Here is a 260,214-nt window from a genome sequence, read left to right as displayed (position 1 = left end):
TAAATGCGTTTTATTCTGAGAGGATTGAAAGTGTAAATAATTGTTAATTCTTCTTTCGTAATTTATCTATTTAAACATCAGGTGCAAAATTTCTCGAGGAAAATAATTTTCAGATATAAGGGAAATAAAGAAAAATGAACAATCAGAGGAGAATTATGTTTCTCATGTAATAAATTTCTTGGTATTCTGATTCAGTCTAGATTGCACGATTATCAAAATCACGTACACGACATATTTAATTTTGAATATTTGGATAATTAATAGACACTTAAGCACATAAATTCTTATTACGACATCGTGGTGTAACTAAACGTAATCGATTACATAATATGTAAAACGATAAGGATCATCACATGTTACGTATCATTGAAATGGAAGAACGTGTGTATTTCACACGTCGTTAATTACGTATGTGTAACAGTTTTTTAATTACGTATAATTTTAAGCAGAAGTACATTCGCATACACTTTACATTACGAGTTACTGTTAAGTAGACAACCGATTCTTTAATCAAACATTTCTGTCATTGGTAATATTTGTATTTTGCATACGAATGACGTTCTATCATTTTTTATTATTTTACAATTACCTACGCAGAAGATGAAGAATAGATGAGAAATGTAATCAGAGATCTTTAATGTACCATGTTAATTACTCTTACAAGATTAATCGATTATCCTTGGAGAATCATACAAATGAGTCTTATTTAGAATTATTTGTTGGTTACAAGCGTTATATGAAATCTATGTTGACGAGATGTTCCATTTTACTATATTCCTTCGATAAATCGAAAAAACAACAAGCGTTGCAGCTATTATTGTAAATATTAAACATAGCGATATACATGGACCTATTTAACATTTTATCTGCAACGCTGGGGGTTATTCTATTTAATCAAATAAACATGCACTCCGACTTCTTTGTATCATTCGTGTGATAATTCAGTTATGATAACGTCGGTGTAAATAAATAAACAATAGAGTCTAGATGATAAATCTCGCTCTATTTGCAAATTTGCACGCTTTTCCTTTTATTTTGTCATTTTCTTCTCGCGCGATGTCAACATAAATGGTTACTTTCAATTTCTTCCTCGACGACATCGTAACTGTTCTGTCATTTAGATTTTTGTGCATTAACAGGAAATTTGAAGATATTGCGATTATGTTTTCGGTATGTTGTTTTTCGCCTATTTGAGCGTTATGTGTCGTAAAAGGAGTTATTGTAATAAAAGTTGCGGTGTAAAGGCAATCGTGCTATTATGTACGATTTAGCGAACATTTATACGTTTATGGGTTAACCAAGTTAAATAAACGAGTGTGGAGAATTTTCTTTTTTCATGAGAAACTTTATTGCTCCTTCCTATTCATCTTTTTATTACTATTGTTCGTTAGAATCGAATGCCTCTACGACTTTCATTTTCGTGATCTCTGTAAGTGATTTATAAGTCTGAGATCGCCGAGTAGTTTTGGAGCAGGATTCGTTGATAATAAAAAGCTGAGTATCTGATATACAGGATGGTCTAAAAATCAGTCCCGAAAGTTCTCACGCACTTCCTACAATCGGACAACGAAATGTTGATCAGTTTTCAACCAGTTACATATCGCAATATTAAGAGTTCCAAAAAAGATTTTGACGAAATACATTTTCTTCGTATCTCCTTTATAAAATATTCCTAATTTTTTAGTATAATTAATTTCTTTTTATTTTATTTAAATTTTATTCAACATGTCGTCGATGACATTTATTGACAACCGCTAGAATGGATCGATGTATGCGTATTATTAACAGAACGTGAGTGAATCAGGTTGCTAAGTACAACATAGAAAAATACATTGAAGCTCGACATGTGACAAGATGCTCTCTATCTTTATATACAAAATATTTCAGCTACATATACAAGGTAGTGCCCTATATTTTAGCGGAATATTAATTATTATATATAACAATATTTGTATATCAATCGCTGCTTTAGCACCAATCAGAAATATGTATCTCCCATTCTTACCTTGCTCACTAATAATCTTAGAAAGCGCATGTGTCTTTAAACACTCAATAAAAAAAAAAGAATTCGCGTGTATTATCGCTAAAACATATTTATATTGTCGTGTAAGCCGCAATTCTCAGATACTTCACTTCAAACACTTCACACACTTTAATCGTTTAATACCTTTAATCCATCGCTTCTTAATCTCAATGAATTATAGCTTTTGACAACAATCTCTTCCAATCTCGTTACGCAATTTAATATCGCTCTCGTATATCATTCAACACAGCTGTTAACATCAAGTGCAATCTGATGCAATTTATTTAGTTGTTTTACTCAATTTTGTACATCATTGCAACATACCCATCTCGTTACGTCAGAATATCTTTAAGTATTTTTATACTGCTCAGAAACAATCTAACATTTTCAAACATTTTATCAGTTTGAAAATCGCCAATTTGATCTATCACACCTATTAGCAACACCTGTTACATACTGAAAATGGCCATTCTGCTCTACAGTAATTTTTACACGTACAGGATGACGAGAGGAAGAATATGGGATCATTAAGATTGCAATTTTAGTATTAAACAATGTTCGTCAATACAACGAAAAAATACACGTTAAAAATACACCATGATGGATACTTGTCTGAACGCACAATATTATATCTATATAATAATGTTTTGCACATTACAACGTCAGTTTCTGAGTAAGACCGGTAGCTTCCACGTCATGTGACGCCAAAGTAGTCACGTATGCCGAGAAATAACACGCTGTTGTTTGTTGATACGACGTGTTAACGAGCCTACGTATTCTTACACGTCGATACTGCTAAAACTGTGACGCCTTTGTGCGTGCAGCGTGTCACTATGGCGGTTCACGCTGTTTCACGAGGATGGTATATTCGTGAATTTCCAGAAAACGGGAAAACACGAAAGTAAAAATAGACTGGTTATTTTGATACAAAATAAGGGTAAAAGGTCCAGATTTTATTTTCTATTAGAGATCACTGTGAAGCGAATATGTAAATATTATCCAAAGATATAAATTCGTAAAGTCGAGTTTTAGTTCAAACATTATAATTCTTCCCCTTGTATTTTTGTTTTTTTTAATTAAGTCGTTTCTTACACACATTGTAGGAAGTAATTGGCCGTTTCGTAGCGAGCTGTCAATATTTTGCGATATTTTGCACTATAATTTTTCGATGGCTTTGATTGAACCGTCGATTTTAACGTTTGAGTTTGTGTTCCGTTTAGCAGTCAATTTTCCAACGAGGATACCACGTGCGCCAATAACAGGCCATCAACATTTTCGAATTCCTTCACAGAGCACGCCTACGAACATTTTCATATCGAACAGTGGCGAGTTCCAATACGATGTTTCACATCTTTTATTAAAGTTTTCTAGGAATTCAGCAACTCCAAATGTACTTTTCATTCAACGTATCGAATCTTATTGTTTCATATTTTTTATTTGCATCTAGAAAAACGTCAATCGAGGAGGAATTCTCTTGTAGAATGTTAATCAATGTCCAAATACAGAACAGATATTTTAACAATTTGTACTGAAACAATTGCATTCAAATCGTACAAATTTGAATTCAGAAATGGATTAATGTCGTTTGAAATTTCCGTTTCAATAAACAGCGTCATATCGTTGAAGCGATCTGGAATCACTTGACAGAGGCATGATAGGAAAAAATAACGCTACGAATTTCGAACTAAAGTGCCGTCTGACTTTTATCTAAGTCGAATGAATAACGATTGCATATTCCCTAGTTATATCTAGTATACGTCTAATGAAATATTTCTAATTATAAATCAATTGTTAGATAATAGGTATTATAATTTGATGAAGATTGGTGGTGTACCAAAGATCAAAGAAATTAGTCCAGATATAGTTGGAACTGAATTATTTTGGACAGTGAATAATTTGAAGCAAAGCAGATATATATATACGTGTGTGTGTATATTTTACGTAATTACTATCTTCTATATTTTTTCTAGTAGCTTATCAATCGACGTTCCCACGGATAACTGACCGAGTCGAATGAGTAAGACGTGACAAGTATGGATATTGTGTAAGAAACAAGAATTTTTAACCTAAGAAATTTCCATGGTCGTGATTTCCTGAAAAATTCCGATCAATTAGGATTCACCATTCTAAGGAATCATTTGGAGATTGAGCAAAACTCGAAGATTGAAAAATTATGTTCTCTTATTGACGGAATTTTCCAAATTACTTCCCCATTGATCCGAAAGAAATTCAAGTTCCAAATGGATGAGAGTCGTTTCTTTCGATTTTTGGAAAGTAATCCGAAGATACCACAAAATTTGAAGATTGGAAAATTGTTCCCTTGCGATGAGAAAAATTCAATAGGATCTTCCAGAGTCAATGACAAGATAGGAGAAAAAGATCGTATATGGTTGAAATGTTGCATTGAAGGGGAAACTACGTTGACTATTTCAACGTTATAAAGTCGATCGGAAACTTTTAAATGGAATAACTTCGCATTCCGGATGAGTGTCGGTCGACGAGCATAACTTTTCCGAGGCATTCCTCCTGTAAAATTCCAATGTACGAGACACTAGCCGCTACTATTGTTTTCAATATGTTAGTTGTGACAACTGTCTAATACGAAACTTGAACAATAGTTATAATATGACGATTTTATTTCAACAATTTCCGGAAGTACTTGAGAAATGAAGATATACCGCATAAGAAAAATGTGGATAACGTAAATTGTCTCAGTGAAACTCTTGTACGTCATCATAGTAGCATGAATGATATTGATATAAAATTTTATTATCTATCAAGTATAAAGATTGTCCTAAGATGATTGAATTAGAAGATAAAGTTAAGACTCCTACCAAATGATTAAATTTTTGAATAAGTACTATCTCGTATGGAATACCAAAGAAAATTAAGGAGAAACACACTAAACTTGTTAATAAGATATATTTCTTTCAAGAAGTTGGATCTTAATTGAAATGTTCAACTGTATCTGTCTCATTCGTCGAATATAGTATAATCTCGTTATTACCACTATGTAAAACAATCCTCTATCTAAATTCCATTTATCTAATTAGATATGAAAGTATAAATTTGCCTAAATTTATTCTAGTGATGACGTTACAAACATTGTTGCTCAGCATTCATCGCAGAATACCTACAATTATTCATACTTTTGTATTAAAAAGACATGTGCACAAAAATATCGTCTTTTGGAAAATTAAACGCCAATCACGTATATAAGCAGATAATAAAATCAAGGAATTCCCTAATGGCGATTAACTTACTTTGTAAATGTTCACTTAACGATCATCGACAATAGATTTCTTCTGGCAAGAATTACGATGTGCATGATTCATTGAATACAATGGACAAATGAAATTTCCAAACGTAGCCAAACTTATCTCGAATCTATCAGATATTCCTGATATATGCTGTTATAGGCAACGTATAATGATAGCGAACGTATTAAACATCTGTGACGGGAAGTAAACAGGTAATAACCTGAAGAAAAATAAGAAAAACGAAGTATGTGTAGCAATTGCTTACTTGATTATCAGCGATAAAATGTATTATCATTATTGGTGATTAATCCCACTTGAAATTTCGAACGATTATCGACGCTATAATCGTGGCGTCTGCTTAGAATCGTCGGAAAACCATTGAACGAGAAACGGATGGTCGCTTATCGTGCACGTCGTATGTATGTAGAATACGAGTGCAGCAACAGGTAAATAACGGTGTCGATTTATCGTAAACTATCCTATATCTCATTAATCACACAATCGGCTGATCACGATTCCATCGAAGGCAAACCGGTGATTTCCACTCTTGTCACGAGGTCTTTTACGTCACTGATCATAGAGGAGAAACGACCAGCGGGATAGTCCGGGAGTTTCGCGTTATAAGCTTTGCTGACGTTGTTACTCATCGGGAAATCCGGGTAGATCGTTTGAGACGCCTTAGGGAAGGTTGAATACGAAACAGGAACTTCGGAGGCGATTTCGTTTCTCACGAATTACCAACCTCTCTGAACAGATATACTACTGTACATAAGTATATTTAAACATCCCAAGTAATTCGATCAAACGTGATATTCTCCGTTATATTTTCAACATTATGGTAGAAGAATGTTTCTCTGCGATTTAAGTCTTTTATTCTTTGCCTTTCTTTTTGTAACTGGGATCAAATGCTTCACTGAATTTAAATCGAAACGAGGAACATGCCTAGATCATTCATGTGCATTTGTATAACTCGGTTCCATGCGTGTCTATGATGAATGACTGACATTCCAGAAAATTTATGAACTGTTAGAACATAGCTGGAAACGCATATTTAAAGCGCTCTAAGATTCTGACATTGAATATACAGTCAGTTGATCCATCTCTACGGGCCCAATGTTAGGCAATCTGTTGAGAAGTTTTATCATAATTATTTGTATAGTTATTATCTGTATTAGTTTCGTGCTGACTAATTTTTTTAAAAGATAAAATAGTAAAGGGATATGTATAGCAGGAAGAGAATCTATATTTCTCTAAGAAAGAATAAATAAAAGAATGTTTTCCTTTTTTCCCCGTTTTTTCTCGATTTTTCGACTGACGAAAATATTAACAAGACAATTAAATCGCAAAGAATTTCGTGAATTATTTCTACGCAATTCGTGTAACGTTATTAAAAATGAAATATTATTCGAGATTTTTGTCTCTATGTTGCATCGTGATTATTTTTATTTCATATAGGAAATCATTAAGCGTGAGCCGTCGTTTAAATTATCGAAGCGCAACAGTGTCGCGAAAGGTTAACATAGATCATAGTAATCGACGAAATTAACGGTTCTCGATGCTAAAAGTGAAGCAGATAACGCGTGCGAGGAATTTCAAGTACATCGCTGGCTAGGAAAGCCATTGCACAAGACTTTCATCCGATTTCTAGTTCTTACGGAGCCGGTTGAAACGTTATAAGCTTAACCATCGAACGTCGAACTTCGAGCAACTCCTCTCGTTCAAGTGAATTTCGTTCGTAATGGTATAAAACCATTTTGCAAAAGAAACGCGTTAGTATCGTTAGTTCATGCCCTCGTACTGTTGCATTAAGTATAACATGGCCATTTTCGGCCCATTATAGTCTCGTTTTTAGAAAACAAAATATACTAAGATATATCTTTGAAATATACTATCATTCGAGCATGTAAACTTTATTTGTAGTAACTTGATTTTTGGAGAATTTTATGGTAATTTGAATTACTACGCTTTTGGGATTTTCTATAGTTTTGATTTAATGGTTTAATAAATATGAGATACGGTCTGTCCAATATAATTCAATGAAGGGCTCGGTGAACAAAATAAAAGAATGACACAAATGCATCTTTTTTTAAGAAATAAATTAATGAGGAAACACTATGCATATAGTTAAAATTTTGTATTCATAAATGTCCGGAGGCACACAAATGTTTCTGTCACAAATTTAACTTTCAGTTCTATCTGTAGTTTAACTAAATACACAAATTCATCACTTTTAAATATTCCTTCGGGGTAATTAAGTAATAATGAAAACGATGATTACAGATACAGTTAGCTTTCAATAAACTAGAAGAGAAACGTATATCTTAAGAAAATTGATCTGATGCATTGGAGTCTAAGTATATTTTTCCTATCTTCCAAGAGCATTTGCATTTATCGGAATATAGTATTCGAAGAGCATGGAAGAAACCATTATAGGCAATTAGTTAATCTCGAAGACCTTGTGAAAGATAAAACCGAACAACGATTATGAAAAAACTTTATCCGTTATATACATTTCAGAGGATTACTCAATATTTTATCAAGTTACGTGAAAAACGTATGTGAGTTTAGCTACCTAGTTTGAAGAGTAATGTACTTAATCAAACGTTTACACGTTGTAGATATTGAAGAAACATTCAGATTTTAGCACTTCACTATGTACGCAATCGAGAATGAATCACGTCTATGTAATAGCAATGACGATAACTTGCTTTCGATAATTTGGGAAATTTTCTCAAGTTTTTCTCAATGACGTAAAAGCTTGGGCCCATTCCATCATTCTAAGTTCATTGAATTGTCTATAGTCATTCGTAATTGATAGTTTTACTAAAAGAACAAAAGGAAAGAATATAGCTGAATGCAGAGCATGAAACACAAATTTTTTTAAACTATTTTAATCCTCCATAATACGATGGAATTTCAAAATTAAATGTGTGTGCGAGTTTGAAGCCAGATCGACATGTTAACAATTTTATTTCTTTGCTTAAGATTGTACTGTGGAAATTGCTTTATGTAAATACTCGTAGATTACTTGATACCGATATAATAATTAAATACAAGGCTACAGTGATAAGTAACTAATAATGTAAGATATTAAAGATATAAATACACGAGTATGTTATGTTGTTAAAAAAAAATGGAGTGTAAATTACAACAAGGCAAGTGACAAACTTACATACTAACATACAGTGTATGTTAGAGTTAAGTGTTTAATTGCAAATTAAGCTTAGAATATCGCAATAGGCGATACAAATTAATATCTTTGAGAAAATGAAGAAGATTTTTCGCAATGTTTTTTAATGATTTAGACGCGTCTGAATATCGTTTGAAAGAGCGAATTTAATTTATAATTGATTAAAACAATTAAATAAATATCATTTTTAATTATACGATGCATTTATATAATACAAAAGCATTGTTCATGGCAGGTTCGAAACAATGCAGACGATTTAAGTCCTTTAACACGATTGACGAGATCGCTAAGAGTTTTCGAGATCTCAAACGATTCTCCAAATTGCCAAAATTATTATCGTTCTCTCTCTTAGCTGAAATCCGGTACTGAAGTATTCCTATAATTATTGCAGTGCGTTCCAAAACCAGATATCGTTCCCAGAAATAATTGGGTAAAAAGTTACACTGTTTATCGGATACACAGATATCTCTCGGAAGGATTCATGGGGAAACACCATATTTATCATGGATTTCTCGAAAATGGAGGGAAAGAATACGGCAGAAACGCAGATGCCTCTATGAACCACTGAAAATGTACGACGCCTCCAAGTTCGTGGCAGAAAGGTCATCTGGCAAGGAACAATGCCTTCTTTTCCCCAAAAATAATCTACCTTAAGAATATATCGTCGATTACAAGGCTGGACGATTCTGCATTCGCATCTGTGCGTTCTGGTTGCCCATTCTACTCGCTTTTCATTCGGCACGCAATATGAAACGTTATCATGAGAAATGTAATCAAAGGAAATGAAGATATGAAGAAATGAAAAAGACAAAAATAAAAGAGCAACGAAATAAAAAAGGAAACAAAAAGAAGAGAAATACAAAAAATAACGGAATCATATGATAAGGAGTAATAGACCAATAAAAGAGTAAAAATAAGAGTACAGGGAAAGTATATATATAAAAATAACGAAACCGACGAACAAAAACTCAGCTGGACGGATAGTGGGTGGATCAATAAATATGTACATCGAATACCTGATTAACGAACAGTGATTCCCCTAGTTCGTAGGAATTATTCTCGCAGCGTTTACGTTAGTCGATCGTGGGATATACGGAAAACGATTCCGAGAAACGAACGGATCTGGTGCAACGTGGTTGCGATTTATGGAGTATAGAACGTCACGGAATCTCTGTGACTCGCTGCTTTAAGTCTGATAGAGTGGTGCTCCTAATGTGAAACAGTTTAGCTCGCGACTGAAGTAGAAAAATATCTCGGTCGCATTGAAGGTTGCTATATATTACGTGCGATTATATTTATGAACAGAAATTTATGGATTTATGAGAAATTTATGAAAATATGGCGAATAAAATATCTAGAAGTTTAGAAAATAATGTTTGGTCTAGAAATTTATGAAAATAATGATTTAGACAGACGCTCTTAGTTATTACTTGTGAAATTTTGGACCTGAGTCTTTAGAAACTTAATATTTTAATATCGAGGAATTACTTTGTCACATTATGTTAGATCATTGTCTTGAACATAAAAAAATATTGAGACAGCTGAGTGCTGACAATTAGAAAACGCTGGTTTAAGCAAATAAGTCGGAACTAAACATGATAACAACTATGATTGCATCATTCTTACGTTCAATGGAAAAATATGAAAAATGAGTTAGTTAACAGACGAGCAACGACAATCTGTCTGAATTCCGCATTCCAATTCTATGTCGCATAAATAATATAATGACGAAATGTGGTTGTTTCAGACGAAATTATAAATCATTCACGAGATTCTTCATCTGAGACACAATGCATTTACACTGAAAAATATAGCAATTGTGTTACGTATGACACGTAATTATACTTTTTTCCCAAAGAAATGTTATCAAGGTTCTGTTGTACAATAGTTCACCAATCAATAATACTAATAAATTAACAAGTTATAAGTTACAGGCTATAAGCTTCCTTCTCATAATTTTGCAATTTTATATCAGATAGGATAATCAATTAGTTTATAATTCAGAGAAATTTGCAATTTCGTTTACAACGAAAGAATAATATATTTTGTATGACAAAATATTATTATGCGCACCATAGTCGGTGAAATTCAATATATACAAAAATTTGTATATATTAAATTCTCCAACTTTATATGTAAATTAAAGAAAGAAAAGAAACTGAACAGAGATAATACTGTAGAAATAAGATTGTGTGCATACTATTTTATGTTATTCAAACTCCTGAAGCATTAAATATTGGTTTCATAAAAAATTGTATGTGACAAATGATATTCGTTCAATTCGAACATAATCAAGTCTGTAACTATTATATCATTTCCTGAACGCGATTAATACACGGCCAAGAACATTTTAAGAGGCGTATCTTCTCGTAAGATAAGTGGACACCGAATCATCGAGCCATCGTTGACGTCTGATATTATGAAATCCCTTTCACCTTACTTTTTCGTAGACTATCCTAGATTCAGAGACAATCAATCTACATTTGCAAGGAGTCATTCAGAACACCTACGTTTCTCTTTCTTCGAATTTCCAAGACGTAACTCTTCGACGTCACGCAGAGTTTCAAACTCTCACCTTTTACATCCCGAGTAGATTATTTCGTCAGTTTTAGCAATTCTCTAAGACTCCAACTAACAATAAGTTTGATCTAAAATAAGTCTCTTTGATGATTCATCACGACTAATTCGTTCAACGAAACCTTAAACCAGTCCCATTTTGCTGTAATGAGAAGCTTCACTTGAATTTATATTTAATATCGTCGATTTTTTGGTTTAATCGTAGAAAATTTGTTGTACGAAACTGTCAGGGGATCGCTACTGTGAACGACCCTGTCGCATTCATCAAGAAAATAGAGCTGAAGAAGCTTTATAGGCTTGATAGATTGATATTCTGTTTCTATGATACCTAAATTTCTTCGTAAAATTCCTAGAAACCTCAAGTAGACCGGAGACCAGACTATCACAGCGCAATATCGAAAGAAAATCGAACAGCATGACATTCTAAGAATTTAAAAATCTCATCGTAAACAATCATCCCTGAAAATTCCATGAAACTTCCCAAAATTCTCAGCGGAATTTTAAAAAAATCTCAAGCGGGAATAGATCGACCAAAACCGATCACGGTGTGATGAAAGCCAAATGAAACCAAAATTGAACAGTCCAACTTCAAAGCTCGATACTGTGTTCCGCTTTAGAGATCTAAAAAACGCATCGAGGCCAATCACGCTCCCCGAAAAAGTTCTATAGAATGTTCCAAAAGACTGTGCAAAATCTCAAGGAGAAATAGCAGGATCGAACCGAGCACGGCATGACGAAATCAGAATGTAAGCCGAATGAAACGAAAATCGAGCAATCCAACCTTCTCCACGCACGTATGACACTCTAATGATTTAAGAAACGCATCATCGTGGGCAATCACGTTCCCGAAAAATTTCGAGCAGATTTGGTCACGTCACGTGGTTGCACCGTGACCGAGCGAGCATCCCGCGTGATTGGTGGATACGCGAATCCGACGAAAGGTGGAAGTCAAGCCTCTCTTGATTATCATCTCGTATCTTTTTCTTTCTCGCTCGGTGAACGACGATAAGACCGAGACAGAAGGATGAAAAGGTGGATCCAGGGAAAAGGGTCGCAGTCCCTCGCGGAAAGAAACGCGAGGGAGGATTCGGATCGAGTGGGGTATAGGCTACAAGCTGAGTGGAGGGGGCGCAGCCGGCACTCTCCTTCGAGTATATATGCTGGAAGCGGACGAAGCTACGCTACAGTTCACCAAGAGACAAAAGCGACAAGAATAGGGTCAGATATTGGTAGAAAGAAAAAAATCGCGATCACGATAAATTGCCGAGAGTTACGTGGCGATTAAACAGTTGTTAACCGTTGTTCGAGACAAGTTCGATTCTGTGGACCGGTTGAAGAAACAGAAGTGCGAGGAGACACTGTGCAAGAAGAATCGTGTCAAACCATCGAGTCGTTGAGGAATATATCCGATTCTTCGGCTACGTTTCGTTTCTTGTTTAATTATTTTTCATCTTCGTCCTCGTTGAAAGATACAAATAATGGCAGCGAATACGAGTCTGCTTGTCACGTTGATGGTGTTGTGTATCCTAAACGTGATTCTGATGCCAGAAACGACGCACGCCAGGCCACCCTCTCTGCTCAGGTAAGAGTCAGAACTTTGTGCGAAAAGTTTCGCGTGCGGATTTCTCTGCTGGTTTTGGGTGTTTCTCTTCTGGAACGGTTCTAGAACGTGGAATCGCAGATGTATCGGACAACTTAGATATCGGGATTTTCTTAACTTTAGGCAGACTTCCTTTACATTTTTTGAAAAATCGATTAGTCTTTAAATCTCTTCGTGCAAAAGTATCTCCGTATGTTGAAAGCGAATTTTTAGACGTTTGTTTTTTTTGGACATCCAAAAGCGACTGTTAGAACGATATTTCTCTATTTCTTGACGCACAGGTATTTTAATAAGCAATGTCACGAAGATGAAATATTACAAGCGATGAAAATTTCGTAGTATACACACAAAGCTAGTAGCAGAAATCTCCTCATTGTCAGTTTCACCACTTTATTCATAAGAATGGAAACCTTCTTCAACTTGTTGCACGCCCACGTGAAACTACAAAAAACCCTCTATAAGCTTATCCAGCTCACGCCTATTCTTCCACTCTATTCATCACTCTGTTCTTCCAATATCCTGAACCAAATCAATGATCATCCACTCAAATTTAACCAAACACATAACGCAAAATGTAATCTCGAAACTTATCTGATCGTAAATATGCGTTTACCAAAAAACTTGTCCTCTTTGTTCAAAGAAAAATCCGAGTACGACGTCAAACGAGCTCGACCGATCCTCGATCACGATTTTTATCTGCCCGATTAATTTTATCGATCTATTTTCGATTGGTTACATTTTTCGTATCTGATATCCACCTGAAATCGCGTTACCCCGTTATCGACCAATCCCTCAGAGCTTGGCAAAAGGGGAATCTTCGATGGTTGAAGGATAAATCGACGGATCTTCATTATGGCCGTGTTCTTTCTTTTTTGTTTCCTCTTTTCCCTGTAATGCCTGCCTTCCTCTATGCAACTCCCATGCACAACGATAACGCCGTCAGAAGATAACGAGAGCTTTGTTTCACGTGTGTACGGAGATTAGCATATCGATTAAGGAGGCAAAATTGACGACGATCGGCAAACGCGATATTACATTCCCTCGCAGCTTGCAATATCACCAACCACGCGCCATTTTTTCTTCTTTTTACGCGTTCGTCGCCAATATGAATTCCGTGTTATCGCATTGACAACCTCGGGTATCGGGAAATAACAGGAAACGAAGGATTTTAAGTCGAACGATTTAGTGGGGAAGTTACCTCTGTTATCTTGCTGGGAAAACGCGTGGGAATGGAACGTGAACCTCGTGAATTTTTTGTTAGAAGCTACTCTTCGCTGAGTTACTTAGTACTTTTCATACATCTCCATGGAGATCTTATTATTGAGAACCTGGTGCAACAAATATTTTGTTTCAGAACTAAAGATAGCAGAGTTTGAGAAAAATTATTTTCGTTTGAAGAATCTGCTGAAAATGTAGTTATTTCGCATGGTCTTTAGAATCAGAAGCAAAGATGGTAAATTATTTGGAAATTGTTAGCACACTATGTGTATCTATTATTCTCGTTATTTTTCATTCACATAAAATGTTAAATTTCACAGCTAGAGCTAAGGAAAATTATTTTTGTCAGTGTTCAATAAGAATTTCACTGTTTGCGACACTCTTTATAATAAAATTTAATAACACTGAAATTTTTGTAATTATTAAAGGGACTTTAATAATAATTGAACTTTCAAAAATTCTCGATATACCTTTAAACGAACATAATTTCTCTACTTTCCGACTATACTTATCGTATCTTTACCATATAACGAAGTTAATATAAAAACTATTAATAAACTATTCTCGTCCAATACAATTTCTACAAACTTCTACAAAAGAAAAATTGTTTTGAACGGACTCTCAAATTTGGATATTTTCCGATCATTTGAATCACAGATTCCATTTGTCTTTGTTAATTTTGGGTCGCATTAATCTCATTAATTCTTGAATCAAGTCACGCGCGTGAATACCACAGGCAAGTGATTAAATATTGATGGCAGATGAGAAAAACAAGGATACAGAAACGAGGGTGAACGTAAAATTTTCAAGGAAACTACTACATGATCGCCCCGTGAATACTGAATTCGCAACAGATTGCAAAGAAAAGAGGTGGCCGAGGGACAACGACCTGCTAACCAATTAAGATAGTTTCTACGGAGCTGCAGTACAGTTACAGTTGATCTTGCAAGAGTGATTCGCGACACTGATTTCACAGCTCTTCGCGTGAAAGTTTGCTTACTGATGTAATTACGGTTTTCGCATGTCACGGTTGCGTGTTTCAACTGGCTGATTCGCTAAACAAGGCGCAACAATAGTTTCAACTTCTCTGTTTTTAATTTAAATATCTGTCCTTGTAAAGAAAAAAAAACAGAAAAGAAAAGGAATGAAAGATACAAAAGGAAAGAAAATAGATAATTTGAAATATTATATACTACTGACATTTTTATCATACAGCGCCCAGTGAGTGTAATTCAATGCAACAAGTTGCAACAGTCATTTCGAAGCTTTATTTTATTTTACCTCTTCTTCTGTTTTTTAGATAATAGCTTCCGTAAAGAGAAGAGAAAAAAGACAGAGAGAGAGAGAGAGAGAGAGAGAGAGAGAGAGACAAAGAAATGGAGAGGAAGTAAATAATTTGAGTCAAGTTATAAAGATTCTTATCTTACTGTGTCACTGAGTTGATTTTACACTTCGCACAATTAATCGTATAATACCTGAAATTGAACGGAAACACGAGGTTTCGCGTGATGAGTCAGTATGTAGGTTACGCTACGATACGTGAAAATTATTCAACGAGTTTAATTATAGCAGCTCGTTCTTTGGGGATTGAAGGAATCTTATATCGACTTTTCCCCCTTCTTCTCTTCTTTTTCCTTGTTTCTATGATACGGAAAATTACTCGTATCTATCCGAACCGTGCGTCGAGTTAATTATAGACACCTGTTCCGGGAATACACGCATATTTAAGGATATACGGAAGTATTCTTAGGATTTGCCGGTTCTGAAGGCTACCCGAAATAATACCTAACCATCTGTTATATTAAATTATCATATGTTTTTTATATGATAATTTCTCTATCTACTCTAACTTCCTCCTACAATCTTTTCCCTACTTTCACTTTCTACCTATACTTTGTATAATTCTACATTCTATCGTGTGGTTTAATAATAACCATTTGATTACAAACGAGTGTTCTTATCGATTATTAAATTTATCGAATTCATAGTTCAAAATATGCCCAACGTTCACCAGACAACAATAAAATTATGTTCCTATTTTTACGACAGACTATCGATAAATTCGATCTTTATAAAAAGATTATAGAAAGTCAATAATACGCACTTCACTTCGATCATCGACCGTTTTTCTCCTTGTATCATCATCATCGGTGATCTAAATCGTTCAATCAAATTTTTTAATTTGTTTATATTCAAACTTATTTGAAATTTCCCTTTGTCACGTCAATAAATTATAAGTAATTGTTAATATAATTGATAATAGTCAATCCTCGTTTGTTTTGTAGTCGTCAGAGACGTGTATCGGATCAAAGACTCGCTGAAATAGAGACACTTCTGGGGTTGGAAAATGTGAGGGGAAAAGTAGTGACGGTTCCAGTTGCATTCGGCGTGTTGGATCCAGATAAGATGTAAGTAATTACTTTAATAGCCTGTAATTATTTAAACTCGCCTTTTATCTCTGCTGATTTATTCTTATCAAGCCAAAGTTACTAATAATAACATTTTTTCCTATTACGTCTGCAAAACGACTAGATAAGCAAAGAGTCGCTCATCTCTGTTCCAAAATTCGAACGCTTTCCAACTCGACTCTTAAATTTCGATCGTTTTTCGTTTCTTCTTCTTATCTTGTGCTATAAATTTTAATTTCGTCTTTACCGTTTTGATAGAAAGAAAGTAAATTTGTATATTGAAAATAAAAAGATCAAGGAAATCGTATCTATAGGTCAGTACGATTGAAAAGTTCAACGAAAAAATAACAAAAATACAGCTTTTTTCTAGGGAACGATTTATAAGATGCTACTATTCTTTTAGAGAATCTGGTCGTTAATTTTCCAATTCTTTGCGAGTACGTTTAATAATGTATTTTAATATTTATGAACGTACTGAGTTTTCTATTAAAGTTTAGCACGATCAACGATTCTATTTTAAAATTAAAGATTCATTCACAAGTCACTTGTATCAAATTTTCTCCGAGCTGCTCGATAATAATCGTGAAACTCCGAGATAATGTATCAGGTCATTTTATAAGTTCAACAAAACAAGCAAGAAGAAACGAAGTTGAGGTTCGGTGTTTCAATGCATTCGCTGTTATTTTAAAGAATATCCCTGCCATTTTCAATTCTTCAATTTCACCTTGCAAATCATGATTTCAATATCAGAAGTAACTTCTGAATTCCATTTTCAAGATTACAATTTAAATGTAACAAGTGTCGCAATTTACATGTAGGGAGTTATGATTTCGTCTTCGAAATTAAAATTTCAGTACGAGAAATCAAAATTAACGATTTATCGTGCGATTGGTCGCAGTTGATCGATATAAAAGTCCATTATCAAACATCGAATTTTGTTTAGTTCGTTCAAGAATCCTTCGCTCACCGTGAGAATTAGATCATGCCATATATATATATATATATATATTTATATATATCATAAACGAGTCACTCTAAAATTTGGTTTATGTGAACGATAACCTCGAAGGGAAAGAACCACGACTCGATTTTACATAACGATCGCCATTCGAGTTCAACGTGATCGTTAACCACGAGATACGAAAAGAATCTTTCTTTTTATCATCGAGTGACAATACCATGAATCACGAACTCTTTTCCATCTCTCCTCCGCTTCCCCTTCCTCCTCCTCCTCCCAAAAGACAAAGAGAAAAAAGAAACAGTGACTATGATTACGAATGAATCGTACGACGCGAAACGAATGAATTTTGTTAATTCTTCGAGCAGAAGGAAGACAGAACCGCCCCTGTTGTATCATCGTCTACACAGACGTGCCAAAAATATCAATCTATTTAAAAAAAAAGGAGAAGAATACGAAAAAAGTAAAGAAGAAATAACTATTCTGGTGGTGCAACGTGTCTGGCTTTAGGTTCAGGAATCTCCGAGTGGAAAACACGTCGCTTGCCAAGCATCCTTTATTTTCAATCCCCTAGGTACACGGGTACATTTTCACAAATTTTTACGTTCCATTCAAATGCAAAAAACATGGTATAAATACAAGGTGTCCGAAGAGGTCGGGATAAAACTTATACTGCGTACCAATAGGGTCTAGTGGGTAAAAGGAAGTTCGTATAAACTCAAAATCGTACGCATAAAATTGTTTTGCCAGTTATAAAAGATAAATCTCTTCTGTTAGAAATAGAAGATAAATAAAGCTAGATCTCTTCTGTTCCTATCACGATTTTCGTGAAACACGGTTTCGCGTGTCTCCATTGTATATAATATAATATAAAGTAACGTAAATTACCGTGAATAAGTAAATTATATTAATTTCAGAGAACAAAATTATCCACCATGCGACGATATTTTGATATGAATATTTGTTTCTTTTAACATCTTCGGAAACACAAATGGGATTGTCAATAAGCAATTCGCGCATATTTCACGAAATTTTCATTTCGTCGTCTATTCGATGCAACTGTCGAATTGTCGGATAAGTCTTAAACGTTTCTGAGATTACGTTTTTGTTCAGAAACCACAGAAATCCTACACGGTTGAAATGATGGCACTTCGGTATAATTGTATTATTACAAACTGTTGGAACAAAGTTTATAATTCGTATCTAGAAGAGATATTCATTCTATAATATTCGTTCAAAAATAAATAGTTGGACTACAAACTTATAGTATTAGCTGGAAACTAACTAAACGGCCAGGGATGCGCTTTTAAATTTCTCTTGATGCGAATTTTCATGTCAAATAATCAATCAAATAATCAATTCGTGAGGGTAAATACGAATGAAAGAAAGGCGAAAAATACGCGGGAAATGTATAGCACGTTCGGCATTGAAATTCAACTTGTTGCTTCGTGTTCGCGTGACGAGGGCGGAAACCACCCTCAAACGAGACCTTCGAACGTTCAGACTGATAAAGGGTTGGGCGAGTCACGTAAGATAAGAAAGAACGACCTATTAACGTCAAAAGACATGTCGTCAGTAAGTCTTCGGAGGACACTGGTTGTTTCTCGAGACGTTATTAACTTCGCACCACCGTTCTTAAGAAAAATGATTTTCGTTTCGCCGGGTGGTGGTGTGGAGTATTGCTTCGCGCGGGATAATAGAAACATACGGATGATTTGATTACTTTATTCGATGTTACTTTTTGTTACTGATAATATTGCTATTACCGATGTTACTGACGTTATCACTACACGAAGTGATATTTTCATTCTTTTTTTTTTTTTCATAGAGTGTGGATTTAATTTTGATAGTTTTGATATTTGATGTTAAATTTTTCTCTAGAAATGTCGTATAATATAAAGGTACACAGGGATCTACTCGAATGGACGTTGTACGAAAATGTTTCTACTTGCACCATTCGTTTCGAACAGGTGTTGAAAATCGAATACAAAGAAAGCGTTTGTTATCGTTCTAAGAATGGACTCCTCGTTGGTATTTTGCAAGAATAAAGTTCGAAAATAAACGATTGTTAAAAAAAGACCACTGTGCGTTAAAAACAGCAACGCGAATATCGAAAGCAATATCGAGAATGAAATGCAAGATGAAACAACAGAGGAAGAATTCGCTTAACGGTTTATTCTTTTCGTGTGTTCTCTTTCGGATTAACCAGCATCTTCTCTTGTATATCAGACATTACTTTCCAAGCAATATCCACAGTCCTATGTAAACGGATACCCTATCAAATTTATGCAAAATTATGTAGCTATGGGGTATTATATTGCACCATACTATAACCTAACCAAGCTCAGGTAGAACAGCTCTGTTCCAGAAGGAGACAGAATAGAATATGACCAAGGAAAAGTTGGGATAATAGATTACTATAATTTTATTGTACAAAGTAGTATCGCAAGAGTGTAAATTGGAACATCTACTTGAGCTTGTTGGAAAAAGTTGAAATGAAAGCAGTAATATTATTCCAGTCAAAAGAAATAATTCTTAAGTAAAAGTAGTATAAACAGTTACCATTGAAAAGTTTTATTTCCGTGTTGTATGTGTTGGATAAAATATTTTGAAACTTCATTAGCACTGTAATGAGACACGAATGCAATAATTGTATTGGTCAACTTTGAAACCAATCTGAAAATGTATATAGAAATTACAAGATATTCATTGCGAATATATATTTAATAAAAGATCAGTATATTCAGCATGAATAGTCATCTTAAGCACATAAAGACTTGAGATTTATTAATATAATGAATAATTGTCTGTTCAAATATTTGCACTAAGTATCTTATAAATTTGTATATATTTCTTCAAATTTGTTTCACATTCTAGTTTATTACAGAAGAATCGTGATAGTTGAGCCCGACGAAAATGCTAGTAAAATTTCAAAATGTATCGTCTAACACACATAGTATATTAATAAAAGGTGTCTAAAAGTGGCCAAACACTTCCATGAGTCCGTATATTTGCTCCTATACGTAGGCGGAATAGTACGATCGAAGAGATCCTCGTAAAGGAAGAACGAAGAAAAGCGACGACGGAAAAGGAAACGATAATAGAATGTCTAACCCCGCTACCTTACTCCGAATGCCTTCCGAATAAATTCTTATTCAGACGTTAACACGACCGGCTTCAGGGAAATTCGCTTTAAAGTTAAAACGAACAGCTCTTCCCTTTTTACTAATTTCGTAACGTCAACATCCGCACTCTGAACGAATGTGTCCATAGAAATTTCCCTCGTCCTCTTCTACTTGTCATTTTATTTAACATTCGCGTGTAAACGTGAAGAAATACACGAAAAGATAGAAATTTCCAAACAATGGGCCGACCATGTCAAATCTCCTTCCTTCTTTAACGAACTATTGAAATTCGAAAAGATCTCTCTACGTCGAAAGATCTTCCTCGCGAAGTGAAAGGAAAAGAGAAAGGATGATAGAACGAAGGAGCAAGTCCTACTGCGTTGGCGTTCGTTCTTCGACTGCAAGCTTACTGCAACGTGAACCAGAGGTTCTAACCGCGTTTATATTCTTAGATCGAGAGAGTTCGTGCCGCGCGAATCGCGAGAAATTCGCGATGCAAATTCGATTGGACTCGCGTGTTCCTCGGTTTCGTGACTAGCCAATGGGCTTCTTCTAATCTGGCTCGCCGCGTGTAGAATTATTCATCGTCGAAATTCGTGACGAGAGCCACGGAGATGCTCTAGTGGTTGAAAGAACGCGGATGAGACGGCTATCAGTATTCGGAAATTACATGCTCAGTGCGAATTTAGACGGATTTGGAGAGAATTCAAGATATCTTTCGCTTCTGTTACTTTAAATGCTCTTTCGAGGGCGCTTAAACATTTAGCACCGAATTGTAGTATCGAGATCAATATTCTACAGGTCGATATTAGATTCTAGATTCCACGTGTGTTATATATAACACATTTCGGATTAGAAATGTTGCGTGGAATATTTGATTAGACGCAGACCCACGGATATACGTGTATCTATGATCTTTGATATTATTATGCTACAGGAGAATTTCATCTCGCCATTATCATTAGAATTTCGACAGTTGTAGCTTGATGACTTCCTTTCTTTTCTTCTTCTTTTTTTTTGTGTGTTTTTAGTGCCCTATCTATTTATGGAAAATTCAAAGGAGCGAAAATGTGCAAAAGGCGCATGACGCGAGAAAACACACGAGCAAAATAAAGCAGTATAGATGAAAAGAATCTGGAACGTAGGTTTCGTTTTGTTAATTACCTTAATAAAAATAAGAATTTACATAAACATCGTGAATGTAGTAATCATCGTTGAAATCTTAACTTTCGCGGACCAGTTTGATGATCGAGCGTTAATTATGTGGTGCTGTGTTATTGCATTTTATTATCGAGGCTTGCATCATTCCCACGACTTATCGAGAGTGCCGGCGATAAGAATAATTCGTAATTCGTATGATGATGAATGATTCTCTACGAATGCATGCTCGACAGTATATTCCATCAGCACGTGTCACCCTCGTTTTTACTTTCAACCACGTGTGAAACGCGTGATCGAGTGAAATTCCAAGCGCTTATTCTTCGAACAGGAAAAAAGAAAAGGACGAAAAAACGACGGCGAAAAAACGAAATACGAAGCAAGAAGGAGTCGTGTAGAAGAAGGGCTTGAATATTCCGTTCGAACACATGGCGGGAACGTTGAACCGAGCGTAATCTTCCATTGAATCTCAAAAATTTTTTATCGGATGATCATTTTAGTGGGTCATCCGGTTATTACGATCCTCAGCTGATCATTATAATTTCTAATTATAGATACAACTGATCCACACAAATTGAAATTATTAAAGCGAAATTTCCATCAAAATCAATGGAACTTATATCACGTTTTCTTTAGTGCAAATTTTCATTTTGATTATAACATTTTTTTTAATTACCCGCTCTATTTCTCATTGCAGAGGTCGTAGACGAAGATCCGCCACGAATAACAGACTCGAAACTCTGCAACGTATAATGAAGATTATCGCTAACAGTCCTGACACGCTTAATGAAAACATGCTCGGAGAAAGGATGCTCTCTTTGCCAGTGGTAAGTTCGAAATAATCGAATCTATGATTTAAAACGAAGGAAAAGAAATGATTTTCTATGAACGTTTCTGATTTTCTATAAATCCTACAGATTGCGTAGATTACGTATTTTTAGTACGTTAGGTATTTTAACATCGAGTATTCTGAATATTAATCGATCAATTCCGATATATATATTAACTTTTTTAACGAATTTTATGCCATTTTATGTTTCCCTAAAGTAAAGGTAATACATAGTGCGATTCTTGTCATTTAATCATGCAACACTTGTTTAGAATTGAAATAAGAAATACCCTATTTTCGAATAGAAATTCCAATAAATTCCATTTCATTCTAAAATCTTTTCGTTACATTTACGCCTCGAAATGACTAACAGTTTCATTAGATTATTGAAACATCGTGCAACACTATTTCCACATGATTATGTAAGTTGCATAGTTCGTGTCATGAGGTAATCTATCGCGTTAGCAACGTAATTCCTATTTTTTCTAGATGGCATAAAATTAGTGATAATTTGCGGCGAAAGAAAAATGAAACGATTCACTGGCACGCGCCTAAGACACAGTCATGAAATTTATTGTAAAACGTGCTGTGCTCTCGTGATAGATTCATATTCCTTCTTCGTTTCTTCGGCATGTATAATCGTTTTCTTTTAATGTTTGTTTTACCGTCGATTTGCATTTCATGAAATGGTAATCGTTCGTGGTCAAAGAGAAATATTCATAGTCGTGAAATTGATCGTGCCTCGGATTAGAACGTAGTTAACCGGTTTATTAGCTGTCACATAGATAACGTCAAAGTATTGCAATACGTTATAAACATCACTGTTTTATTGTCGCCCGAAGCTAATTATGGAAATATACATGCAGGAGAACATTTATGTTTTTTAATCTTCCACTTGTAATAATTGAGTTATTGAATCGATGGCATAAGAGTTATGCTATTAGTACTATATACGTTATTGATTATCTAGAATTGATTTTAATCCATTAAGAATCATACGATGAAGTGTGCGAAAGTTGTGTATAGTAAAATTATTAAACATTATTGATCAAGGTACAAAAGAATGTATTAGAATGATAGATATCTCCACAGAAGTTCATTACAAATAGAAAGCGCGAAAAGAAGTTCTATAATCGAAAAAAAAAAAAGAAATAGTCTATTCTATCAGTATAAAATACTTCGATTTCTTCAAATTTCGTAAAGTCGTAGGATTCGGATAGAATTCAATAAAACCCGATAATCTGAATGAAATGAAACTGGAGATAAAACGTGGTCGTCGATGGGTTAATATTCAGAACCATAGTATCAAATAATAGTAACAAGAGTCGTTCCATATTAAGAATAACGAATCTTTATTTGCAAAGTGTAATTAGGAAAAGAGAGTTTAACGAGTCCCTATTTTTTTAATTATCAAAAATGATATTTCAAACTAACGTCCCTCGAGATATAGAGAGGTATTTATAAAATCGCCAAAATTATTGTCTAAGGCCTGAATTGATCAAGAATATTTTTTTGAATTTCAGAAGTTGAAAGAGAGCCGACTAGGCGTCGACGACGAATATTCGTATATCTAATTCCATGGCACGAAATCGCGCTAAAACACAGGGCGAACAAGAAGACAGAGTCGAGAGAACGAAAAGCATTCAAGTGTAAAAAATGAAAAATACAAAAAAAAAAGAGAAAAACAAGAATCGAAGACGAACATCAAGAAAAATCGCCGAAGGAATAAGAGACGAAGGAAAATTACAAAAAGAAAATATTATATACGATCTCTCGACCCTAAAATCCGCCTGAACAGTATTACGGACCGTCCTCCGTCCGAGCTTAAACTCTTTAAACGAACTTACACTATTAGATCACTAAGTAATTATAACCAAGGAGCAGAGGAAAAAGACAGCAACGATCATACTTGTCTCGAAGAAGAAATCGAAGAGAAAATTTCGAAGAATTTCGTGGTTTCCTTCGATTTTTAATTTGTTCCTTAACGCGTGCGTCCACCATGTTTCTTTCATTTATTTTTTTATAATTTAGAAACGTAGTAATTTATGATATTTATTTAAGTAGCCTTATTTATTCTTTGTTGACCGTATTATTTGTAGACTGGTTTATTTGAATTTTTCTTTTATTCGTTTCTAAGCGTCTGCAAAGAGTATACTGCGTTGCGTGTAAGGAAAACGCGTCTATGGTCTCTCTTTTTCTCATTTTTGTTTTATACTTTGAGAATAATCTCTTTTTAAAAATAATTTTGCGTGCATGACAAGATACTGATGAGTGATTTTTGTACGGATGGAGAATGGATAATTACTGGCTTGCTTTCACGATCTCGCGATTTTTAAACGCGCCTTAATCTTAGGTTTCGTTAGATCTTTCGAATGTATACGGTGGATTAACGATCGCGATCTGTAAACCCCGGATATCCAACTTCTGCCTTAGCATTGAAATATGATTTTTTAATAATCGAATAGAACTGTGGATGATGCGGACCACCGTGGAAAATGTATTAATTAGAAGGATCGATTATTTTCAAACGTGATTCGTTGCGTTTCCATTTCGTATTAAGATGTGATTCATTTTATTTATTGTTTTGTAAAGTTAGTTAATACGAATATTATTGTATTAATTTATTAGCGCACCTAAGAAAGAATAGAAGTAAGAGAAAGGAAGAAATGTAATTAATGTTAACAATATCGTTCGTTAAGATTAATAGTCTTCTCTCGAAAGCTCTATGTAATTATCTTATATGTGTTCGACACTGTATATTTCCTATATGTTATTTATTTATTTATTTATTTATTTAGTTTACGTCGTACGTAGGAGCCAACAAAGCATTAAAGACAATGCCGTGATAGTATCGCGATTTCGATCGATCAAAATCAAGATCGACACGTTCGAGACAATTACACCGATCGTTCACTCTTTTATTGACTGTGCGTATTATTTTGTTTATTTAAATAGAATAAAAAGAATAGTAATCAGCTATACAAGAAAAATAGTCTCCTTCAATTTATTCCGGAATCTTCATCCTTCCTCCAAAGTATCTCTCCTTTACGTGTATTGTAAAATATCAAAAATTACTATTTCTATTTCACCTTGGTAAATTAATTAAAAATACGCATCTGAGCTCCCTCTGGAGAAACTTTAGGTGAATTATTCTATGCTGTCGGTAAACGAGGCTATTTCGACATTTATTCGAACTGTACGTCGAATGATTGTAAATAAATGCAGATTCATTAGTTGTATAATTTTAGAGGAAAATGAAAAATCTGTAGGAAGAAAGATTGGTGGAATTTCTACGAGGAAAGCTTTCACGAACGGTGTATTAAAACGGACTTCCGTAGATAGTAATAAAAATGAAATACTTCGTAAGTTAATTACCTAGTAATATTAAAATGCCATAGTTTAATTAAACTTTACAATTTAATTAAAGGAAAAAAGTATAAAAAAACGTCTAACGTAATTAGGAGCCGTGTGCAAAACAGTAATTCCACAGAAATTGTACATTTCACTGGCTGCGCTACTTTGCGACGATTTCAACACGATGCTTATTTAGAAACTAATAACGTTAAATATTTTTGAAATTATTATATATTTGCGCGGAGGACTTGGTACGATTAATCTTAACGTTCTAAACTTTATTACCGTGCAGAAGATTATTTGGATGTACTCGCTTTATTTTGGGAATATTTTCTGTTCCGATGGTCTGACTAAAGACGACTCGTACTACTGACAGTGGAGCTAGTGAAATAAGTCTATCTGTTCTAAGCAGATCTGATCGGGGCTCTTGTTCCCTTCTTCTTGTTCTCTCTTCTCTCAAAAGACCACTTTTGTCAACCTTCTAGAATAAACCAGTAAGTGAAATATTGCTTCAAATAGTAGAAACTAAACTCTGGAAATTCAAATGGTGGGAAGTAAGTTTTGGAATCGTAGTTTTCTTTAAACATAGAAGAATGGAAGGAATTATAGAGGAGGAATTATATAGAAGAGGGAAGATTTATAATTCTGTTTAATTTCAGTGCACTTTACTAGAAAGAAAAATCGTTGCTAGATATCTTACCATTTTCCTCCCATTTTCCATTAAACTTTGTTCAAGTTACCTGAAGCGAATGCATCGGTGAATCTGTTATTTTCCTGGCTTGAAATATTTTTTCAAATTTCGACGTTCGTCCTCACTATTCAAGTCATTTGTCTTCAAATACGTAATTTCCTTAACTTCAGAATTCAGAAAAGATTCAGAATTTAAATACCTACCTACTTAAAGATATAGCTTTATAACTTGTCGAAAGTTACGATCTCAATTGCAATCTGACAAAATCTCGCAAACTTTCCAATTAAAAGTCCCAACTACTTCCACAATGCTAATCATTTTATTTAGCTAAAGAAACCGATCGAAGAAAGAAACTCTCTTTGCGCGTGACTCACGAAACTCAGTTGGTCGTGAAACGGAACAAGGAAAACTGTCCCCATCACGAGTCAACGCGCGATTGCTCTGTCACGTCTTCGTGAAGCACTCGACCTGAAACGTTCGTATCAAACGTTCGCGGAAACGGAAGTTTCGCGAAAGGAAAGCGAAACGTAGGACAAGTCACTGGATTGCAATTGTCGACCATCGTTCTGATTGGCTTCGTATGGTCGCTCTTCGTGCAGTAGTTCATCCGTGGCGAGCGTGATTGGCCCGATAGATATGAAACTATTTCATAAATACGCACATACAGATCGCGTGGGTGGCTGATTTCGCAACTTCGTTTTACTGCGCAGTACAGCAAACACTTTAGCTCAGAAAAGTATTTGAACGCGTGCCGTAGAAAATTTTTGTAAATATGTTATGCGTATTTCGTACGAATCTTATAACGAGATAGCGAGTGGCATGATCATATCGGAAAAATTCGAAACCAGTATGGAAATATACATAGAAGTTACAAGATATTTATTACAAACATATATATTTCATAAGAAATTAGCAAAGAGCAAACATATAATAAATGTTAAGAATGATCCTACTCTGTATAACCATATAATATCGAATATAATATTGAATATGAATAACGCGATTCGTTAATACGACGGCTAATTGATTGTTCAAACACTTTGGCGATCTCTCGCACTAGATATCACGCAATAGCTTTTACGTACATCTTCAAATTTCTTTCAAACTTTACCGATATTATCACCATATTCGAATTTCATTGCAACGTTAATGAAAATTTCAAATGTTTCCTACAGTCCAACAGTCTCTCTTGCAAGGCATCGAAGGTAGCCGTATTAATCCTCTCTTACATAACTGAAAATCTTCATGCACGCATTGCATGTGTTACGTAAAACATTTTGAAATTTCATTGGCGCTGTAACGAGCCTCGACTATCGTCGCTGTGGTAGTGAAGTATGAAGCAAATTTGAAGACGTACATTATATATACGTATATGTCATTGATGTACTACACGTTGGCGAGGAACGGGCCTCCAAAGTTGCACAATCAAACAGAATTTCTGATTAGCCCGGCAATGTGTTGCTTTTCGTTATCTCGCTACGTAAAACCGACGACCGATTTCGTTCGACGCACGACTCCTCCGTCCTATCTTCAAAGGGGAGGAGACTGAATTGCGAAAAACGTCCACGTCGCTATCGCTCCGACACTTTCAAATGTTTGGCCCGAAACTTTGTTTTCACCGAGCGTTCTCTTCTATTTTTGCCCGGACGGATGATGCAGCCCGAACCATGGGGTAGATCAGCGTTCGTTGATCTCGTCCCTGTTATTTCTGTCTCTTTTGCTGTTTGGCAGTGGATAAAATGCTACGAACGTGCGTTCGGAAATCGAACGAGGTGCAATGCTCTTCTTCTTTTTTCTTCGAGATTCTTTTCAAGTTTCAAGATTTGGGTAATGAGAGCTTATATGCTGAATGCGGGGAGTAAAGAGTTCAAGAAAAGAGAACTTTCGTGTATTGGGCAGGTTCGAGAGGGTGGTGATGGGTTTAGTGGTTCGAGAATGGAAGGATAAGAATAAATAGATCCTGCATTAACGAGAACTTCAAAGAAATAAATTTGCGTATAAAATATTGAAACTATAGTACCGATTACAATGAATTACAACGTAAACAAATATCTGGTTGCAAGCCACTTCTTTGGTTGGCTTCGTAGAAATATCAATTCGTGCAAATGGCTGCAGTCTAACGATCAGAGAACAAGATAGTGGATCATAAATAATACGAATAAATAATAAGAGAGATCGTTTATGAAATATCAAGAAATGTTTGAAGTACGAAGAAATAACGAGGAATAGAGATCGGAAGGAAATCATGGAAGAATCCAAGGAGAGGTAATCGAAATTTTCGTTTTAATCTCATTCCTGTTTTCTTGGTATTCTTCGCGCGTGCATTGAACAGGAAAAGTTCAACAGTCGAGTATTTTTAAAAACAAAAGAAAAAAAGACAACGAGGATAAATGAGTCTTAACGAGAAAAATTAACGAGTCAAAATTATCAAAGTTTTTAATTCGGTTCTTATACCGAGAAATGAAAGAGAAGAAGTAGTCTAATATTGAAAGAATTATAATCACGGTTTAGAAAACACGATCGTGACTACCTCCAAAAAGTCAGCAAATAATCTACAAGAAGCACAACGATAAGCAATAATATTTACGTTGACGTAATAACTGAATAATTTTTATTTGTTCATATTTCGTAACTTTTTATCGCCCAGCTGGACCATTTGTAGAAGAAACATGTACGAAATAATTTGTTATCTGGGCTCGGTGCGCGTATACTTTGATTACATTTTACAATGTTACATTTGGCAAGACTGGCGCGTGCGATGAATGGTCGAGGACTTCGCGTCGTGATCATCTGATCCGATGTTCGTTTAATTAGTATACTCGCTATCTCTCTTCCGTTTCTTTCGTATCGTACGGTTACAAATCTCAAATCAACATATTCTAAGCCACGTAAGAAATTTCTTTAAATTTCTGCTGGCTTTTGCTAATCGTAACTTCACAATTGATGTTCACCAGCTTTTCTCCTTTTTTTTCTTTTTATAAATTATAATTTGATTTTATCCTTTCTTTGAATATTTCTAGTCCTGTTATGTACGATCTTCAGTCAGGCTGTCAGTATGTGCGTTTCTGCATCTCGAAATTTATACATAAATACATAAACACTCACAGTGTGGTAAACTGCAAATTTTATATCAAATTTTGGATTGACAAAATTATATCGAAAATAAAATCGAAAATTCTAAAATTTGGAATGTAATTGTAATTCGGTTAACTCCGGACCTTTGCTGTATTGATTTGAGATGATCGATGGAACATATTGAATATATATGCATTTTCCAATGATACAGGAAAATCCGTCGAGTAAATCGGATAAGTTCCCCGGATAGATTGCTCGAATCGATTAGATTCGAATGATGAAATACAACGTGGTAATTAGATCATGCTTTATCGTATTTTCGTTTTTATTTAGATTTATCTAAATTGTTCCAACAGAGAGATTACAATTTCAACGAATTTCATTTTTTTATTTTTGTATAATTTCATTTTTGTATAATTTCATTTTTGTATAATTTCATTTTTGTAAATTTCGCTTCGTCCTCGAATATCTTCGATGTATGTGTAATATTTAATACGCATACGTACAAATTTTTAAAATGACATCTAGCAAACGAATCAATTTTCCTTTCTCATTGAAAAAGTATATTTCTTATGCCATTGCTCTTTGCGCTGTTAAAATTGTGTTATAACACAATTCTTAAATTTACTCGCAACTTTTCAGTCTCTGCATTCGCTGTTTCTCTGAATTCATAATCAAGTGGTTTATGCTTGAGCTATTGCCGTCTCTTATTTCCTCCTCACGTATGGCAACAAGATCGAACATAAAAGAAACAAATAAAAATAGTTTCCCCGATTTCCCAAGAATGATCAATTCTCCTTGTGAACCTTCTCTCATGCACGAAGCATGCAAAATTCTCCTGACATGCGCGTGGAAGGAGATAGGAAGTAAAACGCGAATGACGAAACTAGCAATCTACTTACACTGAAACGTTTATTCATGTCAGAAATTCTCCGTATGTCTTGCGTTGCAAGGAAGAAACTTTCACGCGCATCATTGCGTCGCATAAAATGTTGCAAAAAAAAAAAAAAAAAAATAGAAGGAGAAAAGTCGTGAAAAAAGCCACTATCGAGACAAGTAAGCATTTTCTTTCTGTCGCGTGCCGCTTGATAACTATATTATTGTATTTTATGATGAAAGCAACGACGTTAACTCCTTCCATTTCCACTTTCGTAACTGTACGTAAACATTCGTCCCTTTCCATTTCATTGAACACGAGCAATCCTCCATATTCGAGCGAAGTAATAATATTCGTTTAAATAAAGCGGTGAGAAAATCGACGTATTTTCGTGTAAAATTTTAATTAACCGGCCCTATTTTCTTGATCGAACAAAGATCGACCAAATTCCAAATATAAATCAAAGCAAATATAACAAGATGATAAAGAGAAGAAATCACCGAAACGTAAGATGAACATGACCTTCTGTAAGGGGGAGATTTTATGATCGATGAACTCGCATCGGCTTATCCTTACATAAAGTATCCGAAATAGCCACTTTCTATCATCGAAAATTCCACCACTCTTCTTTATCGTTTCATCGATATACGCGAGAATCAAAGACGTCATAAATAAGAAGAAACTGTAATCAATCCCAATTAATGTAGTAACGCTGTTATTTTTTGCGTCGAAAAGGAGTCACAAGACAAAACGTACAATATCGTGTAACAGTTTTCGGCTACTTATCTTTTCAGGAAGCGCTTCTGAGTATCGAAGAGTATCGAAAGTGTGGTGATCGAAGTTTGGAATCGACGAACGGTAGAAAGCGCAGAATTTTTATGTATTTATCGGAAGTTTTATTATTTTAAAGGACCCTCGAGAGGAAAAACTAGGGTTTTCAATATTGACAGGTCATAGGAAATTACCGATCACTTAAAATTCATCGATATCACTCAACGATACATTTACAAGTTCTTATCGGTCGTAGATTTCTCACTGGGACATTAATTTTGAATTTTTCAGTAATTTAAAGACGATTTGCTAGACAATTTCGAATACTCCCTGGTCGTGAGATTCTCTTCTATTTATTTTCTAGCCTAGCTAATTCCACGATTACACGATACAGGCTGACAGTTGTTGCACAATTAATTAAAAATATTAATTATACGACTATCGGTAAAAGAAAGCACCGCTGCAGTTTTTCAATTGCAAACAGATAGTTTCAGGCTTTCACTCGTTATCGTGTAGGCAATTAAGAAATCATCAGCGTGTTCTGGTACACTGACACCGTATTAAGGCTGGCTATTTTTTGAGACGCTTGACACCGGCGATAGGGGACACCGAAAACCGACCAAAGGGGGGACATTTCTGAAAATCAATTACCGATACCGATTTATCGTACGAAAGGAACGATAACCACGAAAGGGGGTGTAACCACGTCAATGGCTTTTCAAGTAGAGGGGGAAGATGTTCCTCGAGCAAGAGGATATATAGGCGCACCAGAGCCTCGTAACGTTACAGTTTCAAGCAAAAACCGAACGATTCGGGCGACCTGTGGTCGATTCTACTTGTAAAATTTGGACGAGAAAGTTTCGCGGGAACATATTGAAAATTTCGCGAAAATTTCGAATTTCTTCTCGAATCTTTCTTCTTTCTACGTTTTCTTTCATTTTATTCGTTTTACCTGCACGCCAACAATGAATAGTAGCGCGAGCAGAAATATTTCCGGCAGCTATTGTATCACAGTCGCTGTTGCACTTTTTGCTTCGCTTTGTCTCAGTGAAATCGTATCCGCACAACCTGGATATGACAGGTAAATGTTATATTATACTTTACTATCTTTTAAGAGCATTCTTTCGATAATCTATTGTCTTTTTCTTTTCCTCTATGACTGTTTGTCTTGCGATTTTTCTAATGTTTACTCGCACGATCGCTAGCCACTTAGTTAATAATTTGCGTTTCGCAACTTGGAATTATAATTGAAACCTTTTCTTTCTTTTTTTACAAAAATTTGATCTGTAGCGTACCGTAATTATAATTTATAACGCGTATGTGACAAGATGTTACAGAGCAAGGGGTTGACGATGATTAAGATAACGAATCTTTCATTAACAATTTTGAAAAACAAAGTCTAAGCTCAAGCTTCTAGAAAACGAAGTCCAAGCTGTAGTAAGATTAAGTAGACTTTCTCAAAGTGATTTTTATCCTACTTGAACGGCGTTTGCGCGATATTTGTGCTTCAAAATTGTCGTTTGGGAGTATTGGTGAATAAAGTGGTGTACTAATTTCGAAGAAGCAATAATTTCCCTATCGTTATTTATATTCCAACAGAGTTGCGCGCGAGAACACGGTCGACATCTACGACACTCTGTTAAATTTTGCGAAAATGGGAGAGAAAGCTATGGCGGAAGAAATGAGCGCTGGAATATCAGGAATGACTAAAGAGTGAGTAACCTTTCATCACGCTTCTCAACAACTTTCCAACATAGATTCCACTTTAAAGATATTTATTGAACAAGACATTTGAACCGAAGAAGATTAGAGTCTAATTTTCAATAGAAATTTCCAACTCGTCGCAAATTCTCTTCCTCTCTGAATCGATAGAAATTGTCGAAACGAAGGTTTTTCGAGTTAAAAATTTCGTTAACGAAACTACTAAGATCATAGTGGAGCGGCCAAAAAATCTCACTTTCAACGATAAAGAGGCTTCGCAAAAAGATTGACCCTATCCGAATGGCAGACTTTCTCTTTTTTCAATAAATTTTGTATCACGCACACAGACGGCACAAACGATTATCGGATCAAAGGCGAGCAGAGCTAGAGACCCTGATGGCGCTCTCGAAAATGACGGGGAAATTGGTGAACGTGATCAGGGGAGGACGTCAACTGCAACCAACCAAGACGTGAGTAGTGTAAATGACAAATTTTCTAACTTACAACTTTTGTCCTCCTCTTCTATCAAATTTTCTAATCTTCCGCTTTATCGTCAGTGACAGGAAAAAGCGTTCGGTCTTCGACATAAACGTGAAGAATCTACAAAGACTGTTCCGACTGTCGCAGAAATTGGGATACAAAGGAAACGCGGCATATCCGGTTGTTAGGTAAGCAACTGACGTCGCATATTCGTTCAACTTGAAGACGTATGATCAATTTTTTGAGTAAAATCTAAAGTTACCATTACAACTGACGAATATGAGAAACTCTACAGCCGTTAAATATCGATACGTTCGTGGAATAGAAGATGTTACTGCGGCTGGCTCGACCAATCGAATTCTTTTTATTTACGCAAGATTCTAATTATTCTGTTTATTATGTAAGATTTCTATTTATTTACGCAATAACCCTGCTGCGTTGTTTTGGTCATCTTCGACCCAGTTGTTTACCTTTCTAAAAAAAAATTCTTTTTTTAAATTTGTCGAATTCGAGGAATGTACGAAATAATCGTAATCGATATGCATAATTTCTTGTCTCGATTCTATATTGAATATACATGTTCTTGGATCGCCAAGAGATTGTTTGTTTATTAAAAGATTATGATATAAAAATTCAGGAATCACAGCAGGATTAACGTAATTAACGGTATCGATAAAGCACTTGAAAAGTTTACTAATCAACTCGATTAGTCACTTCCACAGAGTTCGCTAATCTTGACGACCTTTGTTTAATAATAAATGAAACGTACAGATACTCGCACAATGTTTAAAAAGTAAGTCGTAAAGCTTACGATCGGTGTCTTCGATGAACGTCAGTGATTTATCCCCGAAATGAAGTGCACAAATCTCTTCAGAATCGTTCGAAGTTTCTAACAATGAAATTTAAGTAAAACTAACTCGTGCTAGGCGCTCACACATTTTATCGTCTTTGATACCGCACTCGGTACGTGCTCTGCGCGTATATAAAATCGACGGATCGAAACTCTTCGAGGCTTGATCTTCGAAAAAGATATCGCGTAGAACGAACTGCGCCATGTCTACTTCTTTTTCTCTGCTTCGCTTCATTTTTTCTTCCTCGATAAGATCACGTTCGCGTATTCGAAATTCGCAATGCGAAACGCGTGCATATGTAACGAGAATCGGAAACGTGATGTAAGACGAGCGTGGTGTTAGTCCAGATAAATCCTTGTCGAACCGAGACGAACTCGCGGCATCTCTTATCTGTCGTTGATATGTCGCAATCAGACCGATTCGCATCAAAAATAATTCAACGATAGTGCGTCTAACGAGACGAGATACTCTTGGCACGCGAAATCGTTTCGATCTTACTTAACCCTCTCTTTCTTTGAACCATTTAACAGCGTAGTCCAAGGGAAACTCTATATCGCGTTATTTTCACAGTTTCACAGGCTGCTGCGACTCTTGAATTTCCTATGCTTCGGTCTCATTTTCATCTCAATGGCGAGAAGCTACCTTTGACGTTCTCAAAATATTTTCTGCATAAAATTAAATCAATAAAGGAATCAGATATATCAGTAACGCTTTTCCTACGATACTCGTGTACTTCCCTTAAACTTGTAAAATTTTCCAACGATAGAAAAGTACAATTTAGTGTGAAAAATGATCCGAATAGGACACACGAGAGTCGAATATCATCGTGGGTAAAGCAATTATTAATTTCTGTTTTGTATGCAAAGTTGAAAGCACGTACGTCTGTTGTTTATCTATACATGTGAAAACCAGGAACGCAAGAAATCTCGTACATGCCCAGGATCACCAGATCTGTAGAGATGATCAATTTTATTTTTTATAACGTTCATAGTGAATTGCTCGATAAAGCGGTTAAACGATATACAGACCAAATCGAGTAGGATTCGTGAAAATATTTTCAATGTCGAATATTTCGTAGTATTCTGTACTTCATTCAGAAAATTGCGTATACGGTAGAATTGGTAGCTAGCCTCGTGAGATAAACTCGATGACCCGGATATCTTTGTAGTATTTTAAATACGGCCAAATAGTACATACTTACTACTCTTCTCGCGGTGACTCAGTTGCCTTTTCATTGATATTTCATTTTCGATAACATTGTAGAATAGAAATAACAGAATGGTACGTTGTTTTTCATACTGGTCGCGAAAATTGGACAAAAGAAATCGGTTAAATTAACTAACGATGCTACTTGCCTTCTTTCAGCACCATATAATTTTTATAGCTTTGATCTCTTATTCTTATCTTTTTCATTCTCTCTTCTCGAATTTTCTTCTCTTTCCCTGTTAGAAAATATATCCAATAAAATATACGTTAAATGTTAAAAATATGTACGATTTGCGAGACGTTTATTAAGTACTTACATGATGCTATAGTTCTGAAAAATATTGATCATTCGTCTGAAATAATTAAGCGCCTGTTAAAAAAATACCGTTAACATATCGTTTCTTATTTATTTACAGTTGAAGCCACAGAATCATGCAGAATGTATTGGCGTGAATTTATTTATCCATGAAAGTGCATCGAACCAAAAAAGGATGACCCTGACACAAAAGAAATTTCGTGTATCGATTCGTCTGCGAAACCATTGACGAATCACGAATTAGGCGTTTCATAAAAAATTATTATCATCTCCTATGTATTTCGCAGGAATAATACAAATTCCAATTGCTGAACAACTATTTATTTATTATACCTAATGGGAAACTGATATGAATCCTCTTGTGAGATATTTCTTAATGTATTCTTTCTTATACTCTGATAATAAATTTATATAATATAATATACATATATTATTATATATTTGTTTACCTATGATCACTTGAAATTTGTATAGTGGTAATTCGTGCACAATTAAATCTCCAATTTGCAATTTCAAATACGTAGTTTAATTTTATAATTGACATTTGATCGACATTATATATACATGTTTTTTATCTATGCTAGAAATATAACATCAGATATAAAAATATAACAATAACATTATAAATGTCGAATTTCAAAAGAATGTACGTTAATCATTACCTTGCTGCCATCTAGCGGACATTACTTTAAGTATCTGGAGCATAGTATCAACGGAGGGACTAACATTGAATCGGTAACGTCGGGAACGATAATAAAATGGTAAAAAGGTCAAGTGACTCCCAAAACATAAAACGCGAAACACTGGGGACACAAGAAACACAAGATAGTATCGTTGAATACCAGTTTTATTCTATATCTCATCTTAGTCAACGTTAGTACATATATATTCTGATTTTACTTACCATCGCTGTCTCTAATTTTTTGGACTATCGGTATTGCAGAACATGGAACATGAATGGACTTCTATACGGTTACGAAAACAAACGATTGGAAGGTTACATTATATCGTTCGTTCATATATTCTATTTTTCATATTCACTTTAAAATTCATATTCTAAAGGAGATGTTTAAATCAAACAATTCTTTTATCGAATGCTCGTAACGTCCACCACTGTTATTAAATGATGCAATTATAAGCGAGATTCATCTCTTATATTTATTCTATGTCATCCATTTTATCGTTGCAAGTAACACAAACAATATTTTTATAATATTTCTCAAAATATAACACCGAGAAACAAATATATTATCTATTACACGACATAATAACAGAGATTTCACACATGAATCGCCATTACGAATTTCAAAAATATCTCGAAAAGAGGATCGATACTCTAACAAAGCTTGATATATCGAACTCGGGACTCTCGAAGTGGACGTAACAATCGCAGTTATCGATCGATGCGAGTCGCGCAATGGTATCCTTTGATAGTAGTGGTGCTCGCGCTAGGTTCTGACAAAAATTTGCGTTAAAAACGGTGTATAAAATGCAGAAACGGTCTAACTCGGGAACTCTTGGGTTAGCTTGGAAGATGCTTCCTATGATAAGTGAAAGAAGCATCCAGATCCCAGGGGGATATCACCGAGTGGCTTAGCTGTCGCATTTATCCAACAGAGATGTCTGCGCCCTGAGAAACGGACTGGCGGACAGACAGACGTCTCTGTCAACTTTTTCTGTGTTCTGATTTCCGATACGAAATGCTGTTTGGAAAATTCGGCAACTCTCCGGAGCGTATTCTCTAGGTATATAGTCAACACGGCCAGAGTTGATATATGTGAGTGGTGGGGATTTGCTCTCGATCACTTTGCTCCCGATGTGTGTCCCGTTTTCGCTTTCTTCCTCCCGTTCTCGTGATGCTTACATGATACACACAGTGGCTCGCCAAAGCATTTCAACACTTGCCGTAGAAAACTTTTGTCTGCATACTATGTGTTTTATGTAGAACATATTTTTTTGAAATTTTATTGGTATTGTTATGAGACATGATTGTCATGATTATATTAGTGAAATTTCAAGCCAATCTGAAAATATGTATACAAGTTACAAAACATTGACTGCAAACGTATATTTAGTAACAAATAAGTATACAGTGTGAACAGCCATTTTAAACATCTAATAAATATTAAAGATGGTCCTATTGAATATTGTGATTTATTAATATAATGGACTGATTCAATACTTTTGCGATCCCAACGAAATATATACCTACAGTAGTGTATCATGTAGTTTTTCATGTACGTTTTCAATTCCGTTTCAAATTTGATCGATATTCGCGATAGTCGTGTCACGACACAGTGCTTATGAAATTTCAAAATGTGGAAATATAACACATATATTATATTCATAAAAGATTTGTATAAATATTCGGATACTTTCATGAACTACTATACCTTGTAATTTAGACATACATATAAGCAATTACAAACTCGACCAAGATAGTCACGGTAATCGTGTCTACGTGATAGTGCTAATGAAATTGCCAAAATGTGGAAGCACAACAGGCGTAATATATTCGTAAAATACTTCTACGAGTGTCTGAATACTTTCATAAGCCACCGTATATACGATTTTGTAGATGTGACACTCCCAACCAATAACGAAAATTTCTTTCTACTTTCTATCATTTTACACGATTGTACGATGGAAATATGAGAAAAGTCGTATGATAGAATTATGAAGGAAGTCTGTAAATGTGTTTCTGTTTTGAAAAAAGGCGTGAACTAATTTCCACCGCTAGGAAAAACCACCGAGTTTGAGAGGTGGTAAAAATCACATATCAATTCTGGCCGTACCGACTTTAGTGCGCGTTATTCTGTCGGGTGCGTGATAGCCTGTACCAGTACGTAGAGATGTTTTCGTCGCCGGCGTCAGTGGTGGGCGAGCCGTCAGGCTACGACTTTCAGAAAGAGGAGAACGCCGCTAAGTGGAAGGGGGTGTTTGTCAACTCCCTACGCAAGGTATACTTTTCAAATCACTTATTATAGAATTTATAATGATCCCTTGTGAATTGGGGTCGCTTTTCGCGAGATTTTGATGTCATCCCATGTTATTGATGTCAACCCGATCGACATTCGTCGATTCTATTGTCATTGTCACTAATATGCCACTGTTTTATGCCCTTTCCATCTCCAACTGGGTTTGTTACCCTCTAACAACATAACAAAAATAACAATAATATTTCATAATATATACGTTATAATCGACGTGAAATAAATATCATGGAAATTAACAATCATGTATTATCATACAATGATCGGTAGCTTTCTTGAAAACTGTGTTTGTATCTGAATAAAGGATACCTTCTTTATATATTGAACAATTCATAGAATAATGACAGAACGTTATGTTGCTTGTCCTCGCTGTTTATAAGAATAAATCTATGTGGATGAGAAATTTAATTTTCTTACTCTTCTTGTTCCATACAATAAATATATTAAAGTTTGTGGAATTTTAGCAGGAGCATCTTTCACAATGGATAAAGTAGGATAAATATTTACATATTGTATAACAAAAATATGAGTTTGATATATAATATAACAAGAATATAACTAACGAAATATTTTTTTATAAAAAATTCTTTTCTTAGATCACTAATTATCAATTATGCTTCTTAAACAGTATACCTGTAAGAATATTATCTTTTACTTAAATAGAATTGTAGCTCATATCGACTATCAAATAAATGTTTTGTTTGTAAACAATATCCTCTGTCCTTGTCAATGTATCATTCATCATTTTGTATCCCATATATTTCGTTCATTCAGTTTTTCCCTAAAACATTTTTTTCCCCTAAATAATAGTCTCCTCTGTTTAATGGAGGTTTTTTTGTAAAATAGGTACTAGAGCAAGTACATCCTAGTCTTGAAGCACGACAAGATGCCTTAGACTACGTTGAGAGCTTAATCTTAAGGCTGTTGGGAATGCTTTGTGGTCATCCTCCACCACACACACCTCAAGATGTGGAAGAAAGAGTAAGGCGTACTTTTCCTACTCCCATTGATAGATGGGCACTTAGAGATGCAAGAGATGCCTTGGAAAAAGGAAAAAAGAAATCACCACTAGTTCTTCCAGTTGACAAAATTCATCAACTATTACAAAAAGTAATTAGGAAATTAAATTTATTTTATGTCTTATTTTTATATCTTTATTCGCAGATACTATAATCTTGTATTTTTACATTGACAGGAAGTATTACAACAAAAAATTGATTTACAAGTTAGTCTTTTTGTAGTAGGAGTCTTGGAATATATTTCAGCAGATATTTTGAAGGTTGGTAAAAGCTATTATCATTTATTTTTATCAATATTCTGTTTCGTATAACTCTTTTATATGTTATTCGTTAACACTAATTCCTGAAAATGTTTAAGACTATTTTCTTTTCAGCTAGCTGGAAACTATGTCAAGAATATACGTCATGTAGAGATATCTTGTGAAGATATAAGGGTTGCAATGTGTGCAGATATGGTAACATTTTTAAAAAGCATGATATTTGTGCTACGTTTGTATACTAAATGTATCAATAATCGCGAGATGAATGTTGAGTAATTTAGTGATCTATTAATAGGTATTAATGGACTTATTTTATCAAGATGATTATGCAGAGGGTCCACAAAGTGGTTTAGGTGCAGTGGTTTCTCAGACTTATGAAGAATCTGTTCGAGATCTCATACACGATGAACGTCATTATTTACGTGATCTTCATATGATCATTAAGGTGAAATATCTTATTAGTCGGTGAAACGTAGTTGTTAATCCAAGAAAAATGAAATTATCCCACTCTTTAAATAGGTTTTTCGGGAAGAAATCGCAAAATTAGCACAAGATAGAACTGAGATTGAAACCCTTTTCAGTAACATTATGGACATTTACGAAGTTACTGTAACGTTACTTGGTAGTTTAGAAGATATAATGGAAATTACTGAAGAAAAACAAACACCTACTGTTGGGTCATGTTTTGAAGAACTGGCAGAAGCAGCAGAATTTGATGTTTATATAAAGTATGCAAAAAGAAATTACTGGTTTTAATAAGTATAATTATATATATTTCTTTTGAATCATAAGTGAAAATGTTCATATTAGGTATGCAAAAGACATTAATAGTCTAGCTAGTCGAGAAGTTTTAATAAATTTATTATCAAGGCCTGAAGCTAATGCTGCGTTAAGAGCAGCAGGTCATGGTTTTAAAGAAGCTGTCAAATATTATTTGCCAAAACTTTTATTACAACCAATATGGCATTGTTTTTTGTACTTCCATTACATAAAGGTACATTTTAAATCATTTTATATTTACATATTATCGTACACATTATTCTAACAATTGAATAATGTTTTAATAATATTTCATTTAGGTATTACAAAAGCGTACACCAAATATAGAAGATGGTGAAACATTGGAACAAGTACAAGGTCTTTTAAATCCACTGCAGATGGAATTATTGCAATCTATGGCGAGTCTTCCAAAAAAAGATACAGGTCTGCGAATGCAGAGTAGAGCAAGGAGACAAGCTGCACTAGAGAAAACTAATGAATTACAAAAAACTGTTGATGGTTGGGATCAGAGAGACGTCGGACAATGTTGTAATGAATTTATACGTGGTATGAGAAAAATATACGTTATTATTTTATTACTTTTTACATAAGTTATATGAAAGTATATTTTCGCTATTTTTTTATGTATAGAGGATATGTTGTGGAAAGTAAGTAATGGAAGGAGGCTAACGGAACGAAGGGCTCTTCTTTTTGATGGTTTATTAGTTCTTTGTAAACCAAGTGGTGGCAAAAGAGTTAGCGTTACGGTTGCAGCGGTTGGTGTGGTGGGTCATCCACCTCATCAAGGCGAACTGCGTTTAAAAGAAAGATTTTTTATTAGAAAAGTTGATATTATCGACAAAGAGGATACTGAAGGTAAATTTTAAAAAGTAATAATCTTAATATTAAATATTTCTATTGTATAACTAGATTACATGTAATTATTTTTGTAGAATTAAAAAATGCCTTTGAAATTGCACCAAGGGACCACCCTAATGTTATTCTTGTTGCCAAATCCGTCGAAGATAAAAATAGTTGGATGGCGGATCTTGTAATGTTGAATACAAAGAGTATGTTAGAAAGAACTTTGGACAGTATCCTTTTGGATGAGGAAAGGAAACATCCCTTAAGGTTACCTCCACCACATTTATATAAATTTGCCGAACAAGATAGCCCAGAAAATATTGTTTTGGAAGCGAGAGAAAATGGAGGTGTTCCATTAATTAAGGGCGCAACTTTGGTTAAATTGGTAGAAAGATTAACTTATCATATATATGCTGATCCAGCTTTTGTACGAACATTCCTTACTACTTATAGGTATGTGGATTCATACCTTTGGGATTTGTGTATGTATAAAAATGAATTCTTTAACAAATAAATTGTTTTCCTTTTTTGTAGGAGTTTTTGCTCACCTCAAGAACTGTTGATATTGTTAATCGAAAGATTCGACATACCAGATCCTTCTTTAGTTTATGGTGAGGAAGAAAAGTCTTCTGGTTGTAAAACAACTGCTAGGGAAGATTGGAAAAGATATAGAAAAGAATTTTGTCAACCTGTTCAATTTAGAGTTTTAAATGTTTTAAGACATTGGGTTAGTAAAATTTAAATATATTTACTCTAAATTATTGTATTACATTTTTTAAGTGAGCATAATATCTTCTTGAATGTTTCCCACACTAGGTTGATCATCATTTTTATGATTTTGAACGCGATAGAAATCTTTTGGAAAGATTGCAGTTGTTTTTAGACACAGTAAGTGGAAAATCAATGAGAAAATGGGTGGATTCAGTAATAAAAATTGTGCAAAGGAAATGCGAACCTTCAGAACAACGACCTATTACATTTAGCTTCGAACGATCTCCACCACCTATTGAGTGGCACCTAAAAGTTCCTGAAGAAGAATGGGGAATATTAACGGTAATACATTAACAATGTAAAACTGATAATATGGTAATATTATAATCGTAACTAATATGTTATTTGTATTATATAGACAAGTAAATTATTTTCCAATAATTACAGTTACATCCAATTGAATTAGCGAGGCAATTAACTCTGCTAGAGTTCGAATTGTACAGAACTGTAAAGCCTTCGGAATTAGTTGGGTCAGTATGGACTAAGAAAGATAAAGAAAAGACATCACCAAATTTACTGAAAATGATAAAGCACACAACAAACGTAAGTTACCTACATTATGTTCTATATTAGTTTTTATTTTGTATATTTTGAATTTAACAAATTAAATCACTTCTTTACTCTGTAGTTTACACGGTGGCTTGAAAAAACCATAGTAGAAGCTGAAAATTTAGAGGAGAGAGTTGCAATTGTATCACGAACAATTGAAATTATGATGGTGCTTCAAGATCTTAATAACTTTAATGGCGTATTAGCAATTGTTAGCGCAATGGGATCTGCGTCCGTTTTTAGGTTAAAATTTACATTTCAAGTATGTTCTTTTGTTATTTAATGTTATCGATTAACTTGAACCAAGCAGAGTATATATTTTATTGTATTTACAGCAAATACCAGCACGACTGGAAAAGGCTCTAGAAGAAGCAAGAGAACTAAACAACGGTCATTTCCGGAAGTATCAAGAAAAATTGCGATCCATTAATCCACCTTGTGTACCATTTTTTGGTAAATAATAAAGAATAAAATATTATTGATTTAAATTATTAAATCAATTTTCACTAATACATATTCTTTTCGTAGGCATGTACCTGACCAACATCCTACACATTGAAGAAGGGAATCCGGATTATCTGCGAGGAAGTCCAGAACTTATAAACTTTAGCAAACGACGGAAAGTGGCGGAGATAACCGGAGAAATTCAGCAGTACCAAAATCAACCTTACTGTCTTTCAGTGGAACCTAGAATAAGACATTTCATTGAAAATTTATCACCATTCGATCCTAATATGAAAGAGGCCGATATAAGCAATTATTTGTACAATAAAAGCCTAGAAGTAGAGCCTAGAGGGTGTAGGCAACCACCTAGAGTCGTAAGTGAATGGAAATTATAAAACACACGTATAATAACACTGTTTATACTAGTTATTATTGTTCTTGTAGTCTCGTAAATGGCCGGACTTAAATTTAAAATCGCCGGGCATTAAAGCTAGAAGTTTGAGCGGCAAATTACCAGCTCCATTGCAAGCTGTAGCCTCCAGTGTAAGATTACACGATCCTCCACCGGAGGCCCCGCCGCCAGAATTACCAGAAACCCCTCCGCATGCATCACATATTACAGTTTCTCACATAGGGGACCACACTGTCTTTGCACCTGTTTTACTAGGAGGTTTGTAGTCCAAAATATTGAATGTTAGCATGTGCTTATCAGTCGCTTTTTACAATTCTTATTCATTCTACAGAAACAAGAATCGTTCTTATTTTGTTGCATAGTATGCTTGGATAGGTAGTAGATGTACTTTACTGTTAATACAGGTACAGCTCAACCTCCAGGTTCACCAGGTCCTCTTAGCATGTCAGGACTTTCGATCAGCTCTCCGGGTAGCAGCCCGCAACTAGGATCACCTGGTCATTTGCCTATCCCACATCATCAATCGCAAAATAGTCACTTTGGCTTTAATTCTGGTACGATTGGTGTAATGGGAGCCTTGACCGGTATGCCATCGTCGGGTGGAAGTCCTGGTGCTGCGATACCACCTCCTCCGTCTCCTAGCCATGTACCTCCCTGTCAACCCCCGCCCCCTTTGCCACCAAGATCTCATAGGAAACGAGAGAGTTCCATAAGCGAGTCGCCGCAACAGGTAAATTGTCAAAAAAATTTGAATTATTTTCTCTTCAAATTTCGTAGTTTATAATATCGTGTGATTTATATTATTTATCACAGGCGAGACAAGCTCCAAATGCGCCCATACTTCCTCCACGGGATGGTACGTCTCCACCACCATTGCCACCACGAAGAGATTTGCCGCCGGTGACGTTACCGCCTCGCCTTCCTACAACGTTGAATCCGAGCTGTTCAGCGCTACTCGCAAGGCGGAATTCCACGTTGGAGAACACATGTTCGAATGTTGTTCATACAAGAAGACACATGTCTTTCAATGGGCCCAGTCCTACGAAACTTCCACCTACGCAACCTAATGGTAAAAATATTAATATCAGAATTTATCATAATTGTGTATTTATCATATTGTGTATTCTTGTGTCACATCTAAAATGCTTTTGTCCAATTGTTTATCAATCGATTTGTTACAATCTATTTTAGGATCGGTAACTCCAAGGCTACCACCAAAACCGATGCCGGGACGTCCACCAACCACCATGTTTAATTTCAATGCTCCTCCTGGATCTAGTTAAGTGTTACATCTTCCTACCTCTTACCTAAATTAAAACGCATCATTTGGAAATCGAGATTTAGTCCACTCAGAAGGATTAGTCGAGTCGGATGTTTTGCTTGTTCGGTATGTTTGACAATGTAAAGTTCATGCTGTTTACGTAACATTTTCACAGGAAACTTCGTAGGAGCACAAGATTTATTCAATTTATCTGTATTAATGTATCTACCGGGATTTCTTAGCTAGATACTTGAAATATAGACGGTAAATGCATTAATGCAAGACAAAGAAATTCAACGAAAATTTTCTTGCGACACGGCCCATACGTGATGAGATGCTGTTACATTCCTTTTTACGATTTGTCTTTTTAATACGTGTGACACTATTTTTATTGAAAGTTTATTTTTCGAGAGAATATAGAATGTTTTATCGCATATAGTATATTTTTAGAGGTTTTTTTACCAAGTGAATATATATAATCAGTAAATGTAAGGCTTTATATCCTGAATATCCTATTGAATGAACTCAGTTGAAGCTATTTATCCTTGAGAGATACCCAAAGAAATGAAATTTGTACAGCTCGCCTAATTAAAAGAAGTGTATCAACCTCTGTTATTCGAATCTACAGAATATTTTTATAAATAAACGAAATGGAGTTTCTTTGATAACTTTGCATATCTGGGTCTCGTATAATAGCATAACGCATGTTAGTTCTAATACACGTATAGATAAAAATAAGCGAACGAAAGCCAAAATTATTTCTGCAATAATGTAGCAGCAGGAATTTTATTAAATAAAAACATTTTGTCTAACACTCAAGTTTGTGAATCACGTGTACGCGCGCGCATACACACACATACACATATACATTGTATTAGAAAAAGTACTATGCTGCAAAGAGCATAAAAATGTACAAGATTTTTGCTACGAGATTCCCTTAAAAAAGAAAAAAAAATTATCAACGTAACTTTAGCACAAAAGCAATAATATTACAAGAGTATATGTTACTGTAGGACGGATTGCTACAAATGATTTTATCTACAAATGATTTAGGATAAAAGAAAAACAATTAAGGAAACATGGAGATTCTTTCTCTATTTCAAAAATTTCACATGAATTATATTTTTATGATTTGTCATTTAGGACACATATAACACACGGCATATGTTTCGAAACGATGTGTGTAGATCATTTTATAAATAAGATAAATACCGCTTTTACAGACTATTAGGAATGTAGGGTACATTTCATCGCAGCCGTTTATCGGAACTATGGCTAATGAATTTTGAGTTAATGCGTCCATCAGATCCGAGGAGATCTGACTGAATGGACTATGTATCGATTTCGGTTGTCCGAACGGTCTCCTTTTCTTTAAAACAAGAAAAAAAAAGCAAAAAAGATCCCTATCTATCCCTCAACACAACTGTGATACACTTTTAGATTTTAAAAAGGACGCAGAAGACGCAAGAAAGTGCAGTATGGATTGAATCATAGGCCAATAAGCATAGAATTATACATATAAGTCGAGAATCAATAGCAAAAAGAAAGAAGTAAATATGTACATGTATATTATTATAAATATATTCTATAGTAATTATTGTAATAATGTTAAGCGTAAGACGGAGGATGAAATATTGAAATTATATACAATAAAGAGTATATTGTGTAGATCTTGAGAGAATTTTTTTACTTTTCGTTGTTTTCAGAAATTTTACCAACTAAACGATAGTAACGTCCTTACTGTAGAAACACAAACGTGACACTATTCAATTTGATCATGTCGTTTTTTTGTATAGTATGTTTACAAGTATACAAGTATGTTTTATAAATTCTTTAAAAATGCTTATCACCGGTAACCGGTGATTATGATCTAAAACTATTTTGATGAAATATAATTTTAGAAAATAGAGTATCTGGTTTAAATATTCTAAAAGAGGTAATTCTGTGTAAGTTAATACTGATAGTATTTATGTTAAAAATCACACATATGTTATTGATCTCGCGATCAAACGTTAAAAATTTATTAAATAAATTTTCGATGAATCTTTAAAAAGTGTCGATATACTTTTGGCATTTGTATATTATCTCATCACATGTTGGTTTGATTGTTTCTCATTTACTCGTGTTTGCGTATTTTACACGATTTTCTAAAATATCACAATTACCATTTCATTTGTTTGTACTTGATATCTCGATATTTACTTATGTAGAACTTCGCTCAAGTATAGTTTACACAACGATAGAATTAGATAATTTTGATACAAATGAGAGTGGTATTTTTTAAATGTTCTTAAGTACAGATGTACTCCTCGAGGAGAAAATATGATCGACACTTTTCAAAATCATGTCACTTCCCATACGGTTGAACCATCGCTGTTTCTGTTATGCCTGGAAGTTACGTCGACGTGGGCATCTAAGCCGTCGCTCAATTTGCTGAAACGCCTTGCCCAGCTACCTCTACCACCGCCTGCAGCTCTTCCTCCAATACTACCTGCTTCTCTAAGCACCGATAAAATATCATCTTCGTCTTCTCTGCTCTTTATACCTTTCTCATACTTGGCTTCTTGAGCTAATAAACGCTCTCGTTGCAATTGAGTCGCCAGAGAACGAGGCACAGCTGGTATCACGTAACTCATAATGCCAGTTAGGGCGAAAACCTAATTAAAATTTCCATTTTTATATTTTACTGATAGCTTTTTAAAGTGTGAATTTTATAGGTAAGATGTATGGAGGACTACAGTGGTGTCATAACCAGTCATATAGAAGATAAAGTAAAGTGAAACTTACGATATGTTCAAAAACAACGACAAAGGCCAAACGGGCTGCAAAAACATGCCAATATTGCGGGCTGAGTCCGTATGGATCGTTTGAATGATCCGGTCCATTTCTGTAACCTCTGTACTGACAAGTTACCGGATGATTTTTATCCATATCGCTTTTCATGTCATCTCTATAATCTGATGTGTTGAATTCCGATAAAGAACTGTCGATATAACCCACTAGATCCTCCGTGGGAGAGTAAACGATAGCATAAACGCTACGGGGGATAAAATCTGACGTGTATGCGATGACGAACGCCTATGTATGATACAAGCAAATTGTTGTTAGACTTTGTAATATAATTTGCAAGTTTGAATCGTGGACTTTTATTATTACGTATACGTACGTTCGACACTACAGCAACGTAAGTTACTCCACGCAGTATACCATACCAAGCTCCTATATCTTCCACTCTCTCTGCTAATGGTCTTCTCGCCTCTCTTACCATTTTGTATGCGTCAAGCCGTATCTCAGCTATATTGTTTAATAACGCGAATAATGGTGCTAATGGGAATGCAGCGACAAACAAGGTCACGAATCCGTACTGTAAAACTATAAAACAAGTACATGAAGAAGATAATTGACAATTATATTTTAAATTAATTTAAATATACTTACTCATTTCCAAATATTCGTCAAAGAGCGCTAATCTTCCGGGATCCTGCAACTGATAATCCTTTTCCCAATAAGTATACGGTCTGCCGTGATCTTTCGTAGCCGCAACGTGGTTTCTTTTACGCCACCAATTCCACAGTTTTGGTGACAGTATCTCGACAAAATTATTGAAACACTGCTTGCCCACCATTATAATGGCGAGCTGTATACAAACTTCCGACAGGCATCCAGCTGGATCGCACACGTCCGTTTTTATACGAAAGAATTCAGAAGATCGTGCGTCTGCGTCTCCGGGATGAACAAAAAACCTACCCTGTAAATCGCCACTCTTCAATAAATTTGTTTCACTTCATACGTGCAGCAAATAGAATGTTACCAACTTTAAAGAAGGCTATATAGATGAGAGATGAATAAAAATTGACAAACTCGAAGAGAAATATCTTGAATGTGAAACTGGATTCGTACTCAGTCTGCGTTCTGGGATTCTCCATGTTCACCATCCATCGCGCTAAACGATGATACACTCGTGTAAGAATCATGATTATAATTAAATTAATTAAAGCGGCAGTCATGGAGGTAAAAATTTTCGCGTGCTTCTTTAAAAATGGACCTCCACCGCCATAAAATACGGCTACCAGCGATATTCGAGAAATAATGGTTCCCAGAACAGCACCCAAAACTACACATATCTGAATACAAATTTACCAATAAAATTTAGCATCAACAAAACAAATTTATTTAATTGAATGTGACGAGAATTCTTTTAATTACCATAAAAAATACCATGGAACTGGTGGCACAAGAACGTACAGCCTTAGACCATACTGGTAGGTAAGGCTCTCTTTCTCTGGTCACAGGATTTATTCGAAATGTTTTCACCGTAGTTTCAAACTCAGGTCGAGGTTCTTCGTCACTTTCAACGTTCTGGAGATCCCATTCCCAAATTATTACAGCTTGCCTTCGTTTCCATAACTCAAGAAATGTCGTGGCTGAAAGATCGAATAAAAAGATAGGATATATGCGTTAAAACATTAAATTATGTCTATACCATACCCCAAAAGGACATGAAGATGGCAAAGAAGACAGTGGCAGGGTTGTCGAACAAGTAACTTAGTTTTGAGAATATGCAAGACTCGCCGAGCTTTTGATAAGTACATGCTTTATCGCAGAGAGGGCATAATGTAATATTTCCTAGAAAAGTTATTTAGTAAAGCGGAAGAACGGAAAAAATAAAATAAAAATTGTATAAAACGAAAATACCTGCTACATTATAGTCACATATTTCTTTACTGGGTATATTATCAGGACCATCCATGCTTCCTACACCATACATAAAGCACAAAAGGCCAACAATCGCTGGGGCGTACAAACATTTTGTGTAAAATCCTAGCCATGCAAAGTAAAGAGCCACTTTTTCACCGAAATATCGTCTAATCAACCAGAGGGGCTGCCTTTTGTACCTAAAAATACAGAATTAAATGTTTATTTAAAAAAAGTGAAAGTGCTAGTGAAATTACCATTGCGAAGGTCTAGCCCATATCAAGTACAGTAAATATCTGTCGAGAATTTCGCCATTGAATCCAGGTCTATTATACGGGCCCTCGTGCAGAGAAAAGCAGTCGAGATAAGTGCCATCCGCCAAAAGTCTACGAATACCTGCTTTCTCGTGATTTTCGTCGTACCGTGCCCTCGATAATATTTGCATTACTATCAAAGACCTTTGTGCAGGTGTATAAGCTGTATCTCTATCCTTTACTACGAATCTATAAAAAAAGAAACAAAAATATCGAATAATTAACTTATAACATATGATAATATATAATATAATCAGCTTATACATTTTTAATTTATTTATCTTATACAATTAAATTCGTACCTCTCTTCTCGATCGCCAGAATCAATGCTGTCATAAAAGCTAGGCTCTTCCGGATACTTCTTCGTATCCCAAGTATGCATCTTTCTTACCCATTGTATCCATTTCTCCCAAAATTTCGGGCTTTCTTTCACGTCTTCGTTACCTTGCTAATAACAAAATAACATAAATTAATAATAAAATGAAGGATTATTCTATGTTGAATTTACTTACTAAATACTATAATGTTAATTAGAAGCAGAAACACCGAACACGTATACTTTTCATTTTGAGAAACTTCATGAACCTACCCAAGCCTTAACAGAAATAGTAATGAACCTTTTGGTGGGTAATTTCAAGTTCATCACTTCAGCGTATTGAACTTTAATCTTCCATGGAATGTGCAACTTCAAGAAGTAAGTTTTCCCGTCGAAGGAGTTTTCTTTTGGTTCCAGTTCCAACTGCAAGCCCTCTTTTAATAGATTCTGCTGGAAAACGCGTCTTTGTTCCTTTCGACGTGCCTCTAATTCCGTCATCACTCCAGTGTACTCCTCCTGGTACACTAACACCATATCAATGCGTCTACGACCATCTCTGCAAATATATAGTATACGATGTTGTATATTATTTAATAAGTTATAATGCAAATAATAATTGGCTGATTGACCACTTCTTCAGATCAATAATGATTTTATATGACGACTGGTTTACTCACGCTCCGTTAATAATATAAACATACAGAACACTGAACCATTCTAGCGATTGTCGGTAAATGTGTCGAGACACGTTGAATACAACCAATTAAAAAAAGAGGGAATGCATAATATATTAAAATTTTAGGATAATTTTTCTAGATCATTTCAAGATTATTGCAAGGCTATTTCAAAGTCAATTCAAAAACATTTAAAAGTCAGCCAGTGTCATTCCAAGATCTTTTCAAATTCATTTCAGATCAATTACCATTCAGTATTGGCTCAGGGTTACAAGACATTATTTCAAGGTTATTTCAAAGTCGTTCAAGATTATTTGAAAATCTGATTTATTTGACAATGTAATTGAAAAATAATAGGATTTATTTAGGAAATATACATACTGAATAATTTACAGGGTGTCTTTCGAGATGACCTAATAGGAAAGCAAACAGCACGACCATAACGAAACCGAGTCTAAAATTAAACCAGACATGAACGGAAGAAGTCACGACTGACGTAAAGTTATTATGGGATAAAATCGCAATATGTAATATGCTGGCAGGGGCCACGCGATGAGAAAATTAATTATGTAAACGTTCTTTTTTTATGTGCTCTGGGTTTTGTAACATTGCACACTGGCTAATTATACGAACGTTCTTGATGAACTGACTCTCTATGGATTATTTTTGCCCACTATGCGTGATTAATATCTACATGAACAAGGAATTCTTTACAATTTGTTGTTCATTTTTCTTAGATTAATCAAAACAGTAAAGTACCGGAATAAAAGATAGAACAATGTACAATACATTCTACTCTGTACGTACTAAAATTTTTGAAATATAGGTACTTTCTGTTTAAAAATGTGATTAATACGTTTAATATATTTTGGAAAAGAAGTTAACACACCGGAAGTAAAGTGTTTCGGGATCCACTTCCCCCTCTGAGGACGAATCCTTTTGCAATAAAGAATTTCTCGGTATATCTTCAGCAAATGTTGGTGTTTCCAGTAACGGCGGAGTGTGTTCCGGTGTCGCTGGTATTGTAAGCTTGGGACCTATGAAGAATAAAAATATGTTCGAATTCATTTGAGACTTCAAACTCCAAAGTTAAAATCATCATACTAATATCATTTTTAAGTAATATAGTTACTCAAAGTCTTTGAATAGATCGATAAATAATTGACTACGGATGTATAAAACAAACACTCTGCGCTAATACTAGAGCGGTCAATTAGTTGCGCTTCTTTAATGTATTTCTTCGTATTATTCTTTTGGAGTGAATATACTCATTTGATTTATATGTATAATATGTCATTATGTAACCCAGGAATAATGCCTTGAATCTTTTAATGAACATTTAATTGTACTGTATCTCATTATTTGTTTGGGAAGGAATATGAAAAAATTAGAAATTCGTGTTTTTTAGTGTCACTACTGGGAACAGAACTTCAAAGCACTATATTTTTTCTCAAAATACTATATTTTCTTTGTTGCTTCTATCGCTTTGAAGTTCTGCTTCCAGTAGCGACGTAAAGGTACACGAATTTCTAATTTGTTGATATCCCCTTCTAAACAAATAATCAGATAGAGTACAAGAAATTAATCGAATTAAAAAATATGTCATCAAAGGTTTCAAAGCATCATTCAGGAGCTACGTAATGACACATTGTACATATGAATCAAATGAGTATATTCATTCTAAAAGAATAATACAAAGATTCTTCTGTATTCAATACTCATATTAAAAAACATAGAAATTTATGGACTACCCTAGTAGCTTCCTATTGACCGTACTTATACATGTAAATAGGCTACTCAGCACCTGTTGCGTGAAATTGTATTCTTTTACTATGTCTTTAGTGAATTGATTGTACATACGACGAACTATGCAAAACACATTGACCTTGAAGGTCCATATAGAAAAAGAAACGTATAAAGTCATGTATCTTGTACGAACATTAAAGTACCATTATAAAATAGGAGGTATCATTACCGTTATCAAAAGTTTCACATTCTGAAAAAGAAGGAGGATAATAATGGGAGACACGTATTGGCTGGACAATGGTTCGATAGTTATAGAGTTTTTACGGATCCGCTGAAGTTATAGTCTCATTATTAATATCCATTATTCGTGTCACACTGACATTCATATGCATATTGATCGTAGTTTATTGACTTAGGCCTATTTCAACCATTGCAAGGCTAACGTGCCAGTACGAATACTCACGCTATATACGTATGATATACATATCCCGATTATTCAAATTAGATCGAGAGTTCCTTCCCTCTTTCTTCCTGAATGTCAGGAAGTGAAAAGAAAAAATCGCAAAAGACATAAAAAGAGAAAGAAAAATAATTTGTTGGAATCCTACCAAAAGCGTCCCGAGCAGTCAGATTTGTTCCCGAGGGATAAACGCTGCTTCTGGATAATTTTTTATTCGTTATCGGCGATCCATTCGATTGAATACCATTTTTATCCATTTTGTAAATTATTTCCTTGCTATTTTCAACTCTCGTGCTTTCGTTCACACTGGGAGAATTCGATTTTGTGGAATTCGTAGCGGTTCTTCGGGGTGAGGAACTTGTTGATGACGCTTTCGATGGCGAATTCTCCGTTCCCACCGCATTCACGTTCGTTTGAGATTCATTTGTACTTGATTCGGTAACACTTGTGTTGCTTATGGATATACTCGCTCGTCTGCTATGGGTGTTCTAGAAGGATCAAATTTGTTTCTTCGTCAGTGTAGAAAGTTCGTTTCAGAGCTAGCAAAACTATTTATTATTACGAACATTTCACTACATGTCGATAGTAATTTTCGTAGTAACGTAAAACGTAACGATACCGAGGCTTATTGTTAATTTAAATATTTCGATTGGTTGCATACTTTAACGCATCGCGCATATTTCATCTAACTTTATCTTTTGCAATTTCAATGCCCAGAGAGATCATTGAAGTACGGAATGCTTATTGTTAGTAGCGGAAGTTTACCGTATAAACGTTTCATAATTTTCTGGATAATTTAGCAACGAGACTTTCGTTTATATACCTGGCATGCAATTAAGTGAATAATCTAGATGGTCTGTGACTAGTTTAGATGGATTATTTAGATACATTATATTGATGAGATTCGTCGATTAGATACAGCTAAAACGAGTACGATGCAATTTTTTAAAATATTCACCAGTTTTGTCTATAGTGCGCCATTAAAAAGAATATGTAATGTACACATTCATTTGTACACATTTATTCTATTGCTGACCGGTTCTTACGTACAGATTGTAAAACAAAATCACAAAATTTATTGACTAGAAAAACAAAGAAAAGGATATACGTATATGATACCTGTGTTTCATCCTCGACTCGAAGTTCGCTGTTATCCATTGCGCTTAAAAATGCTTGATAAACAGTGTCGAGAAGAATTCCCTGTCGCCGATGACAGCTAAGAAAAATACAAGTTCCTCGGTAATCTTGATCAATCCTGACATTCTGTAAATCGGAACGATAATAAAATGCTGCTTTTTTTAGCGAGAAGCAAGTTCGATCTGTCTATTTTCATGATAACGATTCGCATTAAATGGATGCACCGTACAACACGCTAATCTTCGTCAAATTATTATCATTACTCGCACGAAAATCCCAAAGCGACGCAATTTCCTACAAAAGGTATCGTATCATCGGCGTCGAATATCGTTGAGTTTATAAATTCTTCTATTGGTCACCGTGGCAATTATAGATTGGTAAAAAGAGAAGAGATCCGCTGAATCATTATATGTATCGTAAATATTAGTGACAATAAACTCTTGATAGTTCTGTCAAGAAGATCACTTCTTTCGTGTAATTCAAAGCAGGCAGATCGGTCGATATGTGTCTTCGTAACTTTATTTCAGTCGTTAATCGATCGATAATGTATTACATGAAATGAAAACGGGTCGACAAAAATTCCGATTCCAATTGACATTCATATGTATGTAAAATTCGCAGCAATCACGGAAGATCATTTATTGCCAAGTCAACTGAGGCGGTGATTTAGCCTTACTTTGATTTTCTTTCTCAATTATGAATGGAATGATAGCTGGATAGTCTATAGTTATCACCTTTCCCAATCTGAAGAGGTTCGAATGCCCTTGGCCCATCAACGAATATGCTAACAGTCTTTCCTATCAGATTTAAGACGGATCTATAAATTTACGGCACGAAACGGGATGTCTTTGGACAATCAATCGCGACCTTTGTAATTGATGCTTCAAAATGCATGTGGATACTTTGCTGTATGCTTTTAGTCAGAACATTTTACTTCGTACTCGTGACCTCCTCTTTCTGTTTTCTTTTAAACTTCCATTTTGTTCTTATATTTAATTGCCAATTATTATTTACGTGATTTCATCGTGGCCTATGATTCCTTTTCTTTTGACTTGTAATTTCAAATGTCATTATTGATATTCTGTACACTTGCGAACTGTACATCAGTGCATTATTGAACAAGACGACCTAATTTCACAATGGCAATTTTTAACAAGTATCGTGGAAATATATTCAGAAAGTTGTCAGAAAATGGAGTGTATATTGACAAGACATGGATCATATATCTGAATACATAATTAGTATGATCGTATTTCGTTCGGAAGACAAACAATGGTGCTTGAACCTCCGAAATAGTTTGGAAATTTTTCTTCGTCAATTCTTCGATCTTCCTTCACTTTGAGTAGTTGTTTAAAAAAGAAGAAGCACTTTCATGTGGATAAATTATTTTTTCGTAACTGATAACATTAAAGAACATCAAAACATGTTGGCCACAACCACCAGACAGTAATTGCGGTCAATGCTATTTCTTTGAATTGTTAACTTTTGATGTGTCTAACTGTATAGTGTACACTTCCTTCAAATTTTGATAAGATACCCTCAACTGTCAGACACTGCGCTCATGCTTGTCAGGTGACCGCGCCGGTAACTTCCACCGCAATACTGTGACACATACTGACTTCCTCGTGGTAGGATGATAGTGCTTATATATTGCACACATGACCATGCGTGTGTTATTTACGAATGATAGCTATACACATGCCTTTGCACGAATAGAACACACGTGTAATTGCGAGCTTGGTTCGTGTTTTGATATTCTTTTACATTTGAACTACATGTATATATCTACGTACATTACTACAATCTACTTAGCGTATATATCATTTTACTCGTAAGCGTAACGGATGACTACGAACGTTTCTTTCAAAGATTTGTCATCATGTCGAAGTATCACGGTTCTTAGCACCTAGAACAATTACAATAGTTACGATTTTTTAAAATCATGTCTCCCCTTTAAATATTTCTTTGTTCGTGACTATTTTTTGTTTTGTTTTTGTATTAATACTTATGAGTACTTTTGTAAATATTCACACACGTACAAACACATTATACTCGGTATATATCCTGTACATTGCACGACATGTGCATTACTTGTATTTACTATATGGAATGGTATATGTTTCATACACGTAAAAATCTATCAAGGATTTTAACCCTCATGTAGGTACACGAGACAATGAGGTTTTCGAATCGCTATGGTTACCGAATGAACACAACATATGTTACGTATCATGTCTGTATAGCATGCATATTATAGAGAGGTTCTTTCATGAAGTTGAAATACCAACAGAGGGATGGATATAAGTTTGCACGCAACATCGTCACTTAAGAATAATGAACGTGTTACGCTCCTCTTTAACCGTTATACGTAATAAAAGGTTTTACTGTCTCGACTTTTTAACGTACCATATCTATTTTTGTATTAGAAATATTTTATGAAAAAATAATTTACACTAGAAAAGTATAATGATACAATTGAAAGATATACATACTTTTATTCTCGGTGTAATCTGATTTCTATTTAAAATATTAGTAAGATATCGTTATGGCAAAAATTTGTCTTGAACTGGTTACATGGTTTAATAGTGTTCGCTTTTCCTGAAATAGTACAGAACTAGATTCTTGACATTGTCCATAACTTAAATAACGTAACCTTCGTACCTAAGCGAAACCTTAGTAAAAGATAATCAATAGAAAAAGGTCTGTTAACTGTATAATACTTTGACATTTTAGTATAATTGTTAATATCTACTTACGTAATTTTGTCTGGTATTTCGATTCACCCTTATAACAAGGAAAAGTAGGGAAGGAAAGTTCGTTATAAAGAAAAATAAGGAAGAGGAAAGCAATAGTAGCAAACTAATAATATTATTCTTTCAAACGTGACTCTTAAACGTATTTAAAAAATATAAGAACAATTATGTTAATCCTTATTCAAAACTTACTGACGTTGAATCTATGTATATATCATTATTCTTATGCATTTTCTTGAGGAAACTTTCCATTACTACGTTTAATAAGAAGAAAAACAAAAACCTTATTCTGAAATCTTCTTTTTGATCTTTTTAACAAGAAATTTTTGATAAAATATTTTAATAAAACTTTTTTTTTTTTGTAAAAAATATAAAAGAATAAATTTACTGGGATTTATCGTTTTATACATACTGTAATATGACTGCATTAGAAATTTTTGAATCAACATAATAAATCATGTGTACAACTATTAACTTAATTAAAATTGTTACTATTTGCGATAGAAGATTGTATATCAAAAATAAGGTAAGAATAAAATAAAATTTTTAAACAACTGTTATAAATATGTAATAATTGATATCATTAATTTATATTATACGTTCTAAATCTTTCGGTTACGGTATTTCGTTTGATTAGAGATATAGCGTCATTCGCCATATTTATTTTCGGTCAACAGACACCTGTACTGTGAGTATTACTACGTTCCATTATTATACACTTCTGGTGTGTGACAGCGTCGACGACGATATCTAATGTTATAAATGTTACTAACATAGGTTAGTAGGTGGAAATAATATTGGTGAAAAAAGGTGAAGATTATTATTATTCCAGCTTTACTGGAACATTACAACAGGGGTGTGTCATAATGAAGACTTTTTATACATTTTTGGCGTTCGCCTTTTTATATGCAGGTAAAGAACAAAGAGATTTATTTGCAGTGCCATTTTGTACGTACTGTTTTTTAATATAAATGTTTTGCTTCTACAAATCTGTTCTTATCTACTTAATGAAGCGAATTTACGTCGACCCTTATGCAAAATTCAATGTTTACAAAACACCCTTACACGCAATTAGTTTAATTTGATACTTATACAGAATCACGGAATGTATAGCATGTTACATCTCTATGTGTGCATCTCTATGTATTTTGATATTAGGATATAGAATATTATAATGTTACTATATTTAATTAAATTAACATCTTTAACTAGAAACATCATTACTATCATATTTTTCAGTTAAAAGTCAACGTACACCGACAATATCTTATATTTCCCAAGAGCAAATTAAAGATATTGGTGAAACTGTAGAGTTCCGTTGCTCAGTTTTATATGCACCTGACTTTCCAGTTGTATGGACAAAAATTAATAAAAACGTTGCTAATGACCAATTACCACTTTCGCATGGTAGTACTTTAATTATAAGAGATACTAGATTTACCCTCAAATATGATGATGCCCTATCTACCTTTAGATTACAGGTATTATGTTTAATACATATTGTGCTTTTATTGTTTAATAGAGTAATTTAAATATTAATATAATCCATACTTCAGATAAAAGATATTCAAGAGACTGATGCTGGATTTTATCAGTGTAAAATTTTGATATCTTTGAATAATTATGTATCTGCAAATGTTGAATTGCAAGTTCGTAGACCACCTATTATTAGTGATAATTCAACCAGAGCTCTGGTTGTCACTGAAGGGCAGCCTGTGCAGCTTGACTGTTATGCTGGTGGTTTTCCTACACCTAGAATTTCATGGCGTAGAGAAAATAATGCCATCTTACCAACTGGTGGATCAATTTATCGGTAGGTTTGTTATCTCTTATTCTTTAGACATTTATATGAATTCTGTTCTGACAAGTTGAAATATTACAGTGGCAACACATTGAAAATTTCTACAATTCGTAAGGAAGATCGTGGGACATATTATTGTGTAGCTGAAAATGGAGTAGGTCGTGGGGCTAGACGTAATATTAATGTTGAAGTTGAATTTGCTCCTGTCATCACAGCTCCAAGACCACGACTTGGTCAAGCCTTACAATATGACATGGATCTAGAATGCCATGTAGAAGCGTATCCTCCACCAGCTATCGTTTGGTTAAAAGATGATGTTCAATTGTCTAATAATCAGCATTATAGTATATCACATTTTGCAACCGCGGATCAATATACTGATACAACGATTAGAGTGATCACAATTGAAAAAAGACAATATGGAGAGTACGTGTGCAGAGCTGCTAATAAATTAGGAACTGCAGAAACAAGCGTTGAATTATTTGGTATGTATTCTGAAATACGTATATACATATGTACGATTTTAATAATATAAATCATTCATGAAATGTTGCTTCCATTTTTCTAGCTGTAATTATAGTTACATCAAATTGTAGAATTGATAAACATGTATGCATTTATAGATTGTGCATGATACTATAATTTGATAACATCTATTTGTTATTCTTCTATAATTCTGTGTATAGTTTATTTCATCCTCTTATGTTCTTTTTTTTTAATTTACAGTGTATTCATTTGTTAAGTTTAGTAGTTAGCATGCTCTAGATGTTTCCTTGTTTTTTGCGCAGAAACTACTGTCCCTGTGTGTCCGCCAGCTTGTGGTCAAGCCCTTTATTATGGGGCTGGAGTAGTACCAGTTTCTTCAGGGCCTTTGGTAGTCTTAGTTTTATTTATTACAGTTGTTATGAGGTATGTTAATTTTTGGAGACAACTTGTTCTCGCTTTTGCACATTAGCATTCACAATTCCAATGTAATATAAATCTACCCTATTTCATGTATGAACAAATTTTATAAATTTGCAGAAATTTCTACGCCAAATATTAATTATCCCGGACTTCAGTGGGCGGCAGGAAGTCAATGCAACTTATCGAAATGGTTGCTAATAGCACTATGGTTCACCATTGTGAATAGATATTAGAAACATTACTTATACAACAACTTTAGGGGCCTAATTTGTTTTTAACTCCTATTAGATGATTATTTTTGTAGTTATGAATAATGAAATTGAATAATTATTAGAGACTAAAAATTTTAGGGGCCAACAATATAGTAGATGTTGGCAAGGTACAAACAGCATTCTAGAAAGATACATAGTGATACATAGCGAAAAAATTAATGATATTACTAATAGTTTGAGATTTATATATATAAATATATATATAGCCTTTTTTCATATATCAGCACAACTGATATATTCGTGAAAAAGTGAAAAAGTGATTGATAATAATGTTACGAACATATATCAGCTTTTAACATAGTTTGTAGGAGTTCAATTCGTACAATTCATACAATTTGACACATTCGAGACTGATATATTTTGACAAGACCGTCCTTAGCGGCAGCTAACATTTTTACAGCTATAATAAGAAATTAAATAGCGTAAGAACAAGATAAACAGATTTTAAAATTATTTTCGTCTAAAAAGCGTTACAGCCCATATAGTGGGTCGATAGTTATTGAAATCTTTTTCATACTAGATAGGTGATGAGTCACCACGTAAGTTGTAAGCGTAGAATAATAGTTGTTAACCCTCTACACCCGAGTTTTTTGTCGATTAAATAACGACGCCAAATATTATCTGTGCCTGGGAGAAGTACTTCCAGTACAAAGGGTTAATACTCCAAAAAAATGAGCACAATTAATGTGGAGATAATTATGAAATCATGAACATAAATATTGTTATTCCTGTTTTATGTTTGTGAAAGTATGAAGAATCTACAACAGAATAACTTTGCTAAAGCACATATATAATATAAGAAAATTATCTGTAAGTACTACATATAATAAATTTTTTCAGTATTCCTTAAGAGAACCGTCTAAACATAAATCTGGTTCATCCTCATAGTCTGTATACTAGTATATTGCATGATTCATTAACATGACATCATCTGCACTTTTTTACTCTATCTTATTCTTTATGCTTCCCAGTAACACTTCAGATACTGTTTTATGTCTATAGTATCCCTGGTGGGCGAGCAAAGGAGCATAAGTTAGAATTATTAGTTTTGCAGCTTCTCAGCTTCACTTATAATATTTAATGTGTCATATAAAATCAGATCTTAAATTTTGTATATTAAAATTTCAGATAAGAGAGCGGAAAGGGAGTCAAACTGACTTGTACTGTTAGAATCCTAAGCAAAAGACAGCAATGTAGAAAATATTAGCATTATGTTGGCAAAAATTTGACCTATACTCTTTTGTCTGCCAGATATATATGCAATCAATTTTGTTCACACTATAAAATCTTCACTTCTTTGATTCACTTTCTTTCACTCTGACATGTTAATAGCTGTGGTTGTGGATTATTCATCCTTCATTCGATCTTAAAATTAAACACATTCTTTAAAGTATGCTGTTCTAACACGACATTAACTGACTGGTCTCATAGGTTCTTAGTCTCGAGTGTGTTGAACTCTTGTTAACGCGCTATTTAGAACTCGAACAATAACAATACTCTATAGCTGCCTTGTTACACAATGTTTGGCAATAGAAAAAGAATTATTATAATGTTAATACCTTAATCGTGATACAAAGCATGTAAAAATTTGTTCTAGATCTAGTTCAACGATTGTATATTGTAGATGAAATTATTTATAATGATCGCTACTAAGATATTTCTTATTGTGTTAACAAACTCATAAAGACTGCATACTCATAACAGGGATCGTTTCTCGTCTTTTTTGGACTAACTTAAAGTATTTATAACGTCCCTCGGAACTGCGGTCGCCCCGAAAACGTTGGTGTTGGTCTTCCTCGCTTCCGCTTCCGCCAACCGTTAAGGCTCGAAAAATTTACGAGGTTTTTCTACTTTGAACCGCAGTCAGATCTTCGTTATTAAAGTTATAGTACATAGCGCACTTTTGCTCTGTATAAATGTATGGGACGAGAGAATATTTGACGAAATTTATATACGAAGAAGCGAAGATTGGCAGAAGCATTTGCGTTTGCAAGAAACGAGGATTTTTATCGATGTCGGGGCGAATTATTGGCAATTCACACATCCGGGGGCGTGACACGAAGAGTAAGGGGAAATAATAAAGAATGTCGCAAAGCAGCTTCATTGAGAAAATCAATTTTGATTATTTCAGTCTATCACTAAAGAAACAAGATTTAATGAATTTAGCTAATTAGGCATCTAAGAGAATCTCTATAAACAGATATTCCTTATTTTACCTTTTACTCTCCACATATCACAGAGCTACTTAGAATCTCAAAATAAGTAAGATTTTTTATGACCTTTTTACGAGTTTGCAATTTTATATTTACTTCTAGACTAATATGAATTTTAATAAACGAGAATTGCGTGGAAATCATGTTCCTTTATATCAATACTTATCCTTTCATATTTATATTCCAGGGCAAAGAATAATGAAACGCGTTTAAACACTGTTAAAAAATAGGACTCCATTTTATTGATTTCATAATCATACGAACCTTTCAATTATTTTTCAAGCTTACAATTTGAACACTGCTTTACTGATCTCGCCTTTCTTCAAACTGTCTAAAGCTTCGCGATACTGCGACAACGAGAATACTTTAATACCTAAATTATCGTAATTAAGATATCTATCGGCCATTGCACGCAACAAGCCCAACCCTTTAGGGAACGAGAAAGGGTTTATGTTTACACCTAAAACTGTCAGCTCCTTTAGGTAGATCTGTTGAGAAGTAAATTAAAATTAATTACTTATTCTTACCTGTTCGTGACGTTGTATGAATAAACAATTAGTGGAAAAATAATGAGTCAGGAGCATGGAAGCACAATGATACACGGTTGTGATTAACTTACCTGGTATGGCTCGATACTGAATTTCGCGTTGGGATTAGCGACTCCGAATATGCATAAGCGGCCACCTGATCCTAATAATGGAATCGCTGCTTGCACAGCTGCAGCCGAACCGCTACAGTCCACCACCACGTCGTATGTTTCCTTTAATTGTTCCGGGCTCTTTGCTTCGAAATCAAGATCTGGCAAATATAAATATAAATAATAAAATCAAACCGTCTCTTACAGCATAATTTTTGTTACGCATTTAGTTATTCAAAATCTCACGAAACTATTTCTATATATATATGTAAAACTGTGCGTATGTCATAAAAACATTTTGGAATTTCATTCTAACGAAATTTGACTGTTATATTGGTAAAATCATTAAGTTATTATAACGTTAGTAATACATTAGTTAACATCAGTATAAATTAATCTATTATATCAATGAAATTTGAAATCAATGACCAATCGATGGTGCTATTTATCTATTGATTAAGATTGAAGATAATTTTGTAACTAGAAACTAAGAAATTATGTTGCTGTTACCGAGCTTGTTCAGCATTTTCCGCCGTTTTTCTTGAGGCTCGCTGACCGTCACGGATTTCCTAAGACCGTGTAAGTGCAACATGCAGGCCCACAAAAGGCCAATGATTCCGGCGCCAATTACGAGCACGTTACTACCAACGCTAACGCCGTTAAGTCTCTTCCATCCATGGGCCAAACACGAGAGAGGTTCGAGAAGGACAGCTTGCTGCAAGTCGATGCTATCGGGTATTACGTGAACCTGAAAAAAGTTAAAAAATGAACAACAACGATAAGGAATAACAATAATTCGAAATTCGTGCAACTTTATAATTCCTTTTACGCTTCTTTCTATACATTTATACAGGGTGGTTGGTAACAAGCGGAAAGGGGGTGATTCTACGCGAAAAAAGAAGTCGAAAATATAGAATACAAATTTTTCGTTCGAGGCTTTGTTTTCGAGAAAATCGACTTTGAGTTTTCGCTCGGTACGCGTGCACTTTATCGCGTCTCGTTATAACGGATCTCACTGTAAATCGTTGTCTCGATGGAAAAATTGAAAAAAAAATAAAAAAAAATTTTTTATTCTATATTTTCGACTTCTTTTTTAGCGTAGAATCACCCCCTTGCCGCTTGTACCACTAGTTACCAACCACCCTGTATATTTATTGGGTTGTTCAGAAAATCCATAACGAAAGTTAAAAAAGATTTAACTATAATCAGACATCTTTTTGCCATCTAGAATTTCACGAACTTCTTCTCGTACGATTTTTCGTTTCTTTCGCCGTGTGAAATTGTAAAACGTCGTACGTTAAAACGACCAAGTATAGCAAAGCTAAAAAAAGCTAGGAAAATCCCAATTTTATTAGTAGCCTTCGTTTCTCTCATAGGTGGAAGTCATGCGAGAAAAATAGAGGACAAAGTTTCATTATTTTTTATATGCAATATGGTCTAACGATTTTCCAAAGGATTTGTTTAAACCCGTAGAGGGCTTAATGAAAACGTAAACGGACCTGGGTTTCTGGTACGATAGCGTGCGTGGAGAATCCACCGTCTTTGAAGATTCCTATCGTGCTGTTTATGCCACCAGTTTGACAGTGCTGATAAGAGCCATCGTGACAATGGTTGCAAGTATTACAACCCCTGTTAGGGTCGACAGCCACCTTCTGGCCGACTTTAAAGCTTTTTACCAAGGAACCAACCGCGTCGACAGTCCCCGAGAATTCATGGCCAAGAGTCAGGAAGCCTTCCTTCTTGCACGGAAATGATCCCTGAACGATAGAATTTTTATTTTATTATTACACCTTAAAATTAATGCAAAAATATTATAAGATTATAAAGTTATAGCAGTTGACTGTTTAGAGCAAGAGAACGTGGATATATGGTTGATGAATCAAATATCAAAATATGTTCATCGGTTGCTTAATTACAGCCACTTGATAATGGAAACAGTTTAAACATTATTATGCTTTAACAGTTTAAAGTTATTATGCTTTTTACAAAGCTTCCAACAAAAAGGAAATATCAACGATAATACTGCTTATAAAAGTACAAATTTTTTATTTGCATTTTATTAGAATTTAAAGAAATAAACGCAGGAAATTTCTTTAGGCTACTTTCTCTGTTAACCGTTTTGTACTGTAAATTGACATATCACGAGAGATCGCCTGAAAAAGAACGAGAATTATTGCCATGCTCGTGGTAATATTCCAATCAGTATAATGAGATTAAATGCACGGCAACGCGTGTGATCGATAAAGTGCATAGTGTACAGTTGCTATCGTGTTTGGCGAATATTTGTCAAAAGCGAGCGTTATATCACTCGGCCGTAGCCTCTATCTCTTGAAATACTTGTACGTGTTAAGAAATTATGCGACATTCTCGTGGCACGACCATGGAATGCAACCGCGCACGAGACTCGTAGCGAAGTCTGCTTTACGAAGTAAAGAAAAAGAAAAAAACGAAAAAAAAAAGAACGTTCTTTTGTCAAATATGCGAAGAAACAGATTACTATTGTCATGTAACGACAGTATACCTCGCGTCCATATCCGATTAGCGTCTGCGAAAGCAATTTCTTATTCTCTTTTTCTTAAAAGTGGATCGTCTGTGTGTTTAAATACGTTATACCCGGTCAAATAGAATTAAAGCAATACGATAGAAAGAAACAAGTATTTGCAATCACGTTTCTGCTTCGATAAAAGTAAATTGTTAATATCGACAAGAACACTTGCATTTCGTGGTAATTGCAAACATAAAACATCTGATAGCGATCGTTTCAACTAACCAACTCGGTGATTCTAGCGTTAAATAAAACAAAGGTATTCCGATGAAAGAAATTTTAATGCATTAAATGCAACTCGATTGAAAGTTGAATTAATCAGAATCCTGATAGAATAATACAGTCGACACTCTGCTCAACAAAAAATGACATTTCACGTGCTCCGACGTAATATGTCCTTACATAATAAATCATTTTTCCGTATACTGTATCAAATAAGTCCTTATATAATAGATGACTTTTCCAATAAGCCCGTGTACACGTGAGGTCGTACAACGAAACGTGATACGTAATTAGACTGCTGATTTTTATGCGCTTAGGGGAAATTTGAAGATGCAGGAACGCACAGAATGCACGAAATGAAGCAGTAAATAAGACCTTAACTGAGACTTATATAAGACTTCGTATATAACGATATAAACTTGTATAAAGAGGTTGTTAAACATTTACACTTTACATATCGTCGTTTGCGAGAGATGCAGATTTTAAGCGAGAATCAAAGAGTTTAAAGTAAGTACAATAGAACTCGATTTATCTGTGCTCGTCGGCAGACAAACAGTTTATATAATTGCAGTTCATAAAATAGAGGCTCGCCAATCATCCCTGCAATTACGTTTTGTTCGCATAACAGAAGCTCGCGTTCAGATGAACAAATCGAGCCAGAAGAAGTTAATCGTAATAACGAAGCAGTGGTAAGTGAAACTTTGTTTCCACAGAAGAACCATCGGACATCGTAAAACGTATCGAAGCATTTACAGAGAGAATCGCAACGTATCATATAAAATTACGGTAACATAAACTCGCTGCATAAATTAATCTCTAACTTTAACGATTTGTAGACAAGCCAAGAGTTGAACCGTAAAGAACGAACCGCGATAACCAAGATAGGATCGGGGCATACTCAACTGACACGTATGTACATACTGGAAAACAGTCCTGTTAAATGTGACATCCGCAGTGTCAGGCTATCGATCACCCACGTAATCATAGAGCGTTCTATATAGAACAACTGAAGGAGAGAAACATAATGTCGACGATAATCTTAACGATATCCTCCCCGGTGATCTCGTTCCAACAGAAAGATTATCAACCTCTGTAAAGAAATTAAGATATTGAACAGAATTTGGTAAATCAGCGTTTATAAAAATAGTCGCCAATGATCGTAGTTGTAGTCGATGCGACTTTAAATTAAATAAATAAGAATAACGATAAAGCTTCGTTCAGGTGAACGATAGTTCAGCTGTGATATGTCGTAAAAGCAGAAAGTTTGTCGAAACTCGCGAAGGAAACGCTACGTAGTAAAAAATAATAAATGAATGAATAACATAAAATTTGCATAAGAATTTGCATAAGAAGAGAAATAGAGAAAGCATAATGATGACGACGTACTTCCAATATATGAAGGTCGGTGCCGCAAATCCCGGAATAAGCGACCCTGATTCGAACTTCGTTCGGCCCTGGCGTCGGTATTTCCGCCCTTCGCAACGCAAGGGTTCGGTTCTTCACGTCGAAACTAAGGAATTCCATGATCTCACTCGTGCTGTCGCGTATCGTACTATAAAGCGTCACGATATCTCTATCCAACATTTATATATACGTCTTGCGACATATTTATGTTTATATGTTGGTGCCGTGCGCCGATATTTAATCGCCAAATGCTGTCGCATGTGTAAGTATGTAACGCGGCAGTCGTCGAGACGATCACACCGAATGGAAAATTAAGGAATCAGATTTAAAATGTTCGGCGACGCATGCATAAGTCGATTGGAAATGGAATTAAAAGGACGTGTCCAAGGTGAAACAGATATCGTTTGGTGGTCCGGTTCGGTTGTTTTATTTATGAATAAAATGATATTCATGAGAGATTGATTCGCGTAACGTGTTTATCAACTGGTATTATGACTTTCTTCGGTATACAATAGCCGTTGAAAGTGTTTAAACCCTTGTAAAAATCCTTTATGAATATATTACGTGCATTGTACGAGACATTTTGGAATTTCTTTGCCGCTGTAACGAGACCGGGATCGTCGTTATGTCGGCAAAAATCGAAACGAATTTGAAAATTAATACAGAGGTAGTACGATAGCTCACGAAAAGTATTCCAACATCTGTACAAATCTTTTATGAATATATTACGCGTGTTACAGAAAACATTTTGAAATTTCATTGGCAAACTTGTACGTATAGAAGTTACGTGATATTTGATGCGAGTATATATTTCGTAGTGATCACAAAAGTATTGAAATAGTGAATTATCTAGATATTGTTACTTATGATTATTTATTATTTGGAATCATTTTTAACACTCGTTACATATTTAAGATGATTATAGTTATTTTTAGTATAGTTGTTTTTTTACTAAATATATGTTTGTCGGAAATATCTTGTAGTTTTTATATAGATCGCCAGATTATGCAGATTTCAAATTTTATCGATATAATCGCGACAGTCGCGTCTCGTTACAATAGCATCGTAATGAAACCAGAACGTTTCGCGTAACACGGAAAGTTTTCCTATTAAAGGATCGAGGTAATATTCATGAAAGAAACGATAAATCTTGATAAGTATACAGACACTATTTCCAGCATCTGGTAAAACGGTGTTTACATCTAAACCATGACGTGTTTCACTAGTGCTCCAATTTTCTCGCATGGCGAAACACATCCTTCATCTTATTTCCACAACAGAATGCTACGGAATATTTAAAATCAGTATGGTTCACATTTCCAAGGATACTAACTATTTCACTGATCCATTTCTCTCATCTTAATTTTATCGATTAGCAAAATAACGATCAAAAAATTGGAATGCCGTATTTTATATCGATTTAATTATCCATTTTTTATTTCATAAATTCTTGTCGCATTTCAATTTGGATCAAAGAACGATTTACTTCAAACTCCAACTCCGATAAAAATTCACCTTTTTGAATTGGATCGAAAGAAACCGACCAAATACTAGAAAAATCAAATCGGTTGAAAAAATCAATTGTAACGCTAACAATTTTCAACGTACCAACTTTCCGTTCATTTGTATAAAAGTATCGAAACTATGCTATGGATTCTAACGTATTCTTAATCGTTTTAGCATTGGCATATTCTTAAAAATGTCCAGGTAGTTTGCAGTATTCTTTTGTGCCGCTCGTGTCGTCTTTCGTTCACGATTATTCATGCAAAGGAAAAAGTTCAACGAAGCTTCGAGTCGAGGTAGGACTGTGAATAAAATTACGAACAGTCGAAAAGCCACGGGATATTCGTCACGCGTATCAATCGCTCCGTGAAATTTGTGAATCTCTTGGCTAGGGCTCGTAAATTTTTCGAGGACAACTCCACGTGTCCTCGAAAAGTTTCCATTCTTAAGATCGACAATGCCCTGTAGAGCGCCTGTCCCAGGAGAGGAATCCTTGTGTTCGATTTTGTATGCTGGTGATTTGTGGACTCCGCTCGTGTACCTGCGGTCGACACCTGAACCATTTGGTAGAATGAATGGTTCAGCAGGTACCCTCGCGATTCATGGTGTAAATTTTATCGAACAATCGGCTTCATTAACAAACAAAGCCTCGAAACGACTCAGCTTGACTCGAACGTAGGTTTCCGGCTAACAAGTTGCAAACCTGTGACACGAAGATGTAGCAAAATTTTTCTCTTCCAACTTGTGTATCTGATACACCGAGACATGGGAGATACAAGAGAAAGATACGATAAGTATCTTTGTTGATTTTTTGATTTTGATGTAGTTTTATGATTAAACGAGAGAATTATAACATATAATTAAGAACGAAGATAATCTGTTTTGTTTGAAGATAAAAGAGTTTCAAAAGTAGCTGATAAGTTGACTAAGTTTTGTGGAAGCCAGAGATATTATTATTAAGACGAGCAATATTTAAAGATTTTCAATATTGCGATGTCATAGCGAGCAGTATTTATCGTGAAAATTTAGTGTGAAAGTTGAGAACTTTTATAGAGCTTCCAAGATTTATTATTATACTCGCCGTTTCATTTTTAATTTTGTGAAACTTCTAAGGTATGCATACTTTCTTAAGCTTCGTTTTAGATCGCTCGTACTCGGTGATTTCACTGCATGTGAATTTTACTTATTGCTGTTTTATCACGGTTATTATTACAACCGGATATTTATATCTGTTCGATTGCAATTACACAATAAATCTCAACGACACATCTCATTAATCTCGATTACGCGTATCGGTGTTCGAGATCTATTGCAAATTCCATTTATCATTCGTTATGTCCTTCCAGAGAATTCCTTTCATAAGACGCGGTAAATTGTAAAACGTTGATTAATGCGTTAAACCCGTTAGATCGAATCATTTGAATTATTACGAGTTGAAAAATTTCAATTTTTTAATCCTTAAATGTTTAAATTCAAGATATTTAAATGGAAGAAAGAAACGTCGCAAAAGAGTGTCAAACTATTTACGAATTTTTGTCACATGTTCTGGCTACGACAGTGAAAGGAAGATTTCGTTTATTTTACAGCATGACAGTTGTAAATCTTTGGTTGTGAAGCGATCCCCGTGGACAAAAGCCATCACATTACAATGAAAATCTGTTGAGGAAGGTTCAAATTTTGAAAGTGAGATCCTTCCAGACGATTATACGACAGCTCCGACTGCGCTACATGCTTTTTCTGCGTTTCTAAATTACATTTCCAACGACTTTCTCAACAAGATGGCAAAAATATTATTTTTACCCTAATAGTCCACAGTTTTGGACACTCGAATAAAAAAATCATCATAAACTGCGTTTCAGATCGGTTGAAAATTATGGTGCAATTAATAAGTTACAGTGTAATTAGTAACAAACAACTGTAAATCAGTTCATTGCTGCGTTTCATAAAATAGCGTTCTGCTTTCGTCCTACGTTCCACCTTTCATCGTTGTATAAAGTTCATTATATTTCGCTAAATCATTTCATTGATCATGAAACTAAGATAACGATGTTTTCAAGATTTGAAATATGCGACTAAATTGAAATCCACAAAATCAGATCATTTCGTTACTATGATTTCTAATCCTACTTCGTCTTATCACAGAGGCATACTTCAAAATCTACGATGGAACAATAAATTCCAGATATTTTTCCTATCTACGTTTAAAACAGGGAAAGAATCGCCAGTGCCACAGTGAACATTAAAATAAGCTGATAAGTAGGCTTATTACTGTGGCTTTGCTTATCAGAGGAGATTAATAAAAGTAAGTCGGCTTTTTGGAGAAAACAAACTGGAATAAATATACGAGTTTTCAGATGATTTCGTTCGTTGATAGAGAGGTTGGAGAACTCTTTCGAGATTATAATTAAAAGCGGTGTAATTAAACGTGTACGGTGCTCCGTTAATGCTTAATTAAACAGGAATATGTTTCAGTCGGTGGGAATAAGTTAATTATAGTAAGTTAATAAGGAAGTTTGCAAGACGAATATAATAAATAGACGGAAATTTATTAAGGTTACACGTTCACGTTATTCGCGTCTGTGTATTCCGAAACTCGATGAAAAATTGCCAACTCTTAACGAACTGGAACCTATTTAACACCCGGTACCTTTTAGAAGATCTTTTTACTCCAGCCGCGTTCACGTTCTGTTAAAAGAGTTTCGTAACTTCGGGAGAAACGAGTATCTGCTCTTAAAAAATTTCCCATCTACTAAAATTTATTAAATACGAAGAAATAATTGACAAAATAATATAACGTCACTCGTTCACTCGTTATTAGTAACCGTGTCAACCGATATGGCATAAAATCCGAAAATAAAAAAGGAAAACCTTCGACGTAATATTATAGCGAAAAATGTGTCGTAACAAATATAAAACAGGGCGAATTTATGTTACAACCCAATAATTCGCCAAGAATAAATTTCAAAAACTGGTCCATTATTTCAATCCTACTAAAAAATTCTATCTTTCGCAAACATCTTTGTAAGACGAGCAAAATTGCGTACACATCCAAACACAGTACGTCTGTATTATCCAATAAATTTGTGATCTTTATCTTGCAAAGAATCACCAACCCTAGGACGACTCTTATATTGTACAATTATGAAAACTACCAAGCCCTAGTTCTATTTCAGGCTTACAGTTATCTTGCGAAAGCCTCCCATGGCACATATTAATTATACTACTCGCTATTACGTAAGTAATAGTTATAATTAATAATTATAGTACTCGCTATTAAGTAAGCCATCGAGGAACATCGTAAACGATAAAAAGAAATATACCCAACGGAAATAAAGCTCCTTTCCCTTTTTAAATCAAAATCTTCAAACTAAATCTGCTCAATTTCAGCTCGTCGAGGGTCCGTAGCTTTCTGTGTAACTTAGCTCGATTAAACTTAACGAAAAAAAAAAAGCTGAAAAATCATCGTCACGCAATTAAACTCGATGGAGATAAATCTCTCCAGACGTCTTCTTACTCTCTCGACAAAAATTTCTATCAGAACACTCCGAAATAAATAAAGTAAAACACATGGTGAAAAGTAAACGAGACGACTCTTCCTCTCCTATCAATTAACGATTAACGATTTTGTAGTCGATTGATGTAGCATTTAAGATTTGTCTTCCAAGTAATTTAAAGCGGAATTTCGCCGTACCAACGACATTTTAAAATTTGTCGCCAGCCATCTCGGTACCCCTGAATCGATATATCGACTCCGCGGTTTTCCCGAGAACTAACTTGAGCCAATATTTCGACTAGAGATGAGTTTTCGTAATAGAAAATATTTCTACCCAACAGGTATATGTACACGTGTTTTACTAAGTGCACCTACCTTCGTTATTAAGAAGAATGCGTTAATTTTACTAAACGTTTTGGAAAGTCCATATTTTCTAGGATATTTCCGCACGGTACATAGAAAACTCACATGGCAGTAAAAGCGTTCAAGTTGGATAGCGTCATTACGGCATACGCGCCGTAAATATTTATTGCTTCGACTGGAAATGTCACCAGAAAGATATGCCAACCGCAAAGGTTTCGATTCGCCAGAAATAAACCCGAAGATTCATCTTCGCCTCGTTCTATTAACAAAAAAAAAAAAAAATTCCTCTACTAAAACATATCCGAACCAACAACAAGATGACAAAGGAAATCAACGAGATACCTGTACGATTTCTGTCGACGATTTCTGACCAGTTAAATTCACCATGAACGGAGAGTATATCTCCTTGGTGAACGGATGCTCGTGAAGGATCCGGTGAATCGATGCCTGGTGAAGAGTTTCATGCGCGTGAGTTTCCTCGGCTAGAGTATCATTTCTACGAGATCTCGATCGAGGGGGAAGGGGGTAAGTTGACCCGGTGACCCAGTTTATTCCCGGGGGTTGAATGAACGGCACTGAACGCGATGACGTCATTCCCGACCTCATTTCCGGTTCCCGGTGCAGCCAGCTATCCCAGCTCCGTCCCGTTGACCCGAAATTTCTCGTGAATCGAAGGACGCTCGTTCATCCCGAGCCATTCTACCGACTATGAATGAATTTTCTGCATACGCGTTGCGCGACACTGAAAAAAAATTCTGAACGCCGTACGAAACACGCTGCGCTCTTTCTACGCCAGTTTCTTTGATATTCGGGGCTCGGTTAATATTATTTAATTACGGAGAAAGTTTTAGCTCAGTTAGCGTTAAGCTTTTAACGAGCCTGCTAACCCTCGATTGGTATTACGGAATCATAGATAACTATAACGTTAGATAAATAATAGGCAACGATTTATTATCTTCTCTTCAGTTAAAAATAACGATATTACGTTAGATGGATACTATTTAACGATCATAGTTGAATTAGGTTGCTTAGTTTTAAAGCGTCTAATTTTAATTTGTATTTTCTATCTCCGATCTTTTTCTATTTTTTATCTCAAATGCAAATTAAAAGAGAGCGCCTCAAAATTAAGTAACTTAACGCGAGCTGTCGTTAGTCGATGCTGACATATCAAACATTTCAGTAAACTGCGTCAATTTATTATCGAATCATAGATTACATGGTTGATATAAAAAGATGGAGCAAGTTTATCGTACGTTTATGATGTGTTAGGTAGACAACCGTTATAGCTATCCATACGATGCAGAGAGTAGCTAGTTCCTATTTCATCAGTTTGAGATTAATCAACAAAATTAATTAAACAAGCTTCGATCATGGAACAAAGAAAGGAAGGTAATGTTTCTGCATAATAAACGCCAGATGAATTTTACATTTCGTGCATCATTGAATTCAAATTGCGATATTACCATTTAATGACTGCGTATTACTCATAAGTAATTGAAAAAATCTACTCAAATGGCTTCGTCGTTTCGTTAGAACTATATCCGTGATCAGCAATTTTAATTGATCGATTATATGATGTGTCTTCCAAATTGGTATCCTCGCACGTACAGCGCACGTATTTTAGTTTTAAGGTCAATGATGAATTATGTATTAATCGTTAAAGCGCTTCTTTTATTATTGTTGTATCATTTTCTTACAAGGAAAAGAACGATAAGATATTGCAATCAACATAATGAATTCTCTAAATACTCAACGCTCTATTTTTTAATGTTACTCTATCATCTCCTCAAAACAGGAAATAATAGAATATTCTGATCAGTCTAATAGATTTTAGCTTCCATTCTTTCTTGACCAAAGAACATGGTGGCAAGCAGAGACAACGTTTGTAACTTAAATGTTTTCTAACTTATTTGTTTTGCCATCTCCTTAAGAAGCTAAAAAAGAAAATCGAACAAAATTGAATTAATTATTCAGGCACTTTATCCTTCACTTTGTTTTGACGAGAGAAGGTCTTTGTTTGATGAAACAACAAGATATTATCGACGAAGACTTCCATATCAGATACTAAATAGAACTTAGTTATTTTATCCCGTTTGTAAAAAAAGAAAGAAACGAAGAAAATCGCCGATGAACTTGCTAAATCATTTAAACACTCCACCTTCTACTCCGCTTCGAGCACAAAGGATAGGATGAAAATTTTCCGACCAAAGACTTCCGTATCTCACAATTATAACTTAATTATCTTATCGTGTCTGTAAAAAAGAAAAGACAAAGAAAATTACTCATGAACTTGTTAAATCATTTAAACACCTCACCTTCTATTCTGTCTGGAGCGAGAAAAATCGGAAGAAACTAAGAAGAAAACACTCATATCGTGCGAGATGCACGTGATTTGTAACCTGAAATGGAAAAGTACTAAGTACTCGTGTGGCGTAAGTGTGTTTCAAGTTCGCGGTAAGTGACTTATGTAACCGTTTTCTTAGTCGTGTGTTGTCATGATCGCCAGGGATCAGCAGTTTCATCGGGGTTAATGCAGACGTCAACGACTCGATTAGACGCTTGCAATCATCGTCACCGTTGTCCGACACGGAACAACACAATGGCTTTTATAGCGAATAGTAGAAGAATCGACAGGGAACAGATGTTGGCCAAGCGGAAGAAGCGTGAAAGAAGCAGAGGACGAGGCAGGAAGGCGTAGGCGGTTTAGCTGCGAATTAATCCTCCGAGAAAGGGAGCAGGTGTCGGCCGCATTTCCGGATAGCGCGACGTTCGACTCTTCTTTCGTGGAAGAATTCGAAACAGCTTCCTTTGTCCGCCACCTACGTGTTCTCCCACGAGCAAACCGAGTACATGGGATTTCAACGATTGTTCATCACGTTCTTTCCATATATCGATACGTTATAATTGGACTTGTCTCTCCGTTTTGATGAAACCTATTTTTCGAAACATTTTTGGCTCGCTTCTGGAATGCGTCGGCTTTCAACGTGATAAGTTAGTATTTAGAGAATTGTTTATTTTTACAAGCATGTCCGATCTTTTATCAAATTCGCCCCAGTTTATTCTTCTTTTCATTAATTCGTTACCGTCTGATCGGTGTTTTATTCGAATTACACGAATCGATTGGCGTTTATTAATATTTAAGTAGCATACTTATAGAAAGCTTCTAATTGAGAAGTAACCTAGTTCATGGCTTGAGATTGAGAGTAACAAAATTTATTCTTACGGTTACTCGACTTTTCATCGGCGAAGAAATTAGTCGAAAGCAGGAATAGATGATTGTGATGCCGTACTATATTCTATGAATAGAACGAATGCAATTGAACGTTCCAGCTATCGTCTAACGTCTTGTGGAGAAACGAAGACTCCTTAATCGATCGATTTCTTTCGCAAACCAGGAATGATATTTGCCTTAAACTTAACATCTTAATTCTTGGCAAAAATCTTCTTCCAATCGTAGCAAGTGTAACGTTCAGTATATCTGTAGAGGACGATTGTCGTGAGATTAAATTTTTTTTTTTTTTAATTTTATTGATCACATTTACAATTTGTCCAGTTTGAACATTTGGTAGAATTTTTTAGCTGTTAGATTATCATGTGGGTGGTTACCTCCAGTGGGATACCATCTTCGTGTTTGTTAAGTTGTGTCCTTTGTGAGGTCTGCTGGGTGTTTCCTTTTCAATGAGGTTTAAATGACGAGACAACTCGATGTTGAAACCGTCAAATATATTTTAAAAATAATAAATACAGAGTCAATCGTAGATTGCTCGCTACGGGTCGTTAAAATAATGTTCGCTAAGACGCTCGGGACTAACTGATTCGCTAAAGACCGTTCGAGACTGAGACTAAGAAAATTGAAGAACCTTACGGTCGTGTTCGTTTATTTACACTGGTCGGGGAGTACCGAAAAATGTAAATTCGTCTTTGTTTGACGGTTGCACGTAGCGGCGACATTGTTTTGCCCGGAGTTTATTTATTGTTACACTAAGTATGTCCTAACGATCTTGATACTCCGAGGCAAAACAACAACATGATTCACATTGTTCTTTAGCTCATGTGCCGCTACATATCTGTCGTTAAAAATGTTCAGAATCGGTCGAACAATGTGTAGCTTGAAGAATCTGAAAATTGTAGAGGTGTTTCCTGGAAAGAGAAAGCGACGAATGTTTGTGTTTCTATTCTCGTAATCCTGGTCCTTTTCCCCTTTTCCGCAGGAAAGAAAAGAGGCCACGCGTTTCCGGTTTTCTCGGGAAGATTCTCTAAGGACGAACCGCTTCTCTTACGCGTCGCGTCGCATCAGCATCGTCGTACAACTGCCTTGAATAAAACTCGCGGACGTACGAGCCGCTCGAATTCTTCGCGAGTCGTTGTCTCGCCTCGGTGACAACGTGTGAAAGGCATGCTCGACTCGTTGAACGTATGAGATAGTAATTTTTTAAACGATGTTCGAGAAAAGTGCCTCGTTATTTCGAGCGTTGCTATTTTAATCGAGAGAAAAAAGTGGCTGATAAGTCGAATACTTAGATAATTGTATTGTCAAGTTATCGAATAGTAGAATTTGAAATTTAATATTTTCTTTATCGTTTGTTTCGCAATTTCAAAAATCGAGAACCTTCGACAAGCGCTTGAAGAAATTCGTACGGATTTCTTTGAAAAGGCAAAGCTACCGATACACGAAATAAAGGAAATTCACTAAAATATCGATTCTATGAAACGCGTTGCTTTTCAATTTTCTTTAAATCTCGCCGATGTTTAATTAAAAAATTTATCATATTTTTCTCGTATATTCTTCGTATCTGTACGTACGTATATATTTGTATAGTTCTAACACGTGTATACCGACGAGATTTTTACTCGGTTTTAAAACGTTATTAATTTTAAAAGGTTTCCGTGAAATAAAAACGGATGTTTTCGCTATTTTATAATTTCCATCAATTACGTGACTGTAAAAAAAAAAAAAAAATATAGCCGGAGGTCTACTTCATTTTGAAATATTTTTAAAAGTTATTAATTTTGAAAGATCTCGGCGATATTAAAAAAACGGATATTTTCATCTATTCAAACATTTCCATCGGTGATGTGAAAAAAGGTCCACAGCGATTGTTATTAGTATGATTTTACGTATATCACGGACAAAATATTTCGTAGCGGTGGATGTACAAAATTTCGTAATACAGTTTTATAAATAAGCAGATACAATTTTACGAGTTGTCGATTAGTTAATTTTCTTTCCATTCGATATAATTATCGAGGCTTGCTGATGACGAAACTCGAAAGTCTACTTTCGTAATGACTGGATGTTGCTTAGCCACCGATTCTTGGGAAAATAACTGACGCTGGCGCGCTATTATCGCGTTCACGGGTCAGAATGTGAATTTTTAAATTTACAAATAAATTGTTTTGTTCTTGTCCAAATTCTTCGTGCATTTGTATCTTAACCTTGTTGTTTTCATTTTACAAAATCATTTAAAGGATATATATTATTAAATTGCTAATCTATCCGAGCCCTTGCTTCTCTTCATATAAAATCGAATATACTATTAGATGTAAAATTTGTATAATATTAGCATGTTGCGCTTATGGGAAATTTTAAGGTGCAAAATACACAGGATACATACAATATAGGAAAAAATATAAAATATCTAAACCAAAACGGTCCTTCTAATATTTAACAAGCCAAACAAATTTCTGCCCATTCTCTATTTCCCTATTCTATTTTTTAACGATCGTTCATCATAGCGGAGCTTAAAGATTAGTAACACAGTTTCACATAATTTTCATCGCGTTTGGATCCACCTTACCATTGCGATGTTTTCTACCTCGTATTGCTACTAATTGTCATAACGTAGCGTAATATTCCAATATGATACAACGAAATATCACGTAACCGTTTCTTTAAAATATCTTATATAACCATACTTTTTACCCAACATAATTTCTAAATAATTACTATTACACGCTTTCACACCAGTTCCAAACTTTACCAACATAATAGCGATATACTCAACTACCGTAACAATCCTAACGAGATTTCAAACTGTCCCGAATAACAAACGTAATATATTCGTCCAGAGAGTTTCTGCGAGCGTTCGAATAATTCCATGGACACGAGTAGGTGGGAAATTAACCGAAATGAAATCACAAGTCGAAGTAAGATTCGTACTATCGTTCGACGATAGCGAGGCTGGTCTGAACGCGTGATCCAGCGACGAGTCTGAGAAGGAAGACGCGGGCATTTTATCGGGGCGATCGCTCTTAGAGGCGAGACTCTATTTTTACGGCATCCAAGGATGCTGAAAGGGATGCATTATACGAGGATGACCCAGTTCTGTGCCGTCGGCAGTGGTGGAAGCAGCAGCGGCGGCGGCGGCGGCTTCGGCGGCGGTGGCGGTGGCGGCACGGTGTTCCCGGCTGAACTGGCTGGTTGAATGGTCTCGCCGACGTCACTATTCGCGAACTAGGTCGCCATAGAATTTCCGTATCCCCTGTATTGTAGCGGTCCCCGGTCAGAAAAAAGCGGGTCGCTTGTTGTTGCGGGCCGTTTGTCTAACAAAGCGATTCCCGCGAAATCGAATTAACCGAAATGAGGATTGTTTCGCGAACCGAGAGAGAATCGTCGATTAACACGACTTACGAGGGATGCTCGGTTCTCGTTCAATTATCGATGATCGAAGTACTCGTTATACGTATCGTATCGTATTGTATTCGTTTATCGTATCGAGACTAATGTTAATTACAATCTTTTCGTCTATGTGCTCGCTCGATGCGTTCTACTTTTATCGTAGTTTATTCCTCGAAGTTAAACCTTAATTCTTTATCTGTCTAAGGTAGTTTATCTGTATCGTAGTTTACTGTACGAGTTGCTATAAATTTGTATATGTATCTGCTACGGTTCATTCATGGGTCAGGTTTTAGCAGTTATGTGAATTTAGTGATTTTCAAGTACTAATATTCGATCGGTCTACTCGACTGCAGTCTGTTCTGTTAGGAAACAAGGAACGATTTTTAAAACGCGATGCCTTTTTTCCTTTATTTATTTAACGGCCGAAAGTTTACGTCTTTTTAGAATGACGTTCGAACATATCGACTGTCACGGTGACGATCAGTTTTCCGGATTCGTATCTACATCTCTCAGGGCGGTTAAAGTAACTTGAACTTTATGGGATGTAAACGATTTCTCATTCGCAGCGCTACTATGGTCTGTACATTCTTATTTCTCGACACGAGATATAAACGTTTCAAGTAATATGTAATCCGAATAACGTTACATAAATAACGTAGCAGATTAAATTTAATTGAAATTTCCATATTCATATCTCGATTAATTCGAATGATACAATATGAAACAGAATCAATAAATTATAACCAGACCGTGGGTATTTATGCAGATTCGTACTTTCGAAAATAGAATTAAAAAGGTAGTACGTAAAAGCTAAAAAATTCCTTTATTTACCAAGTATCGTACAAAGCACTGTGCTTTTCGATATTTAACATACTTTTTCCTATTACGCGCTTTCCGTGCAAATAAAATAAAAAGCCGCGGTGTAATCGCAACCATCGATAAAATGTCAATGTAATTTTTAGAGAAGATCGATAATAACAATCGATGAGAACGACTTTCGAAAGTATATCCAGCTATCGCAACTGATATCGTCGTCTATATGCATCGTATTTTTATTATTTTTCATTCTGTTGTCTGGCTTTCTTTCAATATTATCGGAGACCCGTACGAAGGATACGAGGACAAAGAGGGATGCGATTTATGCACGTCGGAGCTTCGATTTTCCGATCCGTGTACGAGGTCCTTTCACGAGATCCGCTGTCACGCGAAACGTTTCAAAGCTCGACGCTTATAAAAGAAGCCCCGGCATGAATGAACCCATCGACATTGCTCGCTCTCGAAATAGGTCACTGTAGTATCCGCGCTTCCGTTCCTCGTTTCGCTGTATGTATTTCGTTTCCATAAACAAAGCTACCTATCCGGAGGAATAAAACACGCGAGAATCGCTTTTTCATGGTCCAACGGAAACGAGCGTTCCCAGAATTTTCGCTAATCCATCGATTCTCCTTTACACGAGAGCGTTCCCGGTAACAGTATCGATGTTTAAAAGACGAGTTTTATAGAGTTTAAAAAAAGACCCGACAAACATTTGGTTCTTCTCGTCTAAAAAATTGTTGGCATTAGTCGCGGATGTTTGTTGAATCCAGCAGTGAACTAGATAAAATTCGTAAAAATACGATTAGAATTCTTTGTGCCAACTATTCTATAATTCGTTTCAACGAACGACGCATTTTTCTTTTATCTCATTCTCTCTGCGTCTTGTATTTTAAATGGTAGATTCGATCGGGACGAGGGCGTTTAACGATAAAAATCTGGTAACAACGTCTTTATTCTGAATTATGAAACGCGATTAATGCCTTTTTCTTTTGTTAGACATATTTTATAACATACGTACTATAAATAGTACGTGGATAACAGCGATTTGTTATCATCGAATCTTTTTATCTTTATAAGTCATTTTCTATTATTCCGCGGGAAAGCCGGACCAGAAAGAGCTCGTTATCGAGTTCTCGCGAGGAACAAGCAACGGCGGCGTCGTTTCTGAAAGAAACGCGAGGTGAATGGACCAGTCGACGTCACCGCTTCCGAAGTAGGTCAGCCCCGGAAATTTTAGTTCGTGTTAGCCTTGCGCCACCCCTGGCACAGCGGTGGTTCATTGAAAAGTCGAAAAATGTTAATTCTGGAGATTGATTGTCATAGGTCAAGTGCTACTACATTTCGAGTCCTTGATTCGCTGCCCTCGCGAACTTATCGAATTAACAGAAGCAAGGATTTTTCCAACGCGAATGTTGAATTTAAATAGGGAGACAATCTGACAAGTAATTGAAATGAAATATTTGTTTTACGGCGAAAAGCGTAGTACGTGCGCTTAATTTGTTAATTGCCAAGTTCGATCGTTTCTTACGAACGAACGAGAAGTTCTCAAATTCATAGAATTTGTATTTATCGAGTCAATAGCTTTGTCGAAACGAGCGCAGCTATCAAAATGCTTGAACCTTTAAATATAAACGAATTTAATGTCTTGTGTTTAGCAAATTGAATTTTCATTCCTCGCTGACCTTCCGTTTCCGCTCACCTAAATCTTTCTATCGTATTATCGCAACGAAATATCACGAATTCGACAATTTCGCGAAGCCAAGGGCCGAAACACTGCTTGGTAACTTATCTTCTTACGTTGTAACCTTTTTCTCTATTATTTAAACTTTATTATCTAATTGCCAATTTTATGGAAATTTATATTCCGGGCGAGGATTACATTTTTGAGAAATTATTTTCTATTTAAAAAAAATTAGTTTCGCGAGAAATTGCTAGCTTTTCGCTAGCCTCACTTTACTTTATTTCTCGTATCTGGCTATTCTCTTCTCGGAAACGATCGTTCCTCGAATCGCGCAACTGAGTTTCCGATTTTGCCAACGAATGCGCGATTTCCATGCGAACGCGTGTATCTCTTTCATAAACGTAAGGAACGCATTGTCATCGAAGAAGATTTATAGCTTCATCCACGTATGTACGTGTCATATCTGCGTTTCAAACGGTGTTTAATCGTTCCAGAGCAAGATTTTCACTTCCGTGAACCGTAGTCATGAAAATAAAATTTCGCAACGTTGCTCGCCGTTAGCTAGTTCCAAGAAGATCTTCTATTTCTCGTTGTATTTCTGCGAAATTACACGTGTACCACACGCAGAGATTCATATTATCGATCTTGTTTCTCAAACAATTCACAAGATAAGCGTAGAATGTATATATAGGCGAACTCACGCGATAATTTGCAAACTAGTAACACTATTAGACGCTCCTTTTTTATAATTGTACAGTTTCACCGATAATATAACCAGCCGTAAAATTTTGCAAAATTTCGTTCGTGAACCTACTACCGTCACGAAAAAGAACCCATTAGCGCCAGTAATTTGTAACTCGTCTTTTTTTTCTTTTTTTTTATTTGAAAGAATTTTACAATCGATTCTCATTGAGAATTATAAGAAAATTATTCTGGCGTGATACTATATCGTGTATAATAGGTGATCATCGTACGTTTGATTGTAGCTGAATCTAATATTTAAATCTAGAGGGTAATGTCTTTTTAGCCTGCGGATCTGAACCGTCGTGTCAAGTAATTGAGTAACTGGTGGGTTTTGGTGGTTGTTAACTCTTATGTTATATCTGTTACTTAATTTGGATATTTCTTCTTTAACTGTGGGTATCTTAGGGTCGCGATGTATTGTTTCGTTGGTAACATCTATGAAGGATCTTAGAGCTTTTGATTGGAATCGTTGAAGAATTTCTGTGTTGGAATTACTTGCTGTTCCCCATAGTTGGATCATATAAGTCCAAACAGGTGTAACTCGTGACTTGTAAAATTTCTTTATCGGTGCAGACTTAGCTTGTGCGTGCAAAATATTAGGTCGTTCGAAAAGTTTCTTTCGTTTTATAAGGAAATAATGGATGCGCAACATTTTTCGTTTTATATTATTTTATCGAATTACGTACGATCCATTTTGTTCAATCAAGATAAAGATCACAACGTTTGACAGATTAGGTTTCATGTTTATGTAAAGATGCATCGTTGTAAAAAACGTGTCTGTAAAAGAAAGACACTTTTCGGACAACCTAATAATATCGACAGTAGGCGTAGTACGGCGGAATGCATTAAATACAGAGACAGGAAAATTCTGGATCCTCGAACGATATCCGTAGAACTCGAATACAAGAGATCGCTTAAGGCTGTATATCCGGCGCAGCTCGTAAAAGCCTGAATATAGCGGTGAAATTATTTATAACCGTTCGGTTACGGTCAAGCCGGGCTCGTAAAGAGGGTGAACAGCCGTAAACGAGACCGTCGATAATCAGCCGAGTCGCGGATAAAGTCGCGCCTCGAAGGACGAACGATTTACGTCTTCGCGAATCGAACGTATCTTACAAAGCGGCTGGTTTTCTCTTATAATTTTTCCTTAGAATTCTTCGGAAGGTTAAACCATCGGCTACATTAATATTTCCGAATATAAGGGAAAAATGAAACAGAAGTAAAAAATTGTTTTATCTATTAAATATCATCGGATCTACCGTCTTAAGTGATCGTGCTAACTCAATTTTCCAGAAACATAATTAATTACCACACCGGTCAAAATGATTGGTTTTATTTTAAAATTCCTACTTCGTGTTACATTTTTATCCGCAATGATGTAATTTAACTTATTTATTTTGCTTATTTTTGTCTTTACTCAAAATAATTTCATACCGTGGCTACTTACATCAATACCAGTCAAAATAACAAATACTTGTCAAAGCGTAAAAAGGTCCCGTAATCTGTTTACCCGAATTAACCAGTTTCCTTGTTTAGTACAACTTCCCACGAGCTTTTAGAATTTCCACCGTGTATCGTTCGATACGACAGCGTCAATTATCAGGAAAAACTCCGGATCGATCACGATGCCTCCACCAATCCACGTACGTCTCGATGGTATAAAGAGTACGAATTCGCGATAATATAACGAGAATTCTACTCAGAAGGCGACAAATATTCGATTCTTCCTAACTTCGGACGATAAGCAAACTGTAGAAAAACTTCAAACTTAATTTTCTCAGTGTAAAAGCTATTGTGGAGATAGAGCGGTTGAGAGCGACGATATTACAAGCCGGACTACGCTTAGGGTATCTTGCACACGCTTGCACGTTATGCGCGTTCTATTTTCCCCAAATTTTCCACAAAGACGTAAAAATCCACGCTCTATAAATTATTTAACTGGAATAATCCTATCTCGCTCTGTGTCGGTGTGTTTCAACAGTTGGAAGAAGGATGGCTGGAAAAGGGTTGACAAGGGCGGAAGGGTCAGTGAATGGAATTCACGTTGCTAAGTCGATATCGACGAGGACTCGCACACGATCGTGTAGACGAGAAGGACGAAGTAAAAGGGGGGCAGTTTTAGGGGCGGCGGCGGCGGCGACGACGACGACGACTGGTGGCGGTGGTGGTAGTGGTGGTTGGAAAGCTTTCTCTCGTGAATCGTTCTTTCTCGAGTTTGTAATTACCAGGCAGGGTTGTTGCTAGGGGCACGAGAGCGCAGCAGACTCGCAGAGAAATAAAAGGGCGACGATAAATTCCCAACGGTGAGAAATAAACGTCGAGGTCGCGAGCAAGCCTCTGTCTCTGCCTTCCTCCCTTCGTCTCTCTTCTTGCCTATCCAGCGTTTCTCTTTCAACGATCAATTTTCTGTCCTGTATTCTATCGGGCGTCGTAGCATCGCCAAGGAAAGAATATGACGAGACCGGAATCGGTTTTCGCGACATATAAAATACTTGTCGTTTTAACGTTCTTTTTATTGCCGTGCATGCCATAGACTATACGAGCTAATACAAATGGCTACTGTTTTACAATGTTTTTGATAAAAGCAAGTGGCAAGTGTAGTAATCTGGTAAACAAGCGTTCTGTAAATAAATGTTCTATGACGTAAGTGGTCGCTATTAGGTACGTGGTGGTTAGATAAATGGAAATTTAATTAAGCAAGTGCCAGATTAAGCGCATAGATAAATATAAATTTAATTAGCTGTATGAATTGAAGCTAAGCGGCTATTTAAGGACAGGAAACAAAGATCATTAAGATAGAAGAAAATGTAAATGTAAGCCAGCAATATCGCGTATAGTTGACGAATTGTGATGGATGATAATCTATGCTACAAAAAAGAGTATATTCGCTTGAATATACGTGTTATCGCGATAAAAGAAAATTACAAGAAACTATCAAGTTTCGTCCAAAAATGTTGTGAATACGATAAGGAAGGTCGAGAAACAAAGCTCTTGCGAGACTAAACAATGTGGCCAAAGATACCCCGAGTTCAAAGGACCAAGAAAGAAGACGAAAGAATACGATAAAGCGTATAACTGTAAAAAATGAAATTGTAATTGACGAGAGCCGATGAATAGATATAACGTCATCCTAGAAAAAATGATTATTACCAAGGAGATAAAAAATTTCTAATATAAAAATTGCTAATGCTTATACATATGCGCAGCTATGAAATCTTAAATTTCTTTTCTCGGTCAGTGTGGGTACAATATGTGAGTTAGATCGATATACTTCGAAAACTAGAAATCAATGTGGGAATTAAGCCAGAACCTTCTAAAGACCGTGGAATTCATCCGAATTCTGATCAGAATGTGCAAGGGACAGAAAAATTCCGGGCGAGAGTCTGTGTGAGGCTCGAAGAATTTGCATCAGTCGAACCGAAGATCGAGTGTACTTGACAAATTTTCAAACTCGGTTTTCTCGAAAATTAAACCTAAAATAAGAAAGTTTCACTGCGCATTTTCCTCCCATTTTTCCACAAGAAATCACCTCGTGCCCGCTTGTACATGTTATCCGACCGCACCCTGTATACCTCGAGCCAAATCTCCGGATCTTCGCTCATGCAAACTCCAACCTTCGTCAAGCTCGCGAGCAACAAAGTCCCTTCCTGTTCCTGCCAGAGGCTGCGAATCTCTCAATCTGCCCGAGACTCTCAATTAACAGGCAACCGATGTTGCATGCAGATTAGCAAAGTTAACGTGACACGTCCGTCGTCGACGACGACGAAATCTCACGTCTCTGTTGCTCTTCTTCGAAGATCCGACTTCTTCGTTGAATCGAGAAACGAAGAGAGAAGATCGACGACGAGAGCAGAGGAATAGGAGAGGAATGGAGAAAGATAAAGAGAGAAAGAGAGACAGAGACAGAGAACGAAAGAGAGAGAAAGAGGGTGACGCATGAACGAAAAGCGGAAGCGACGGAGCCGCTCAATGAAAGAGCTCTACCCCTGCAGCGGATGCGAATGGGCAACCGACCCATTGAAGATACCTCGGATATTCGCAATGCGTATGCGCAGGGTTGACGTTTCTCTTTATCGAGCAGAGAGTCTCTCCCTTTCCCTCTCTTCCTCCCGTTTTCCTGCCTCTCACTCTTTCTCTGTCTCCCTCTTACTCTCTCTTTCCCTCTTGTTTTCCTTTATCCTCCCCTTCGTTCCCTGCTTCCATCCTCCCTTTACTCCACCGACAGACGCGCCTCTCTCCCCGCCGTCTCTTTCATCCTTTTTCACTCCCTCACCCCGTTAAACAACGGCACCCGATTATTGTTTATTTCCATCTCGTGCTACTCTTTCCTGCTCTTATTTCCGGCCGAATTTTTTCGCTGCAAATTGCTCATCGTTGGCGAAACGCTGAAATTCGCCAGCGATATTTACTGACGTTGCGTCACGTCGACCCTTCGCAAGGTGCAGGTGAATGGAACACGATGGCCGTTGCGTTCCGCAACGTTTCGCAGCACCCGAAACATATTTTTGGAGAATTCTGCGGAGGTATATGGAGCGTATTCCTGCAGCGTACGGTACCTTCGATGGTATCGTACGTACGCTTCTCCTGCCTTTCGCAAGGTTCTACTTCGTAAAATAGAAATTGGAGGATGTAGGATGATTTGAAAAGGGAGCTGCAACGAACAGCCAGCTCTATTTTCTGGCAATTTAAAAATTCACGCTGTACATAGATTGTAGGAGCCGTGATAGTTAGTAATTTAAAGAGCATGAATCTAGAAACACGGAACAACAGTTATTCGCATAATTAGTTTTACCACAGTAGTACAAATTCGAGCTTGGAATAATTTATGATGACTGGAGAAACTATTTGGATACCATTACCTTCTATTGTTGCATTTATACATTAATCAATTAAATCCAACTATTTTTAAAGTTTGTAACGTTATCTACAAATTTTCTATATATATACATATATATATTCATTTATTTATTTATCGTCGGCTTCATAGCTTGGAAAAGAATGTGATTTACGTATTTTCCAACACCCACTCATTCCCGTATTTTCATCGCTCTTCTTTAATGCACGTATCACATCCAAACGCTCAAATGCCTACATATTTACTCTTCTATTTCCGATGTTCCTACTAAACCTGAACTGTGAATCTTAAATCTATGTATATCTTTATTTCTCTTGATATCTATATGCGATATCACGTATCTAAATTTCGCTTACGATTAGTTGGAATATCACTCAGTAGTAAAGGAAGAATCGTGAAAAATATAACAGTTAAAAATTGATACCCTGCAAGTGAAACGTAGAATCGAATAAAAAAATCTCTTGATCGGAAAATAAGAGGAAAGACTGTGTGCAAATACTTTTTATAGCCGCTACATGGTATTGCGTTAGATCAAACGAATAGAATTGCAACAAAAACCATAAATGTCTGCGTGAAAAGATTACCGCGCGGATCGATGAAGCGTATCCGGTTCTGGACGAAAAGTCCGTTTGACACGGTTCGTTTACGAGGTAATCGTTACGCCCGCTTTTGCTAATTAGTCACTAATTACGAATGCTCCGCGAGTAATCGGTGTGTCGATGGTATTACATCGTACGGAAGGAATAGCTTAATGAACGAAGCCTTCTGTTGGACGTGGGCGTACTTCCGCTTCACTTTGTGGATATAACACGATATCCGGGGGAAAAACGCATAATTGCTCGGAATAAAATTACTAACGATGAGTCATCCTCATCTTCCCGGATGGAGGAAAGTCACCAAGTCGAAAATGCGAGAGCTTCAGTCGACCTTTCAAATCCTGACTCAAATTCTATTTTTATTTTTATGTCTCCTAGTTTTCGTATTAAAAATGTATCGTATCCAGCTTACGCTTTACCGCTAATCGATTTAACCAAAATTAAGTCACCTTTGTTAATTCAACTTCAAATTTCAGCCGATTGAAACATTTTATTTTTAGTTAGACCCGGTTATAATAAATTACCAATATGTAAACGTCACTGCATGCACGTTACGTTTGCAAAAATTTTCAATCTGAAAGAATTAGAGAAATTACTGCAAATTTAAAAAATGCATCACCTTAGAAGATTCTATTTCTAATCCTATTGCTATAACGAGATCCACTATCATGATCGTATTGATGAAGTTCTAGTCAAATCAGAAAATATACGTAATATAGAAATTACAGGATACATAGTATCCGGTACAAGTGTACATCTTGCAAAAGTCACCAAAGTATTTAAACAATCGATTGTCCAATATATTAATAAACCCGCGTACAGTGGGACAATATTTAACACTTGTTACATGCTTAATATAGACATTCATGCTGTGTAATAATTTTTTTATTAAATACATAATTCCAGAAAAAATCTCCTAATTTTTATATACATTTTCAAATTGGTTTCAAATAACTTCAATATTGTCACGATAGTCTCACAGTTACAATGCCAATAAAATTTCCAAATGCGATATATTCGTTCGATTTGTACGGAAACTGTTTAAATACTTTCGCGAGCCAGCGTAGTATTTTCATAGTAAAAAGAGGGTTGAATTTTTCCATTAAAATTGAGCTGTTCTCGTGATATTTTCGACGTCGACTGATTTTCATTCCGCGATAATAGCGATTAAGATAAACGTCAAGGAGGATGTTCGTTACAGTGGTGTTGAATTTACTTTTATTATGAACACTCCGGGATATCGGTTTTTCGTCGTTGCTCGTACCGGATGTACGATATCTAATTCCTTCGTTAATGACGATTACCAATGAGATTAAACGAGGATAAAGATACTCGTTCTTAATTATCGTCGTAAATCGGCAGCGAATAAATCTTTCGCTCGTTTACTACAAAATTTACGCTTTCCGTGTTCGCCTAAACATATCATTCCAACAGACATCCGCTCTCTAAAATAAAATAACCGGATACCTTCGTTAACGACAAGACAATGTTTTAATTATTCGCGTTAATAAGTTTCAGCAATGGCTTTCGTGGATTCCAATTGAGAGCCACGGGGAAAGTATACGATGAGTTTATATTTATATAAACGTTTCAATGTTCCACACGCTGTCGATCAACGTTGCTGAAATATTAGATAAAATGCAATTTTATTAAATAAAAAATAAATTTTAAAAAAATAAAAAATGTCCAACCTAATAAAATAGTAATATGGAAACTTAAAATATAAAACACATGTATTTAAAGTCAAGTTCTAGAGAAGCCGAACGATCTCGTTATGAATAGAACCGCGCGTCTTATTATTTAAATCCTGATTAACCCATATTTTTTCAAATCAAAGAGAAAGTTCTAAAGAATCTGAACGTTTCTCTTTGATTTGAAAATAAAACTGGGTTAATCAGAATTTGAAAAATCAGATACGTAGTTCTGCCTATTCTGCCTATTCTCATAGTTCTGCATAGTTCTCAATAGGTATCGAAAGGATTATAGCGATTCGAAAGAATGTTTAAAAATACTCCTGCAACGTATCGTACCCTTCGTTTCGTAAGGATTAAAAGCACACAACTCTTTAGCCAGGTTTTTAATACCGACCAAGAAAAACTATTTTAACGGTCGAAGCTTGATCTTCTATTGAAAGACGCACAGAGGATAGAAGTAACGACAAAAGATGGACGAATTCTGTGAAGCATTAGCAGGATAAAACGGTCGAAGGGCCTGTTTCCTTCGAATCATCGTTTAAAGGTTCATCCGGCTTGCCTCTTAGAACCCCTACGTCGTTGCTTCCGTTTCGACGCTACCTACTTCGTATTGTCTCCTTAGAGCAGTTTTGGAACGATCAACAGGAGGGAAGGAAACAGTCTTTCACGATTCTCGTTCCCTACCGGAAATGAATTTTAACGGAGTTTCCTTCCACCTGACCGAGATTTTCAGAATAGAGATCCGTTGCCGGTAATCGTGCACGCAATCGACGAACTCTCGTTGTTTCGACGGACCAACGAGCGAAATTGTTTAATCCTTTCATTTTTGGATATTCGAATATTTGAATTGATCCTAATTTCCCAATTAAAAAATGTTCAAAGACACTTTATACCAACGGTCAAAGAAGAAATCGGCAGGTACGTAGGAAAATACAAGAAAAGAACGGCGACACATCGAAACCAGGTGGCTGCTGAAGCGACCAAAACTCTCCTAGAAAGAAGGCTAAAAAGAAAACACCCCGCTGACCTCACAAAAGAAATAAAATAGTCAAACTCGAAGATTACAGACAACAAGGAGACAAATGCATTGGCTAACAAGTCGAAAATCCACATTAAGCATAGAAAATAAATTAAAAATATACAAAACGATTATAAAACCAATCTGGACGTACGGAATACCGCTATGGGGGACAGCAGCAATGAGCCATATAAACAAAATAGAGACAGTACAAGCTAAAATTCTTAGAATAATAGTAAGCGCCCCATGGTACGTTAGAAACGAGGATATACGGAAGGACCTGGGAATACGAACGGTCAAAGAGGAAATTAGCAGACACGCAGGAAAATATAAAGAAAGAATAGGAACACACCCAAACCGGCTGGCAGCGGAAACGGTCGGCACATCAAGCATAGAAAGAAGATTAAAAAGGAAACACCCAATAGATCTCACAAAGGACATAACCTAACGAACAAACACTCACCTCAATAAAGAAATAAATCAATCAAAGTCGAAGATGGTATCTCACTGGGGGTAGCCATCCACATGTTATATTATTATACCACTAAGCTATAATATTTTACCAAATGTCCTACTGGACAAATTGTAAAATTCAAATAAATAAATAAAAAAAAAAAAAGACCCAAACCGGCTAGCCGTGAAAACGATCAACACCTCAAACATGGATAGAAGACTGAAAAGGAAACACCCAGCAGATCTCACAAAGGACACAACCTAACAAACACGAAGATGGTATTCCACATGATAATCTAACAGATAAAAAATTCTACCAAATGTCCAAACTGGACAAATTGTAAATGTAAACAATTAAATAAAAAAAAAACTCGAAGATGGTATCCCGCGGGGGGGGGGGCAGCCATCCACATGTTATTTAGCAATTAAGTTAGAAAAATTTAGCAAATGTCCAGCTGGACAAATTGTAAAGTACAAATTAAATAATAATAATAATAATAATAAAAAAGACGCTTTAAGCGTTCTGGACATGTCGATAAAACACTTCGTCACGGCCGAACGAAATGTAATATCGCATCGATTGAAAGCGAAACTCCTCTGCTAGCCGATCTAATTATAACGTCGATCTCTCTGGATCGGGTCCCTAACAGCGACTATAAATCGCCGAGCTGGTGAACGAGACGGAGCTCTTCTTCGCGTTTGCGTCACCCGTTTCTCAAGCAAAACGAGACGGTCACGGTGTAAGTCAGGAATAAGCGTGTACAACGCCTGATGGGATCTCGGTGAAAATGCAATTAACGCGCGTGAGAAGCAGCGTTCCGATCGGCGAGTCGTCATTCGTGAGATTTGCCCCTCGTGAGAACCGTCGAAAAGCGCGGAACTTTATCTTTGTTCTTCTTTTTCTCTTCTTTTTTTTTTTTTTTATTTTAAGGAAGTCTACGTGTGAGACAGGAATCACGCGTCGGCGAGCCGCGGTAAAAGAAAAAGACGGGACACGTGTTTCTTTTGCCGGAATCCCTCGTAACGACCCGCCGCGCCGTTTCCTCTCGCGCATAAATCATCGACACCTACAAATACACGTACACTACCGACCAAAAATTTGGAATTTGTAATTATTAGTCCGCGGATGTACAGGCAATTTCACGTTTTCACGAACATCGATGATATCGCAGTAAGCGGTCTGCTTGGAATATTTCTGAATATCTTAAATTTCCCGAAAATGCACGAACATCCGTAGTCGGATAATCGAGCTTTGGATGACTGGCGAAAGTATTTCGACGTTTCTCGTTGCAGGAAACTTTTATGCGTAGATCGTGCGTGTTATATAAAACGCTTTGAAATTTCGTTAGCAGCGTAACGAAACGCGAGTATCGTGGTTACATTGGTCAATTTTGAAAGCTGTTTGAAAATGTAGACAAGTAAAAGTACGTCTATCATAAACGTACGTTTAGTCAAAAATTGATACACAGCCGAAGCGATAATCATGAACGTACGCATAGCGTCGAACACGCTTCCACTAAATACTGTGACCTATGAGCGAATAATTGATCGTCCAAATACTGCGGTAATCTCTATCGAGTATATGCTAACGATAAATACCTTGTAACCTCTACGCACATTCTCAAATTCCTATCAAATTTGATCGATGTAACCACGATACTCGAGTCTTGTTACGGTCGCAGGAAAATTCCCAATCAGTTTGCATAACATTCGTAATATATTTACAAACCGATTCTATAAGCGTTGGGATACTTTCGCGAGCCTCTGTAAATACAAGTACGTGTTCGACAAACGGGCAAACAATTCACAAGAATGACTAATCTGGAAAAAACAAAAGAGAACGACACGAGCAAACATAAACGTGGATTGGAGATTACGCGAGCACGTACGCTACTCTACTATCGGTATAAAGACAAAAGTATCGTACGAGCGATCGTTGGTTATCGTGAACGTAGTAAAACACGATGGATTTCTATTGTGGAATGGCCTGACGCGATACGATTACTCTGGTTTCTCAAAGTGAAACGTAGGCGATCTCCTTTCCATCGCTTTCGCAATTACGCATTCCGTGTAGCTTGCGTTCCCGATTAATCGTCGATTGTTCGGTTACGCGAGCGGATTCGTGCCGTACACGTGACGAAGGACGCTTTTTCCATTCCGCGACCGGAAACCGGATGTGACGTTGCCGGTCATTCACGGTGATGCTGAGGAAGCCGCCTCGTTACTTTCAGACGGAGATCCATTTTAATTTTAACGCGTTCGCAGAATAAGTGCGCATTATTTTTGTTAAGACAGCCTTTTCGTTGATCCAATAAAAAAATGCAGATGCAATTTTATATCGATCGGTAGATGTTTGTTCATCGTATCGTTTATTTCGATTTTTTCCATCGCCCTTTATATTTCAATTTTGCCAGGCTTCTCTTGCACAACCATTCGATAACCAAGCAATAACGGCAGCAAATAATAGACGAGTTACAAATTATAGGTTGCAGACTTTCCGTTTTCGGTCTTGTTATTTTTCATCGAATGGAATAATCGGCTACGAACGAAAAAAAAAAAAGAAAAAAAAATAGAGAAATACAATGGACGAAGAAAAACAAGCTTTTTCCCGTACGTTTTACAAAAGATCACTCAAATTCTCAAAGAACGATCAAGAATAAATTCTATACAATTTCTATAAAATACGAATAAAATACAAATTAAAATCCTTTTAACTGCGATGATAGCTGCAACGTTAAAAAGATGACTGGACTACCATTCGTTCACCTAATGACAATTTTATTTCTATCGGTTATCGTAAATTTCCAATCGTTCGTATAACATACGATTAATTCTAAAACTCGATATATCGGACATATTTTCCTGATCGTTTACAAATGAAATTAAAAATACGAGCGATAATTTGAGCAACGAGATATAATGCAGCTGTTGAAAGTCGTTTGGTGAATTGACGAGACGTTGATCGTAAAAGTTTAGCGTGAGTTTTACATAAAAAATTCATAGAACCGGCGCTTTCTGAATAGCCAGGCAATAGATGTTGCACAGGGATTAATTAAATATTACCTGGTATCGTACGGTCGTTCGACCGAGTGAAATCGCGATGCTTCTATGTGCTCGTTACGTAAAGGCTATTTTCGAGGAAGGAATGTTATTAAGCGAACATATCAACGGTACTATTCTCCATTCATCCGCTCGGTTTTCACGCGCCTCCGCTTTCGGTGCTTACAATTACGGTTCATTGAATCGTTCCGAGAAAAATTGAGCAGCGTACGTATCTGTTAGTATCTTCTGAAAGTCCTTAATAAAAGAAGAAGATTCTACGTGTTATCGTTTTATTAAATAATACACGCATTATCGATCTCCTTCACTTTTCCATTGTACAGTTACGTAATTTTATTTTTCAAAAAATTTCTCTCTACGTTCTATTCGAACAGTTTTTCTTACAAATACCTATCGATATCTACGTTTTTTTTTTTGTTATTAATAAAGTTTCAGAAGGATCAGAGAACACGACGATCGAACGAATATCATTTTATCGAATACCATACGAATTATGTTACGTATTATACCGGTAACACAAAGATCGTTTAGAAAATAGAGAATTTATATTCTCGACGTACAATTATATGTTTCAGGATCGAATCGTGAAAAGGGAACGAAAAAGCGATTCTATTTGATTCGAATAAATCGCGAATAGGAAACGCGTATTCGATAGAACTTCCATTTATATCTGCTAATTCATGGAACTTTATACGAAAACGTGGTATATTCATAGCGAAATAAAATAACGAAATACCTGGCTTGGAGGCTGTTGTTGCCGCGTAAACCGACGTCGAACGGACGACTACAAACGTCGAGCTGAAATTCGTGCGCAAGCAATTCGAACACCGAGAACTTATTGACGAGAACGATGGCCGTTAATACGTTACGCGTCCGATTAATCATTCAACGGGCGTCTGGAATCTGTTCCTGGAGGAAAGCGTTCGCGTCGAGTTGTGAAACTCGTCTGAAAAATTTCTGATTCTATGAACCTTGACCTTCGCTCGGTTGGAACGGATCTTTCGTGGAACCGTGAAGGTCGTGTCTGTTACCGGCACACGGCCGGAAGCGGATGTGACGCGATCGTGGATCGTTTAAAGTAACGAACGAAAGGAAAACATCGTGGATTTCGTTGGCGAACCGAGCATAATGGAGCGTTTATCACCACCTACGGCGCGTCGAGCGTGAAAATAGAAACATACCGGGGCCTTTAGACGTTTCGATTCACCAGCCAGCCGCGATTTTTTATCCGAATTTTTTCCCCTCCGTGGTTGCGAACGAATCGATTCGTCCTCTCTCTATATCGTATCTGTATACAGTGGCTCACAAAAGTACGAGTATTTTATCGCACCATTTACGTTTCCATGTTTTTCGGGTATAACGTACAGTACAGTCTAATAATATCCCAGCGGAATATTAGTAGAAATATGTGCGAGAAAAACACCATAATACTAGGCTCATCAAGTGTATATTTCGTCATACGTAGCAGAGCGCTGATATTTGTAGAAATTCATATTTCTACGAATATCTAGAATTTAGGAGAAGGTACGCAACCAGATATTTGTTCCACCTATTAAATGTCATACTTCACTTTGGATATTTCTTGGACATATTTTTGTGTATTACGTGCATTCCATGTATACTTTTGCATCTTAAGGATTTCCGTAAATGCGTAAAAATCCGCAGTCGAGCGTTGTACGAGACATTTTGAAATTTCATTGACACTCTAACGAGAAACGAGTTTCGTGATTACATTGATAAAATTTGCAGCTGATCTGAAAGCGTACGCGCGAGTTACAACATACATACATGCTCGGAACGTATATTTAGAAAATATGTGGTATACAGTGCGAATAGTTATCTTAGGCACGTGCTAAATGTTAAAAATAATCGAAACCAAAAGTGAGATCTATCAATACGATGGATAATTAATTGTTTAAGTAGTTTTGTAATCTCTTCGAAATATACGAACCGTCCCGAAGATATTGATCAGCTTCGTAAATTGAAAAGTACAGACAGGCGACAACGTTACGAATATACTTTAACAATTTACTTTAGAATTTACCATCATCTGTGAGATTTTCTTCCAATTAACAAACCTATAGAAATAAATCACTTGTTCCTTAAGAATTGAATAATAATCGCGCACTTACGTAACGAAATCAACGGATTACTAAAAAACCGAGTTGATCAGTTTCGCTTCCGAGAGACTCGTAAACTTGCACGAAATATCCCGTAGCTTTTGTTGTATATTCTCAGATTTGTTTCAAGTTTTACCAAGATAATCGCCACAGTCATGATCAATCGTATAATTACACGAAATACCCTGCAGCTTTTGTATACGTTTTCGGGTTTGCTTCAAGCTTTGTGTAATCTTGTCTTGTCGGATTTGCTAATGAAATTCGAAAATGTTTTATACGAAACGCCCGATATATTCATAAATCGTTGCTATTACGTATTGAAATACTTTGGCGAACCACTGTATACGTAGAAGCGCGAAACTGGCAGCCGGAACAGGAAATGACGCGGTCAGATCGACTAACGGCTGAATAAAAACCACGGTATCGCGGCCGAACCGGAATCGTCCGGATCCCGGATGTTTTTTTTTTAACTATCGAACTGCGAAATAACCGACAGATGAATGACAGCCTCCAATTGTAGTATCGGACGTGATGCGCGCGCGCGAATTACCGTGACGCTCGCGTGGAATGCAACGTAATTGTACGTGTATCGTTTGAACGATTGATTGCCATTTCACTATGGTATTTAATTTGTATGGAATTTTAGGAGAATTTAATATCGGCGTTCTTTTAATTACCGATAGGCTATTATTTAAATCGTTAGCCGCGAATGGGTAAGTTGGTTGATCACTTGGATCGACAATTCTGTTCGACACGATAATTTCTTTATTTGGGGATTCCTCGGTTTTGTACTGTTAATTTCGATTCCTATTGATAATCTTGAAGTTCCGATAGATTTTAATAGTTGATCATTTTGAAAAGTCATTTTAATAAAGTGATACAAAATTGTAGCTAAACGAAGCATTGTAGCATATTCAGTAATCTTTCGATATTCAACAAAATTCTATCTTTTCTGCAATTTGTTGCTATCTGTTGTTTTATGACTTCGTTGTAAATAGTCCAATTTGGATCGATCTATGAAAACAAGCATATATATATATGTCGGGTTATCGTTAGGTTTAGGGTCGTGTAACGAGTCTTCATTTGGACTAGCCATCGTTGTTGTACAATAGAGATTATATTTACTGTATAAATATGATTTTTACAGAGTTTGACAAATAACCGTGGTGATTAGGCACTCGAGATGTTAATGACAATGATCTTAGGTTCAATAACGAATCCACGGTCAACGGGGTAACCCTTTGTTAAACGTAGAATATATTTTGAAGCACAAAATAACATTTGCTGTGACGCTCGGTATATACTGCACGTAAAGACGATGTGATCTTCAAGGAGATCGCACGAATAAAAGACTGATGGAAACTTTTCTCTCCTTACGATCGTGTTCGTTTGTTGTATATTGACCGGGGATACCAACAAAATTCCAACAGCCGTTGCTAGGCAGTCCCGCGTAGCGGCGACGTTGTTTCTGCCCCGGATTTGATTGTTAATACAACGCGTGTCCCATAATATTGGCACTTCTCTGTTAGGTAAAAACGTCCATCCCGTGACCGTGGCTACGTTCAGCAAACAGTTCTGTCGCCTCGAGCCCAAGCCTACTGTCACAAATCTCGGGCAAACATAATCGGATTGAATCATAACAATTATTTCTAAGTTTTATTATTTAAGTACAGCTATAATAAATAGTCTAGACTAAAGTATTGGGGATCTTCCCAAAAATTCCAAAAGAAAGACCCCGATGTCCTTTTATCTCCGACGACATATATTTTTTAGTTTCATTTTTCTTGGAGTTATTTTAGCCGATGGAAACTACGATGCTCGGAAAAACATGAAACTGTCTACGTTATCGATACTTGTCACATTCGGCACCATTTTTCTTGAAAGAACCGTATGTCTATCCTTTTTAATACGTCGCACTTGGTAGCAGCACACTTGCAATTTCGCAGCAACCTCTTTCTTTCACCATCATGTTCTGTCCTTCCGTGTCAAAGCACTTTGTCAATCACCTGTCCACTGCAGACGCGAGCATAGTTGGCGTCACCTAATCTCCAATCTCACGATCAGAAGGTCTTATTAAATTTACATCTGAGGCGATCGAAGGAAAAATACTCGAGTGAAATTAGCACATTTTATATAATAATAAATAAATTCGATTCGAATTTAAGATGGTTAGTAAAATTTAATTAAATTAACGATACTCTATTGCTGTATCGTATAAAATCGTATTCATCGCATAAAAAGGCTAAAAAGACGTAAAAAATGATAATATGGATAATAATAATAATAGTAGTAGTAGCAATAATAAGGAGAGAAAGGATATAAAGGTGGAAAATAAAAGTAAACGATATGGATGAGTCAGACTAGGCTCAGCCTAATTGCTGTTCATAAGCCAACCTCTTATATCCTCCATATAAGTTAAGTTTTAAGATGGAACAGCGAATATGCACGCTACGCGTTATCTTGAAACGAGAAATTCCCCAATATTCAGTTTTCTGCTCTATAATATTCAAGTTATATTAATTCTTCCATATTGACGTCTTGATTAACCCTTCCATACTAATATCTTAATTTGTCCTTCGCAAGACACAATTTGAACAAAATCATTGTTCACGGTAAAAATGTACCGAACAGAGTGTTAATCCGGTACAGATGAAACAGTGAAATAACGCGTAAAAAAATGAATTGGAAAATTTGGAAATTCGAAAGCCTGATTTGAAAATTGGCAAGTTAAAAAGCTTAGAATTCTGAAAACAAAATGTTGCGTCGACGCAACGCTGCTCCTTATTGGGTCAATGTTACACTTTCCCGAAATTAATTACATTAATTGCAAATGAAACGATTAAATACCGTTCCCGATTGCTCTTCGCTTCGATATCGCTTTGATAATAATTCACGAACGAAACCATAGAGAAAGGATAGATTCGCGATAATTCGATCGTTCGAAGATCTCGTTTCCTCCACGATAATACATCGAGCCTAATGATACCGGAAATTCTTTCCTTCGGCACAAGCTTTCGATGTAATACAAGCTTTCTTACTCGTCTACCACGGGGAAATAAAATTAACTTGCCTTCCTACGTGTCGCAAGTTGTAGGTGTTCCTTCTATGTATGTGCGTGTGTATATTTCACACGCATGCAACACATACACACGAGTACATATATAGAAAACGTTAATAGAACCGTGTACTTACGTTCCATTGTTGGAAATAAGGCGATCGTTTCTTCGACTAAAATGATACCCAACCGAGAAGCAACCAAGTGATTACGTACTCGAAATGGAGAAATAAATACCGAAGCTTCTTCAAAATACCTGGTTTCTTTTTCATATTCAGCCTCTGATCGTGAAATAAACGACATTAAAATCGTATTGAATCATTGTTGAAAAAAAATAAATACCAGGCTATTTATAATGTTCGTTCAGAAGCTTATAAACTGGCGTCTCGTTTCTCATATTCGAAGCAGACTGCTGTATCCACTAAAAAATAAAACTCAAGTCGCATTGTTCCGTCTATCGAAAAACGTCCGTCGATAGATACTACACTGTAGCGCGCTATTTACCGCTACATTTTCTCAGCGGTTGGCTCGTTATCAATGTGAATTTAACGCTTCCCCTTTCACGGTTTATATCGAGTACGAATGGTAAATGCAACGTTTCAGAATCTATCTCTTTATTCGGTATATGTAACAACTAGCTTCTTTCATCCATACGTTTACATTTATCGCGAAAATCGATACGTATTCTCGAAAAGAAAAAAAAAAAAGACGAGAACCAAGCAACAAAACGATTTACGTACATCGAGTACGAAGAGTAAACGGAGCAGTGTCACGACGCGTTCTTTTTTTTTTTTTTCGCCATACTTAAGAACTTCCTTGTCTCGTCCATTTATACCAGTACGTTCATCCGTATCGTGAAAATCAACGTACATTCGCGAAGGAAGCAAAAAACAAAATAGAAACGACGACGACGAAAGAAACGAAAGACTCAGGGCCCGGTTCTATCCTTCTTTTTTTCTCAGTAACGGATTAGAAATTTGACGCGCGACTGGGTTCATCGCGCGGGATCGATAAAAGCCGGGCCAATTCGATTCGAGATCGTAACGAAATCAAAGGTAACGTGGTAGGGGGTGGAGAAGTGGTTGTTCGCTGCGTGTGTATCGATTGGGGACGCGGTTCGCCCACGAGACTAGCCTACATTCGAGCTGCTGCTTGCTTCGCCCTTCTCTTGGCCAGCTTGTTTTCCTCTGTCTGACCCCTCTGCGACCAACCCCACTTCTCCCCCCTCCACCTCCCGCCCCACTTTCCCCTTTTCCAACCCCGTTTTCCCTCTAAACCAGCTAGCTCTCGCCCCAACCTCGAGTCCTCATTCAACATTCCCTCCTCTCCACATTCTGCTTCCCCAACGTCCCCTTTCTTCCTACCTTTCAATTGCTACTCGGACACGGATGAACGAAAAGAGGGGTAACGCAGACTTTGCGGGAGGGGTTCAACGGAACAGGAGGGAAAGGGAGGGTTGAAATCAAAGAATCAGTCGAGCCCCGGGATTCGGATAGAATAACTGAAAGAAGTATAAGCTCCTTTCATGGGTCCGGCTGAATGAAGGGGGTTGAAACGCGAATTAGAACAAAGTAGGTCGATAACAGAGGATTATGATCGATTTTATAGGACGAGGAACTCGATGTAACGCGGTTCGATTACCTACTCGCGCGAACGAAGTGGCTTGAAAAATGAATTAGGACAAAGTAGGTTGACGATAGAAAATTGTAATCGATTTTATGGCACGAGAAACTTGTCGCAACCCACTTGAATCGTAGTTACTTTTTTCGGGCGGGGCATTGAGAAACGAACGAGGACGAGATAGATGGCTACTATGGGATTATAATCGTTTCTGTGATACGAAAGTTTTGGCGCCACGTACTTGCAACGGACTTGTTTCCCTACGCGAACGAACGGGCTTGAAAAACGAATTAGAACAAGATAGGTTAGGACAGTGGAAGATCGCAATGGATTTTGTGGTACGGGAAACTCGATGTAACGCACTTGGATCGAAGTTACCTTCTCGCGTGAATGAACGGGATTGAAAAATGAATTAGGACAAAGTAGGTCGACGATAGAAAATTGTAATCGGTTTTATGGTACGAGAAACTCGACGCAATGCATTTGCAACGAACTTGCTTTTTTACGTGAATGAAGGGGATTGAAAAACGAATTAGGACAAAGTAGGTCGACAATAGGAGATTGTAATCGATTTTATGGTACAAGAAATTTGACACGAAATACTTGTATCGATGTTAGTTTTGTACATACACGAATGACACAGTGGATAGATGGTAGAGGCTTGTAATCGATCATGTGATACAAGAAATTTCGTGTAGAGTATTTAGATCGAAGTTACTTTTTATACCTTCTCTTCTACGTAATAAAAGGGGTTGGAGAACGACCGATAGTAACTGATGATAATCGATATTTAAGCTGCAAAAAGTTTGATACGTAAGACACCAAGTTGCTTTTTCTTCCCTTTCCTTTTTATATGTACTCGTTGAGTATCTTCTCTTCTTCTCTGTCTTTTCTTCTTTTCCTTCTTTCGTCTTTTGCTCTTCCCTTCGCATTAGTATAATGCATCGTTAAAAGGACTCGTTCTCGTTCGAAGTAAGACAGGAAGGCGAAAATGAGAGTCGAAAGAGACACCTCGTGTTTTCTCGCGTGCAAAAATGTACGATGGGAACGTAAATCGTAGCGAAGAGACAACGTTGCGCACCCTGTCTTTCAGGGGTAAGATGCATCGGTGAAAAATTGAGTAGCCACGAGGAAGGGTAATTCTTTCGTTACTGGCTCCGTGAATTCTTGTCACCGATGACCAACCCCATAGTATCACTGTAAATTTCATCCCTTATCTTTCGAATAGCTAGTATCATGTTTCTAATTATCATACTTACTATTAGATATTCACTTAATATTACATTAAGCGTAACTCAACACCCCAAGTTAACAGCCAGGCCGGAAATTCATTATACATGAACGTGCACATTTCCTATCTTTTATAGAGGAGCAATATTAAAATCCAGCATGTTATCGACTAATTCCACATCAATACTATCTTCGTATTTGATTTTAAAATCAGTTGAATACGCGGCTGAGTGTGTACGTCTAACATTTTATGAAACGCTAACAAGCGGCTGACACTACGATTAAACTAGTGCTATTTGTTTCTTACGAAACACAGTATCGATACGTCGACTATTTCCGAAAGATGTATATTTTCCAATCTATCAAATGGAAATTCTTCTTCTCGTCCATCCAATGAAACAAAAAAAAAAAAAAAAAAAAAAATAAGAATCAAGAAAAATGGACTTTCCCGCCAGTTCTTCAAATAGAAGCAACTTCCTTTGCGTTTTCACCGTAAAATACTACGAACCGGAGGCGTGACTTTCTATTACAAGGGTTTAACAAGGATTTATTTTAAAAGTTCGATCGATCCGCCCTTGCCTTTCCATCCAGCGATTCGTCGAACGCCTTCGAAAACCGAATTACCCTAACGGCCGTAAAATAGGTCGAGCAAAACGCCGGCCGGACCGATGAATCTCCACGCGAGATTAAACCGTCCCTGAACTATCCGAAAATAATATAGCGTGAAACTGCTTACCGTCGAAGCTGAAAGAAAAGACACACGAAGACACGGAGCAGCGCACACAGGCGAGCCATGGTCCCGTCCTCTCTCATAAAGACGAACGATGCGTGGCAACCTCGAAAACGGGGTGGAGGCAATGGAAAAGTATGCAGGTAGTAACCAGGAGGGGTGGTTCGTGAGAGAGGAAGAAGAAAGAGCGACACCATCGGTAGCCGCAGCACCCTGTCGATCGTGGTGGCTGGTTCGTTCGGGGGATGAAGCGGGGTTGGCTGGTGGTTGTGCACTGTAAAAGAGGGGAAGGTGGGTCGCCTCGTATCCGTGTCACGAATGCGCGCGTCTGCACTCCACCTCGCCACCCTCCACGGCCACCGAAAGAGGTGAATGCAGTTGGCCGTCATTTTGCAACCCGTTCAGACGCCATTCAGATGCGTCCGATGCAAGTGGTCGGCGTCGCGCGACTTCCACCTCGTCACAAGATCTGATTGATACGTTGTTCCTCGATCCAAACACGGACGACGAACGTTGGTACACTGTTACATAGTAGACCTTTACGCGTTGATTAAATCTTGACCGATATCTAATGTTCTAAAGGTTCGAAAGGGGACAAAGACCGATAAGACGACACCAGACAAGAAATCGAGGAAAGTTAGGACAGAAAAGCCGCGAAAGCACCGTTTTATCAAGGATATACGTAGTCGATCTCACGCGGAGTACACGCGCGCGGCCGATGGTCAACTACTTGTAACAACCGCAACACGCCGAAGGGTGAATCGACGCCGACGATCCTCCGCTGGTGATCTCTGAATGGACCGTCGCGGTGGTGTTTGCCGTTTGTTTCGCTTGAAACGTGACAGACGTGGGACAATGAATTTTTCAAGGATCGCGCTCGGTGATAGGGGACACCGAATGGGGAACGCGATGTTGACCGAGAAACTAACCGACCAGTGTTTTATGTGTACTTAAAGGTGAGCGGGCGTTACCCACGGATTTTGATTCGATCCGAGGTGGTGAGTACGTTGATTTCCATTAAATCGCGCAAATTGACTAACTCCACCTTTACGCGATAGGATTTATAGACACATAAATCAATTCTTCGGAAATAAATTCATTGTCTTCTTCGATGAATATTAATTACTCGTTCGTAGCAGATAGTATACGTAATTACGAGTTCTGAGATCAATTTTGCTAAAAATAACCCTTGTAATTATGATTTTTCTGTGCGTTATCATTTACGGGGTTGCCCGGCGTGGCTTTTCAGCGATCCATTTATTCCTTAAAGATCGGTCGTTACAGATGAACGATAAAACGATCCAAGGAAATATAAACGAAGCTTTGATCGTAAATTTTTTCTTATTTGCATAGGATCGTAATTTGCTCGAGGATAATTAGGAAATTAAAATGAAATTATTGAAATTTACATTCGCGTGCGAGGCTAAGCAACGTTTTAATTAGACGATTCAGAAGTACGGTCACGTAGATTTCCTATGAGTCATTCTACCATGAGACAACCTACCGCCGGGAAATCGATTCGGTATAGTCTAATTTACTTTAACGGCGCGGTGGCGGCTCGTATCATCTTTTGTTAAAAATGCAATCACGCGATCACCATTAACTATTAATATTTCAAGAGGAATTCTCCAGCCGGGCATTCTGTCACTATTACCCCATACATTTTTCTAATCGATGTCTTATTTGTATCCAATTCGATTCAGTTACAGAGTACGACGATACAATCATTGTTGTTTTTTACCGTAGAATTTTTCGTTATTCGTTTCGCCTTCTTACGACGTATGAACCGATTGAAGTAAATCATTTCTTTAGCGGGCACTGAATATATTAATTAAATGAGTGAAACGTGGATTTCACCGGTTTGGTTTCTCAGAAGATCTGCGTTAGATATTCATGTTAATTAATGTTAAATATTCGATTATATTTTCAAATATTCGCCCTAACATTAGATATTCAATGTGTGCGTGATTTTCGTACGATTGCAGGCGTGCAAGGAAGAAAAAAAGAAGGAAGTCAGAGATAACGAACGGAAGTCGCGGAGTTGCACGTCGCACGTGCTTGGCGAATAAGCATCGAGAAAATTGCCGTAGGATTATCCTCTCTTCTTTTGCTTTCTAATACGCTGTGACAGCCGCTTTTCTGGACGAAGGAAGCCCCGACTGACCAAGCAAAACGTCTCAAAAAGGAAATGTCAAGGTACTGTTTAGAGTGGTTATGTTTATTGCTCTTAGAAACTGTCCCATGATTTTCTTTCCCACCCACGCTTTCGAAAATAAGCTCCGTAAAACTTTCGCAATTTTCGCAGATTTTCTTTCCACGCTCGTTATATCTCCACTCGTTCCTGTCGTTCTCCTCTAGCTGGATAAAATTTCGAATTTTCAAACAGCTTAATCGCGGCCAGATTAGGTACTTCCACCTAATGAGCATTAAAGTATAAAAGTAAAGCTGTAAAATTTATAAAATTAGAAGTTAGAAATTTGCCCTTAATTGGTCGGCAACACGCGATTAATTCAATATTTTCCAGCGATAAATATAAAGATAAAAGTAAAATTATAGAAGTTGTATAACTAGAAATTTAAAATTCTCTTTGTACAATTTCCAAATAAGGTAAAATAAATTGAAGAATGTTGCATATTTTTAACGCTATAGAGGTAATCGATAGAGCGTTCGACGATTCACAAATGCGCTTTATCAACGGTCGTCACGAGCACCGCGGCCAATGACTCACGATGAATAACCAAGGTTTTGTAGTAAATGTTAAACGACTTTTCATCGAGTTCGAGGATGGCAAGGATGGTAGAATCCTTTGACTGACAATTTATCGTGCCCCGCCGCCCTACGGTAATTAATAGGGTGATTCCAAGTTTCTTTTTTAACAAAGGAAAACGTCAATGCATCCTGTTACGTAATTTACAATCGTAATTTATATACACGATGTTATTCTCCAGAATATTCTTCCATGCTGTTCTTGAAAAATTAATTTCAACATTCGCGATAATATTTTTTAACTGCGCTATACTACGAATAATTCTCCATATGAATATAATTGTAATTCACTTTTCGCTTAAGTTCTTATATTCTATATCGAATGTTTCTCAATTATCTCGTCGAAAAATCGATTTGGAAATCAACCCCCATTTCCTTTCGTTAAATTTACAAATGTGACGCGTGTCGTGTAAATAATCTTTTACATATATAGCCAGAATTCATCTTTTTATAAAATTGAAAGAATTTGCGAAATGATAAACAGTCATAAATAGTCGAGAGACGTTTAGGCAACGAGGATTTTATTCCGGCGAATCTCTCAATTTTTCTCCCTCGTATGTTTGCATTTCCCTCGGCGAAGTACTGGACAAAAAAAAAACCCTTGAGAGACGTCTCGATACTGCCCACGCGTTTCTCGTTCGAATCGACGACACGCAATTTTACGCAAGTGCGTGTCTGGCTGCGTGCGCCCTGCGAAAGCTCGCAAGCTCTCTCCGAAGGGTGAATGGAGCCTCTAATTTAGTCGGTGCCACGACCGCCCTACGCTCCGTACGGTTCTACGCTCCCGTACACTCGCAAAACTTCGTCTCTGCCAATAATTTTCCCTCCCAGTGCTTCGATCTGTGTTCCATCGATTTTCATTTCATTCATTGCGGATTTACATCAGTTTCTCTTTATACTTATGACCTCGACTCCACATCGCTATTTCTCAACCTAATTGAAATACATGTCGAGATACACATTAAATTCGACGAGTGATTCATAAGCAAACAGCGAACTTTTTTAACAATTCGCCCATTTATCTTATCGTTGAGTCAGTTGTAAGGATATTATCGAATGTTAGCGGAAAAAGTGTTTATTAAAAGGCAGATCGTTTTGTAATCGAAGTATTCAGTGCTGTCGGGTAAACGTGAGCGAGCAACGTGTATCCGAAATATTATTTTCTGAAAATTGGAAAGTACAGAATACCTGAATGTTTTTTTTTTTTTTTTTTAACAATTACCGTCGTACGATCGATCAGTCGATTAGTCGTAAAGTCGTTCGTGTAATTAACGTACTCAGTGTTATCGAGTAAACGTAGTCAACCGACACGCGTTTTAGATATATTTTCTTGAAGGTGAAAAGTATGGAAAACACGGATGTTTTCTGTTAAGAATTACTTTGTACGATCAATCATGTCAAAGGACGTTCGGGTATTTACGGATAGCAGAATTGGCTCCGCTCGTCCATGACATTGATCTCGAATCAATTAATTTACGAATCCGTCGGATAAAGAAGGGGTAGTTTCGAAGATTCGGCTCTGCTACGGCGGTTTATTGATTTTTTCAGCCTGTACCGGTGTTACAACAATGACGATTGATCAGTATTGTTGAGTGACAGGGATCGGTAGGCAGCTTCAGAGAAACCGCAGTTCGTTGAACATCAGCTTCGTGGAATACAGTACCGGTACTGTGTTATATGAGTAATTATTGCAGTATGCTGCTACTCAACATTGACTCAACTTAAAGGGAAGAACGTTAAAAACTTGAACGTTGAAAGACTCGTTAGAAAGAGAAATACATATCGACGAGGAAAGATTGAAAGAAAGAAGAGAAATATTTCAGAGGATACAATTTTAGAGAAACAGGACAATTTTAGATGTCGAAATTATAAATTACGATAGTAGAATTTTGTTTGTGGAAATTTGGAAGATAGGAGAATAAATAGAAGCAGAAGAACCAATTCGACAGAACGAATATTGGATGTCGGCCGTATGGCAGGGATGAATGGGCGACATCCGGTTTTCTGATTCACTGAGATATTCTTGAGAAACGCGTAAGACACGCGCGTAGACGTTCGCTCGATTCAATGTTGTCTTAACCGATGAACAATTGATAAAATCGAGCCAATATTAACAGACTATTGCTTTTTAATTCGGAGCAAGATCGACGCTGTTTTGCATCATGTGTCTGTCACGAGATAAAGGAAGATTGCTTCATCGCTTGTTTTACGTCAATCGATCGATATTGCTTGTGTGAAGAAAGAATCGTAGAAAAATCACGGTCGTTTAACGATTTCAAACGGATGGAAAAGTATAATATCGACGCAAACATGAGGCAGTGTTTCGACAGAGTTTTTATACACGGTAATATGTAACAAGATGATCGAATTTTTCATCTCTTTCTTTTTTTCTTTTTCTTTTTTTATTCTTTCGTTTCTTCGTGACAAACTTTAATTTCATAGAGTATACGTGCGTGGAATGATTCATCCCCAAGATGCGTCAGCGCATCAGAAAAATATTTCTTTTAATGTTAACCACCGTGACGGGTATCCATGACCCATAAACGCTCTTAGGGAGATACGCGTGTTCTTCTTGCTTTGATTTATTCATAAACTGAATTCCCTTAACGATAGAAGTAATATAAATAGTATAATCCCCTTTGTTCATCGCGACAAACTCTCTGTGGATATATGTATACTGGCGCTCAAAAGTAATCAGACACTTGTTTATCTTTGTAATTGTGTAACCGAATTACGAAATTAAAAGTGAAAAGGTCTGCAATAATTTTCTTCTTGCCGAGCTATACGTAATAGTATATTACAACGAAATAAAGTTCATTTTTAGAAACCAATATGCAACGATAAAGTTATGATGTTCGTAGAACAATCTTGTTTGGTTGAAAAATTGTTTGTCTTTAAGTTGTTTAATTTGTGATTTGTGCCGTCGGTCAAAGTATCTGGAAATTTATGAATAGTGACAGATATTCGAATCTCAACTTGGAAGCGATTCAAAGGTTTTTGACACTGTGCAAGTTCGAGTCACTTCCAGAGTGATTTAGAATTCTCAAAAGTATCGATAAATCTTCAATCTTTAATGTTCTAATAAATCTTGAATATGCAAAGTTCCGACAAATCTTGAAACATCTTGGAAATCGTAAAAATCCTGGGAACTTATATAACATATTGAAAGAAGTCAAATATTTTCAACATAATAGATCAAAATCTCATATATTACATAATATAAGAGATCGTAGAAACTTCAAAAGCTTAAAACTTGTATGTACTCCAATATTTCGGAATGTGCCGTTACTTATGAATCACGGTGTACTCGCGTAATCGTCGAAAGAGGACTCCTTATTAACGCGAAGAAAAAGAACGGTATTACCGGAAGAGAATACGACACCGACCGCGTGAGAGCGCGACGTCGAAATCGAACGAATCGAAACATCGTGTAGTCGTGCAATGGCTGAGACGGAACACAGAAACGCTTCTCGCTCCGGTCTCAATGGGCAAACGTAAAACTTGATTCCGAATGCACTTTACTATCATTAGTTGCACGTGCTTCGCTTTCATTCACCTTGAGTCCCTCCCGCCAAATTCCTGGCGTTGGTAGTAAATCGAGCACGCGATTGGCTGTCATTTGCGTGTATCTTACCGCTGATTGGCTGGTATATACTCCCGTACATAACCGAGTGCAAGGCCGAAGTAAACCGAAGCCCAGGTCAGGGTACACGAACGATGCCTTCGACAGTTCGAACGAGAAGCTTGCGCAGACGAGACAGACTAGTTTCTGTTAACGATATCAACATGGCTGTTTACATGTCCATGCAACCGCTACTTTCAAATCGTGGCTCGCACATTATTCTTAATCGTACAGTCTTCGTATTCTACGTGTGTTTGTTTCTGACGAGAGGTACCGATCGAATTTTTTTTTATATTTTTAAATATTTACTTTTCTTTTTTCATTTGTGTGAACATCATATACATACTTTGATACATATACGTTAGTTCTCTCTATACACACGGTCGAGAAAACAGGATGTAGTTTATTCGTGTTCTTCGCTTTCGTATTTGTGTGTAAATGGGAAGTGGATGTATACACACGGTGTACAGTTGTGTCAGTGACTGGAACGACGTCTATTCATCCACTTGTCACATGCAGTTCTCTCATTGGTGTATACTCCATCTGCTCGCGTTTGTTACCCTTCCCCACTTCAGAGTTTCCTTGGTGTTCCGTTCATAAAATTGACGCGATGTTTACTTCCTGCGTAACCGCACGGAAGTCGGAAGGAATCGCTTCCGAGGATCTCTTTATGAGACTCAAAGGAATTCAAATTATCGTCGAGTGGAACATGTCGTTGTTAAATGACAAATCGTACGAAATCATGGAAAGGTGTTTGATATTGCGTTAATAAAAGAGAGAACGCGAAACATGTTGCTCTTTTTTTTTTTGTTGTTGAGGTTCTGACATAACGCGTGTGCTACCCCACGTGTCACGTCGCGCAAATACTTTATATTTATATTCTGTATATCTTAATGATATTGGTTGTTATTCTCGAGATAAACGAATGTCAATTACTGTGAGTGTGTTATGAGTGTCGTTATATTGTGACATTAAAGGATATTTCATATCTAATAACATTCTTTGTATAGATAGTAATAGAGATATAGATAAGATTTTTTTGTAGAAATTAATTGAACTATTTTTAATATATCGATAAGTATTAAGTATCTTCATAGTATGATACAACGTAAGATAGCAATATAATATATTATGATACTGGATTTTTTAAAACAATTTGAATCCAATGAATTAAAATTTTGTTGCAGGAAGCACGAGTACTCCTCTGACTAACCATTATGTAAATGATGCAAATTATTACGACATCTCTAGCAACGATGACAGATCAGATCCCTTGGAGAAATTTTACTTAATTACTGGACAAAGGTGGCACGCAGATACTGTGCTGCCTATTCCTTTATTGCCATCTACAGAGGGAATGTCTGCTAGGTCTCATCATAGGTACATAAACAAAAAACTTTCTGCCTATTATTAACTATATATTAATAAATATTATTAACTCACATAGCAATAAATTTGATATCAATTTAAAATGCAATTTTTGGTATACAGGATCCCACAGTCCATAACGGGACTGGATGATGCTGGAATGGATTTGCAAGCAGCTCAACTTAGTACCCGTACAGGTCAGGAGGTACGCTCCACTGCAAATTTATCATGGCCAGACTGGCAATTGCCTATGTTCGTAGTACTTTGCGCCATCGGTGGCGCTATTCTCTTTACATTCCTGGTAAGATTTCAATTCTATATCACCCATTGCATATGGTTGGGCAAGATATTTATGTCTAATTTCATTTCTCTTTCAGGTTTTGTTATGGCTGCGGAAACAAATGTCGCGTGAAAAAGATACAGAGGATGGTGACAGGAGAGGTTTGGTAGAGGAAGGTGCTGTAGGTCATCCAGAAAAGCCTATTAAGCCTGCAAAAGGATCAATTGAATGGGTTCATCAACCTGCAGCAAAACCATCCATTCAGTCTGTTCAGACTGTCCAATCAGTCACACAAGCTACTGGTTTACCAGAGGCATGTTCCATTATTTAGAATAATGTAGTCGTCAAGTAACAACTACAATATTGACAAATTCCTCTATCCTTAGGTAATGTCGGTGGCAATACCAGAACGCAGACCGGAGCCAATATGTATAAAAGCTAAAGGATTATTGGAACGACGTGGATCAAGCGCAAGTTTGACTATAGAATTGGCACCTCCTCCAGAAAGTCCACCACACATTGTCACGCCTACCCGCGAATGTACCGCGGAGGAATTTTTATTAAGTGCCGGAAACGTTCTATCAAGAGCCCAACTTAAAAAAGCAATCAGTGATCCAGCATCCTTGCACAAAGAGTTTTGGGAGGTTCCTCTCAACTTGCCTGAGAAATTAGATATTTGTGGATCCGGGGTGAAGAATAGATATTGTTCCGTATTACCAAACCCACAGTCGAGGGTGGTTTTACCGGGTTCTGCTGATGATCCTCTTTCTAGTTATATTAACGCCAATTATATTCGGGTACGTACGTTCAAGACAAAATGAAATACACAAAAATTGAAGTTATTTAAATATACAAAATTTCAATTTAAGTTTATCGATTTCAATTTAACAGGGTTATGATGGAGAAGATGTTCGCTATATTGCAACGCAGGGACCATTACCTCACACTGTGGGTGATTTCTGGAGAATGGTCTGGGCAGAAAAAGTACCAGCGATAGTTATGATGACGAAGCTATACGAGGCCGCTAAAACAAAATGCGAAGCATACTTTCCGCTGGACAAAAATAATCGCATACAAAGTGGACCGTTTACCATCATCGTTAACTCTATCGATACGAGAGAAGGTTACATAATCAGAGATTTAGAACTTCGATACGAAGGAGACAGAAGACACGTGCAGCATTATTGGTAATTAGATTAAATTTGCTATGTTTTGGTTATTTCGAGTGGTGCTATTAAAGCACTTAATGTAATACTAACAAACAATTATAGGTATGATTCATGGCCGGACCATGCCGTACCTCAAGCTGCGGATACCCTTGTTAGTTTAGCCGCAGAAATAAATTCTTTACCAGGTCCGGTTATTGTTCACTGCAGTGCAGGAATTGGACGAACTGGTTGTTTCATAGCTTTAGCCACGGGAATGATACAGCTATTAAGAGATGGAAATGTTGATGTGTTGGGTATTTTATGTCAAATGAGGTACAAGATATTTTCTTTTAATTAAACTGAAATCCGGCAATTTAATTGCGAGTTAAATTATATGTTGCTAGATTTAAATATTTAAAAATTACATCTTTTTTTTAGATATGACAGGGGCGGTATGGTTCAAACGGCAGAACAGTACGAATTCGTTCATCGTGCACTTTGTCTGTACGAACAGACGCTTGATGGTGGTAAAGCGTCGAGTTCAGGGGATTGAAACCATAAATAAGGCGATTGTGGGAATTGATAACAGTTCACTAGAAGAAAAAATTTGTTTGAGAATTACTATGAAAAGATTTACGAAACGACTATGAGATATTGTCTGCAACATATTACTTCGTCCAGGTGTGAATATCTATACCATGGAGGAAATTCTATGGAAAGAATCTCAACTTTAGACCAGCGGATGTCTTATCTGACTTTCAGCTATTCAAGATGAGTTATGTCTCACTAAATAAGCTGCCATTTCTATACTGCCATGACGAATCGTTGACAATTAATATCAGTCACAAAGCTCAAGACAAAGATAAACGGTTTATTGACTCATGTTCTAAAGAATACGATGTTCTTAAACGGAATTAAAACTGTTTGACTAATGAAAAAAAAAATATTTCAATTTGACTCACGAGATATCAGGGTTTATCTGAGTATCGATTCAGATTTTTATGCATTCTCTATGTGTTACAAATTAGATTTGTCAGTTATAAATACTTGCATCTATAATATTCTCAGAATCCTATACTTTCTACAAGCAGTTCTTTGTTAGCTTTCCAATGCAGCAAACTGTTACAAAATTGATGTTGCTGTCTAATACTACAGTTAAAGAAATGAATGCTAAAAACTGTTAATGATTATTTCAAAATGAAACCATATATACAGAAAAGCAAATTATTATAAAATTGGGACCCACGTCGATTAAAATATTTTTATCCTATTTGTAGTTCCTAGTTAATTTAACGGTAAAACTTACACGCTGATTTCCATGACTTTTAATTAATTTATCAATAAAGACTGAATGCAGGTAGTACAATATGTTTATTATATAAGTTATAAATCTAACTAGAGATAATATGTTTCTCTGATCCAAAACAAAATCTATGATGTTATAAGATCGTAAGAAACGTAGTTTTACTTGAAAAAAGAAAGGAGAAAAAGAGATAGCAAATTGTAGGACGGATTTGTTGATCTGAACCTCGAAAAGCAAACTATCGATTCCTCATATAGCAAAGCAAGGTTATAGTTGTTGTATAACATTCTCTCTAAGTATTATGTACAAAACTATAATTATTTATTCTGTTTACTGCTTGAATAAATTAATATTTAATGAAATTCCAATACAATGTTATGAATTAGTGACTAAAGGAGCCATTGCTTTTTTTTTCTTAATAATAATCAGTTTGCTCGGTTGAATATTGTATTAGTCTATAGGTGACAATAAGTGTGGTTACGAGCTTCTAGGGAAAATTTGAAAAGAACTTATTAACAAGAATGGCAATAGTTTGAACAGAAATGTCTCTCTGCATAGAAATATTGCATATAACTCGATTTCGACGTTGTATCAAAGTTATTAATATTCATTACTATCGCATACCGTTACGAGATATATTGCAGACCCTGTAAGATCTATGATTATCGATCGTTGTAATGGAATCTTTGATTCGTTCTTTTTTTATAATTAATTCTCACCGTAATTCCACTAAGTTGTGCGTTTCGATTTCAGACTGTTACAATTGTATGCAATTTTGACAATTGTCTGTATGGATATGCCGTAGCGAGTTCAAATGTTATTTTAAGATATTCAGTCTGTTAATCGAATGTGTTATAACATCAACTATTCGAATTGTCGATATAATGCCTCAGAATTCTTCTGTTTTGTAAGTGAACAAGTGTGAACGTGTATTTTTGAGCGAAAGATTGTGATATGTATACATATATACTAATATATATACATATATATACTTGTACATATGTTGTACAGAGAGCAAAATATATTTAAGAGACTATGTATTTGTGTAAGCAAATTGAGAGTAAATTATTTATGAGTATACATATAAAGCCTTGGGCAAACTTTAATGTAAACGTATTAATAACGTAACGATAACAATAACAATAATTTAGAAACCCTTTGGTGTTCAACTGTACTTATGTGACGTAATAAATGTTTATAGTACCCATGCAATGTTTACGTGTAATTTTTTGGCAAAGTGGAGTACTATCGCGGCCACGTATGTTGAATTTTGTTTGCGAAGAATTATTTGTAATTATTATGATTTTATAATAGAATTTTATTAAGTTATTTTCTATGTTTATTCAAATTCCTATACTTTACGGACAAATTATTTGTATACTTATTTCCAAAAATAAAGTCCGTTAAATTCAATTCGTGGATTCAACTCGTACTCCGCCATTTTGATTAATACATTAAAATATAAATTTCCGTAGAAAATGTTATCAAACGTTTGCATTATATGTACCATGAAATTAATTCAATCTGTAGTGTATATATTACAAAAAATGATATCAACGTTCCTCACATATCATCTGTTTAATATTCTCTAGATTATAAGAAATGTAATGTATGTATATATTATATATACAACATATGTGCTACGATCGTTCTACATAACTGTTACTTTGAGAAATGACATTGATCATTATTTATTAAGAATAAAATTCTATTTTTATAGCCAATCAGAAATTATTCTGTATTCTAGAAATCCCATTATACGTACTTACATATACTATCATTAACAAGTGAAAAAAATAAATAATCACGAGAACTACATTGCATTCTTTTCAAACATACAAATGAAAAATATATTAATAACTTACATATCTCCAAACACGTACAACTGATGACAAGGAATCCTTTCAATCTGCAGGAAATGTACTCGCAATTTTCAAAACAACCACTCCGACGTCAAATCCACTGATTTCGTTTTACCGCGCGAAACGCCGTTAAGTTCGGTGCCGCCATCTTGAGTCGTACAAATCGCTTCATCGATATTCAGCTTCATTTACGCCTCTTTGCGCCTTAAAATCACCATATAAATTGTTACAGCGTTTCAAGGAATACATTACGTAATGATATCTTAAGTAACATCGACCACTCCACAACGAAAACTCGAATCAACAACCATTAACTACAAAATCAAAGGACATTTTCACGAGCGAGCGACGATGCGCGGTTCTTTCAAACCTTGCAGTTCGAAGACTGACGCGTATCACGTGACCAGCTCGTTCTCGGCGCGACATGCACGGGGCGCGTTTGCATGTATTACGTATTGTGTGCGTGTGGTATCGGCCACGGAACTGAAGTTTAGTCCGCGCCTCGGGATTCGACACGGCTCCTGGGTGTACGAGTCAGCAGTAGAATAACGCACGGAGAAATCGTTTCGTTGAATTCAAAAGAATCAAAAGAAAAAAAGAAAAGGAAGAACAAAAAGGACGATATACAAAAGTTGGTTCATGTAGTGACTTCTTTCGGATACTGTATTGGATTAATCTTTTTTTCCTTTGCGATGCTTTCATTGTCGTTCACCGTGTCGATTCTCGACGTCGATCGCTCGTAGATCGTGTCGCTGCGTTCGAAGGTGCGAGGAAACACGGAGTGACCACACGGAAGGAGTGAACTTATCTTATTTGGTGAAATTTCGAGAGAAACATACGATTAAAAAGAGACAGACAGTGCAACCGCGAGACTGAGAATAACAGATAGAAAGGCGACAGAGAAGGAGGCAGAAAGAGAAAGAGAGATAGAGAGAAAAACGGAAGAGAGTTACATTAAACGTTGCGTACTATGTGGGACGTCGCGTCGAGTGACATTCTAGCCTGGAGACAAAATGGGGCCCGTTGATCGGGCCCGGAAGATCTCAGGGGTCCGATTATCAACGGAGGTATGGATGTCATCGGGGACGGGGACGAGCAAACCCTCCAGGCGATTCTCGGTGAGTACCATCAGAGTTTCGTTTTGTTACCGCTTGTGTTTCGAGTGCATGATATATGTATAAATTGCAAGCGTTCACCAGTCAGCTCGGTGGAACGGTTCGCGACGATTGACAAGCATGACAGCCACGGGAATGTCGCGGATCCCTAGCGTTCGCCATATACCTTGCATTTACCGTGTGCGCCATACAAATGCGTTCTTCGGTTGCTTCGAGTTCCCCGTGCATTGACCTTAAACGCACCGGACACGGTTCATCGTGCGTTTTCGTCTTCCAGCCTCCTTACTCTCAAACAGATGACCAGATAAACAGCGTTATCCTGCTCCAGTTTGACCTTACCCGGTCTGCGTTTTTTCTCTTCCTTTTCTGCTCGAATATTCTAGAGTCTAATAAGCTTGTTCCTTAGTGATGCAGAGTATGAAAATGATCAGAGAAATTTCTCCTTATTGCGAATTATTATTTGTTGGATTTTATGTAGATACTTTTGATCGTAGTATGGACGATCAACGAATCAAGTAGTAAATATGGAGGAGTTTGTTTTTAACGGAGATGCTTCAAACAGTTGCAGGGCTAACCTTTCGTGACATAGGTAAACGAATATAGCGAAACATTATAGTATCTTTATTTTTTTTATTAAGTTATATAAAAATATAAGTATATTTTACTAACTTATCATAATTATCATAACTACTATGTACTAAAACTACCCAAACCAGAAATATCTTATACATGTAGTGTAACTGAATAAAACTATGTAAGAACACAGATATTTCTAAAGATAGCGTCGATATAGATCCAATTTAGATGTACGCTAGCGTGGTAGGTGTGTCGGTACACTGGAGTTGTTGAATAATTCAAATATTGTTGTCGCGTAGTATCATTCATAGATTCTTCCTGAATCGCTTGAATCCGAAGAATTCTGTTTGCAAAATGCTTAGCTCGCTCTGATTGATCTTCAAAGGAGAGTCGTGTGCCTACGTGGATACATTTACCCTACTTTTGCCTTGACTGTGCAGCTCCCCTCCATGCTCGCGGAAAAACCGCCTTCACATACCTGTTACACGTTTAGTTCAATGCATCGTGCTGCATCATTTCTTGCCATTATTCTACTGTAACTATGCAACAACCGCTATTATACTCTTCCCCTCGGAACCAAAACTCGTATGAGTCATCGTGTCTCTTAATTTCGTAAGAAGTCACGTTAAGTCATCCGTACCAAGCATCGGTCGAAATTAATTCATTAAGGATCAATGATGCGTTAATGCAACATTTCATTCGTAATTTCCGTTTCTAGTCAGTCTATATAATTTAATTTAGTTTTCTGACATTGTGGTTACGAAATTACTATTTCTTCTTCTAATAATCGTCACTAACTTATGCGTGTTTAAGCAGAATTCAGGTTTTTACGACGATAGTTGAGAAAATGAAACTAATTATATACCCGTACACCCTTTACATTATTTACGTCTTTATAAATGCATAAAAATCTCTACTACGTTGTAAGTTGTATCTTTTAAAATTAGGTTTTTTTTCTGTAAGATATCCATCATCATAAAACGTTTCTTTCACAATGATAAAATGGCGTAATCAGAATAAAAAATATTTCGTGGATATGAGAAATTTAAGTAAACTTTGAGTTATCGGTGAAATATGTAATAATTATCTGTTATATAGCATCAGCGGAACAGCATCTGCATAAAAATTCTTTCGTCTTATTCGTCGTTTTTCTGCGTGTTTACGATTTTTTTCTAATAATCGCACTGGATGTTGGACTCCCGGGTGCATTCACCTGCAACGAGTGCACCGTAGCACTCTTTATTTGGGTCGGAGGTTGCAATGTAATGCTTCTCTCCGTTCAACTTGATCTTTCCACGAGCATGCTCTCGCGAGCAGTGTACAAACGGAGAACTTGTTTTTCGACTACATTGAATCATTCGTTCCTGGATTAATATGATTAAATGCGTCGAACGCGATTAAGATGAGAAAATAGACAATTAGATTAAGTCGAATATTAACATATCGTTGACAGAGCATGCTATGAAATAAATTTTCACCCCAGTTCCCATACGTACGTTTTTAGAAAATATGTCAGTGCTTATAAGATGAAAAACATCTATTTGCATTTCTTGACCTTGACATTTAAAAAATTATAGACAGTAGACTCACGTTTTTCATTAACGTAACGTGTCAAGATTCTTTAGCATCGAAGTACCAAACACTTGAATATAAGTATACTTTGTTTTATCGTTTCTCACAGCGTAGCTTTTCAGTCAAAACGTGATATTTTTAAAAATTCTTAGATACGCCATCAATGGAAAGCCTGCAATCGCTACGCGTTCCTTCGAGTTCGAAAGTTAAGCAGAATTTTCGGAAAGAGTCCATAAGTAACTCTTTCAATGGAAATTCGATTAATTTCCTAATATAATTCGGTTAATTTCGAATAGCGCGCGTATTGTTGCATAGGATGGCAACGTATATTTTTACTGAATTAGCTCGGTCGATCTCGTTTAGAATACCTGTCATTGAAGCAATTTGAATTTACGCAACGGCTACTAAATTTTAATTCGTGTCACTTTAACTCGTTAAGGACCAGGCAGTGAAGTAATAGGTAGACAAATAACTTGGATTATGTAAAGGAGGTAATTGGCACAGATCAGTCTGCTATCACTACGAATAGCTAACAAAATATCTTTATCAGTTCCTAGTAATGACGAACAAAAAGCAACGAAAATGATGAACGGAAATGAAATACGATCTCCACGAAGTCAAATAATTGCCGTGGATTCAAGGTCCTTGCCGAGATTTTCCGACCAGATCGTTTTGTATTCTAACGATTTCACGTTTAGTTAACTACATACATCTAATAACGCTCTATACAATGACTGGAAAATGTATTGGCCCATACACTCGGTTTCAGTTGAAGTGGCTTTTTATCAGATTCTACATTTCATTTTCATAATATCTTATGAAAGTGTTACTTAAATGATACGAAATTTATTATAATATATACGCATGCTCGTGAAAGTATTACGATATAGTGGTCGTGTTTCATTACAGTGCTAATGAAATTTCAAAATATTTTTATAATACATACAGTACGGGCATAGAAATTTTCTATGGTAACCGTTTAAATAGGTTCGTGAGCCGGTATACTTGAATTTAGTTAACGATAGAATAGATACAATGGCGTGTTGATACGTGCTTTTCATAGCCACTGTACAATCTATCAAAAGGTTTTAATATATTTTGGAAAACACAAAGTACAACGGAAAGAGAAAGAGAAGCACGCCGATGCGCGACCGCCGAGATTCGCTGGATGGATCGAACTCTCTCGGATATTACCGCAATTCGTCGGTCTTTACCAACAATTCCAGTATTCTCTGTGCTCGCAGTGGCTGGCAGACAGTGAAAGTTGCAGCGGTGAACGTGCTTTTCCGTTTATTTGAAATTAACAGCTCGATACTTGGTCATAACCCGTGTCAATAAACAACGCGTACCGTGTACATCATCGACAACATTTCACTTTATTTTTGTTTTCGTTATCAGCTATTATTCACAGTCGCACGATTGTCGTCAAAGTAATTGTTCGTTGCTACGTTCGTTGCCAGGTAGGTTCGTCGTCGGCTCCTTCTAGATTTTTTCTGATTTTAATATCTCTGATATTATCCTCATTCGCGTATCTAAAGATGTTTACGCATCCTCTAGAAAACGATAATTAACGTTAAAAGTTAGCGTGCCGTAGTAATTAAAAAAACACGCCGATTTCATGGCGAACCATCGATCTTTCTCACGTCGTAACGATAGCCGTGAAAGCCGTCGAAGATCGGCAAGAAAGACGTACAGAACATCTAACGAAGTTAGTATAGCTGTGTTAAATATAGCCGCGCGAACTTTCCTCGTTGCTAATTAATTCTCTCCGCGGTATATTATTATGTAAGCTCGATCTCTGCATTCGATCGTCAGTTCGAATACAGTGCAGCTCCATTTGTTCGAACCTGGCGAATAAACAATTCGTATACACGTACGTAAGTTTCTATCAGTTCATTGATTATTTCTGCTACCTGTGATTTCTCTTTTAAATAGTAGCAATTCACGATCGGATAAATGCATCTTGTTTAATCTGGATAGTACTTTGATCGAATACCGATTTAAATCTTGATCGTATAAATGGACTTCAGACCCGAGTGAAGTTTCACTACAGCCAACAGTAGTAATTTCGATTAATCTTTGAGCCAAGACGATTTAATCCATCTGCCATTTACGAGCGAGAGAAAGATGAAAATGAGAAGAAAACGCATGGGAAACATTTTTTTTATTTTTTACAATACGCTTTCTTAAATATATATTTCATTAAAATGCTGAAAACAAGCATCTGCGTCTCCCATCGAAAAGAGACATATTACGATCCATGTTGATTACATATCTTTCACTCATCCTCTCATTGACATTCCTATAATTACACTATTTTACCCAACACCCTGTATATCGGAAATTAAAGACACACCGTTTGAACGATGCGTTGCGTGATATCTGATAGGAAAGGGTTGCTCGTCTGTGTATAAAATCAAAAGCGGTTTTCCTGATTTGTACGCTGCTTATCGCTGGTCCGTGCAGAACGACGCAACGACGCAAAATGAGCGTTAATGGCAACGTGCTTGTGCACGTGTGCACGCCTGTCTACGCTATGTAACTGCGTACGTAGATGGATGCGTCTATGCAGCAGTTACTGTGCACAGTTCCATATACGTACGTATATCAAGCGTCATTGAATAGAAAGATACGATTAGCGTGACGCGATCCTATTCTTGCTGCAGAGTTTCAAAACAATCGATTTTTCGAGTTCCGCCTAGACTTATGAAACGTTCTCTCTCTCTCTCTCTCTTTGTTTCTCTTTCTTTCCTTTTTTCGCTGCGCTGAATAGATAATAGGAAACGGTTCTTCTCGGATGTAAGTGAGTTGTTTGGGCAGTGGGTAAAGTCTGTTTCGCGTCAATTAAATTATGTAGCTTGATTCTGAGTTTGTATAATCATCGCTGTAAGATGGCTAGATATCGTAATAATTGTATAAAATAAAAAACAAGCATATAAAGGCTGATAGTAGATATATTTTTTGAAGTTTATCTCGGTAATTATGTTTGTTCGTGCCATCTGTTTTACTAGATAAATTGATGGAAGTTGATCAGCTTTTCCTTCGCTCTTTCCTTCTTTTTTTGTAGCGCATGAAATGATTGATTAATCACGGTCGATTTGGCAAGAAGTTTAACCAACTTCCAACTCGTCGGATCTTTCTTTTTCTATTTCTTTCTTGCTATGAAAAAAGGAAAGAAAGGAAACAAGGTTATCTAGAGACCCGAGGCATACAGTGTATAGAGAAGGTTTTACCGAGAGTCATAACTGTAAACTGGTCGCTAAACGCGAGAATAAATACCGGTCTCTTCCGATTTTGTATAACGCGCCAAAGCTGTTTGCTTCGTTCTAAACTCTAAACTATCTCCACACGAAAATCCTTGAATATATCGGAGGAAGAGGAAGAAGAAGAGTAGGAAATGAACGCAGAAATCTTTTTCTCGCTAAATTAAAATAAAAATCGGAGAAGCAACAGACACGAAGCCTCTGTATCTTTCTCATCTAATTTTTCTGCAATCTTTTCTGCAACGTAGAGGTACGAAATGCAGCAGCAGCGATAATAATCAAAGCTACTTATCGATTAGAGGAATATCCTCTACTTCCGTTCTTCCGCGGATGATCGCATCTGTCGCTCTAGTTTCACCTTCGTCGAATTTGTCTATAAATAGGGACGAATGGTAGGTAAGCTGTACCGGTAGCACTAGTTTATTATACTCCATATAGTAATGGCGGCCATAAATTGCAACAAACGGTGTCGTCACGAGAGGCAATTTACTACTTGCCACTCGCGCCCTTGCGCCTCTACGAACGCAACTTTCCTCGATGCTCTTCCTCAAATCAATATCGGACCAGTGCAAAAGGGATCTTTTCGAGTTCTTTTAACGAAACGGTACGATTCACAAAACTCAACGAAAAAGACGTACTCGAGAAATTGAAGAAATCTCGGGTTTTAAATACCCTCGAATGCATACACACCGATTTCGTTTCAAGTTTATTGCGTATTTACCGATATGATTCTAATATGTAGAATACGAGATTTTATTATCATAAATTAAAGAAGCGTTATGCAATTTACTATTGGATAATATTTCTCATCGCTGCCTATCTAATTGCCACTAGTACTTATTCGACAATTCGTGTTTCGATAGAATCCGTTGTATGTCACTTCGACACGCAGCAGCCACGCATTATCGGCAAACAAAGAATATTTGGAAAATGTTAATGTTTCGGTTGATGATGGAAGCGAATCTACGCATACTCCGGAATCAAATATTTGCTTTGATACCATTGCTCTCCGACCGATTAACAACAACGAATCGCATTAAGCTCTCAAAATCTCTCATCTGTATATCGTAGCAATCACCACAAACGTATCACCAGAAGATTCCATTTATTACCAGCATCTTTCTTCAGCTCATCGACGAGCCGCAACTGTTCCGAATCTGGTGTTTATACTTGAAATTTCCGTAGCGTGCAAATCGATGGAAACCAGCTCTCTGAAATAACATTAATCACCTACTATTTCTTTTATCTCCGACGTGTTGTTTCCCCTACATTCCCTCGCCATATCTACCACCGTTTTACCATACACATGCTGGTTCGGCTCGCGATTTCATGCCGATCCACCGTTACACCGTTCATTTTATTTTGCTTGCCTTCTCTACCAACCGTGTTGAAATCGTATCGATTCACCGGGTGAACGTTTATTTTCGACAACGGACGCACGCCAGCGACAATAAAACCGTTCGATCGTGGCCGCTTATCGGTGATCGGCGGACCTGAAGGATGAGTTATAGGACCGGCTGGTGCGACATGGCCGTTGAGGAAAGCACCGCGCAAGCTGGAGGTCGTCCTGAACCACCCACAACATCACATTGGTCGGCGAAAAGCTGTGTGGTTCCGCCTTTCGTCTAAAAGCTCGGGCATGCGCCGAGTTTCCGTGCCATTCGCTGCACCAGGCCACACGGTGCCTATCGTCTCTTTATTGTTATTATCGTCATCGTCGCTGTCCCTTTCCTCTTCTCTTTTTCCATTCGTTTCGAACTACTTTCCCTACTGCCATGCGACCAGCCATGAACAACCGCGAACGATATAAATAACGATGAGACACGAACGAGTATTTTGTTAGCGTCCTCGTTGTTACGGAAGATCGTTGGTATCTTTGTTTTGTTGGCAGAGCGGCCTGATACAATCGTTGATTTTAATCCTACGAATAATTCAATCATCGATGATTAGTAAAGTAGCAAGTAAAGAATTAATCGAGAGAGTAATCGGTTAACAATCGAATATTTTAAGTTCGGTAACCGAGTGTCAGTCTATTGCCTATTTAAATGGCACCGCATCAGGGTCGCGCGTAGGAGCGAAAACTATTTGCAAGGATTGGTTCTAAGACTGAGCTTTTTCTCTAAATTAATCGTTACGTAGCCGACCAAAATGTTTATAGCTCTAAGGAAACAGTTTTGTGATATTTTCGTTAAGAAGATCGTTAAGATAGATATTACGTGGAAGCGTACATACTCAGGCTACCGACATTAGGTTTAATCTACGAAGAACGTTCCCATTGTTCGCCAGACCCATTTTGACAATGGACTTTGGTAACTACGAGAAGGAAGATGTTTGGAAAGAAACATGGGAGCCATCTCGATCTTCCCCTTAGATTATACAGTTTTTCTTTGTTTTAGGGTTTTGTTCTTTAGAGCGTGTTACGATAGTAATTGCTTTATTATTTGCGATCGCGTCGAGTTTAAGCTTTTGTAGTGGAACGGTTAATTTATGAGCGGAAGCTGCGAGAGATTCGGGTTAAGATAAGTTTAGCAATGCTAAATGCGATCGAATACTAAAATGGTTGAAGCATTGTAGCGAGATTAAATGAATTATTTATTTTCTTTTTTTTTCTCTCTTAAGACGAGGAGGACGAGGAGTAGAAAATTGATTTGTGAAACCCATTTCGTGCCTGTGACCCGGATTCTCTGTGAAAATCTCTGTTATTTGTCCGGGCGGAAGTTAATGTGGAACGCCGTTGTTGATGACATCCTCGTGTTCTTGTCCCTTTTTTGCAATAACCGCAGTGCATGCGTTTTATTCGCGCGTGTATGCAAACAGGGGAACAGGTAGCGTGACATATACTTCGATGACAGGCGTGCAATTATGCAGATTTTGACACCTGATCGTAGCTTATGTACATACGTAAGGTCGTCAATCGTGCGGATGCGCGCAGGTAAAAGTTAAATAGACAGATTCGTTGCAAATAAAATTCATTGAAAGTAAGTCGCGATAACGTCGTAATATATTACTTAGAAAATAATAGTTAGACCGTACATGCATATGCATCTATGGAAAATCAGAAAATGCAAAAGCGCACGACGCTTGATACTTAAATTAGAAACTCAATGTTTAAATTGTTGAAGTGGTCACCACTTCTAAGAAAACTCTACATCTGGTCTTTTTTAGTTTTCTCAAGCACCGAAGCCATCGACAGTGTGTAGACAAAAGACTGCGACGAAGACAGACCATAAACAGTAGACAGACGACGTTGGCTTCGGGGTTTTCAGTTATTGGGTAACACAGCTAGCGTGCGGATCTGGACCAGCTCAAATTGTATTCTTACTTATAATTACACTTCTATTCAAATATATTTTCTGCCTTACAATTTATCCACGAGTTTTCTCTGTTTACACATCGAATAACCTCAACATAAATAAAACGATCGAACACGTCGATTATTCTGTCCAGGAGATTTACGTAAAGTTTCTCGTTCTTTATAGTTCATTGTTGTAAAACAAGCAATCGAATTTTACAATTCAACAGAAATAAACTAATCTTATAATTTAACCAATTATTCGAAAGAAAGCGACCAAACGTATTTACGAGATTGTTATCTTAAACTGCGGTATACGATTTCTTACTGTAAATCATAAATAAAATTCTGCAAACTGTTTGAATGTGCGGTATTCGTTATTAAAAGCAAGCGTGAATTACGTGTGAGAAAAAGCTGTTTCGTTTGAATACGCAATGGCTAATTCTCACCGCCTGGATACGTTTCTGTGTACGCACCTGTGGGTGAACCTGTTTACCTCAGCTCCACAAAGCAAACTTGTTTACACCTATAAAGTTCCCTAAGCTGCTCCCTTAAAGTGCCCATGTATACGTGTGTACTACAAACTGTGCGTTGAAGTGTACGTACGTCTACGAAAAACTGTCGGTGAGACTCGTTTTCTAGACGGAAGAAAGGGGACGAACTAAAGGGGTGGTTTGTTTAATCGATGCCACGACTCTTTGATCCCGTTGTGTCCACAACTCTGTGTTCCGTACGCTTTCACAGTCATGCGAATCGGCCACAACGCGGTCTTTGTTTCCTTTGCATGCCACTGATTCGTGAAAGTAAACAGTTTTCTATTCTTGCATTGGGTCATCGAAAAATTCACTTCCGTGATTATTTAATCCTCCATTGGTATCCTTTGGTCATACGTTGAACACAACTGTTCATGCTAAGTATGCGTCGAGTTATTCGATTGCAACTTTAGTTCCTTGAAATCTATTTTATTATCATTTAATTCTTTAAATATTATTGAAATCTATCGAGGACCTGGAAATATCGAATACCAATGGAAACGAAATAAGATTAAATAAATAGATCCAAATCGTGATAAATTGAAATAAAATGAAACTAACGTTATTCGTAAAACTGGTAGAAATGTCACACACGTTATACAAGAATGATAAAAGTTGGTTAATAAAGTAGAATGCAACGCTACGAGTGAATTTTACAAATATGTAATCCGAGTATCCGCATTTATAGAAAAAAACTATCAGTTTTATTTATTTATTATCTATTCCGTTCGTAATTCTTTTGTTTAATTAACCATTAGCGATTTTTAGGTTTCACGCATAAATTGGTAAAGATATTTTCCTTTCCTCCTTCGACTTCTTGTATTTACCTTTCACGGTCCTCAGCGAATTCCAGAATGAGAGGAGCTCGTTCTAATCTCAAGATCATCGTCTGCCTACGTCCATACACGGCGTCACGATGCATGAATTAGAAAGACCGTCTTGATCGTAGATTGACGGGGATCCTGAAATGGAGAACCGAGAGATTTCAAGGATACGCTCTCGCCGGCTTTCAAGTCTCGCTTCGATCTCGATGGTATCTCAAATATATGTATACTTCGATACGATTATACACTTAGCTGGTTAATATAGCTGTTTGTTTGGACGTGCATGTCATATAAAATGTTGACGTAACGTGAAATTTTTCAGTTTTTAACGTTTGCATTGCCAATTACTTCTTTTCTTCTCCGTTTCCCTTTTTTTTTTTTATTATTATTCCATCCACGTATATGCTATTCATGATCATTAAGATTTTCTACTTAAGATTATACGTGTGTTCTTGAAGTCACGTACACGGACGTTTATAGATATCCGGACACTTTGAATACTTCGTAACGACAGCATATAAATTTTACGAATGAACAATGTACCATTAGCCAGAAACACTGTTTATTAACTTTTTATGGAATCACCAAATTGCCTGTTAGAAAGCAAATAAAATTCTCTAATTTCTCTAAATATTTCTCTCTATCTGATATTTCTAAAAATAATAATAATCATAGTATTTGCTGTTGAGTACAGAGCCAAAACTTCAATTCAATTTCAAACTTCAAAGGAGGGTAAATCAAAGTTGAAAAGGCCTTGTAACAGCAAGTGCACTTAATGTGATTTTCACGCTATTAAATTAAAAATCGAACGACTTTTTCTCTCTATCTGATATCTCTAAAAATAATAATAATCATAGTATTTGCTGTTGAGTACAGAGCCAAAATTTCAATTCAATTTCAAACTTCAAAGGAGGGTAAATCAAAGTTGAAAAGGCCTTGTAACAACATGTGCATTTAATGTGATTTTCACGCTATTATATTAAAAATCGAACGACTTTTTCTCTCTATCTGATATCTCTAAAAATAATAATAATCATAGTATTTGCTGTTGAGTACAGAGCCAAAACTTCAATTCAATTTCAAACTTCAAAGGAGGGTAAATCAAAGTTGAAAAGGCCTTGTAACAGCAAGTGCACTTAATGTGATTTTCACGCTATTAAATTAAAAATCGAACGACTTTTTCTCTCTATCTGATATCTCTAAAAATAATAATAATCATAGTATTTGCTGTTGAGTACAGAGCCAAAATTTCAATTCAATTTCAAACTTCAAAGGAGGGTAAATCAAAGTTGAAAAGGCCTTGTAACAACATGTGCATTTAATGTGATTTTCACGCTATTATATTAAAAATTGAACGACTTAGAACGAACAAATATGAAAATATACCGCGAGGCCTAGATATCCTTACTATAATACTTTACATTTATTACTAACACCGGAAGTGCTTCTGTTAAATTAAAAGATTCTTCTTAATCACTTGTATAATTAAAAGATTGAAGGATCTGTAGAGTTTAATCGAGGACGACGGTATTGTTTCGTTCGTACGAACGATTCGCAAAATGATTCTATCGCGCTCGTATCAAACAAAATTGTGGTTGCACAACTTTGAGGCGGTACGAGCGAGTATAACGAGACACGAAAGTCACCAACCATTATAACGGATAATGTTCTCGTTGCTTCATACGTCAATTGGTGTAATAGCGCTAGAAATGCCATCCGACGAATCGATTTACGAAAGATTTTCGCGTTTCTACGCTGAAGATCTGGAGCAACGTACATATCGTATGCAACTCTGCCGATCGTTTCGACGAAATTAAGACGTCTTCGTGGAACTTTAATTTATGGGAATCGCGCGTTACGACACGGAAACTTGCTTATGCGAAGGAACGGCTTTGTTACATCGCCACAAAGCTAGTAAGGCTAATGCCGAGTAATTACATACGCCTTGTATACGCCAGAAACTAGAATTTTCGTTAATGGACACTGACGTTAAGAGAAACGTCTGCTACTGCGAGGAAAAAGAAACGCGTTAGAAAGATACAAAGACTATCTAATTAGAAGAGATATGCAATATGTATATAGTATTAAGCCAGAAACTAATCTTCGTTATGTATATCGCATGCAACTAAAGGTTCAACAAACGTTTTGCGAGATATAGGATAAAGAATATAACAAAGAATATAGCAAAGATATAATATATAAATACAACGACGCGAAGCGACACTCTTGCGTTTACATTGCTTTGTTTTTCGTACGTCAACTTTGACAAGTTGCAGTTAAGATATCAAGCAAGCTAACGATTTTCCGGTACAAGTAAGCTAATAGCTTTTTTCGTAGAGGATGTCTTTAAAAAGATGTCATTTAAAAAAATTAAGGTCCCTTTAACGTCTCGAAAAATATACTCATCCGAGTAATTTCCTTAAATACGATAAATTTCCCTGGAAACATTTTCTCATAAAGTCAACAGACAACGAATTACTTGAGACGGTAGTTTCTACTGACTCACTCGGTATCAAATTCAATTCGAACATGCCGCAACTACGAATTTATTATTAATTATATTTATCAATTCAATTTATCATCATCTCGTTACACGTTTCGATAAGAATTTCTACTCTTATAGACGAATATCATCAACAAACTTATCTATACTTATTTGCGCGAGACGCAGCTGGTGAAATTAATCCGCCTCTAAAGTAGATCAACACAGTCAGACACAGGCCATCCATATACTACGTACTCTTCAGCCGCGGAAGCTGTTCAGCTACGTCGAAATAATTATCGCCTTGGCGGTCGATCCTAGCAGCGAGTGTGGGAGGCAGAAGATTCGTTTCATCTCTAGGCGAAAGTTGCTCGATCTCAATCACTGAAAGTGTTTTATCGACCATGAAATTGAACGAAGAGGTGATAAAAATGCTGCAGTAATAAATTCCGCGTACAAAACGTCAGACACCTAGTTCCGCCGATGAACCCTCTCGAATTAATCGGTTGCTCGCGAGCGAACTTTCCAGTTCCATTTATCCACTGAGGAGGGATAAATGATAGGCTTTGGTTCTAGTGGGATCTTTTATCGCATTCGCGACCTTTATTCTAATAAAATGGGCAGCTTCGAACGTCTGATCGGAGCACGAGTTTCCTAGCCGTTTTCATCGCGTTTTCCGAGACCTTCTGTCTCCTCGACACTCGATCACGCCCACGCACGAACCTCTAATTTGCTATTACATCAAGCAGGGCGGTACGCGCCACTTCCGGGTAAGAAATCAAAGTCATCCGTCGCGAAGCAAACGCTGTCTTCTGGTAAACGTACGGACGAATCCGTGACTTTATCATTCTTTTTCTTTTTTTTTAGTTTTATTAACTTTTCTGGTATGCAGCTTTAAACAACTTCCATATAGTTCTATCGACTTTTGGCCGATTTTCAATCTAATTTCGACGATCTTTAACGACTCCTTCGAATACCTTTCGCCGGATTTTTAATCGATCGTCTAGGAATTTTTACGGATTTCTGTCAAGTTCTTACTGATTTGAAATTTCTAGCATTATCTTGTTTTTTACGATTTTTTTCAGATCTCTGTTTATCGTTTGTGAACTTCCGTTTCTATTAGACATATCTTTAACTAATTTTGATACGTTTCGACGAAACTTGGATACTTTTAAATCTTCGATCATCCAGTGAATTTCGACTTCTCTCAACGCGCTTCTAACAAATTTTGACGATCTCTTACGTCTATATGAAAAGTTATACAAATCCCGATGCACATATTTTTTCATTTCAAATGTATTTCAATGTACACGCTGCTAAGATATCGATCATCAATTCTAACGATTGGAACAAAAATAGTCGGATTGTTAGCAACGCGTAAGAGGAATACACGAGCAACTTTTCTCCAAGTTAGAACGTTCAACGAGAGAGCAATACATTTTGAGGAGATCTCGGTTGATTTCGCAAGTGTCGTAGCCTGTTATTGGCTTAATGACGATTTGCATCGCTCACGATAATCCCACGTGTACATATCTACTCGCAAGGCTCGTATCACGTACTCGCACGCTGATAAATATCTATCCACGACATATTTCTTCTTTTATATTTCTGCTTTTGCGTTTTCTGCTTACATTTCTGTTTGATTCCTCTTATGCAACACGCTTGAAAAAAAATCTATCATCTTATCTAAACGTTTAAAGTTTCATGAAAACGCACATGCAATTTCATTAACTCGCGATGATCGAATAATTTCCGTTTCTTCCTCTTTTCTTTTTTTTTTTTTTTGTTGGTTTCCAAGAGCGTTATTCAGTATTTCTTTAGAAACGTATGGCTTTCTTTTGTGCGAGACTCGGCGTAAATCTAAAAATTTTCACAATTAACAGACGTTTCCACAATGTCTGTCTCTGCAATTATCGCTAATTCCTACTGTTTCTTTAAGGCTCCGTTCACCGGTAGCAGTAATTCAAAGAAAAACTTTTTCCCGTGAAACGGAATGTAAAAAATCTTGCACATCCATAGCTATTGAAACTACAACGAATTTGAAGAAAATTTCACGACATTATTATCCGAAACTCGAGTCATCCAACTAATTAAAATTCTAGTAAAATTGCAAACTTTCAAAATCTGACGGATTTCTATCTCTTAATAGATAAAAACAAGAAGATACAAACTTTACCAATTTCGCTACCCTAAACGGAGCCTTCGAGCATTGAAATCGTCATCCGTGTCTCGAAATCCTCTACACATTTACAGTGTTTCCACCGAGACATCTCTACTTTTAAATATAAAAAGAAAGGCGAAGATATAACAGACGAAAATTATAAAGCAAATTGCCGCGACATGGCGGCGCGCAAAACACGCCACGGCGAGTTTACTACGGTCGACCGTTCTAGATTTTCATGGGAGATTGTTTATAATGCAAGAGAGAGGATGTGTGGACTACTTTGCGAGTCGCGAGTCGTGCCGCGATCGCGGAACGCTTCGACGTTCCACATGCAGAGGAGAGAACGGGAAGCCTCGTAAAAATCGAGGTAACACACAATGCTCCCGACTATCCACATGTTCTGTGCTATCGGTATTTGTATAACAACAACGTATAAATGACAAAAAGAAATGTACGAGCCAATAAATTGGCGCTTCAACCACTTGTTATCTTTTATATTTCATACTTGGTATCTTTTTATCAAATTATATATTAGCTTGTCCGAAATGTTTCTTTCGTTTTATAAGGAAATAATAGACGCACAATGTTTTTTGTTTTATATTAGTTTATTGAATTATACACGAATGTAATAATAGAAATCGATCACGCGTAATTCAATAAAATAGTATAAAACAGAAATTCTTGTTCGTCTATTATCACCTTATGAAACGAAAGAAACTTTTCGGATCCATCTACATCTCATACTATATCATGGTATTAAAATCTATACAGATAGATCTAACGGTAACAGTGTCATAGTGCAGTGTAGCTGAGAAAATTCAACAGTGTTAAATACGCGTCGATTAAACATTAATTACTAGACTGCAGATGTTTATGGAAATGCAGGCTTTTATTTCACAGCTTCCATTTCTAATTAAAGACCCTATCGAAAGATTTAATGGCGATGTATTTAAAGGGGTGTCCTGAATTAGAATGTTCTAAAACAGCATCTTTTTGTGATTTTTTTTAAAAGGGAAAGGAAGAAACGAAGTTATTGAATTTTGAGGCATGGTTTTATATATATTTAACGAATACAAAAAAAATTTTTTGAAGTAAAAAACAAAAATTATAACAGATTTCCAAACCTATTTCATGGGCTGCAGCTTTCAATCGGTGGGAAAGATCCACCTCGTAATTCTTGACTGAAACAAACAACCAAAAAAGGATTAAATTATCTTATATTTTTCTTCTCGATGAAGTAAAAAAGTTCGCCAAAAAGTTTATTTAAATAATTGTTATAACACCTTAAAGTTTATTTTTTCTTTTTATAAAACACATTTTTTCTTTTAAACCCGCCAACATTTTTAATTGCACACTATTTTCTGCCTTTTTTTTTTAGTTCAACTCGTCGATGTTTTTGTTAATTTGTAAACGGTGCTTCTATCGCTTCTTTTTTATTTGACTCGTAAATCAGAAACAACGTTATTTCGAATAACGAAGCAGCTTCGTAATGTTTGACAACTGACTACCAATGTCAAACCAATTAATTGTTAAAAAGTCAATTTTATCGTGTTATGATTGAAGGGTTTTAAATGGTTGTAAACTATCGACCTTGAATAACCTTGGGACACTAATACGTCACGGGTCAATGAATTCGCTGCTAAATGGACTGCACGTTCGATTAAATGGAAATTTATGCGTACAATTTAATCGGAGGAAAGGAAAATTATTTTCCAACAAGAAACCTGCATCCGTTACAAAAATTATTATTAATTCTATTTGCAATTTCATAGATAAATTGCATCACGCGTAAAATAAGCATTTACTCGGATACTTTTAAATGTACGTGCTCGATATACGAGCCAGTTTCTCCTAGTTAGTCTTTCGTCGTATAAACATCGTAAATACGACATGATTTATCTTGGACAAATTATTTGTGCAACATTAAGTAGGTTAAGACAACCATAAAAGGTCCCAGTTTGGCGCAACGACTTTGTGTTGGTCGGTTTCGCGGTGCATCGTAGTTTTTAATATTTCGAATATTAAAAAATTCTAATCGCTGTATCGTGATCCTTCAGGAAAGCGGGAAAAATGAAACGTTCCCGAATGTTACCATTAGATGGCGGATTTTTAAGCAAATGCATCTAAATAAAAATATATAAAATATCGAAAGTTGTATAATTTTGAATAACAGACGGAGCAAATCACCATTTAAATTCTATCTCATTGGTTACGTTCATAAAGATACAAATTTTGCGTAAAAACCCGCAGTTTTTTAATAATTTATTCTCGACGATTGTCTCCGATATTTTCGTTTATGCTGATTTTGTTTGCGCACCTTTGGACATCGATGATGACAGCGTCTGATATTTCTTTCTAATCGTAGAGTGTGATATCAATTATCGAGTGAAACGTTTCGATACGACTAGATCCCTGATTTTTATTTTATATTTTATTATGTGAAATTTGAAGATCCATAGAACGCTTACGATATACAAAAATCTCGTACGTAAAATATCCAAAGTAGAGATCTCGTTATATATTTTAATAGAAAAGAATCTCGAAATGAACAGAGTCTGCACCTAAGTTGCATTTCTTTAGTTACGTGCAACGAAATATACATAAATTAGCATAAAGATCCGCGGCTTGAATATCTCTTGCTCGGCACAACGACACGCAGTAATACGAAAACAAACATTAATATCGTAATTACTTGGATATCTCGGCTAGAATCGGAAACGGTGTGGCTTGGGAACTCGAGTTTCCGTCGGTTCTCGTAGAGTTCACGTACAAATATACCCTAAGTTGTCTTCTTTCTAAGCCAGGAAAACATATCTTCACCATAGAAAACTTCCTCCAACTGTTTCGTTCTTCCCAAAATCTTCCATTATTTTCTATCGAAAGTAAATAAAACAGACTAGAGGAGTTCAAAATGAAAATTAACTCTCAATAGAATTCTTCCGAAAGTACCGCGCTTCTATAAAAGTAATCGCCGAAAAGATTTTTAATTTTCACTCGAAACTCGCAGATTTTATATTATATTATTGCTATATTATTTATATCAGCCCCTCGGTGGTTTAAACAAATCTATCGTAGGATTATTCGAATGATTTTCTTCTTTTTGATATTTTCTCTTGCTGGACGCGTAGTAGAAGTATACGATAATTTCCCACTTTCGTTGTTATATCACACGCTAAAGATGTGTCATGGTACGACAACACCTGTACAAAGTTCGAAAGCGAATTTTAAATCGTTTAAGAAACTTGGTTTGGTTCGAGTAATTTTATTTTTTGCCGTCTGAAGAGTCTACCGAAAAAACGGCCAGTTTTAACGAATTTCGAACGTAACATTTTTTCGTACGCTCCTGTATCTGCTCTTTATCGCTGGCTTGTGTCGCATTGCGAATGAAAATCTGCCGAGTTTCACGATAATAGTTGCATAGATAAAAGAAATTGACGTGTACAGCGAAAAAATGTTTTTCATTCTTTGCACTCCAATGTGTCATAATATCGCTTCAAGTTATCAGCAAAGGTTGAAAATCACGCAGAATAAAACAAAGAGTAAAACGATGTTCTATTTTGAAGATCGATGAGAAAATCTGAAAAATACCAAAGCTCCACGTCCTCCCCTTTTCTTCGCCGCCCACCGTTCGTGTATTCTCATTTTCGGATTATTTTGTGGATAATGTTCGATCGCAGGCGAGGAAAAATACTGAATAACGGTAGAATGGTAGCACGTTGATGGTTTACGTCGGTGGAAATCCGCGAGTCGCGTTAATCATCCTCTCTACCTGCGGTCTTAGGCAACACCTTCATTGATTGCTATCGTCCTCGACGAGGATGCACCAACACCTCGGCGCCTCCTGTCCCCTCGTTATCTTCATCGCGATTAAATTCTTCGACGCTGCGCACACAAAGCATTGTCTGTTCACGAAACGAATTTACTTATCTCGAATTGAATTATTACATGATCAAGAAATTGGCGAGTGAAAACGGATGTTGGACTGGACCAATAAAACAATCGTACGACGATGAATCAGCTAAATAATGACATTAACTTAGTATCTTTATTATTATCATCATCTTTCGATCGATGCTTATTAACCGTCTTCATTGTAAACGCAGTTAAATTATAGTAAGCTTCGAGCATCTCGTTATACGTGTTCTCACGGTGGTCGTATGGCCACGTATTTAGGATTATGAAATAGAATGTTACTTTCCTATGAATCTGATCGTAGAATCGCGGACAACTTTCAGCCGATATGTAAACAACCCTTGCACGCTTCTAAATGTCAAAATATTTGCACGAGTCGCTTCCTCGTTACGTAATGGCCAGAATAATTACGGGCAAATGTTTTGTTCTGCCGCTAGGCAATTTTGAAATTAAAGATTCAATAAACATCGCGATATCATAATATAACAATACGTAAATAAAATATATTTTTGTGTCTAATAACAAATAAACATATATATCAAGCGTCTTAAAAAGTACGAGAAAAATCGTAGAGATATTTTAACAGTCCCTCTGAAAAGATTTATTTAAGTGTTATAATTTCGGTCGTCGTGTTCGTCAAACCGAGCAACAGATCCGTGCTTCGCGTACGCGCAATTATCATCTGATTTTGATGGCGATCAAATATTTCTCGACCATCGATTCCAAGGATCGATCTCACAATTGTTAGTTTGTCGCGTTAGCTCACGTGACGCGTTGGTATTTTACGTGGGCGCAATGTTCTGCCGTTGTGACGACGCGTTATCCTCGAGATAGTTTCACTGCGTTAAGCCCGACTTACACTTGCACTGTCAATCTTCCTATTCACACGGACGTCGTTCTACGCAATTGATCGACAATAGGCAACTACGATATTCGCGCAAAGATATCCCGGAACGAGTGTAAACAATTTTACGCAACCGTTTAGCGACCCTTGCGATTTACCGTCGCGACTCAACTACCACACGAGTCACAATACTAACTTTTATTTTAATCTTAATATTCCTAATAAACAGGAAGGTTTACGTACATAGTCGATATACGCTCACAATTGATATTCGAATTTCAAATTGAATCGATCTACCATAGCGGATCGTCTCAACTCTTTCTTAAACTTTGAGGATTCGCGTAGCGATTTCGATGTCTGCGAAAAGTTCAAACGAACTTGGACGCGGAAATAATATTATTTGACATGTGTGGAATGCGAAGAAGACAATTGTTCGCCCTGCACGAGATCATCGATCGAATACAAGAGAATCGGCAAACGGAACTCTTTCAAGAACTTCGCAGCGAACGCGCAAGATCCCGAGTCTCGTCTCGTTATTCCGTACATTTACGTAGATTGTAACGTTTATGATAAGTAAATAATAATTATGACGGAAGAGCACCATAGGTCGCCTCGCGTATTCTCGCCAGTTCCACGACACGAAGTCGTCAAAGTCACCGTGGCACAGAATCAAGAAGACAATCGGCTCCCAACGATATCCGGGTCATCGATCAAACGCAAGAGGATCAGGAGTCGTTCCCCGAACGTTGTAGCCAGAGCACGTGTGCCGAGTGGCTCTTTATATCATACCGTACATCGTGCAACAGATAACTGGAAATAAATAATTACGTAAAAAGATCGGCAAGGATGGCGCGTCCGTATGAATCAGGCTTTATACGCTATGGTACAACGGGCAGAGCCTTGAGAGAGCACGCGGCCAACGAGAAAAAGAGATTTGCATGCACGCGGAGGCGTGGGTTTCTCGAACCGAGTTCTCTATAGCCGCCAGCCTCTTCTTAAGTGGATAAATTCGATGCAGTTTCCTTACGCTGGTATTGGCATTAGCGTCGGTCCACAGAGTACACCGGCTTGGATTTGTATCATCGTAAAAGTGACGCAACCGGTGAAAGCCGGGACACCAGGATTCCACGAGGTAAAGTTCAGCTCGAGCGTATCAGTGTGGGAATCAGGCGACTTTTCTACGCTTCAACTATGAGAGGAACGCATCGATCATTCGCTGCTTCGCGCTGTTGCAAGGTGACTACGATCGTGCAGAGTTCTGTACATCGTAGTTGGAACAAATTGTAGTTGCGACGATGTCGTTGCTGTTCGAAGATGCTCGATGGAAAACAGATGCATGGGAATCGGATGCATGAGACGATACTTCATGGTTTTTACTTTTGACGAGGATTGTCTGCGATTTGTTAGAAAGTTGACTCTGCAATTATGGTGTTCTGAAAACCTTAATGAACTGGATATGTCAAGGTTCGTTTATGAAAGGAGGCAATTTACGTACTTAAAAGCGACTGGTATTTATTTTGTAGAAAGACGCAATCGACACGTGAATTAAGCGCAGAGAAGAAAATTAAAGCTCGTATCAGCCGTTTGTAATATTTTTTCTTTTATCAAATCTTGTTAATTTATTCACTGAGAAACGAATTATCGTATTAAATACCGTAGGAATAACAAGGGTAAATGAAATACGAGCAATTGCGTTATATCGCTTGCGTTGTGCTATTATTGTTGCCAGCTATTTTATTAGTCGTCGCGTCAAACATCTTTTATGATCATTAGCCAGCGCGATTGACAAATTACGTAACAAGAAGATAGAAGAAATTGAAGTACGAAGTAGAATAAATTATGTTATGCAAACTTTAGTAATAGTAACTTAAATAATTTCTATCCTATATCACACACGGTACAATTACAGTACAATTAATCTACACTGAAATTAATATCGTACAGCGCATGTGTGAACCAAGTGGATAGCCTACATCGTACTTGGTGATACAAACTAACATCTTTGAGAAATATGAAGATTTTCGCGGGAAACGTTACTACAATGAACAGAATGTTTGACACCACAGAATACAGTTACAACGATATTGCACTTGTTCGGCTGGTTTTTAATTATAAGATGAGAGCGTGTCAGTTTAGCGTGTCGAATCCTAAATCTGGCAAGAACAACTTGCTCTTTCCCACTAAAAGAGGCACTGGACTTTTGCCAAATATATTTTACATTACATTATAGCGTACTATATTTCTCATTCATATTTTTCCTTGAAATTTCCTTTCTAATAAAACTACGAATAGACTGATATCGCAAAGACGATCGATAAGGATAAATAGTACTATGACAAATAAATATTGCAGTGTAATAAAACGCGTACGGGTATCTCGTAAACATCCTACAGTTGTATCAATCTAATTCGTTAATAAATATCGTGACGAATCGAAGCTACGTTGCTGGTAAACACGTCCATCAAATTTCCTTCCTCGACAGCTACCCGATTCGTAACTTCTATTTTTACCCGCCACTAAATCATCCTGTGCAACCAAGAAGGAGAACGATCGTCGAATATCGTGATCGTTCAACGGAATACGATTTAGGAAAAAAGACCGATGGAAGGTTAACACTTAAATACTGCGGTTCTCCAAGGATCCGAGTGCAACGAACGTGCATAGAATTGCACGTGATCGGCCATCTTCCGTCTCTGTCTTCACAAAGATATAAAATTAACGAGTGGACAGAAGGAAACGGTTTTGGTGATAAATTCTATGGAAAAAGGAAGAAAAAGAAGAAGAAAAAAAGAGGGAAGGTTAAGTCTAAAATACTTCGCTTCTTTGGCCATTCAAATGTAATGGACGTGCGTAGAATTTCGCGTGATCGTTTGTTAACCAGTGGAGAGAAAGAAAAGGACTCTAACGAGGAATTCAATCGGAAAAGTTAAAGAAACAGCGAGAGCATATTGAAGAGATAAGATGGAGGGAAAATTCCATGCGATTGAAAAAGTTCCATATATTTTGTTTGATAAATTCAGTCGAAAATCAAAGACGTTATAAATGTAGGTTCAACGAATAAGCTTCACGATAGCTGATGAAATATCCGAATACTTGGGTTATCCAATTATTTAGATGCAACCTAACACGCGTAGAAATCCATGGGATCAACCATTTTCAGTCGTTCCTTTCGCAAAAGTTCGAACTTAATTGGAAGAGGAAAAAAAGAAAGGAAAGAACGCGGATAAAGCAATTCTTTGGTAAATAAATTCGATTGAAAATGAAAGGAATTGCGAAAACGTATCTCGAAAGAGGCTAAAAATCGAGGAACTCGATCGAAAGAAGTTGGATCGTGCCCCGAGGACGATTATTGTCCGTGAATCGCAAGATAAATGGTCCCGAACGATTGTTTGCCCGGCCACGATTTAACGCGTATTGAATGCCGAGGTAGAAAACCGTGGAACGTATCCATTACGGAAGAAACATGGCCTCGGTTGTTTCTCTTGATGTCTCGTTGCCGTGTCTTCTGCTTGGGTCACGCTAAATCGCCTACCTTGCGTCTCCCTCGCTTATTGGTTCCTCCTTCTTATTTCGCTTCTTCTTCGTGACACGTTGATTTGTACATACTTATGTTTATGGATCGCCTGTTACAGAATATTCATCGTAAATCACAATTTTCTTAATACGTACGTTTGCGAAGAGAAGGAATTTTTTCTTTCGACGCCAGTGAATTTTTCTCGAGTCTTTGTTTCCCGAATAAATAAAACTAATCGTATGAGAGTTAACCGAAAGATTTAATGGACAAATTACGTTCTTTTCCCACGAACGAGATAAGAACAGGAAAATTGATCACGATACAGACCTGCTCGTTTACATGATTCGTTTTCTTTCAAGTTTGCATAGAATCCTTTTCGTACGTCGATCATCGTCCAGCGAAACCTATGAATTTGTTCGTTTCACACTGTATAATTCGGATTTTCCTGCCGTAAATTGGACATGGACGATACTTAATTCAATAGCACTTTATTATTATCCGTTTAATTGTATTTTTTAACGAGTGATTCTTATCCAGCTGATGATGAAAATGACCAGCCACTATAGTTACGTCCATCGTCGACGATTTTCGCGAGCGATTTTCGTTACGTGATCAGGATTTTTACATAACATTGGATTCTCTAAAAGCCGGATAACTGTGTCGCGTTATAAACTAGGTTGCACTCTCCTACACACGCGCGCACACCATCGCAAACGTTTACAAACGCATACGGATAAACGTTCGTAGATGCGTGCGAGAGACAGCTTTTCTACGCGAGTATACACATATTATATTACGTGTACACGCCCACGTTAAACGTATTACCATATTTATTGCTTCGCCAGTAACGTTTATGTCCGCAGACAGTGTACGTCACGGATGAATGATGCGTGGATCAGGTCAGGCGTTTAGGCTAAGTGCACAGGCGCACGCGAACACGCTCGACTACAGGATCCAAGCGATTTCTTCTTCATAGTGGTATCAAAGAAAAAATTCTTTCTACGTCGATTGTGTTTCAGTATCTTATGGAGGTATTCACGGCACAATACTCCGCTCGGTGATCGTGAGTATCGTGAACGATTAGGAATGGGGTCGAACGAATCGTAAATGAACACTGAAAGAAGGTTGAAAGGCGAATGGTTAATTAATTGTTGCCTTCTGCGAACGATCTTTCAATATCATAGAATTGAAAATGATATTAAAATTCTATTATACGGCTATTTTTCTTGATGTTTATTAGGAAAAATGAAGTTGGTAAGAAGAGAAGGATCATGCTATATCTTAATGGATTAACGACACTATCGGCGTTTAATTAAGCGCAGGCAGTTCGTCACATTGAGAACTAGAATTGCTCCATTAATTTCTCGAACGCGAAATGTCGTCATGGCTGTACTTAAATCGCGACCGCCACGAATCATAAGCTGCTTTTCATTAGTCATCGTCGTCACCATTTCGACTCGAATGGGCGATAATAACGCGAGCAAAAGTCAGGCCGCGATTCGATTCAGCTCGCACATGCAAATCGGCTCGATTAGAGGATATTTAAAAAATGGCACGCGTTCCGCTTCCCGCGTTCGTCGTATATGCCAGTGAAATATACCGTTATTAGCTGACGATTATTCGCTACGATCGTCGATTCGTTGGATCGTGCTATTGTACGAGCTGATCTGAAAAACCTCGATCTTTTCCTTGGCAATCTGCGTTTAAAGAGCAACCTATTTATATTTATATTTTTAGCGTAGAATTTGAAGTGTACGAAGTGACGAATTAGTTTCCTAATTTAAACCCAACAATTACGATTGCCGATTTTGTTATCGCATATTAAATGTTCTACTATATAACTGCAGCACTGTCACTGTTTGAACTTTGGGATTATCGTTTGTCTAGAATTTGAGGAAGAATTAAATTCTAAATATAAAATGATACCGATCTTTTCCCAGAAATTATCGTCGCGTTCTAACAACATACAACAGGAACTTTTAAACCTGTACGAAATCACTACAAGCTCTAAAACATAATATTTATTTCCTTCTCCTTTTTTCTTTATTTTCCTGAAGATAATTTACAGTCTGTTCGCGAGAACATTCGGTAAATTAAGCGGTATAACGTGTTGGAATAATAATTTCCAGCCATATTCCCAGCAGCCCTTGCCTCACATTTAAATACGTTTGTTTGTAGATTATCGAGTCTTTTAGTTAATCGTATCATCTTCCATTCTTAATCGATAATCGAATTAACCGAGACTGAGACGGTCTTAGTCAATCAGATCATTGCGATGTTTCTTACTCAGTCGGGATAAATGTGGAATACAAGTTGTTTGCTGGTACATCTGCACGGTCTTCTTCTAATCTCTTTCTAGCAAGCAAGACACGTTATTGTATTTTCAACTGATTTTCTATCGAAGCTTGTAATTTGTTTATCGAAAACAATAATTATCGTATCAACGTACATTGCAACTAATAAAATTGCTTTCACATCGTTAAACAAGGTCACTGAACTTGCTTAGAATTGATCGTAAGAAACTTTAGAGGGAAACATTGAATTAGAAATTTCAAATAAATTTCTAATAGATTTCTAATTTATCCATAATTTCATAGTCAAATTACCATTATCTTTCTAATTCGAAGATGAACAAACTGTTGAAATAGTTGAAAGCGTTAAGACACGTGTCTCGTCCGGTGAAAGGTGCATAGGTGCGTTTCATTGAACCAATCGTCGATACAAATTAAATAATCCGCCGTCTCGAATGTCCAATCACGGACATTCGATTCACGATACACGCATGGATCGATAGTATACGCGTAAGAGGAAGTTACGTAGCGATCGTACAAATTTTCTGTCAGCGCAAATTCCATCGTTTTTTCTTCACAGTTGTTCTGGGCTCCGACGTTTATTTACCGTGCTTGTTCGAGCTAACCTACGAGAGTTAGCTCACCGATTTTTCCAGCCAGATCGAACCGATGTTCTCACCGATAACCAACGAATAAATGAATAGTATAGAAATGGAACAGCTCGGATTAGTTTTTACGACGCACTCTTGGCGGTTTTCGTAACCCGTTTTGCAGGTGACCCACGGGGTCCCCGTGTCTCGCCTTCTTCCTAGTAATTTACGTTACTACGTATACACGGTGTTTCATATTTCTATTATATCCGTAAAGTTGTATTGTCTAAGATTTATCGTCTGAAAAATATTCCAAGTTCTTGTGAAATGATAGAACGTAGAAAATGATAAAAATTCATAAGCAATTTTTGAAGCTTGAGAGATTCTTCGCTGGGTTCTTACAATAGTTTTATAGAGCTTCTAAAAAATTGGTAGGAAATTGGAACATCCTTAACAAATTCTTAAAGTTCGTAAACTTGGTAAAGCTATCAAAGATCCCTCAAAATTAAATATTTAATTCAATTGCTGGGAAAGTATAAGAGTCGCCAACGAAGACGGAGGTCGTCGAAAGGAAACGGCAAAACATTGTTAAAAATAAAGTGACGTAAATTTTCTATTTAAAAATTCGTCCCATTTAAATCCAGTTAATCTCGATCAAACACAGAATTCTCAGGGAAAGATCGCTTTGTAATTCCATAATTCCGATACTTATCTAAATTGTCGCAACATTGGCGACGCAAAGAAGAAGATTCCTAAAGTACGTTGATTTAAAATATCAGGAAACTTTCCTCGCGACGAAAAACGACCATGCGTCTTCCACCTACCTGTGTCTATATGTGCGGCGTATCTTTACAACTTTTCGAAACTTCTTCGAGAATCACATCGACGAAACGAGGAAGTAGCTCCTCGAGAATAAAATTATTGACCATCGAGTCAATGCAGATACGCTCGACAATCGCAATGGCATTGACGACAATGATAATGACGACGATAATTCATTGTGTTCAAGTCGACTACGTGTTTTCACCAGAATTTTGTCGACGACGAAACGCGTCGAACGACGTTCTTTTGTTTCCACTTTTCACGTTCCTGTTGATATTAAACGACGTTTCTAATCGTTCCGCGATTTACTGTTTCGAACTGCGGATGCGATGGCATGGATACGTTTGAGAATATGGAAATAAACGTTACGCGATTCGTTGTTAAAATTTAATAAATTTCACGCTTGAATCACGATAACGTTTTGATATTCCATTGGTAATAAGGAGAGTTAAATAAAGCGCGGATAAATATATACGATATGAAAGAAGATATAGCGAGGTCATGAATGAAATCATCGAGTAACAACACAGACAAACGTCTTAAGATTGTAGGATAAAAGAAAATATTTCAGCTTAACAGAGGGACGAGTAAATTCGAAGACCACCGTATATTCATTTGTTTTGTTGTACATTAAAATTTTCATTTCAAGCTCCGTGGGGATTCTATCTTCCTCTGGCGTTCCGCGTAAATGATGTTTTATTATTAGATCGTGGACGATTATGCGTTTATGGGAAATTTATGCAAAAATTTGCACAATCCTTGTAATTATGAAAATGTAGAGAATACCGAAGACGAAGTAGGAATATTAATTTTTATTTCGATCTGTTCTATGCAAACTTTTATTTTATATCATATTAAACACCGATTAAACCATAAGTTTGTCCTATATTGCAAATATCTGTCTAGCTAAGAATTTCCGTTTAGTCAATGAAGACAATTTCCGTACGCCAACGTCGCTATTCATTTCTTTTATCCAGACGGCCGAAACATAAACTTTGGCTACCGACAGATTTTACGACCTCGGTATACGTATATCGTGGCCCGTACTATTATAACGGTGATTTCGCGCAATGAGCTTGAAACAAGCTCATTGTTCCTTCCTTTCGAACACTAACGAGCATACTTAACGAGCGTACAATGTTTAAAACTCGTGGTTGTATTTTAAATTCACCTCGAGCGAGCAGCGCAAGCATAGCCTAGGAGAATCCCTGATACACGACGCATGTATGAAAGGTAAATGCGATGAATCTAATTATCGAATTGAAATGTGAGAATGGCATCATTGTGTGCTCATACGAAATAACCGCCACGGGTTTTTAATTGACTCCATTTTAATTTATTCCATTATCGCGCACACTCGTTGCTTTCAATGATGTTTCTATTATATCGAACGAGGTAACACGATTGTATTTAACAGTCAATATATAATGCTGGAATAAAGTAACACATCGTTTTAAATAACTCTTGCGAATAACGTGTTTAACCGGAGTCAGCTGAATTTTTACGTATACGTTGTTCTTCGTTTGAATTACGCCGATATCAATGGTTCATTTAGTATCGCTTTTAATCGTGCAACGAGGTTCTAACAATTTCGTCAAAATATCGTGCACGATATATAGAGATTTTTGAATGAACGCGAACGTAAAAGATCGGATGTATCGCTAAGGCAAACAGTTCGTTGTCAGTTTTAATAATTTAATTATTTTTGTAATTTGTTACGTGCTTCCCTATCGATACAGCCATTTCTATATACTGTTCACGCTTTGACGACAACGCGTTCTGTAGATCAGTGTATTTTTATCATTTGCAATTCCATTATCTATGCGCCACGCTGTGTTTGTCTTGCGCGTTCTATCCTTTCGGAAACTTCACATCTCTTCAACGGAGAAAAAACTGACTCCAGTCGCGTATCAAATATTTCTCGATTTTTTTTCCAACAAATTATCACCGATTTCATCGAGATCGAAGAATCTGAATTAGACAAAATTTCGAAAATCCTTGCATCGACTCGGCTTTTCTATATTCTATATATATTCTATATTTCTATAATCTTTCAATCATAGGCTACATTTTCTTAAATTATTTGCTTGGCAACTAAGTGATTACCACCTAATGACAAAATCCGCAATCATTTAGTTGCCAACCCAATAATACCGTTTTCATCATAGAAGAAATCGAGAGTCGTCTTCTCAAATAATTGCAATATCGAATCAACTGTTTCAAGTTACGTATTTTTATAACATTTATTTATTTTCGCCTTCCGACAAAGCAATTCCATAAACGAAGATCGCAGCTGCGATTAATAGAATTTATTCGCAAATTTCTACGGTACTATATACCGTTTTCTTTCTCTCTTTTCTTTTCTTTTCTATTTTTCCAGGAGAAATAAAGGCACTGTTTCTTGCAGTCCTTTTGCCACGATTACAACTGCCGATCGCAGAGTTCGTTTTAGACATGAAGCGATGATAGACACGTGCACGTGGACGTCAAACGTTCGAACACGATAATACGTTTATCGTTGTACCATAGGGAATTCATGCTTGTCTCGTAATAAAAAAGAGGAAAAATCTCTGATCGCATGTTCGACCACGCCATGTACACACGCCAGCGTTGTCTGACACTGAAAAATAACGCTGTTTATTTAAAAACGTTCGTAAAGGAATTCGCTATCGATAGAAAACTAATCGAAAATAAAGCAACAGCAACAACAGAGAAAAAAGAAGTTTGATCTTGAGCAAATAAGTTCGACTATCGCTACAACTTGTATACTGTTTTCATATCGAAACGAATGAAAGTTAATTTAGTCGAACAAGGTAGTCGAAGGATACAATTACGATATCTTGATAAACGAAAGAAAAAGGAATAATTCTAATGAAAGCTAATGAACGAAGAAGGAGAATTTGCTATTACGAGTTTACGCTTGTCGTCGATCATAGACAATAGCTCGTTACCATCGGTATGACGCGTGTAATGTCATAGATCAAATTTTTCTTCTATAAGAAATATTCTATCTACAGGCGATTACCGGGAATTAATCTTCCAGAATCCTTCTGTAACGAAATTTCGTCCTTGAATTTTCTTCCTCTCGGTTTCTATTTTCGTTGAAGGATACTTGGAACGTTTGATCTAACGCGTGTAGGTATTTAAATACTGGTTGATTAGTCGATGTTTTTAAACCGTTATTACAAACCTACGTTAATAAATATCGTGTTTAACATTACCAACTGTCCGGTGTTTTATGAACGTGATTGTGTGCATTTAACGCCGGCGTCGTGTTACTAAATATCTTCTCGATACTTTCAAGTGCAACAGCGAGATTGTTTGGTACGCGATCGATGTGTCGCACGTATCGCTAGTGGAGAAACTATGCAGTGAAAGGGCGGAGGATATAGTTTGTATAGTTTGTACTATAGTTTCAGAGATTGCGACAAGTTGACACGTTGTCGAATTTTTTATTTTCATAATTGTGAGAGATCGCACTCGGTACAACGAAAATACAAATACACCAAAACACAGTTGAGCAATTTCGTTACTTGGTACTACACTTTTTTCTATAGATAATACAATTTCTTAAAATAAATAGGCGGTCAATGATCTCTCATTGTTGGTATCATGAAACATCGAATATCGCGTCACGAGCGATCGCTCAAAATGGAAAACTCTGTTAATTCCACGTGTCAGGAAAAGAAGATATTTGTTATTATCTCAGAGTTATTACCATTTGAATTAAATTAGTTCCGTTTGCACGATATCTCGAAGTAAATAAGCGATGATTTATCGGTGTTTTTTCCGAGGAAATTCTTTTTATTTTTTTGCATTGCGTAACTTTATTTATTGCGAGAAAGAAGAAAAGCGAGGAAGAGGCGAGACGCGCCAGCGGCGTATCAATTACAATAACTGCATTTCATTTGAGAATTTAATTTTCGCGTACGCGGCTTTCGCATTAACTCGAACGATCGTGTAGGATGATTGCTAAACGACCGTGATAATTTTCTCGTTGCCACACTAATTCCAGTTAGTTAAGGTCACGGCTTGGATGCTCTCGAAGCGTCACGAAGCGAGGACAGAGTGCGATTTTTCCTTGCCGACGGATCGTCCAAACCGTTGTTCCAACCAATGTACCATACATATCGTGTATCTTTGAAAATTCCCTGAAATATTTACTATCAAAAATAAAAATCCCAAGGACTTCGCTAATAACCAAGTGCACTTAACACGACATTAAACTTTCACAAAAAAAAAAAAAAAGAAAAATAAACGAAAATCGCTACGTAATAATCTTTATCGCGTAACATAGAGAATAACAATTTATCTATGTATATGTATATATGTATACGCACGCATATTACGATCATGATCATGATAGTCGAGTCTCATATTATAATTCTATTCAATTACGTATGATCGATTTTGTTCTATTTCTATTATTATGATCATTCACTAAAATAATATAAAACAGAGAATGTTGTGCATCTGCAATTTCCTTATAAAACGGAAGAAACTTGCCGGACGACCTGGTATTTTGTAATTGCCAAAAGAACAAATCTCGCGCCAGTTATTTTAATTGAGCTGCTGATTCCAGCGTTACGTGTCATGAGCCAAACTATTGTGCAACTCGGACGACTCGACGATGCCGTAGAATGAAACTCGTTGCATAGTAAATGGAATCTAATCCTATGATCGATAAAGCATCGCGAAAAGATTCGTTGACTTTCTTTTACGTCGCTTATACGCTTGCCGTGCCGTACGAAAACAGACGCGGGTCGCTCGATTCGCGCACGATAACGCGCGTTGCGTTACAATCGACGATAAAGGAACGCGTGCGCGCGAATTTTCAGACCATGTCTTAACGAGTCGAGCATAATCAACATGAGGATTGTTGCTAATCCCGATAAAGTGGCGATAAAGGCTCGAACAATGAGATCGGCGTGAGGAAACTTGGGAAAACCGAAAACAACTGCAAATTGCATCAATACGGCGGTTCAACGAAACCCGCGACTCTGTTCGCGACTCGGAACATGGATCTTCTATGATTTTAAATTCTGCGGATTTATTCATTTTAGAGAAGTTTTATCATATTCCAATTACATATTCTATCGTCCAATTAATATCTTTCATTATCGTAAATCTATAGACTTTACACAAATTTTATCTGATTTATCTTTCACGCAGAAACAGAAACTCCTATCATAGTGAATATCAAAATTAATATAAACCCATTTTCGTTACACTTGTTTTAGTTCTTTGAAGTAAACAATTTAACGTATCATCCGGACATTTCAATCGTTTCAGATACGACACACAGATAGTATAATTCTAATAATACTCCGTATAATAACGACGTTTAAAGTACGCGAACTAAAAAAAAAAAAAAAAAAAAAACGCTATACTATTCCGATACTCGAGCTGCTTTAATTGCTGCAAAGACACGTGTAATTCATTACCAAGAAAAATGAAACGATAGGAAGCGAAAGATAGTAGATGACGAGTTAACGATATTAATAAATAACTTGAAAGAATCACTATGCTATGAAACGTATATACCGCATATATCTCATTTTATTATTCCCAAATAGAAATCATGGAAACGTAGATTAATAAGATTGTCTATTCATTTTCCTGATCGTTTTCCCCTTCTTTTAAATCCCACGATTCGATAGTTCGTTATTGGACGAAACGAGCGTCTCTTACTCGCTTGCACAATATTTTTTGTCCACATGCTTTCTTGCGTAGCGGTTGCAGCGTCGCATGTGTAATGGAAGGTTGATCAACGGTTACTCACTGTTTATTATCATAATACCGAAGCACGTGAACACGGATTACTGACATAAGCCGTTCTCGACTCCGCGTATCGATTCGTAGCGAACTACATTGGAGGGACAAGAAAAAAAGAAGAAAGAATACGCGACGTTTTTGCTGGAGCGAAACGGGACCTGTTAATCTACGATTGAAACATCCGCCGTTCCTTTTTTACGCCTGGCAATTAGAGCGTTGATCCATCATCTGGATTACTCGAGTCACACTCACAGACTTTCTGGCATTGTAAGATTCTTCGCGTCACTGTTCAATCTTTTAACGTTCGCATGCTCTTTCCACAGGTAACAGGAAAAACGTAACTTCATTCGCTTTAATGCGTAGCTGTCGTTATCCGTATCGTGGTGTAAATTTTGCTTCTCAACAACTTCGAAAATGAATTGCCTAAAATTTCATTTTTAGATCAGGGACTAAACGTATCCTTCGCACGGAACACAATATAAATCCACGTAGGAAAATAATCACACGTCACCGCTATCAGCAAACCACGCTTATGTGCGTTCGCGCGCTTATGACCGTGTTTACGCGCGTTTAAAGGAAGTTTAAAGTCGCAAAAACGCGCGGAATGCAGGCAACATAGAAAAATATACGAAACACACGAAATATTACAATTTCTCGTACCACTCAGCGGATGAGATAATTTTCTGCTCGAGCTCCGCTTCTTTAAATACGTGTTTATAAAATTCCCCTAAAAAATATCAGATCGCGAATAAATAACAGTCGTCGACTCGTAAATCTTCCCTCCTGTTCGCCCAGCGTAATTACGTAGTATCCTAAAAACGTAATGTCCTTTCGACGTAATCCGCTCGATGTTCAAAATCGACTAAAAACATTCTCTTATGTTCCAAACAACGTTACGTTACGAACAACCAAAATTGGGAAAACTCGCTAAGCCCTGGCTTATTTTACGTAGTTCGATTATGCAAGAATTATGCAAAGTCGTAACGAGTGAGGAGAACGAGGAAATCTGGCGTGTTCGATGGGAACGATACGGGAAACAAACGGTGGTTCGTGTAATCAGGGGTCGCGGATGGGTGGGCTATTTAACCGGCAGCAAACATTTACATATTATCGGGTTGGCTGCGTTTCTGCGAGGTAAGAATTTCGAAGCGCGCCTGGGAATGATCGCCGGCCTGCTCGCTCGTCCGTAACGGTAATAGAAGCGCAGGGGTTGATGGAACACACGCGGCCACTTAATGCGTGCGATTACACGCACCCGTGGCTACACGCACGCGACTCAGCCAACAGCAGGTGGTTACCAAAAGAATTCCACGGGAGCCAATTCGACGCTCTGGACACCTTTATTTCCCGAGACACGTCACCGCCGTTCTTTCTCTTTCTTTCTTTGTTAACATTCGCACGAGCCACGTATTGGTCTCGTACCCTTTCGTTTTTTGGATCAACGCTTTGGGATCATCAATTTACGTCGCCGACGCATCGATAATGGTACAATTCTAACAACGTCAAATTTGCTGTCATCGAGCGAAAGGTGTACGTTATGTTTCCATTTCTAGCAAGTGAAACGGTGTATTTGTAATTCCATCAGTTGTGCGTCAGAGGGCAAAATTATTACTTGCGCCGCTATCGACCTGGTCTTAGTTTTACGACACCGGTTCATCTTCGGTTGTTCTTGGCGCTATAAGCGAAAGGCTGTATCGTTTTCGCGAACAGTGGCATATGCCGAGTCAGGTCAGTCTTGCGACCTCGTTGAAACGACTCACGAACATCTTTCTGTAAATGTTAAAATGCCTCTCCTCTAAAATTTACATTTTTTCAGTTGCGCCATTATCGATGCCAAGCAGCGATATGGTCAGCTTCTCTTTCTTTTTTTTTATCCAGTTTTTGAAGATACGTAGGTGCTCTTGGAAAAAGCTACTTTTAATACGAGTATCATGATGTAAGATTAATACGAGTGGACGTCAAAAGTGTCTAGAGTGCTTACGTTTGTATTCGTTAAAAATACGTAGACTACGTGTTGTAGTCTTTTTCAAAATATTGCTAGTTATTTTAAAAAACGAACAGGATTGTCTTTGGAGAGAATGGAATGTTGTTTTGTTGAGACTTGCTCCGTATGATTGACGTCTTCAAATATTCTTGAAAATGATGCACTTTGAAGAAAACAGATTTTTCACCTTCTATCTGTTTCAAACATAATTATTTATAATTTAACACTAGAACTACCGATAGTTAACAGGAAGCTATTTCTACCAAAACCAGTGAAAATGACTTTTGACTGGTCTTTAAAAAATACGTTATAATGGAATATTTTTATATTTATGAATTTATTACTTTTTTACAGAAGCAATTCCATGTTATGTAGTACATTTTTGGTATTATTAATTCATCTGCGACCATGATCCCTAAATTGCGTTTATACAATTGTAGAAAACAGTCATTTTGACCGCTGTGATATTTCTAGTGTTAGCATCTAGCGATCTAGCGATCGATTCGGAATTTTCCTGATAACCGATATCGTCGTGTCGAATGATACGCAGTAAAAATTTGAAAAACGCGTGGCAAGTTGTAGAAAACGAGGAAACTGGTTAATTGGGGTTCGATAAACAGATTGCAGGACCCTTTTACACTTTGACGAGTATCGGTCATTTTGACCGGTATCGGTATAAGTAGCCTTGATGCAAAATTATTTTGAGTTCGAATACGTAAAAGACAAAATAAAATTCATTACATTATTCTTTTAGTTATCGTTACGAAAATCATTACATCATTGCGGAGAAAAAATATATGAATATGAATATGAAATAGGAATTTTAAGATAAAATTATGAAACCAATCAATTTTATTGGTACGGTAATTCTAGTGTTAAGTCACATTTTCTAAACCGTAGAGAATTGCAAATCAAAGTTGCAATAACTTTGTTACAAGATATAATTCAGAACCAAAAGATTGTTAAAAGTGCACCAAAAACAACCAAAAGTGCACTTAATACGCTTCGTTTCCGGAGTTCAGATATAGTCTGGGGTCCAATTCTTTGTCACGCTATTGATATCAAATCTCATTTACATTTTCTCAGTTACATTTTCAGTGATATAAACGCAATGAAAAATTTCAGGATGGAGATTAACGGAATTTGTTTAACCAAGCGTGTTTTTTACGTATCTTGAGAATTTGAAGGATTCGTTTATTTATATATTACGTTGTAATTGGCGTTAATAATACGCGTTGAGACAGATTGCGTCGTAACGCGAACAACGAAATGTGTGAATTCGTTCGTTACATTGTCAGTTTCTCTGGAACGAAGTTTTAATGAGTCGAAATAGTCTCGAGTAAAATTCCGTCAACGCTTTATCCACGTCGAAAGATGAAAGTAACGATCTTGTTCGCGATTTCTTGTCCTTTTTCTCCAAATTGCATCAACAGGATAATAAGTGTTTCGAAATTACCTAAAAAATCCTTGACGAAATTCGATTGGATTTTTAACGATCGATCACAAAAAGGTTTTCGTTCCGTTTCTTCTCGCAATAATCAACGTTCCCTTAATTATTTCGATCCTAATTTTTACCGAAAGAGAAATTGCCTGTCGTAGAAATCTTTCTATGAAAAAAAAGCATTGGAAAACATACATAAGTTAATAAAAATATTTCTATAAAATTTATAGAAATTCAAAATGTTCACGTCCTTATGTCCTTTCCAATCCTTCTGTCAACTTATTTCACGTAACGTAAATAAGATCTCGTTGGCGGTAAATAACGTGTAATGCGCCACTTCCGCGATCGCCAGATTCGTGAGATTTCGAACGAAGAAGGATGCTACGAATTTATTCGCGAGTTTCGTGTCGTCGAGTTATTCTCGTTCGTGCACTGCGGATATCTCTAAATGCTGGTCATTAGCGACCATAATTGGTAATCGATGCCGCTCGTCCCGTTTCGAAATTCAGTCCTGTGAAGGAAGCTTGTTCCTCGATAACCAAAGGCGAATAAAAAAAGCGCCTGCAAAACCAGAGAACGATATATCGAGCGTACATGAAATTCCCAAATGGGCTTGAGCGGATGGTTCTTTGTCTTCAAGAAATTAATAATATTTCTTTATATCGTATCTTGTAATATTTTTTCAACATTAACACGATGCTCTTTTCAACATTAAATTTTTACGATTTACTTCGTGCTCGTTTATTTTCGCATAAAGAATTGAACCTTGGCTGAATATTTTACATAATATGATTCATTTTCGACGTTTTTCGCAGATAATCGATATTTTGATTTTATCACCGTCAACGACGAAGACGTCGTTCTGCGATACACGCGCAGTGTAAAATGTTATACGTGTGTTTAAGATCATCTTAGAAATCGTTCAAAATTCTGTTTCAATTGCAAGCGTAGGTCTATTTAAGCGATTTTTTAAGAAGCTGATGTTTCATACTTATGTCAATTAATAACTCGGTGAATTCTTCTCGACACTTTAGCGACAGATGATTCATAGTTTTCATTTCACTGGTACGTGGTAGACGGAAAAATTTGTACGACCCCATAATTTTGTTTCGCAAATTAAAAAGTTCCGATCTGTTAATATTAATCTAATATTATTCCAAATTATTAATAAGTTTATCGATCTTGTAACTTAGAATTTCTGATCAAAACGCGCAATTATTAATCAAACTGCCAACCTTCTACGTTGCTTCGTTCGTTTTATATAGACACTACGCTGTTCTTATCTATAGTTTATGAAATAGTGATAACTTCAAAGTACCTATCATTACTGCGAAACGATTTTCGAATGAAACAAAGTTAGAATTTACAATGGCAATTCGTGCTGCTCCATTACCCTCTTGCGATACCTTCTCGTAGTTTCTCCTTCTGTTTATCGATTCGCGTATTTTAGACGATCAAAATTTATATCCTACGAATTTTTAGAATGTCCTTCCTCTCGTGACTAATCCTCATTAACGTCGCAATGATCTTCAATATCATAATTATTTCAAGTAATTAAAGATATCATCAATGAAATGCAGGCTTCCGTATAATTACGTTTTTTTATCTTAATAACAGTCGACTAATTTAATTTTTTGTTATTCCCCAATTGCATTATTTTTTTCCTTTTGCGTAACAGCACCTGCATAACTTGGATAATTGAAAAATAAAGAAAAAGCTGATATGCAGACGTTTCTTTACAAGCACCTGCGTATTTTTAATTATCGCAAATACTGAAAATCTCGATACATCTTCCAACGTTAATTCGCATGAAAAACTCGTCGAAAAATATCTACACATTTTTATCAATTGTAAGTACAACAAATCTTGATAGTTCTAACGTCAACTACAACAGATACTCAATCGCAGACGTTGTAACTTTTCGCGACGTATATTAAATCGAAAAATAGAAGACGAAATACGGAAGTGTACAATGATTAGTTTTACGAACAAACAACAATAGTTGAACAGTCTTTTATTAGGATATCCATGAAATTCAGTGTCTTTAGGGATCGTGCAAAGTTACCCTCATTGATTCGAAGATCCGCGGAAGCACCGCCCTCCTTGTTCAGGGGTAGAACGCTATTACGCTACAAGTATGGTGGTCGAACGACGCAATAAAGAAGCCAAGTGGAATCGGAGCGATCGTAAACGTTTGGGCAAATGATTCGATGTTAATCGTTCGATGAAGACGTCGTTCCTTCCTTCCGAATCTTCTGACTTAGAGGGTTTAGCGGTTTCTAACGTACAGCCACTTTTCAACGCGCGTCTCGTTCGATAGGATTTACGACGCTTTTGCAGATAATCAAGCCACCTCACCCGATTATTTATAGTTCGCTCACGATCGTTCGTTTATTTTTATGGATTGTTACTACGTTTTCCTTACGAGTCAATTCGATGTACAAATGGAAGACGCAGTGTCTTCGAACGCATCTTGTAGCCTCGTTCGAAGAGGAGTTTTTGCTTCAGACACTTCATAGAGTCGTTGAGAAAAATAAGTAAATATGATCGGAATATTTATGAGGTTTGGCCGGTGCTGCGAGTGTCGAAGAAATTTTATGAACGCTGAATACGAGAGTATGAAACGATTCGAGATCGATCATTTTCAAATCTTGCTCTTCAAACAAACGATAAACGTGTCTTTCGTTTTGATTCTTCGGAAATACTTTCTCTTGCTAGATATTAATTAATTCCATTCTAACAACGAATTATTAACAACGACATAGGTAGCGAATTAACTATGCTAACTCTGTTATTAACGATTCGAAGCGAAGTACTATAAACACAAATGCATAAATCAAAAAGTTGAGTTTCATAGTCGGACAGACCCTGAAGACCAGCCAGTAATTTAACCAATTTACAACAACACGACCATCTACGAGGACAAGGAGATTCTGGGGCATTTTCATGCGGACGAGGGGCTTGCACGAAACAACCCCTTGCGTCTCGAAGGCTGCTGGTAAGCGCCGCCCTCCGATCGCCCGTAGAAACCCCCACTACGTTTGGTAACATGGTGGTGGTACGAACGACCCTCGTCGATACCAAGAGGGCCACGATAATGCCGTTTTGTTTCCCCACGAGAAAGCAAGGGCCGCGTACCACCATCGTCTCGTTTCGATTCCAAATATCCATCCCCGGTCAGTCCATCACGATCGTTATCGAGAACGTCATCGATCCAGCGATCCTGCGCGATTCTCACGTGTTCGTGACAATTTTACCGCACGGACTTCTTCAACATTCCTCGATAGTGAATTTTAAACTTCATCCGGACCTTCGAACATTTCAAGGGAAGAACTCGAGGGAGCAATCGAGAGTCGGACACCGAGAACGCGCGATATACCGATCGCTGTGGCGGGTGAAAATTGATTAAAAATTAAAAAGATTTAATTAAGACTCTGAGGATTAACAAATTTAAGAATTCAAGGACTCGAGTATTCGGATAAATATCCATTCTTCCTTCTTTTCGTAACGAGGCACATTTTTCGTTAACATGGAAAGATCGGAGTGGTTCCACGGATTTCCAACGACCAATTGCGACTTTCGAAGCGCAGTTATGTAGTGGTGCGAGTGCTGTCGTGATTTTCTGCCAGACATTCCTCCGAGTGTGATCGAGTTCCCTCGAAATCGGTCCAATCATGGAATTTCCATGGACCCTGCAGCACCAGACGGCCGATCCCGTTCAAAACCCACGGAGCCACCATCAGCCCGAGCATCACGAGGATTCTGGAATTAATCAAGCCGGCGCTCGTCGATTATTGCCCGTTGCAGGTAATTTCGACTGGCGGAAAAATGTGAAAAAATATCCGCGAGCAAATCGAGGCCGGCAGAACCGGTAGTTTAAATTTGGGAAAAATTTCTTGGAAACGGGAACACGTCGCTCGACCGGTTATTAAATATCAGAGCAGGTGGCAACGGGTATTATGCTTTTCCATTTTAGAATGGCGGTTTGTTGACTTTAGAGTCGCGTTATCGCTACGAAGGAATATTTCGAATTTCAAATAGTTCGAATGGAATAGCCTGTTAGATCCAGCAGAAGATATAATCGCTAAGACAAGTAATATTTTAACATCTTCGACATTTCGATATCGCGTCGAGCAACATTTTACCAAAGCGATAAGAAAATTAAATAAAATGAGAATTTTAACAAGATAATATTTAAAACCGGCTGGCTTGCATGAAATGGGAAACGCGATTTTGCGTGTTCTTCCCCTCCAGTTTTCATGTTATAACGTGGTATTTTATTCTTGTCTTGTGCTTTATTTGTTTTCGTGTGTTTTTTTTTTTTTTTTTATAAGACAGGTGAGTTTTATGATGTTCATTGTTATAGCTTCCTGTTAAATCACGGTTTTACGAGATCGTCGTATTGTTTGCACGTATCGCGTTATGTAACCACGTCGAATGTCTCATCGAGTTTCGCACCAAATCGAATGGCAAACTTCGGTAGTCACGGTGCGTTTTGGTGAAGCATGCTCTTATGCCATTTACCATATTTTTTCTTTTTCTTTGCCGATAGAAACGAAAGCGGTGTAATGTTCCCTCTCGAAATGTTCCTCGATCTATTAAGATATTTATTATTGTTAAATAACCAACTATTATTAATTAACAAACGTAAGAAACGTGGTTGAAATAAAAGTGCAGGGTATTTTGTGGAACGATACAGTTTAAAAGCTGGCAGCAACTATCGAGCAAATAAAAGATATCGCTATCGACTTTGAAATCGTTTGAATAAATCTTGGATATCGAGTTAATTCATCTTTTCCAATTAACGGGTTAAAAATGCATACAATACGATTTCATTTGTAATAAACAGTCGTTCAAGGAAGCAAACGAACTTTTATCCCAATCTGATATTAAAATCTTCGAATGCAGCTCGTGCTAGACAATGGTTTGCTCTCGTGAATCTGATTAGAAATCGTAAATAAAAGGGATCATAAAAGCGTGAATTGAATGTAACAATGATACATACGGGTTAAAAAGAAAGGTAATTAGGGAATCGAAGTAATTATTTATGTCGTAAGTTTATCATTAGATGCATGTAAAATGGCGTAATTGTAATTGTGTTCGTGTTTTCCATTAGTCAAAGTCTGTTCTAGAGGGACCAACTATACCGTAGCGAAACAATGGAGAAACGTGCGACTACGACTTTCTCCGATTATTAATGAAACGCTTTTTATTGTTATCGTAATGGCGATCCATAGATCCGTGCGCTTTGGCTATCTTCGTTCGCCGGAAACTTCCGGGAAGTAATATCGCTCGAAGTCACTGAAAATGAATTGTAACATGCAATAGTCGTTTTCTAACCAATAATACCGGTAATAGCGGAAGAGCAATATTTTTCTATCGAATCGAACGATTTGTACCATGAAGTCGTTAATTTACATTTCTTATTTCGACTCGAGTGATTTCCAAGTTATTTAAAAAAAAAAAGAAAAAAAAAATTGAAATTGAGAGAAATTGCACGTACAATTCGGGCAACTGGAATTAATTTGCTTTTCGTTTCATATTACGCTCGATAACATTGCGCCCATAAAACAAGGAAATAAAAGAATCTACCTAAAAGAGAAACTATACATTAACTTATAAAAGTGCCGTTTCATCGCGGGATGAAAGGAACGTTATCTTGCTAACGAATCATCGTAATTCCTTCTAAATCTCTTTCGCCGTTCTAAGAGCCTAAATTAACACTTCGATTTAGTTTCAACAATCTTCCCATTTATAACGAAGCGAAAGAAGAGATCATTCAGAGGAAGGAAAATAAAGTAACATCTCGCGTACCGTTACTATAAAACTCTATCATTATACATCTATGAATAGACATACGAGTTTAACGAGTTCAATTCAACGGTTATTCGACAAAAAGCATCGACACAGAGATTCCATTATGTAAGATTATTTTAACAAGTTTCGCAAGTTCACAGTTACGCGATGTTTATTTCATAGCCAACCGCATACTCCGGTGAATTACTCCTTGCCAACTTCGTCCAAAAATGTCACTCGACATTCTGTTTCTAATTAAATAATTGTTCGACGAGAGTCTCGCAACAGATATTCTATTATACAAAGTTGCATAATTTTTGCTTTACAACTACATCACCTTCATCCGATATCTTTATACACTGATTGCACTTAGGTTTCATCGACGCCATCCTGAATTACCATTTATAAACCTCTCTAATCGCCACATCATGTTCTTTCTCCAATTAAACAGCTACTCGATAAGAGTCCTCGGTACAGAGATTGTCTATTGCACAAAATCGTGCAATTTTCGCCAATTCACAGCTGTACAACGTTTATTCGATGTTTCTGTACATTAGTCGAGTGACCAAGCCGAGGACCCATCGACGTCATCCTGAATTGTCTCCCGTGGACCTTTCTAGTCGTCACGTCATGTTCTTTCTCCAATTAAACAGCTACTCGATAAGAGTCCTCGGTACAGAGATTCCGCCACACGAAATTATAGAATTTTCGGGAATTACAGTTATACGATGTTTACTCGGTACACTGATCGAGCGACGAAGCTTAGGATGCATCGATGTCTCGGTAAATTAGCCCTCGTGAACCCCAGTTAATAGCCACGTGACGTTCTTTCGACACCTATTATCGAGCATCGAACTAAACGTGTGCCGCGTTTATCCGGTGAAAATCGCTGGGATTGCGTGCCCTCGTGGGGTTCAACACCTGTCGGTGGCCGGTTCATCCCTCCGTGACCCTGTAATTGCCGTGAAAAAAGTTGCGTCGAAGCTTGCGTTGCCCGATCGTTTAAGCGGTAACACAGTGAGTTCGGCAGCTGCCCCGACGATTAAGGGGGTGAAATCGTCGATTCGGCTCGATTAACTTCCTCCGTTTAAGCGTTCTTCCGGTTCTGCAAGCGGCTACGAGTATCAGAGGCCGAGTCTCACGGGTCAGTTGGTTGAGAAGCGATTCCGTGGAAAATTAGTTCCAGCGACAGGTGATCGCTGTAATTTCGATAACTCGACAAACGCAGTAGATCTCGTAATTCTACCATTGCAATTTCTAGAATATTTTAATCGAAGGAATGCAAAATATTCGCAGTTCTTTCGTTCGAAGAGATTACAAATTATACGAAATATTCCGCTGAAGAAAATCGAAGAGTCACTGTTAGAAGTTTGGATATTCTTTTCGCGAAAACAACGACAACGTTTCAGTCAGGTTCTTTCGTTGCACATCTAAAAACTATTAGAAAGTCCTTAGTTTGTTCTTTTGTTAAATACTTCTAGGAAATTTTTTATGTAAAATAAAAAGAGCCGGGGGAAGTATTTTATTAGACGATATCTCGAATATTAGAAAAGAAAAAAAACGTTCCGTCTGAGAGAACATTTTAGTACTCTGTAAGTTATATTTTATTCGGATCATTGCCGTGCATTTTTGTTGCAGGTAATTAGTATGATTATCAGTTTCGTAGACAGCGGACGAACTTTTTACGATGCCGAACGAAAGTGAGCTAATTTTCATAGAGGCGACACGGCTCGAACGGTTTACAGCGCATTTCTATTTGCACTGTCGGAGAAAGTCGACGGTGTCGGTGCACGAATCGTTTTGCATCGTTTCGGGCTCGATCGATCGAACCGGACGAGAGTCTGTCCATTTTTATGCCCGGAGAGTCGCAATTAAAATCGTGTCTTTTCTATTCTTGAACCCTGCAGGTTATTGACCAACAGAAGCATTTACATATGAAACTTCCTGTTTTGCGTCACACCGAATAAAAATAAAATGCTCGAACGAACCATACTTTCGTTCTTATTCTCACATTCGTGTTTGCTAAAGTCTCCTGAATGCAAAGTTACGAGAAATCTATCAAGCAAGAAGAGAAGGAGTAGTTTCAAGGAAGAAACTATCTTTCTATATAACGTTGCTTAACATTACGACGGTCAATAACAACATTATCTATTTATATATTTCCTTAATTGCTCATTATCCCTACCTTTTAACTTGTATTCCGAATATTCGTAGTCATCGAACTTCTCTAAAAACACGACAAAGAATTTCGTTAATTCTTGACATACAAGCAACCATCGCGGTATTATTCAACGTTTTTTTAATCATTTTCGATTCAATTTATACTGTTGTCAACGTCGAAAAATATCGAAACAAAATTCTTGTCGACACGCGCGATTTCTGGTTTCAATTTCACGTCAAAGATCTTGTAACGTTATAAACCGCCTTTGCTGGTTAAAACGAGAGGACGAACGAGGTATAAAAATTCGATGATTGCAGCCGGATTAATATAATAAGTTGTCTTCTGTTGATTTCACTTAGAAACGTACACCTCCTACAACGATTATTTTCACATGCTGTCTCTTGATCGTTACGCAACATTTCAGTGTGTTTCTGAGGAACGAGCATCTGCTTTTTCTTATCGTGCAACAGCACAGTTTGAAACACAATTAATCGATATTGCTGGAAGCGAGAATAATAAATTTTCGTGGCAAATCCTGTTCACCACACGAAAGCTACACGTGCAAATGATTACGTCGTCGGTATGGAACACGTGTCGCCTTCGGTAATATCAAATCTCACGTATACACACCGCCACGTGTCGATTACGTCTCGTTCGTGAACACGCTTAAATTTTACCGCTTTTATCCGGCGCAAGAATTTTCTGCGCGCGATTAGTTCTCGTTTCGTGATCACCGAGCAATCATTGGTACCAGCACTGACGCAACTGCACAGATAAGAGGTATAACGACGTCGCGTTTTAGATACATTGCACCTATCGAGAATATAAAGTAAGCTTGCTTAACTAAGTTCTTTAACTGTCATTAAATACCTCTGACCGAGTGTTTACAATTTTCGAAATTATGATCAGGCTCGAATGCTCAACTTATCGTCGAACAGGTTTTCTTGAAATATTCGTGAAATTCTTTAAATGAACGTAATGAAAAAATTTGTCAGAGTTCGCAAGTTTATTTGAAAATTCATTTTTCAATTCTTTCTATGCTGCTTAAACGAACAAATGTAACAAATCAGTTAGTCTTCATCCTTTGACGCGTCTTAAAGATATTTTATCGGTGCGCGTCTATCGGATGGAACATCCCGTTTGTAGCGCTCTGAATTTTTGCCCATTAAATGTTAAACACGTGCTGGAAGGATACACCCTTGACCTAGAAAACGGTAGCCGTGAACGTTCCGACAAGATCGATGTTCGATTGGAAAAGATGGGATTCGAAATCGTTCAGTCAAGGTTGCCCGTTGGTCCATCGAAACGTGAATTCGAGCCTGTTCGCGCACGAACTTACGTAAACACGTAACACTGTTAATGGAATCCACGTTAATTACATTGTTTGGAACGAGCTTCAATTCGGATGATTTCGTGGAGTTGCGATGGTCAGAACGATAAGAACTTCCGTTTGCTTCCGAAACTACGATTCCGCTTTCCATTACTTCACATGGAATTGTTCTTTCTGTTATCCGAAATATACGAAGCTCGAAACGGACAACGTTGAAAATTCTTCGAGAATAATCTTCGATTCATTGATCGAAGAATTATTAATCAAAGAATTCGATGAATTAAAACGACGGAAAAATTCAAATCGATTCTCCACTGTTGACTAAACAAATTTTTCTTTCTGTTTTGTAAAAACATCGGTCAGTTAACACAGACAAAATGGAACAATTTTTTGAGAATAAATTTCCACAATTTCCGATTCAGATCGATCGCGTACGAAGCTTGGTGAATTAAAGAGGCGTAGGAAATTCAAATTCGATTCGCGATCGTCCTAATAATATTTTTCACTCGATTCTGGAAAAGTGGTAAAAAGGAAAATGTTGCTAAGGTCCGAGGAACGATCTTTAATAATACAGCGATTTTTACCTTTTAAGCCGGCCGATTTAATGTATAATCACCGCTGTTTCGAGTCGCCTAACGACTTCCTCTTGCTTTGTTCCTAATAACAATGTAATTATTACGCAAAAGGCAGAAACTCGGTGAAACTCCGAACTTGCCCGATGGTGTACACGCCGCCATTGGCGCTCACCGTGGAAAAAAGACAATCTTTTTTTCTTATCTTAGAAAGTTATTCATCCTGGCACGACGATTTTGCGCGGACAATGAAATTGTCTCGCGGACAAACGCGAACGTCCGTCTTCGTTTCTCACTTTCGCATCCCGTCTTCTCCTACCTTTTCTTCGCTTCTGCCTCTAGTTGAATCGAAAAATATTCTCCTCGCAATTTCACAAACGCTTTTTTCCTTTTTCTTCGCCTTCCTGCCCATTCTAAATATAACCTGTTCGTTTCTACGCTTTTTCCTACGCTTTTTTTCTATCCTCTACTCTCTCGAAATAAATTAATGGGACGTTAAGAAGAGACGAAAAGGTAGATCATTGACAGTTTAATCTACTTTTCGGTATACCTTGGTGTAAAAGAAGAAAAAAAAAAAGAGAAAGAAAAGAGGGCAGTCGATAGACCGTGAGGTTTTTACGTATCGAAAACGCAAAATTGAACATAGAACGGTAATTACGTAGTTCAGTGTGACTTACTTCGTAAAAATGAGAATATATTTTCTCAGGTGGATTCGCTTAACGTCGAGAAACTGAACAAGACCGACAGTCAAACAGTCAAAGTGGAAAAAAGACAGCCAAGTTATGAAGAATGGCTATAACACAGTGCGAGAACGTATAAAATATGTAAAGTAGAATACTCGTTATAATCTTTTTGATAGATAAAATCTAGGTCAAGTTCTATATCCTCGCGTCCAGAAAAATGTCAATTCGCATTTACAGATCCGCGGATCGACAATCGACTTACGTAGAATCACCGCGTTTTAGATTCTCGCGTTTCAAAGATAATTGAAAAAAATGTAATATTTCCATTGTTCTATCGTTGTCGATTGTGCGGCAAAAATCACACTTGTTTACCTATACATATACACGGCCGGTTGTCGTAATAATATTCAGATTTAAGTCCATCTTGCTGCAGCCCAGGGGCGGTGTTTGGTCGATACTTCGAGGAGGGATTGGTTGGCAACGACCCAACCACCGGTATAATTCAACCCTCGGATTTCTGTCGCGTATATTATATTGGCTTCAGCCTATATTACTCCCCCAGCGATTACTTGGCTGACCGTTTCAAAATGGTGAACGCTTCTTGCGTGGAAATTTTCGATTCGTTCTCTTCCTTAGAACGACGATAAATGGAATTATCATTGCCGAGTAAGCGGAATTATATTGCATGAATTTTTATGGAATACAGAATTTTTACTTGAAACGCGTACAGTCGCAATTATATGCGATATACGTAGAGTATCGTTTAACTTATATTATTACGACACAGATTAATTATCAGAGTGCGGATTTTTCTGTAAATAAAAAGTCTCTCTCGATATAATTTCGATGACTCTTTCCAGATCTTTTCCTCCCTCTCCACTTTTTTCATGAAACTGCTTCGCAACTAGCTCGCTTTGCTCCGATTCGTTCGATAGAACGTGTACAAACGAAGTACGTAACACCGTGCACTTTTTTCTGCATTTGTCAAATTCTTCGAAACTTTCGTCCCACCCGTTGTAAACTATAACTGTTAAACTTATATCGCTGTTTTATTTTTTTTTTTTTTGTAATTACACGATAGCGTTACTTTTGCTACGGGGAACAGAATTTCTAAGATATCGTAACTCTGATCTGTAATGGGAGATTTTTCCACAAGCGAATAAATAAATAAATAATTTAAAAAGTTAGAATCTAGACGTTTGACTTGCATACTAAATATCATAACTGTATTGCGTTGATATTAACGTTGATTGGTTTGCGGGAAACTTAACATCGTAAACGTGCACAGAATGCGTATACAAAAATATGCAAAACATGGAAAGCGTAATATTTGTTAGGATACTCGGTAGATGAAATAAACTACACACGTTCCATTCTTCGGCTTGTGCTCTTAGAAGTATAAATTTCCATGAGCATCCGCAGCTTAATCGTAACAAATATACTAAACTTTACGATATTTCATATATATTTGCGTGTTTTATGCATTCCATGCACCGTTCAACCTTCAAAATTTTTCACCAACGCGCAAAAATCCAGAGTCCAATAATTATCGATAATTCGGAAGCTTGGCGATCGTCGAAGAACAGTTGCCCGCTTAAAATTCCCACTTCGTTCGCCCCGCTATATCGGGACTAAATTCCCGAAAATGTGTAACGCGATTATGCAAAGCGATCGATGTACTTTTAGACAGCGTTCTTTTTATAGTAGAAGAGCCAATTACGATTTTTCTCACGCGTTTCCGTCCCAGTGTGTTCTTTCACCTTCGACGACGGTCACCTGGGATTCTCCTAAAGAGCCAACCAAATAAGAAAAAAGAAGATAAAGACAGGACGAAGAGAAACTGGAACGTACGCGAATTTCCATATTACAAAACGTCAGTCTATTTGAGCAGCTTCTAATTTCCTCCCGTTCCGCTCCAATTCCCTCGTATTCTTTTCTTCTTCTTTCTCTTTATTTATATCGTAACGTAGAAACACCGCGGAGTTATTTAAAAGGATAATCAGACACGCGGAATAGTTTCGTCATGTACGACGATAATTTATTATCTGCATAGGAAATATGCAAATAAGGCAGTTTAGAACACGTTGTCGCGGATTCTCGATCGATTACGACAGGTTTCTCTTCAATCGAATTCCACCACCGTTTCTGGATGCAGTGCTTTCGAAACGTTTCGAGGAAGAGGTAGCCAGAAACTGTTATGCGGCTGCCCGTAAACAGGTTCGCATGAAAACGTAAACTCGTTTTAATGTCCGCCTTAACGCGTGTCCTTGTTCCGTCTTTGCATTTTTATAGGCGTCGTGAGACATACAGCTGCACTAGCGCGCCGATGCTATTCCTCGAATCTCTGCGAGGAAACGAACAAAGAAGAAGAATTATTCCATCGATTACTTCGTTGCACCAGAGTTTAGAGTTTGCTCGTCTCGTTTCGCCTTTTCCTTGCGAGTTTCTTCGCGTTCGAAGCGACGTATCTCCGCCAGCCAGTACAACCGTGTTAAAGGCAGCTAACGAAACCCGAAATTGCAGATTCTAGCACTCGAAGATCTGAGAATTAATTACCTCGCGAGTTTGGAAATCGAAAAATTCGCAAGCTTGAACGTCGAAAACCTTACGAGTTTGAAAATTGGGAGATTTGAGAGCTCGAAGAGTCGAAGGTGGGAAGATTTGGCAGTTCAAAGGTTCGAAATTTTGAAAAGTCGAAGGTTCCAGGACTTTTAAATCTGCGATTCGAAACACCAGACTTTTCAAGAACTTTTTTCTTTTCGCCTGAATCTTAATCGAGGGCCTGACAATATTTCTCGCTGGCAGCGACGTGCAGCGAGCAGTTCGACGAACGAGTAACATGTTTGTCGGCGGGTCGTTGTTACGAACGTGATGACGTTCATTGATGGGTCGAGTTGGCTCGTACGATGCGTATTTTCGAACCGAAGTCTTAAAGGCGCCCTTACACTTGCTCCCTAGCATGAATGGCCGACCGGAAGCCACGAGTTATGACACTTGACATGGAGTCTTAAGCGCTTAAGTGTGGCCAAGCTGCGTGATCACATTGTATTCTTCGTACACAGGCGCTTGCAGTCGAGAAACATGGCCTGATTCTCCTCTGTAATTACCAGCCTCCCAGTAGGCTGACATTATTATTAATTTTAGTCTTCAGCAGATTCAGAACCAGAAACAATTTTACAAAACAATTGTTCGACGTTATACGAATTTCGTCGAATTGAAATTAAGCTACTTAATTACGGATTCTTATTACGGCAAGCATAAATTATGCTGTTCGATAAGATATTTTTATCTAAACACATTTTTCTGCAAGTTTCGGCATAATATTTTATACACTACGCGATATGCGAGTAACACGTGCAAACGGTGATCAGGCGATTCCTTATAAAAAAACAAGGAGAAAACGCGCAACAAAATTTGTTCGTCGGAGACGTAGCTTTCGCGACAATCGAATTTCAACATTTATCGAATATACTTGAACGTGGTTAATTCCAGGCTAAATAGGAGAAAATAGAAATAATAGAATAGAAGATAAGTTGAAAACGTGGAATAAAATTGTCCCATAAAACTCACTGTTTCAGAGAAAATTTGGAAGATCATACGCGTGGACGAACTTTAAACGAACAAATTTTATTGCCCGCGTTTTACTCGTTTTCGCACGTAGAATAATCCGCTTTTGATCGTTTACTCGCGGCTAATTGGTAACTAGCGAAATTCACGTATATCAGACAAACTTCCAAAATCAGTTTTCTCGAAAACTAAGCGCCGCGGGAATTCCATCTATATTTTCTTTTATTTTTTTTTCGGAAGAAATCGCCTCGCGCATTGTACGCGTTATTCGACCGCATTCCGTGTAGCAAAATTGGATAAAACCCCCAAGTAAAAATTATTTCCTTTTAACCATCAACCTATGGATCACTCAAAACGCACAAACTTCCTCGTCGGATCTATGAAAACGGTGGCACAATATTTTTCTGAAACTCAATCTTCTTTTTTACGTGAATGTTGAAACTTCAGATTCTGTTAGATCTTGGACCAAAAAGAAAAAAAAACTTATCAATTACTCGTTCTTGGCAATAAAATACGTTTGTTTGCAAAACTATTGTACAAGTTTCGTAGTTCAACGGTGAAACTACAAATCGAGATTTCTCTGCGATACCGATCGTCGATCGGACTTTTCTCGTCCGAGTGGAACCTCGTAAATCAGAAAGCAACGCTGTGGTGTTCACCATGGAGGATTTTACGGGGAAGGAATTTACACGATCGAAGAAATTCCGGTGCGATTCTACCGCGATGTACATGTTCGTGTACGTTGACACTTTGATCCTTCGGCCGCATAGCCTTCCACCTCTAATTGGCCGTGAAATTCTCTCCCACTCGATGAACTCGCACTTTCTCTTGCACCGCGATCATTAGAATCCATAAGCTGTTTCCTAAGATTCCTGACATCGCGTATCGTTACTTATCGCTAGACTGCGAATTTTAATGGAAATTCGAATTGTTACAGAGTAAGAAAAGTTCAGTAGAAATTTACTTCACTTAGAAATCGTATCGAGCAACTTATATCGCATATTTCATACAGTTTTGCATGTTATACGCGTACTGTGCGTTCCTGCGTCTCTAAATTTAACGTTACTTGCTATTCTCATTAAATCGTGGATTTTAAAACGAAAACTTACGTCTTTTTGTACAGGCGATTTTTTTTTATAGAGAAATAGAATTTTAATAGAAATCTGCTTTATTTATTAGAAATTATAATTAATAGATACTTCACGTCGGATATTTTATATACAGGGTGGTTGGTAACTGGTGGTACAAGCGGAAAGGGGGTGATTCTACGTGAAAAAAGAAGTCGAAAATATGGAATAAAAATTTTTCGTTTGAGGCTTTGTTTTCGAGAAAATCGACTTTGAATTTTCGCTCGGTACGCGTGCGGTACGTTATAACTGATGTCACCGTAGATCGTTGTCTCGATGGAAAAATTTAAAGAAAAAAAAAATTAAAAAAAAATTTTTATTCTATTTTTTCGACTGTATAATATAATATACAGGGAATAAAAATTTTTTTTTGATTTTTTTTTCTTTAAATTTTTCCATCGAGACAACGATCTACAGTGAGATCCGTTATAACGAGACGCGATAAAGTGTACGCGTACCGAGCGAAAATTCAAAGTCGATTTTCTCGAAAACAAAGCCTCAAACGAAAAATTTTTATTCCATATTTTCGACTTCTTTTTTCGCGTAGAATCACCCCCTTTCCATTTGTACCACCAGTTACCAACCAGCCTGTATATGTTTGCGTATTATTTGCATGCTGTATTTTTGCATTTCTAAACTCTGTTATATCTAGCTATCGTTAAACATTTAATGCTATGCGAATCGTTCAGAATAAAATTACAGCAGTTAATCATTGAAAAGTAGAGATTAGCGACTACGTTACGAGCATTAGTTGTTTCGAAGTTCACTTCGCGACTTATCGTTGTTCGACGTTGGAGTTGATTGGTTTAGCTTCTCTAAGGATTCGCATAACAAATCCGCCAGAAAAGCGAAGACATAGGAAGACATAGGTTGATGGTAAAACGCAGTAAAATACGGAATTCCACAGAGACACAGAATTAGCGACTGCATTGTCCAATGATTTCGAAATCAATCCCTTAACGTGTGTTCGGCCGAGAGACCTTTAAGAAGACCTCGAGGTGAAATATGTTCGTGCCTCTACGTTGCTTGTTCTCACCTGTAACGCCTCGTTACTCCCACGCGGATGTCTCTCTCACGGAATACCTGAATTACCTGCATCCTTGTTCCTAAACGCAGCTCGCTGCAAGAAACAACTCGGATACGTAAACCAGGATACGTGTCGTTTCTCGCCTCTATTCGCGATTATATTCGAAGATCTAATTTTCTATCGAAGAAACCATCGGTTCAAAAAATTATGAAACTTTGGCAATATGCACAGGATATTGCATTACTTCTTTTTTCTTTTTTTTTTTTCTGTTTAAATTCACCGTGAAAGGGAGAAATCGACACCTGAAAATCCGACTGTTTTACGATATCGCGTCACAACTCGGGAATCCCAAGAGATAGGAAAAAATGTTTCGGACAAAATTTACTCACGTTAATTAGGATCCCTCATTTGGAGAACGATTTATCAACGTTATAGCGAGTTATAACGCAAGATCCAAAGCAATTGGATATTCACGTGTCGATTTCAAGCCTTTAAAATAACTTCGTGCGGCGAAAAGAGATTGCGTAATACCTGTACGTGTCTGCAAAATTTCACAATTTCCAGGATTTGGGGATCTTTATCTGTATAAGTATTAGAAGAAGAAGAGCAATTAGAAATTTTGTAGAAAATTCTTCTCTAATTTTCATCTTCTCTTACTTATCGCGCATTCGAAATACTTTGAACCTTGCAGGAACGGTTATTCGTTTTTTAATACTTCATAACAACAAACGAACGTTTCACTATCGTTTTCGATTGTATTAAACGATCGGCTAATACGTCGTAGACAATTTTTCTACTAAAACCAATTGACTTGGTCGTTCTATTATTGTGCTGTGTTTTCACATCGTATACCGTAAGACACCACGAGAAAACGTATATTTAGACGGGATTCGCGTTATCACGATCTCATAAGATCTTTGCCAGATAACAATCGTGAGGTAGCAGAATGAAACATGGATTCTTCTCGTTTTACACAGGTCGGGGCGATTTCGTCGGAGGCATAGACAATGAGGCCCTGGACTTCTCGCAGTTGGAAGATTTCATCAACAGCGACAGCGAACAACCCGCCACGTAAGTGATATTTATCCTTCTAAGTGGTATTTATCTCTGATATAATTTTTTATATCTTCTAATTATTTTTTACAATTATTTTCTATCTTATATTCATCCAGAGCAATAGAAATTTTTTATTTAAAAAATTGCTTAATTTTCGGTTAGAAGTTAATCATTTGATTAACTAGTTCGAAGGATATCTCGTGTTTTGTAGCGGATTTTTCAAAAATTTGGAAGCGCACGCTGACTGAAACGATAAACAGCTAAAAGATTGCGAATCGAATTCGTTTTTAACGAATCGATAAACAAGCTTTTCACGCCGACGCGACGCGTTAATTGTTTCGATGTTGCAATTAACAGAAGCTGAGTTTTCTGCTTAGCTAAGATTCCTTTCCACGTTTGTTACACGATGAAAATGTCGCACTTTGATCAGACAACGCGTGATTTTAAGTTTAAGTCTTTCTCTCTCTTTTTTTTTTCTTTTGTTTTAACGACAACGACGTTTGACTTGAACTGGAAGCCATCGTTAACGCCTACATCACAGAGACACGTGTTCGTGTGTAACAACGTTGAGCAAACAGAATCTCCATTGCCATGATTCGTCAGTGTGTTCTACTTATCAATCTCTTTGCATCGACTTTCATGAATTCTTCGATAAGAACGAAAATTTGTTTGTACATTTGTTTGTCAATTTTTTAAATATTTACAACTTTTACAATATACTGCAACTAGATATACATTTTCTAAAATATTGAAATCACTGACTTACATACGTAAGTGTTGGTGCAAAATAAAATTTTTCATGAAGAAAGTGGCTCGCAAAAGTATTCGTACCTTCGTCACGGCAAGCTTTTATTATTTATATCGCACCTGTTGTATTAAACATTTTGAAATTTTATTAACACTGTAATCTGACGCGACTGACATTATCATATCGCAGGATATTTATATAACAGCGGCAGGATGTTCGTTGTAAAGTTATATTTAGTAAAAAATTAGATACACGGTATGGATAGTTACTTTAAACATATGAAAAATATTACAAAAGTACCGACACTTACTAACATTGTGGATGATTACACGTTTAAGTGGTTTTGCTGTCTCCGCAAAGTACATACTTGTAACTTCTGTATATATTTCCAGAAGCGTTAAAATTTTTCCAACATGATCATGACAGTTGGGTGTCATTACACACACGTAATATATCCATGAAAAGTGTACGAGCGCTTCCGTCAGTCACTGCAATAAGAAATCTCCTACTATTTGCGTTTGCAAATTATTACGTAAAACAAATCCAATAATTCGTAGAAAATATTAGATTGCCCGAAAAGTGTCTTTCTATTACAGACACGTCTTTTACGACGATGCATCATTATACAATCATGAAACCTAATTTGTCGAACGTTGCGATCTTTATTTTGATAGAACAACAATTTCGATAAAATAATATAAAACGAAAAATATCGTGCATCCATTATTTCCTTATAAAACTTTATAAGAAACTTTTCGGACCACCTAATACCGTAACTATACGTACACACTTTACGCTCGAATACCAAGAAAATTATAAAATAACGTGGAAGTTGTAAAATAATTACTAGAAAAATGTAAAAGGATCTACAGCAAGTTACTTCTCGAAATTATTGCATACGTACAACAATATACTTGGTAACTCGAAAATACTCGATCACCGAATACCCATCTGTAAATTGCTCACGATTTACGTATTTATCAACGTTCCCCTGCTCGCCGTATTCACAGCTTACAAACGCCACACGCAAATTGACACTTTCATCCGGTGCATCTGAAAACATTCGATAAAAACAGATAATGGAAAACTTATGGCCGACAGTGTACACGTCTGCATAAAACGCGTGCAGAAGAAAAAGGATGGTGCACGCGTGTGATAGACACGAACGTACGAACAGTCGTCGAGTACAGTCGTCGAACACAATAATCGTGTATGTATAGGAACGTGCACGCGTGTAGAAAAAGCAGACAGATATCGCGTGGTAGCGACCGCAGAGGTGTAATGATATAATGACAGAGACAGGCTGGACGGAATTGATGGAATCAGTGCTTGCCGTGTTAGGCCTGGTAATCCAACCTAACGCACTCGTCCCATTAAAGGCCCCGCGCTGATCTCAGAAACAGATTTCATTCACGGATCAACCGAATGGAAGCTCTTCACCCTTGATCCCTGTTGCGCCGCGGGTCAATGGGATTAAAACCGCTGGAAATTGTCTATTATAGCTTCCATTCCGTGTTTCATATGCGATTCTGTGCGACTTTCGATGGTGCGGTTGTCTCGAAATAAATTTCGTTTGGCAAAATCAAGATTCATTTGGCAATCGAGGTAAGGTCGGTTGGGACTACGATAGCTGGAAAAATGCTCCATCGTAGCTTTCGTTCGGTGTTTCGTATATTTTTTTTGGGGGGGGGGGGAAATTTCGAAAGTTTCGAGTCTTGGAAAATAAAGGTTGTTTGGGAAAATGAAACTTGAAGCGTGATCTCTGTTGCGTCGAGGGTCGATCGAAACAGCTGGCAATTGTCTAACGTAGATGATTCCGGAGGAAATTTCGAACATTTGTCGCTTTGGAAATTTAGAGAGACAGCAAATTGCGAATCAAGTGACTGGTCGAAAAGGAATTTTGTTTGAGAAAATTAATCGAATGTCAACTGTTTAAGAGCGATCCCTGTCGTGTCAAGAGTCAATAGAGTTAAAACAGCTAGAAATCGTCCAACGTAAGTCCTACGTTGCGTGCATGATTCTGTAGAAAGTTGAAGAAGTTGAAGGATTTGTGTAGGACTCCAAGACGCTTGGTAACAGGCTATCGAGTACAATTTTTATGAGCTTCTATTGCAGACGTAAAATTTGGATTAAATTGAGAATCTGAAGAGCGAGGAATTAAGAAAAGACGTTAGATTTAGCTTTGGTAAACGATGTTATAATATCAACGTCACGATACTGTTTACTGATCGCCACGAACGGGAGATAAAATTCTTTCCAATAAACTGTTAGTAAGGAATGCATAAAAAAGGAGAACGTAATTGTTCTTGAGCCAAGAAGAAAATATTCAATGGTAATTGGTACAAGTTTCAAGGATTCGTGGATCTGAAATCGCGACAGGATAATTGCATAATTACGAGGAGCAACATAATCGTATCTATTATTCAATGTAAATCCTTGTTTAGATCGTGTCAGGGAAACGGAATTCGTAGAAAAATCTCGAACGGAAAATCCGAAAATCCAGTTTTCTCTCGACAGCAGACAAACGCTAATATCGATAAGAATACATTGAAACATCGAGTAATTTGTTATTATCATTCGTTTATCGATGATAATTATTGCAGCCGTCGATATCGATCGATTCGTTAAGTTCCAATCATTCTTTTCGAGCAGAGTATCCGCTTCGTATATCGAGCCTTAACATAGGAAAACAATTTACTTGAAATAAACCTATAATTAATAAGACAAGAGTATGATTGGATAATGACCTATAGCGCATAATTCATTTCCTTAGATACGTTGGAAGATGCAAACGTCCGATAAATTCCTGCGATCCTTCCATCATAGGACCTCTGTTAATCCACAGCAATATAAAATAAAAGAAAAATTTCTACGCTTCTAAATTTGTGAACTTTTGTACGAAACAAGCGACTATTCCGGTATTCTGATACCTCATAAAAATCGTAGCTTATGATATCTAATTTTATTAGCACGGAATATCTCGCAATTTTCAGTCGTACGACCAAATTCTCATCCCATTGTGTACCATATTTTTACGCTGCAATTGCACGACTAATTATTTCATGGTAGATATTTCGCTGATACATTGGCGCATAATGAGAACGGGGGTGGAACGACGACACACGGTGGTCGTGTGGAGGCGGCAACCGCTCAACAACCACCGTCTCGATTACCATCGCCGATTACCCAAAGTCATCCGGCCTCGAGTACGTGCACATCCGGTACCACCACTGTACCAAATGGCGCCGCTTACAAGGATCCGCAATCGTACGTTCACCCGTAAGTCGAGTTCGCCTAAGGCGAGGGCTAGAATGTCAACCTCGTGGATTAAGCAATTCGAAACCATTCACGGTTTAAATCCTTATAAATTGATACTCTCTGAGAGCCATTTTTCTGTGCGTGTAAATAATCTAACGGTCGCCATGCAGGTAGAATCTCTTTTTTTTTCCTTTTTTTAAATGAATATTTACGCTGGTTTTTTTCTTTTTTAGTTTTATTTAAAACTACAGGCAACTTAACGCGATAGAAATCGGAAACGGTTATGTCACTTTGTAACGGTAACATAGAGAAGAGGCTATTAAGGAAATTAGAAATTTTGCGATAAATAAATCATTCGTACTGACGTTCTAACATTGATTCATACTCACGATTGGTAGGATGAAATTACTCCGAATCTGAGAATTATTCAGAAGTTTGAAACGCTTTAGCTGGCTGTTTTGTTGTAGACATGCTTTGCCAGAAAGCCCACCGGACAGCGGCAGCGAACCACCGTATTCTCCGCCAGGTCACAACGACACACAACATGTACATTCACCGCGTAAGTTGTAAAAAATATTCTGTTAAATATTCAACGACGCTGTGTTCGATGTTTGATCGATATATATTCCTACATCTAACTACAAGTTCATAAAAATATTCCAACTTTCTCTCTTTATGTATCAACCACTTGGCTTACGTTTTAAGTTCCAATAGCGCGTGCCATAAGCGACAACATGGTCGGTGGCTAATTTTATTTTGCAAGATGTTTGATAAATAATTACTACCAATTGATCGACAAGAAAGAAGGTACTCTCTTGAAGTAAATGATAAATCAATAACATCGACGTAACAAACACGTTTCTCACACGATACCGTAGGCTAAAAGGTTGAACGTCTCGTAACAATGATACTCGGAATATATTTGGTAAACATACTTATGTGGAGGATTAGTCGTCATTTGGTTGAGCGAAATAACGAAAGCGAATTATCGCTGTCGCGATCCGTTAAATATATTTCCAAATAAATAAATAAATTACAGATGAATTGTGAGTCGCTGGTACAAATATAAATTGCGAAATAAATACCCGATAAATACGCGGAAAAACTCTGTAGATCACTTCGATACTTGTTCGCACGTTGATGCTCTTCGACACTGTTCGATGAACTGAACAAAACAACAAGGCAAAACAACAACAAGATTTGAATTGTCCTGACTCGCGTGCCGCGACACTTAGTTAATATTTACGACGATATTTAAAGTATTTTGTGAAAAATTGTCAAAAATCGTGCGCAATTGCAGATCAAAAGGTAGCTCTTCAGGAGATGCTTCTTCATCACCAAGGCAATCAGGCAAATTATGCACCAAATTTACTACCGTCCTCCCCGAGGACTTTAACATCCTCCACGGATTCGATGCTGCTAACTCATACAGTGCTGACGTCTCACCTCGGCCCAGGAACGCCGAATATCCAATCGCAACAACCGATAGGTCAGACTTTAGTACCTCTACCACACGAGCACAGCCCTGGTAACATGAACACGTTGTACTCGTCGTTACAATCGGCACCCAAGAAGAGAAAATTGAGCCAGGATGGTCTTGTCCATGTGAAGCAGGTGCAACGAGTAAAATTTTTTTACTGTCATGATTATACTAAAGTAATTAGATACTTAAGAAACTGTGATTCGACGACTACAGGAAAAGAATATAATAAAGTATATCTTTTGTTTGTTGTCGTTAGAGAGCGATATTACTTTCTATCAATCCGCGTACTATGTTGCTAAAATCGTGTTTTTATTTAATCTCCAGTTTGGAAGAATAATTTTTCCCACTTCTGAATCGCTTAAACATCATCCATCATTTTTTACACGCAACACCTTGTAATTTCATGGATTTATCGTTTATTCTTCGATCTTTATCAACGTAACAGAAAAATTGTAGTACTTGATTGTTCGTATTTAATTAAACGTGTGAACTGAATTATATTTCCTTCCTGTGGTCTTTATTTCCGGATTCAACGTATTAGAATTCTACATCTTGGAGTATAAGTAGATAGACAGAGAATACAAGTGAAAATGTATTTTACGCTCGTAAATATTTGAAAGATGATTGAAAAAGTATCATCGACCGATCTGATACATTTTTATCTCTCCAGGAACCTGAACTGGGTACCGTGGAGCACAGTTGCAGTAGCAGCAGTGCAGTTCTCGATGGCGACGAAGTGGCAGACAATAGCTATATAGATGCCAGCTATCAGTGCATCCGATTTCATCCCTTTCAGCAAACTTCCTGGCACGTTCTATGCGATCATAATCTGAAGGAACTTCCAGTTCCTCATTACCGAGTAGACGCGGACAAGGGGTTCAATTTCAGCAATTCCGACGACGCGTTTGTGTGCCAGAAGAAAAATCACTTTCAGGTATGAGAGTTCCAAAAGAATTTAACAAAATAACCGTTGAATACCATTTAGATTAACAATATGTCGTTTATACGATATCATAGTATCAAAAGATACATGAAATATTCAAAGTATAGCGCTTTTTATAATATTCGATAGGTAAATAATGTACCCAAGTCCTACTCTTCCAACGATATTCTCAAACGTGTGAATTTGCATAAAAATCCGCAATCTGTACCACTCGCGTTACATTAATCACACTTTGGGTTAACAATACTTTTCTTATATATTATTTGAGACAATGAAATCAGCGAATGTAATTACATGAAATATCTTCAGATTACTTGCCACGCTCAGCTCCAAGGTGAAGCTATATTCGTTCGAACCGGTGAAGGTTTGAAGAAGATAAGCAGTTTTCAGCTACACTTTTACGGCGTCAAAGTTGAGTCTCCGACGCAGACTATCAGAGTGGAGCAAAGTCAAAGCGACAGGAGCAAGAAACCGTTCCATCCAGTGACGTAAGTACACAGGCAAATTTACAACGATTCCACATGAATCGATCGAACAGTGTGCATTATTCTTTTTTTGTTTCACATTTTAATATCACACGCGATGTGAAAATCATGAAGCAAAAACGTTTCGGAATCTTTGGTGCGAAATTCTAGCCGCTTTCTCACGGAAACTATTAAAATGGTTACGTTACACTAAAATAGAGCTGCTTTCAGGGTGGAACTAGGCGGCGAGCGTGTTACAAAAGTAACCGTTGGCCGTCTTCACTTCAGCGAGACGACCAGCAACAATATGCGAAAGAAAGGGAAACCGAATCCGGATCAAAGATATTTCCATTTAGTTGTTGGCCTGCACGCACACACCGCTGACCAAGCCAGCTATCAGGTGGTAGCTCATGCGTCCGAAAGAATAATCGTCAGGGTAATTATATCTCTAATTACGATATCATCCGGATTCAATCTGCCACTTAACTTGTCGTAGAAACAAGCAGACGCGCTTTTATCCTGTTACGAGCTATAAATCTTACCGAAGAAATTGTAGAATATTTTTATTTCTTTAGCGAAGAGTAACAACTGTGTTAAATTCACCACACTTCGGTCGTATCGTCCTTCTCCTATTTGTAAAGATAGGAAATAAAAAGGAAAAGAATTTGTCAGGATTAAAGACGATGTTTTCTGAAAATAGCCGATAGATAGACAAAGTTTTATAAAAAGCTGTTAGGCAGAAATATTTTTTAAAATAAAATTTGTCACGAAATGAAACGATGCAGGCAAGTAATCCCGGCCAATTCGAGTCGGAAGGCAGTGGCGTTGGCGCTGAAGGTGGTTGGCAAAGAGGAGCAGCACCGGATAGCGTTTACCATGCCGGCCGAGTTGGAATTAACACGGATAGGCCTGACGAAGCTTTGGTTGTCCATGGCAATATGAAAGTACTGTCATTTAGTTACAATGCTGTAGCACAGATATGACGACTTAACAATGGAGCCATTGCTAATGAATAATGTTCACAGGTGACTGGCCATATTGTTCAACCCAGTGATGCACGGGCGAAACAAAACGTACAGGAAGTGGACACGCGTGAACAATTGCGAAACGTGCAACAGTTGAGAGTAGTTCGTTATAGATACGCGCCAGAATTTGCACAGCATTCTGGTTTGGGTATCAAGCAACAAGAAGACACGGGTGTCATAGCGCAGGAAGTACAGCAGATATTGCCGGAAGCTGTGCTGCCAGCTGGGGACATTGTCCTTCCAAATGGCCAGAGAATCGAAAACTTTCTAATGGTGAACAAGGAGAGGATATTCATGGAGAATGTTGGTGCTGTAAAAGAACTGTGTAAAGTAAGATGCTCATCCAAACTTTTCATCCTTCAACTTCTTTTCCTTCTATCTTTATCCTCTACTTATTATTCCTATATCTTTTTTAATTCCTCTGGTATCCTTATTTTTGTAATTTTTATTTGAACTCGTCGTCAGACAGCGTGCTGAGATTTTGTGAAATTTGTCAGGTAACGGATAGCTTGGAAACTCGCATAGACCAACTGGAGCGAATAAACAAGCGGCTGGCGAAGCTGAAGAGGGGCGACAGTCTGAAAAGTTCGATTAGTACAATCTCTAGTATATCAAGTAACAAATACTCATCCTCTATCAATAGTAAAACTACCGTACAAGGTAAAGGAAAGAAGAGCGAACGGGAGGACGAACTTCTGTGCAGTAATAAGTTTATCCAGATTATCATTGTTATACTTATCCTTATTATGGCGTTTTGGTAATTAAAATTTCTTACATACAACTTGTATATGCTCTTGTACTAAACAAATGACTTGAGTGTTTGATCGAGTGTATTTCAATTTCAGCTTAGTAGCAATGGCGACGTTATACTTCTTAGAATATCAGAAACGTAGCAGCCTCGAGTGGACCGCGGTAGCTAGCAATGGAATGTTGGCTATAAGACCAGTACATCCGTCGACAGCGTCGAGTACGCCTAATTACGATCCTCGGTACAATTCGTTGTTAGATAGTACATTGTCGTCTTCGTATACCAAGCACGGATCCCATAGTAGAGGCTTGGACAGTAGTTTGTCTGTGAAAACCAACGCGTTCTCCACGCAAGCGCCTCATACGAAACAACAGCTTTACTCTCAAGAAATTACTTGGTATCCTATTAGTCATTCTGGGCCGCAACCAAAACTTGAGAAAAATAGGTTTGTAATTATTAATAATTTTAATTATTCCTTGCTTTATTATTTACTAATAATTATTAAAAATTATCGATGTAAGCAATTTACAGTATCCTTTATTCCCTTGAAGTTTGAGATATTTCAATGTGTCGTGTTAAATTATTTTAGCGAATTTCCTGGAAACTGGTTGGGTAGACATGGCGCCGGTGCTATTCCCAGTAACGTGGATGAGAACGATCAAGGATCGGAAGTGGACTCGTCCTTGAACAAAGGTCCAATTCCACTAGGTAGACCGTCGAATTGTCCTAGACACTTTAGCGAGTTTGAAAATCCCTGTCAGGTAACATTTTCTCGAATCGAATCTTTTATTTTGTCTTATTCCTTTTAATGCTTGTATTTTAAATGCATATATATTGTGCTTTAGATATTCTGTTGTACAGCCAAGATTCATCAGTTCGAGGATCCTCAACCTGATCATCCTCCGGAGAAGAAATCAATCTGTAAGTCTCATGTTACTTTGTCTCTAAAATTGTTTTCCCGGATATACTAATACGACGCAATAAGAAATAGTTTCCCGTTGATGTACGCAAACAAGAAATTCCTATTTTATTTTTTAGCAGATCACATAGAACAGCCATTGAACGTGTACGAGGAGAAGCGTAAAATAAGCAAAAGTTTCCAAAATGGTATCAGCCCGTCTGATCCAAGCACGCAGACACTTGTAAAAGAAGTAAGAGAAACATCAGTTAATTTTTTATGTTAAAGATCGTTTTAGATAGCGTAAGAAATTATTCTATTTGTTACAGAACAATTACAAATATCTGCATAAAAGAACAAGAAGAGAAACCGGTAGTGGAGATTGGGCGGAAGTTGCCAGCAACGCTGCCGGATCGTTACCACCAGAACCAAAGCCACAGTTGTGGATAGTGGCAGAAAGCTTTAATACTTCGCTCGATCAAAAGTATTGTTCCGCGTCCTCGCAGGATACGCCGAATAATATATCTTGCATCATTCCTTTGTCCAAATATATGCCGGACGTTCAACTCACGTTACATTTTATGTAAGTTCATAACTTTTTTAGACTATTAAGATACTAATAAAATAAAAAAAATTGTAAGTGAAATAAAATATATCTAAATGCGGTGCAGTAAGTAACAGAATAAATAAAAGTATGATTCTGAATATGTTTCACATTGGAATATTCTGCATGTTTAATTATAATCTGATTCTTCGCTTGTGCTTCAGTGGAATGCCTTGGTACGGCCAAGTAGTGCAACAGTGCTCCTCGCCAACAAGTCCTGGCGTCGATGAGTCTCTAATTTGTGGCCGGAAATACACGATGCAACAACAGGCTCAGCTGAAGATTGACATTGAAAGTAACAACCAACGGGGAGATCAATCCTTTCCCCTCGATGTTGCTCATTATCTCAGGAGAACGTTGAGGTTTCGTGTACCTACTGTACAGCCGCAAGAAGTAATTAATCCTGTCATTTCAAATTAAATCTGTTTTCTCTCAAAATGTTCATAAATATTATAATTTCTCTCTTCTTTCGATTTCTCTGTTACAGAATATCTGCAAGAATAAACACGGTGTCGATTACTCGGAGTACACGTTGCACTTTTATCGAGATTGCGACGAATGATTACTTTCTTAACGGAAAAATATTCTATCCGTTGAACATCTATGCAGTCAGGACCTTCTTGTGCCTTCGTGACATATTCCGTCTCCATTTTCTTCAACTATGAAATTATATACAATGTGTTTGGTAATATATCTATAATATACATATCGTCAAATAACTCTGTAACTGTATTTTATATGTTATTACGATATACTATGTAGGACGAAGACTATGATGATCAATAGGAACGGATAGATCTTACAAACTCAAACTAGATGTAATGTAGTAGGACTTAGAATTTCCATTTCATCGGTTAGGAAATTATACGTGCTCCTTTGCGTTAAAGACATTGAGGGTATAAAGAATTCATTAGTTGATGGGTGGTAATTCAAAGATTTTATTATTTTTCTTGTTGTAGAAAACATGAAAAGCTGTAGCGAAAATAACGTTATTAAGTGTAAAATATTGTACAAAATGAATTAAATTTAACGTTAAAGATGAAATTTTTCAACTTGTATCAATACATATATACCTATTATCTCTTTTTAAATCAGAATGATTTCAAAATCACACCCATCAACTACAATCAAGGATCGTAACTTATCGTTCCAATCATTTTTACGTTATTTATACTCATGTACAGAATATTATCAATATTATTACTATTATTATTATTATTATTATTATTATTGTTACTACTATTATTATTATCGAAGGAATATTCGCACTACATTAAGAGAAAAAAATCTAACGATCGATGTTCCAGTCAAATCATATCTTTGGTTTAATTTATCGATTATATTCTATGTACAGCCTATATATTTTCATTCATTGTCGATCTACACATTCACTATCTAAAGACAAAACGTATCACGTAGAAAAATAGATATATTCTTTAAAAAGTAAAATGGACTTTTCAATGGGACAGAAACTAGGAAGACCTTCAACTAAACGTGAATAATTTATCAAAAATGTCTATTTATTAAAAGTGTACAAAGCAATATCGGTCATTCTTTATTAACTTTCTTCTTAAGATCTTGATGTTGCACGATCTTAAATTTCATTTGGATACGATAAACATTCACGAGGCGCGTTATCATAGAATTTCAAGTTCCTAAAAAAGGTATTTGTATGATAATTGTCCATTTCGTATGGTAGAATTAGTTGCATACACTTTATTTGCACCTACTCTCTAAGCAATCTTTATTCGTTTCATGCGAGTAGATCGCCACTATTCACATCGAATCATTATTATTGATATCACTATTATTGTTGCTAATTATAATACCTAATAAGACTACTATCATCGTTACGTATCTGTAATTAAATTCAAGTTATATCTTTGCATTCATGAGATTCCAAGTGCTATCCTATAATTAGTTACTTTACTTTTAAACATCTTAAAACAAGAGGAAGAAATAATTATCTATTGACATGCAGGATGTTAAAAGACGTTGCAGTCAAATCTTAAAGGCATCGAAACAAGCAAAACATCTTAATAAGCAAATAGCTGCAGGAATACAAAGTTTCAAAGTTGTACTATTTTTTAAACTACTATTTTAATAAGTTTTATCTTCTAACATAATAGCAGAGATTTATTGGCACTCTATGCTTGTAAAACTACAACGACATCCTTTTATTTATTATTGCCGAGTGACATCATATGCTTGTCTACAATTATGTAATACTAGTTGTACTAGCTTATTTTATTTGATTTTGTAATAAGCGAACAGTCGTAACAGCTCGCTTTAGATGTTTTAAACATTGACCTAGTTAAGTCTGTTACTCCATCAGAGTAACATTCATAGCTAAAACTATTTTCTGACCATCAAGCGAATAATTTTGTGCTCCTTTTTATTCAGATATTTTTATTTCTTTCGATAACTTTTGATCAAATATATGCTGCTTGCTCGACTGCTACATTTTTTAGTACCCTGCATATATACACTACTGGCCAGAAATTTCAATCCAGTTAGTTCAAGCTCTATTACATCAAACCTCTTGTTGACACTGTTATTAATTCGATGTGATTCGAATTAAATAGATTGACTAAGAACATTGATCAAACCTCTTGAGAACCTCGACTAAAGAATTTTCTAAAGCAAGTTGATATATCGTTGAACGCATACGTTCAACGAGATCGTGCAAAGATTCCAAGCTTTCGGCCAGTTGTGTACGTACAAATTAACACATCGTCGTTGTAATACGATTAACATAATTTATCGTAATTTCATTTGTATCTCTCTGAGACAAAATCCAATTTCTCTCACGCGTTATTCCACTCTTCTAATTTTGTATTTATCTCTCGTGTATATGCGATCGAAACGCGCCACTTCTGCCGTCCATACGTTTTTCTTACGCGGAGACATTTTATTGTATGTTTTAAGCGAATATTGACAAATATCCACGTATATAATATATACATATATACATATATATATATATATATTTTTACAGAGAATATAAGCTCACACGCACGAACTTACGGTTAGCGCGTATCAATTTTTCATGTATGTGGATCGTGTAAAAAGAAGACGACGCTGTTGTACAGTAATTATACGTAATGATACGCGTGATAATAATAATTATATGTATAAACGCAGATATACACGCAACGTATAACACACACTGAAACATTAGAAATGTTCATTAGAAAGTAAAGTAGATATAGTCATGTAAGAAAATTCGACCGTTCAATTCAAATTTATTCGACGATAGTTTCCATAGTATTATCGCATTCTCGATACTTTATTTCATCCGCAGTTTCATCTTCTGATTTCTTTTTATTTATGTATACCTTTCTGGTTCGATAAAATGATTACAAACATGTGAAAAGATTTGTCAAGAATAACAAATGATGAATCGTGTTTTGACTATTAATATTATATTGCCTAATATATATATATATATATATATATATATAATATATATTTAATATAAATATGCGTGTGCATATGATATCACAGTAATATTGATATTCCGTGTATAATTGTTCGTAAATGTTCATTTTATACAAAATCTACTGAAAAAAGAAAAAAAAAAAAGACGAGTAGGTCTTGTATAAGGATCGAATGAGAGAGAATATTTGATGTATTATTTCCTTGGAGAATTCTACGAACAATCGACATTTGTATATTTTTCATTTATCATTTGTAACGCTTTATTGTTGCTTTTACGTTCGTTATCGTTTATTGTATCGCTATAATGTATCAGAACTTGTTATTGTTTTATATTTCCACGTACCATACCGACAGGTATCTGAAAGAAGCAAAAAAAGGAAGAAAAAGGGAAGAGAAGGATCTACGTATACAAATTTTAGTTCATTTTTCATGACTCCGCAGGAGGGTTGATTCTTTTCCTTTTGTTTGTTTTTTCTAACTAAAACGAAAATAGACAAAGTGATCGCAGAAGTGTCATAGTGTTGGAAGCAAGGCAAAAATTTCGCAATAAGATAGAACGTCTATAACGATAAGTACATATTTCGTAAAGAAAGAATTTCTCTTTTAATATAAGTAGCATAATCTCGTAAGCCCTAAGTAATCGTCAGTAGGATTTGTACATATAGTTTCTAGCGTATAGCGATGGTACGTGTACTACTTGCGGTAAAAGAACGTTCTGAAAGACGTTCGTCTTCGAGCGAATTAGAGATCGTAATATGTAATTATACGTAATTGTAATGCTGTCGATGGAAAAAGACGAATTACACGGAGACATGTAATTTTCCAGTGATATTGTACGCGTCGCATCATCCGATCGATCCGTATAATTGATAAGTTAATTTACAATATTTAAATATTTAAATATATTGGTATCTATATTTATGGAAATTACCTGGTAAAATCGAATCTACGATAAACTGGATATTAATTTTAGAATCTCTTCTTCGACGAATTTTTAACGATGGCGAAAGGTTTCTTTGTTGAACGCTTTTGTTTTATTTATTTCTTTTCGGTGATCTCTGAAAATGGCGAAAGCATAGTTGTTAAAACTCGAGATATCGAGTGAAATTAATCCTAATTATAATTAATGTGCAATTTGAACGAGGTATATTAAAAAAAAAAGAAAAGAAAGAAGAAAAGAAAAGGAAAGAGAGGATACTTTGAACGTGATCAATGAATAAATGCAATTGAACGATTGACTCGCTAGTCTCATTATACTCTGTTCTAACGTTTCTCTTTTTTTATTAATATCAGACGCATCTTTTATTTGATCAATCAGACGATTTATATCGTCGCTCGTCGAGCATCGAATAGCGCTATTTATGTATATTTGAACAGACTAAAAAGCAAAAGATGGGAAACGCATGTAAATGTTATATTCACGTATTTATGAACGTATTGTTAAGCCAAATATACATATATATATATATATATATATATATACATATAAATATATACATACACGTAACGAAACTGTATTCGCAGGAAAATAAAGATATTGCTCCAGAAACCTTCCTTTCATCTTTCACTGCGTAAAACAGAATTAACTATTCGTCTCGATTTGCGTGCTACGTTTAAATTAATCATAATCTGATCGATCGATCAAATAATCGAAAAGAATACCCGCACCGACGTTCTAATAATTTTCTTGCAACTGTAAATTAAACCTCGCTAAAAGAGAAATAAATAAAAAAGCGGAGTTCCCGTTGATTTCGATCAGGCCAGTAGAATAGGAACCGTATCCGACCTTGAGCTATTAAGTAGAATAAGAATCGTGGTCAGACGAGTTCGGCAGAATGTTCCGCGGATCGTAAAAGTGGAGTAGCCCCGCGTTTCTTCTCGTCTTTAAACAAATGGAACGAGTCTCGGCGTTTAGATAAGTGGAATAAGACATCGTAGTCGGACGTCATGGCACGAAACAGATTGGACTCGCGTACTTCGATCGCAATCGTAATTTTTCTACGATTCTTTGAATTCAACATCGATCGATAGCAAGGCAACGTCGATTTACTTAAGAAAAAATTCTCCATCGCACGAATTCGATATCGTACGACTTATCGGACATTTTTCAGAATTGTTCAAATTATTCTTGAATCGGAAACAGAAATGTTCACGAGATATTCGTAAAAATATTCTTGTGTGGCCTTAATGTTTCATTGATTCTGAAGTTTTACGCGAGTTTCGAGAAACCATCGTACGGCAGAAGTTTCCATTCACAGAACACTCTGTTCTATCTGGAAACACGTTATTTATTTATCTCGAGGAACGGATATCCGCCACAGCAAATGCAAAGTCGGTCAATGAAAAGCCACGGTACGAAAGATCGTCGATCAAGCATCTCGTGGAAGCCAAAAACGTGACGTGGAAGAGCGAAAATATCGTTCGCGGTCCCTAAATAGCATACAGCCATCGTCGCGGTTTCCGCGTCTGCTCGACGTCCGCCTGTCTTTCAGCTACCGCCACGATTCGTCTGTTATTTCGACAAGTCCGGTCCCTGTTCGACGCGTCGTCGATATTTTCGTCGACGTCTTGTCATCAACGTCGAAACGTGTCTTCTTTCAGTCGCTTTTATCGTAAACCGTCCCCTGCTATTCTTGCTGTATCAAATTCTACGGATACGTCTACTTTGACAAACCTATAAATCCAGTTCGAAAATATCGACAAATTTGACAAGTTGTTTCGCTTGATTTCCGGTTGTATTCGAATCGGCTGAGCGTCTTGTCGCTTGGCTCGCAGGGTCCAGCAAGCGGAGACTCGAAAGCTTAGAATTTGACGACTCGTAGGATCAAAGGATCGATAGTTCGAAAATTTGCAGAAACGAAGGATCGCGGGTTCCTGGGCAGACCAGCGGCTCGATGCTCCAAACATCGTCGCAACGAAGTAAATAACAAAAATTCGAAGAAACTTTAAGGATGGAAAATAGAATTGAAAGATCCAAAGATTGAGATTTTAAGAATCAACAGCTCGAAGATTCGAGTTTCAGAGCTGAGAGACTCGAGACTCGTGTCGATCTGTACATTCGTACAATTTCCACGGTTCGATAACTCAACGCTCGGGAACTTCAGGATAAAATGAAGGGGAATCTGAAAATTGAAAAATCGACCAAAGATCCACGTTTCCTTCTGTAATCACCGTCACAGCTGCTATTTCAGCGTAATTAAACGCGTCTCGCGAACACTGTGCGCAAAGCTTCAACTCTACCTACGATACGCTCGTCTTGCGACAGAACGACACGTGCGAGCATCGTGCGTGAAATTGCAACTTGAAGATTGAACGACTCGTCACGCTGCATAGAAATTTACACCCACCAAGAAGACGGTGCATGCCAGCGGGCAGCAACTCGAGGAATTCGAAACAATAACGTCGAGACGCTAAACACAGTGTCAACGACACGCGTCCATCGAGATACGACCATTTTCAAGCGTTAGCTACCGGCTATTTGATATATATAAATGTATGGAGAGAGAGAGAGAGAGAGAGAGATTTGGCAGTGATGGTTGCATTAGTCACGAATGGTATTCGCGATTAACGATTAGCTCTCACCTGGATCGGTGCCACTTACTCATTCAAAATAGAAGGCGACCATTCCGTGTCCAATTTGTGCGAATATTTCCGTCCAAATGCATAGAACCATCATCGTAGAATGAACTGGCTCATCGTTTCACAGTTTCTCGGAGAAATTGAAACGTTTACCGTGACTAATGAAGAAGTAGCGACACGCGATAAGATGAAATATGTAACTTGGAATGTTTCATTTTCGGACAAACTTGTGGGATGCAATTTATTATTTTTTTTTTTTTTCGGTAGGTAGGCTATTTTATAATGTATTGTTTTATACAAATAAGGAGAGACAAAAGTGTACAATGTATATCTTGTTGATGTTTACCGGGCAAAGATACAGAAAGGCACAATAAGAGGAAATACGTAACTTCATTTTCGAGTAATTCGTGGATAGGGGAAATCGTTTACGAAAGAAATTATTTCGTAAATTTGAAGAAGATAAAATGATTATATACATGTCAAATAAACATTTGGATAGCAATAAAATACATTTTTAATAGGACAAAATGTGTTATGTACTTTGGAAATCGATATATTAAATCGAGATGTATTAAATGTTAAAAGATTGATATCTTCCATCGAGATAAATTATTCCTTCGACGAACAGATTAAAATCTGCTACTTTATAAATAAATCAATATTTCTATCTCAAAAAACAGAAGAGGAAAAAAGAACGATTTACTTCACCGGCGGATGTTCCTTCGATAAATAGAATAAAACCTGCCGTTTTATAAATAAATCCTTCGAACGACGAATTATTTATTTACGTGAGCGTAAGTGTGTAAACTCGTATCTGCTGTGAACAAAATAATAATAGCGGAGCGAAACGCTTAACGAGCCACACAAAGCCAAAATGTTTTCTTTAAATCGAGCCATGAATGAGACTTTCTATTCATTAAAGTTCTAGGTACCAACTTCTGTTTACAATCAACAATGGAACATTTTATATAATAGCAGGCAGGTGAAATCTGTGAAAGGTATTCGAAGCGGAGGCACAAAAGAGGGTTCGTCGAACACTCGAAAGGTCGTAAATTCCTCTATCCGTGACCTTGGTTAGGCGCCAGCACTCGACCTTCTCCAGATGGCTCGCATAACTTCCCCTTTTTATCGTCCGAGGTTGCTCGAATTTCTCTTACGAAAAATAAACCATATTCCTCGTATTTCGTTAATTTCACTGTTCCTTCTCTAATTTCAAAATAAAACGTCCAGCATAAACATATATACTTTGAATAATTCTCAATAAACTTACTTCGTTCGCTATTTCGACAAACTTACGTCGATCGTTGCTATTCATCTCGTTATGAAAACGTCCTAATGTTATCCAGTTTATTCGCATCCTCGTAAATTATTAAAAGTTGTTTCTTGTTCCGATTACCAATTTTCTGATTATCGCTTCGTCAGACGTTCGTCAGACGTTATCGTCTAACGATTGAGAATATCAGAAGATTAGAATATTAGAAAATATTATTATCGACGTAAGATCGACGATATCGTTATTTACCTTTCCCGATGCAAATTCTACCACCTATAAATAATCAGGGTCGAGCACGAGGAACCACGCGAAAAACGCTAGAAACTCTGTGCTTCTTTCGCGAATAGACGGTCGAGATTTTTCTACGAGACGCACCGAGCTGCCTCAAATTTATTTATAACGACTGCCTCCTCTTCTTGTTGCGAAGCAATTCGGTGCAATTGAGTTTGTCGTCCGCGTGTTCGTGTATTGGTCGTTCGAGGTGGCAGAGGGTGTCGTCTCGCAACGTTTTACGACTCGAATCTACAGCGATTATGTAAGCACGTTGACGCTGATTCGCCTAATTACTTCGGGATTCGGTGGTGGTTGCCAGCTGCTGTCGAATTTGCTGCGCAGTTCGCGAAATTAAGAAGAAACCAAAGAATAAGGAACGCGGCGAGAAACATTCGAGTGCTGCGAGCGTCGGAAACCTCGAACTGTGACAAATTCGAGAATTACCTGTTCAGAATGTCTCACGCACCACTCTAATTGTATAATTGTAAACTCGCGATAATTGCAAACTACAGCCGCGACAGCCCAGTTTTTACGACGTCGCTTTTAATTCTACGATCGTCACGGTGGCTCGAAAATTACCGCCAGGATAAATATCGTATCGTTGTACGCGTCGTTATGTACGTGTTAGTATAATAATATAACATTATATGGTAAATATAAGCTTTTCTAAAAACATGATAAACCTCTGTCTTTCTTCTAGCTTTTCTTCTAGTAAAGAGATATACAAAAAAAAAAGAAGATCAGATTTAATTAAATATCGATATCGATATCGTTTCTAGGTTTCTCCGTAATCGGAAGAGCTGAGGCGACAGAAGGTGGAGAAAAATTCGTCAGGTAAAATTAAACGCTTTTTAATGGTACGTCACGTGGCGCGTGAGTCCGGTCCGGAAGCGAAGGCGTTTCAAACATTTCGAGGTCAATTTTATTTCTTTAAGCTGACACGCACATACGTACAGACCTAAAAAAAAAACACAAAAAGAAATACCAAAATATCTACGTCTGTAAACAACCAATTGGAAAGTCTATACATTCGAGCTTTAATTGGAGAAAAGTTTAGCGTACGAAACGCGAGAAACGACACAAATGCCGTAGCATTTTGCGATACCAAAACTTATCTACAAAGCGGAAAAGGAATTTTCTAGACGAGTTTGTCGTCTGGTTGAACGACGAATCGGAAGGTAGAAATTTCCGCGCTGACAAAGACACCGCCGTACCTCCGTTCAGGAACAGTGGAACATTGCACGAGCGACACGACCACATTTTTGAATTATTTATATCCTACACGTGCTCCAGCTCTGATCCCGCCTGGTTACGTTACATTAACTTCGCGTTCCGAACGTTTTCGCTTATTATTTCCACTTTCTCAGTTCGCGACAGCGCGAGTCAGACGATGAACGACGAGAGAAACGTGCAGGAGCATCGCCATCGTGAAGGTCGCCGGCGAGAAGCTCGATAAAGCGCCGTGCCGTGTCAAATTCCTTAAAATTAATTTTAGAAGCTTTTTTATGAGCACGGAAGGACGTGGCGCGTGATTTTCGCGTGGTTCATCGTCGCGGGATTCCTCTTGGCGCTTGTCGTATCGTATAGTTTTATCGAAACACCAACGACCACTCGCTCAAGCTTCTCTCGAGGCTTCTTCCTGTTATTTTCGGGTTTCTTCTTTAATTCGAATCGAAGAATAATACAAAGTTTATGGTCTTTTGTACATTTCTTTTTTAAGATCTCCAAATCCTCTAGATTTGTCGAGCTTTCTCATTATTTGCTTGAAATACTTCGTACTCGCTTCAATCTTTCAAGATTGTTTTTCATGCAAGATTTCTTGATTCAACTCTGCTGATTTATTTTCACTTGGTTTAGGATACACTTTGGAAGTCATTTACCAGATGTCCAGCTGGACAAATTGTAAAGTGCAAATTAAATAATAATAAGAAGGAAAACTTTAGAAGGTTTTCTCGTAAAAACAGCATCGCAAGGCTATTGTCACAGGGCCATAAAACAATAATAGGATAACCACGCTTGACAAACCTTCTGCAGGCCACAGTCATCGAGTCCCAAGCCGAGAAGACAGTAACAGGATAGCCACCTGTGACTGACGTCCGGTGACGACTACTCCACAGGGCTCAAACCTACCGAAACATACAAACCTACCCAAAATCAGCACTCGACGCACTCTGTTGCAAGATTCTCAACCGTACGCACTCTGTTATAACACTCTGCACCGCTACTCTGTTGGATTCGTACAATAAATGTTACTGTCATATCTAAAAGTGCGAATTTGTTAACTTACGAGACGTTCGATCAGTTAATTTAGTGATTTCTTGTGTCTCCTACGCGACGCTATCGTGTGCAACGTGCTCACGTAGATAATTCCAGTGCTCTATCAGACACGTGTATCTATCACACACGTACTACCTTTGTCAAAGAAACTTCAAATGCGTCGACGACAGATCGCGCGCGCTTGTAATTTTCTAATTTTCATCTTAAGACAACTCCGATTAAATAGAAGGCGTAAAACGTACAAGCGAGGCGTTGTTGAAATAGAAAGTGTCGAAATATATTTCATTTATCGATACACATTACGTGTAACGTTATTATTAGCTTGTCCGAAAATTATTAGCTTTTGTCGTTTTATGAGGAAATAATAGACGTTTCTTGTTTCATAATAGTTTGTCGAATTACGTACGATCCATTTTCTTCTGTCGAGATAAACACCGCGACAGACTTGTTGTACATTGTTGTAAAAAACAGGTTTGCGAAATAAAGACACTTTCCGGACAAGCTAATATATTCGAAGCTGTATAAATATCTTTCTGAGATCTGCACAGTGTGTCTACGAGACGCAACGTATGCACGTACATACGTAGACGCAAGTTTCGTCATTCTGTTGTAACGAAGCACCTGTCTCATAATTGTACCCTATCCAAACGTACGTGCAAATCCGTGCGCAGAAAGTGGAATTATCTGCCATAAATCAGACTCGGACAATCGCATAAATCCCGCGTCTATATATCAAGTACGAAACATTCTTATCTGCGTTATATTCAATGGAAAAATTAGAACTGCAAATATCAACAGTGTAAATATTTAATACTTAGATCGTCGATACCAACTTTCTTGAGATTTATTCCGAGAATATGTACGTCTGAGTCCAAGTGAAAGCGTCCATCATATGTCAGACACGCTGCACCGCCTCGGTTCAATTAAATCGTTTCTAATTTTTTATAAACTGCTGCAATATTTATGCCGTACAATTAACCAAGAAAATTAGAACCAGTGCTTGGCTCGAACATTCGTAGACCGACAAGGCCGTTAATTACGAATTAATTTATAGGCAAAGTGGCGAACATACTGTAGGATCAATACTACGATTAGTTTACTTACAATAAATGGATTAGACAACAGATGTTGATTAAACAGGAAACGATGTTTGTTTAAACGTGAACTAATCGCAATAACGTATTATAATTAAGACAACTAGATAATTATTAATTTAAAGCTCTCGTCAGCACGGATCCAACGCTCTCTCGATAACGCAACTCCCACTCTCTGACTTCTCAACTCACAATGAATGTTAATTCGTTTATGTCCCTTTGCAAACCCTTGTCTTTTGTCTTAGCCTCGTGTTCCGCAACCGCTTGTTTATAATTCGCCCGACATCCCCCGTCCACGATACTACAATTTGCGATATACGGAATGTGAGCGACGTGTTAGCGGTATGTACAGATTGGAGAACATTGGATTTGAGATGTAAATTGTAGAATGTTAATGCAGAACATAATATCTGGAAGAGGAATTAACAGGAAATGCGAGATGCGAGAATTAAACGCTATTTTAATTGGTCGAGTAAGAGAATCTGCCTGCAACATCGAGGCCGGTGTGCAAGCAAAACAAAATTTATTCATAACCTTTGATCCAAATATTTTCTCACGTGCTGACAAATATTTTTACTGCGTCGACGAGCACATCTTAACAGCAGACCTTCGTCGTAAACATCCCGTGATTTGTTCGATGAATCGCCATTGATAATCAGAACCACGCAATGGTATCGCACGTACATACTAGCGAATCGCGTTATTTCCATGCCAATTCTAAGAATTTTACGTTGAAGCTACCCGATAAATATTATCTCTGCGCATACCATTCGATGAAATTTCAATCCTACGCTTCGCCACAACAAAGTCGAAGGATCGCTGAATTTTCACCGAACGATCGTCCATATTCAACTCGTAGCGATCTCGCGAAGAAAATCGCGCAACGGCCTGTCTGGACTCGTTTTAAAAGGCCAAAGATCTCTTCAAACGAAGTACGAAACTAAAGTCGCTCTTCTTCTCAAAATTGACAAATCCAGGCAATTGACGAATCTCCCCTTTACAAAGACAATCGACAATTAAGACAACAAGACGAAGACAGTAAACAGTCGAGTTACGATATTTTCTCGCCGTTCGCAGACGAAAACTGTACCGTCGCGGTGTCGAAGCTATAACCGGAGAATTAAGTTCGAAGCTGCGAAAGCACACTCTGTGCTCTTTAAAACGAACCCGAGTAGACCATCTTTTTTCTTCTCGTCAAGTTCCAGCAGTTCGAACATCGGCCAGTTTTCAGTGAAAATTTAGCGATTCTCGAATTGCAACTTCCCTACGAATCTGTCGAACGACCCGAAATTCCAAACACCCAACGTGAGATTCGCCGACAGTACGCAAAAGTGGAAGGTCGCACGGTTCCGAGCTACGTTCCGCTCATTCTTCTTTTAGCGTAACGTCGCTCGCGAGTTCCAACTGACCGACGTCCGATCCGCGAAACCGTAAAAGGAATCAGCTCCGGCGTCGAAGAAACAACGACGACGAATTAGTTACGTTTGTAGGTGGTTGGATGTGATCAATGAACGACGACGTCACCGCTGACATTTATAACGACGAGCTACAAACACAAGCTACGAGTCGGCTAGCAACGACACGGATCGCTCGCGTACGCTCGCACCGCCCCCTCCGCCTTCGATCGAGGACGTTGCACTAAATTTACCTGCGATGCGTCAGAATTCTCGGTTTTTCAATAGTATCGCATCTGCGAACGTGGGCCGCGTATTTAGAATTCGAACCTGTGATTCACGTTGAATGAACGGGCGTGATCTGTTGCGTAGGTCAGTGAAGAACCTTCGCGCTGGGGTTGCTTCGGTTACGGTGGACATTTTCCCAGAAAATATTTCTCTGTATCAACGACTGACTCTGGCCGTGCTTACCTGTCCGTGTATTTATAGTCTTCGAAGACGTTCGAAGGGGACACGTTGCGCTAAACTATTAAGATACGAAAGTAAATACGAAAGTATAGCGAAACGATGACGGAAGAGCCCGTCTCATCGACCAAGCATTTTGTCATTTCTTCTCGGGACGACAGTCGCACTGATTCGTTTTATAGTCAGAGATTAACCACGCGTTTTTTTCATAAAGAGTTTCGATAATTGCGAAAAAGTACAAACTGTTAACCAGTTAGCTGTCGCGACCACTTTGAAAAGTGTGTAACATTGGAAATAAAAGTTATGACATAGAATTAAGTTGTAACGAAATGACTGTTTTATTTTCTTCATTTTATCGCCGTTCGTCTACTGCGATTACTCAGTTGTCAAATTTAACGTACGAAAGACGAAGACAACGTGAACTCAAAGATACCGCTTCGCCTCTTTCCTTGTCTTTAAAGTCGAAATACCTGTCGAAGCAATAGTTTGTCGCAACGTTATAAAATACGTACGATGCCATTGAAAAGATTCGATCACCTTAATTTCCCAGAAAACGTAAGATATTAGGAAATAAAATTGCGTGCGTCCGACGAGCCCATTAAAATGCAACCTGATTCGATTAAAACGTTTTTGCGCAAAACCAACAAGGGACCACTTACTTTAGACAGAAATGTGTTGTTTTAAAAAGAAAAATAAACTTTAAGGTGCTATAACAATTATTCAAATAAACTTTTCGACGAAATGTTTTAGTTCACCCAGAAGAAAAATATACAATAATTTAATCCTTTTATGGTTTTTATTTCAGTCAAGAATTACGAGGTGGATCTTTCCCGCCGATTAAAGACTGCAACCCATGAAATAGGCTTAGAAATCTGTTGTAATGTTTGTTTTTTACTTTAAAAAAATTTCTTTGTATTCGTTGCATATATATAAAGCCATGCCTCAAAATTCAATAACTTCGTTTCTTCCTTTCCCTTCTAAAAAAAATCACAAAAAGACGCTGTTTTAGAACATTCTAATTCAGGACACCCCTTTAAGAGTGAACAGTTCTTGTCGACGCCGTCATCGTTCCAATTATTATTACTCCGGAACGGAAGTCCTCGAAATTGAGCCTGTCCACGTGACGTTCGCGTGACAATCTAGCGAATGTTGGACGCGAAATCGGTGCCAAAACGAGAACCGGAACGAGTATGGGTACTCGTCTCTTGTAACGAGCAGAATCTCGCGTCGTCGCTAGAACGTCTTAAATTAACTTAACACGACAGAAACTGTTTGTCACTGACGAGATGGCGATATACGAGCTTAAGCGGACAGACGAACGCCCTATGGCTGATCATAAATCAGAAACTCGGCTAGAAATTTTATCGATATCTCGATTTTGAAATTGGTGCAGAGGCTCGATGTTTCTGAAGCATTGTGTGCATGCCAAGGGGAAACTTGGAATCCGTCGATGACACGTGAAGGAGATGAGCGTTGCGTGTTCTGTTCGATGCAGGAAATTCGCACGAGAAATTTTGATGCAAATTCGAGAATTTTATTTCTACGTGGTTGATACGTCGATGATTAACGAGAGACTGGAAAATGTCGTTGAAACCAGCAAATTAATATTCCATAACGACGTCGATGATGTTAATTTTGGTGCACAAAGGTACTGTATGTAGTATTTGATAGAAATAGCGAGTAACAACGATTATAACGAGTGGTAGACTAAATAATGTGACGGTGTTATTTAATAACAATAAGTAGATATATGGCAATCTACAGGGTGGTTGGTAACTGGTGGTACAAGTGGAAAGGGGGTGATTCCACGCGAAAAAAGAAGTCGAAAATATAGAATAAAAATTTTTCGTTTGAGGCTTTGTTTTCGAGAAAATCGACTTTGAATTTTCGCTCGGTACGCGTGCACTTTATCGCGTCTCGTTATAACGTACCGCACGCGTACCGAGAGAAAATTCAAAGTCGATTTTCTCGAAAATAAAGCCTCAAACGAAAAATTGTTATTCTATATTTTCGACTTCTTTTTTCGCCTAGAATCACCCCCTTTCCGCTTGTACCACCAGTTACCAACCACCCTGTATAATCAGGTAATAAATGTTGAGTTTATTAGATGTATGAACAGAGGAACGTGTGGATAAATTGCAAAATAGAAAATATATTTTAATACAGAAGTGTAAGTACAAGTAGGAATATAATTTGAGCTGGTTCTGATTCGCATACTAGCAGCGTTACCCTATAACTAAAAACCCGGAAGCCTGTCTACTGTCTATGGTCTGCCTTCGTCCTTGAGAAAACTAAAAAGATCAGATATAGAGTTTTCTTAGACGTGGTGACCACTTCAACAATAAATAAATCGATAACACGTAGTAATTATTTGTTGAGGTTGAGATTGACCGATTGATGAACGAGTGGATGAATTTGTAATAGAAAATTGTATTGCAATAATTAAAGGTATAAGTATAATGTATAAGTTTATGCTGATTCAGATCATTACTCTCTTAGTGTCATTAGACAATGGAACGATAGGAAGCACGTTCATATATTTCTAGCAAAAGGACATTACCAAAAAAGTTAAGCTTTGGCTAGAGGCTGCAGGGAACATAAATAGAAATCTGATTATTAATTACTTTGTTCCTAGACCTTGCAACCCAAAATATACTGTATACTGAAAGGTACAATAATATGCAGCGCTCCTTATTTAGAATATTTCTGCGTAATAGCAGTCTCCAGGTCACGGATATACATAAATAAAGATGTAAATTTTTTCTTCAAGTAATTACTTCGATATTATTGAATAGGCGATAAGTAACAATTAACGAAGTAAAAGTAAAAACCAATAAACAAGAAATAGCAGTAAGAGGTAAATAGCAAACAACGAGCAACGACTAACGTAAAGAGTGTAACGAAACACCATAAACCAATTTAATTGTACTATTTAATATTAGGTTGTTCGGAAAGTTCCTTTCGTTTTATAAGGAAATAAAAGACGCACAATGTTTTCTATTTTATTTCTATTAGTTTATCGAATTATGCACGAACATAATTATAGAAATATGGATGATACCTAATTCAATAAAATAATATAAAACAGAAATTGTTGTTCGTCTATTATCAACTTATGATACGAAAGAAACTTTTCGGACAACTCAATATACTAAACAGTATTACTATTTCAATACCAGATAATGAATACTAATATCGTAACGCACGTATCGTAGAAACTAGCGAGTAATCTTCACTAGTAGTAAGAAAGAATCTATAAATAAATGAAACGACAAAGTCCGTGACGAATAAATTCATTCATCGATTTCTATCTTAACGGAATTGTCTACTCAGCGTCTAATTTAGTCGGCGTATGCTGAAAACGATGGCCATGTGTATGGACTGGAATTTCATTGGAAGATGCCGGCATTTAAAATTAGCACGGAACGCGTATCATTCGCACGCATCGGTCCAAACGAACGTTCGATTCTACGTTCGCGTATTTTCATTTTTATACGTGTGCCGCGTTTCCTTGAAAGCCGATATTCCAGGAATCTACGTATCTTCAAATCAAGCCGCGTATCCCCCGCGAATCCGCTATTTGCTATTAATAAAATACGGCGGATACATGACAGGAATTTCAAATGAAATATCACAACATGGAGCCGAATGTAGGAAACGCGCGACGATATTCAAATTGCAATTAATTCCTGGCGGAGCGTTTGGAACGTCCTCGATTTTATTCCCGATCATCTCGTCGCGATTTATATCGATAATTAATTTAAGGTACAAGATGTTCTTCAAAGCTGCGTTATCTTCGATCGTGATCATCTTCGCTTCTCTTTGATTTATCAAATTTTGAGAGAGTCCTCTTCGTTGTAATCGTCCGCGAAGAATTTGCAAAGGTAGAAAACACGTGGAATCGAGAAAACGTGGCTTTCTTTTGTCAGAAATCCGCTTCCAAAACGATTCCAATCGAACTCACAACTGAAGAGTCCGCTGCGATGAACTGGCCACTCCGCTTTCCGACTTTGAGTAATTTCAGCAAACGAATAAAAACCAGCCGAAAATCGCTTCAAATCAAATGGTTTTTCGAAACTTTCGAATAAATTCATCGTCAACTAGTATTCGTAGTAATAAACTTTTGCGCAACTACGATATGAAACTTGTATCTTCCTTTCTCTTCCGATAAATACGATTTTAATATGGCAGCTGCTTTCCTATTGCCGCAAATTCCATCAATTCGTGTCGCAAGTCGACGAAATACAGTGGCGCCACGAATACCACGATAGCGGCATAAAAGACATTTTTGAAATGTATTGGAATAGAATAGAAACGTTACGACGAAAATATGAACTGCAAATGTCATGGCGTTACGGATGTTTAATAAAGTAGAAACGTAAATCTCGACAAAGATGTACGATCTTCTGATTGGAATAGCCGTGGTTTTGATGAACGGACCAAGCCAAGATAAAGGGGTGGATGCAGCGCGCGTCCCAATGCCGAAGAATTATCATTTCCGGTGTTGGTGTCGGCTGACACGGCGCGAATTCCCGTGGAATTGGCTCGGAAACGCGGCAAATATTTCGGCAGTTGGAATTTCTTGGTGGGAGCCTTTTGACGTAGCTGGTATCTTATAAAAAGACGCGAGGCGTCGCGACGCTGCATTCGCACACAAGTGACCAGAGACTAGCAGACCTCGCGAGAATATCTTCATCGCGAATCGTACGAATCAGCACCAAACAGTATTACGGATAGTCCAGTTCCTTATTCCTCTTCTAGTTTTCTATTTCGTTTCGTCGTCTAGTTCGTTTCATCGAATTATCACAGTTCACGGCGAAACGATGTCTTCGGTAATGCTAGTGAGTATCTTCCGAGAGGTTGTATTTTTAATTGGTTCGGTTGGTTATGCATGAAACAGACTGTGACTCTTCTTAGATATTTGTATATATGTAATACAGGATTTTTCAAACGTATTTATCCTTCGAGAGATTGTACTTTTAATTGGTCTGGTTGATTATGCACGATGCAGAAGCGTAACTCGTGTCAGGTGCATCTGAAGATAACTAATTATCTGTTGGTAATTAACCAGTTATAGTTTCCTTCGTTTACACTCCATAGATAATGCAGATTCTTTGGCATAATATATTTCCTTCTTACCATATGTCAGATGAGAATAAATAGCTATTCTTTGTTAATTAACCAATTATATCTTCGTCCGATTATATTGCATTAATATTTCTTAGTTTCTTTCTAATAATTAATTCCATTCTGCTCTGATAAGTAACGAATAATTCTTCTCTATTCTGCAATGGATTATATGACACTAACGTCTTTTCTCATCATCCATATTGCTTTTTATTTTTCTATTAAATTTTCTATTCCTAGCGCGTGAAATACCTGTCGTGGTGAATTTCATAATTTGAAACTCGAGCGTCGCAGAAACTACATTACTCGTGGAGCGACCTAGTAGTTTTGGCCAGCCTTGACAGTGAACTTGCGTCTGGTCAGAGTGGGCCTATTCTACTGAACCGAGCGCGTCATCGCGCCTGCACAGAGTTTACCTTCCGTGCATTTAGATTTTTCGATCATTTGAATATACGTTCCTTCCTTAGTTCTCTTACGCTTCTCTTTGCACACGGTTAGCAAGTATCTATATATTTTCTTCTATTCTTTCGTCTTTTGATTGATCGACGTACGATGGCGATTTTCATGCAGTAAAATTTTGTTATCATTTCGTACATATTACAATGGAAGTTTCTTTGAAAACGAACGTCGCCGTTAATCTCTATCTTTTTCTAAAAATTCTACAAATTTTCTATTTTCACAGTAACGTTATAAATAGCTCCTAGTACAAATTACGACAAAATAAATTCTTGTAGAGTGGTGATCGAAATCTCGTAGCAACGAGGGATCTTTGCTAATAGTAGCTCCTATAGTAAAATATAAAATACGCGATTACTATGTAGAATATATAGAATGAACGTAATTAATATTTCTAAATTATAAACCACAGGAAATCGTAATCACGCGTCAGACAATAATCCTAATATTTATTCGAGATCCTGACTCCTCGTTCCACGCAAGACCCTGCTGTGGTCATTTCTTTCGATTCGGAAAATTAATTCGGTCGTTGATTGTATACATCGGCAACAATTTGTCGAAGTGCCAGCCAGGTGTCTTATATGGTCAGGACCGCTCTTTAATGGTCGAAACTGGCCATCATCCAACGTCGTTGATTAGGCGTACCGTAGCACTGTCATCTTCCTAACACTTGCCTCGAATCCTCAGTCTCCTCCGTGCATCAGCGATAGGAACTTCAAAATTTATTCGAAACTGCAAACTTCTCACGAACGTTAGAATTTTGCACGATGAGTGACTCCGACGAAGTAAGTGATGCTCACCTGTTAACAGTGTTCGCGAACGAGACTAGTAGAACAAGACGATCGGTTTTTATCGATTATTCCTGCATTTTGAAATAAAATTGTTTCGATGCTTCGCTTTAATTATCGAATGCCACATTTACATCGGAAAGAAGTTAAGGCAATGTATTAGGTTGTCCAAAAAGTTTCTTTCGTTTCATAAGTGAAATAATAGATGCACAACTTTTTTATTTTATTTTATTTTATTTTTTATTTTATATTATTTTATGGATTTATATATGATCCATTTTGCAGTAATAGAATAAAATGGATCAAACGTAATTCAATAAAATAATATAAAACGAAACATGTTGTGCGTACATCCACTAATTGTTTATAAAACGAAAGCAACTTTTGGGACAACCTAATAAATCAAATCGCGATAATTTGCAACTTTTGCGTGAGAAATCATCCGATTGACAGGTTCAGATTGAAAGAATCTTTGGATTGAAATATTTGTTTGAATAATTTTTCGTTTGCTTGTCGAAAGAGCGTTTCCAAGTGAAAGTGATACGAAATATCTCCGACGTGGCCTTAATCTCGATGATTTCTTTCGTTAAAGAAGAAAAAAATGTTGGAAATTCGATTGTTACACCGAATGGTCGTAAATACGTGCTAGATCGATGTATTTTCAAGCTGCTTTCACGATTACGCGAGGCGAATACTTTCTCAGCTGGATTATTCGAGCATTAGAAGCCCCGCTGTTGCTTCTAGCACCGCGTCAGTTCTCGCTCGACCATGTTGTAGTCTTCTCGCGAATATTCCTGGTCGCTTCGAACGTTGCGCGTTCTACAATTTTCTCATTGCAAAGGTACTTTTCTTGCTTCGAATATTTCGTTCAATGTCCTATCGATATGTCAAAGTAACTTTCATTTCTCTTCTCCGTGACATTCGCTGCGATCTAATTTTTTCTCGTTGATGCAACGATGATCGTTCGCGAGGTGATGGAAATCCGAGGACGAAATATTTTTAATTGCAACAGTTCCGCGTAAAAATGCTCGAAACGTACAATGTTCAATGGAATTAATTTTGCAGAACAATTAAAGAATGCACTTGTGCGCCTTATAACGTAAAACTGGTCAGAAGTTAAGAATTCAATGGCTGTTTCTTGTTTTCAGGAATCGTTCAGCGACAAAGTAGCGATGTTCGACCAATACGCGAACAAGCACAAAGACAAGCAGAGCAAAAATCCGTTCACGTCCGGCTCGAATATCGAAAAAAGGAAATTCTCGAAAGAAGAATACGGCAGGTGAGCTAGCGTCACTTTGGAAGAAAATTCTTCCTGCACTTAAGCGACTGATCGTTATTAGTCTTCAGAAGTATAGTGTTTAACGAAATACTTGATTGAACTTCAGACCAGAAGCTGGCTCCTTGACAGATATTCGTGGTCGCAAAGCCACGGCGCACATCCTCAAAGAGGTGCTCGAACTTTGCGAGATTATTCATCAAGAGGGCACGCCGTGTCGCGATCGACCAGAAATCATCGCAATCACGTTTGGCGACCTATTCAACATTTACACCCACATCAGCGACAAATGCGTAGGACTACTGTTGAGAGCCAGGAAACAGAAGCTCGTGGACTTTGAAGGAGAAGTACTGTTTCAGGTATCACGTTATTAATAATTATATTCTCCTTGAAAATTAGAGTGCAACTACATTCGCTTTAAATCACCAGTGGACACAACTCGACGTCTTTCAAATTGTTCTATTCTTTAAAAATACTTCTCCGCTTCTTTTTTTTTTAATATACAGGGTGGTTGGTAACTGGTGGTACAAGCGGAAAGGGGGTGATTCTACGCGAAAAAAGAAGTCGAAAATATAGAATAAACATTTTTCGTTTGAGGCTTTGTTTTCGAGAAAATCGACTTTGAATTTTCGCTCGGTACGCATGCACTTTATCACGTCTCGTTATAACGTACCGCACGCGTACCGAGCGAAAATTCAAAGTCGATTTTCTCGAAAACAAAGCCTCAAACGAAAAATTGTTATTCTATATTTTCGACTTCCTTTTTCGCGCAGAATCACCCCCTTTCCGCTTGTACCACCAGTTACCAACCACCCTGTATATTTCTCTATTTTTAAAAAATATTCTTTATGGTTTTGCAACTACGTTCCTCGCGTTGGGCAATCAGAATGTCTTTCGCAAACAAATGATTCACGAAAGCTTAGAATCGCGCGTGACGAAACTCGGGAACGGATTAACAAATTGTACTAAAATTAATGACGAAGTTTAGCCGATAAAATGGCCTCGTAAATCAAGATTAAGACTTTGTACTCGAAACATATTGCGCTCGATTTTTCATCTTGATCGATCGCCATCGACTTATTACAGAGACGAGACGACGACGTACCCATCTACCTGGTGAAGCCCATCAACGAAATCCGGGAAATGTTCAAACAGCGGCTAAAAGAAATTGCACAGGAGACGCCCATAAGCTAACAATCGTCTTCGTCGTTCGGCGAATAAATTCCATGGTGAAGAGTCCCTGCTGCAACTCTGTGTTACCCAACGTTATCCTGTATTTATTTACGACACAGCCGTTGAAGCAACGCGAACGGCCATTGTATAGTTTGTAATTTTTATTCGAAGTGTACGTGAGACGAACGAGTGGTTGAAGTCGAAGAATGAGATGATGATGTAGATCGATGAAGGACAAATATGTGCAATGTGATATTTCCATAGAATTATTAGGAATAAAGATTCTTTTCTAGCAAAGATTTCCTCGGTATTTCTCTCTCCCTCTGTCAATCTTAACCGTCTCGAACGATTATACTAAACAATTGTCATGACCAAACCAAAATCTCGAAAATAAACTGGCGAATCTTGAGAATCGTAGATAAAGAAGTTTCACAATATTTGGACGCAAACATCCGTACAGAGATTGCACTCTAAGAATCCGGGAAAATTACCGAAGAGTAGCGTCGGTTTAGAGCGTCTCCGTTCGACACACTGTCGATTGTCCTGGCAAATCCAATTTCTTCGCCATTTGCTGAAAAGAAGCGGGATCAGCGTAGACCATTCGCTCCGTTACTTCCAAACCTTTATTCGTACAGAGCTGTTCACGTACAACATTAAAAATAACGCAAGGCTTGCCGCCGTTTTCAGAAGAATACAACGAAATTTCTCGACGTGTACTGCGACCTCGAGCGAGAACGATTAGGCAACGTCCTTTCGTGTAACAATGGACCAAAACGACGTCCGTTTCGCTGGCATACCACCGTTGTCTTTTCCTTTCTTCTTTGAAGAAATTGCGATTGGCTCTATTTCTTTGAAGTAGAGTCCATCGTCAATTCTCTTGTTATATTCGTCTTTCCATAATTACCGCGATAATATGCTAAACTTACTAAATTTGACAAGATAACTATCGTTTCTTATTAAAAATTTCCTAAAACTTTGCGTAAAGCTTCAATCAGTGGTTTAGAAGATAGTTTGAAAAATTGGGAGATGTGACGATACGTGGAAAATAGATGTCAAAAGGCAGAGAACGCGGGAGAGCATCTTAGAAACGAGCTTAGACGATGGAAAAACTTGAGATCAAAAGTGTCACAGTTTGCGGAAAACGACATCGTTGCGCGTTCCAACGTTCTCGTTTACGGATGACTCAGTGGTTGATTGGGTCATCGGTTTGCTGTGGATCGGTGCGGTCGTCCAATTCGAACACGCGTTTGAAAATTACGCTATCGAGGAAAAATGCGCAGCTACTTAGCCTTAACACGCTAAACGTTTTATGTACGTAAACTTTCGTCTTTTGTTCGTATACTGGGGCGCGTATTCCGCGTTTACGCGCTAAATGGAAGGCAAAGCGAAATTAACTGCGCGTTTAACGCGTCAAAGGCGAATTTTCGAAGATATCTAATTATTGCCACGTTATTACGTAATTTATTAGCAGCTAACAGTGTGTAATATTTGGACGATTTCTAGACCAACGATACACGATGCCTGTTGCTCGTTAATTCGAAAATCAGACGTTTAAACTTTAAATTCTAAAGATAACGAACTTTTTTATCAGAATGTAGCTTAGCCAGCGGGATTGTTAGTTCTTTGTAGGATGTCGAGTAAAAAATCTTGCCAACAAGCCACGAGTCATTGTGTTCCTGGCACAGACAGCGAAAGTAACCGAATCGAATTCCTCGTTACGTTCGTGTTCTCGCCAAGATTCGTAGGAATCGACTGATCGTTTCATCGAACCGTCTGATATATTAGCTACGAGCAAGGGTCTCAAGCAAGAAGAAACAAGAACAGAACGAAAACGGACGAAAGGAAGCGAGAGTAACTCGTCGGGTGGCAACATCTTCCATCGATATCGACGATAAGAAACAGGAAGCAGATGAAGAGAAAAAAGGAATCCAGGTAAAAGAAAGATAATTTCTTTGTTTTTTTTTTCTCTCCTAACAATCAGAAATATTCACAGGCAGTTAATTCCATCTTAATATTAAACCAAATAAACTCGAAAGAAGAAAAAGAAAATCAGGAAACGAAGCTGAGAAAGAAAAAGCACAGGGGATCCGGGTTTTCTTCGTTTCTGTCGATTCGAATCCTTCTCGCTCGAGAGGCGTCCGTTCGATTGTCCGAGAGGTCGCTCGGGTCAGCGACTGTCTGTGCGCTTTCTTCACGAAGAAAAATATATGTATATATATATTTAATGTCTCTTAATCATAATATATATATAATAATAATAATCAATTTCTCTCTAAATATCGCGCGTGACAACGTATCCTTTCATTACTCTTTTTATGTACAATAATTATATCTCGCGAGCTTCATCGATTTTTTTCCTTCTTTTTTTTTCTGTGTGTGTTTTGTGTATGTTTTAACATCGTTATTATTAACAATTCTTCTTAAATTCTTCTCTCTAGTGGCGTAAGTTTCGTGAGCGTCAGGAGGCTTCCGCGATCGTTACACCCTCCGAGTGGGTGGCACCGATCCATCGTCGTTTTAATGGAAACGACGACCGTTACGCCGGAAGCCTCCGTTGAAAGTTACGTCACCGATCAGGATATACCATTTTTATTACTTTCACTCGTCCTAAAAACGTGTACCACACGATCCAACGACAAAAGGGAGGTAACGCATCGTCGATTCTCACTGCTTTTCCACCGCGTTTCCGCCACCGGTTGTCGCCTTCGTCTTTATTTGTTACCCTCCAACGCCATTGCGAATTCCATCCTGGAGCCGAGCTTCGACAGAATTTTCAACGACGAAGTCCCTTCTGTAACTTTCGACGATCGACGTTCCGGTTTTCCTCACCTCGATCGCTGTGTCTCTCGCGGAAAATCGCTCGAGCATGTTCCTCGAGGTACGACAATTGGAGCGGAAAGAACTGTGAACTCGGTGATGTTGACAACGACGTCCTCGGTGGCTGAGAACTAGAATCATCGTGACGATCATCATCGCGGAAACGCGTGTTTCATCGCGTTTCAAGCGTTCTGCTAGACGTTCGACGGTGTCCGTTGGAGCGTTTCGTGGTTATTGGAGTATTTTTCAGATAGGAACCTTGAATACATTTCAAGGGAAAAAGTCTTTCCAGGATGATGCACAGGTGTGTCTCTTTTCAGTAGAAAATATAGAGTGTCTTTAAGGATAGCGATAAGAAGACACGATTAGAGAAAAGAAACGCGTGGAAGTTATGAAAGAGATAGAGAGAGAGAGAGAGAGAGAGAAAGAGAGAGAGAGAAAGAGAGACAGAGAAAGAGAGACAGAGAGAAAAAGGATCGAGAAAGAAGAAGGAATGGATAGAAGAAAAAAAGAAGCCAGAAGAAGAGAGAAAGAAGAAGAAAAGGAAAAGAAGAAAGTTGTTCGTAAAGAGAATGAGCTAGAAATGTGAAATAAATGGATCCGGTAATAAGTTCCTTACTCAGTTTAAAAAAAGAAAGATATCAATAATTCTGCAGTTAGTTTGCTAATTAATCGAAGAAAACATAGCTTCTTTAAAGATAAAAAACTCTACCAGCTAACACTACAATAAATTCTACCGACGTTAAAGAAGTTATAGAATTAATGATAACGAGAAGTCGATGGTTATACCATTCGATCGTTACGCGACTCTAAAAAAAAAAGAAACAACCATACTGTCGGTCGAAAGATTTAAATCAGCGTATTGCTCTAGATAAAACATAAAAAGATTTTTTCCCCCTTTCCATTCATTTTTTTTATCTACTCTTCATCAGAAACCACGATTTTCAATCTCTTCATTTACTCTTCGCGGCGTTTCGGCTTCACCGACGACACGATATATTATGTACATATACATTCCCTGTACAAAGAATAGGAAACACGCGAACAAAATCCCTGCCAGGACCAGTAGACGATGAAACGGAAAAGCAGCGGCAGTGCGTGACACGGTAGTCAGCCAGGAAATCGGAGTAGGTGTAAAATGATAATAGAGAGCGATCTATCTCAGCTCCTCCCTGCATTACCGACGCAGTCCAGCCGCTCTAACGTTACAGCAGGTCGTGTCTCTACCCAAACATCATTCGATCTTTCATTTATCTTTCGTTCTCACTCGTGATTATCACATCGTCGTAACGTTCGCGCGAATTCCTCTGGAATTTCTTTCGACTTTCCCTGAAAGTGTTGGAATTTTGGAATTTCTCGCACGACTCCAGTCTGGTTCCTCTCCGCTTCCACCGGTTCCACTATTTCGTGTCTTCGCTTTCGGCCGTGCCTGCTTCTATTCCGTGTCTCCTTTTCACCTAGTTTTTCGTTACAGTGTTATATTATCGTTATTAATATTGATTTTTTTTTTGGTATATGTGTGTGTACACGCGTGTATGGATTGTTTTTTGGTTCGTGCTTGGCAGAGGAATTCTGTTGCCGACGGAGCACGACGAGACAAGCCTAGGCCCACTTGTCGACAACCGCTTCGTTTGCTGCAACATAATAACACAGGCACACATCGATTAGTTCGATTCTTTCCTACACCGCGTCGCGAAGGCTTTTCAACTTGCTCGTCGATCCTTCGATCTGTCGTGCGGATCAACCGTGACAAACTTGGCAAGCTGTTCCGATTGGACGTTCGTTTGTATCTCTTTGCCTGCAACTGCCTCGAGAACTCGAGTCCTTTTTCTGGATTCTCGAAGCCCGAGCCTGAAGCTGTGATCGATCGTATCTCTTCTTTTCTTTGTTTTCGTTCTTTCTTTGCCTCGAACTTCCTCGATCATTTTTCGCACCGCCGTGAATGACGAGTACCCCCTTTGTCTTTTCGAATGTGAATTTTTCCTTCTCCTCTCTTTCTCTCTCTCTCTCTCTCTTTCTTTCTCCCTCTCTGTCTGTCTGTCTCTAAACACCCCTCTATTAGGGCGCGGTCACTATATTGAGCATAATCGGTGGAACGAGTATAGCGAAGTGTTCGATCAGTTTTTTTGTTGTCTATAGATAGAAGACATATTTCAAACATATTTTATTAATATACAATTTGTAAACTTCTTATCGGACTGCTAAACTGTTGAAATATCGACACGTTCAACGATATACATCTTGTCTTTTCCTTTATTACATATTTAATTAGCGTCTTTTTCATTGAAAACGGGGGAAGGCGAGCAACACAGAAAACCACCGATGGCAAACGTGTCAACGCACCGAGAGAACAGCCAACGAAATTAACACCCAAACCCAGGCACTCGCACCTCGTCTACGCTTGCTATGAAATTTCCTCGAAACTCGCCATACTCGTTCTACCAATGATACAGAATCGTTTCGTTCAACGAAAGCGAAGAACGCGCCCCGTCGTTTCGTAGTTTCCGTTTTGTCCGCTCTTTCTCTATATGTATACGACTGTATAGCATTGTGTGTGTGGTTGGTGTATGTATGTGTGTACATATGCGTGTGTCGGTGTATAACGTGTCGATGGTATTTCATAAGATCTCTGTTTTCGGCTCGATCCCATCGGTCAGCTTGCGGGTTGTTGTTGCTTGGGTGGGTGTTGTTTAAGTGCCATTCTGACGATCTTTTTCTCTGTGTCCGGACTGCTGGCGATTTTCGTCCTATCGCGGTTCCCGAGCTTTATTTCGGCGGCGTCACAGGCGGTGCCACTGCAAGCATATCACACGTAGTCTCGATTAATTATCAAGAAACCGTGAACGGGGAACAATCACGCGCGTCAGAACATTGTTCCCCGGTTACCGCATATCCTAACAGCCGGGCCCGTAACGTCCATGTTACTTTTTGTCCCCTATCCGTCCCTTTTCTTTTTCTTTTTTCCTTTTTTACTTCTGTTTCTCTCTTGCGTACGCGGTTCTGGTCTGTGCGTCATTCAGTTCGATTCGAACAATTTTAACCGAGATTGCTCATATATCGTCCAATCGGAATATATACGTTCGAGTTTTACGTAGAAGCTTTTTCTATCAACGCATTGCGTGGGATTTTCTAACAACCGTGGAACAATTTGTTGGCGCGCTACGAAGGATTTTCTAAGCATCGTTTCATCTATTTTATTCATTTTTCCTTACCGACAGTATTTTCTTTCTCCCGTTTAATGACGAAGTCGAGCAACACGAACCTTGCGCTTATAATTCACCGAAGCTAAAGATCGTAACTAACTGAAAACCTACGGTCGAATTTAAACTTGCCGAAAGAAACAGCTAGCAGACAGCTAAGCTTCTCGAATAATACACGAATCGCTTGAATTCCAAGTAGAAGATATTCCTTCGAGTTCATAATCCACGCGCAGTGCGTTAAACGAAAAATCATTTACCGTAAAAGATAGATGGCTACAAGAATCAACGAAGAAAAAGGAAATGGTGAAACCTACAGCCAGCAAATCGTAAGTTCGCTTTCATTCTCAAGCGAGGATAATCGCTCGAATCGTTTCACGTTATTTCCTTTTCTTCAACTGTCGTTTTCAACTGATATTGTCGTATACGTCGCGTCATGTATCGTGGCGTTTTCTCAAGGGCTGCGGGGAATAATAAGATACATAAACTAGTAGAAGAAACAATGGAGATAATAAAAACTGTTACCTGGTGGATCCACGCGTGGAGCAGCGATCTCTCCTCGGACATTACGTTTTTACTCTGTGACTGAATAGTTTTCACACATCAGCAGGCAGGAGTTAGCAAAGAAAAGTGTGTCGGGGTCAACTTCTTCGATTAGGAGTAGATTGCTTTTTTTTTTTTTTTTTGTTCAGTCATTCAGGCCAACAGGACAGTTATAAATTGGTATTCTGTTCGTCTTTGATTTTCAAATTGTGTTTTTTTTTCTGTTCTGAGGAAGCATGCAAAAAATTCAAACAACAATTCCGAGGGGAACACAGAATGGCCGGTGATGATGATGTATAATATAACGCGAGATGGTTGTGACTGTTCGAGCTTCGAGTCGCGGATGACGATTCCGAACTGGTCCGCTTCCGGTCCCACGAGCGAACTCCCGCGAATTTCACATCCTTTCGACCATTCCTCGCACGTCCGGTCGATAACGGAGCGAGTCGGAATCCTGGAGCAATTTCTGATCCAGGCTACGGTAGTTAAGAATGGTAGAGGTCTCCAAGTGTCCATTAAACGTTCCGCGAACAAACGTTCTGCCGGTACTTCGATTTAGAAATTGAAAAAGAAGAAGAAAATACGAGAAACCGAGTGAAAAAAAGATATAGGAACGAAGTTTAAGAAAGTCACTTCGAGTGATCAAAAACCTTTATTTCCTTCATCTCCAAACCTAATAAATAAACAAAAAAAGAAAAGTACTAGAAAGAGGAAAGAAAATATGTTTAAAAAAAAAAAAAAAAAAGAAGTACCATGTACACCCAGAAATCGCTAACAATATTAACCACGGCACGGGACGTCGTAGTACAGTAAAGGATAAGATACAAACAGATCACGGGAATGGCAGGAGAAGTGAATGAATGAGAGAGAAGAAGGTACAAATAGTCGCAGGCGTGAATGGAGACAAACACTTATTACAGTTCACATTGTATTAAGTGTTCGATGTTCGTACACGCGGCAGATGCCACTTCTCAATTATATACCGTATTCTTATCAAGTAATTTCTAACTCGTGGTAGGCCGATCAATGAAACTTCGAACACGCATTAGTAACACACCATTGTTTTTTTTTTTCTTTCTTTCTTTCTTTTTTCTTTCTTATCTTTTATTACAACAAGTAACGCACTAGATCGGACCGCAGTTAATCATCGTATTGAGATTAATGATAGCCGCGATGCGATATTTATACTTTCACTTATAATTGTTGTTCCGGTCTCGATTCGAACTTCTCTGTGTATATATGTGTGTGTTTGTGTGTATGTGTACTCGAATAAATAAAAATAAGCTGATAAATAAACCTTTCGATTTTTACTAACGACAGATGAAAATATCTGTCGCCCATAAATCGATCGACGTTGTCTTTTTGTTAATTTACAATCATCGATCGAAATATTGGTATACACGTATAATATATATATATATATGTATATACATATATATATATATATATAGACTGTTCTATTTCATAGCGATCCTGCGAGTAACTCGCGATCGTTTATAATTCTTTATATTACTATTAACTTCTTCTTTCCGTGTACAAGATCGAACCTCGTCCCGGTTACTCGTTAAACTATGAATATACCCGGGTCTAATTAATTAGGATCATTACACACCGTGGCTCGCCACAACGTGCATCCGTGGCGATGATAGTATGCATCAAAAAAAATCATTCAATGTAGTCGCACTCTCTATTATAAGTTATTAATCATTATTATTATTAATATTAATATTATTATTATCTCATTATATCATTAGAAATAGGTACTTCCTGCACGAACGATGCGACCGTGGTTTCATCATCGTAGCTATATCGTACTAGATTAGGTTACTTGAAGCGTTGGGCAAGCTTCTTGCGAAGAAACGTGGAACTGTCAATAATTTATTTACCTCTCCCCCTCTTGCTTTTTATTTCTTCTTTTTCTTTATTATTATTAATCAATTGTTAATCAATACGTTTCGAGTTATATCTTCTTCAGGTTTGAATGAGAAGATTTATACTACGAAGGTAGATAAGTCAAAATATATATACTTATATATATATCTTTTTTTTTTTCTTTTTTTTCCTGACAAATTGCAAAATAATTTCTCGTTCGATCGTCGATCGAAGGAGATATATACTCGAAGGCGCGCGCCGATCGCGATTCAATAGTGCGATCAATTGCCCAACGCTGCATTGGCCTTCTCTTTCATCGATGGCACTCTCTACTGCTCCTCGGCTTCTTTGTCACGGATCTTTTGTCAATGAGAGTTAATTAAAAGGGAGGAAGTGAACGAAGAGCAAAAGAAAAGGAAAAGTGAAAGATGAAGAGAACACAATCCACACAATATGCAAGTACTTACAAACGTTCGAGACGTCGAGTGAACGAAAGAAAGCACGGAATTTCTCTCGTCAATGTTTATTGAGCGTTGATGAAGTGCTGTCAGACCGTTCTACTTTTCTTTTTGTTTTCTTTCGATCATCTTTTTAATATTTCTTTTTGCTTTTTCTGACCGTATCGGCACCACGATCCTCGCTGATATCTCCGTGCTGATACGACAATTAAATTCGAAGAGAGGGAAAGAAGAAAAGAGGAAAGGCTAAACATTTATAACGTTACACTTTCATTTTTCGTTTATCGACTATGTCTCGCACGAGATTATCGGAGAAAATCGTGCCGATACTTCATCATATCTCGCTGTACAAAAAGTAAATTCCGTTATTTCGAATAAAACATACAAGTTAGTGAGTCGAATACAGTCGAGAAAGGAGGGAAAAGTATGAAATAAAATAAAAGCGTGGTTTAGAGTGCGCGCACGCAGTAGCGCTGCACCTTAAGCACGTGGACAAACGGATTGTACAAGTCTTTTCGATGTTTCTTTACGAATCCTTGCTTCACGGGTCTGATTAAGTTTAATTATGTCCATACCAAAGTAGTATGGCGCCCTAACCGGTAATTAATATATATATACACATACATATATGTATATTTATATATTACACTAGTCGTTACACTGCGAATGGCGCTGTCTCACGCAGAATTAAATTAATTATATGCACTCGTCGCGTCGAACGAACGGTGGACACACAAAGAAAAAAAAGAACGGAGAAAAAAGAGAGAACGTTTTCATCGTCTCGTCTTTTTTTGAACGCAAAAGGTACGCAAACTGATCCTCGAGGCCACATCGTCAGTCTTGTTGCGTTTGCACGTGGTCGAGGAATGGCTTATCCGATTTTTATATCTTTCGCCTTAGTTTGCTCGCCAAAAAAAAAAAAAAAAAAAAAAAAAAAAGAATAAAATGAAAACACGGCACTCGACTCGGCCGAATGACACTATTTTTTTCCTCGTATCTTCCTAACGTGGTACGATTTATAAAACCCCGAATGAGAGAAATGACTAAGAGACAGCAGTTAGATGCGTTAAAAAGGCCCACGTATACTCGTGACGACACCGGATCTTTCGCTTTCGCATGTGGCGCGTGTATATTATATAGCATGGGGTGTATCTGATGGCGAATCTGAACTCGAAATCTCGTTCGATGCTCGAGCATTCTTATCTACGTTGGTTGTAACAACAAGAACAACTAGAAGAAGAGAAAGAAGAAAACGATGACGACGATGATAATGAGGATATGAAAGTATTTATAGAGGAAAAGCTATGTATGCAGTTCTCTTGGACGTTCGACTGAGCAACGTTTGTAACGTGTCAAGAACTGATCTAACACATTTATACTGTCCAGGGTAAATAACATTCATAACATTCATTTTTACAAATTTCTTATATGTGAAAACTATATCGTGTCTCTGTACAAAGAAAAGAGAGAAAAAATAGATTATCGGACAGTGAACGTTCGTGATGGTGTCAACTCTTTCATCGCGGTGATCCACTTTAGTCGACTTATTGATTAAAGTCAATTTTATTCATCTGATAAAGTGTACTTTCGTAGAAATGATATATTATTCAAATACGCTAAAACTATCGTCCGCTATTTACCTATAATTCCACAATGAAAGAGTCAAGTGAAGAGATTCCAATGCCTTGAACTGTCGGCAATTGTTGTTAATAGGAACAAAGATATACTTCCTGATCGAGCGTTCTCGTGTTCAGACCACCATCCTGAGGGAGATTAATATGACGAGACACGGACTGTCAAAGACCATAGATCAGTGTCGAATTATTTTTTTTTTTTTTTTGTATCTTATACGCACGAGCCTTTGCAGTCCGTGTCCGGTGAATTAGTGGTATTACAAATCTATTACGTGGCATCGATTGTTTAGACACAAATCACATCCAGTAAAGTACACGTGAAGGTAACAGCGTGGATGCAATGATAGTGCAAAGATGTTAGGATGATCCTGCCGTGCTAACGTAATTCAAAGGTAAAGTTTAAAGTATACGTAAATTTCGTTTTTTACCTGTACACTGTTGAAGTTGACTCTTACTTGTACCAGGCTAAATATCGAGTAATTAAAGAATGCCTTAAACAGATGTAACAATTGAGTATCATCAAGGAAATAGGTAAAGCACAGCAGGATTCGAAAACCATTGATAGTGATTGTTCTACGAGGTGAATATTCTTGTTTTGGTTAGGATTTACCATCGGTAGTACGGTTGTGCATGCAATTACTCGTCTACGAGGGAAGGAAGACATAGTTAATAGACGGGTTCAAAGGTGAGATCCATTAATTTTTCAACTTCATGCACAATCTCTGCGTTGATATTTCAGCAACGGGTTAGGCAGTTCCAGTTTTGTCGTCTTGATCGAAGGAGACACTCCAAGTGCTAAGGATTAACGAATAACAACAAGTGTTTTAAGAACAAGCAACAACAAAAGCGGCTAGAGTTAGATAGAAAGATAAACAGTGAGAGAAAATTAAAATTAGGAATAAATACGGCATGGAAAATATAAAACATCTAAGGATGTTCTCCAAGTAAAAATGAAAGGAACAAAATTGTATGATGTGTGTGCTGCTGTGCGTTAGAAAAGTTAAGTGCCCAAAAATAGAACTACCGCAAAATATCGTGCAACATGCTCTCTAGGACTCTATTCTGTCGATGTTTTAACTAATTCAAAGAGAATTTTGATATTCGACTTTACTTGCAATAACTTGCTTCTCAGTTATAAAACGCTAAGACATCGTCAGATGTGCAGTACGTATAAAACAGTAATATACAGGCTACACAGAATTGAAGGTATTACCACAAACTATCGATGAATAAATTAATGTTTTAGAAGTGCATTGTGCTCAAATATCATGCAATGTGTATACGTTTTAACAACAGGGTTAGGGAAACGGGTGTACTAATGTATCAAGGTTAGAAAAAACATTGGTGGGTGTCGTTTCTTTCTTTTCTTTTGTTGGGGAGGGAAAGTTAATGTTTAAAAGGCACTCGTAGAAAATAATTTAACAATCACAATAGTTTTGATTGCGCGGGGTCTCTTTTTTATCACTCGAAGCCACTGAAACCCGTAATATGATTGTAGAGCGACTTCAGGGTACGGTGTGATGCGGGCATGGTGGGCCTTGGTGGCAAATCTGTATTGGTTGTACTAACACCATGCACAACAGTCAAACTGGTTAAAATCTCACTTAAACGCACTTCAATTAATAACTTATCTTCGAGGCTTCCCGGGCAACGGGGAAGAACTTCGGTTTTTGTTTAAATGCAATTGCAAGTCCGAGAACTCAGTTGCAAAATGTTTTCCATAGGAAAAACACTGTCTGTTAGACTAAATGTTTGTTTTCACGGACGTTCTATATGGGACAAATACTTAATAGTCCAAAGAACACAGCCCACATTAGAACGATCCAAAGCACTGAGTCAATTGGATTCTCACCATCTGCGAACTTTCTGGCAATGAACTTAAGAGTTTCGTCGAGAAGTACCACTGGAATGGAGAACTTCATAACGGTAACCCACTCCTCGCCCGTTAGAGGAGTAACTTGGAATACAGACTAAAACAAATAATAATTTATGTTATTACATTACATCCATATAAGAACAGTGAGAAAATGAACAGCAGTTCTTTTTGTTGCATCTTTATATACCGAAAGGACGTCGATGTAAAGGATGACAAAGTGGAGTGTGAAAGAAAGAGCCATAGAGGCAATGAGCCACATGTTAGACCAGGGCGGCATAGTGACGAGAGACTGATTCTCAGATAAACTGAAAGGAAATAAAAAGAAAGTAAAGTAGAAATTAATATAAGTTTAAACGTTTACAAGAGGAGATTCGTTTGTATGGTATCACCTGTTCATAGCATTCAACATTTCAATGGTTACGAGTACAGACAGAGCCATCGTCATGGGATGAGGATCTGTGAAGATCTTGCAATTAACGCCTTTGAATTCATCGCCACCACCCAAGCACGCCAAGTGATGAGTCTGGAAATCACAGCAATTATCGTTACGATGACGTATCAAGAGCATCGACTAATATGATAATTACCAATTGATAATAGCTCATCTGTGGTCCATGCGGACTGTACATGAACCACCACGCGGCTGATCCAACAGTCGCAGCACCTACATATCCACCAATAGCCATATAGCGGAAGAACAACCAACCAGAGATGAGAGATTCGTCGGCTTTACGAGGAGGCTATAATATTATAAATATAATTATAATTTCCTTTTACATTTTCATAAAATACAACTTATTTACTTGACAACGTTACCTTGCTCATAATGTCCAAATCAGGTGGATTAAAACCGAGTGCAGTAGCTGGAAGACCGTCAGTTACCAAGTTGACCCACAAAAGTTGTACAGGGATCAGAGCTTCGGGAAGACCAAGGGCGGCAGTCAAGAATATACTATAATTATCAAGAAGAATTAAGTAAGTTGTTTACCGTTTCTTTAATCAATATTTGACACACATATTGGTTTATCCGTACAAACCTTACGACTTCACCAATATTGGAAGAAATCAGATAACGAATGAACTGTTTCATGTTGTTATAGATGGCACGACCTTCCTCAACAGCGGCGACAATGGAAGAGAAGTTATCGTCAGCTAATACCATCTCAGAGGCAGATTTCGCGACAGCGGTACCAGAACCCATAGCAATACCAATCTCGGCTTTTTTCAGAGCAGGCGCATCATTTACACCATCACCAGTCTATGATCGAGAAAGGAAAAAAAATAAAAAATAAAAATCACGACTTACATTTCTTACGATATATAGACAGTATCGATTAAATAACCTACCATAGCCGAAATTTCATTCATGCTTTGTAAGAACTCAACGATCTTGGATTTGTGAGCGGGTTCTACACGAGAGAACAGACGAGCTCTGGCGCAGGCAGCCTTCTGTTCCGACGAAGGAAGATCATCGAATTCACGTCCAGAGTACGACTTTCCGGTCGTATCTTCATCTTCACCGAAGACACCGATACGTCTACAGATGGCTTCAGCAGTAGCCTTGTTGTCGCCAGTAATGACAATAACACGAATACCAGCGGCACGACACCTGGCAATCGAGTCAAATACTTCCTTGCGAGGTGGGTCAAGCATACCAACGACACCGATGAAGGTGAGGTCCTTTTCGTACGTGTAGAACTTCGTGGAGTCATCAAGATCCATATCGTCGGGTTTCATTGGGTGATCAGCAGTGGCAAGAGCCAGACAACGCAGAGTGTCTCGGCCAGTACCATATTGGCGAGTCAGATCCAATATACGATTTTTCAGAGTAGATGTAAGAGGAACCTTGGTAGATCCAACACGAGCGTGCGTGCACCTGTCCAAAACACCTTCTGGGGCGCCCTTAACGAACAATTTCGGTCCAGTACCCAATTTAGTTGGTTTCAAGGGTGTACAGTAAGAAGACATAGATTTACGATCGCGAGAGAACTCCAGAGTGAATTCTTTCTTCCATTTCGTCTCCATGTCTTGTCTAGCAGCGATGGCCGTGTTACGCCTATCCAATCCGCTCTTAGAGACACCGTACGGATTGATCTTCTCCGCAAGAACGATAAGAGCAGTCTCTGTTGCCTCGCCGACCTTCTCGAATGCTTGTTTGAATTCGTTGAAATCGATAGCGGAGTCGTTGCACATGATACAGATCGTACCGACTTCGTGAAGAGTTTCGTAGTCCTGACCACGAATCTTCTTGCCTCTCAAGAAAATCTCACCAACTGGTTCGTAGGTCGAACCAGTGATCTCGAATTCGTGGAAGCTGCTGTCGTTGCCCTCGATCTTATCGAAGATGAACATTCTGTAACAATTTGTAAATTCTTAGAGAGAAATATACAAGAATTAATTATTGGCCACAAAATCATCATTATGAACGTTCGACTAGTGCCACGTTGGTACCACGAAAATTTGAAAATTCCCAAATCAGCATAAAAATTACGAACATCGTGCTAATAGTCCATCGACATAACTTACCGGCTAACAGACATCTGGTTGGTGGTCAAGGTACCAGTCTTGTCCGAACAGATGACAGAGGTACAACCTAAGGTCTCGACGGATGGCAAGGATCGCACGATGGCGTTCTTCTTCGCCATACGACGGGTACCCAAAGCCAAGCAAGTGGTAATTACAGCCGGCAAACCTTCGGGAATGGCGGCTACGGCCAGGGCAACGGCGATCTTGAAGTAGTAGATGGCTCCCTTGATCCAGGATCCACCATGAGCGGGATCGTTAAAGTGGCCAATGTTGATAGCCCAGACAGCCACGCAGATCACGGAGATAACCTTCGATAATTGTTCGCCAAACTCGTCCAGTTTCTGTTGCAGAGGCGTTTTGATCTCCTCGGTCTCGGACATCTCGGTACGGATCTTACCAATGGCGGTGTTCAGTCCAGTTCCAATGACGACACCGCGAGCCTTACCCGCGGCTACGTTAGTACCAGAGAACAAGATGTTCTTCTTGTCCTGTGTGACGAGAGGAAAATAAAATTATTACGGAAGGAAAAAGTAAGATGGAAATAAGATTATGAACGTTTTATCAATTTTGGTCAATGGTCTGATCAGTTAGCAGATCCTTAGATGTCAAACTGACCGACTTCGCGTCCTGTCAATTTCTCAATATCGTTATTGAAATTCGTTACCAGATATTATTCCAAATATTACTCTAAATACCCGAAAGAAAATTTTAGCCTTAATGTTCATCGTTCGCAAAACCATAGGAATATTATATCAACTACACGAACCTGATTGACGGCACGTGGATCAGGCACAGGATCCGTATGCTTGATCACCGAGACAGATTCACCGGTCAGGATAGACTGATCGATCCTGAGGGTAGTCGAGAAGATCTTGGTTAGACGGATATCGGCCGGGATCTTGTCACCGACGGACACTTCTACGATGTCGCCGGGCACGATCTCCTTGGCACGAATCCTCTGCACGCCGGCTTTGTCCATTCGCAGGACTTTGCCCATCTCAGGCTCGTACTCTTTCAACGCTTCGATCGCAGACTCGGCATTACGTTCTTGCCACACACCGACCACGGCGTTGGCAATAAGAATGAGCAAAATGACGAAGGGCTCGACGAAGGCCGTGAACGCATCCTCGTGCTCCTCAAATAAAGCTAATACCTGGAGAATCGTGAATTCGTTCGTTAGAAATATACATTCGTGCAGGTTTCTATCATGCGATTTTTCCTGCCTCAGTTATAGATATAGACGAAATATATGATATACATATATGACTGTGTAAATGTAAAATGCTTCTGAACAGTATTGTTATCACTAAAAGGCAGTAGGGAAAATGTATAACAAAGGAAGCAAGAACGTACTTATTGTCGTACTGTCCCGAAACGAAGAACGACAGGTCGAAGGACCGATAGGTCGGCGACATTTCTCTAATTTGCTTATACAAGACGTTTTTATTATACGAGATCATTGAAATTCTTTTTAGCGGCAGCAACGATCGGTGCGTTGTATAATCTCTTATCGCGCGTTCAATATTTTTATTAATAACAAACGAAAGATTTTTGACTGGGAAATTTTAAATCACCGTGTACGTATGTTTTATTTTTGCAGCTCAAATGTTGCCCGATAGTTCCGCTCTCGTATACAGGGTGGTTGGTAACTGGTGGTACAAGCGGAAAGGGGGTGATTCTACGCGAAAAAAGAAGTCGAAAATATAGAATAAACATTTTTCGTTTGAGGCTTTGTTTTCGAGAAAATCGACTTTGAATTTTCGCTCGGTACGCGTGCGGTACGTTATAACGAGACGTGATAAAGTGCATGCGTACCGAGCGAAAGTTCAAAGTCGATTTTCTCGAGAACAAAGCCTCAAACGAAAAATTTTTATTCTATATTTTCGACTTCTTTTTTCGTGTAGAATCACCCCCTTTCCGCTTGTACCACCCTGTATATGGAATAATAGTTAAAAGAACAGAAAAGGATTTTTAGAATATAAAACTTACACGGGAACCCTGGTGACTGATACACGCGGATTTGGATGAAATTTTGTACAAGTGTTCATACAAAAATTTGACCGTAATTCGTTCGTGCCTGTTTTTTATTTTAAAATAGATATCAAGCCTTTTAACCGAGCTGATTCTTTTATGCAAGTGTGCTAATAAATCGTGAACGACAAAAGACATCAAAAAGTTATACCATGTCTTGAGATCTATAAAACAGTGCGAAAATTTTTTTGAAAAAAAGTCTCGTTTTTATATAATTTCCGAAGAACGATGAATTTTTCAAAACAATTTTCGCACACATAACACGATATAACTTCTATTTCAACCATTTTTTTGATATCTTGTTGCGTTTATGATTTATATCCACACACATTAAAGAAAAAAAGACAGGTACGAACGAATTACGTCTAAATTCTTAAATAAGTCTAACGAAACACTTGCGCAAAATCTTAATCAGATCAGCGTGTATCAGTCAATTCCTTTGTTAATGACACTTAAGCACTGATCGAGATAATAAAAAACTAAGAAAAATTAGTGCAACTATTATTTTATACTATAAAACAGCTTAACTAAAATACTCGAAAGATCCAGAGAATCAAATGATTTGCATCTGCCGCGTTTAAACAGATATCTTTCTACGTCTTAAACTCGACGATATGTTCGCAACATCTATTACGAATCTTCTACACGTGCGTAAGGATAACTATACTCTGCGTAGCTCGGCGACAGATCGATAGGCTATTTTTTCACCTTTGAAACCAGATGTATTTATAATGAGTGAGCCTTGAACCCGCTCGTAAACATAGTACGTACGACTTCGTTGCTAACTAATAATCACTAAGCGGCCCGCGGACGAGCATTATTATGCACCGTTTAGATTTTATTAATTACCGTTGTTTCGCGTCACGTCTAAAAATAAACGGTGGCCGCTTGCATTCGAACGTTTACCTTCGAAAAAAGCAAAACGTTTCGACGTATTTCGAACGGCGATTAACGATTCGAGCGTGTCGATAATTTTTCACAAATTTTTTACCCCTTTTATCACAATCGAAATGCTATCTATGATCGTCATCGATGTACTTGAAACAATCTCAAGCCATGTGAACGTCAGAATCGCTGTAACCGATGTTATCGTTTCGCTATTTTTGCGAAATTAAAACCGATAGCAGCTATTTTTCCGCGAGATTTGAAAGAAAAATTTTTATCGCGCGTCGATGAACTACCGATGGGATAGATAGATATGGAACAAAAATGTCATAATTCGTGGATAGAATGTATACGTACAAAAGAAATAATAGCGGCTAATAGAAGAATCTTAACTAGAAGGTCGTCGAATTGCTCCAACACGAGTTGCCATATGGACTTTCCTGAAATTGCCAAAAGTATATTAAATTTTTATCGTTCTTCCGTATTCTTGCGGATAAAATATCTTCACACACAGGACGATCGTCTCGGTAAATAGATCCAACGTTTATGATTCGATTCGTTATTATAAAAATAGGAGCTTCTGGATGGAAGGAACAAATTGGCATATTTTTTTTTAATCATTTCTTCTCTTTTTGAACGAAACTGATTGTAGTTTAATTTCCAGAAGGAAAATGGTTTATTCGTTAGAGAAATGATATCAGTATCATTTTGGAGAATCGATGGATGTACGTAAGAAGACACTCCAACCACCGAGTTGATATCATCGAATCGCGGTATCTTAGAAAAATCCATCAAATTTTCCTACATAACGTACGACCAAGAGTAACATAGGTTTTATCGAACGATAGCAAATAATCAGCGGCAACAATAGTATTAAATATTTCGATTTAACGTAAAAAAGGAAAAAGATATTGTCATTGGGGAAAAAAAGAAATGGTAACTTTCCAAGCTAAGTACTTCGATGCCACTGTCAATAAAATCCTACGTCGATTGTCATTCCCAAAAAGGAAATCAAAATCTTCGTATGTCATCTTCATGTGTCATTGAGGGAAAAAGGTTCAGTTGCAAAATGTATTGAAACAACAGGTACAACTGCGATCGTCAAGGGAAAACCTATCGCGATCTGTTGGCTTCGTGATCTATCTTCTATGGATAAACGTGGAAAAAAGGGAGAAAAGGAGAGAGAGAGAGAGAGAGAGGGAGAGAGAGAGAAAGAGAGACGGAGAGGGAGAGAGAGAGAAAGAGAGAGAGGGGGGGGAGAGAGAGAGAGAGAGAGAGAGGAAAAAGATGGCAGAACCGAGAGTAATCGGGAGCAGACTATGGTGTCCTTGATAGCAAGTGCCTTTTGCCAGCATACGATTGACGTCATGTCGCTTCAACGTGCTGTACGATCGACGATTTCATTAATTGTAATCTACGAGCAAAGACAAGTGAAAATCAGATTGCCGAGCAATTATAGGAACGCGTTTCTACCTCGTCATCCGTGTCTCCCGCGCTTTTCGATCCTCTTCCTCCGCCAGAAGCACTTTTAACGTTCACTTTTTGCACTCCAATTTCGTTAAAATTTTTGAATTTTCCCCCTTTCCTTTTTTAATTTTTTTATAAAATAGCTTCGTGCCGGAGTAATGCACTTTACGTCTCTATCATGGTTGGTAATCTTCTATGGTTACAATTTTGACTATAAAATATTTTGTAGAGTTGTATCTTGCGCGACAAATTATGGTTTCAGATCTAATTTCTCGATATTATACAGAGAAGACTCGAAAGGTAAAAGATATTGCCGAAATTATTCTATGAAACCATTCTTCGAATTATATATGTAAATTTTTAGAATTTACTTAAATGAAAACGCTTGCAGAGTAGTACGTGCTTCCAAAAGCGCGAAACAGCTTGACACGTTTAAAATAAACGAACCAGAGCACGGACATTGTCTATCCGATTTTCAGATATAACACGGAAAAAGCTTCAAAGGCTTGAAATACGTAATTCATTTTTCAGTACGAGAGAAAGAAAAATAGGACGAAAGCGATTGAAAGTTGAAAAGTTCGTATGGCGTTGGCAATCAAGGTGACTCTTTCGAACGCGATTCCACGACGATAATGTCATCCGAGTACTTTTTGACGTCTCTTGTGCAAGCATCAGTTTCATCACCGTATTTGTCCGCGCAATACGGATATTGTTAGTCGATCGGTGACGTTCGGACAGAGAACGAGCAACGAACGAAGACGAGAAAGAGAAAAGAGAGACAGGCCACGGCGAGATCGCGGCCGGTGTCGTTAAATTGTGAAAGAAATCGCATTAACGCGGCCACGATTAACAAATCTACGTCAATACAATTTTTAGTGAAGAATATTATGATGCGAAATTAACAGCAACGGAAGCGCGTGATTACGCGAAGCGGAGAGCTCGACGTAACTTGGACACGTCGATTTTCAATAGCCGATTCTTCGTTCGAGAAAGCTGATGATGACTCGCCGAAAAGGCAACGATTTACCGGTAATTTGCTGGCGCGGAAATGCAGGGATTGGAAATCGAGAATTCCAATTTCCAACTTCTGGATTCGCATTTACGGACCGGGAGAAACTGAAGCGTTAAGGGACGAGTTTCACATAATTCTAAAGTTAAATCGAGTTACGAGGTCTCTTTTACGAGTATCTCTCTACGTCGTTCGTTCCTGTTATGCTCTCTCGGGTGATATGAAATATTCTTCGAACAAATATCGTTGCTTTGCGGAAAAATCGGTTGAACACTTCGACAGAGACGACGGTCGTTGGTGTGACTCACGCTACTAAATTTTTTAGAACGATTAAAGTAAGATAAATGCCATGGACTAATCAATTTTCAACAATGAGAATGGCTTTGATAATATCGGCGCAAAAAACAAGATCGTAAATACGATGTAGGTATAACAGTTGGCAGAAATTAAACGCCATGGCGTACTATACATTTTGATCTATTGCCAGAAGAAAATGTATCGGATTCGCGTGACAGTCGACGTGTCAACGTGTGACGTGGATCATACAACGCGAAGAAGTGGATCTGATTAGAAAAGCAACGTAATGATTCAAGGTAGAAATAAACGTATATCGTTTCGCGAGAAAAGTTTATAACGTCTCGTTGTTCTCTCTGACTAAACGTTAAACTGCATAGAGGAACACGAGACTCGTGGTGACGGATCGCGTGCCACTCTCTTCAATTACCAATAGTTATACTTGGTGTCGCGATTTTATGGACGCAAAGGAAATATAAAGCTCTTGCTGCTTGAAAATGTTGTTTGTCTTAGAAACGTTGAACGAGCCTCGCATTTATTTGAATACCAAATTCGAAATTTTAATATCGTATAAAATTCAAGCGAAAACTTCTTCGAAATTAGAATATTGTATTCAATTTCAGTGAAACTTTATTCCAAACTATACTTTTTCCCTCGAACACCTTCGTTCCGGAATATCTTTATGGTCGATTCAACCTATATGCTGGAAAATGGCTAGAGAATTCAACACTCCTCGACTTTCATCCTAGCCAATATTCCATTTAAGACAACTTCATAGCTGCGTCGTATTTCAAACTAACGTTTCCAAAGTACTAAAAGATTCAACGCCGATCGTTCGTTTCGAGTAACAGTCCACAGCCAATTTTAAGTCGATCCAGTCAATCTAACTCCAGCTGAAACAACATAATAGCTATATTCCACAAGGCAAATAAATATTTCGAAAATACTAAGAGATATGTTCCCTCGATGTTCGTTCTAGCAGTAAGTTCCATGATCAATTGCACAGCAATATTCAATCGATGTTGTAAAACTATTAAAAAAATCATTCGCTTCTCCATCTTTATTCCAACAACTGTTTCATTCGAAACAACTTTCTGCCTGCTCCATAACACAAAAGAACGTTGCAAAAATACTAAAAAAAAAAAAAAAAAAAAAAAAAAATCCTGTGTTCGATTCTCATGCCAAGTTCCACAGTTAATTTCAAAGCAATCCAACTTCCCATTCCATGATTCCTCGGCTCACACCTGATAAATCCAACCGTAATTCAAACCATCGTTGGCAATCGTCCTATTCTTCCGACTAGAAAGCAAGAAAACGAGTGGATCCTAACGATGTGGAAGATCGACTTCAAAGAAGGTGATGGGATACCACCTTATGATCCAGCGTAACGTTGACTCGCAATTAAATGGCTACAGACGTAACCGACGTTCGCGTTTATTCCCTTCAGCTTCTCCTCTTTCTATGCTATGTACACGACCACGTGCACGCGTGAAACGATAATGCAATGTAGACAGGCCTGGCCTGCTTTGATAATGACGCCAACTATCATCCACGGCATCTGCCTTCGCATCCAGACACAGCTCGCTGGCCTAAGTGCTCGATATTGCCGCGTTCCGCATTTCCCAAGGCATCTCGCGTCTTTGAACACCTCCGATCGACCAACTCCTTTGACGTCGTTTACAGCTGTGAGCTTCTTGATCGATTTAAGCGCCGTAATAACGAGGATCGAGTACGATAACGGGAAAATTGCAGCGTCCCACTGGTTGCTGCATTTTCGGCGAGAATTTCGAACTTCCTCCGACGAGCAAGACGATCGATCATGCTGGAAACATTGGATATGAAATGATTGGAATTCATTTATCCGAACTCCGGTTATTAAACCGAAATTTTGCAATCTACTTATTTCATATGGAGCAGGATCAATCATACGATAAAGACGAACGTAAAGTACAGTGGAACTCAGTCTATTCGAACTTGAGTTATTGAAACGAGAATGTGATTTAGAATCTGATTCGAGGCGAGCTCATCGAATTTGCACTTATTCGAATGAAAATCTAAAATACGTACTTCGAACGTGATTCCTCGTTATGGGAATCGAAAATATTTAGTAAGCTCGTAGCGTGAAGAAATTGGTGAACTAGCCTGGAACAACTATTATACGAACTCTTTGCGAACTTTCGCTTGGTTCAGGTAAATGGATTTCCACTGTATTCAAGCGAACTCTGCAACCAAATATATACGAAACATGTAAGAAGTATCAAGGACGCGTTCTATTCTACTGAAGTTATGATCTTCGTTCCATGCGACAAAATTGATTCCAGTCGACCTGAAGAACAAAAGGATTGGCTTATGCAACTACTAGTACTAAATTCCCGATAGAAAAATCAACCGCAAAGAGACAATCTTCTTCTCCGATCTAAAGGAACGTCGCTTCGAAGTCGCGTTAGATGCGCTTTCCAAGTTAAACTGCTTAACTGGTGCCTCTTACACAAGGAGAAGCGAGGATAAAAGGAAACACGGTCGGAACGAAACCGATATCTCGTTCTCTGCATCGAAATTACTCGAAAACCCCTCGAGACAGCTTAAGAACAAAACCGTGGAACTGGACTAATTGGATGAACCGCGCATTTCACGAGATTTATCATTTTAAAAATAGTTAGCGGCTCTAAGGCTAACGATAAGAAGAAAGTGGATCGCCGAATGGCTTTTGAGGCGCGACCACGTACAAGTGCGTCTATTTTTAAAGGGTCAAAAGGTACTACGAGTTACGCGGTAAATACGTAAACAAAGAGGAGAAAGAAGCCTCGATTTTACATGATCTGAAACCTGTGGGAGAACCTATGACTGCCAGGGGTCTGGCATTGGACGAGTCGCGACTGTGTTTCCACGTCGTGCGATCTGTAAAGCGATCAACGACGCAAGGAATATTTTCTCGCTAGAAAAGAACATTGGTAATGACGTCGAGCGCGTGTCATCGAGTGTCTTGAGATAAGCCTCGTCTTACGCGATGTCCAAGGAACGAACGCCAAAACATGGTCGCTATAAAAGAATATCGTCACATAACGTTATTTTCCGATCAAGCGTCTTTTTATCTGGTTCTACGTTTCGTTCTAGCGGTATCGAGCTTTGAACTTAACACAGTAAACTGAGATTAGATCAATACGTTTGGACTTGGTCATTAAATATAAATGCTGTGAGAAATACAACGAGGATTTTTCTTGACAAGTGTAAGGGCGTGTGGTATGTAAATCGCGTGTAATTTTATGCTCGAAATTGATTAAATATTAGTTTGATCGCCACCTTTCATCGCACGTTATTTCCTTTTATTTTCGCATACCTTCGTTAACGCGTTATTTCGGCGATTAAATTGGACAAATTGAATGGAAAAATAAATAAATATCGATATGCACATTTTATGTGCTCCTGTGTATGTATGTGTCTGCGTCAGTTAATATAAAAGTAATCCGGTAGCGATTATAAAAGCGATAAAGAAGTAAAGAAATGCACAAGTGCTTGAGTTCTTGAATAAAGATACTTATTTAAAATACATATCTGATTTCTTTATCATCATCATCATTTTTACCAGCTTGTCGCAAAGTATCCTACCATTATCTGGAAATACGATGTTTACACCGGGACACTCTACAGATAGCATCAATGCCAATTTGTTATCCAAACAGCTTACCGTATCGATCGTCACAGAGGGAAGAAACCTTTCGCTGGGAAAAACTTACCCTCCTCGGCTGGCAATTCTGAAACAGACAAGATGTAACGCAAATAAATAACCGATTCAAACTGGATGATTCCTAGTTTTATAAGCTTTTTTATATGTTTCATTTTTAGATTTATTAGATTTATAAATACCGTCGTGCAAATTCATTTTTTTTTTTTTTTTTACGAATACAACTAAAACAATAAGACCTAGGCGAAGAGGTCTGTTTAACGTTATAATTATAACGATAAATACTATACTTTAGATAGTTAACATATTTTTTAAACATCACGCATATTCTATGAACTTTTACGTCTTCAAATGTTCCATAAATATCTTCTATAAATTTTCTATAAATTTCTCGCAAGCGTATCTACAATCAGTAAGAATCAATCGCTGAAAGGAATGATTCGTAGGTAAACAAATGACCATGTCGAAGATATAGACAATGCAGGCGACAAATTAACCCCATGTTTGCCGCAAGTTAATTGGTTAAAAAGCCGGATAGACGATTGGTACGTGCAATCTGAAAGTCGCCTAAGTCGCAGTAGCTCGCAGCATCTCCTTTAAGGTGGCCTACTTCGAATTGCCGAAGCATCGTTCGCGTTACCGGCATCGCAAACAACGTTTTCCTGGTCGATAATAAACGCCCTTACACGGTGACGGCTCATCGACGCGTGTCTCCGTGACAACCGATAAAATGCTGGCCGCAAGGGCAGAAATATGCAAAACCATTCGTCCGTTCTTCCAAACGAGACTTTTCAAACGAAGAAACCAGGCGAGTACCGGTTGAAGTCCTGCGGATCAACGCCATTAATATGACACGCGCTGCATTTGACATAATTCGGCAGCCGGCAAGGTGCCCGTCGTATCGTGTGTTTGACAGATTTACACACGAAATACAGGGATGCTGAGCGTCCTTATCTCGTTAGAATCAATCGTCATTCGCGAGATTTGATTTGTCGTATCGAGAAAATATCGTTTCCACCAAATAAATTTTGAACAGCGCCAGTTCGTTCTAAATATCATACGTTCGCGAGAGTAACGTCCCAGCGATTAACTGGTTTCATTATTTTACGTTTCTAAAAGAATTCTTGGAGCTTGTGCGTGTATCGTAAAAATAATTAAATGAACAGTGTATTATTAAGATAATTTTAACGAATTAGTTCCTTCATAGTTTGAAAGAGAAGAATAAATTTAGCTGGCAAGTACTTTTAATTTAGAGCCTCTGTTAAAATAATTTATGTATTGAAAATTGTGCAGGCAGGACATACAGAATGCCTTTGATCTTCTGAAACGTCGGATTTATATTTGGTAACTTTGATGCCATCTCTTTTAAATCGAAACTATTCTAAGCAGCAACGTCCCATACGCATTAATCTAATGTATTTACGAGCAATCTTATTCTTCAGGAAAGTTTCAAAACTCTGTTCACGTATCTCTTCGATGATATTTACTTTCCCCCTAATTTTCCGCTCCTACGACCTATTTAAACGAGGAACTGGTGCTGCGTGCTTTCTAAATAATTAATTTCGTAATGAATTTTAGAGGAAAGAAGAAAGTTTGTAAATTTCATTTACGTCCACTTTTCACTAACTTCTGCTTGGCCAAGTTAATATAAATGAAATGAATCTGTAGGATAGGGAACCAGTTTGAAAAGTAAACCAAAGGAAAACCCGATTATCCGGTGCAATTTCTGTCTCAGACCCCAAGCATTTCAGATTCTATCGCTTTTCGGCTGAATTCCCCGGGAAACGCGCCAGTAGATAGAGGCACACCCTCTCGTTTCCTATCGATTGTAAGGGCAGAAAACTGTTCTTTCGGGATACTTCGTGTGGGAACCGTACACTCGATGCTTTCCATTTTAACGGGGGAGCTTTGGAAGCGCAACTATATCGCTCAAGCTGGAAGGAAGATTATGTAAATTTGGTAATCTTACTTTCTTACACAGAACAACAGTATATTCTCGTCTTTCGTTAATAATAAAGTAATCGTAGTTGATGCGAACATAAATCTACATAGAATCTACACAGAAAAGCAAATCTTATATTCTTCTGCTATATTCGCCTCCTTCTTTAAATCTTCGACACTTAAAAACTCTACGAGCGATTGATTTCTCCTGGTTAGTCTAAATATGCCACTTGTGTCTTCGGAAGGTTGCAAGACTGTTCCTATTTGTTCTATAATTTTTTTCCAGGTAACGCTGATTATTTTTAACGTTATCTGTTTACCTGGATAGCTGGAAAGTAAAAACTACAAGGGAAGAACGTGATAAGCAATTTTAAAATTAGTTCGCGCGTAAGGTTCGATATTTTCTTTTGCATTTGACCGAAAATTTGTACAATATTATTCTAGAAATGGATCACAAGGAAGAAATTCGTTCGTATCTTAAAGTTCCAATGGATGAAAATAAGAAGCAGATAAGAACTGAAAAGCTAGTAACATACGTCGGAACGAAGAAGAGCACAGAGAGCTTTTGTATTAATCACGACGCATCAGCTAATGCATTATCGATAGGGATCGATGATTTCTCGAGAGATCGACACACGATACTTAAAATAACCCGAAAACCTTCGAAGCATTCGCACTACACAACATCGCTGTCGTAGAATTCGATGCTCGCGGTGCTAATGGATCGAATGTTTCGATGCATCAGCCGATTACGCAAGTTACGCGCTCGTGGATTGTTTATGCAAACGTTCTTCCCGAGCCCCTGAATCATCGAGCCTCTACAGTCGACCATCAAGACGAATTATGTAGATCCACGTACACTATCTGCCATAAGTATCAAGTATCAGGACACGATATGATATTCAATAAAAATTGAATGTTCTTCGCCGCTTTTATCTTCTAATTTTTTTACTTTAAAAATGTGCTATCTTTTCCTAGATAGAAGATTTTTACGATTCCTAGTGTTTCCTACCTTCCGCGAGGAAAATAATTAAAAGAAGAATATTTTCTTACTCCAAGAACTCTTCTTTGAGAAATGGCTAAAACACGCGTTAGGTCGTTGAAAAAATATTAACGAAAACGTCGTCAGGAAAGGACTCCGTCGAGTTTTCGTCGAACGTGTCAGGATAAAATTTATCAGTGTCCTTCGATAAATGTAACGAGAAAATGTCTTCGTTGCTCGTACTTACAACGTGTGTAGTATACTTGGCTCGCGAAAGTATTCCACTGTGTTGAGAGATACTCCAACAATTACCATAGGAAATTATTACGAATACGTGGTGCAGTTTGTAGGAAATATTTGAGATTTCATTGGTACCGACACGAGACGCGACTATCGTGTTTACATTGGTAAAATGTTGAGAATTCGTCGAAAGGAAAATAAATCGCGGATTGAATGGGAACAGAGGTGTTTCTCGCATCGAGTGAAAGCGAGAGCCGAAACACGAGAAGTGGAACGTGCATGTTACGAATTTTCGTACGAGGAAATGGCGCGAAGCCAAGAGAGGTCGGGGTTGTTTGGATTTTGCGGATGACAGGCTCGAGGGGATTGAATTTGTGGCAATTGGCCCGGGTTTTCAGGGAAGATAAGCGGTTAGATGGTTTTCAACGGTTCAATAGCAATTTCCACGGCCAATGATTAATTCAGACATCTTCTTACATTTCCCATTGTTTCTTTAACTATCGTAGAGGCTAATAACATACACGCGAATAGTAACATCTCCTTCGGCTCACCAAGTTCGATGCAATGAAATAAACTTCGTATATTTTTCAACGTTTACCTGCTGACATACAGTGCAAACGCAGCCAGTTCTCGCAAGTGGAACAAACCAGATTATCGTTGTAAGAATTCAATGTAAGCGCATGTGCGTGTGCCCACATACACGCGTATAGAAATGCCGTATGAAGGCAATTTACAATTCTGAAAGCAGAAACTTGTTTTCTTCGGCGTCTCATATTTCAACAAAGAATACATAAAAGTATCATTCTCATTCGCTGTTGCATCGAACACGACGAAGAGTATCGGAAAGAGATCATAGTCTTTTTTCAACAACGCCACCGTTTATTTTCATTAAAAATTTACTCCGCGTATCTTCTCAGCTTCTTTTTTTTTCTGTCCAGTTTATTTTCTATTAGACGAGTAGACATCGTACGCTAGGATTTCGTAATTTCAAGCTCTTCCGAGTCGCGCCAATTGGCATTCGAACACGGTCGATTCGATATTGGATTATTCGAGCGTTTAGCGGCTTTCACACGCGCGAATTACGCCTCGCGGTTTCCGTCGCGGTGAATTAACGTATCTATGTACGAACCACAACGCAATATTGTACGATATTCGCTGTAAAAACAAACCAATTAACCTGTATTCTACCTCCTGAACCAACCAACTATCCTTGACCGAACTTTGATCGAACTGAAATTCAATTCTATTTACATGCTGTTCTACGCGGTAGTCCGTGTTTCTTTCACACCGTATATAGAATACTAATTTTCACAGTAGTAACAATAATAAAATAATAATTCAGCCGTAGTTCGATGCATTAGCGAATCTTCAACCGTGAAGCGTACCTTGAGAAACATCTCAAGTTTAAAACAGTTTATGCTCCTATAAGATTAGAAATTTTGGGAATTTTGAATTAAACAAAACGCAAGATCTTGCACTCTCCTCGCAAAAGACCAAGCAAAAGCTTGTTATTATGGATTTACTATTTAGGTGTTACAGTATAGGAGTCTCTCGGGGACCTAAGCCGCCCCTAGCACCATATGTTTGTTCCATTTAATTCTTATGATAATATGGGGGAGAGTTGACCCTATTTAACAAGGGTGTCTTTTCATTTGTGACGAACCAGTTTTAGCTACTCGATAGACGAGGGTATTTCGACGTTAACCAACTGTTCGAGACATCTGTACGGTTCAGAGTACCTATCTTTAAGATAAATTGCAACAGCGTGTACCTGGAAGCCGTAATCTTTCGTTAAACAATATATTTATACTACCAATTATTACTTCTCGCATCGCAATGGAAAACCAGATTCGACTGTAACTTTTTTTCCGACGAGCAAGGAAAAGTCTGGTTAAAAGAAGGTTAATACGATATTAACACATTCCCTGCCTCGTGGGTTACGTACCCTCTACGCTAAACTTTCCCTGATCGCACGCTACACAGGATTTTTTCCTGCTAAACCAGACGCAAAATATTTTGTAAAATTACACGTTAATAATTTCTGTTCCATGTCGTGCCTTTTATCCCACCTATTTGTCTCTTAATTAGGCAAATGAAATTAACGCGAAGTTTGTGAAAATAATCTTCCATAATTTAATTAAAAAACATAATCCGAAATTTTCGCGAAAGAAACTGAAATTTTGTCACCACGTTACCGAAGTGTCGAAAACGATTAAATAAGAATAATTGTCGCCAAATTTGCAGTTACAGAAGCATAGCCCAATAAAAGTCTGTCTAAACGATGCTAAGCCACCATAGCAAGCAACAACGACGACTACGACTAACAATAAGGTCCGTAAGCGTAACTCATTGTCGTCATAAGCATCGCGCAACTATAGAAGACTCGCGATAGGTATGCAAATCCTGCTCGTGAACGTCACGAAGTTTTTCGCGCTCATTATACTCATTGGCCTTTAATACCCGCGTCGTTGTTTCAACGAACTCATTTACATGCACATCGACCAACGCGCTCAACGTACGTACATCCGCAACAACGAAACACGCTCTCGCGGAAACAATGCAGCATCTCCGGTGTATTCAGCGCGATCAGAAACAGCTGGTGGACGAGGGACACGCGAGGACGCAAAGAAAAAAAGAAAGGAAAATAAAAAAAAAAATGCAGTTTTCCCGTTGTTGGAGCGTCACGGTTGCGGATTAATCACGCGACGTTGAGCCGATGTCACACGATGACAACGCCAGGGCCACAAAGCTGAGCTAGCGGCACACGGCGAGACTATCGACGAATCTCGCTAGCAGATACGACAAACGCGATATTGTCGCTGGATCTCGGTTTCGCTCATGCGCTGGATATCTCGAGTTAGAAAAATGATTTAACCACGCGATAGTTTTGGACAGAATCCAGATTTAAATTTTAGGATAAATTGGCATTTTTTCTTTTTTTATCTTTCGAAGGATCGGAGAATTTTGAAAGAATCTGCATGGAAAGAGGATAATTCCGTGGTCGTGGAAGTTTTAAATAGTTTAGGAGCAGCTGTGACGAAGCAGAGTTGATAAGTCTGCACGAACTTCGCGTTAATTCGCTCGTTACAAGGTTTGCAGTAGTTGGAGCGGAATTTACGATGGAAGACAGGGTTTAGCGGCTGTTCGTGACGAGATGTAGATCTGTTGTATAATATAGGAAACGATACGGTTCTACAGATCGCAAAGAAGATTTTCAGACGCAAAATAAGAGCCAATTTCGAAGGATACTTGCCGGTGCTATTGTTCGTGCGCGCGCTATTCTCTTTATCTTGTAAAATAAATACGAACAGTCACGTCGCTCTTTAAACGGACAGATTGGAAAAATTTTGTTGAAGCTCTATGGTTCCTCGAATTGCTCAACGCTGGCAAGTAGAGTTTTAATTGACGAATTATTGGGAAGAAAGGAAACTTTACTGCAGAAGCACTCTGGAACTTGGTACTCGACCGATCCGCGTAGAATTCACTATTTCCATATAAAAGGATGCTTCGGTCGGGCCACAGGGTGATCGTACGTGTAAAGATAAATCGAAAATGTGGAATAAAATTGTTTCATACGACGCTTCGTTTCTGAGAAAATCAAGTTTGAACGTTTATCAAGTTTGCTTAAACTCGGCTAAGCACAGGCTAAGTATAAGTAAACAATCAGCAAAAGATTACCATACACGCGATCAAATAAATTACCAGCAAGAAATATGTCAGCACAGTTTCCGTCTAAGCTCCCGTTTTCAAGAAAAGAAAGTTCAAACGTGATCAGTTAAGAACTGATCCGAGGCACGCGCGTGATACATCGTGAAATTTATTTTTCTCGAAAAGAAACCATCTTGTGAAAAAATCTTATTCAACGTTTTTTTTTTTTACATATTTTCACACATAGTTTAACCTCCTATTGATTATATTTACCATTGCTCAGTCCGAAACGAGTCAGGTCTAAGTGTATTCGTGAAATTTTCAAACTCGATTTTCTCGGAAACGCGACGTCGCGTGAAAAGATATTATTCTATATTTTCACCTTATCTTTCCTCGTAGAATCACCTTAGAACCAATTGCACCATCGGTCACGGGCCAGCCCAGTATCTACGTATTTTTATTCCACGTTAAAGCGATTCTCCATCGAGCCACGAAGTTCGACGAGCGCGATTAATTTAGAACATCGTCGGAGAGGTCGAATTCCGCGAATTAAAACGTGAGAACTTTCCTACGCAGGTCGCGCTTCGAAATTTCGAAAATACAGCGAAACTTGGCCCAGATATAAATACCGAACATTTCACGTGCTTCTCTCGCCCGCCACTCTCCCATCTGATTGTGTATTTTTGAAATGTAGGTTACGGAATGCCAACGAATGCAAGTATCTGATAAAAGGTTACGTAAGTTTTGGCAAGTGCGTCGAGGTGGTGGTCTATTTGCGTTGTAAAAACATAGCCTTGCGCGTATTGTTATTTATTAACGCGCATTCGTTGCAATAATCGTAATTTATGGCAATACAATTAGATACGTGCCTAGAGCGATTCGTCGCAACGCTTATATTTTCAACTTATCTACGGTGAAATAGGAAGATAACGACGATTTTAATTAATTTACAGCGATATTAGAGAATACTTTGACGTCGTGAATCAATCGTTCGATCACAAGCCCGTACCATCGTTACATAATTTTCTCTTTTAATCTCCAAAATTTAACGCTATTCCACGATTAGTCGAGGTTAAACGTTGATCGCTTATTCCGGTAGTGAAAATCGAGAAATTTTTTGGGAAAGAATAACTTTACGTTGTATTTCGTTTATTCTACATAAGGCTGAAATTGGGAAAATGTCAAGATATTGAAATGGTACAATTAGAGAACGCAGGTCGGCCGATATAACGACACACTTTCACGCGAAACCATTAAGTTAGCTCGTTACGAGTTGCACAAGAGAAGGCCATCGATTCGCGTGCTCGCGTTCCCCTTAGGCAAAATGTTAATTGGATCTGCTTCAATGTAATTACATTTGCAGAGTGTGAAGGCGAGGAACGATCGGATTTAACGCACCCAAAGACTTCTCTTCCGCCCGTTTTTGTGTCCCGAAGTCGCTTCAGCACGTGTCTCGAAGAAACGTGGAAACTGAAACTGTTCAGCATCTGGTAGATTAACTCAGCGCTTTGACGAGTTTACAAATGGAAATTTTGAAATTGACCGTGTAAGCTCTTTCTGTTTTTCTTGCGATATCGAATTTCGCTATAATTGATAAAAACTGGAAACTGCTATACCGAATGAAATAATATTACGAAGATGATAATTTTAGGAGCAGAGATTACACACGAATTAAAATAAATCACTTTTCACGAGATCCAAAGGATTAACCAACGAGAACGTAGAAACTAAAAATGGAATTGTTGCGTTAATGAAAATAAGAAAGTTCAATATAGTTCAATATCATAAAAAATACGTTAAAAGTCAATGTCATAATTTCATATATTTTGCAAAAGAAGGTAATACGTACATCATAAATACATAAGACATGAAACATAAATTATTCCAATCCACTAAACCTATCTAGCTACCTAATCTCCTAAACTATCCAATCTACTTAATCCACTAAACAACTTAATCTCGCTAACCTCCCAACCTATTTATCCAACAACTTGATATATACTCGACGAGTATTGCATAAGCAAGAAAAATCTGTGCGCCGTGTAAAATTCTCGAAATAAACCTTAACCGAAATTCCTCCTAGCAACCTGTCGACCAAGCGTCTGCGTCAATTTTTTTATTCGCGATAACTGATTCTGGTTATTTAGAAAGTATCGCGACTATGAAACGACTAGGCTCCTCAAGTCCCTAAGTTATTTTACGCTACGATACACTGTGTGCATAACATTGCTTATTTCTGGTGCGTTACATTACGCCAGCACGTGTCACAATTTATCAGCGCTTCAAAAGAGGGAAAACATCGGCTCTAGCCGTGCATCGTGGAAGCGGCACTACCGTGGAAACCATCAGCGTGCATTTTTCCGAGCCAATTACGCGCGCCGTGAATTACGATAACGAAACGTTCGAAAATATAGACGTGCATCGCTATCTTTAAACCTAGAAACCTATGGAGCTCGAGTAGCTCAACGTGGGTGACTATCCATTACTGTCATCTTCGGATAGATACGAACACGTTTCTATTTCGATTCCAATTCCCACGTGTCACGTCTCTTACGCGTATACTCTTATTTTCCAACCAACAGTTTTCTTATCAGATTCTACCAGCAACGTGTGTAATTATAGATTGAAACGCGTCTTCCGCGATATTTCTCCGTCATTTCCAAGAAATCCACTGCTCGTGTCTGAATATGTTAAGTGAAATTGTTCACGTAAAGAGTAGATCGGTAGATCGGTAGCTAAAGGACATCAGGAGACGTTACACGGCCTCCGATAATTGAAATATAGAAGACGAGAGGAGGATTTTTCAACACGACGCTACTGCTTTTCGTACAGCTGTTAGTACGAAAAAGTGGTTTCAGAATTTCCGAATGGAATTATTATCATGGACGACATTGTGTACCGATGCGAAATCGATCTAGAACCCGCGGGGAATTCTAGCAAGAAAAGTTTACGATCCGGGTAAGCTACCTACGGAAAATATGGTTGAGCTTAGAGGTGGAATAAAATCCGTGTGGACGGATATTCAAAATGAAACTTCGCATAAGTTAGTGGATGGTATACGTAACAGATTAATGGATGTAAAACATAAAAGAAAGTCCATTAAATATCGAATGAAAAGTTACAAAGTTAACACCGAGTTTGTATTTTTTTTTTTCGCAGCCAAAACCGCTATTTCAAGAGGAAATTGAATTTTTCCCAGGCTTTGAAAGAAGGGCATTTTTGTTTCTTGTATCTTCCGTTTTATTTTATATTATAATGTGAGATTATATAAACGATTTTAATATTCTAATATCAAAAAATGGTGTTGAGTTTATGAATTTAATCTTTTGTTTCTTTTAAATTATTATTATTATTCTTGTGTTACGCTTTCGACAATTACAAAACTGAGGTAATAATATTACAAAATTGTATGAGTAGACACGTGTATAAGTAACAATCTTTCTTTAATGTCGATCGACAGTGACGATACAATCCTGTACAGATACTATTTCCGATCACCGTATAATTAATTAAATTAAGAATCAATTAAACCATTGTCGCATTTTCGATCGATCGCATCGTCCACATTCGTTTCCTGTTTATGCTGTTCGCGAGGAAATGTCTAACGTTGTGCAATCATAGTCGAAGATGTTTCGATCGATCGAAGCAACACGAGCATGAAATTTGTCGTCTAAAATTGTCCTAGTCCATAGTTAGCCGCGATTCACGTAGACAATTTTCGAGTAATTTTCTACGATCTTCTCCAGCCAATTTTTACCAATCATTTGCCTACTTCTTTCTACTATCTCGATAGCTGCTTTCTTCAAAATATTCTCCTTAACGTCAATTCATTATATCAGAATTTTCTTGATTGCCACGAGTGAAAGTTTGTCAACATCTACACGTTTCTCTTTGGCAATTGCACGTTTATATTCTGCGTATCGCAGCCTTTCTACTTTCAAACAGATATTCAAGTTTCTGTCTATTGCTGCAGTGGGATCTTCGATATGCTAATTAATTCAGTCGCGAAAGTTAGCGCGAGTATTAATGAGAATATGAAAATATTTCTTAGAAAGTGGACAATTTTGGGGCAATTGGCTAGACGAGAAGAGAGAAGGAACTTTCATGTATAAGATCACATAATATAAATGCAATCTTGTTTTAATTATTTACTTCTTTTTATTTTTTTTATTTCTTTATTAGATTGCAATAGAATATATACCGCAAATAGAAACACGTTTTTTACGATATTCTCTATCTTCTAAAATATTCCTTGCTTCGCTTTGTAGTTATATAATTGTACTGAATAATTATTATCATACGTTTCCTCTCTGACACCATCATACACAAAGCGTTTATACATGCAACAACAACTTCACATTAAAGCGACGAGAACGACACGTCGTTCTGTTTTAAGACAGTACATCGGAATACCGTTCGAAAATATATAACTCGCTCTTCCTCAGGAAAATAACAATTTCTTCGACTAACGACATCCAATTGCCTGTTATTTCACCGAACGTTCGTTCGAAAGCGCTATCTCTGTCGTGTTTATTCGCATTAAATTCTCGCGTTTACTTAAAAATTCTAAAGCCAAACACGCTTTTCAAACCGTGTTTAATGTATTACGGTGACAATTCTGATTGCTGTAAACGCGCGGTTGATACGGCGACACGCAGATAACGACTAGCCTGGCGCAAAAGCTGGAAAATCGTTAACTCGTTTCAATTACGTGAACTCGTCCCTGTTGAAGCTAAAACGCAAAGTTATATACACGCCCAGCCTGTTTGTAACCGATCGTCTATTGTCGCGTCAAAAATCCCGACACTTTGAAAGCTTTGCCAGTTTGCTCGATAAAGCAGCATGCGAATAAAAATAAGGAACAATCAGGTTAATTTAACCAGCGTTGAATTGTCACGACATAGCGCCAGCGTGGGCAAACATTTTGACCTTTTCGTTGCTGCACGTGGATACGTATACTTATACCTATACCACTTGGTTATTTTAATCTATTACATACGCATGGATTAACTAATTCGAGTAAACTATATATCTAGTTCGCCAATCTATAGCAACCCATCACGTTAGGCGATATTCAGAACGAACTTGCATATTCAGATACGAAGCATTCTGAATTTTGATTACGTATTAATGAAATTCCATCGTATTCCTTTCGTATCCTCGCTTGTCTTTCTCCAAGTGTACTTAAAAATTGGTTTCAATAAAAATAACAAGGAATCCTTAAAGAGAAGAAGAAAAGGGAAAAATATTGGGAAAAATAAGACAAGTCCGAGTATTTGTTGAGTTAGTGAAATTCCATTGGACGCCGTGTATCAAATATTCCTCTCATTTCGTCATTTGTCCTTCCCAATCGGTTCATAAACACTGCTTTAAATCAAGATAACAATGAATCCTTAAAAAGAAGAAGAAAAGAGAAAAATGCTAGAAAAAATAAGACAAGTTTCCATCTATTCTTACAAATTGCTTTCGATAAAAGTAGCGAAAAATTTCTTTAAACGGATAAAAGAAAAACGAACAAGCGAACCCTTGCCTACTTTCTAACGATAAACGAGTCTCAAAGGAGTAGCTCAGATGGCAATCGTCAAAAAAGAAAAAAAAACGCGATAGGAAAAGAACACTCGGCAAAGAGTACTCGGCGATTTCAAGAATGCTTGGTCAGCATCCACGAGAACGACAGGAGAGCAACAGCAATTACAAAAGAACCATTTATTCTCATTATTATGAAAAAGAATCCGCGGTACGACGAGCTCGTAACGAGTTACCCTGGCGATCATCTTCGTTTCATTCATTACCCTGTCAACTGGCTCGAAATTGAAACGTTTCACGGCCAGTCGACGTTCAGCCAACTATTAAAAAAAGAGTGACATGAAGACGGTAGAACGAGAAGAGAAGAGAAGAGAAGAGAAGAGAAGAGGCTGGCGGTATACTCGAGCAGCAGACATCGATGAAACATACGAGCAGAGCGAGGGACTCCGGCTAAACGCCGCAACGAGCCATAACTTTGAAGTGCGGCCTTAAAACGAATTAACCCCATTTGCCGCGATAACTTCTAATGCAATTTCACCGTAACATGTGCGATTTACCGAGCACGGGCCGATTTTTATGTTCTCCGCGTCTACAGAAACGACCAAGACAGTATATATTACGAGGAACAGATTCTTTCGAACAGTGAATGGATTTCAATTGGCGGATTGCGAACGTTCGCGCGTTTAAAAGAAATTTATACAGAGAAAAATGTGCGGAATTCGCGTAATATGTAAAAATATACGGAATATCGGAAAGTACATGTTACGATATTAATTATAGTATTTGATATATATGATAACAATGTAATAGTCGATGAAACGAATCTTTTATATTTATGCTTCATTTGTTTATGTTTATATCGATGGAGATATAAATTTCCATGAACATTCGAAATCTATCGATTAGAAACGAGATATTCGAACGGTCAAAATATTTGAAAAAGAAAAAAAAAAAAGATAAGAGAAAAAGAACGAAGGAAGAAGATGGAGACTTTAGGAATTTTGAATTCAGGCATCGCAAATCTAAAAAAATTCACGTTTCGACTAGTGTCTAACTTTGACGAAGGTTTCATAGAATACGTGCACGATTTTATCATTTTGCGTGGTTTGATTAGAATTCTGTGCGTAACGCGGACGAATAAAGTGGTAGAGAGTGTAACTTTCCGAGGAGCTTATTAATAATGAATCAGACAGCGAGGTGGCCTGACGTGGTTGCTTACGCTCGAAGTTGTCCACGTCAGGTGTATGTCTGCACCGACTAAAGCATTTATAAATAACCAATAACAGGAAGATGGCTTGCATTCTTCCAGCATGAATCTGCTGGCAATAATTCGTTTCTTTATTTGTACTAATTTTAACGAACTACTTTCGGCTACTTTAAAAATACCTTTTTCTTCTTCTTCTTCTTCTTCTTTACTTTTACAGGAAGAACGAAGAAGAAGAAGAATAGCCGGGAAATTCAAATGGACCGCTATGTGTCGCTGCCGATAGCCAGAAATATTTCCCTTCGACGGTTTATTTGGAAATATTTGATCGCCGAATATTTGCGTATTTATACGTCTATCGCATATATTCTTCCATTATTTTTCTTGTTTTGAGTGTAAAAATATTGCCAAGTAAATCTATTTTTCGCCGATAATCGACAATATCTCATCTTCGTAGTTTATTTTCAAATAATGAGAAACGAGCGAATCGTCGAACGTTTTTTCTGCAACGTTCACCTCGAGCACAAGGGGAGACATTTTTCGCTATTGTTCCTCCTCGTAACTCGCTACATTTTCGGTCCGTCGAGTTTTAAACGAACCCAAAGCGTTTGCATCGTATTAAAGGAGTATTTAACGCGTTGCAACGGCAAGTGTAGAGAATTGATGATTTATTTTCTTCTGCTGGATATTTCCACCAGCTGTGTCTCGAGCTACGATTTGTTTTCAGCAAAATTGTAACGTCGGAAACCGCTTTTCTTCTGCTGACTATGCCAGTTGCGTTTCGCGTTTCTGCCGCTGTTACCATTCCAATTTGTAGATGGGCCGTAAAAGCGGTTTTTAGCATGAAGTTCGTCGTGTTCCGTGGCAATATAAGCCTGGCATTTAGGCAACGCGCACAACCGGCGCTAATATTATCGTTTATTTCCAGCCATACAAAAGCTAAGATACGCGTCCTCCGATTTTATCGCGATTCAAAGCTGTTTATTACATTTTCTGTTTGCTTTCGAGAATCTACGTTCTCTCCGCTGTCTTTCGAAATTTCTTAATTTTCAATATCGAATGCAGATCGATACGTTTCCAACTTTCTTCCTTTCTACTTTCACAAAATTTTGTTTCGTACAAAATTTCAGAAACGATATAGCTACGCAATTAACAGCAATACTTGCAAAGAATTTTATCTCTTAAATTTCTCATTTAATTTCAATCTGATTAATTTGATACTCGGTCGTACTTTTCTATTGATAAGAAATTTCTGAAAATTGAAGATAAAACGTTAATTCCGATTACGAGAGACGAAGAAAAGGAAAGCGGATAATGCTAAAGAAAAGAGAAAAGACAGCAAAACGGACACACAACGTTTTGCGACGTGTAACATTCCACGCGTAAGACAATTTACATTCGGAATGGTAACAACGATGAACATTTACGATAACGCCGTAGTAGATAACAGGTTTTCACATTGTGTTTCTCACCTGTTATCCACCTCATCTAATCGTAGGTTCACAACTTTTACTACATCGTCGTGCCGTATCGTTGCAGCGTCGTGTTTTTAATCATTCATGTTGCTCGTTTAATTATTTATGAATTTCCAGCGAGTATCTAGCTACGTGGAAATTTCGAAGAAAAACGTGAAATATGATTCTCAGAAGCGAACAGAATTCTTTCCACAATTTCGTCAGTATCTTTAGATCTATCACGAGATCTTGAAACATATTTGCTAATATGAAATAAAATACGATAAATTTATAATAAAATTGAAAACGTCGAAGATTCTCATTATATTCGTTATCGATTTTCAACGGAGAAAATCTGCAATTTCTTTCGCTACGATGATTCTCCGCCGTCGATATTGAATTTCCAATATTCCGCGGAACTGGCAATCGCAAAAATTACGTTCGATTTAAATCTCGTTAAACGAAAATCAATATTCTGTCCCAATCACGTCAGTTTTGCGAGAATCGTAGATCTGAAAAACTAAGATAGGACAAGTGAGGAGTAAAAAGAGCGAAGGAAAAATACGACCTTTAATCCACCGTTCTCAAACAAAAGAAACGAATTCGTTCGACGTTCGACTCGCGGCACATAATTTACGATCATATCGGTACGTACATCTACTGATTAAAAGATGTCGGTCAGATTGGAATCTTCTCGAAGATGGTATCCCGCTGGGAGTAGCCATCCACGGGTTATTTAGCAATTAAGTTAGAGAAATTTACCAAACGTCCAGCTGGACAAATTATGAAGTACAAATTAAATAATTAAAAAAAAAAAAAAAAAGATTAGAATCTTCGAGATATGACTGGAGATATGGCGCTAGCGAGTTTCCAAAGCCTTTTACTACGCATTAAGGTAGCCACGAAAAAAGAAGTTTCTGCATCCACCGCTGTATAATCAAACAGCAATCTCGTGAAAAACGTGGAACGTTCCCTGTGAGCGTGTTTCCAAGCATAATAAACTCGATCGGACGATGAAATTACACGCCGATCTCGTGACCATCCACCGTTGATTGAGACAATTCCGTAATTAACTGTGTCGCCACGTGTATTCCTGGAACGTTAACCCCCCATAACAGCAATTTCCTTCGCCTCTGACAAGGAAATAATGCGAACGAACGCAATCTGGCTTTTCATTTGAAAAATAGAAAGGAATTATGGAAACAATTTGAACGCTCGATATCGGCACACAACGATATTAGCAATGGAGCATCAAAGTATAGAGATCGGCAAATGGAATAGTATTTTAACGATATGTAGACGGATACACGAGAGTAGATTATTTTCAAGTGACGCGAGTTTGATTTGAGAATTAATTCCATTCGTCGTGGAGAAAGAGAGAAATTAATAAATCGACGATTCGAGTCATCGGGAAAGCTCGGAGAAGAATCATAGCAGTTGGTGGATGAAATATAATCAACTTTATCTCTATCGGTGTGTATTTCCTTGAAACGCTATACTTTTTGGGAATACGAACTGTGACACGACCAGACCGGTTTCGAAATTTAATTTCAAATTGCACGTTCATCGTTATTTCTTTTCCTCGTCTAACTTTATGTATATTCTTGTATTAACAAAAATTGAGATTAATCGGATGATATATAGGGATTTACCATGAAGTTAGACGAACGAAAGGGATAACGAGTAATGTAGAATTTTAAATTAAATTTTGAAAGCGATCGTTCGACCGGGCCTTGTAAGGTTAGTGTCAAATGTCCCAATGGCCTTAAGCACTATTTTTTACGAGCTTTTTACGATTTTTTAAAAATGTACAATTCTTTAAAAATATTTTTTATAGCTACTTTTAAGCTCTACGTTTATTACAGTGTTTATGGTTGTTTATATTTGTCGCATCCCCCAATTCTTTTATTACAGCGCGCTTTGCTTCTTCTTGTGTCTTACAACTTCTTTTTTTTTTTTTTTTTATAGCTTCTGCCGCTCTCCTTTATTTTGCTGCAACCTCTTTATAACTTTCGTGTTTCACGCTCTTTTTTTTTGTCCATATCTCCTCGCTTCTCGCCAAGGTAAGTAGTTCAATTTTTAATCAAATTGCTTCGAGATAAGCTGTTTTTATCGCGACTAGGTTTTATAGTAGCGAATAGCCTGCGCGTAAATATTATTTACCTGTCGCGTAAAAAATAATTTAATTACAGATACCAAAATGTAATTGATCGAACGATCAGTTTCGATTAATGGCAAACGTAAACGCAAGTCAACGTACTGTGCATCCAATGACTGCCAGACTTCTCGGTATAGTGAAAGAAAATTCTACGAGAATGATTCATCGACTCCGGGCATGGATTTTAGAAGACCCGCTTTATTTCAAAGAAATCTGTTATCGTTTCAAGTGAAATCTCTATCTCGATGACGTTAACGATGTCCAGAAAGGGTTTCATCGAACGGAAACATCGGGCGATATTCAAAGAAAATTCTCTCGCAGGAAATTTGTTCGATTCCTATGCAGTCGACTAAGAAATGCTAAGCGGCGAAATTACGTGTAAAAATTCTGTCAACGTCATTAAAAAGGCAAGCACGACGTTGTCTTGTTTCCAGACGAACAGAAGTTGCACAATTTCAAAAATTACAGCCTGTCACAGTGTTATAAAATGATTCGAATTCTTCAAATTCGATAGAATTATAAAGAAAAATTATTAAGGAAATTGGTGGAATTTCTCTCGTAAAGTAAACTCGATAGGCAATTGCCTCGAAGAATTTTCGCAATTTTCGTCTGCAATGGGACAACGATGAAAAGCTTGAAATTATAACGTTTTTAAAACTCGTGTATTTCGACAGAGAAGCTTGAAAATTTTAAGACGACCGACCAATGATTTCTCGCTTTCTATCGTCCGTTGTCTACGAAAGTGTGAACGGACTCGTTCTGCGAAAACAACTCTCGTCGCTTTTCTAGACGATCGAGCGTTTCCCTGAGCGTTTTCGCCGAACAAAGAAAAACTGCGTGTTTCACGAAACGTTATAATTGCTGTTTCCTGCTTTGCAAAGTTGCACAACGTCTACATCTGGCTTTGTACGAAGCTAATAGACCTTGAACTTATTTTTCATTCCGACGACGCTGTACGTTCGTTTCGTACGCAATCGCTGCGGTCGCAAAAATCGACGGTATCGCAGCGTGTTGCGGTTTCCGATGGATTCAGCGCAAATATACATCGAATCGAATAAATAGAAAGGTATTCACTTGGGAAGAAAAAAGAAAAAGCGAAAAAGGTGTAAATAAATATCGTTGGTAATGGCAATAATACGCGAGATAAATATTTCATTTTGTTCTAAACAAAGGGAAAGATTACGACCCGTGGTGTAAGAAAAAAATACCATAAGCCCGGTTCTAAACTGCGATCCGCTTGATAGATTCCAGAAACAGTAAACAGTTTGGGAAAAGTAAAATTTTAAATTAGAATAAGAGAAATATATACCGGAGTATACTTAATTGAAGAAAAATAACAATCCTAATGTGTTCCAAACGTTTCCGCCCATTTTTACGTGCGTTTTCATTGAAAGCAGAATAATACGATTAAAATAACTTTATTTTCTAATAAAAAGAAGAAGAAAGAAACGTTTTAAATCCCAAGTTCTTCGATATGAAGCCCTATTTGCGTTCGATTACTGCGAGTCAGTCGTCGCCGCCACGAGATACGAAAGGTGTTAAAACACTGTCCGACTTAATCTTTGTTATCTTCCTATTGTTCCATTTCTATACGAATTATCGCTATTTCGTATCCATTCCACGTAAAACCACATGGACAATGGAACGAAAAAAAAATATTTAATCTGCAATTGAAACGCTAACACATAAGCAGTGATGGAACAATGAATGTCCAGGCTTTAAAAGGTCACGAAACGGGCACGATTAAACCAATTAATTAATTAAAATGTTTGCAACTCGTTCAACCTTGCGACACAAATGATCGTAATCATAGCCGTGATCATAATCTAAAAGAAATGGTCGCTTATCGAGAATAACATATTTTTGTTTATCCATCGTCACGCTATTAGCCGAATAAAGATACAGCTTTGGAGAGATTATAGGAACATTTGTCTTAAAGAAATATTATAACGATATTAATTTGTAAAATTTATGTCAGGATTATAAATGACAGCATCATAAAAAAGGTTTAAAAAATTACAGAATACACGGTGGAAATATTCGAACAATTTCAAGTAGGATAAAATCAATAATTTTCCCATTAACAACGCTGTTAGCATCGTTAGCATACTTAAACGTACCATTGCGAGAATTAGACGAAAAGCGGATAGAATTGCAAACGTAGAGCTACAAGATCGACACGACGGAACTCGTTAAACGAGAACGCGACCACGGATACGTTTAACGATTTTGCACCATTGGAAAACATAGCTAATTAGTATTTACGCTGCGGCACGTAGCATGGTCGTAGATTTAAAGGCCGTTCGGTTCTATTTGAAGCGTAATTTCGTTATCTAGCGAATGTGCACGTGCCACGCAAGGATGTGCGATAAAAGGAAGCATTAAATTGCGTTCCTAGATTCATTCAGCTGTTTGAGTATTAAAAATAAATTTTGCATTTTCGCTATCCTTATTTTTATCACATTTCTTAATTAATAATTTCCGTATCGACGCCACTCCAACAGAGAAAATCCTATTGGGTTGCTCTTCTTTTCTTCTTCGCACAAATATTTATCGTATATTATGCAGACTGTAATATAATCCAGGAAATGACTCTATGTATAATAGAAAAGGAATTATATCTTCCAAGTGGGACGTGTCTTATCGTCTAAAAGCTTCGAATCATAATGCGTCCATAAATTTTTTTAAAAGAAGTCATCTGCTACATTAAGGTCGGCTAATGTCTTAACACTTTGACTGCCACGCCGAAATCACATGTTTCACTCAGAACGTCTCAGTGTTTTATCACAGTGCACCGTTAGATGCAACACTTGTTCTCATTTGTTTTTTTTTTTTTTATTGATGTTCTAATAAAAATGTTTAATTGTTCGATGGGGCATTTTCTATTTCAAAGTATCTTCTATTTATCGGTCATATTCAATACTAACTGTTAATTGTCATTCAATTTTTACAATCGTAAAAGGTTCAAGCGCTCCGGTTACCAATGACCACACGGTGGCGTCACAGGAAAAACCACATCGATCATATGACCAACGTGACAGTCACAGTGTTGTAATCTTCGAATATTTTCTAACATCTGTGAAGAAAATAAAAGAAATTAACATCCGTATGTTCGTGGCGTTGATCTTGAATCGAGAATAAAATTTGAATGCGAAAATTGAAACGTGATCGCTTCACCTATACTGCGTGTTTCGTTCTGCGACACAACCATATACGACGTTAACATGTATGTGTTAAAAGTTACACGAATTAAACTAAAAATAAGCCCCAGATTTAAACGCACGCGAAACAAAGTCTCTTTAATTAAAAGCTTAATTAAAATTTAATTAAAAGGCCCCGGCGATACCAAACTTTGACGAACGAGCCTCTGACACTTGACACGGTCGATTTACCATCGAACAAAGCGAATATCGCGACCCGTTATTCGCACGTTATTTCGCTAGCGTGCGCGAAATCCAGGCTGCAATTTATCCTTTCGTGAAGAGACGGTTGAGACTTATTTGCATCGTACCTTGGCGAGTTTACTGTCGCCACGTTGGCGCGCTTTCAATCGCGAATTAAAAACCGCTCGTAACGCGGCAACCGATGCGAGAAACGACTCGTTTGCGAGCACCTCCGTGTCGACGTCCGCCTTCGAATATTTCTGGAACGGAATAAACGAAGCGCGAAACGTATACGCGCGTTGTATATTCTTCATAAGCGAAAATCACACGGGGCTACATAATAAATCCGTTTCTATTGACTTTCTTAGTTTTACGTTACTTCGTCGGCGAAGTTGGAAAGAGAGGCGGCAGATTTTACGCCACGTGCTATGTCGCTTACGCTCAGTTCAAATTTCCCTCCGATACGATTTAACGTAATTTAGTAATGGACATTTATTTTCACTGCGAAACAGCCGAGAAAAACGAGATTGAATTTAAATCAATTTAAATTTTAATTTAAACCTCGCGACAGTCTAAGAAGAATAAGAATTTCACTTAAAAGATAAAAACCAGGGAAGACTTCACATATATTTGAACGTGTCCTGATAAATGAGAAAATGCTACATAGGACAAGGAATTATCGCGAGAAAAGCGAAGAGACGAATCGTTTTCACGCGTTGCAATTGCAACATTGGCGAGAACAGAAGATCGCGTATACGGTTGCGCAAAGTCGGAATGGTGTAATTAAACGATCGGAACGGCGAATCCAGAGACAATAGTCGATGATGTTGGAGCGTAACACGGTGTATTAACCCCGGTCGCGATATCGTTTATCGAGTTTCCGCGATAATCGATGTGGGTCGCACGTGCAACAAGAGGATCCGCGGAGTCTCGTGATTTCGAACAGATCCTTTCGAACGAAACGTAGAACTCGAGAACGTGGAGGGTCCTGTACCTAAGAAATTTCCTATTTTCAACTCTGCTGTCGAAGGTGCATAGACTCTAAGAAATTAATTATCTACTATTAATTATGTACAGTATGTTACGGACGAGAAATCGTGGATTATAAGAATCAACGAGATCTTATTGTACAAACTGTTCATCTTTCAATAGATAAAACAAATAGAATTCCACCGTACGTGGTTCACGTGGCAACATTCGAATATTGTAAACACGCGAATAAGGAAATAAATGAAAATAAATAATCATAACGTGAAAAATGAAAAGATCTCTGTAACCTGTAGCAGATAACGGATAATTTGCGTAGCTGAAGCGATTCGCGTTCGATAGTTTCCGATGCATTTCATAATTGGTATAAATAACCAACGCGGTGGCATTCGAGGAAAATGAGATCAGCCGCGAAAGAATTCCGGCTAATCGAATCGAATTAATCCCGGAATTCGAATGCACGAGATCCAATTTTAGCGTTCAACGTTTTCCAGTCGCAGCGGGTTCTTCGCAACTATGAAGGACCGTTGTGCAAGCAACGTAACGAAACCGTGTGTAGCCTTGTCTGTTCGATTAATGCGCCGGATCCTAACGTTTCTTGGACGATGCACGAATTAGAATGCCGTCGTTCAACAATTATAGAAACCGCCTTCTAAACGACCAAGATCCAAGAGAAATGGACCTCCGACCAGCCGAGCCTGTCCCTCTCTGTAGATACGTGCTTTATTTTCGTAAACGAAAGATGATACTTGGCGGCGCGAAATCGTCTATTTTGCGTAGGATTCGTAATCGACGATCGTAACGCTCGAATTGGCGGTCGTCTGGTCGAAGATCGTCGATTTACCCCGTGATTCGTGGGCTCGTAAGCGCCAAACTATAAATTCTAACGGTAACGAGACGCTAGTTTCGGTGTTTCCATTTCGTCTTTCAGACCGCCAACATTTGTACTTTGCCGATCATTCGGATGATACGTCGCGAATTCCGTGTTAAAGTATCGCGTAAAACACTAAGGGCCTTTTCGTTTGTCGAAACGAGAGCGAAATCGGAGCATAAAAATTCGAGGATTTACGAGGGTTAAATATACCCTTTACATGCGGTAAGTGCAATCATCAAAGAATAATTTGCTGTAGTTCTAAATACGACAGGATATTTATATTCCTTTAAAATGGATTCGACGACTCGATATAACGTTTACGCGTTAAACGCAATCACGAAAGAATAATTTACCGTTGTTTTAAACGTGCAAAATAGTTTATGTTCCTCTAAAATGAGAAACCGGCAGAGGTTCGTCAATTGTTCGATGATCGATAAAGGACGATTATGTAAGTAACGATCTTGCTATCTTCGAGATAGTTGCGCGTTAACGATTACGATATTCTTTATGCGAGAGATTTCCTTATTCGTTAAAGTATAACCGCGGGAAACGAGAAACGATACGCAACTATTGTAGCTCGCTCGTAGAATTTAAATCAAGAAATACGGAGAATGGAATTTTTACAGATTATTTTTACTCTTACGAACAAACTGTGCAACGCTTGGCTCCACGTCCCAGAATCAAATATTTAAAAGCTTCTTCCACTCCGCCACGAATTCTTCGAAACTTTAAGAAAAATTCCATCGCTGCGGATAATACGATAATTTCGAAGAACTCTCGATCGCAACTAAACCCAGCGCAATCGTAATACGAAATAAACAAATTCCACGATATTGCGCGTTCACAGCCGACAAGTTTATATCTCACGAACCTCGACGACCACAGGAATCAGCAAAGTTCTGACTAGCAGAATGCAAATTGGAAAATACGTACGTCATTAAGAATGAACGATCATGGTCGCGAATCAACACGACCGATAATGCGATAATCGCTGACTTTTCCGAAAGACGTTAGATACGATCGTACAGGCGCGTCAATGGCCAACTGACACTCAGATAGTAACGTAAGATAGTTCACTGTTATTTTCATAAAAATATCTATAGCGTTGTAATAAATAACGTTCTACATTTGTTATTAGGAAAATCCATTGTACTTGTATTGAATCGTAAAAACTTATCACATGAAAGGCTAAAGCTATAATTGAATTATGAAACTAAAGGAGCGATATTCGCAAGGATTGATACACGCCATCGTTCATAAACATCAAGATATTTATAGAACGTTCAAACATTATGTATGTGAAATTAAGACACAAGTTCTAACTCCACCCTACATAAATAAAGTTTGCATGTTCAATGTTAGACTAAAGTCTCATTTTTACATCCACCACGTTCCTCAATTATTGCTTTCAATTTTCACATTCTTATTATTAATTCATCTATCGTACTCGCTTTTATTTAGTACAAATTACAAATGAACTTCTCGCGGTCTTTCGTTTGACTTGTTCGACAGATTTTTAATAAGAGTAAAATCGCGAAGGCCGGCGTATGATCGTTAATTCGTCGTGTGCATTTTATTATACCTACTAATCTCTGCCCATGCGGAATAGTACTGACTCGTGTAAATAATTTGGAAAAATTTCCGGAGCGTTTGCTTGTACAAAACACGGCGTTCTAATTGATTAATCGCTTCCCTAAATCAACTGGAGCCATTTATCGCGTTTTATATAAAACCAGATGCTCTAATATTTATAGACGGAAGTGAACGTGACTGAATTCAAATATTCTACATCTTGACTTGCGCTACTAGGATTTTCAGGACACGATTTGCTGCAAGAGCTCGCATTCGTCACGGCGACGACAGATTGTCCGATGGACTTTCAAAGCTACCGAAGATGCGTGTACAATGGAAATCGTTATCTGCGTTTTATCGAGTTCTCGTACGATCGAGATCGTTTTTAGATCGCGTAAATCGCCGTGATTATATTTATCAGCGTAGCTCGCTCGAGGAGCGCGAGAAGAATATCTGGTACTCGATGTTTAGCCAACTAAACGAGCGTTCTGTGAAAATAAACGATGAATGCCACGTGCGATTGCTCGGCACGATTAATTTGGCACGGCGATAACGAAAAGAGAAAAGGCTGTTTCATCCTCGTAACGGTTCCTCTTTGCGTGTCTCGCGAGCGTGATCCAAGCGTATTTCGCCGGCCGTGAACTCATTCATGATCGTAGAATCGGCTCGATGGCGCGTTAACTAGTTTCGATATCGAATTGGAAAGTGTTCGTGACGGAGACAACAGGTGTACGTGTCACGTTGTTGCGAACCTCTTAACCTTTTCACTACCATTCAGAGAAAATCCTGACTATGGATTAAGGACACTTGTATGCATTCGATGTTCGTGACAGTGTTGTGTCATTGAATATAACGTTTAGCTGGATACATTATCGAAGTAATATATGACAGATAGAACGCGTATCGAAAGTGAAAAAGCGCCGAGAATGGTCTTTGTAGCAGAAAGTATTTCAAACTGAAAGCATTAAAACGTTCTCTTCGATATATCATTTACACGCGATTTGCTGGAGAATTTGCTGTGAAAATTGAATGCGCGCGTAATTATATAAATCGAAACATAATTTTAGAAACGTAGGATAACTCGGTTGTTCGGAGAAAAAATGTTTAACTGAAATTACGTAATCAATACTTATTGTCCCCGAACGATTCACGTTACTTCCACGTTCTTTCTCTAATTGAAGCGCAGGAACGCTGTCCAAGGTAATAAAAAGAAAGCACCAAACAATCCATGTAATCGATTTTCCAACAGTAGCATCAGTCTATTGGCTTTTCCACGTCGTTCCGAATTCAACGAATTCGCGAGATTTCAAATAGAAAAATGAAGGGACACGCGGGGAGAATACAGACCATCGCACTAATGAAAAATTAATAAAAGATCACAGACATTCGACCGATTCAGTGATTGAAATGGACGACAAATTAAATATTAGCGAAGTGGGTCGTGCTTTCTTTCGATAAATATTGTAATTTTCATAGACGAGACGTTTTCAATATGAAAACCGCGTTAAATTGCGCGTGATCGTACGTTAAACGCGTCTCGGATCGATTTTACGTCAACCCGCAGGTATTCCCGGCTGCTTCAGAAAAGGTGCAACGCATATCTTCCGACTGGTCGTCCGTGAATGCCACGATACTAATGATTCAAGGCCACTATTGACAATCCACGACCTATTATTATTTTCAAATACGACGTCGAGCTACGAACAACCTTGCTTAGTTCTTCTCGTTTCCTTTCAATTTTAACGTCGATTGTTAGCTAAAAAAAGAAAAAGAAAGGAGTAAACTAAAGAACGTATCTTCTAACTCGACGAAGAATGAAATTGAAATTGGAATTGGAATTGGAAATTCATATAGAGAATCGTTTCATGAGGCAAACGAACATTACGAATAGCTTATCGAATTTTTATCGGGTACTTAATTCCGACGTTATCGTACGATGCTATTGTCGACCATTCTTCTTTCTCTTCGTATATATACATACATTGTCAACAATCGTGGTTCCAATAAATTGAGAATACGTGTAATAATGGAATTTAAAGTAATGCCATCTAAATGGAAACGTTTAAATATTTTCTAGAACGCAGAAAACCTGCTTTCGAGAGTGTTATTTTTAATATTATACAAATGTGTTACCTCGTAAAAAGAATGATCTAAGATATACTTGCCATGAATCTGTATAATATAGCATAGAAATATTTGGTGTTCTTATGCAAAATAGCATTCAGAAATGTCCGTGCTTTTGGTAGCTTCAAAGTGATTAGATGAATAACTACGTTATATTGGATGAAAGACACCCTCATAAAGGTATAATACCGACGTTCAGAAGCGGCAGAATGATTCAGGGCATTTTACCGATGCGGGCCATTGAGGAAACTTCGAACACGTGTACCAAAGGACTGGCAGTGGAACCGTGCATGGTGGGGATAAGCATCGCGCGTCGTGCACGAACCAATGCACTAGCAGCTAACACCCAGTTAGATAGTCACTATGCTTTTACCGCGCTGTTCGACAAAGTCCAGTAAATAACTTCGCGATACGCTGAACTTTTACAGTGTAGCATGGCCTCCAAATTTGTATCTATAAACTCTTTTCGTTTTACAAATTCTTTACATACGATAAATATTGTAATAAATATGAGATTTAAATCTTCTATCTAACTTATATATTGGATACTACAAATAGGATATTATACTACCACCAAGTACTATGCTACTGCTACCATTTTGTGTGTCTGTTACATTTGGACAATAAACGATACTTAATCGGTATTTAATCTGATCCTAGAAACGTAAGATTGATTTGTAACATATGTAAAGTTTGTAGGTAATGAAAGCAAGGACCATTGCACGTACGAACCAATAATATTGAAGCTTAAGATAAAAATAATTGTAAGGAACAAGAAGTTACTTACCATTGAGACCATATTTTTCCTGGTTCCTCTTAACTTGGTCAAGAGATAATCCTTTGTCAGAATCGACATTAAAGAAATTTACCACCTCGTCCACTGTTTTACAATGACCGTCCTCCATGGTTACTTCTGTATTAGTCACTAATTTTATCTGTTCAGTGACTGTCCACGTTCATTCACACTGCAATTTTCTGTAATTCAAACAGACAAACAATTATAGATTATTTGTTCTTTCAAATAAATATTCATTTTCTTTGCAAACATGCACAAATAAACTGATCTGCTCATCGCATAAATATCAACTGCAAATAACAAGTGTAACCAATTATTGAAAACAGCAGAAATTATTAAATAACCAGACAGATAACAAAATGATTCTACAAAGACAGACGTTTCGATGCACTTTAATTTCAATTATTTTCAAAGCTGAAATATAATGAGAGCTATACTCCTTCAGATAAATCCTAAACACTTCGTAAGGCCGTAAAAATACATAGTTTGCAGAAACTTGTCGAAATAAAGATTCCCAGAGAGCGGAGCTTAGATAAAGGCGATGAGGAAAAATCACCGCGTGCTCGCAATTACGAGCCAAGCCGTTTCAGGTTAAACCTTTGTCGTGGAACGAAACTTTTCAAGGTGTACGCACCGTGATTTCCCCTGATCGTTCGACGCGAAACGTACAAAGTTCGATAACAGAACAGAAGTAAACTCACCAGTGACCAGTACGAAGTATTCGTTGGCGACGTGTCACAGAGAAATTACGTTACGGCTGTCGAATATTTAGGTTAGCTACAGGTCCCTAAGATGCACTCAAGCACACAGCGAGAGAGAGAGAGAGAGAGAAAGAGAATGAGAGGGAGGGAAGGAATGAGAGAGAAAGACGAAGAAGAGAAAAAAAATGAAACGAACTGGCACGAACAAACTTGCCGGGCACTGAAATGAAAAGTTCTACGGCCGATTAACGACGTATCACGATACGCGGGCACAGAAATTTAAGACGCTCGTCATTTTCTTCACGATATATTTCCCCTAAATGCTAAGCAAACCTCCTCTTCCGTGAGACTGACACGGCGAACGACAAATCATTGCACACGTGCGCCACCTCGCGGAATGCGCCATTAACAAGTTGCAGCGTAGTTGCCCGCGCGCCGTCTACAATGCAAACGTAATTATAAACATAAATATCCAGTTAATCGAGATTCATTAACGCGTTACGATTACTCCATATGAATAGCCCTTCACTTTTCAAACTATGGAATTTCTATGAAGTCGAGTCGTTCGTTCACTTTTGTATTTCGCGAAATCCACGTCACAGCGCGGCGCACCGTATAGTATGAAAATGCGTGCGAGTCGAATGAACCGAGCATGTGGAGCGACGCCATTGGCTGGACAGCGTTCGTCAAGTATGACGCACTCAGCTATTTTCAGGCTTCTGCTAGTCTATTTCCTTGGCGCGTATTTTAAGACATTCAAAGGACATGGCTAATATTCTCGTTATATAACTATTGCTCTTATAATTTCATTTCGATCGCTTCGGTCGATGATTCGCGACGGAGCGTTGATTTTCGCGCCATTCGACAATTTTCGTTCGATTAAATACGGCGGCCAGGTAATCGAATCGACACCGAATGATTGTTAGGTGGTTTCGTTATATAACTAAGTAACCGGCTGTCCGTAGATTGTATAAAATTTTTGAAACCCGTTACGTAACCTAACGAAAGATGACTCGACAATATAGAGTTGTTTTGCATCCGAATCTTTCTTGCATTTAATCGATCACGAATAAAAGATCGATATTTTATCGCTCGCTGAGTCAACTTTGTTCAATTTGTCGTTCGTCTTGCCAAATGAGATGATGTTATGTAATATATCAGTACCGAAATGTACAATATGCAACGTTCACGCGCGTGCCTAAAATTGGGCCTGTAACTTTTCACTGTTACAGTAACAGTAATTCATCGAACCGTAGCAGCGGTAGTCGTTAAACTGAACCGAGTACATCGAATCATTTCAAACATCATAAACCAGTAAGCTTTCACGACGTAGAAGCTGCAACTACTACTAATGTATGGTTTTATTACTAATTCAAATAAATACATGAAAGAAAAAAAGAGAAAACACTTATATCAACCAATATGCTCAACGATAATCCGAAACTTCCAGTCAACGATTTCACGTTCCTCGACTATATATGCATTTGAATACATATTCATACATAATGTATACATATGTAGATTCAAATATCAACAAAAAGAAGAAAAAGAGTAAAACAATTTCAAGAAACAATTCTGTTTGTTTGCGATTATTAAAACGTCACGTTAATAGGAAAAAGTACACGCGAAGCTAGTATCGACGACGAGTTTCCAAAAGTCATTGGATCGTCGCACGCTCAAGGTCAACGTCGCGGCGACTTAAAACTCGGATGGAGTGCAAAGGTCGCACAGCCAGTGTAGCAAACGCCGAAGCCAAGGTTAGCGCTAAACTTAAGTGTGAATGGAAGAGCGGTGACTAGCCGGGAGACTCGATCGGGGTTACGGCCGTTGGAATCAGTCACCGGGCAGACTCCGCGTCTCCGGAACTCGACCTGTAATCCTATTCACCCGAACGAGTTCCACAACCGAAAGCCCTGATCTTACGCGATAAGAAAAAAAAAATTCCAACGACTCCTCGACGTCGGACTTCGACTCCTTTCCTCCTTTCTCTCTCTCTCTCTCTCTCTCTCTCTCTCTCTCTCTTACTGTTTCGATTAAAAAATCTACAATTCGAACGTACGAAGATATTCAAGGAATCCTGTCAAGCAATCCTTTTGACGCTGATGCGTTCGATCGTCCTGTGGCTACAAGAAACCTGAACAAGCAACGATCATGGTCAAAAGTCGCGATTGAAAACTTGAAAGAAAGTCGCGCGCCAAAATGAACGGACGAAGAGGTTGGTCGGTTGGTCGAACAGGACTGCGGAACACTTGGGAACCGGTCCGAAACACCGTCCGGACGATCAGCTCGCTCGAACGCCCGGGACGCGACTAACCGGCCAAATCGCGCGCGCCCCAGCGGACCATTTTAGCACGTCTCTGACGACGACTTCCTAATTATTTTGGCAGAGATGGCCAGCAGCCACTGATTTCCCTACCCCTCCCATCCTTAGCCGCTACGTTCGTCTCTATCTCACCAGGTACCCCTGTCCCTGTTCTACGCACCGAATCCCTCTTCTTGTCCACCAAATTCTATCCCCGTTCTTATTTTCTTTCTCCTGTTTCCTTCCGTTTTCTCCTCGCCTCTGTCAATAATGATTTTCTGCCTAATTTTCTGCGATACGCTAACTGCACTACTTTCAAATACTTTTGATTTTGCGAAGAGACTGGCTCAATTGCAGTTTCTTAACCCTTGGATCAATGGAACTGTTATTGGATTAATTTGTTCTGATTCTAGCAGTTACGAAGATGTACGTAAGGATGCAGCAAACAGGATGAATCATTTGAATAAAAAACAGGCTTATATGTTAATAGCATAATTGTGTTAGGTAATAGATTGACGATGATATAATATCGGGGATGGTTGGCGGCGTGGCAGAACAGTTTCTATTTGAAGATGAGATGCAACACGGTGGACGAGCTATAAAGATAGGAAATGTAGTACGTTTGTTGGCAAACAAGTAGAGGTCGTGTTTGTATGTAACGTGAGCTCCACATCGACACGTCTTCGATGAAGTAACATAGGCTATGTTAGTTTGGCTGGCTACTTAGGCTAGTGATACACTTTCGAGTAAGAAACATTCGCTGGACGCCGATCCGATATACGTCACTAAATATCTATGACAACATGAAATCGAGCGTATAACATGACGAACGATCGCCTTTCGAAACTTTTGGTATCTTCACCCGCGCAGAAATTGCTCCTAAATTTATCCCTCTCGTACGATCCTATCTACGAGTACTGACTTATCAAATTCTTCGCGCGGTCCTAATCCTCGAGCGTATTCCATCGAATTTTCCACAATTTCGAAATAGATTTTACCGGAACGAAATCCCCCCGAATTTCCAAGTTCGAGTCGAGGACCCTTTCGAGATTTTTGTCACTGTACACCGAACGGAGCATATCGAGTACGTGGATTCGACCAAACACACATATTTCTTTCGAGAAGCATTGGACATCGACGAAAAACAGCGTACGATCTTTCACGCTGTTCGTTAAGAGATCCACAATAGAACGATTCACGGCCTCCCTCGGCTAAGTCCCTTTCGGCTTTTTTCGGTCACACAACACTGATCTCGTCCGATCGTCGTTTTCTTTTCTACCGATTCAGTCGATTTTCGTATCACACTGTGTACATGTATCGTCGTCACAAAAACACTATGGGTATCTGGGAAACCTCCTGTGTTCACCTGTTGGTTGTACTCGCGCGGCAAGCAGACTTACCAATGCTTCGTCTTCTTGTGCTTGGCTCCGGGCTGTTGTTTCCTCACCGAATCGATTTCTCGAAGGAAACCGGCACCGGTGCGGCTGGGTCCCGGTCGCACTTTGCGATTCTACGATCGGCCGCGCGTTTCTCTCGCGTTGTACGACGGACAATGCGCAGAAGAGTACCGTGGAAACAGGTAAAGTAAGCGAAAGAGAAGGCGGCGAGTGTGTCACACTGCGACGAACTTTTGCGAGGCCTGTCTCTGCCCGTTGATGCGACGATCCCGATTACAGACTCGCTACTCCTCCCTGAACATCGTACCGTGAGAACGCGCGCTTTCCTCTGGTTCCTCTGCTTTCCTCTTTACATGAAGGGTGGTCGAGGGCGAAAACAAACAAACATTCAAAGGGCAACGCCTGCGCTGCTCAACGAAACGAAGCGACGAACCTCGCCGAAATTCCTTTAAATAGTCCGTAGGCGTCGCTACCTGGCGGCCAGACACCGAACGAGGGAAAACTCTGGCCGGAAGCCAGTGGTCCCGGCGGCCGCCGCACAGCCTCCCGGTTCGCTTCTCGTCGCAGTTTTTTCCATTTAACCTTCGAATTTCACCAGCACACGCTTGGATTCGGGAACCAGCCCGCCGTACCTGCTACTCGCTAGCCTTAAATTTGTGTCGCGAGAATTACGCGAAAGGGTGCTACTCCAGGTAGCAGTTCGTTCCAGCCACTTCCGGTACCGGAACACCACGGCCGCCATTGCGAAAATCCTTCGCGTTGAACTTTACCACTTAGAAGCGATTGCTTCGTGTAGATTTCCCCGTTCGAATAAATTACGTTCGTGCTTCCGCTTGCGATCTGTGCGTAGAAAATAGGAGAATAAGCGTAGCTCGAAATTGTATGTACGTGTTAATTGTTTCATAGAGTGATAATAAAGATACTGGTTTGCCTCAAGGTGGAACGCCGATGGTATTGCTGTTTCTTCCTTCTTTTTAAGATTGTTTCATAGCCAGGTTCGGGGTGCGTCTTTTTTAAATATGATGTAAGACACAAGAATTCAATGACCTCAAATAGAATTACGTGGAAGCAACTCAAGGTCCCGCAGGCGGCAGTTTCGAACTTTTTAAGATCGCCATGTTCTGCCAGTATTTTCGGACAACCCTAAAATTTCATCATTTCCATTTCATTATATTCGTTGCGTACGAGGCAGAATCATTCATTTCCGAGTAACTTCGCGCATACTTCTGCTCCGCGACGTCCACGTTAACGCGAGTCAAGGATTTCTGTTTCCAGAAATTCCGATTCGCGGTTTACGCGCGCGATCCTGATCGGGATCCATCAGATTCCACTTATCGGCTGAGTGAAGGACCCACGTAAGATGCAGGTTTTAACAAACGATCAGCCAGTTCCCCGATACACAATGCTCCTATTGGAAACGTTCAAGGTACGCGTTTTTCTCAAGATCGAAAATAGGTGGTTGGCGTATGTCCAAATGCGATATCAGCTAGAACCTCGAAGACAATCCATCGACTGCGACCCCCAACCGATGGGTAACATCGCGGGGCATTTATTATCTCGCCGATGATTAGCAACGTTCGGGCCAATCAAGGGCCGAACACGACGATGGATCGATCATGTTCCACGGGCAAGGGACGCGAACAACGGTTGGCGAACCTTGCTCCGTTCCCTCTCGTAGGAACCGCGGCTGGTTATGTAATTATGGTCCAATACGCGGCGAACCTAAAATAAGATCGTGCCATTTTCGTTTCTGTAATTGTTCCACACTAATTTCGTTGTCTCGACAAGCCGACCGACTTCTGCCGCTCCGGAACCTCTTCCAATCGGAAATCGCTCGCCAACGTTCAACGTCCTTGTCGCCATTCGGCCAAATTTTCCATCCACCGAATCGTCCATTTCGTTCACCCACGAGCATCGTCAAATAAATACTCTGAATGTTTTCAAGGACGGTAGAGAATACGTAGACACCCGGCTGTCGATCATAGGCCGTTCGTTTAAGGTTTAATTGAAACGGACTTTATTCACCCTTTGACCACGACGTACATGTAGCTTGAAGAAGCGACTTGCTTGCCGACGTAGACTAGAGGCATGTCATTTTTAATTGACTTCAGTTTTCGTAGAAACGATATGTCTGCGAATATAGTTGTTGTTTGCCGAGTTCCTGCGCATACATCACATTTATCTTCAGGTGCAGGATTATGTGAGCTTAGTAAGAAATAAGCTGTACCGATCCAAATTTACTCGGCCTAGGTAATACGTCTTCCGTACTTAGTCGAAGCATTGAATTCCTAATTAAATTGCGTGACTAGAATGTTGCAATTCCGTTGCCATATTATATCGGCGAATAGAACTTTCTTATCGTTTCAAACATCCAACGTATATAAATCTAACAATGGTATGTTACTCTGCTATGATATTCAAAAATATCGCAATAGGCAGA

At 37.6% G+C, this 260,214-nt stretch overlaps 10 protein-coding genes and 4 long non-coding RNA genes across 46 annotated transcripts; 9 read left to right on the top strand and 5 right to left on the bottom strand.

Moving 5' to 3' along the window:
- Nucleotides 1-12,217: 12,217 nt before the first annotated feature.
- LOC126871268 (uncharacterized) lies at nucleotides 12,218-25,560 on the top strand. The gene is made up of 4 exons (XM_050629879.1): nucleotides 12,218-12,632; nucleotides 16,154-16,276; nucleotides 22,215-22,344; nucleotides 23,870-25,560. Exons 1-4 carry the CDS (start codon nucleotides 12,529-12,531, stop codon nucleotides 23,918-23,920), a joined length of 408 nt encoding a protein of 135 aa, XP_050485836.1. The 5' UTR covers nucleotides 12,218-12,528; the 3' UTR covers nucleotides 23,921-25,560.
- A 106-nt stretch (nucleotides 25,561-25,666) lies between these two features.
- Nucleotides 25,667-27,015, bottom strand: LOC126871270 (uncharacterized). Of its 2 annotated transcripts, XR_007691601.1 has the most exons (3): nucleotides 26,595-27,002; nucleotides 26,441-26,532; nucleotides 25,667-26,232 (listed from the first exon to the last, which is right to left on the bottom strand). It is a non-coding gene; the product is annotated as an uncharacterized LOC126871270 (long non-coding RNA). The 2 variants fall into 2 exon arrangements; XR_007691600.1 differs by lacking the exon at nucleotides 25,667-26,232 and having other exon boundaries at nucleotides 26,467-26,532; nucleotides 26,595-27,015.
- A 4,874-nt stretch (nucleotides 27,016-31,889) lies between these two features.
- LOC126871496 (uncharacterized) lies at nucleotides 31,890-36,092 on the top strand. Its single transcript, XM_050630404.1, has 5 exons — nucleotides 31,890-32,195; nucleotides 32,714-32,827; nucleotides 33,163-33,285; nucleotides 33,373-33,483; nucleotides 35,769-36,092. Exons 1-5 carry the CDS (start codon nucleotides 32,080-32,082, stop codon nucleotides 35,770-35,772), a joined length of 468 nt encoding a protein of 155 aa, XP_050486361.1. The 5' UTR covers nucleotides 31,890-32,079; the 3' UTR covers nucleotides 35,773-36,092.
- Nucleotides 36,093-37,065: 973 nt separating this feature from the next.
- On the top strand, nucleotides 37,066-46,668 carry LOC126871322 (protein son of sevenless). 11 transcript variants are annotated; one of them, XM_050629965.1, is made up of 22 exons: nucleotides 37,066-37,413; nucleotides 38,512-38,628; nucleotides 39,508-39,771; nucleotides 39,857-39,940; nucleotides 40,055-40,135; nucleotides 40,236-40,385; nucleotides 40,460-40,668; nucleotides 40,751-40,934; nucleotides 41,020-41,266; nucleotides 41,351-41,575; nucleotides 41,653-42,016; nucleotides 42,098-42,290; nucleotides 42,380-42,616; nucleotides 42,722-42,877; nucleotides 42,963-43,145; nucleotides 43,219-43,336; nucleotides 43,412-43,701; nucleotides 43,772-43,997; nucleotides 44,144-44,469; nucleotides 44,553-44,808; nucleotides 44,931-45,017; nucleotides 46,441-46,668. In XM_050629965.1, the coding sequence occupies exons 2-22, from the start codon at nucleotides 38,521-38,523 to the stop codon at nucleotides 46,485-46,487; spliced, it is 4,035 nt and encodes a 1,344-aa protein (XP_050485922.1). In that variant the 5' UTR covers nucleotides 37,066-37,413; nucleotides 38,512-38,520; the 3' UTR covers nucleotides 46,488-46,668. The 11 variants fall into 11 exon arrangements, with proteins under 11 accessions (XP_050485922.1, XP_050485923.1, XP_050485917.1 ...); XM_050629966.1 differs by having other exon boundaries at nucleotides 38,502-38,628; XM_050629960.1 differs by having other exon boundaries at nucleotides 38,473-38,628.
- Nucleotides 45,657-56,156, bottom strand: LOC126871323 (anoctamin-4). 2 transcript variants are annotated; one of them, XM_050629971.1, is made up of 14 exons: nucleotides 54,325-56,156; nucleotides 53,354-53,693; nucleotides 51,889-52,036; nucleotides 50,599-50,881; nucleotides 50,312-50,457; nucleotides 49,953-50,198; nucleotides 49,696-49,895; nucleotides 49,489-49,626; nucleotides 49,207-49,424; nucleotides 48,816-49,124; nucleotides 48,439-48,748; nucleotides 48,167-48,372; nucleotides 47,788-48,078; nucleotides 45,657-47,657 (listed from the first exon to the last, which is right to left on the bottom strand). In XM_050629971.1, exons 1-14 carry the CDS (start codon nucleotides 54,361-54,363, stop codon nucleotides 47,343-47,345), a joined length of 3,189 nt encoding a protein of 1,062 aa, XP_050485928.1. In that variant the 5' UTR covers nucleotides 54,364-56,156; the 3' UTR covers nucleotides 45,657-47,342. The 2 variants fall into 2 exon arrangements, with proteins under 2 accessions (XP_050485928.1, XP_050485929.1); XM_050629972.1 differs by lacking the exon at nucleotides 48,816-49,124.
- Nucleotides 56,157-57,718: 1,562 nt separating this feature from the next.
- Nucleotides 57,719-62,427, top strand: LOC126871319 (lachesin). Of its 2 annotated transcripts, XM_050629956.1 has the most exons (7): nucleotides 57,719-57,783; nucleotides 57,873-58,007; nucleotides 58,335-58,576; nucleotides 58,652-58,908; nucleotides 58,978-59,381; nucleotides 59,685-59,805; nucleotides 59,920-62,427. In XM_050629956.1, exons 2-7 carry the CDS (start codon nucleotides 57,962-57,964, stop codon nucleotides 59,939-59,941), a joined length of 1,092 nt encoding a protein of 363 aa, XP_050485913.1. In that variant the 5' UTR covers nucleotides 57,719-57,783; nucleotides 57,873-57,961; the 3' UTR covers nucleotides 59,942-62,427. The 2 variants fall into 2 exon arrangements, with proteins under 2 accessions (XP_050485913.1, XP_050485914.1); XM_050629957.1 differs by lacking the exon at nucleotides 59,685-59,805.
- A 74-nt stretch (nucleotides 62,428-62,501) lies between these two features.
- LOC126871320 (D-altritol 5-dehydrogenase-like) lies at nucleotides 62,502-67,569 on the bottom strand. Its single transcript, XM_050629958.1, has 5 exons — nucleotides 67,078-67,569; nucleotides 64,424-64,681; nucleotides 63,435-63,672; nucleotides 62,907-63,085; nucleotides 62,502-62,775 (listed from the first exon to the last, which is right to left on the bottom strand). Exons 1-5 carry the CDS (start codon nucleotides 67,273-67,275, stop codon nucleotides 62,572-62,574), a joined length of 1,077 nt encoding a protein of 358 aa, XP_050485915.1. The 5' UTR covers nucleotides 67,276-67,569; the 3' UTR covers nucleotides 62,502-62,571.
- LOC126871321 (uncharacterized) lies at nucleotides 64,895-67,071 on the top strand. 2 transcript variants are annotated; one of them, XR_007691622.1, is made up of 3 exons: nucleotides 64,895-66,198; nucleotides 66,275-66,380; nucleotides 66,528-67,071. It is a non-coding gene; the product is annotated as an uncharacterized LOC126871321 (long non-coding RNA). The 2 variants fall into 2 exon arrangements; XR_007691621.1 differs by having other exon boundaries at nucleotides 66,122-66,198; nucleotides 66,263-66,380.
- Nucleotides 67,570-103,120: 35,551 nt separating the features above from the next.
- Nucleotides 103,121-114,956, top strand: LOC126871482 (tyrosine-protein phosphatase non-receptor type 5-like). 10 transcript variants are annotated; one of them, XM_050630368.1, is made up of 10 exons: nucleotides 103,121-103,257; nucleotides 103,328-103,743; nucleotides 104,731-104,941; nucleotides 110,321-110,513; nucleotides 110,625-110,802; nucleotides 110,879-111,094; nucleotides 111,168-111,578; nucleotides 111,673-111,968; nucleotides 112,053-112,262; nucleotides 112,368-114,956. In XM_050630368.1, exons 4-10 carry the CDS (start codon nucleotides 110,491-110,493, stop codon nucleotides 112,480-112,482), a joined length of 1,449 nt encoding a protein of 482 aa, XP_050486325.1. In that variant the 5' UTR covers nucleotides 103,121-103,257; nucleotides 103,328-103,743; nucleotides 104,731-104,941; nucleotides 110,321-110,490; the 3' UTR covers nucleotides 112,483-114,956. The 10 variants fall into 10 exon arrangements, with proteins under 10 accessions (XP_050486325.1, XP_050486326.1, XP_050486324.1 ...); XM_050630369.1 differs by having other exon boundaries at nucleotides 103,155-103,701; XM_050630367.1 differs by having other exon boundaries at nucleotides 103,155-103,743.
- A 591-nt stretch (nucleotides 114,957-115,547) lies between these two features.
- Nucleotides 115,548-184,568, top strand: LOC126871416 (myelin regulatory factor-like protein). 6 transcript variants are annotated; one of them, XR_007691646.1, is made up of 19 exons: nucleotides 115,548-116,212; nucleotides 169,329-169,422; nucleotides 173,225-173,434; nucleotides 173,881-173,972; nucleotides 174,714-175,036; nucleotides 175,567-175,830; nucleotides 176,149-176,327; nucleotides 176,535-176,739; nucleotides 177,089-177,247; nucleotides 177,329-177,658; nucleotides 177,826-178,085; nucleotides 178,174-178,521; nucleotides 178,666-178,837; nucleotides 178,922-178,997; nucleotides 179,115-179,227; nucleotides 179,304-179,557; nucleotides 179,743-179,971; nucleotides 180,066-180,263; nucleotides 180,341-184,568. XR_007691646.1 is itself a non-coding variant. In XM_050630206.1 (18 exons), exons 1-18 carry the CDS (start codon nucleotides 116,164-116,166, stop codon nucleotides 180,138-180,140), a joined length of 3,420 nt encoding a protein of 1,139 aa, XP_050486163.1. In that variant the 5' UTR covers nucleotides 115,548-116,163; the 3' UTR covers nucleotides 180,141-184,568. The 6 variants fall into 6 exon arrangements, 5 of the variants coding, with proteins under 5 accessions (XP_050486163.1, XP_050486161.1, XP_050486160.1 ...); XM_050630206.1 differs by having other exon boundaries at nucleotides 173,225-173,422; nucleotides 180,066-184,568; XM_050630204.1 differs by having other exon boundaries at nucleotides 179,118-179,227; nucleotides 180,066-184,568.
- Nucleotides 184,569-186,838: 2,270 nt separating this feature from the next.
- LOC126871477 (uncharacterized) lies at nucleotides 186,839-188,794 on the bottom strand. The gene is made up of 2 exons (XR_007691661.1): nucleotides 187,895-188,794; nucleotides 186,839-187,804 (listed from the first exon to the last, which is right to left on the bottom strand). It is a non-coding gene; the product is annotated as an uncharacterized LOC126871477 (long non-coding RNA).
- A 9,204-nt stretch (nucleotides 188,795-197,998) lies between these two features.
- LOC126871465 (actin-binding Rho-activating protein-like) lies at nucleotides 197,999-205,839 on the top strand. 2 transcript variants are annotated; one of them, XM_050630350.1, is made up of 4 exons: nucleotides 197,999-198,215; nucleotides 200,894-201,024; nucleotides 201,131-201,380; nucleotides 202,108-205,839. In XM_050630350.1, the coding sequence occupies exons 1-4, from the start codon at nucleotides 198,198-198,200 to the stop codon at nucleotides 202,213-202,215; spliced, it is 507 nt and encodes a 168-aa protein (XP_050486307.1). In that variant the 5' UTR covers nucleotides 197,999-198,197; the 3' UTR covers nucleotides 202,216-205,839. The 2 variants fall into 2 exon arrangements, with proteins under 2 accessions (XP_050486307.1, XP_050486308.1); XM_050630351.1 differs by lacking the exon at nucleotides 197,999-198,215 and adding an exon at nucleotides 198,630-199,742.
- LOC126871419 (calcium-transporting ATPase sarcoplasmic/endoplasmic reticulum type) lies at nucleotides 204,122-258,218 on the bottom strand. 4 transcript variants are annotated; one of them, XR_007691648.1, is made up of 15 exons: nucleotides 256,135-256,388; nucleotides 254,076-254,131; nucleotides 253,366-253,553; nucleotides 226,538-226,555; nucleotides 220,391-220,473; nucleotides 217,884-218,270; nucleotides 217,118-217,605; nucleotides 215,939-216,944; nucleotides 215,629-215,849; nucleotides 215,408-215,543; nucleotides 215,179-215,331; nucleotides 214,981-215,114; nucleotides 214,779-214,896; nucleotides 214,330-214,685; nucleotides 204,122-207,806 (listed from the first exon to the last, which is right to left on the bottom strand). XR_007691648.1 is itself a non-coding variant. In XM_050630210.1 (14 exons), exons 2-14 carry the CDS (start codon nucleotides 253,481-253,483, stop codon nucleotides 207,778-207,780), a joined length of 3,009 nt encoding a protein of 1,002 aa, XP_050486167.1. In that variant the 5' UTR covers nucleotides 253,484-253,553; nucleotides 254,076-254,465; the 3' UTR covers nucleotides 204,122-207,777. The 4 variants fall into 4 exon arrangements, 1 of the variants encoding a protein (XP_050486167.1); XR_007691647.1 differs by lacking the exons at nucleotides 254,076-254,131; nucleotides 256,135-256,388 and adding an exon at nucleotides 257,778-258,218; XR_007691649.1 differs by lacking the exon at nucleotides 254,076-254,131.
- Nucleotides 220,480-226,603, top strand: LOC126871476 (uncharacterized). The gene is made up of 2 exons (XR_007691660.1): nucleotides 220,480-226,043; nucleotides 226,390-226,603. It is a non-coding gene; the product is annotated as an uncharacterized LOC126871476 (long non-coding RNA).
- Nucleotides 258,219-260,214: the final 1,996 nt, after the last annotated feature.

Source organism: Bombus huntii, chromosome 11 (assembly GCF_024542735.1).
Source record: "Bombus huntii isolate Logan2020A chromosome 11, iyBomHunt1.1, whole genome shotgun sequence".
NCBI classification, from domain to species: Eukaryota; Metazoa; Arthropoda; class Insecta; order Hymenoptera; family Apidae; genus Bombus; species Bombus huntii.
This window is presented reverse-complemented; position numbering and strand designations above follow the sequence as displayed.

Excerpts from the sequence above, each read along its gene's own strand:
- LOC126871323 (XM_050629971.1), bottom strand. The coding sequence starts at position 54,363 with ATGGATAACAGCGAACTTCGAGTCGAGGATGAAACACAG. Across the intron at positions 49,425-49,488 it reads CATCTTCATGTCCTTTTGGG|CCACGACATTTCTTGAGTTA; the intron begins GTATGGTATAGA and ends TCGATCTTTCAG. Across the intron at positions 48,373-48,438 it reads TGACGAATATTTGGAAATGA|TTTTACAGTACGGATTCGTG; the intron begins GTAAGTATATTT and ends CTTGTTTTATAG.
- LOC126871268 (XM_050629879.1), top strand. The coding sequence starts at position 12,529 with ATGGCAGCGAATACGAGTCTGCTTGTCACGTTGATGGTGTTGTGTATC. Across the intron at positions 12,633-16,153 it reads AGGCCACCCTCTCTGCTCAG|TCGTCAGAGACGTGTATCGG; the intron begins GTAAGAGTCAGA and ends TTTGTTTTGTAG. Across the intron at positions 16,277-22,214 it reads GTGTTGGATCCAGATAAGAT|AGGTCGTAGACGAAGATCCG; the intron begins GTAAGTAATTAC and ends TTCTCATTGCAG.
- LOC126871496 (XM_050630404.1), top strand. The coding sequence starts at position 32,080 with ATGAATAGTAGCGCGAGCAGAAATATTTCCGGCAGCTATTGTATCACA. Across the intron at positions 32,196-32,713 it reads GCACAACCTGGATATGACAG|AGTTGCGCGCGAGAACACGG; the intron begins GTAAATGTTATA and ends ATATTCCAACAG. Across the intron at positions 33,286-33,372 it reads CAACTGCAACCAACCAAGAC|TGACAGGAAAAAGCGTTCGG; the intron begins GTGAGTAGTGTA and ends CTTTATCGTCAG.
- LOC126871465 (XM_050630350.1), top strand. Across the intron at positions 201,025-201,130 it reads TCGAAAGAAGAATACGGCAG|ACCAGAAGCTGGCTCCTTGA; the intron begins GTGAGCTAGCGT and ends ATTGAACTTCAG. Across the intron at positions 201,381-202,107 it reads AAGGAGAAGTACTGTTTCAG|AGACGAGACGACGACGTACC; the intron begins GTATCACGTTAT and ends GACTTATTACAG.
- LOC126871419 (XM_050630210.1), bottom strand. The coding sequence starts at position 253,483 with ATGGAGGACGGTCATTGTAAAACAGTGGACGAGGTGGTAAATTTCTTT. Across the intron at positions 218,271-220,390 it reads TAGCCGCTATTATTTCTTTT|GTATTAGCTTTATTTGAGGA; the intron begins GTACGTATACAT and ends ACGATTCTCCAG. Across the intron at positions 215,544-215,628 it reads AATATTGGTGAAGTCGTAAG|TATATTCTTGACTGCCGCCC; the intron begins GTTTGTACGGAT and ends TGATAATTATAG.
- LOC126871416 (XM_050630203.1), top strand. The coding sequence starts at position 116,164 with ATGGATGTCATCGGGGACGGGGACGAGCAAACCCTCCAGGCGATTCTC. Across the intron at positions 173,973-174,713 it reads ACAACATGTACATTCACCGC|ATCAAAAGGTAGCTCTTCAG; the intron begins GTAAGTTGTAAA and ends GCGCAATTGCAG. Across the intron at positions 178,838-178,921 it reads AGTTTGAAAATCCCTGTCAG|ATATTCTGTTGTACAGCCAA; the intron begins GTAACATTTTCT and ends ATTGTGCTTTAG.
- LOC126871320 (XM_050629958.1), bottom strand. The coding sequence starts at position 67,275 with ATGTTGGATAGAGATATCGTGACGCTTTATAGTACGATACGCGACAGC. Across the intron at positions 63,086-63,434 it reads GAAAATGCTGAACAAGCTCG|ATCTTGATTTCGAAGCAAAG; the intron begins GTAACAGCAACA and ends TATATTTGCCAG. Across the intron at positions 62,776-62,906 it reads TCAGTATCGAGCCATACCAG|ATCTACCTAAAGGAGCTGAC; the intron begins GTAAGTTAATCA and ends ACTTCTCAACAG.
- LOC126871482 (XM_050630363.1), top strand. The coding sequence starts at position 109,229 with ATGCCTTCGACAGTTCGAACGAGAAGCTTGCGCAGACGAGACAGACTA. Across the intron at positions 109,404-110,320 it reads GTGTTTGTTTCTGACGAGAG|GAAGCACGAGTACTCCTCTG; the intron begins GTACCGATCGAA and ends ATTTTGTTGCAG. Across the intron at positions 110,803-110,878 it reads CTATTCTCTTTACATTCCTG|GTTTTGTTATGGCTGCGGAA; the intron begins GTAAGATTTCAA and ends TTTCTCTTTCAG.
- LOC126871319 (XM_050629956.1), top strand. The coding sequence starts at position 57,962 with ATGAAGACTTTTTATACATTTTTGGCGTTCGCCTTTTTATATGCAG. Across the intron at positions 58,008-58,334 it reads GTTCGCCTTTTTATATGCAG|TTAAAAGTCAACGTACACCG; the intron begins GTAAAGAACAAA and ends CATATTTTTCAG. Across the intron at positions 58,909-58,977 it reads ACTGGTGGATCAATTTATCG|TGGCAACACATTGAAAATTT; the intron begins GTAGGTTTGTTA and ends GAAATATTACAG.
- LOC126871322 (XM_050629965.1), top strand. The coding sequence starts at position 38,521 with ATGTTTTCGTCGCCGGCGTCAGTGGTGGGCGAGCCGTCAGGCTACGAC. Across the intron at positions 40,136-40,235 it reads TTGCAATGTGTGCAGATATG|GTATTAATGGACTTATTTTA; the intron begins GTAACATTTTTA and ends ATCTATTAATAG. Across the intron at positions 42,017-42,097 it reads ACATTCCTTACTACTTATAG|GAGTTTTTGCTCACCTCAAG; the intron begins GTATGTGGATTC and ends CCTTTTTTGTAG.